At 35.7% G+C, this 288,358-nt stretch overlaps 15 protein-coding genes across 28 annotated transcripts in view; 7 read left to right on the top strand and 8 right to left on the bottom strand.

The window, feature by feature from the left end:
- The window catches only part of SLO2 (slowpoke 2), a 231,383-nt gene extending 154,565 nt beyond the window's left edge, over positions 1-76,818 (bottom strand). Inside the window, exon 1 of the mRNA XM_090175921.1 lies at positions 76,641-76,818. Coding sequence (XP_090032047.1) covers positions 76,641-76,750 — 110 coding nt within the window. The 5' untranslated portion in view covers positions 76,751-76,818. The remainder of the gene's footprint in view (positions 1-76,640) is intronic.
- Positions 76,819-132,064: 55,246 nt separating this feature from the next.
- LOC149943845 (uncharacterized) lies at positions 132,065-132,526 on the bottom strand. The gene has a single exon (XM_090176223.1). The coding sequence runs from the start codon at positions 132,524-132,526 to the stop codon at positions 132,065-132,067; it is 462 nt and encodes a 153-aa protein (XP_090032349.1).
- A 128-nt stretch (positions 132,527-132,654) lies between these two features.
- On the bottom strand, positions 132,655-133,218 carry LOC149943844 (uncharacterized). Its single transcript, XM_090176222.1, has one exon. The coding sequence runs from the start codon at positions 133,216-133,218 to the stop codon at positions 132,655-132,657; it is 564 nt and encodes a 187-aa protein (XP_090032348.1).
- Positions 133,219-136,817: 3,599 nt separating this feature from the next.
- Positions 136,818-150,959, bottom strand: LOC149943843 (uncharacterized). Of its 2 annotated transcripts, none has more exons than XM_090174840.1 (5): positions 150,524-150,959; positions 147,044-147,388; positions 142,498-142,660; positions 137,137-137,381; positions 136,818-137,076 (listed from the first exon to the last, which is right to left on the bottom strand). In XM_090174840.1, exons 1-5 carry the CDS (start codon positions 150,557-150,559, stop codon positions 136,909-136,911), a joined length of 957 nt encoding a protein of 318 aa, XP_090030966.1. In that variant the 5' UTR covers positions 150,560-150,959; the 3' UTR covers positions 136,818-136,908. The 2 variants fall into 2 exon arrangements, with proteins under 2 accessions (XP_090030966.1, XP_090030967.1); XM_090174841.1 differs by having other exon boundaries at positions 150,730-150,947.
- A 5,135-nt stretch (positions 150,960-156,094) lies between these two features.
- LOC149943842 (uncharacterized) lies at positions 156,095-161,431 on the bottom strand. The gene is made up of 7 exons (XM_090175925.1): positions 161,378-161,431; positions 161,097-161,288; positions 161,002-161,035; positions 160,729-160,808; positions 160,451-160,665; positions 160,183-160,389; positions 156,095-157,433 (listed from the first exon to the last, which is right to left on the bottom strand). The coding sequence occupies exons 2-7, from the start codon at positions 161,260-161,262 to the stop codon at positions 157,404-157,406; spliced, it is 732 nt and encodes a 243-aa protein (XP_090032051.1). The 5' UTR covers positions 161,263-161,288; positions 161,378-161,431; the 3' UTR covers positions 156,095-157,403.
- A 2,752-nt stretch (positions 161,432-164,183) lies between these two features.
- LOC149943841 (dnaJ homolog subfamily A member 1-like) lies at positions 164,184-167,254 on the top strand. Its single transcript, XM_090174643.1, has 7 exons — positions 164,184-164,379; positions 164,601-164,747; positions 164,811-165,108; positions 165,163-165,342; positions 165,408-165,644; positions 166,595-166,791; positions 166,858-167,254. Exons 2-7 carry the CDS (start codon positions 164,619-164,621, stop codon positions 166,954-166,956), a joined length of 1,140 nt encoding a protein of 379 aa, XP_090030769.1. The 5' UTR covers positions 164,184-164,379; positions 164,601-164,618; the 3' UTR covers positions 166,957-167,254.
- A 7,756-nt stretch (positions 167,255-175,010) lies between these two features.
- On the top strand, positions 175,011-176,758 carry LOC149943840 (zinc finger C3HC-type protein 1-like). The gene is made up of 8 exons (XM_090175321.1): positions 175,011-175,205; positions 175,288-175,441; positions 175,511-175,594; positions 175,655-175,788; positions 175,933-176,039; positions 176,095-176,236; positions 176,295-176,447; positions 176,628-176,758. Exons 1-8 carry the CDS (start codon positions 175,077-175,079, stop codon positions 176,697-176,699), a joined length of 975 nt encoding a protein of 324 aa, XP_090031447.1. The 5' UTR covers positions 175,011-175,076; the 3' UTR covers positions 176,700-176,758.
- Tango4 (transport and golgi organization 4) lies at positions 176,719-179,612 on the bottom strand. Its single transcript, XM_090175320.1, has 8 exons — positions 179,448-179,612; positions 179,141-179,375; positions 178,712-178,968; positions 178,551-178,643; positions 178,225-178,476; positions 177,817-178,168; positions 177,532-177,725; positions 176,719-176,829 (listed from the first exon to the last, which is right to left on the bottom strand). The coding sequence occupies exons 1-8, from the start codon at positions 179,451-179,453 to the stop codon at positions 176,770-176,772; spliced, it is 1,449 nt and encodes a 482-aa protein (XP_090031446.1). The 5' UTR covers positions 179,454-179,612; the 3' UTR covers positions 176,719-176,769.
- Positions 179,613-181,475: 1,863 nt separating this feature from the next.
- CCT5 (chaperonin containing TCP1 subunit 5) lies at positions 181,476-183,791 on the top strand. Its single transcript, XM_090174939.1, has 7 exons — positions 181,476-181,678; positions 181,854-182,079; positions 182,148-182,346; positions 182,408-182,870; positions 182,930-183,115; positions 183,182-183,500; positions 183,569-183,791. The coding sequence occupies exons 1-7, from the start codon at positions 181,574-181,576 to the stop codon at positions 183,697-183,699; spliced, it is 1,629 nt and encodes a 542-aa protein (XP_090031065.1). The 5' UTR covers positions 181,476-181,573; the 3' UTR covers positions 183,700-183,791.
- Positions 183,792-184,693: 902 nt separating this feature from the next.
- Hrb87F (Heterogeneous nuclear ribonucleoprotein at 87F) lies at positions 184,694-189,125 on the bottom strand. 11 transcript variants are annotated; one of them, XR_016481042.1, is made up of 10 exons: positions 188,969-189,119; positions 188,699-188,872; positions 188,526-188,579; positions 188,070-188,333; positions 187,793-188,003; positions 187,597-187,731; positions 187,355-187,414; positions 186,483-186,753; positions 184,843-184,905; positions 184,694-184,775 (listed from the first exon to the last, which is right to left on the bottom strand). XR_016481042.1 is itself a non-coding variant. In XM_090175832.1 (10 exons), the coding sequence occupies exons 2-9, from the start codon at positions 188,732-188,734 to the stop codon at positions 184,892-184,894; spliced, it is 984 nt and encodes a 327-aa protein (XP_090031958.1). In that variant the 5' UTR covers positions 188,735-188,872; positions 188,969-189,119; the 3' UTR covers positions 184,694-184,775; positions 184,843-184,891. The 11 variants fall into 11 exon arrangements, 10 of the variants coding, with proteins under 10 accessions (XP_090031958.1, XP_090031962.1, XP_090031952.1 ...); XM_090175832.1 differs by having other exon boundaries at positions 186,544-186,753; XM_090175836.1 differs by having other exon boundaries at positions 186,598-186,753.
- Positions 189,126-189,626: 501 nt separating this feature from the next.
- LOC149943836 (chromobox protein homolog 1-like) lies at positions 189,627-191,836 on the top strand. Its single transcript, XM_090175837.1, has 6 exons — positions 189,627-189,954; positions 190,321-190,353; positions 190,533-190,704; positions 190,779-190,974; positions 191,032-191,129; positions 191,203-191,836. Exons 1-6 carry the CDS (start codon positions 189,942-189,944, stop codon positions 191,345-191,347), a joined length of 657 nt encoding a protein of 218 aa, XP_090031963.1. The 5' UTR covers positions 189,627-189,941; the 3' UTR covers positions 191,348-191,836.
- Positions 191,837-193,110: 1,274 nt separating this feature from the next.
- Positions 193,111-200,534, top strand: LOC149943835 (transmembrane protein 245). 2 transcript variants are annotated; one of them, XR_016481063.1, is made up of 15 exons: positions 193,111-193,896; positions 193,959-194,178; positions 194,250-194,359; positions 194,419-194,722; positions 194,784-194,923; positions 194,987-195,116; positions 195,188-195,315; positions 195,613-195,849; positions 195,911-196,115; positions 196,179-196,334; positions 196,884-197,058; positions 197,125-197,167; positions 199,060-199,199; positions 199,415-199,483; positions 199,585-200,534. XR_016481063.1 is itself a non-coding variant. In XM_090175938.1 (15 exons), exons 1-15 carry the CDS (start codon positions 193,381-193,383, stop codon positions 199,591-199,593), a joined length of 2,538 nt encoding a protein of 845 aa, XP_090032064.1. In that variant the 5' UTR covers positions 193,111-193,380; the 3' UTR covers positions 199,594-200,534. The 2 variants fall into 2 exon arrangements, 1 of the variants encoding a protein (XP_090032064.1); XM_090175938.1 differs by having other exon boundaries at positions 199,459-199,483.
- A 37-nt stretch (positions 200,535-200,571) lies between these two features.
- On the bottom strand, positions 200,572-283,260 carry LOC149943832 (telomerase protein component 1-like). The gene is made up of 50 exons (XM_090175936.1): positions 283,240-283,260; positions 276,588-276,791; positions 276,375-276,523; positions 275,864-276,232; positions 275,692-275,795; positions 275,349-275,626; positions 275,153-275,287; positions 274,927-275,088; positions 274,763-274,859; positions 273,673-273,886; positions 273,332-273,599; positions 272,972-273,267; positions 272,014-272,173; positions 271,692-271,946; positions 223,837-223,982; positions 222,097-222,159; positions 220,234-220,398; positions 216,673-217,092; positions 213,993-214,106; positions 212,177-212,297; positions 211,954-212,100; positions 211,508-211,665; positions 211,282-211,426; positions 210,323-210,607; positions 209,508-209,827; positions 208,997-209,103; positions 208,455-208,779; positions 207,811-207,976; positions 207,660-207,755; positions 207,477-207,601; positions 206,622-206,768; positions 206,452-206,560; positions 205,968-206,087; positions 205,809-205,904; positions 205,584-205,728; positions 205,415-205,524; positions 204,802-204,935; positions 204,646-204,739; positions 204,475-204,582; positions 204,301-204,408; positions 203,618-203,744; positions 203,479-203,555; positions 203,140-203,415; positions 202,942-203,081; positions 202,733-202,876; positions 202,573-202,675; positions 201,443-201,577; positions 201,329-201,379; positions 200,850-200,954; positions 200,572-200,784 (listed from the first exon to the last, which is right to left on the bottom strand). Exons 4-50 carry the CDS (start codon positions 276,079-276,081, stop codon positions 200,632-200,634), a joined length of 7,572 nt encoding a protein of 2,523 aa, XP_090032062.1. The 5' UTR covers positions 276,082-276,232; positions 276,375-276,523; positions 276,588-276,791; positions 283,240-283,260; the 3' UTR covers positions 200,572-200,631.
- Positions 225,439-235,825, top strand: LOC149943834 (chaoptin-like). The gene is made up of 3 exons (XM_090175577.1): positions 225,439-228,039; positions 232,040-232,837; positions 234,364-235,825. Exons 1-3 carry the CDS (start codon positions 225,439-225,441, stop codon positions 234,718-234,720), a joined length of 3,756 nt encoding a protein of 1,251 aa, XP_090031703.1. The 3' UTR covers positions 234,721-235,825.
- LOC149943833 (uncharacterized) lies at positions 245,019-266,747 on the top strand. 2 transcript variants are annotated; one of them, XM_090174483.1, is made up of 3 exons: positions 245,019-245,046; positions 262,268-262,816; positions 262,883-266,747. In XM_090174483.1, exons 2-3 carry the CDS (start codon positions 262,298-262,300, stop codon positions 266,348-266,350), a joined length of 3,987 nt encoding a protein of 1,328 aa, XP_090030609.1. In that variant the 5' UTR covers positions 245,019-245,046; positions 262,268-262,297; the 3' UTR covers positions 266,351-266,747. The 2 variants fall into 2 exon arrangements, with proteins under 2 accessions (XP_090030609.1, XP_090030608.1); XM_090174482.1 differs by lacking the exon at positions 245,019-245,046 and adding an exon at positions 261,101-261,189.
- Positions 283,261-288,358: the final 5,098 nt, after the last annotated feature.

Here is a 288,358-nt window from a genome sequence, read left to right as displayed (position 1 = left end):
TGTTTATTTCTCTTAGGTTAACCCAAATTTTCAACGTTTACCCATGTAATTTTTTCCATTTTCCTAAATTTTCAGCGATTTTACTAGAACTAAATTTTACCTACAGTGCTCAAAATTTCTCAATATTTATAAGTATTATTTACATTATTATTATTATTATTATTATTATTATTATTATTATTATTATTATTATTATTATTATTATTATTATTATTATCAGTATTATTTACTGCTATCGGCAGATTTCCGAGAAAAACCAGAGCTTAAATTTTTACTTTGGATAAAGATGAATATACCAAAATTATACGAGTTAAGTCAATTTTCCCAGATTTTGATGGATTTACCGCCACTTTCCTTAATTTTACCCAAATGCTTGAAATATTTAAAATTTTGTTTGATTTCAATTTTAAGTTTGTCCAATTTCATTCATTTTTCATGATTTTATTGTATTTCACCCAAATTTAGCGAATTTATGGTTGAAATAACAAAAATTTCTCTAATTTAACCTGAAAACCCCGAAATCGTTAACTTTTCCGAATTTTATCCAATTCACCCAATTTCATCTGTTTTACTTAATTTTATCAAATGTATCCAAAATATATCAATATTCATCATTAAGCTGGATTTTGATTTATTACCGAAATTTCCCTTGAATTGCTCAATTTATCCAATTTAACTTCAATTGCTCAATTTATCCAATTTAACTTCAATTGCTCAATTTATCCAATTTAACTTCAATTGCTCAATTTACCCAATTTTACTTCAATTGCTCAATTTACCCAATTTTACTTCAATTGCTCAATTTACCCAATTTTACTTCAATGGCTCAATTTACCCAATTTTACTACAATTGCTCAATTTACACAATTTTACAGATATTTTTACCCCATTTTAAATAAAATACAATTTACCCAATTCTCATATTTACTTAAAGGAAAAGTCCAGGTTGGGTAAAACTTGGGTCTATTTGAAAGATCATGTTTAAATAAACTCAAAAATATCAGTCGTAAAATTGTATATTTTTTTAATGACGAGAAATTAATTTTTAAACGAGCCAAATTTACTGCCAAGCGATCTGCCATTTTGTTTCGCGGTGACGTTTTAGGACTTAAATCACGCGCTGTTCGCGCGCTCTGTTCCCCGCGCGCGCTTGCTCCGCGTGCGGTCTGCGGAGGGAAGGCGAAAGAAAATGGCAGCTCACTTGGCGGGTAAATTTCGCGTGTTTAAAAATTAATTTCTCGTCATTAAAAAAAGATACAATTTTACGACTGATATTTTTGAGTTTATTTAAACATGATCTTTCAAATAGACCCAAGTTTTACCTAACCTGGACTTTTCCTTTAAATATACCCAAATATTTATATATTTGAAGTTTACATTTTTCCCAAAAAAAAAGGTTTTTTAATATTTTGATAGGGGGAACTCCTAACCCCCTGAGCTCGAACCAAATCGAAACTAAACCCCTCGGGTAGTTTCCTCGTCTGTGCCACAAGCTGGGATCGAACCCGAGGCAACTAAGAGTGTCCATCTTTACAAATTAGAATTAGCATCTACGGATTTCTAAACATGGCCTCTACTTGTGATACCTTCGCACGTTCTCAGTAATATAAATACGTTCTTGGTACCGTATATGCTCTGTTTGCCTTCTCCATTTCGGAAAGCGTTGCCATTAATATTAAATACATTCTTAGCCTTACTTTTCCTCGAGGTTCTACGCTTTCACGCTTCTGTTGAGCAAGCGTACTTATTATTCAGCGAAGGCTTAATGTCCCCCAATGCTGTGTAGCGCCATCTCACGACGTAATAAAAACAACATCAGCGAAATAGCCCCAGCCCAGGTTTTTACGTTCCAAAAAAAACCTCTTTGGAATTTCAGCATCTGCTTCTATAATTATTATGGTAATTATTTTCGTTATGGAGAATATTTGCACCACTAATTATAATATCATTTTAAATTTGATTTAAGATCTATAACTATTTCGTACGGCATTAACTATTATAAGGAAACTTGTAGAGGTTAACGGTAATAGTGAGTGTAGGGAGCTGTTGGCTCGCGTGGCATGAAGGGCTTTCCACCACCTTCCTACGAATTGTAACCCGGCCACCAGTTTAAAGACATTATAGGTCGCTAGATGACTTGGGCCTAAGGTGGTGCCAAGGGTATTATTGTTATACAGGATGTTTCATAAGGTTGTGCAAAAACGTTAGGAGTTGTAGGGGGTGAGTTGAGAAGTATGCCTGTTTTTTTTTTCATTTTCCTACGATTAGTTAAAAGAGTGCCAGAGAGCTTCGAAGTGTGGCCTACTAGCCTCTGGAAGTATGCTGCAACAAGCGCAAAACCAATACTTATCAACTCCTTAAAATTTTTGCATAACAATTTGAAACACCCTGTATATGAGAAACAGGATTAACCATAAATTATATTGTTCATAAAACCATATTCTCCATATTACGCATAATCTCAACAAAATATAAAAATCCATTTGTTTATTTGTGCCTAAGGGAACGGTGCCTTGAAAAATAAGTACAAAAATATTATCATCTCAAGTATTAAATATTCCCATTAATGTTATTTTAAGTGTGCATATACGTTGAAAGTGTGTTTGATTCCTTCCGTGTGATACCATTATTATATCCATTGATAAAATAACTTCGTATATAGATAGGAAACTTCATGTTGTAGAAGTGACGCCAGAATTTTGGCCGACATCTGGTGGCGGCACCCGAATAATATTATTTGGTGAAGTTCGCACTACTCGAAGTCCGTACTACAATCTTGGCGTAACGCAATCCCAATTGCAAAGGCTTAAGCGAGCTATATGTATTAAAAGTACTTTTTCTTGAACTGAGAGCAAACTTAAAAAATAGCACTAAAGAAATAGCATTCAGTAAAGATTTCAAGTTTGTTTTAAACGCTATTTCTGGTATATTTGAAGACATTTACCTCGCAAAATACGTTTATTCACAAAACTCCGACCTCAAATTCCTCAATACGTTCTACGCTCTTGAGAACACAGCCAACTGGCGCAGTCACTAGATGTCAGGGCAATTGCAAAAGCTAAGATGGCGTAAAATTTCACGCAATTAGGTCTAACATGTATTAATGTTAAATAATACTTGAACCCCTTCTAATATTCCGATCCTATTGATATTTGGTATCCCTAAAATCCCCTTAAACCCAGCAGGGTTCGAAAAAACCCGGGTTTTTTCAAAAACCCCAACCCAGTGGGTTTTTAATGTTTTTTTTCATTTGGGTGGGTTTTTTAATTTATTATACAATTTCCATATTTGTATAAGAAGATATGTAAAAGTAAATAGATACTGCAAAGCTTAACGAAAGGACTGGGTGCAAAACACGGAATTACTCCTTCCGCGTTGAGTTTGCAAGTTCTCTCCCCACTGGGTAAAGGGATTTTCCCCCCGAGTTCTTCGGTTTCCTCTTTAAATAAAAACTTGTTAAGGTTAACGGTAATAGTTGGTCTAAGGAGCTGTTGGCTCGCGTGGCATGAAGGGCATTGTAACATGGCCACCTAAATTAATGGCATTATAAGTCGCTAGATGACTTCGGCCTAAGGTGGCGCCTTGGGTATTAGCCTAGCTGATTATTATTACCAAGTTATAAGTTTCAAGTTAACAAGCCAGTTAACTTAGTAAAGTTTGTATCACATTACAATTCAGCCTAACAGATATATATTAAAGTGGTCATTGCACATTCATTTAAAATCTGAGATTTGAAAGTGGGTTTTTTACGAAGTGGGTGGGTCCAAACCCACTGGGTTTTTTGTTTTCAAACCCTGAAACCCAGTGATAAAGGTAAAGTGAAAGCGATTAAGTAGACCCATGGAATTCACATTCAAAATTCAACTTAAGTATTAAACCTTTCCCATTGACCATCCTTTTAATAATGTTAAGTTAAAAGGAACCACCTATGGACTATAAAATTAGCGAATAAGTAGATTAGTCCATTATGAAAAAGGATAATAAAGCTAAACGATAAACAAATTTTAACTTAACATTGCGTATATACTAATCTCCACGACTCTTCCCCTATTCGGCTTTCCGTTGCTACGCAACTCGTTTTGAAATTTTTAATGTTTAGGCTTAGTTTCTCTTTTCGGTTTAATAGTCGTGAGCCAGATTTCCCGCACGGTACTGACGAGTCCCAAATAGAACGAAACCGGTCTACCGTTGGAATTTCTGGCTATTTTATTTCATTTAATTTTTCACTCGAAGATCTATTTGGTCCGAATTTCGCGTCTTTTTGTGCGCTCGAAGACCTATCGGTACGAGCTATTATTAAGTTTTAAAATTTCTTCAAATTTGTTTAGGGTTTAGCTTTATTATCCCTTTTCATAATGGACTAATCTACCTATTCGCTAATTTTATCATCCTTTTCACAACCTCCCCCGAAACTCGCCAAACTGACGCCAGAGAAATGAAGAGAAAGTTGAAGGAAACAACTTGAAGGTCGATTGCGCCACAGAAATCAACCCCCGCGCGCCTAGAAACCCAAAAACCGCAGTTTTTTCCAACTGTTGTTTACCTGTTAAAAACCATGTGGCAAAACGTATTTCCATGGTTTTTTCCACATCTAGTGGTCAAATTCAATATAAAATAAATAATAAAAGCAGTGATATTCTTCTATTCAAGTTTCTTCTGGCTTTTCTTCATCTCTTCTATTTGCAATGACCAAATTAGTACAGGGTGGCCACAATATTTTCAGATTCAGATTCCAATTCCCTGACTAATCCCTGTTTTCCCTGATCATTTTAAGAGATTTTCCCTGACTTTTTAAAACAAAATAAGACACTTTTAGCTCTATATTTAACTTTTTCAGAAGTTTATAAATTGCAATCAACCTACATTTCAGTACAAAAGTATTATTGCAACGTTAAAAAAAATAACAAAACTTTAAATGAACGAAATAATAATCATAGAATTTGTCAGATAACTAGAGTAAAATTATTTTCAAAAAGTATCAAGATAATATTGAATTCCTTGACTTATCCCTGTCTTTTTAAAAGTTCTTAAAATTCCCTGACCTTTCCGTGACATTTTACGCCCATTTTTAAATTCCTTGACTTTTCCCTGTTTTCCCTGACGTGTGGAAACCATGTATAGTAACTAGCATAAATATATCAATTTTTAATTTAGCCTGAAATGCGTTTTTTCCATTTTCCTCGGTTTTTACCAGTTTTTTTTTTTGCCTGGCTTCCCTTTTTGGAGAGCATATTCACGAGCCCCGGGAAACCCTTCAGCTCGCCGTCCAAAGTCCAAAGTCCAAAGTCCAAAGTCCAAAGTCCAAAGTCCAAAGTCCAAAGTCCAAAGAAAAGAGAGAAAAGGGAGTCTACGAGGCCCATTAGAGAATCTTTGCCGACCCAAACGGACTGAGATCATCCGTATAGCGAAATCAGAAACTTGGTTAAACTTTCACGTCACCCCAGAATGAAACCACAAGTAACTACTTTTCCGGCACCTAATATTGCCGCCCTCCACAAACAGAAGGATAACAAAACCACCAGACAGAGGAAAAATTCAGGAGAAAAACCTCCGCTTTAGTTTCTGGCTGAAGAAAAGTGACATAGATACAGTGTAACCGAGGGTTGCTACAGTTTTTTCCCAATCAAATTCCCCGACTTTTCACCATCTCCGGAGATTTTCACTGACTTATTTTGTATCTTTTAACCTATATTTTAAAAAAAGTTTCCTATTGGCAATCGATATTAAATTCCCTGACATTTCACTGATTTTTAGATTAATTTTTAAAATTCCCTGACTTTTCCAGGAATTCCAGGTTTTCCAGGTACCGTGGCAATCCTGGAAGAGAAGTGAGGGGCCAAATAATCAAGAAAATCATTTGCTTTCAACCAAGTTACCAATTTCCTCTGTCACCCAACCAACAGTGTACCGCTAGTAAGGAAAAGTATAATTAATTCGTGATTCCTAGTAGTAAGTATGAGTTCCTGTGGACGTTTTTAAAACGGATTTTGGGTTATAAATTATATTATCAAAATAAATGAGCGCATTTTACGAAATTTGCATATAAAAAAAACCCTAATTTACTGAGTCGTCATTTTTCAAGGAAATTATAAATAAATTACCCTAAGGAAATTACATATTTCTAAACAGATTTTCAGTTTAATAATTTGATAAATTTTGAAGAATGATAATAACACAAAGAGCGGAACAAACGGCCGATTCCAAAGGAAGAGTTCTGACGAGAAAAGTGAATAATGGGTTTGAAGCCTTGGTTTTTATGGACGGAAAATATTCTTCTAGTTCTGTTGATACTTGATGCTCTGGCTTCGCAGTTAGGAGCTGAAAATGCTTGATTTCTTGAAAAATTATAGTGGCATTCAAATCAGTATAGCTTCCCGTTTTTTGGAGTGGAATGCAATTTTCGCCCACTAATTAATTGATTAAAAATTAAATAATTGTCCGATCAGGTTGAGATAGGTCACAAAAGATAGACGATTCAATACTAATTACGCGGGATGTTTAATCAGAAGCCTATAATAAAGCCACGTTCACACTAGAGCCCCAAACCTAAAACCAAGTTTAGGTCGGTTTATATGCCAGTTTTGACCACCTACGATAATTCTTGGTTCACACGTGCGAAGTCGCTTCAACTCGGTTCGCTTATAGCCAAGGCTTAACGTCATTTCGAATTATGACCAGAATTTGGGAAATACTAAAATGTATCCCAAAAAAATTAGTTAATAATGTTTACTATACATATAGTAATATTATTTTACATTATTTAGAATTTTATCCCTATTATTTTGGAAAATACGAGCAATTTTACTTCCCCGCCTTGTCGTTTTGAAAGCGATTCTGAGCGAACTGACTTGGACGAGTTGCTTCCCGAACCAACACGAAGCGATTTCTCACGTTGGTTTTGAAAACTAGTTATGTAATATGAAGCGATTTTAGGGGTAAGTGTGAACCTGGCTTTTGAGAACCCGAGTGAAAGGAACCAGGTTTACAACAAATAACTTCGCAACACGTTTGGATCGCACGATGATAGTTCTAGATAGTGGGTTTTATTTTATCATATTATTATTTAAAATTAAATTAAGTGGTATTTTAAGTGCTATTAAATTGTATCAAAATTCGACCCACTTTTTAATAGAACGTAACAAACTCGCTCAACCTTGAGCCTATTTAAAATAACCATCACCATAAGCCTATTTAAAATAATCATAAAGTTGAGCCTATTTGAAATAATCATAACCTTAAGCCTATTTGAAATAATCATAAAGTTGAGCCTATTTGAAATAATCATAACCTTAAAGCCCCATTTTCATGCTCGCTGGTAGCGGGTAAAAATCTTCAAAATCCGCTTCCGCTACACACTTTTTCACTTTCCGCGTCGATCTGTTTCAAACAGATATTTTTGCTTTATTTTCACGCTAGCGAGTGGCGGATGCGAATTTTGACAATTTTTATCCGCTACCAGCGAGCATGAAATGGGCCTTTAGCCTATTTGAAATAATCATCACCTGAACGAAGCGATTTAAGGGGTAAGTGTGAACGTAGCTTAAGAGAAGCTCGTTTCACACTCGACGGAAAATATGCCGGAAAGACGATAATAAACGCCGAGCTGAAAATTGATTCCCATTCGATATACCGCTAACGTTCAACTTTACGCTGCTAATTTTCCGTCGAGTGTGAAACCAGCTTTACTCCCTATGCCGCCAACGTAAAACTTTTGAAACGTCTTGTTTTCGACACGGATCAAAGAAGAAATTAACGCGGCTTAGGACTAGTGAATCTATTGAGCGCTATATTTAGTCTTTCTAGTCTAAGTAGTTTGCTCTCCAAAACGTCGGTTGGTCCACCTGAAACGTAGGTATAGATCATCTTTGGTTTAAAACTTTAAACGCGAAAGGCGGGCAAGGCTTGTATGCCGAAAGTCCCTCGTTATAAATATATCGAGAGGACTTTTTTTTCTGGCCACATACCGCCTTAGCAAATCTGTATCCCTCCGATTTTGGGGAAGTTAGAGGCTTCTCTTATTATAGGCTTAATAGGTTTAATGAAATCATGGTGTAATAACGAGACAAAACGTTAATGAACTACATGTGGAGGTTCTCTGAATGGAAGAAAGTATATTAAACGGCACAAATAATGAGTTACCAATTTCGCACCGCCCCCTAGTGGTTTCAAATAGAAGCTACATCGACGTTTAATACCAGAGCAGTCTTTAAAACGTAGTAAACCATTTAGCCTAAATGTCAGCATCTCCCTGTACACGAGTGCATTGCGTGTGGAACACTTCTACAGGCGTTGGTAAGCCAAAAATAGACCACAAATACAAGCTAGGAAAAAGTACTTTTTCTACTTATATTAATCAATGCGTTTAATGTCAATATTATCATTTAGTTTTGTGTAATAAAAAGAAAGCGATTAATTTTAATGAACTAGGCTAAGCCTTTTTATTGTAATTCAAAACTCTAAATTATTTTATATTACACAAGTTATTGTTTATCAGCCTAACAGTGCTATTGAATTTTAAAGTTTGTATGCCTGTTTTTCTTGACGAATTCATAAATAACTTGAGTAAACTGAGATTTCATTATTATTATTCATTTAATTTTATTATTATTCTTCATTAAATTTCGTTATTAATCTTCATTAAATTTCATTATTAATCGTCGTTAAATTTCATTATTAATCGTCGTTAAATTTCATTATTAATCGTCGTTAAATTTCATTATTAATCGTCGTTAAATTTCACTATTAATCTTCGTTAAATTTCATTATAATATTCGTTAAATTTAATTTAATTTAATTGATTTCGCTCTGAATTGCCATTCCTCCTTTAAGTATAATAGATGATTTAAATCAATGATTTAAAAAATCACTTAATTTAAAACGAGATTTAAAGACAATCGTGCAACTTACCTTTATATCATCATTAGCAACTTAATTAATTAGTAAAATAATAAACATTACAATCATCTGGTTTTATGACTAAGAACTCTAATAAACTATATTACAAATATACCGTACAAAACGGTTGCTCACAAATGGGTTTCATGAGAACACAGCTTTATTTTACTATTAATCTATTTTTCGCTTAACCGTGCATACATATTACCAATCAACTAAAAATTAATACGAGTATTTATTACAAGTCTCACGTGATCAGAACAAAGTTTTAGTTTTGGTTTCGTTTTTTACAAGTCTTACCAGAACGAAGTTTTAGTTTTAGTTTCATTTTTGATTTTGTATAAATGCAGGGTGACCAGGAAAATGCCTCGAAATTTTTATAGACAAAAAAAGGAAATTTTCAAGCGAATTAAAGGAAAATATAGGAAAAACCAAAAGCACAAATAAGGATTCTTATCGAAAAACCGTAGATAAAATAAAGTAAAATATAGGATGCAGAAGGGTACACGACGACGGAATGTTTTCGGGTTATACTACTTGAGAAAACCTAAGGAATTTATAGGAAGGTATTGAAAATATAGGCAATGTGGTCACCTTGTAAATGTTTTAGAAATGTAATCATTTCGGTAAGAAAATGTACAAACATTTTGGAATAATGTTTAGATAATTAAAACAACCAAATTATTAAAAAACCAATGGTTTAAAAAAAACTCACTTGGTTTAAACCAGCCAACCCGGGAGTTACTTATTTATGATGAATAAAAACGCGAAAGTTAAAACAAACAATAAAATGTAACAATTCGTATTCTCCCCGAGATACAAAATTTATTTTATTTGGAGCGGACTAAGGTCTCTTGAGATGAATGAACATCATATATACTTGTCCCTATAATATTTAAAGGCGGTTAAAAATATACAATGAAGTAAAATTTTTATGAGAAAAGGAATGGCAAGTTAGTGAGCCGAAAGAAGCTAAGAGCAATTTATTTCTGAAATTATAAAAACAAAGTTGGAAGATAGTTTTTTTATACACTACAAATTATTGTCTACGATTCTTAACATTCACTTAATTAAATTAAATAATACTAAACACAATTATTAAACTTGATACAAATTGAATGACACTAAACATTAATAAATCTACACGATATAAAATTTAGGTATTTTACTGCAAAGAAAAAATTTTCCAACTTTCAAAACCTAAATTATGTGTCTCATAATAGAAAAATATTTATCTACGAAAACCAGGAATATTACGTCGATTGAAAGCAATAATTAAGTATTTTTTAAAATATGGTACATAAATAGTTATATATATTAACTTGGAGATGGCGTTTTCTTGTGTATCTTGATATTTTTTTTAAAATTTGACTTTTACACAATAAAAGTTACTTTATTAAAAACAATAAAGGCACTACATGTTTCGACGTTCACTCACGTCGTCGCTAGGTGAGTCGAAACATGTAGTGCCTTTATTGTTTTTAATAAAGTAACTTTTATTGTGTAAAAGTCGAAATTTTTAAATATAATTAGATATATATATATAATTTATATAATTATAATTTATATAATTATAAAAATCGGATTAAAAGTTTGCGAATAATAGGCTCTTTAAAACAAAAACCACGTATTTCATGTTACATGGTGTTTGCTTTCAGGCGTCAATTTGCTTATTTACAATCCACATTGTTAATAGTTTTAGAAATTACATTAAATGGTGCAATTTCAGCCAGTAGCGTAGCCCGGATTTTGGTTCAAGGCAGGAGCGACAGAATTGAAAAAATGAAAAAACAATCAATATTAGCTAATTATTAAATCGTTCAACATTAGCTGTATAGAGAGATGGATACGTTCCTAACAAGATACATATTATATACTTCTGATGCCACAATGGATACGTTCCTAACAAGATACATATTATATACTTCTGATGCCACACGTCATTTTACACTTTAAGCTAAAATGTTGTGCAATTTCTAAATATTCAGATTATAGTTTAAATTTTATGAGCAACTCTGAAGAAAAAGGTCAAGCCTAAATTACCTTTCAATAACCGATAGTGAATACCGATTTCGCGTGGCTCAGTACCGCAGAAGGACCTAGCATCGTACCCACGTTTACTGCAAAATCGATGGCCACCATCCGGTAAGTAAAACGCGGGTGTGCATCTGTCTCGAAACATATTTCGAAAGGCTGTCTATGCCTATGTCTATTCGTGGCCGAATACCGAACGAACCCAGAAAGAAGAAAACGCGTAAAAACCATCTAAGGAGAAACGGGCAATGATGGGCGCTCTCCTCTCAGTTTGAGCGGTTTGGTCATTTTGAGTGAAATATCGTTTTAAAAGAGCGCGAAACGAACATGAGAGGATTTAAAATTTCACCGTTTAAAAATAGCAAAAAAAGAGAAGCTCAAATTTCACCGTTCAGGAATGTGCGAAAATGAGAGGAGCCAAATTTAACTGCTCAAAAAGAGCGAGAAGAGAGCGTTAATTTCGCCGCTCAAAAACAGCGAAAAAGAGCGTTAATTTCGCCGCTCAAAAAGAGCGAAAAGAGAGCGTTAATTTCGCCGCTCAAAAACAGCGAAAAAGAGCGTTAATTTTCACTGCTCAAAAACAGCGAAAAGAGAGCGTTAATTTCGCCACTCAAAAAGAGCGAAAGAGAGAGCGTCAATTTTCACTGCTCAAAAACAGCGAAAAAGAGCGTTAATTTCGCCGCTCAAAAAGAGCGAAAAAGAGCGTTAATTTCGCCGCTCAAAAAGAGCGAAAAAGAGAGCGTCAATTTTCACTGCTCAAAAAGAGCGAAAAACAGCGTTAATTTCGCCGCTCAAAAACAGCGAAAAGAGAGCGTTAATTTCGCCGCTCAAAAACAGCGAAAAGAGAGCGTTAATTTCGCCGCTCAAAAAGAGCGAAAAGAGAGCGTCAATTTTCACTGCTCAAAAAGAGCGTTAATTTCACCGCTCAAAAACTGGCGAAAAGAGAGCGTCAATGTTCACCACTCAAAAATAGCGAGAAGACAGGAACGTCAATGTCATCGCTCAGAAAGAGCATAAGAACGGGAGCGTCAATGCTCCCCCTCAAAAACCCGAGAGCGCCAACTGAACGACTGAACAAGAAAATGCCCATCACTGCTTCCAGTAAACGGGCCCCCGTAAAAACGTCCCATAAAAAGGGAAACCCTTTGAAAACATGCAGATATATCGCCAAATCGATGATCGTAAAACAACGTAAAAAGCTAGTTTTTTAAAGGGTTTAAAAATCCATACGCGAGCGGAAAAAGCTACGCTGTAAATTGTTCTTAAGCCTTAAAGTCTATCCGGATTTATTACGACAACAAACACGAAACAGTGAATCACACTTATCGACTCCTATCAGCGAAGAATGACGACTATATCAATCAGTCTTTTAACTTTAGTCCTCCCAAGATTATTCGCTACACGATTTCATACTTAAGTTTCCCGTACGTAAAGGCCACCACCTAGCGGGTAGATTATTCAACAGATGGAAATAGCAAAGGCCTAACTTGATACTATTACACCGAGGAGCTTTTCTTGGCAGACTCGTAAAGAACGGCTTTGAAAGAGACGGTTTTGACTTTCTATCAGACGCGATTTCAATGCGCGGGCACGAAATACGACAAACTTGGGAGTTTACAGCGACATTTTGAATGCCGCAAGAATTTCCCTCGGAAACCCTCGACTCACTAGTTCTATTTACGGGTGTTCTTAGTAGTTTGTTTGACAAAATAAGATGGTTTATATACGGAATAACATACGCGGAATAAACATGCAAATATTTTAAGTATTTCTTAGAGTCTAAAATTGTTATTTTTATGATACAAATAAATTTAAATTAAATGAAGAAACATCATTATCGGTTAAATCATTTTAAAAGACCTTTCGATAGAGTACAAATAATATATTATTGTAAGAAGTCACTAAATTATAAAATTTATATAATATAATTAAATTACAAAATTTATATAATATAATTAAATTACAAAATTTATATAATATAATTAAATTCTAAAATTTATATAATATAATTAAATTCTAAAATTTATATAATATAATTAAATTCTAAAATTTATATAATATAATTAAATTCTAAAATTTATGTAATATAATTAAATTCTAAAATTTATATAATATAATTACATTCTAAAATTTATATAATATAATTACATTCTAAAATTTATATAATATAATTAAATTCTAAAATTTATATAATATAATTAAATTCTAAAATTTATATAATATAATTAAATTCTAAAATTTATATAATATAATTAAATTCTAAAATTTATATAATATAATTAAATTCTAAAATTTATATAATATAATTAAATTCTAAAATTTATATAATATAATTAAATTCTAAAATTTATATAATATAATTAAATTCTAAAATTTATATAATAAATAATGAATATATAAATTTTATATAAGTGGAAGTTATAGAAGATATAGTGAGATTTTAAAACAAAAAATGAAAATATATCTCGTGGAGCTTTCGATAGACTACAAACACGATGCGGTGTCATTTATGACAAATTGTTTTAACTAGATGGCGCTATTACCGAAATAACACTTAACACAAACTAGGGGTTGTTTGTACTCGTTCGATAGCTAACACTGTAATGAATACAATCGTAAATATAGTACTGATATATTACCAAAACGTACCACAAAATCTACACGTGTACTGTATTACAGGGTTACCACAGTTTTTTCATAATCAAATTCCCTGACTATTTACCTATATTTTCCCTGCCTTATTTTGTGTCAAAATTTTGCGTTTTCTAATCTATGGCGCTGTTATCAAAACCACATTTAAAGCAAACTATGGGTTGTTTGTACTAGTTCGACCGCTTATACTATAAAGAATACAGTAATAAATATGGTACAGACATATTACCAAAACGTACCACAAACGCTACACGTGTAACTAAAACATAAATACATAAATACTGTATCAATATAATAATATAAATAGATTTTTGGAATATAAATACGCTGGCTGAAAAATTATCGGAAAACAAGTAGTAGTTTAATTAAACCCAATTTGTTTTAAACAGATGGCACTGTTATAAACAACCAATTTTAAACAAACTATGGGTTGTTTGTACTCGTTCGATAGCTTACACTATAAGGAGTACCATAGTAATTATGGTACAGACATATTAACAAGCGTAATTATAAAAACGGTTCAAAGTAGATATGAGTCTTGGGCTCGCTAAAGGCAGGTTTAATTTTATATTTGTTTTTCGGGCCGGGTCGAGTAGTTCTTTTTACATAAAACTGACTACAGGTCGTGTCGGGATTTTTATATATTAGTAATCGGGCCTTCAAGTTTCTATTTTCAACGCAACAGCGAATCTCTACATACAGAAAGCGAATCATTATCACGAGTTAATCATACTGTTGGCACGTTCACTAATTTTAAACCGTTTCTGAAAGCGCTCCAAGCGCCATCTACTGACAAAATTTCAATCTGGGAGGCGTATACTATAAACATAAAAAGTGCAAGTTTATCGGATCCGGCCGGGTTTCAATTTTATTGGGCCTGTTCGGATTGGGTTTGAAATTGTTAAAATTTCCTCGAACCGGGCCGGGTCGAAATGAAAATTTTTGGTGTGTCGGGTTTCAATTAGTGCTCGGCATTCGATTAATTTTTATCCATGAATAAAATAAGCTCGGCGATATTTAAATAATATTTATTTAAATAACCAATAGTTGAATAAAAATTGTAAAATGTTTAAATAATCGAAAGTGAATAAGCCTATTATTAAAATAAAACAAACAATTATTTAAACAAATGCCACTTTTATTCAAAAACATAATTGGTTGCGTAAAAAAAACATAATTAAATAAGTTAAAATGATATTCTTTTTACCAACAATTTTTAAATAAATCGGAAAATTTGTGGATAATGAATAAACAATTCCGAGCACTAGTTTCAATTTTTTCATCGGGTTGGGTCGGGTTTTCGAAATAAATAATTTTTGTGGGTCGGGTTTCAACTTTATAATTTTTTAATCGGTGTAGTCGGGTCGGCCTTTAAAACTAGCCGACCCGACTCATCTCTAGTTCAAACATAAATTTTAAATTAATAAAAAGTACAAATAGTTTTTTGAAATGAGGACATTAGTACATCTTACATTCTTTGAAAACTAGCTTTTAACAATCCGAGATAAAGAAATGTTTTTTTTTTAATTTTTTTTTCCGGTGGGAGAAAAACATCTTAGCGAACTAGATGTTTTAAGAAAGAAAATAATTCTTTCGCAGTGTTAATTTCGAGGGTTTATCTTTTGGGATATGGCGGTCGAGAAAAACGTGGTTTTTCAGAGCGTGAAATAAAAGCCGTAAAATATTTCGTCCTCGCTAGCTTATCTTTTTCATTCTAGAAGAAAATGGCTCTCCGGAAAAGGGTATCGCCATGTCTTAGGCTTAAGAATTTTAAAAAACACGACCCGAAAGGGACGCGTTAGCTTGATCTTGAGAGCTTAACGTGACTTTGTGAACTATAAAAAAAAATGGTGGAATAATTTTTTACAGTAGTTGAAAGATCCATTATGCTAGATTTACGTCTGTTTTGTACGAAATATTTTATCTTTATTTTACTGCTTGAAATGGCTGGCATTTCTTAAGGAATTATTATTTTTTTTTAAATAGAGCTAATACCCAAGGCACCAAAGGTAAATAATAATAATAATAATAATAATAATCAGCTAGGCTAATGCCGACCTTGACTTTCAATATATATTTTTATCCCCACAAAAATATTTTTCGACTAAAAAATATTAATAAACATATAATAATTTTAATTAAATATTAATAAAATTAAAAAACTTTAAAGAACCTAGAAATTTAGCCTGTCGTATAAAAATGTCTGGTAGTTAAGTTTAATTAATTTAAATTATTGATTACTTCTAAGTAGACTAAGACCTGGTAGTTTTAAACTGAAAAAATAATTCCTAATAATAAGCGCGATTTACTAATAGTAACACCATCTATAACGTTCTTTTTTTAAATACCATTATGATGTTACTTATCGCGAGAAATGTAAAGCCTAAGCTGACGTCATCGCGAGAAATGTTACGTCATCGCGAGAAATGTAAAGCCTAAGCTGACGTCATCGCGAGAAATGTTACGTCATCACGAGAAATGTAAAGCCTAAGCTGACGTTATCGCGAGAAATGTAAAGCCTGAGCTGACGTCATCGCGAGAAATGTTACGTCATCACGAGAAATGTAAAGCCTAAGCTGACGTTATCGCGAGAAATGGAAAGCCTAAGCTGACGTCATCGCGAGAAATGTTACGTCATCACGAGAAATGTAAAGCCTAAGCTGACGTTATCGCGAGAAATGTAAAGCGTGAGCTGACGTTATCGCGAGAAATGTAAAGCCTGAGCTGACGTCATCGCGAGAAATGTAAAGCCTAAGCTGACGTCATCGCGAGAAATGTTACGTCATCGCGAGAAATGTAAAGCCTAAGCTGACGTTATCGCGAGAAATGTAAAGCCTAAGCTGACGTCATCGCGAGAGATGTAAAGCCTGAGCTGACGTCATCGCGAGAAATGTAAAGCCTGAGCTGACGTCATCGCGAGAAATGTAAAGCCTAAGCTGACATCATCGCGAGAAATGTAAAGCCTGAGCTGACGTCATCGCGAGAAATGGAAAGCCTAAGCTGACGTCATCGCGAGAAATGGAAAGCCTAAGCTGACGTCATCGCGAGAAATGTAAAGCCTGAGCTGACGTCATCGCGAGAAATGTAAAGCCTAAGCTGACATCATCGCGAGAAATGTAAAGCCTAAGCTGACGTCATCGCGAGAAATGCAAAGCCTAATTTGACGTCATCGCGAGAAATGGAAAGCCTAAGCTGACGTCATCGCGAGAAATGTAAAGCCTGAGCTGACGTCATCGCGAGAAATGTAAAGCCTAAGCTGACATCATCGCGAGAAATGTAAAGCCTGAGCTGACGTCATCGCGAGAAATGGAAAGCCTAAGCTGACGTCATCGCGAGAAATGGAAAGTCTAAGCTGACGTCATCGCGAGAAATGTAAAGCCTGAGCTGACGTCATCGCGAGAAATGGAAAGCCTAAGCTGACGTCATCGCGAGAAATGGAAAGCCTAAGCTGACGTCATCGATCACTGAGACATAACGTCAATGCTGCTAAGTGGTCTCTACGGGTGTACTAAGCGCTAGTTGTCTTCCAAAACCTATTATGAAAAATCAGTGTAAACCTGCGAAGGTACATATGTCAATTGAATAACATTAGCGGTAGAAGGCCATTTATACTCCTCGCGTAAGAGATCTTATACACTTCTGATAATACATTCCTTTATTAATGTTAATCAACATATTTTGTAGTAGTATATTCAGATAACAGTTACAAGCTATTTTCTTCCGTATTTTGAAGAACTTTTAAGATGAAACCCTGCGACTTTTTAGTACTAGCGCCTTCCACTAGATGGAGTATGAACTCCTTCAGCTATGAACCGTATTGACTACTTAGGGTGAAATAAACCTTATCCAGCTAGAAATAAGAGTCTGAACGTACCTAAAACATCGAATTTTAATTCAATCAAATCTCTTTTAGAGGGTTAGCAACTATGGTAACCAACTTTACGAATTATATTATATTGTTTTATATTCTCTATTCACGAAAAAAAATCAAGAAATTTGGAGTGCGCTGAACCAAAGCTATTAGCCCCAAAAACCCAAAAACATAAAAATTTATAAACAAAATTTGGGGCCCGCGGAACGAAACCATATAGGCCCCAGGAAAACTAAAAATATAAAAATAACTTAAAACCTTCGGGGCCCGTAGCCCACGGAACGAAACGATAAAGGCCCCAGGACCACTAAAATTATAGAAATAAATTAAAACCTTCGGGGCACCCGCGGAACGAAATCATTTGGACTCCAGCACTAGGAAAAAATAATTAAAATTTCAAAATTGTGGGACCCACGGAACGAAACTATTTGGTCCCCAGGAACACGAATAACAAAAACCTTTTTACATACTTTGTTCATTGAGTAGTTCAAAGTTTGGGCGTTCATAATCAAAGCGTGTGAACGCTAAAGCAAGACAGCCAGACAGACACAATTTTTGGGAATGTAAATATACTTAGAGTTGTTAATTTACCAGCAAAATAAAATGCGGAAAAATTTCCAGAAACGTTTCCAGAAAATTTTCCGCAAATCGGAAAAATAAAAAATTTAAACATTAATTACTTTTTAAGGGTTTTTAATTTTTTAACTTTATAAAATATCTAATAACAGTAAACATACTACAAAAAAGTAATAGTGTTACATTGTTAATCAGTTTAAACTTGTCTAGATGTTTAGTTTTACTTTTAGATTAGAAAAAATGAGGAGAAAATGCCGCTTAATTCAAATTTGCAAACAATACAGGGTGGAAGCCTCAGCCGTGGTCCAGCGTTGGTACTTCTCCTAGTACACCAGAGTACTGCGAGTGGAACACTTCTACAGGCGCTGCCTCGGCTATTTAATCCGTTATTTAATTAATAGGATTTCTACAAATTCTAGTTGGATATTTCTGGGTCTTTATTTTTATTTTCAGTTTTAAATTGTCGTCTGCTATCGCGGAAACCAAGTGCGTAACTTGGTTCTTACCAAAATTAGTTAACCGATAAATAAATAACGGATTGAATGGCCGAAGCAGCGCCTGTAGAAGTGTTTCACCCGCAACACTCTGGTGTACTAGGAGAAGTACCGAGGCTGGACCATGGTTTAGGCTTCCACCCTGTATATTAGACTAATCATGGAATGAAAACTTCATTTATTTTTTTCGGAAAAATACGGAATATTTTCCGGAAAAAAACCTCGGTCTTATAACTCTAAATATCTTAGAGCTCTTTTTATTTGTTTTTATCCATAACCAAAAATTATCCGAATAAAAACTTATATTTTGCACATTAAATCGTTTTATAACCGCGAATAATATCTACAAATAAACAGTTCACCGTAATTTTTATGAATAATATAAATTTTGGCGATTAATTTATCCGTTCCGGCCAATATACAAAGATATGAGTGAATGTTTACGAGGCAGCGTCCACTAAAGGTTTCCTTCTCGCGATCTTATTTCGTACTATTTGTATTTGTTCTAATTGGTTCCGTATAAAGCTCATCACAAAAGGGACAAAGAGTGGCTCTCTTAACAAAGGAAGATAACTGACTGCTCCCTGCTGGATGAAACTAATATAAGAGGCAGCGGGCGATATCATCAAATATTGAAAGAGTGGAAAACACTGAAGAAGATATACGCCGGCCAGTAGGAAACGGGAACAGTGGCGCGAACTAGCGGCGACTCGCTTCAACTACGACAAGAACGGTCTATACAGGGTGTTAACTTAGAAACGGTACGAGGCCAATAACTCCCAATGTATTTAAGCTAGGAACTTCCGGGACACACAGAATGTGTAGGGGGTCACTTGACCACTGAAATTTCCATGACCTTGAACCATGTCTTGAAAGTCATTTAAAATTTATCTCGAGGACCATTAGAGATAAAAAGTTGGTTACAATTAGAAAAGTGTTCCTCTTCACATTTTATGTGTAAATAACTTTAATACTTCCTTATTTGACCATTAACAAGTCGAAAGAATTTAGACAAAAACACGAAGGTCGTGCTGAAAATAATGTACCAAAGACCAGGTTGAAGGGATATTAACTCTAATAATACTCATGCTAGAGTATCCAAATTTGAGAGACATACTCATCTGGTATGGTGTCTTTAGAATTTATAAACCTGGATGACCTTTAACTCATGGTTCAAGGTCAATCAAAGTTTATCTCGAAAGCCAATGGATTTAGAGAAATGGTTCCAATTTGAAAGGTATCATGGTGTTTTGCATCGGATAAAAGACATTTAGCCTTAAAATTTCAATTTACACACCTTTTAATTTGAAACCATTCCTCTAAGGTGGTGCCTTGGGTATTAGCCTAGCTGATTATTATTTTTTTTTGATTATTGGTTCTCGAGATGAACTTTGAATGACCTTGAACCATGAGTTGAATGTCATCAGAGTTTGAAAATTCTAAAGACTTCCTATTAAATGAGTATGTCTAGTAAATTTAGATACTCCAGCATGAGTACTTTTCGAGTTATTAGCCCTTCAACCTGGTCTCTGGTACATTAATTTTATCACGACCTTCCTGTTTTTGTTGAAATTACCTAGACTGGTTATTGGTCAAATTAAGTGGTATTAAAGCTATTTAGACTTAATATGTGACGGGGAACACTTTTCTAATTGAAACCAACTTTTTATCTCTAATGGTTCTCGAGATAAATTTTAAATGACCTTGAAGACATGGTTCAAGGTCATGGAAATTTCCATTATCAAGTGACCCCTGCACCTTCTATGTGTCCTGCAAATTTCAAATTCCTAGCTAAAACAAATTTTGAGTTATTGGCAGTGTATCGTTTTGTAATTAACACCCTGTATATCCTAGGTCGACTTTTCTTTTTACGTTGAAAGAAATCGCTACTGAGGTTACGAGGCGCGCGTCAAACAAAAAATGTTTCTTCACTAGACCTTCGATAGCCGCCGACGCGGTCAAAAGATGGCGTGTTGGAAGTCACGGAGAGGGTGCGGTTTGCGGGGGTTAAGCCGCCATTGACCATCAACTTGAAGCGATAAATCAGCCCGCCTTTGTTGATTGGACGAACAATAGGTCAGTGAGCGCGCCACTGATCAAATCGAAAATCTTTATTACAAAGAGAATACACGCTTTGTGAAATGATACGGTTCGCGTTTTCATTTTCGAGGTTTCGTTTTGGAGTCGACCACCGAAGCTTAAGTAACATAATAACCGTAAGTATGACACTTCCGGGTCGTCCAATTTATTGGGCTATTTTTTTTAAAGATAGTCTGATTCGACACTGATCATATAAATTATCACATGGCACAGGACTGAAAACCCTTTAATGATTTGTTACTAGTCTTTGGAACTGTTAGGTAACGATGGCAGATTTTTTTAGACATCACCCATGAATCAGAGGTCGGCGTTTGAATAAGAAATTATACGATTGTTTATATTTATCCATAACCGATAATTATTCAGAAATATTCGAAAAAAATTATTAATTTTGCGTGTTAAATCGTTGTTTATTCGTATAATTTATACGTATAAAACAAATAATGCTAATTTTAATAATTAATTGAAATTTTTGCGGTTAATTTATTTGTTCCGCCGACCTCTACCCATGAACTAGTGAAAATTGAAACGCTTTCAAAAGTAAAAATCAAACTTTGGAAAAATAACGATAAATCGTTGTGCAAAACGAAGCCAGTAGGGAGTTCCGAGTTTCCTGCTCAAAAACTTTCGACTACGCAATCGCTATCATCAACATAAATCATTCATACTTATAAATATTATGTTACTTATGGTAGAGCCAGTTTTCGAAATTTATTATTTTGTATTCGAGTATATGGTAAATATGTCAACAAATGTACGAGTACCGGTATTTGTGAAAATAACAATATCGATTTCAAAATTATTATTAAAATTTTTCCACAAATGGTTAACAATTTGCCATACGATGGACACTGCACATTTATATCGCATCTTCTCTTATAGAGCACATTGATTGTACTGCAGCTAGATCAGACGCAATATGAGGTCAATATGCGCATTCAGATCGCACGGGGTGCATTTCTAAAACACTTTAATCCCGATCCATATTTAGATCACATGTATATTAAGAATTCAAGTTGCCTGAAGATGTTATGAAAGTCCAAAAATTGGCTCAATTGTTGTTACATTACAGTGTCTTTCATTTCATCTCTAAGTCTATAAATTGCAATTGATTTCAAATATTTGAAATTAGTCAACGTGATTTTCAAGTAATCAAGTGTTAAAAAACTATTCAAACAATCAGAGGCGGACTGATCAGGTTTACAGTTGGGGAAATCGCATAGGGTCACGACCAAAATTAACCCTGAACGTCACTGAACTAAATTGTGTACCCGACTAAAATGTCGTAAATTAACTTCTATCAAAAATTTTGCTCATGTCACTAAGCGCGGTGTCACAAACTGCGGTAACTCATGTTGTCATTCGTTGGACCATAAATACATTCACTAAATAATATAGAACTAGCTTAATTCAGTATTAATTTTAGTCAGTATAATTAAGTGGTTTATTTTCGCTTGTTCCGGGTTTTCAGGTAGGGTAAGAAGAGTACGGCTATGACATCATTTTACTCCGATTCTGTGGTGGCGAATAGTTTGAGTCGGAGTAAAAACGTTTTTTCAAAACGACTGCCTGTGGCCTTTTTCGCGGATAAATTCTGGCTAACAAACGACCAAATCCAATTTACTCTCTTTACACCTCCTTTTCAGAAGAAGTAAAAAGAGTGACCCTAAAATTCCGGAACAAGCGAATAGTTTATGGAGTAATTCTCATCCCCGGAAACGGCGAATAAAACGTTTTAGGGTAAAAAGAGTACACTTTTAGTCCGAGAACAGGCGAAAAGAAACCACCTAGTGTGGCTAAGAAACTTAACCATTTCAACAAAGGATCAGGGGACTGTGGTCCCTAATGAAGGTGACACCATGTCCAGTACGACATTACTACCAACAAATCATATGCAAACTCTCGTATTTACATTAAACCCATCACAATAATTAAAAGTAATCAAAATAAAACATACTGTGCAAAATCCATCGGATAAACTTGAGCGGATTTGACATTGATCTGTCTTCGAGACACGATCCTTCCGAACATGGCAGCAACAGACAATCACAACACCACACACCAAAACGAGACACGTGCAATCACAAATTGAGGCAACATCCCAGTGAACTACATCGCGGAATAACTCTTAAAGTGTTTAAACTCCTTTCTAGCAGCCATGTCGAATATCGGAGAAATATTACAATTGACTGCTACTCCCACAACTCCCCAATGCACGCTCGATTTCCATAGTACGAAAGTAAACAAGCTGCTACGGCGTATTATCACGCGTTACCATGGTAACAGAAATACCACCGTTAAGAGCTCCCCCCCGCTTAATGATTAAATGTATGAAAAAAAAGTCACGCACGCCTCAAAAATCATGAAACGCGAGGCGTTGAAAAAACTTGCCGAGGCTTAACTAATACCAAAGACTTAGAGCTTTAACCGTACCGGAGAACCTTTGATTTAAATATCCGTTAAGAGGGAACGAAAGCGCGCGGTATCCGAACTATTAGCGTGGCACGCGAGCCTTTTGGAAGCTTGTTTCCCAATGTCCTTTTGCTAAGCCTTGGCGTTGGACGAATAAAATTAAATAAAAATAATAAAGCAGTCTCAAAGCGTTTTAATTCAAGAGCGACGTGCCAAATATAAATTAAACTCGTAACTAGCCACTAGCGTAATAAATAGAATTCAGTTAATTTAGGCGGGTTCTGTTCAGCCGGCATTCGCGAAAAGTGTCGATAAGCCAAGTCTTAAATCCCTAATGAAGCGTAAACATGACCTATAAATGAATTGTCTAGACTGTTGATTGTTTATATTAACGGAATTTACTAAATTGAGTCTCTTTCGAAATCAATAGCGTGGAAATAAAAGTATAATTTTGTAGCTTAAAATTAAAAAAACGTATTTCGGCGGCCATCTTGAAAAAAAATGATATAAATATTTTGAAATCTATCGCGCGTGCTACTAAAAGGTTAAAAGAAGACTGCTCACGGAAATTATAATCAAATTTGAATAATTTCTATTTTATTTTTAGTCGTGTATAATATAATAAAAGGTTAATACGTGAATATTAACAATTTCCGTTTCAGAGATTCTACAGTTAGTCTTTATGGAATATTAAGTACCACGAAAAATACGTCATTAGACATTCCTAAGCGACTTCAGAGCAAAAATATGATAACTACGGATTTTTTTCACCAATTAGCAAACACAAATTCAATTTGAGATATTTGAATTTTCGGTATTACAACTTCAATTTGAGATATTTGAATTTTCGGTATTACAACTTCAATTTGAGGTATTTGAATTTCCAGTACTACAACTTCAATTTGAGATATTTGAATTTTCGGTATTACAACTTCAATTTGCGGTATTTGAAATGTCTGTATCGCAACTTCAATTTGAGATATTTGAAATTTCTGTATCGCTTCTTCAATTTGAGATATTTGAATTTCCGGTATTGCAAATTCAATTTGAGATATTTGAATTTCCGGTATTGCAACTTCAATTTGAGATAATTGAATTTCCGGTATTGCAACTTCAATTTGAGATAATTGAATTTCCGGTATTGCAACTTCAATTTGAGATAATTGAATTTCCGGTATTGCAACTTCAATTTGAGATAATTGAATTTCGGGTATTGCAACTTCAATTTTAAATATTTGACATTTCTGTATCGCTTCTTCAATTTGAGATATTTTGAATTTCCTGTATTTCAACTTCAATTTGAGATATTTTAAATTTCCTGTATTTAAACTTCAATTTGAGATATTTTGAATTTCCTGTATTTAAACTTCAATTTGAGATATTTTAAATTTCCTGTATTTCAACTTCAATTTGAGATATTTAAAATTTCTGTATCGCAACTTAATTTGAGATATTTAAAATTTCTGTATCGCAACTTAATTTGAGATATTTTTAATTTCATGTATCGTAACTTCAATTTAACTTTTTAAATCAAGTAAATGTTCTCATACCTAACATTTTTAGCGTTACAATATTTACGCACTAAGGTCACTCGAGTTGAAGTCACGATAGAATTATCCTTTCCAGAATGACCGGATGTTCCTTAATTAAATCTCGCGAAGCTGGTCAGTGAACTGCCGTTAGATTAGCGGTTCCAGTCACGCTGCTAATTTCACTTCCGAAAAGGTAAATGACCACATTTAACGATTAAGGCGACTTAAGCGTTTCTGCGAATCTTAAAGTATAACACCGTAAAACGTTCTCTTGGGGTTAAAATGAACATTAATTTTAAGGCACCAACCACGATACGTTCAATTCAAATGATTACACATGGCAAATGAAGCAGCTAGGAATAGATTTCTTTATCCTTAAAGGGGAACGGCCGAGCTTTTCCAAATATGGCCTTATTTCCGTATCAAAAGATTAACAAGACGTTCAATATACTAACACGTACCTTTTTTTGTAGCTTTTGGCCCAAAAAGTTGAAATGAAAAATAACGCCAGGTGTTTGGGTTTGAATTTTCGCCGCCATCTTAGGGGCTGCCGCCAGCGCCCCTAACCCCGTATGAGCGATTTGCGAACTATCCTAACTTTTAAAATCAAGCAAATTTAGGCTTAGGTCTGTTATAACTGGAACGCGCCGCGCGTGCAAAACATATTTTTTTGCGTCTTCAGCAGCGCGCGCTTTTACGTTGTTTTTCTGTCTCACCAGGTGTCGCGGTGGATTTCCTGAAATTTCTTTATTTTATTAACTAGGGCGTCACAAAATCCCAACGGGTATTTTTGGCAAAAACCTGAGCGGAGCGAGCTAGCGACAATATAAATAATTCAAATATTGAACACACATTTAAAGAAATTAAGGTAATAACTTTTATTTTTATGACATATATATCATAGTAGTTTCAGCCTCTCCAGTTCTTTTTTTTTGGAAGCTAGTCCGGTCCTACTATTGACTTTCAGAAGTCGTTCTAAATTTGGAGGGCGAAACCAAGCAGCAGGGACTTTAAATACTGTTTAAGTTGACTTTTTTACGCTGGTTACCTCGATTTGTTTACAAAGAACCCAAACCTTAATGTTCGCATTTCCCTGTTGCTTGGTTTTACGCTTGGCGCAGCCTACTTCCAGCGGCTAGTACGCCACACTTTGAAGCTCTCTGGCGCTCTTTTAACTCATCGTAGCAAATTGGGGAAAAAACAGGCATACTTCTCAACTCACCCCCTTCAACTCCTTAACATTTTGCACAACCTTTTGAAACACCCTGTATTAATAATGTTCTTATTTGTATTTATGGATAATTACTATGTTAAGATGATTTGAAGCGATGATTCCAATCCCCGTCATGCCCAAAAAATAAGCACCTTCTGACGCGATTGAGTCAAACGCCTGTGACGTACAATCCATCAACAAACAATCAACGAGGCTAATACCCAAGACACCACCTTAGACTTAAGTATTTCCAACCCCCTCAAATACCGCGGAAAACTAGACAACGTTGCCCTAGAGATCGGCGTTTGAATAAGAAATTATCCAATTATTTATTTTTATTCATAACCGCAAATTATACAAAAATATACGAAAAAACCGATTATTTTTGCATGTCAAATCGTTGTTTATTCGTATAAAATGTTCATAAAATATCATTAACCGAACTTTTTATGGTTAATCGAAATTTTGGTTAATTTATTCGTTCCGCCGACCTCTACGTTGCCCAAGGATCGTCCCAAAATAGTCATTCTCCGCAAGTATAAATACATTCTTGGTGTGATGAAATTCTTTAAATCTAGAATTCCCAAGCAATCAAACGGAAGTTATTACTTGGTATACTTCTTTCTCGAAAGAAAAGTCAAGAATTCTGAGCAACTTGACGTAACTTTGATAAAAGTAGGAGCGAAAAAATCTCGACTATCAAAACAGAACATCCTTCATTTTTTCACTTAGAAACCCAACTACTTCCTCTCTCTCGGTCTCTTGGTATCAGAAATGGCTCGCGGATGACTCGGGCGATTTGGGCGAGGGATTCCCTGGTGATTGATGCGACTTGTCTCGTTACAAAAAGGGAGGAGTCCTTTCCAGCCTGTTGCCATGGGAACGTACCTTTCTCAGAATTTCGCTCGTGTCTCGAGAGAATCGGGGAAAAAATATTTCAAAAAGTCGAGAGTTGACGAAAGATGGATGGCAGTATTAAAAGGAGCAGAAACTAAACGAAAAAATCGTCTGCTAACATCAGGGGCGTAACTTAGGTCTCTTGGGCCCACTAGCGAAACTCGTTTTGGGGATCATTTTTTCCGGATTTATTTGGGGGCACCTTATTCTTCGGGGCCCGACCACGCTTAAGGCCCCGTGGGGCCCGTTATTTACGCCAGTGGCTAGCATGGGTTAATACTTTGTTTTTAACCCTTGGTGGCAGAAATGCGAAATTCGTTGACATCAGGACAGTGACGGCGATCCCATAGGGGCTCTGAAGCCCTCACATAAATAAAATTGACGAAAAATACCAATCAGGGAAATATTTATAATCTCACTGCCTTTATTTGGGTCCGAATTCAGTCTTTTTACAGAAGTTATTTTGAGATTGCAGATGCGAGTAGCATTAAGATGATATAACTGTAAAATTGATTTCGATAGATTCGTCCAACCAGAAAATCGCCCCGTCGTGTACCCTATTTTACCTAAAATACCTTCGTAAAGTATGTGGCCAAGAAAGGCTTAATTATCTAGCCATGTACACCGGTATTTTTCTAAAGATATCGACTCAACTTTTGTTATCAATGTATTCATTGACGGATAAGATATTAGAAAGAACATTTGTAAAAAAATATATATCGTAATAAAAATTCAGAGCTGTTAATTTTCTTGCTTAAGTTTTAAGTATATGCAACGTCCCTGGCCCTGCGGGGTCAATTGTTTACGCGTTAATACTTTGGTTTTAACTAAACTATAGCCAATCACCCCTGGTGGCAGATATTTTTCAATTAACTTTTGATTTGTTTACGTAGATTAAACGATAAATTAAGAAAAAAAGGCAATAGTTGATTTTAGACTATTTCGGAAAAGATATCGCCATCTATCGAGTAAATTTCAAGTTAGTTTTTAAAAACTTTCTCCCCCCTACCCCCCTATGCACGTTTATAATCATCTTCACTTTTATTTAAAACTAATTTAAGAAAAAATAAATTAAAATTAAATATAGATTTTTTGTAAGGTTCTATCCTTATGTTCTGCTATTTCATCAATTATCTCTGGGCTAGTTTCGTGAATTTCCAAGTAAATGTTGCTTTTTTACCTATCTGTAGCCCCCTTGGGAAATTTCAGGTAGCTTAATTATAGTCTACAACCGTTACTGAAAAAAAATGGGAAATAAAACAATTAAAGGTGTAAAAAAACCGGAGTAAAACTGTATAAAGCAGAATAAACCCTGGTGAACAGGATAAAACTGGAGAAGAACAGGATAAAACCAGAGAAAAACAGTATAAAGCCGGAGCAGAACCGGATAAAACCAGAGTAAAACCTGTAAAACCGGAGCAGAACAGGATAAAACCAGAGTAAAACCTGTAAAACCGGAGAAGAACAGGATAAAACCAGAGTAGAACCGGATAAAACGAGAGTAAAACCTGTAAAACCGGAGTAGAACAGGATAAAACCAGAGTAGAACATGATAAAACCAGAGTAGAACAGGATAAAACCAGAGTAGAACAGGATAAAACCAGAGTAGAACAGGATAAAACCAGAGTAAAACCTGTAAAACCGGAGTAGAACAGGATAAAACCAGAGTAGAACAGGATAAAACGAGAGTAAAACCTGTAAAACCGGAGTAAAACCTGTAAAACCAGAGTAGAAAAGGATAAAACCAGAGTAGAACAGGATAAAACCAGAGTAAAACCTGTAAAACTGGAGCAGAACAGGATAAAACTAGAGTAGAACAGGATAAAACGAGAGTAAAACCTGTAAAACCGGAGCAGAACAGGATAAAACCAGAGTAGAACAGGATAAAACGAGAGTAAAACCTGTAAAACCGGAGCAGAACAGGATAAAACCAGAGTAAAACAGGATAAAACCGGAGTAGAACAGGATAAAACCAGAGTAAAACAGGATAAAACCGGAGTAGAACAGGATAAAACCAGAGTAAAACCTGTAAAACCGGAGTAAAACGGTTAAAAGCAAGACAAACCCGGAAAAAACCGGAGTAAAACTGTAAAAATCAGGATCAATCCGGATACAACCGTAGTAAAACTGTATAAAGCAAGATAAACCCGAAAAAAAGTCGGAGTAAAACTGTAGAAAGCAGAATAAACCCGGGAAAAACCGCAGAACACGTTGGCCTACCACCAGGATATTTGTTCGAGAGGAGAGTAAATTTAAACGGTGACCGGCAGAAGAAAACCTAGGCCTTTAAGAAGCCCTAACAGACAACCGGTCAAAGCGAATGTTTGATATTAACTTGTGAAGACTCTACTCATTAAATTAAAAGATTGTGGTTCAGGATCACTGGAAATAAGTCATTAGTTATTACTCAAAGTTCAAAGGTTGAAGGGCGCTTCATTGCCATTTATCTTCTATTACAAACGAAATAATTAAAATCAATATTTAGAGATAATCTATTTAAATAAACCAGTAGCGTAGTCAGGATTTTGGTTCGGGGGGTAACACAATTGGAATAAGTTTAAAAAACCATTGGACATACAACCATACGTCTTAAGGGGGTCACGTTCCTCCCTAGCTAAGCCACTGAATAAACCGTTTCCAACTCTTTGCACAGTTATCGCAGAAGTAGATAACTACAGAAGAAGTATTTATCCCCCCCCGGCAGCAAGAGAAGCCGGGTTCGATCCCAGCTTGTGGCACTGGGTGAAAATTCTGCGTTGAGTTCTTCGGTTTCCTCTTCCATAAAAACTTGTCGAGTGTAGGGAGCTGTTGGCTCGCGTGGCACGAAGGGCTTGCCACCCCCCTCCTACGCATTGTAACCCGGCCACCGGAGTTAATGGCTTTAAAAGTCGCTTGATGACTTAGGCGGCTAAGATGGTGACCACCAGGGGCGTCTTAATGTCATGGTCGACCTATACGCGTAACCATGGCAACGAACACAAGCCACACCCTCGAGCGAGCTACGAATTCGAAGATTTCAAATATCTATTAGAAGCTTCGTTTTCTCCGTGGAATGCGAATTACAGGGTGACCAGGGAAAGGCTTGTAAAATTTTATAGGAAAAATAGGAATTTTAGAGGCGAATTATAGGAAAATATAGGAATAGAAATAAGCGAATTATAGGAAAACAAAGGAAACTAAATAGGAAAATATAGGAAAATAATAAGGTTATTACTGCATATCGGTATACTTTGACTCGAATCACCTAGAATGTTGATAATTGTTTGTACACTCCTTTCTTGAATTATTGGATCACTGAGCGGATTTCAAAATATGGTTCGAAAGTGGCAGTTTTTTCACTATATGTTCTATGACACGTACTCGAAAAAACCTAATTTTAAAAAAGATCGTGAAATTATAGGAAAATAGGTGAAAATAAAGGAATTTATAGGAAGGCATTGAAAATATAGGAAAATATAGGAAATATAGGAAGTCTGGTCACCCTGGAATTATTATGGATTTCCAATGTAAGAGGCGAGAAATATTTTTCTCTCCTCTGTAATAACATTTCCGCCGGCGGAACCAATTGACTCCGAAAAGGCCAAACAGCCTAAAACACTTTACAAAGAACGGCCATATATACCTGAAGACGAACAAGACGTCGCGGAACATTCGCGTGTAAGGGACATCTCTTATTACCGGGGTACTCACATTTACAATTTAAAGGGGAATTGTCACCACCCTATTTAAATGGATAGAGGACGTCCGAAAATAGAAAATTTCATGTTAATATTTCCAGTATTTAATTTATTTATTATAAGCAACCAAATTTCGTGTTTTATCCCCCACGACTCGAGAATCTCAGAACCGTTTGGTTGAACCTACCTGCAGCGCCATCTCGTGATCGAAATATTATTTTCCCCATTTTTATTGGTTTTCGGTCGGAACTGTCGTCTGCTACGACATTCTCCTTGGCTTTTCAACCGAGTTATACTCGTAGATTGCAGTTTATCGTGTTTTTAAAATGACTTACACGCCGCACTTTCTCAAATTTTTACCGCTTCATTCTTTTGGCGCTGCTCGTAGGTTCAACCGCGATTTCTGAAATTTTTGGAGCAGTTTGATGTAGGTTGCGGAAAAAGTAGCGTAACCTTTTAAATACTTTTCCAATAACTATAACATTTCAGGGACATAATCATTAATATATTTTCTATCATTCTGTTAAAAAGCCTCGTAAATTTTGGTTTTGGTAACCATTCCCCTTTAAGGACCAATCCTATGGAATTTTTCATTAACCCTTTAATTATTTAAAAAAAAATCTTAATGAACCAACTCAAAATCGCACATTTGAGCAGTTTTACATGACAATAGGTTTTATTTTGTTAAATAGATAATAACTTAAAATTCAACTTAAGTTAGATCCTTAATTATTTTATAAAAGTATTTAAAATTGCTGTTTTAAGTCACACTTTAGCCATCGTTCTCTCCATAAATTCTGTTTTATTTTTATTTATTGCAGTTTCAAAACTGGAATAACCTTATCCCACACTGTCATGGCGAATTCCATGCGACAGCAACAAACGTGGCGCCACCCATTGATTCATTATTGAACTAACAAAATGCTCAACCCGTCAAAAGTCATGGATTTTCTTGAGTACATTTTTCATTGGTAGCTTTAGCGCCTGCTGGCGTCGGTAGGTGAAAATTCCTAAATTGTTTTCCCCCGCCCGTAAAACGCTCTGCGTAAAGGCTCGTCCAATGAAATCTGTACACAACACTGCGTTAGCGTGTTTAAAGGCTAGCTGCGTTCTCCTTGTGTTTGTTGCTCCTAGATTCTACGAATTGTCGTCTGTTTAAGGAGGAAGTCAGCAATAACTCAAGATATAAGACGTTCTTACGACACTCCCTAATTCTACAATAATTAAGATATTAAACCTCGGTTTTTTGCATAATTTGGTTAGAACCCTTAACTAGTCAACGACTGAAGATTTTTATTCGAATTTCTTTTTAATATTTAATTTTAAATATTTTACAAACTATAGTATTTGGAAACTGCCGCTCTTGAAACAATCCGAACTATAGTGGACCGATTTTTAAAATTAAAACTGCTCTTTATCGGTTGGACATAAATCTAGTGTGCGATTGAAAATGGCACCGCTAGCCCAAGGAACTAATTTTGTATTCCCATAAAACCGTATTTTTGAGAAGTTCGCCTAACTGACGCGCGAAGTCGCTACGGTCTTGGTGAGCGACTTTCTTCAAAAATAGCAGAATTCAAACTTGGATTAATAATAGTAGTTCCTACCTGGATATATCACTCTAGCCTTCCGCGTGCATTTGCTAAGTGTTTGTTACGGGTTCTGCCTTGTAGAAGGCTACGTGTTACGGCAGTTTCGGAAATTCTCCGTTAACTTCGCCGAAGCGGCGCTGCTGTCGCAAAAGTCATTTGCTTGTCAGTGTTTTTCCAAGTGATATATCCAGGTAGGAACTACTTTTATTAATCCAAGATTTCAGCGCGAGTGCGTTTTTTAAATGCGCGCGCACTGCTCTCAACTTTAACAGTACAATGAGTGATATTACTATTCACTTATAATATCAGAGAAACTATAAAGCCTAAAATTTATACGCCACCCGTTTTTTAACAGAGAATAACTTAGTTGTTGAAAAAATGAATAAATCAATTGGCCAAAGACAGACTTGGTACTTAGGACCAAAATTATATAATATTTTAAATAGTGACATTAAGAATTGCATAAATTTAAAGATATTTAAAAATAAAATTTGTAAATGGTTGGTAGTCTTTGGAATTGATAAAGTATACGAGTATTTAGGGGTTTAAATGTTTAAATGTATAAATGGAAATTCACTGCAATTGAATTTATAAAAAAATGACATCGTTGTATTTTTTTTTTGAGTATTTTGTATTTATTAATCTCTGTATTTTGTTTGATTTGTTTACATGCTGCCGTTTCAAAGGTTAAAAAAAAAGTACTTATCTACGCTAATCCCCTCCACGCCCGAGCAATCTGCTTATGTGGATGGGGACAGATGTAAAATATTTTTTTAAGTGAATGATAATGTATACATAAGGCATCAATAAATAAATAAAAAAAAAAACCAAATCACGTGAAATTTAAATAAAAATATTTTTCTGACAACACTGTCCAGCAAGAGACGTGTTTCAGCGCCATCTCTTATTTTTCCCCAGAAACACAAAACCACTTACTTCCGCCTTATTGAGCAACAAATGGCGGTAGTGTAATAGGTGTTTCCATAAAATAAAACGATTTCAAAATGTTTTTCTCGGCGTCACGAACTTGAGCTTTTTAGTACTTTATGAACACGCACGTGAACTACGGAATCCAAAAAATTTATCGACTTGAGCGCCTGCTCTAGCTATCTTCAATAACTATAGCTAGTGACGCTAGGGTGTTTTAGGCGGCGCTTGAGCCAACTGAAAAATTTCTCAAGCGCCACCTAAAATTCAGAACTTTTCCAATTCACTTGGCGAAGAGTTTCTTCAAACTTAAAAATGGGCGTCAAAATTTCATTTTTCCTAGTCGGCCTCAATGTTTCAACTTTACAAACCTTTTTGGGAGCCCCCCCCCCCCCCATATCACTCAATGGGATGCTTAAGCGCCACCAGTTTTAAAATCCTGGGGACGCCACTGTAGTGACGTAAAAAAACATTTACTCGTGACCTCCCGTATTTTACAGAAACAACTATAGTACAATCATAGATTAGAATAAAATGGTATGACAGTGTACTGAACCGTCTTTTACAATGATTTTATCATAAACCCTTCTGTTATGATCGATAACTTTGTTAATATCGGTCGATATTACCGCCAATATATCGGTGACAAATAGCCGATATATCGGCTGAACCCATATCGGTGTATCCCTAGTTTAAATCAAATAATTTTGATCCAATCGAAATAAAGTTGAACTTCATAAATTGTCCATAATTTTGAAATCTAAATTGACACGTCATTTTACAATGATTTTATCATAAGCACTTCTATTATGATAGAGAACTTGGTTAATATCGGCCACAAATAGCCTATATATCGGCTGTACCCATATCGGTGTATCCCAAGGTTCGTAAAAATGCTAGCCGCACTATAAGGTTGGCTCACGCGGACGCGCTGGGCGCCGGTTGTGGGGGGAAAACCTTTGGGGCGGGAAGAAGAGGCACGCCTCGAGCTTTTGACGTCACAAATTCCGAGAGAGAAGAAACAAGATCACCCCGTCCGAATCCACGCGACGGCCGCCGGCAACGCGAAAATCTCCGTTAGGCCTAATATTTTTGCGTCTATGCAAACAAAGCCGCAGCACGATATGAAATAAACTTTTGGAACTCTGGAAGATAAAAGGTACGTTAAATAAATAATAAATATAATATATAGTACAGAAATAAATATTTATTGTTAATTATTCCTCAGTTTAAAATATGTAATTGTTTGAGAACTGTAAAGGTATATTAATCCCAGATAATACTTTTTTTAACAAGTCTAAAACAATTCTTAGCTATATGAATCTTTAGGCTTACCGTTAATGATTTTTATAATTATTTTTCATATCAGGATAAATATGGAATAGTTTGCGCTATTTAAAATTTCAATTATGCCAATAATGAAGTGTTGCGGTTGCGTATTGGGTTGTAACAACTCCAACCAAGAAACTAGTGACCAAGATACTACAAATAACAACTTCCATAGAGATATAAATACTAGAAATAAGTAGTTAGAACAATGTGGTAAACCAGAAGGCATCAATATTAAAAATGCTAGAGAGTGTTCAAGACATTTCAATAAAGAGAGCGACGCTCAACGAAGGGCGGATAAGAGTAACATACGAGTAATTAAAAATTGTAAAATAATAAGGTTGTTTAGAAGTGGCTTTGGCTATGATATCATTTGTAATAGTTTTTAACAAAAAATATTTTATTTCAAATGGTTTAAAAACATACATAAGTACAAATTAATTAATAATTTATTTCTTATGAATTTTAAATAAGTCTTACACATTTTATGTACTTATCTAATGAAATTAAATAGAATGATAAGTAAAAGAATAAAAATAAATATAAATTGTAATAAAACAATTAAATATAAATTTTAATGAAAACAATTAAATATAAGTTTTAATGAAAACAATGAAATATAAATTTTAATGAAAACAGTTAAATATAAATTGTAATATAATATTAAATATAAATTGTAATATAAAAGTAAATATAAATTGTAATAAAAAAATAATACAGTTAAAAATTTATGTTTGTTTTATCATAGTGGTTCAAAAAAAACCTGCGGCAGACAGACAATGAGACAAACGTAAATATCGCCTTAGCCCTCCCGAATTACTAGCTCCTCAGAGGACTTTGGAATTTGTGACGTAGTACGCTCCTGCGCGCGCAGGGTTTTTCTCTCACGGCCAAAATGAGAGAGACTAACGTCGCGATCCGGCGAATGCGCCCCCGTTGGGTGTATCCCTAGTTTAAATCAAATAATTTTAATCCAATCAAAATAAAGTTGAACTTCATAAATTGTCTATAATTTTGAAATCTAAATTGACACGCCATTTCGTACGGGTACTGTTGGAAACCAATCGTAGAATACAGGTTGAAGTTAAAAGGCCAGACTGACGCGGAATACCTTGTAAAGGGTCAATGGGTTGACCAAGCCCCCACGTCGAGTTTCCCATATAAGTATAAGCCGGGATTGTAACGGCAGCGAAATAGACTCTATGCGCGCTCGTTACCGAGAATGAGATTCCAGAAAGAGCCTGTATACTCGGTGGCCAGGCGTCAACCCAATGTTCGGTCAAAAGCGGGAAGGAGGTGAAGCCCGCGACTGGGAAGCCCTGCCCCGTTCACTGGGCTCGGGTAGACGCGACACAGCCTGGAGGATTTATTCGCGGATTTGGTCATGCTCGTTTAACGGTGACAGAAGTGATACTAACTAGCCATTAGCCTATTTCCTCGCCAGCTTTCGGCTTTATTCCGCTTCTGTGGTTTTCCATTCGAGCTAGTAAGGCGACTGCCAATGCTTTTCGTCATTTCGTTTATCGGGGTTTTCAGGATAAGTCTAATGACGTTTGATTCCGCCAAACTTAACCTCTACAGCTCGAAGAGGATCCTATTTAAACGTCTTGGAGACTTTTAATGCCATTATTGCCGGGTTAAAATACGTAGTCCTGAGGGTGGTAGCAAGCCCTGCATACCACGCGAGATAACATCTCCCTACACTCACCTTTAAACTCTACAAGTTTTTATTGACTCACACTAGTAATTTTTATATCCTGTATCGTACATGTAGATTATATATGTATTTGTCGATATAATATTTCAGAATCACTTATTCCATAAGTAACATAATAACAATAAGTATGACACTTCCTATTGCTTTAATGCTAATTTTCTAACTGAACCTTTTTGCGGCACTGATACTCTCTTCAAGCTGTGACTTGGACTCGCGACTTACCGTTTTGGATGACTACTTTTTCATAAAAATTTAAGCCTTATATCGGAGAGCACGTTCTGGAGGCGCGAGGGGCTTTGGCTTTGTTTTGAAGCCCACGTGCGAATCACGCATGTATATAGCGGATATACCTAATTATTAAATTAATTCAATTAATTAAGTACCATGAGATAGTAAACCAAATGTGGTCGACCTAAGTTGAAAACTGTAGATACGTATAGCGGACAAACATGTATACACAGAAACACTCATCTTTATATATTAGAAGATTAATTGAACACCCGACATCTGCGTACTTATTTCTGTAACGTATAATCATACCCCTGGACATTCTTATATCTGGAATATTATTGAACGGTCGAAACAAGAATCCTTCTTGTCTTTGCTAGGTACACCGGGCTATAAATTCTGACACACTGTCTTGGCTGACGCTAGGGAAAGCCTCTAGCCAAAAATAATTAACTTATAATTAAAATACACCTTTACCACAACTGAAAAATAAACTAAAATAAAACTGACGAATAATTCGTTAGTTTTATTTTATTGAGTTAGACAATCCAATTTGAAGCAACAGATGAATTTATATAGCTAATTACCATCCTTACGATTTTTGCTACGCCAAACACCTTAATTGCACCAATTTCTTCTAACAGCGGCGATGTAAGTCAGGAAAGTCTATAATGTTACTAATTTCAGTCTAATAATATGAAAGTTCTAGCAAAATTTGTAAAATTTGTGTGGTCTAATAAAAACTTGTAGAGGTTAACGGTATTAGTGAGTGTAGGGAGCTGTTGGCTCGCGTAACGTGAAGGGCTGGCCACCACCCTCCTACGCATTGTAACCCGGCCACCTGTTTAATGACATTAAAAGTCAATCGATGACTTGGACCTAACGTGGTGCCAAGGGTATTAGCCTAGATTATGATTATGGTTATTATTATATAACTTTTATAGTTAAAATAGCTAAGCTTTCATGAAATGATTCCTTTAAAAAACCAGACTTCGATCCTATATTAAACTTGAAATTCAATATTTAATAATAAAATTACTTTCACATCCGATGGAGAAAATTAATTTAAATACTAAATGTTAACAAAATATCTTATACCAACAAGTACAACCAGTTACTCAATACAAGCATTACGAAAATATCTGTATAAAGTCCTTTTGGGGTTTTTTATGGTAATCAAATTTAGCACAAACGACCTTGTCCAAATAACAAACTTGAAATTAAATTTAAGATTTAAATAAGATCACTAAAGTTGGGTATTTAAAATAAATAAAATGCACATTTTTGTGCAACTTCGTCATTGAGAATAATTTTCGACTCTGCATGGTTCGCAACACGCTCATCCAAAAGTTGCCGAGATTTCACGCGTTAACTGGCGAAGAAAATTTCTTGTAATTATTAAACTAAAACATATACCACCACAAAATAACTCAATTTACATGTATAAGTTAAAAGGAACCACCTATGGACTGCATTGTAAAGGATGATAAAATTAGCGAATAAGTAGATTAGTCCATTATGAAAAGGGATAATAAAGCTAAACCGTAAACAAATTTGAAGAAATTTATAAATTTAATAATAGCTCGTACCGATAGGTCTTCGAGCGCACAAAAAGACGCGAAATTCGGACCAAATAGATCTTCGAGTGAAAAATTAAATGAAATAAAATAGCCAGAAATTCCAACGGTAGACCGGTTTCGTTAAAACGGTTACCCGTATATTTTTCAAATACCCGTTTTAAAAACGGTTACCCGGATATTTTTCGAATAACCGTTTTTAAAACGGTTACCCGGATATTTTCGAATAACCGTTTTTAAAACGGTTACCCGGATATTTTCGAATAACCGTTTTTAAAACGGTTACCCGGATATTTTCGAATAACCGTTTTTAAAACAGTTACCCGGATATTTTTCGAATAACCGTTTTTAAAACGGTTACCCGGATATTTTTCGAATAACCGTTTTTAAAACGGTTACCCGGATATTTTCGAATAACCGTTTTTAAAACAGTTACCCGGATATTTTTCGAATAACCGTTTTTAAAACGGTTACCCGGATATTTTTCGAATAACCGTTTTTAAAACGGTTACCCGGATATTTTTCGAATAACCGTTTTTAAAACGGTTACCCGGATATTTTCGAATAACCATTTTAAAATTATGATATTCGCTTTTTTGAAATTTAATATTCGGTATTCGATTTGATTAATAGTTTAAAAAACCGATTAATTTTCGAAAATTCGGTTAGTCGCACACAACTAGCAATTCGGGTTGGCCAACATAGTTTCGCGTGTGAATAAACCTTCGTAGTTTCGTTTGAAACAAAGGAAAAAACCCCATCGGGAATCTAACGCATCAAAACATTTCAAAGATAAAGTAATTTCCAAAAGAAAAATTTCGTAACTAGGTAAGTCGGTGGGTGTAAATAAGATTGCAGTTGGAAAACAGTATTGGCCAGAGGGACGAAGAGAAATGTATACGTTTTCATTTCGTACAAAAGCGATAAAAAGAAAACGTTTCAATCAATTTCCGACGGTACAAGAATTTTATCTCGTACGTCGCAAATAGTATTTTCTCCGTGTCAGAACACAATACGTGACGGAAATTGCAATCACAGTTTCTCGCGAAAGCGTATAAATATTCTAAAGGTGTACGTCGTAAAGGTGGCACGGTTGGTTAGATCAACAAAGTCCTACACATAAACAGTTATTTTCAAGCAGTCCACACCCCCAACACAACAAACGGACTGGTACCATTACACTGACTCAATTAGAGTAATTGAATTGGTAGAAAGCTAAAAATAATTATAACCACAGTTACCTAACAGAGATTCAGATTTAGTAATATATTTAAAAAACCAAAATAACCGTTTTTTTATTTAAAACAGGTGTTTTTGGTATTAACCCTGGTTTTTTTAAAACACTGGTTAACGGTAATAGTGAGTGTAGGGAGTTGTTGGCTCGCGTGGCATCAAGGGCTTGCCACCACCCTCCTAAGCGTTGCAACCCGGCCACCTGTTTAAAGGCATTATAAGTCGCCTAAGGTGGTGCCTTGGGTATTATTATATTACTTTTAAACAGTTATTTCGTTGTTGTAATCCTTTTTAACTGTACATACCGTTCTTAATTAACAAAAATTTAATTTAAGTTAAAAAATATATATTTTCATTTTCTAGGACTATACTTAAAAAGATTACACTTCTTTGACTCTCTTTAACATCTTTGTTCAAGACTTTAAACAACCACAACAGTTTAGATACTTTATCTGTGCCTCGTCGATTATTATTAGCCAGTAATAGTATAGAACAGAAGGCTATTCTGTAAAAATCAAAAATGACATAATAATAAAATGGCAATACACATGTGGAGAAGGGGCAGATATCGAAATTTAAGACATAACACGAATATTCAAATTTATTGACTGTTTGTCGTCCTGAAGCAGCCGCCACCGTGGAAAAATTGACGACTTTCACTCGGAAAATAACAAGTTGGCAAGCCAAAATATACCTCTCCTCGGAACAATTGACCCTAGTGGTATTAATTTCTCGAGATGACCCTTAAAGATTTATCTCAGCAATTCAAAGTTATTTACTAAAAACGTAATCCCGGCTCAATCCCACCCGATATAAAATTTTAATTATAATTAAAATAATTGAGACGAAACAACCGAGTTTAATTTATTCAGAATATTATAAATTAAGTAGTTACAACAGTGATTTAGACGTACTAAAACAATGCACAATTGAATTTAACCCTATTTACAGTACAAGTTTATCAGTTAAATATAATACGAAGCAAATTTTAATGGAAGAAATATCTACAGAGGGTATTTGTATTTTTCTCGTTTACGAAATACTTGCCGCATCGTTAACGCTCATTTTATTTCAACACTCGCCCTTAATGAAGATAACGTAGAATAGATATATTCGACATCTGGTAGTGGACGACTCGTAGACTTCCTGTTGACGTTGTGACACATACCGCATGAAAAAGACCAATTTCCAATATCATATAATGACTCGCACACCCAGGAAATCAATGACTGCATTAGGAATCGTAGATATCCAAATATCCACACCAATAGAAAATATATTAACAAGAAGCGAAAACCTTACCATTAACAAAAGCACAAAAAGCCGCTCGACTAAACGGCAGCTCGTATATCAATAAACGTCAAACCAACGCTACCGCATTAATACCAATATATCTAAGTCGATAAGAAAACTCGTAAATAAATTACAAAAAATTAACTAAGTGGACCACCCACGGGTTCTACCCTTTAACCATCTTATCTCTGCTGACTGCGCTAAAACAAGATTTGACCTTTAAAATTTCATACGTAAAACAATGTAGACTTTAATAATAATAAAAACTAATAATATACTCTTCCGCTTAAGCTGAGCTTATAATTTTCAATGAACCTTAACATGTATCGGTGGTTCTGTGGTAGAACACTCGCCTGTCATGCAGGAGGGCTCGGGTTCGAATCCCACCCAATGCGATCGCAAATTGATACTAAGACGAAACCCTGCCATTTGGACGTTGAGACGTTTACCGTAACCCTCAGCACTCGGTCCGTCTCAAAAGTCAATAAGAAGTCGGAGAGAAAACACCCATACATACAAAACGCAGACACAACCAACTCATCACCCACAGCTGCCATAACACTAACTCAACATTACCACACTACACATAAACATTACAATAACAAAATTTCCAATAAAACTAACGATCGTAAGTTTTAACCGTCGCGACGGTGAGCGTTAACGAAAAAACCACCAAACCAAACCGCACCAACCGCAAATTTGTCCGTTAACGCTCACCGTTACACGGTGGCTTTGCCAACCTTTAAACTGCAAACACGTTTTTTCGACTTGGCCCCAGTAACGCGTTTTGGACTTTGCTCCGGTAACGCGTTCGCAGCACACAGACAGACAGACACGGTGATTGTATAACCCCTCCTAGGGGACTATATCCCCTCGGAGAGGTAAAAATTCAAAAAAACATATTTAATTGGAATATAATTTAAGGACGACCCCAAACAATAGGCCTTTCTATAATGTAACAATGACCCTCTAGTTTTGATGTTACTGCTGCGTCAATGGTGACGTATCGTTGACGTTTCACTACGAAACATAACAGTAAATTCGACGAGCCATCCTATTTTTAAGCATAAACCGAACTGAACTTTTACGTATTTCGTGACGAATGAGCTAAATAAAAACCAGTTCAGCAATAGTTGCTTATTTTATGGAAAGGCCTATTATAGGAATTACCTCCGCAACGAACCACTAAGCAGCGACAAAAATGTTAACAGAGGTAATATTATCTTTAAGAAATTCCTATACTTGGCGAAATTGTTCCATTTCCGAATAAATTGAGGTATTTATAAGGTAAAAAAAAAAAACAATTGAGCCCCAGAGATTTGTTCCGACTTACTTTTTGTCTCCCCCCCCCCCCCCCTGAAGTTAAAATTATATAATTTCTTATTGTCAAAGATTTCGTTCTATTTCTAAAGATTTCATGATTAAAAAAAACAATCTTACATTTTTAAAATTTCCATTAAAAATTTTTCTTTCAGTCGAAGCCATGTTTAAAACGATTTTGTTAAGGATCACCAAAGTTATAGAAATACCACTCACTAGTGCATTAGTATAGTAAAAATTGAATAAAAACTATAAAAACTTTAATTTTTTTGTTTTTAAAAATTAAAGTTTTTATAGTGCACTTAAATACGTTGTTTTTATTGAATTTTAACTATGATTACCAAAGCTTTCCCAGATTTATAAAGATTTCTTTTGATTAGCAGTGGTTTTAATTTTCCAAAAATAATCTTGGATTTTTAAACATTCCATAAAATATTTAATTTTTTGTCAAAGTTATGATTTCCAGGAGTTTTTCTGATAACCAAAGATTTCGTTTAATTCTCAGTTATTTCATTATGTTAACAAGGATCTTGGATTTTTTTAAAGATTTTTTGATCTTCAATGATTTGAAGATTTAAAAAATTATTGAAATCTTAAAAATCAAGATTAAAAATGTATCTATATTTTGTAAAATCCACGATTTCCGCGATTGTTCTATTGATTATCAAAAATTTCCAATACTTCTTTTGATTCCTAGTTATTTTATGTTTAAAAAATAATCTTGGATTTTAAGTAATAAGAGATTAAATAAACCCCTCTCTGACTGTCTTGCCCCCCCCCCCCCCTGTTGAAAAATGCTGCCAGATCTATGCATAGAAAATTCTCAGCTTTGACAGTATTAAGATAAACCATAGACAAACCTGTTGTATGTCCAGTCGCAGCAGCACAAACTCTATAATCGGCTATGAATGATCTTTTATTTAAAGGACCGCAGTCCCCAAAAAAAATTTCCGCCAAAATATAAAACAGAGTTTCTGGGAATTACCTAGTTTAAATACCATTTTAAATCGCTGAATAAGGGGCAAACCTAAAGCTTTTAAAGCCGGTGATATACCGAAATTGTTCTTTTCTTTTTAAACGAAGCTTTTAAACTATATACGACCGGATATTTGACCTGACTCAGAAGAAAAAAACCACCTAAATCTTCTTTCCGCTTCGCCTATTGCGAAATTGATGTTCGCTTTTGGCAATGCAAGAGTTTAACGCGAATATCGATCGATAAAAGGGTCTTTGTGGAAAACATTAAAAAATAATAGCGAAATGTCCGAACTACGTCTAGATAATAACGACAAGGATAAATCATTAAAGTTCTATAAATAACGGTGTAAAAAAATGGAAACTTTTAAGCGTTACATTCAGAGATGGCGCTAAAGTACGAACGACGAAATATCAATAAAATCGTCGACTTTATAGCTAGCGCTTATTTTGAGAGTCAAATGTACTCTTTGACCCAGAAAACGACGTTTTTTTTTTTCGTACAGCGTTTCAAATAATATTTGTTAGCGGAAAACTATTTTTACGTTTTCTCTTATTTTAGCGAAAAAAATCAAGCTTTTATATAAATTAAATTATAAATTCCTCATTATAGAGACACACCTGACATCTAGCGTCAAAAAAACACGACTGAGTTATTATATTACATACTTGAAATAAGGTTGAATTTAAAAATAGGCCAAAGCAGTTCAGTTTCAAAACTAATTATCTCCAGAATTATTCAGCAAAACGACTTATTTAAATTTTCAATTATTGGTAAGTTCTTGGTTCAAGCTTAACTATAGACTCTGCGTTCATTATTCCGATTTTTGGGACTACTTATACAAACATATCAAGTTATCAACACCCAAAAACAAACTACGTGCACAAGTAAAATAAAGTCCGTAAGTAAGACCAAAGTAGGCTTGTCCGTGAATTTTTCCTCTTTCTTCTCCATTGAGGAATTAGTAAATGGATTAGCAAATCCATAACTAGGATACTTAGTAGTCTTTCCAAATACAAATTCAACCAATCAGATATCAATAGAAGAATGTATGTTGACTTAGCGTTTAAATTCGAAAAAATAATACCTCATGTGACGTAACGGTTATTTATAACAAATCAATTTTACGTTCCGATTCAATTATACATGATTATTTTTGATCATTTTTATTTTGAAAGCATTTTGAATATAGCTACCTCAGTTAGCCAGCCTTAGGCCACTACCTACGGAATTAATCGAGGCCCGTGCATGCAAATTACCGCTTTTTTGCCATATGTGCCTGCCAAATTTCAATTTTATAGTGGTCATACTTATGGGTATTATGTTACTTGTGGCTATTACGTTACTCAAACACCACAAATTACTTATTTTGGTGGTTACAATATTTTACCATATAGGTCAGCCGAATTTCAATATTATAGTGGTCATAATTATGGGAATTAAGTTACTGGTAGCTATTACGTTACTCAAACACCACAAATTATTTATATTGGCGGTTACAATATTTTCCATATGTGCCTGCCAAATTTCTATATTATAGTGGTCATACTTATGGGTATTATGTTACTTGTGGCTATTACTTTGCTCAAACACCGCAAATTACTTATTTTGGCGGTTACAATATTTTACCATATAGGTCAGCCGAATTTCAATATTATAGTGGTCATACTTAAGGGTATTACGTTACTCAAACACCACAAATTATTTATTTTGGCGGTTACAATATTTTTCCATATGTGCCTGCCTGCCAAATTTCTATATTATAGTGGTCATACTTATGGATATTAAGTTACTTGTAGCTATTACGTTACTCAAACACCCAAATTATTTATATTGGCGGTTACAATATTTTTCCATAAGGGCCTGCCAAATTTCTATATTATAGTGGTCATACTTATGGGTACTATGTTACTTAAGGCTATTACGTTACTCAAACACCGCAAATTACTTATTTTGGCGGTTACAATTTTTTGGCATATGCGCCAGCCAAATTTCGATATTATAGTGGTCATACTTATGGGTATTAAGTTACTTGTAGCTATTACGTTACTCAAACACCCAAATTATTTATATTTATATAGGTCAGCCGAATTTCAATATTATAGTGGTCATATTTGTGGTGTTTGAATAACGTATTAGCCACAAATTATTTATTTTGACGTTTACAATATTTTACCAAATTACTCTAATAAAGGTTTAAGAGGTTTATTGGTTAAAAAACGTCTTAATATCAGACCTAACTAAATCGATATTCGTTTTTTTTTAAAGCTATTATCTGGCGTTCGATATAATTATTCCCCGATCCCCGTAGGTCGAAAGCCAGGTACGCGTGTGAACCGTAAATAGAAAATAACATTAGAACGATATTTGACCTTTCTAGGAGGCACTGCCCACCAGTCAATTGTTTATAGTCGTCATGACAACACCAACTAAACCAGATACGTTTTATTATTTTCAGAACCTAGCCTGGTTTTTAAAAAAGCCAGGTCTTAGGAAGAACTTTTAAAAGGGGCTTTAGCTAGAAACAACAGAAAGGGGAATTTCCTCGGAGCCCCAAATTGGATTATCAATTGAGAATACAGCCTTCGGAAGATTATTTATCTCGCGGTGGTCTTTCATGTTAAAATGGTATTAAAAATTCAAATTGGATTAAAATTTTATTTTGGCCGGTAAGACACTGGAATTGTTTTTTACAGAAAATTTTACTAGAAATTTAAAAGGAAGTTACGCTTATACTGCAACTAGACTAAAGTCACGTCAATCCTAGCTTAAGTTGCCAGTTTTTATCACAAAAATTCGGAGAAACGCATCATGAAATCTAGTTTTAGGGCGATAGCGTGAACGTGACTAAAGATACAACCGTTACTAAATGCTACGGGGGAGGGAAGCGTTACTAAATGCTACGAGAGGAGGGAAGCGTTATTAAATGCTATGGGGGAGGGAAGAGTTACTAAATGCTACGGGGGAGGGAAGCGTTACTAAATTCTACGAGAGGAGGGAAGCGTTACTAAATGCTACGGGGGAGGGAAACGTTACTAAATTCTACGGGGGATGGAAGCGTTACTAAATGCTACGGGGGAAGGGAAACGTTACTAAACGCTACGAGAGGAGGGAAGCGTTACTAAACGCTACGAGAGGAGGGAAGCGTTACTAAACGCTACGAGAGGAGGGAAGCGTTACTAAACGCTACGAGAGGAGGGAAGCGTTACTAAACGCTACGAGGGGAGGGAAGCGTTACTAAATGCTACGAGGGGAGGGAAGCGTTACTAAATGCTACGTGGGGAGGGAAGCGTTACTAAATGCTACGAGGGGAGGGAAGCGTTACTAAATGCTACGAGGGGAGGGAAGCGTTACTAAATGCTACGAGGGGAGGGAAGTGTTACTAAATGCTACGGGGGAAAGAGATGCTTTACCAAAATATATTAAGTCACATATCATAATTTCAGTTAAATTTCTTTCAAATGAAAGGGAATATAACCTGTATAGTGGCGCCAAACATTTCTAAAGCCAAAGGCTAGAGCGGCCATAGCTGCAAACTCCAAATACCTGAGGTTATATTCCGTTTGAAGTAGTTATGCAATGTAATATTGTTTTTTAGATTTATGGAGGTATTACAATAGGCGAAACTATAAAGTCCAGGGTGGCTGAAAAGATGGTAGTCACGTGACTTTGTGGAGAACTGCAGCGCCACCTATCCTAAGAAATACGAACTATTATTCATTTTACTTTGCTAATGGTGGTTTAAATTTTGATCAATTGATCTAAATTATCTAATTATTATTATTATTTAAAACATCTTGTAATAGAAAAGTGGAAGTTAATTAGCTTCCTGCAGTATATGGAAGGAATATTTTTTTATTTACCGTCGCACGGCCAACTATGAACACGAGTTACCGTATCGAAGTTGGCTGTGAAAAGGTAGTCACGTGATTTTGTTTTCCCATTTCAACAAGTTGGTTAAGACCAAATTTACTTTATAGTTTTGCCATATTGAGTAGGTCAGAATAACGTAATTGTTACTTTTTGAGTTACGTAATTTGTGAACAGCCCCAAATTTTTATTTCTTGTAAGATAACTCTTGCTGGATTTTAAGTTATATTATGACGAAATTAGGCAAACGTTTCTTTTTACACAACCCGATAAATGTTAGGATTGAAATTGCCCATTGTGAACATTTCGATTTATTTATGTTTGGATCGACAAAAAAAAACAGTAAGTTTTTAATGTCAAATAACGCCGGAAAACCGATGAGATACGGGGCTGATTTGATTATGTTTAGGGGAAAGTATAGAGCGTACGAACGGGATTGCGAGAGAAGCTTAAAGGGAATATAACCTGCAAAGCAATCTTTATGGAAGACCCCTTCAATTTTTCCAATTTCCCTGTCATGGTTGTCCCAAAATATTTAGATTCGTATTCCCTGACCATTTTAAGGGATTATCCCTGACTTTTTAAGGCCAAAATTGGTATTTTATATTTCACTTTTATCAGAAGATAAATTTAAATGGACTTATATTTCAATAAAAAGGTTATTGCAACGTCGAAACAATTTGCCAAACTTTCAAGGAAATAAATGATAATCATAGAATTTGTCTTACAATGTTAGATCTAGAGTAAAATTAACTCCAAAAAGTGCCAAGATAAAATTGAATTCCCTAACTTTTCCATGAAATTTTACAAATTCTTAAAGGAAAAGTCCAGGTTGGGTAAAACTTGGGTCTATTTGAAAGATCATGTTTAAATATACCCAAAAATATCAGTCGTAAAATTGTATCTTTTTTTAATGACGATAAATTAATTTTTAAACGACTGAAATCTACCCACCAAGCGAGCTGCCATTTTCTTTCGTCTTCCCTCCGCAGACCGCAGGCGGAGCAAGCGCGAACAGCGCGTGATTAAAGTCCTAAAACGTCACCGCGAAACAAAATGGCAGCTCGCTTGGCGGGTAAATTTCGTGAATATGAAGACGTTGAAAATCGAATTTTTTTTCCTGCTTTCTCGTCCCTGTACCTACTGTCCTTGTTCGAATTTTTTTTCCTGCTTTCTCGTCCCTGTATCTACTGTCCTTGTAAAGCCCAAGACAAGATCGGCCAGAGCTGCAAACGTTGATTATATTCCCTTTAAAATCGCCTCAATAAGCAGAAATAAATTATCGATAGTACGCGTATTAATAGCCGTACATTTATTTCCAGAAGCAAAAGTCGATAAAGCAATAATAGTTTATTTAATGGCAGCGTATCGAATGGTACAGTCTTCGCGTTGGAGCCAAGGGCGCCGACATAATAAGCGAGCCACTTGACAGTTCCAATACTATGATGAAAGCCCGAACGCCGTCTACGAATACAAGTACGAGGTGACAGTACGGACTGTACGTGCCCAACTGGATCAACAAAGAAGCGGGGGGAAAGGTCCGCTCTTAATGGACTAATGCAATGTAGAAACGGGCGGATAGGGTGTTGCCCTTTGTCAATTTCGTCATTGGATTAAGGTCGCGCTACTTTCGCGTCAAAACCAGTCAAGCGGTGACGCGTTCCTGCAAGAGAAATTAATACCCACGAACTTAGCCTGCCAGCTTTGATGAAAGAACCAGAGTGGGTTGGACAGCTTGGACTTTAGTAAAATATTCCTCTTTACCACGTACATTACTGACTGGAATTAATCGCTACCTAAGAGCCAAAATCAAACAAGTCGAGATACGTGGCCTTCCTTGGTTTAAACCACCCTTGTTTAAACTAGTTTTTACCACACCAAAATCCATGGTATAATCCACCCTTGTTTAATCTGGTTTTCACCACAAAAATCCATGGTTTCATCCACCCTTGTTTAATCTAGATTTTACCACAAAAAATCCATGGTTTATTTACCCTTGTTTAAACTGCTTTTTACCATCAATAAAATCCATGGGTTATTCCACCCCAGCTTAAACTGGATTTTACCACAAAAAATTCATGGTTTAATCTACCCTTGTTTAAACTAGTTTTTACAGGAAAAAATCCATGGTTTAATCATGGACACTGTATATCCACCCTTGTTTAAACTGTTTCTTCACAGTGAAAATGGCGGATGTATACATCGCAAAAATTTATAAATGTCGTGGCGCCCTCTGTTGACTGTAAGATAACTACAAGTATTTTACAATGTTAAATATTAATAAGGTATATTAAATATTTTTTTTGTAATTATTAAACTACGGACCCCGCCATCTTGATATCAAAGTATTGGTTTTGGTTTCCACAGCGGCCATCTTGAAATTAGTTCCTAAGCTAGGCACTACAAGTAGAAATTTTCACCTACTGACTTCCATAATAGACCCATTTTCAACTAAGAATATAGGTAATTGTTGTTAAGCCTTGGCAAGGCTACTGGTTCAGTGGTTTAGTAATATTTAAAATATTTTTAAAAATAACTGCTACTTCATGGTTTATTAAAAAGTTTCCTCAGCCGCATCTTAATCGTCAAGGCTATGTTTATATTTGGATAGAGGCCATCTTGAAATTGGTTCCCCAGCTTGTTACTACAAGTAGGCAAGGCATTTTAACCCACTGACATCCAGAATTGACTAAGAATATGTACGCCGCCATATTGATATCAAGCCTTGTCAATGCTACTACTTTTGGCCTGGGTAGCGGCCATCTTGAAATTACTAAAATAGCTTGCCAATGCAAGAGTAGACTTTAACTTCCCTTTCGGTCGGAATGTTGGGTTTTTGGTTTTTGGCAAATGTTTAACCCTAATTTCGAGAGAGGCAACAGACCAATTACTGAATAAACGATCGTGATTTCCAATTCTACCGACGTGCCAGGCATCTTTTTAAACGAATCAATCTTGACTTTCGTAAGGTATTGGACTTTCTACGTCAAGAAAGGCTTGTCAAAGGCGGACAGGATGCGTCTATAGCGACGTCCTTACGTCGAAGAGTTCTTGGCACGCGATATGGGAAAATGAAAAAATATCCGCTTTTAGGATATAGAAATTAAGATTGATGATCTGAAAATTTGGAGCGCGGAGTAAATTAAAAATGAATAGTAAGATCTAATTATTTCAGAACCACGAATGGGAGGATTGTAAATTGCTAAGTCCCGGTTGTTCCATACCAAGAAAAAAACTCGCTACAAACCCTATTTAAAAAATTGAAGAATGGAATTAATATTGAAACCAATTAAAACTGTTTAAAAATGATCAGCTCAAGGGGGAAGACTACAGTGGCCATTGTCTACTTTCGCGCTATTTCAAGCTGAACTCTTTAAATTTAGTATTTTAACTTATAAAATTAATATTTAAGTGTAGAAAAGGCTCTTGTTTAGTGACTAAAATAATTTTGACAATTTTAAATTTAAAAGTAATTAAGTTATTACGTTTTAATTCAGACCCCTGGAGCTAAACAAATTGGACAAGCGCCCAAACTACCCTTTAGTTAGAACCTTATATCTCGTTAACTATTAATATTAGAAATATCAAAATTATTTTAAGCACTAGAGGTTCAGGCTAGTAAGAAAAATATAATTCAATTATTTAATTGTTAAAACAGAAAAGTTCAGCTTGAACGAAAAAGGGGCTTTTACTGTATTCTTCCCCCTTAAGGTGGGTACTGGTGCTGCCCGAAATTCGATTATTTAGAATTTCTGCTTCCATTTTTACTAATTATTTTAATACAAAATGCATTGGACCAAACGCAAAATAATGGTGCCCTGGTTTAACCAATTCACATATTTTGCCATCTTAAAAGTCATTGGTAGGGAAAACTAAAACCAAATCTAATAGTAAAAAATAGGAAATTTGCAGTAGATTGATAGCATTTTATAGGAGATTTTTTTTTGCAAAATAAAGGAAAACATAGGATTAATTAAGTTAAAATTACATGAAAATATGAAGTGAAAATGCATGGCTTTTAAATGGAATTTGCTTTAATAATTGGTTGAGTGATATAATATTTCCCAAATTCTTTCTAGCTTTGTAGACTTTGATATCAAATACCTATTTTCGATAGGTGAAGCTCGGAAAAATTCCACAAATATTATTGAAAATATGAAAAAATTAAACAAATATAAGAGCTTTCTTGAAATTTCTAGACGTTTAAATATAAATATTTATGTTGAAAAATCCAACGTTTAAAAAAAATGGCCGCACATGAATAAGAAAAATGTTTGAAGTTTTTGAACTATAAACTACAGTAGAAAATAATAATCAGCTAGGCTAATATCAACGGCACTACCTATGGCCTAAGTCATCAAGTGACTATGTTAACTTAACAAACAACAACGTGAGAGGGGAGCGCGCGCAGAGGGGATTTTTCCTCTTGTAGGCGGGGTCAAAGCCGTCAGAAAGATCTTACCATACGCGATACGCCAGGATAAGCATTCCAAGTAAAAGTATGGATTCCTGCATATTACCAAGGATTCTATATATTACCGTTAGCCTCAACAAGTTTGAATGGAAAGGGGAACCATTCGCTCGGGGGAAATCCCCTTTAACCAATCTTTGTTTCGCTTGATATCGCATCTTAACCCTTACGTTGGAACAGAGTGACCAAATGCGCGATCTTTTAGTAAATGTCTATCACGACCTTCAAAATGTTCATATCGACCTTCAAAACGTTCGTATCGACCTTCAATATGTTCGTATCGACCCTCAATATGTTCGTATCGACCCTCAATACGTTCGTATCGACCTTCAAAACGTTCGTATCGACCTTCAAAACGTTCGTATCGACCCTCAATATGTTCGTATCGACCCTCAATACGTTCGTATCGACCTTCAAAACGTTCGTATCGACCTTCAAAACGTTCGTATCGACCTTCAATATGTTCGTATCGACCTTCAATATGTTCGTATCGACCTTCAATATGTTCGTATGGACCCTCAATATGTTCGTATCGACCTTCAAAACGTTCGTATCGACCTTCAATATGTTCGTATCGACCCTCAATATGTTCGTATGGACCCTCAATATGTTCGTATCGACCTTCAAAACGTTCGTATCGACCTTCAATATGTTCGTATCGACCTTCAATATGTTCGTATGGACCCTCAATATGTTCGTATCGACCTTCAATATGTTCGTATCGACCTTCAATATGTTCGTATGGACCCTCAATATGTTCGTATCGACCTTCAAAACGTTCGTATCGACCTTCAATACGTTCGTATCGACCTTCAATATGTTCGTATCGACACTCAATATGTTCGTATCGACACTCAATATGTTCGTATCGACACTCAATATGTTCGTATCGACACTCAATATGTTCGTATCGACCTTCAAAACGTTCGTATCGACTTTCAAAACGTTCGTATCGACCTTCAATATGTTCGTATCGACCCTCAATATGTTCGTATCGACCCTCAATACGTTCGTATCGACCTTCAAAACGTTCGTATCGACCTTCAAAACGTTCGTATCGACCTTCAAAACGTTCGTATCGACCTTCAATATGTTCGTATCGACCCTCAATATGTTCGTATCGACCCTCAATACGTTCGTATCCACCTTCAAAACGTTCGTATCGACCCTCAATATGTTCGTATCGACCTTCAATATGTTCGTATCGACCTTCAATATGTTCGTATCGACCTTCAATATGTTCGTATGGACCCTCAATATGTTCGTATCGACCTTCAAAACGTTCGTATCGACCTTCAATATGTTCGTATCGACCCTCAATATGTTCGTATCGACCCTCAATATGTTCGTATCGACCTTCAAAACGTTCGTATCGACCTTCAATATGTTCGTATCGACCTTCAATATGTTCGTATCGACACTCAATATGTTCGTATCGACACTCAATATGTTCGTATCGACACTCAATATGTTCGTATCGACACTCAATATGTTCGTATCGACACTCAATATGTTCGTATCGACACTCAATATGTTCGTATCGACACTCAATATGTTCGTATCGACCTTCAAAACGTTCGTATCGACCTTCAAAACGTTCGTATCGACCTTCAAAACGTTCGTATCGACCTTCAATATGTTCGTATCGACCTTCAATATGTTCGTATCGACCCTCAATATGTTCGTATCGACCCTCAATATGTTCGTATCGACCTTCAATATGTTCGTATCGACCCTCAATATGTTCGTATCGACCCTCAATATGTTCGTATCGACCCTCAATATGTTCGTATCGAACTTCGAAACGTTCGTATCGACCCTCAATACGTTCGTATCGACTTTCAAAACGTTCGTATCGACCTTCAAAACGTTCGTATCGACCTTCAAAACGTTCGTATCGACCTTCGAAACGTTCATATCGACCTTCGAAACGTTCATATCGACCTTCACAATGTTGATATCGACCTTCACAATGTTGATATCGACCTTCACAATGTTGATATCGACCTTCACAATGTTGATATCGACCTTCACAATGTTGATATCGACCTTCAAAATGTTCATACCGAACTTCAGAAGGGCGATTTATTAAATTGCAAATTTGGGCAACCATGCGTTAGAAAAAACAGTAGCGTAGCCAGAAATTCGAGGGGGGGGTGTCACCCATTAAATTGGGGTGGAGGTTAGCCCGGAAACCATCCTCACAGGCGGGTAACGGAACTAAGTACCGCTAAAGAGAAGATAAAAGCGAAAAATGGCTTTTGGCCTTTTGACGACAGAGTACGCGTCTAGTAATTATTCTAAGCGGAAAAAGTCTGACCAGAAATAATCTTTGCTCTTTCGGCTAGCAAGCCTGTTTCGGAGAAAAAGCGCAAAACACGGAATAATAAGCGACGGGCAGACAGCCCGAATACTACAACTATCCTTTACGTCACATTAGCGAAATTGCGACAATTATTCATTTTCCACAAGTACGGAAGAAACCCTCTCCATTGTCCCTTGATTAATTACCCCCAGAGATACGTCGTGGACAGAATTTATTCCGCTGAGCAGAGAATACGCGAGTACTATCTTGCTCGCTACATGATTCATGGAAGAAAAGCCACGCCTCTCAGTCTTTCCTGGCGTAATGAGTCCCCCTTTTTGTCGGTAAGGGGGAAGACACTCCGGTTCTATTTATATGTGTAGGCGGGGATTAACTTCTGGGGATCATGAAAACGCGGGCCATTGTTGCAGTCACACATTCTCTGTTCACCTGAACATATTCTTGGTCGCGGTGAAGGGCAAAACAGCGTAGGGGACTATCATTGCAATATTTTGACACGTATTTTGGCTGTAAATGGTTCGAGTTGGGTAATGGTAGATAATACCGAGCGTATGGTTTTGAAATAATGCACGGGCTGCTAGCAAGCGTAAATCAAATTAAGAAAGTCCTGCACTTTCAGAAAATAATCTAACTTCGTTCCAATAACTACCAAACCGATTTAAATAGCTCCAATGCAGAAAGGAATTCCACTTTTTAATAATACAGTTTTTGTTTTTTTAAATTTTGGTCTAAAGAATAGAGCGTTCTATAAAATCGACCCAAAACCGGCCAAACTTTTCATACAGACTATAGAGCTAGTTCAGCTGGACTAACAGCTATTGTTTTTCTTTGGTTTAACATAATTCGGCTTATGTCCTGTCTTTATATGAATATTTTAGAGACGTACCTTTTAGGAGTTGTAGGAGGGACCCTAGGTGTTGAAGTATGTTTGGGGTTAAGAATATTTTAATGATCTAAGTTTCTTTTTAAACCCGTGGATTTGGGACTAGTATTTTGCTTATTTGCCATCATACATTTATTATATCATTTAAAATAAGAAAAACGGCGCGGAAAGCCGGAAATTAGTGAAGCCTAGGCTAGCAACTACGCTACTCCTAAAAATCGACTGCTCTCAATTTCTTAGGGGTTGGCCCGATAAATATTTTTTCTCACACGGAAGACCGGCCAAACCTTCACCACCTCCGAACTCAAAAGGGGAAAGCACACCACACCGATTTTATAGAACTCTATATTACTACACTTTAGTGCAGTATTTCTTAAGACAAACGTCGATCATGATGCTCTCGAACGGGAAAGCGAAACTAGTTGTACGTTTATGAAAAAATTATTAATTTAAAAATGCGAACGCGTTCGCAGGCCTGACAGACAGACCCACAGACAGACAGACGCGGTGATTGTATAACCCCTCCTAGGGGACTTTGTCCCCTCGGAGAGGTAAAAAATAAAAACTGTATTATACAAAAGTGGAATTCCTTTCTTAATTGGCCTATTTGTATCACTGCCTTATCGATTTTTTTTGTTTTAAATAGCGTTCAGTCAATACAACTTTCGAACAAATAAATTTGGACTTCAATTTTTTGGTGGACTCAAACCAAATATTTTCGGGTAGATTTTAAGGCGTACCATTTATTTTTGAGATATCAGGCCTTTGTATAACGTTACATTGGCCTTCTTGTTTTGATGTTGTTGCTGCGTCACGGGTGACGTATCGATGGCGGTCAGGGTTGCCACAATATTCTCAGATTCAAATTACCTGACTATTCCCTGTTATCCCTGACCATTTTCATTTATTTTCCCTGACTTTTTAAGGCCAAAAATAAACAGAAGTTAATAAATTTAATCAACTTATATTTCAGTAGCAATGTTATTTCAACGATAAAAAACCTTTCAAGGATCTAAATAATAATACCAGAATTGGCCATAGATCTAGAGTAAAATTACCTTAAAAACGTGTCAAGATAAAATTGAATTCCCTGACTTTTCCCTGACTTTTTACAAATTCTTAAAATTTCCTGACGTTCTAGGCCCATTTTTAAATTCCCTGACTTTTCCCTGATTTCCCGGACGTGTGGCAATCCTGCCGTTTTACTACGAAAAGACCTGGACATAAGAGTAAATTCGACGAGGCACCCTGTTTTTAAGCATAAACTGAACTGAACTTTTACGTATTTCGTGACGAATGAGCTTCATAAAAACAAGTTCAGCAAGCGTATCTTAATTTATGGAAATGCCTATTTAATTGAGTTATTCCGCTTAGTATGTAATATTGCTATTATCATAAGTAACATAAGATCCATCAGTGTGACACTTCCTATTGTTTAAATTCTTACCGAACCTTTTTTCGATACTGGCGATTGTTGATAGCTGATGCCATGGAATTGTGCACTCTGAAATCCGTAGCTTTTCAAGATGGCGGCCGTTTTAAGATGGCGGCCACGCAACCTCTTAAATGCTTAATATCTCAGGTACGCCTCATCCGAACTGGACGTTCTATACGTCAATTGAAAGCTCTTTGTGTGCGCTACATTTAATCTCAAAGTATGTATTCGCTTTGTGTAGTGGTTTTGAAGACACGCCCATTTTACAATGACACCACCCGTTTCTGGTTGGACATTTCCGGTCACCATTCAAAATTCATTTAAACAATAAAATCGCCAATTTTTCTATCAATACTACAAAGAATCGTCTTCCGTTCAACGTATTTATAGAAATCTAACCAATAGAAACATAGAGATCTTACATATTATGTTAATTTTATTTAAAACAAGTTGGTTAAGAACCACATAAAAATAGTGAAGTAAATAGATCTACATAACCATACTGGCATATTAGCGTTCATTTGGCTTTCGCCGCTGCTCAGTATTCAATATCGCTATTATCATAAGTAACTTAATAAGCCTAAGTGTGACACTTCCTATTGTTCCAATTATTACCGAACCTTTTTTCGACACTGACACTCTCGTCTATGAGTACATCGGACTTGTACAACTAATTACCACAAAAAAAGCATAATCTGACCTATAATTCACTCAAATAATCAGTATAAATACTAGCACGTTTTTAATCGGATATTACTTGAAATTTTGAAAGCTTGATTAAAGGGAATATAACCTCCAAACAGTTCCAATACTGACCACTCCCTCCTGTCGGCGCTGCTTAATGGTTTGTTGTGGTCTTCATAAACTACGAAATGACGAGAGACGTAAATTACGAAGTCACAACAGAAGTCAAGAGAAGTAAACTACGAAGTCATGAGAAGTAAACTACGAAGTAACGAGAAGTAAACTACGAAGTCACACTAGACGTAAACTACGAAGTCACAACAGAAGTCACGAGAAGTAAACTACGAAGTCAAAACAGAAGTCACGAGAAGTAAACTACGAAGTCAAACAGAAGTCACCAGAAGTAAACTACGAAGTCACACTAGACGTAAACTACGAAGTCACACTAGACGTAAACTACGAAGTCACAACAGAAGTCACGAGAAGTAAACTACGAAGTCACACTAGACGTAAACTACGAAGTCACAACAGAAGTCACGAGAAGTAAACTACGAATTCACATAGGTCGAAACATAGATTTCTAACTTCGTAATAAAAATAACAAAGAAATAAAAAAATTGTGAGATTAAGTAAACGGGTCTTTAAGTTGAACGGCAACGTCGTGAGTGATTTGCTCATTTTTCACGGTTGCTCTTTTCGTGTTTGCACTCTGGATTTGAATATTTTAAAACATTGAAGACATAATATTATTCTTTTAAATTTAGGTCAAGCGTAAAAATTTGGGTGTTTTAAAATCTCGTATCCGAACAAATAGAAAAAGAATTGTTATAAATGATTTTCTTTACTGGGCGCTAAGCGTGTTACCAAGAATTAATTCGGGTTATCAAAGAATAGGTGGGATTTTCGGGTAAAAAAACAACCCTCATCCGAGTACTCTGTTCAGTAAGAGGAAAAAGTTCCTCATTGTAGATGAATTTTTTTCATTATGAATTTGTTATCAGTCGTTTACAAGTTCATTTTGAAAAATAAATTTAGGATTTAATTTACAGTTAAAAAGTAGATGGAATTTATGAATTATGAAATTGTGATAAGTCGTTACAGTTTCATTTTGAAAAGTAAATTCAAGATTTAATTTGTAGTTAAAAAGTAGATGAAATTTATGAATTTGTGACCAGTTGTTTACAGTTTTCTTTTGAAAAATAAATTAAAGATTTAGTTTATAGATAAAAAGTAGATTAAATTTATGAATTGGTGATCAGTTGTTAACAGTTTCCTTTTGAAAAATGTAACATTTATCTAAGAGGTTATCATTTTACCTAATAAAATATATCTACTGAATTAATATCACTTTAGAAAATCGAGTGGAAAGAACTGATTTTATGGACTAAATTGGGCCTTGTTCAAAATAAAAGTTCATAAATTTATTTTCCTTTCTTTTGGATCTATAAAGAGCCGAAATTGAAAACAGCTTCCGACGACATCAAAGTACCGCGGAAAAAGCCACTTTGTAGGGGAAAGATGTTCTTCGAAAATTGACTCGCCACCGAAGGAATAAAACAGAGCAGCGTGTTCCCATTCTTTGCGCTCAGAGATGTCGTCGTTTGGAAGCTTAAAATGGAAACCAGATCTTCCGTATCGATACAAGGTATTACAGACGGAAAAAGACCCAGAAAACAAGCGTTTCTTTTTTACGTTGTGAATTATTGATTTTTCGCTTAACGCCAAAAGAGCCATTCTTTCGTGATAGGTATCAGCGGATTGTAACCCAACAGAGGTTTCCTAAAAGCCGTTTTTTAGAAGTAATATTTATTATAAAAACGTCGTAAAAATTGAGATTTAATACATTGTTTTGATGCTATTTTAAGATTTTCAACTCATTTTATTAACTTTGTATTTTTTCAAATTAATATGTTAAATTAAAAAAATCTTATATTTTTAAATTAATATATTAAATTTAAAAAATTCTTATATTTTTAAATTAATATATTAAATTAAAAAAATTATTATATTTTTATATTAATATATTAAATTTAAAAAAATTATTATATTTTTAATTAATATATTAATTAAATTTAAAATAATTCTTACATTTTTAAATTAATATATTAATTAAATTTAAAATAATTCTTATATTTTTCAAATTAATATATTAATTAAATTTAAAATAATTCTTACATTTTTCAAATTAATATATTAATTAAATTTAAAATAATTCTTACATTTTTAAATTAATATATTAATTAAATTTACAATAATTCTTACATTTTTAAATTAATATATTAATTAAATTTAAAATAATTCTTACATTTTTAAATTAATATATTAATTAAATTTAAAATAATTCTTACATTTTTAAATTAATATATTAATTAAATTTAAAATAATTCTTACATTTTTAAATTAATATATTAATTAAATTTAAAATAATTCTTATATTTTACAAATCAATATATTAATTAAATTTAAAATAATTCTTATATTTTTCCAATTAATATCAATCAATTAAATTTATTATTTTCTAGCCTGACTGCAAAAGTTTATGTTATATAAGTGTGTTAATTTTAAAATAATTACATTTAAAATATTTCCTGTAATATTTTTCAAATTAAGATGTTAGTTAATTAAATCTATATTTCTTTTATCTTGGATGAATTTCATAGCTACGTTAATTTGAACATAATTAAATTTAAAATATAAATATTACTGACTTTTTTAATTTAATTTTATATAACTGTGTTTAAGGTACAACCAACTAATATAATAATAATAATCAGCTAGACGATATATCTAAATCTGGCTTCAAAATATACCGGTTTAGGGAATTCGAAGGGTCTAATTACCCCCAAACAAAATGAAGTCACCTTCAATTTTTTTTTTAATTTTTTTTTATGTGTTTCGACCACTCTCGTCGATTTCACAAACATTATTTTCAAATAAATATATTAATAATCTATTAATCTATTACATTTTTTATCCTAGCTTAATTTTTTTAAATTTAATATAATTGCGTTAATTAAACTAAAAAATATATAATATTTTTCAAACGAGTATATTTTTATTATCAAAACTTTCGGATATTTTCACGTCGGTCGTTCAAATTTGAAAGTTTAAATTATTTTATTCAAATTTTAGTTTTAAAAAGTTTAAAATTTAGTAACACTGTTCCGGAAAATATATTTCTTAGTATTTTTCGTTGTTGGTCATAGTTTGAATTTTCTGAACAAATCAGGAAGCAAGCCTTTATCTCCGCCATCATCATTTGGAGAGTCTATTTGATATTCAAAGCTCGTACATTACTGGGTAGATAATGGAAAACACGGTTACAAAGCTGGAGTTCGCGCGAGTGGTGGGCATTTTGTCGAAATCCATACTCAGCTCAGAAACTGCTCATTTCAAGCCGACATATTTGTATCTAACGCTCTTCTCATGAGCGGTTCAGATAACGTCTACCTCGCTCATATCCAATCATATCAAACGTGTTTCCTCATAGCTCACCTCTTTGCGTGTTCTATCATTTGCTCAACAGCGAATTGATTGCGGCTAAAGCAGTCTCACGCTCAGTCCAATAATATAATAGATTCCACAAGATAAAACTCATAGCTAACCCTTTTCTGGCTAATTTTTCGAAGTAATTTGTGTGTTCTATCATTTGCTCAACAGCGAATTGATTGCAGCTAAAGCAGTCTCACGCTTAGTCCTATAGTATAACAGGTTTCACCAGGGTTCATACAACTAGTGGAAAACCGGTTTCCCATTACATTTCCATAGAGTTGTTAATTTTCCGGAAAAATAAAATGCGGAAAAATGTTCAGAAAATTTTCCAAATCACGGTAAATTTTCAGTAATTCAGAAAAATAAAATATTTAAACATAAGTTCCTTATTAAGGTTTTTATAATGTTTTTAACTTTTTATCGATATAAAATGTCTACTATCAGTAAACATACTACAAAACATTAATAGTGTTACATTGTTAACAGTTTAAACTAATCTAGAGGTTGAGTTTTACTTTTAGATTCGAAAAAGTGAGGCGAAAATGTCGCTTTAAATTTAAATTAAATTTGCAAACTTTCTGAACCCTTATACATTTCCTGGATTTCCCTGATTTTGCTTAACAAAATAGGAATTTCCCTGACTTTTCTGTCTACAATCTAATACCCTGATATTTCCATGTTATCCCGGTCTGTATGAACCCTGTTCACTCGTCTCATCAAACATAAGATCACTGAACATGGGAAACTATAATTACCGTTCTTTAAAAATACTGAAAACATATTTTATCATATTAACGATTTTAGCAAAAAATAAAATGTAAAACCTTCAAAATAATATAAATTTCTGAATAATCGACGTAAAAGTGAAGATTTTTAACCTTGGCACGTTCTTCTTTGTCTAATTATCATTCGCTCGTCTGAATTTGCAAACGCTCTAAATTGAGCGAAGAATGCCCATCACCGGTTCGTGCAAAAAAAAACAGTACTCGAAAGTGGTTCACGATCTCGTTAGAAAAACCAAATAAAAACCTCAAATAGCTAAAGTTTTCCACCAGATATTTTTGGTAAGCTAAACGACTTCTCTAGCTCTTGCCGTGTTCCTTTCAAAATAGTTTGAAGAACTTGGGGTGAATAAGATATTTGGAACATCTCGGCATACCCAACTAAAATAAAGGTGATGTTTTGCTCAAAGGTAAACAATGGGAAAGCACGTATTGTATTCGAAGCGGAAACTGCTCTCAACTTTTATGTCCGAATGGATAGCGGAATTGTGGAGTACCAATATACAGGGTGCTCTTGCGCCTTCAAAACTAACGCCCACAGCAACGAAATAACAGTAAAAGTAACAAATTGTTGGCCGATACACAAAAACCATCGCTACTCAACGCTGTGGAAGATGAACCGCAATTTATTCGAAATGTTATGTTTACAGACGAATGTTCATTTTCTTCACTAATCAAAATTACCACATTTGGCAAGACGAAAATCCGCATTGGGGATTCCCTCATCACCACCAAGTTCAGTTTGGGCGTTTAAATGTTTGGGTTGGACTTTTAGGAAATCAACTCATTGGTCCAGTGTTCTTGCCTCAAAATCTTAACGGTGGTAGGTATTTAAATTTCTTAACCACTGAACTGGCAGACCACCTGTATGAACTTCCATTAGCTCAAAGACAAAGACTTAGGTTTCAACAGGATGATGCTCCGCCACATATAGGAAAGATGTGGTTGAATTTTTAAATAATGCGTTTCCGCGTCGATGGAAGAAATGGTCCGGTTCTTTGGCCACCAAGATCGCCAGATTTAACACCGTTGGACTTTTTCCTTTGGGGTTTCATAAAAGATAAAGTCTATTCTACTCCTATTGTTACCTTAGATGATCTTAGGCAACGAATTGTAAACGCATGCCAAGAAGTAACCCCTGAAATTATAGAGCGTGCATTTGAAAACTTAATTGTTAGAGCGCAAGCATGTGTTGTAGCTGATGGTGGTATATTTGAGCCGACTTTGTAAATAACATTCAATAAATTTATTTATTTAATGCAAGATTCTAAATTTCTAACTCTCATTTAAATGCTAAATTAATAATAATAATAATAAATTACCATAGAACATTTTCGATCAGTAAATACTCGGGGAACCTTCAAGATATCACGTATCTAATTTCGGGGATATTGTTTTTGGAATTTTGGTGAGGTCCTTCAATTAAAAAAGGTTTTCCTTTTCGGTTATTTTTCATTAAATTTAATTTAAATAAATAAAAATAATATTTAGTTCAGTCTAAAAATAATATTGTCTTACGACTTCCACTTCATCCAAAAGATTATAGTTTTTGATTTTTCCAATTATTTTGTTTACCCGTTAAGTCAATTTTCAAACGCGTGTAATTTCGTGAAAAATGATTTGTTTTCAACGACCAAACGTTATTCTTATGTTTTCGACGTCGCTCTACATTTTTCTCATTGGCAAAATTTGACGAGCTCCAATACATCAAAATTTATTTTTTTTTTAAATTTGAAAATATTTTTTTAAAATCGATAAACATTATGTACAACAATGGCCACCGATACTGACAATTCACACACAAAAAAATCAAAATTCTAACTACAACGATTATTGAAAAAAATCACTTTTTCGAATAAATATGGACACCCTGTATATAAATAGGACGAGGGGTATTAAAATTAGGCAAGTTTTTATAGTTTAGTTTGTATAATATTTTTAGCAACACTTTTAAAATGATTTAACGTCTTAATTTCATTTGTTATACAACCGTTAAATAATTTAACACCACTGTAAAATATTGATTTGAGTTTCTTAGCGGTTTTAACCATAGGCACAGTTAATACATTATTTCTTCTAGTATACTTTAGTTTGGCTTTGTTAAAGAGGAAATTATTATAAATAAAAGTAGTTATTGACTTAAAGATAAACACTATATAACAAAAATCGTAGATTTGATAAATATTTAGAATAGTTAGCTTAATAAAAATAGGATTAGAATGAGCCAAATAATTTTCATGACTAATATATCTAATTATCCTTCTGGTCTAATTTAAAATCTAAAATGTTTCGAGGCACATTTCGGAGTCGTTCGCAAATTAAGTAACGTAGAAACAAGGAAGTGTTGTAACTGGCGTCGCCAGGGTATGCTATGACCTAGCTGGAAATTTTAAAGGGTTCCCCTAGATCCTACCACGAGGGACCCATAAAAATTCGAGTATCTTAAAGAAATTTATTATTAAAAGAAGCGTAGAAATTAAAATTTGGGTAAAAAAAATTGAAAATTATACTTGACCTGATGCCGCCCTTGAGGAGGGCTAGGTTAGCTGATATGTAACGTTCAAAATGGACTAAAATTATGAATTATTTTAGCTTATAGTCGCAATTTACTAATTACGAGGAGGAGTGGGGTATCGTAAAAATTTCAATTTATGAACATCCCTTTTGGTCATTTGACAAATAAGCCCATATATTTAGAAATATTAAAATATTAAAACTTTTCTACCGTCCCAAAGCAAAGGGGACCAGGGGGCTAATACGGCTGCCTAATATTTCTAAGGAAAATCCACATTCCAACTTTAAAATTCATTAGATTAAGGTAGTTTTAACGAAACAAAATTTCATCCGGTACAAGAAAAGTGAAAATTCCAGGAATTTGTGGATTTGTGGGACCGTGAATATCTTATGATTTTGAATCAATTTATTTGTACACCTTAATTCCATCTAAATATCTAATGATCCAATATTACTAAATCTTGGCGCTTTCGGGAAAAATGATTCAGTTGCCTTGCCCCTGCCAAATATATGCTCCTGTAGCAACTATTTCGAACCTTTCTTAAATTCTAGCGAACACCAAAATGTTTCGGGGTCCGGAAGGTCAAGTAAGTGAATCCCTCTATTTTTATTGTGAAGATCCCTTAGAAGAATTTTGTATTCTATTTTTATTCCTTAAAGCTAGCAATATAGGGTGATTCGTATTTAAAATTTCTGTGCTCGCTGTAGTAAATTAAAGTAGAATATTAAGGAATTTAAATAATAGCGGTTAAAAGTCTTCACTATACCTAAATTTAGGCGCTCTCTTGAGAGGATTTAATAATTATTGCGTGTTTATTTTCAAAATAAATGTTTTTACAGAAATGATTTGGACAAGGCTAAGTAGAAAACGGATTTTAAGCCTGTGCGAATACGTACATAAATCTTACACGATACTTATACAAAACAAAAAATAAAAAACATTAAGAGAAAGAAAAGTTAATTAAATTATAAATACATGTTCCAAATCAATATACAAAGGTTTTAATTTTTAGAATTTATAAAAGATTTAGCCCGATTTTTAAACAGCTTAATTTTCAGGTGGATACAGTTCATTAATGTTTTTGGTGGCTTTATAAAAAATTGAGTTTAACTTCATATTGGTTCTGACCGACGGGATTTTCAAAATATAAGATTTTCTATGATAATAAGCGATTTGTAATTTCAAGGTAGGCCCTGCGTTATTATAATACCGTAAGCAACGATTAGGTGCCACCACTGCTAACGAATAAAATTAATATAAAGCACAAAACTAGACATGTTAAAACGCGTAGGTGAAAAGTGTCGGGTAAACAGTGCACTATACCACGTCTACACTCCTACGCGTATTATTGACATAAGTAAATGAACCGAAGTTATCGAAATAGCGCTCGGAATCGGAGGGCGTTTTCCTTATGAAAATGATGACAAAATCGAGTCAAATAAAAGCTAATTTTAATTCCCGTCTTTTGACTCCATAAATTGCACCGAAATGGTTTCATAAAAACAAAAACTTTTTTTCAGCCTTGGAGCGCGCAAAATTTCAAATTCGAGGTCAAAAGGTAACTTCACAAGGAAAACGCCTCCAACATGGGGAGTATAGCAGACTAATAACTGCGGTTCATTTACTTCTGGTATTCCTAAAATACACAATAATGGTAAAAAGTGGTAAATATGGTAAATATTGGTTTATATTGTGTTATAATATGTGAAATCAAGAACATCATTCAAAAAGGAATACATCAACTGAAGAAGATCTTAAACTTTATTTTAATTACTCGACCAGTCTATTTTAAATCTTAAATGTTTTATTTTCTTAAATGTTGGTTTAAATTTTAAATAACTGTAAATAATTCAAGAAAAGATCATTTACCATTATCTACCAGTTTTACCATTTTATACCATAACGTTATTTACCATTATTTACCACCTGTTACTAAACATCTTTCGAACTATTGGTATTTTGAAGAAAAGTATTTCTAAAAATTTTGCGAAGGTTTTAATTAGTGTAAGCTGTTGTAAGTCGGAAAATTTTCCGAAAAATCAATTTTTTCGTTGCATGGTTAGTCTAATATATTGTTTGCAAATTGAAATAAAGCGGCATTTATGCCTCATTTTTTCGAATCTAAAAGTAAAACTAAACCTCTAGACTAGTTTAAACTGATTAACAATGTAACACTATTAATTTTTGGTAGTATGTTACTGTTATTAGACATTTTATATCGATGAAAAGTTAAACACATAAAAAAACTTTTATTTTTCCGATTTGCGGAACATTTTCCGCATTTCATTTTTCCGGAAAATTAACAACACTAGTTTGAATAGAATTGTCAGTATTGGTAAACTTCTATAGTATGAGATATATAATGTACTTCTGATTGGAACAATGAATAGGTGATCGTAACGAGCAGTTTAGTGATTAATGGTAACATTGAGGATCAATAAATGTACAGGCTATCAAGCTTATCGGAAAATACCTGCAAGATTAACAATTTCTTTCAAAAGTGGAGACGAAGTGATTATTCAAAAGCACCGCACGCATTCTCGACTTCGCAAATTGGAACAATCTCAATTTTCCAGCAGACATAACTAATCGGCGTATCAAACTCTAATTAGGCTAATAATTAAACTTCTCTTAACGATCAAATATCGGTAAAGGAAAACGTAATTAATGAAACGCGTCGAATTTATTTTTCGTAAATTACTTAATTACCGCTACCTTTAATTACAACGATAATTACTTTCTGGTAAATTATAATTAAGCTTTTCCTAATCCTCTTATTATAAAAATGTGCTATTCATATTTCATAAGAACGTATTATTACTAAAATTAAAAAAAACGGTACAAAAAAGATCAAAAATTACAAAAATTAAGAGTAAAGTTTTTCGGTATAGAAACTTAACTACTTTATATTTTTCTTGTTCATTTGATAATGGGCTTTCCGAAAATGTAACTCACTCGATGAAATACCGCCGTTAAGTTTAGTTAAAATTAAAATTAAATTTACGTGAAGCGGATTTTATTTTGAACGATAATTTTATCGCGTCTAGTTTGTAGCGTCATTGACCACGGTTTTCTCTGAATTTTTCCAACTGCACCTGGTAGATTATATAGTTCCCACTATCCTACCAAGATCATACCCTTGGTAGATATGACGATGTTCATTAGCACGCGCGTGTTTTTAAAACCATGTAAGCAACCGCGTACAAAATTCTGTAGTAGAATCCAACGGTTTTACAGGAGATTTTTCGGATTCGGCTTCGGAATCAGTAGCATCTAGGAGCAACAAACACAGCACCCCACACAAGGAGAACGCAACCCGTCAGATGTCGTGCATTTTTGGCGTACAGTTTTCATTGGTTCGACGCTTTAGCACCTGCTGACGTCGGAATTGGAAAATTCGGAAATTGTCTTCCCCCTTTCCGTAAAACGTTCAGCGTAAAGGTTCAGCCAATGAAATTTGTACGCAACACTGCGTTAGCGTGTTTAAAGGCTAGCTGCGTTCTCCTTGTGTTTGTTGCTCCTAGGTAGCATCTACATTTTGTTTCCAAGCCTAAATATTATGTTGGGGATAGCGGCCAATGATAAATAACGTGTAGTCATTAACGTCAATCACCACACTAAAATTCAAATTGTTTGGCCGTTCTACTAATTACTTCTAATTAACAACGAAACGGAAAGCAACGAAACTTTATATTTGGGTATTTTACACGTAAAAGTTTCATTTAATAACAAAATTAAGGCTGCAACGAATAATTTGCAACTTACTCTTTAAAAAGAAGACCCAAAAATTACAAATAACACGGTGTAAAGTTAAAAATTAACACGGTGTAAAATTAAAAAGAAGACCCAAAAATTACAAATAACACGGTGTAAAATTAAAAAGAAGACCCAAAAACTACAAATAACACGGTGAAAAATTACAAATAACACGGTGTAAAGTTAAAAATTAACACGGTGTAAAATTAAAAAGAAGACCCAAAAATTACAAATAACACGGTGAAAAATTACAAATAACACGGTGAAAAATTACAAATAACACGGTGTAAAGTTAAAAATTAACACGGTGTAAAATTAAAAAGACCCAAAAATTACAAATAACACGGTGAAAAATTACAAATAACACGGTGTAAAGTTAAAAATTAACACGGTGTAAAATTAAAAAGAAGACCCAAAAATTACAAATAACACGGTGTAAAATTAAAAAGAAGACCCAAAAATTACAAATAACACGGTGAAAAATTACAAATAACACGGTGTAAAGTTAAAAATTAACACGGTGTAAAATTAAAAAGAAGACCCAAAAATTACAAATAACACGGTGAAAAATTACAAATAACACGGTGAAAAATTACAAATAACACGGTGTAAAGTTAAAAATTAACACGGTGTAAAATTAAAAAGACCCAAAAATTACAAATAACACGGTGAAAAATTACAAATAACACGGTGTAAAGTTAAAAATTAACACGGTGTAAAATTAAAAAGAAGACCCAAAAATTACAAATAACACGGTGTAAAATTAAAAAGAAGACCCAAAAATTACAAATAACACGGTGAAAAATTACAAATAACACGGTGTAAAGTTAAAAATTAACACGGTGTAAAATTAAAAAGAAGACCCAAAAATTACAAATAACACGGTGTAAAATTAAAAAGAAGACCCAAAAACTACAAATAACACGGTGAAAAATTACAAATAACACGGTGTAAAGTTAAAAATTAACACGGTGTAAAATTAAAAAGAAGACCCAAAAATTACAAATAACACGGTGTAAAATTAAAAAGAAGACCCAAAAACTACAAATAACACGGTGAAAAATTACAAATAACACGGTGTAAAGTTAAAAATTAACACGGTGTAAAATTAAAAAGAAGACCCAAAAATTACAAATAACACGGTGTAAAATTAAAAAGAAGACCCAAAAACTACAAATAACACGGTGAAAAATTACAAATAACACGGTGTAAAGTTAAAAATTAACACGGTGTAAAATTAAAAAGAAGACCCAAAAATTACAAATAACACGGTGTAAAATTAAAAAGAAGACCCAAAAACTACAAATAACACGGTGAAAAATTACAAATAACACGGTGTAAAGTTAAAAATTAACACGGTGTAAAATTAAAAAGAAGACCCAAAAATTACAAATAACACGGTGTAAAATTAAAAAGAAGACCCAAAAACTACAAATAACACGGTGAAAAATTACAAATAACACGGTGTAAAGTTAAAAATTAACACGGTGTAAAATTAAAAAGAAGACCCAAAAATTACAAATAACACGGTGTAAAATTAAAAAGAAGACCCAAAAACTACAAATAACACGGTGAAAAATTACAAATAACACGGTGTAAAGTTAAAAATTAACACGGTGTAAAATTAAAAAGAAGACCCAAAAATTACAAATAACACGGTGTAAAATTAAAAAGAAGACCCAAAAACTACAAATAACACGGTGAAAAATTACAAATAACACGGTGTAAAGTTAAAAATTAACACGGTGTAAAATTAAAAAGAAGACCCAAAAATTACAAATAACACGGTGTAAAATTAAAAAGAAGACCCAAAAACTACAAATAACACGGTGAAAAATTACAAATAACACGGTGTAAAGTTAAAAATTAACACGGTGAAAAATTACAAATAACACGGTGTAAAGTTAAAAATTAACACGGTGTAAAATTAAAAAGAAGACCCAAAAACTACAAATAACACGGTGAAAAATTACAAATAACACGGTGTAAAGTTAAAAATTAACACGGTGTAAAATTAAAAAGAAGACCCAAAAATTACAAATAACACGGTGTAAAATTAAAAAGAAGACCCAAAAACTACAAATAACACGGTGAAAAATTACAAATAACACGGTGTAAAGTTAAAAATTAACACGGTGTAAAATTAAAAAGAAGACCCAAAAATTACAAATAACACGGTGTAAAGTTAAAAATTAACACGGTGTAAAATTAAAAAGAAGACCCAAAAATTGCAAATAACACGGTGAAAAATTACAAATAACACGGTGTAAAGTTAAAAATTAACACGGTGTAAAATTAAAAAGAAGACCCAAAAATTACAAATAACACGGTGTAAAGTTAAAAATTAACACGGTGTAAAATTAAAAAGAAGACCCAAAAATTACAAATAACACGGTGTAAAGTTAAAAATTAACACGGTGTAAAATTAAAAAGAAGACCCAAAAACTACAAATAACACGGTGAAAAATTACAAATAACACGGTGTAAAGTTAAAAATTAACACGGTGTAAAATTAAAAAGAAGACCCAAAAATTACAAATAACACGGTGTAAAGTTAAAAATTAACACGGTGTAAAATTAAAAAGAAGACCCAAAAATTACAAATAACACGGTGTAAAATTAAAAAGAAGACCCAAAAACTACAAATAACACGGTGTAAAATTAAAAAGAAGACCCAAAAACTACAAATAACACGGTGAAAAATTACAAATAACACGGTGTAAAGTTAAAAATTAACACGGTGTAAAATTAAAAAGAAGACCCAAAAATTACAAATAACACGGTGTAAAATTAAAAAGAAGACCCAAAAACTACAAATAACACGGTGAAAAATTACAAATAACACGGTGTAAAGTTAAAAATTAACACGGTGTAAAATTAAAAAGAAGACCCAAAAATTACAAATAACACGGTGAAAAATTACAAATAACACGGTGTAAAGTTAAAAATTAACACGGTGTAAAATTAAAAAGAAGACCCAAAAATTACAAATAACACGGTGTAAAATTAAAAAGAAGACCCAAAAACTACAAATAACACGGTGAAAAATTACAAATAACACGGTGTAAAGTTAAAAATTAACACGGTGTAAAATTAAAAAGAAGACCCAAAAACTACAAATAACACGGTGTAAAATTAAAAAGAAGACCCAAAAACTACAAATAACACGGTGAAAAATTACAAATAACACGGTGTAAAGTTAAAAATTAACACGGTGTAAAATTAAAAAGAAGACCCAAAAACTACAAATAACACGGTGAAAAATTACAAATAACACGGTGTAAAGTTAAAAATTAACACGGTGTAAAATTAAAAAGAAGACCCAAAAATTACAAATAACACGGTGTAAAATTAAAAAGAAGACCCAAAAACTACAAATAACACGGTGAAAAATTACAAATAACACGGTGTAAAGTTAAAAATTAACACGGTGTAAAATTAAAAAGAAGACCCAAAAATTACAAATAACACGGTGAAAAATTACAAATAACACGGTGTAAAGTTAAAAATTAACACGGTGTAAAATTAAAAAGAAGACCCAAAAATTACAAATAACACGGTGTAAAATTAAAAAGAAGACCCAAAAACTACAAATAACACGGTGAAAAATTACAAATAACACGGTGTAAAGTTAAAAATTAACACGGTGTAAAATTAAAAAGAAGACCCAAAAACTACAAATAACACGGTGAAAAATTACAAATAACACGGTGTAAAGTTAAAAATTAACACGGTGTAAAATTAAAAAGAAGACCCAAAAATTACAAATAACACGGTGTAAAATTAAAAAGAAGACCCAAAAACTACAAATAACACAGTGAAAAATTACAAATAACACGGTGTAAAGTTAAAAATTAACACGGTGTAAAATTAAAAAGAAGACCCAAAAATTACAAATAACACGGTGTAAAATTAAAAAGAAGACCCAAAAACTACAAATAACACGGTGAAAAATTACAAATAACACGGTGTAAAGTTAAAAATTTACACGGTGTAAAATTAAAAAGAAGACCCAAAAATTACAAATAACACGGTGTAAAATTAAAAAGAAGACCCAAAAACTACAAATAACACGGTGAAAAATTACAAATAACACGGTGTAAAGTTAAAAATTAACACGGTGTAAAATTAAAAAGAAGACCCAAAAATTACAAATAACACGGTGTAAAATTAAAAAGAAGACCCAAAAACTACAAATAACACGGTGAAAAATTACAAATAACACGGTGTAAAGTTAAAAATTAACACGGTGTAAAATTAAAAAGAAGACCCAAAAATTACAAATAACACGGTGTAAAATTAAAAAGAAGACCCAAAAACTACAAATAACACGGTGAAAAATTACAAATAACACGGTGTAAAGTTAAAAATTAACACGGTGTAAAATTAAAAAGAAGACCCAAAAATTACAAATAACACGGTGTAAAATTAAAAAGAAGACCCAAAAACTACAAATAACACGGTGAAAAATTACAAATAACACGGTGTAAAGTTAAAAATTAACACGGTTTAAAATTAAAAAGAAGACCCAAAAATTACAAATAACACGGTGTAAAATTAAAAAGAAGACCCAAAAACTACAAATAACACGGTGAAAAATTACAAATAACACGGTGTAAAGTTAAAAATTAACACGGTGTAAAATTAAAAAGAAGACCCAAAAATTACAAATAACACGGTGTAAAATTAAAAAGAAGACCCAAAAACTACAAATAACACGGTGAAAAATTACAAATAACACGGTGTAAAGTTAAAAATTAACACGGTGTAAAATTAAAAAGAAGACCCAAAAATTACAAATAACACGGTGTAAAATTAAAAAGAAGACCCAAAAACTACAAATAACACGGTGAAAAATTACAAATAACACGGTGTAAAGTTAAAAATTAACACGGTGTAAAATTAAAAAGAAGACCCAAAAATTACAAATAACACGGTGTAAAATTAAAAAGAAGACCCAAAAACTACAAATAACACGGTGAAAAATTACAAATAACACGGTGTAAAGTTAAAAATTAACACGGTGTAAAATTAAAAAGAAGACCCAAAAATTACAAATAACACGGTGTAAAATTAAAAAGAAGACCCAAAAACTACAAATAACACGGTGAAAAATTACAAATAACACGGTGTAAAGTTAAAAATTAACACGGTGAAAAATTACAAATAACACGGTGTAAAGTTAAAAATTAACACGGTGTAAAATTAAAAAGAAGACCCAAAAACTACAAATAACACGGTGTAAAATTAAAAAGAAGACCCAAAAACTACAAATAACACGGTGAAAAATTACAAATAACACGGTGTAAAGTTAAAAATTAACACGGTGTAAAATTAAAAAGAAGACCCCAAAATTACAAATAACACGGTGTAAAATTAAAAAGAAGACCCAAAAACTACAAATAACACGGTGAAAAATTAAAAAGAAGACCCAAAAACTACAAATAACACGGTGAAAAATTACAAATAACACGGTGTAAAGTTAAAAATTAACACGGTGTAAAATTAAAAAGAAGACCCAAAAACTACAAATAACACGGTGAAAAATTACAAATAACACGGTGTAAAGTTAAAAATTAACACGGTGTAAAATTAAAAAGAAGACCCAAAAATTACAAATAACACGGTGTAAAATTAAAAATAACACGGTGTAAAATTAAAAATAACACGGTGTAAAATTAAAAATAACACGGTGTAAAATTAAAAATAACACGGTGTAAAATTAAAAATAACACGGTGTAAAATTAAAAATAACACGGTGTAAAATTAAAAATAACACGGTGTAAAATTAAAAATAACACGGTGTAAAATTAAAAATAACACGGTGTAAAATTAAAAATAACACGGTGTAAAATTAAAAATAACACGGTGTAAAATTAAAAATAACGCGGTGTAAAATGAAAAATAACGCGGTAAAAATTACAAATAACACGGTCCAAAAATTAGCAAAACGAACCTGTCCAAACTTTAAAAACGGTCCCATAATTACCGAAACAAACACGGTCCATTAAGGCTCAATTGAAAAAAGGGTAAAAAAATTACAAAAAACACAGTCCAATAATTACCAAAACAAACCAGTCCAAACATTAATAAACAAGGTCCACAAATAAAAACAATCCCATATTAAAACGGTCCCACTACTAAAACAGTCCCAATATTAAAACACGGACTCGTCGAATTACGGTCCTTTTTTTATCCAAAAATTCTGGCTTAGTTTTTGGCAAAGTTTCAAGTCCTTTCGCCCTAAGACAATACAAAGTTCAATCGGGCGTTGTCATCCAATTAACTACATCTTCTGGCAATATATTCGCCTAGTTAACGGAGAACAAAGGCCAACATTTCTATAAGAACTTAAAGAAAACTGGAATCTTAGAGATGTCACGTAGATTCTTTTTAACGATCTTTTCATGAACTAGTGACTAAGTAGTTATACGGACGTTCTTTAGGACCTTTTAGCATTATTAAAATGGAATTTCTTTCGCGTCCAACTAAGGCTTAGGAAAAAATTTGCGCGCGAAATAGGGAGAAAACGGAGGAGGTTAAGAAATCTAATTAATACGTCTAGGGAAAACGCTGCGAACTACAGAGTAACAGTCTCTCGAAAGCCCGTCTTCGACGTATTCGTACAAGTATTTCGCTTAGCGTCTTCACATGTCGGGGACTAATTTGTTTTGGACCGGAAGTAGCGGGAATTTCCGGAACTTGGGCCAAATTACGCCACGTTTCCAGTAATGGGAGTTGACAAAAATGGAGACATTAACTCGCCCATCTGGGAATTTACAGTTTTCGGGTTTGGTCTCAAAAGTTCAATTAGGAAAATAACAGTTGGATATTATGTATTTCATCACGTACACTTTAGACAAATAGCGTTGACGTTGAAACGAACTCATCAACGGCTTTAAAATATTATGGTTTTATCTATTAAATGTTACTAACCGACCTGGTAACCCCTCTAGCTGTTCATTTATCACTTCTCGGTTACAAACATGACCCCAATGCATATTTTTATCCCTAACCAAATGCTTATTGTTTGGTCTACATTACATATTTTTTTAAAATACAATTTTAATAAAGGCTTTTATATAATTTGACGTTTCAATAGTCCCTTTTAGAAATATTGACGTTCCAAAAGTCCCTATTGAACATTTTGACATTTCAAAAGTCCCTATTAGAAATATTGACGTTCCAAAAGTCCCTATTATAAATATTGACGTTCCAAAAGTCCCTATTAGAAATATTGACGTTCCAAAAGTACCTAATAGAAATATAGACGTTCCAAAAGTCCCTAATAGACATTTATAGGTTCCAAAAGTCCCTATTGGACATTTTGACATTTCAAAAGTCTCTATTAGAAATATTGACGTTCCAAAAGTCCCTATTAGAAATATTGACGTTCCAAAACTCCCTATTATAAATATTGACGTTCCAAAAGTCCCTATTAGAAATATTGACGTTCCAAAAGTCCCTATTAGAAATATTGACGTTCCAAAAGTACCTAATAGATATATAGACGTTCCAAAAGTCCCTATTAGAAATATTGACGCTCCAAAAGTCCCTATTAGAAATATTGACGTTCCAAAAGTCCCTAATAGACATTTATAGGTTCAAAAAGTCCCTATTGGACATTTTGACATTTCAAAAGTCCCTAATAGACATTTCGACGTACATATAGTCCCTATTAGACATTTCGACGTACCTATAGTCCCTATTAGACATTTAGACGTTCCAAAAGTACCTATTAGACATTTAAAAGTCTCTATTAGCCATACTTACGTTTCAATAGTTCCTATTAGCCATACTTACGTTGCAATGGTCCCTATTAGCCATACTTACGTTTCAATAGTTCCTATTAGACATACTTACGTTGCAATGGTCCCTATTAGCCATACTTACGTTTCAATAGTTCCTATTAGACATACTTACGTTGCAATGGTCCCTATTAGACATTTGACTTTCCCACTTCGAATTTACGTAACGATTTGTAGAAACAAAATAACGGAAACTTCCAGGGGATCGAATTTTTTAAACAATTGTTGGTTGGGTTGAAAACGTGTAATGAAAAGTTGTAGGAGCGTAGTTTGTAAATGTACACGCGTAGGGGAAACTTGTAGGAGAGTAGAAGTTTTCCAGGAGTGTCTAATATCTATTTTCGTTTTGGATAAATTTCACAGAATATCAAAGAAAAGACGTTTTTCCGTTAAACATTTTATTGGTTTTTATACTTTGGCAAAACCTTGAATACGTAAAATTAATCCCACGATAAAAGTCACGCGATCGCAATAAGTCACGTGATAGCAATAAGTCACGTGACATTATAAAGCAAAGAAACAAATATCATTTTCCAGCCAAAATTAGCCATTTTAAAAAATATGGTTCTGCATTTCAAGCAGAAATTATGAGGGGATTTGGCTTGGGCCAAAGCCAGTGGATGAGGTAATTAGAATTTCTAGAGACATACACTGTCGCAAATAACGTGGCATTATTCCAGTTCAAAACGAACGAAAAAAAATTTTAAATGTAAATAAAAACGTTTTGGTATATATTGAGCATGCAAAATGGAGAGGTTAAGCCACCCTCTTGTAAACGTGTAGGTGAAACTTGTAGGGGTGTAGTTTGTACACAGCCAAGCTACGTCTACAAGTTTTCTAGAGCGGGTTTATCTGTCTAATGTTACGTCTATAAAGTAGAGTGGCCTTCTTGCAATGGCGTATCCAGGGGGGGGGGGGCACAGGGGGCACATGCCCCCCCCGAAACGTATGGTTGCACGTACAAATATTTTTATTTTTTTACTTTTTTTTCAATGGTGTGCCCCCCCCCCCAAACAAAATCCTGGTTACGCCACTACATTCTTGTTTTAATGTCGCTTTTACGTCACTGCCTATTTTATCATTAGTAACATAAAATATTAAGTATGGCCATTAGCAATTAATTATCACCGAACTGCCTAGAAAAGTTATTGAGCCATCAATGTTTAGTTCAATACGTAGCTCACCTAGTGTCTAAATATACTTGTACCAACGACAATAATATACTGTTGGCGTTGTAAGTCCAAGTCCAAGCTGAGCGAGTGTTAGTATAACGAAAAAAGGTCCGTTAACAAAATTAGCAAATTAAGAAAGAAAACAATAGGAAGTGCCATACTTATTGTTCATATGTTACGTTTGCTATTACGAGTCTACGAGTTGGTTCTAAAATCACGACGAATATCGGATTTGCGACGTAAGAGCAGCATCTTAAATTTCTACTTTTCATACATTTTATTTTACAGACACATATATTTACTCGCAACAGCCTGATTTATCAAGCCATTACTTTTCAATTTGTCTGCCCAAAACGTCTTACATATAATTCTATTAAATAAATTTTATTTCTTATGTTACATTTAACAGAAAATAATAACTTATTCGACTAGATTCATTTAATATTTCAGTGACAGAGTCAGAGACAAAAATAAATATCAAATGTGCAGGCCGGACAAATTACCGGGGCCCGTACAAGCCTTGGGGTCCCGCGTTTGAGCCTTTCTACTATACTTCTCATTGTTAATTAGAAAAATAAGGTAGCTCTTGAGGCCCGAAAGTATTGTTTTGCCAAGGCCCGGGCCCGCTCTTGGCGGCCCAGCAAATGTGCAATTTAAGTTTACGAAAATTTATTGCAGCATAACGTCAAACTCTTATTTACCCGTTAAAATTATTCGTATCAGAAATTGTAAAAAAAAAAATAACCACGTGGTCGTTCATTAGTTACAACATACAACACGTGACATTTAAGCCTCGGCCTGTCACGTGCATCCGCCGAAGAAAGTAAAAAACAAAAACCCAGGCGTAAATTATCCATTCACGACGCGACGCAAACGCGCCAAATAAAACTTGATTCCTTACCTTTGTCCATCGTCGCCATAGGCGTAGTCACCCAGTATGAGGTCCCGGAGTCGATACCTCGGTGGCAAGGGTGGTACGACGCTGCTCTGCACCACTCCGTTGGCGTTCATGGTGGCGGCCAGGTTGGCCAGCCCCGCCGGGTGCGAGGCGCTGTGCTTGGCCGTAGCCACGACGCCGTCCGCCGGTGTGCGGCACTGGGACGCCACTGAAGCGGATCTGCGGACTCCCACGAAGACGGACTTGCTCGGAGATCGAGCCACTCGATGCGGCGGGGATTCTGCCGACGCTGGGACGAAGCCGCTCGCTTTCCATCTACGACAGACCGCCGAGAGAGGGAGAGAAAAGGGAACGTTTCAGTTTTGCCGCTCTTTCCAATGAGCGCCAACTACTTAAGCCCTTTGTCCTGGCTTTCGCCTTTTGCTTTTATTAAGAAATAACCTTTTTCTACCCTCTTTTTTTCTAGAAATTTTAAACCCCTGATACGATAATAATTGTTGCTAATATTATTTTTTTCTCTTTTGGAAATCTAATAAATGGCTCTACTTTTTTCAGTGTGAAGAAGACGAGGTTTGGGCCAGATTTATCTCGAACCAGGGTAGCTCGCCGAAAAAAGGAATAACATGCAAACCTAGTTGCTGGGTTATATTTGCAGATACGAGTGCGAAGCGTTACTCATTTAGCAGATATATTTTTAAACAAACCATTGCATACAAAGAAATAACGATTTCCCATTGCTAGTTTTAATATTTCTTTTATAATATAGCTATATTTTCAAATATACTATGCTCACGTAGTGTACCTTAGCTTTACACAAAAAATATAGACTTAAGCTAGCGCTATCGAATTATCAAATGTAATTGAATATAAGTCTAATTTTGATATTAAGAGGAAACTATACTCATTTATCAATTGTCAGATACATTTTATAACAAACCATTGCAAACATTAAAATGGCAGTTTACCGCTGATTAGATTAATATCCCTTTTAAAAGATAGCTATATTTGAAATAAACTATGCTGGCGTTTTAGGAAAAGGATTGTATAAAAGCATAATGGAGATTTTAATGCGAAACGACACTCATTTAAAGAAATCATTGTATACAGTGAAATAACAATATTCCATTGTTTTAATTGATATTATTACTATATTTTGAAATATACTCCCTTCACGTAGTCTATCTTAACTGTATACAAAAAATAGACCTTAGGAAATACAAATTAAGGATTGAATTTAAGCGAAGCCTTACTCATTTAACAGATATATTTTTAAACAAACCATACAGTGAAACTTTTTAATCACGTAGACTACCAAAAAATGGCTATAATGTCAATAAAAAGGATTGAATACAAGCCAAATTTGTATTACTAAATAACGAGCCCAAAGAATAGCAATAATTACAAATCGTACTGAGATATTGCTAACCAGTCTGTAAAAGGTACGGCGGGATTTTCTAGGAATTTATAGGGGGGTAAATTTACGATCGTTTTCGTCAGCATTTACAGTCTAGTCACGAGTGTAAACATAATATCCGGGCTTGTTGTCCCTTATAAATTTTATATTTGCACGTGGAGTTCATCTAATAAATTTAATAGCCTAGAAATTTGTTTGCCATTCAATATTTGTAACATCGAAAATTGAAGTTTTGCGTACAACCTATGGACAAAAATATATAATAACCTTACGAGAGAAGTATATGTCTAAATTACAAAAATGTACCTTCGAACATAGGCGTGCGCAGGCATTTGAAGCAGGTCGGGCCCGCTTATGCTGTTGCGCCCTCTATTTGTTGGAGTTTGCCTTTGTTGCGAAACTTATCATGTCTTTTAAGTACCACGGCTCTCCTGTTTAGTACTTTTCTTTCTCAATAAGTGACGCTAGAAATTTTATTTTTGAGAGTATAGTAGAGTACGTGACGAAAAATCAAATATTTTTTTCGTATTATTTTAGGCTCGCGCCTGTTGCCTCCGATTTTTGCGCCCTCTTAGATTTCAGGTCAGGCCATGGCCCACCCAGGCCCTATCGTGCGCACGCCTATGACTTCGAAGGTTCGACAGTTTTCAATGAGGGGTAATTTTCCGCCAAACTCATGATTCTTGAAATGTGATTGCTAGCACTGCTAAAATTATTTTATTCGCAAGATAACGAGATGGCGCTACGTGGTTTTGGTCCGCTTATATCTTAATTTTAAAACTTTTCACTAATACCCGTTATCCATATATCGGATTATTTGCATTTTAAAAGTCAACCAAACCCTAATTAATATACACTCATATTTAAACGCACTCTCGCCAGCTGAATTTTCTCAAATAAGTAGCTTTTAGTTCTTTTATGGAAAAGAGATGGCGATGGAGTCTATAGCGACGCGTGCTACGAGCTATTCCAATCTCACTTCAATCTTTATTGTGAAAGTCGAACCTTAGAGTAAAAGTATATGTGGGAAGGAATGAACTATATGCCCCAAAGAGTTAGAAATCAGCCACTCCAGGGGGCTGAAAATCCTCTCTCCGCTACCTTTGGCTGTACAGCATAGTTAGAGAAACATCCGCTACTCTCATTGCCGCTACTATCTAATGGAGAAAATTGAAAGAAAATATGTAGTCCCGAACTCAACGCTAACACAAATTTTGAGCTTGTGAGAGTGCGTTTAACAATTAAATAGTTATTTTAATTTCAGGGTCCATCTGAATTTCTGTAAAATCAGGCCCATTTTATTTTAAGTGGAATACCCTCAGAAACCTACCCGCAGAGCCACTTAGCGTAAGACGCAAAAACAAAATTGCATTGGTTAATCAGTGTTGCCACCGTTTTTTCAGTTTTTATTTCCCTAGTTTTTACAGCTTTTCCCTGACCATTTTCAAAGATTTTTCCCGTCTTATTTTATGCCAGAATTTCACAAATATTTTACCTTTATTTTAACTTGGACTAATTAATATAACCATGTAAGTTACTGTACGCATGTGCTAAGACATCACAATAAGTGGCCATGTTTTAAAATCAGGATTGTCATCTACTTTTCTTTGACATGGTCGTTGAACATGGTTGCCGATATAAAGACCACTGTTTTAAGTGAAAATTTCCGAAATTGGGATAGCGTATGAATAATACGTAGCGCCATCTTGTGAATAAAATAATTTTAGAAGGCGCTGTTACGCCTATTTTGCCGATAGAGGGACAGTAAAAAGGGTTTCGTTCTTGCTAAGGAAATTCAAAAGCACTGAAACATTAATTTGTTCAAGATTTTCCCCTTTTTTGGGATAAATACGGAATATTTTCTGGAAAAAAAGGCTTCGGTAATTTTCCGATTTACTACTTTAATTTTCAAGCAAAATCAATTTCCCCAACTTTTCCAGGTACTGTGGCAATCCCGTTAAAAGCTACTTGAGGCGGCGGCCGAATCGCCATGGTTACAACGAGATAAAACGGACGCTAGTCGTGGTTCGTCGAAGTTTCAGAAGATGGCGCTGCGTTCGCTCAGTAGCGAAGAAAGCCAATTCTTTAAAAATGTATTACGGAACAGCCGCTACATATTTATAACTCGGTTTTCGCCATAATATTAGCTTTTATGTCGTCCTCCCGCTAAAGCTACGAGATAAAATAAACGATTCTATTCTATCTGCGAGATGGTAGATGGCGTTAGCGTCGCGTTTCGAAACGACCGTTCATGCCTCAAAAGCGGAGTTAGCTCTCCTTATCTTTTCTCCGAGGCAAAATTTACAGCGTGTATTCCTCCGCTTGCATTTTGGTATTTCACATTGGACTATTCTTTATCATTTCGGAACGTATTTTCAAAGAATACAGAGATAATTGAAATTTAATATCACTTCCGGTACATCTTTGACGTAAGCTTCGTCTATTGAAATATTATATTCCGGAAGTTTATTGTGCCAAAGCAATTGCTTTCAAATCTTTATTTTTAGATTTTTATTTTTCAGACAAAAATTTACGCCTTTTGCTATAAAGTCTAAGAGTAGTGTTGTAAAATTTTCCGGAAAATGACAGTGGCCTTTTTTCCAGAAAATGTTCCGTATTTTTTCGAAAAAAAATCTATGATTAGTCTAATATATTGTTTAAATAAAGCGGCATTTTCGTCTAATTTTTTCGAAGTAAAACTAAACCTCTAGACTAGTTTAAACTGATTAACAAGGTAACAATATTAATGTTTTGTAGTATGTTGAATGTTATTAGACATTTTATATCGATGAAAAGTTAAAAACATAAAAAAAATTTACAAAGTAATTTATGTTTCAATTTTTTATTTTTCCGATTTGGGGAAATTTTTCCGAATTTTATTTTTCCGGAAAATTAACAACACTATCTACAAGAGTTAGAAATTTCGGAATTATTTTTCGTAAATACTAAATTAAGCTCCATCTTGTGCTATTTCTATTTTTATTCATTTTATTTTATCAATAATTTATACTTGGGGAAAATAACTATTATGAGGCGGTTCACGGGCACCATGGTCTAATTTTCCACCGACAATGTATTTCAACCGAAGAATTACACTTTAGGGAACCATTAAGATACCAAGTTCGTTTGATTGAATGTTAAGGAGAGGAGCATGCTGGTCGACCAAAAATTGCCGTACAGCCAGTGTCGGCTCGACATGTACTAGCTCTTTTTTCAATAGATGTCGCTAGCGTCGACCTAAAAACGAGATACTCTATCATTGCCACCTGTATGATGAAAAGGCCCCTGTTATTAGAGATGGCCATGAATTTTTCCGATTCTTCGGAAAACGCGACTTTAGTGGAGAGCGTGGTGCCATCTATTTATCGCCAAGGAAGCTAAAATTCAAAATAGCCAAAGGATAACGTCGTCAGAGAGCCATTGTAGAATATTATAGTTAGACAAATTATACTCTTCTTAGTGGACTTTAACCTCAATTATATATCCCGTGTAAAAATATTGATTATAATTGCTGTAATTTAAATTTATGGGCGAATTTACAAACGATCGAATCAACGCGAGGGGTACCTATAAGTACCCGCCTTTTGGGTCCAAATGTTACTTAACTATCTTGTTTTTATTACGACGATAGCGACATCTGTTGAAAAAAGAGCTACTTGACGTCGAGCTGACACTTGCTTTAAGCTATATTTTCCCCAAAAAGTCGGGTACTTATAGGTACCCCTCCCTCGCGTTGATTGGATCGTTTGTAAATTTGACAATAATTTTTTACAATATATTTTACATGGGATATATAATTTAGGTTAAAGTCCACTAATTAGAGTATAATTTGTCTAATTATAATACTCTAAAATGATTCTCTGACGACGTTATCGTTTCGCTATTATGAATTTTAGCTTCCTTTGCCATTAACAGATGGCACCACGCTCTCCAGTAAAGTCGTTTATTTGAAGAATCAGATAGATTCATTGCCATCTCTATTAACAAGGGCAATGATAGAGCCTACAGTTGCTTTAACAGATGGCACCACGTTCTAACGTAAAGTCGTTTTTTCGAAGAATCGGCTATATTAATTCCCATGTCTAATAACAAAGGCCTTATCAGGGCCGGCATTAGAGCAAGGCAAGCGAGGCGACTCCCTAGGGCCCCCCGCTTTCAGTGTAAAACTAGTTTTGTGCCCCTATTTCATATCTTGCTGCCTAGGGCCCCGCACACCGTAACTCCGGGCCTGGGCCTTATCATAATACAGGTGGCAATGATAGAGCCGACAGTTGCTTTAAAATATAAATTTTTCATAGGAATAAACAAATACACATTATATAATTGAAACGTTGAAAGGATATATAACAAAATATTTAGACTAACTAACCATAATAAAACACAATGACTACAATAAACTAGGTTGGTACAAACAGACTGGAGATTCATGTTAATTAATGTAAATGTTGTTCAAGCTGTAGACGTTTTGTAATAACAACAATGCCATTCCTAGATTCTTCGAAGAACCACTTTTAAACTGACAACAGTGTCTCGAGTTGCGAAAGCTTTTGTAATTATTAATTCAACAACGAATCGGGAGATGGAGCCACGATCGCCGATAAAGGAATTATGAATTCTTCCAAGAACAGATCTAAGCTATTGAGAACAATCGGGTATTCCTTTCACGATGCACTCATTTTCGATTTTTGTTCAGCAAAATGCCATTGTGGCTATCTGTGTGTCAATAAAACTGCTAAATTAACAAACAGTCATATGAATTACGTTATAAATTAATATAGTTTCATGATTTTTAATATTTTATATTATTAAAATATTTAAAATTAATAGTTTTTAGAATTATTTTTAATACTTACAAAGTAATGAGGAAGATATTTAATCTGACTATACTAAGGATGGTACCTATGAGCAACAAACACAAGGAGAACGCAGCTAGCCTTTAAACACGCTAACGAAGGGTTGTGTACGAATTTCATTGGACGAGCGTCACGAGCCTTTACGCTGAACGTTTTACGGGCGGGGAGGGGGGGAGACAATTTCCGAATTTTACCCTTACGACGGCAGCAGGCGCTAAAGCGTCTAGCCAATGAAAAATGTCCACAAGAAAATCCACGACTTTTGACGGGTTGCGTTCTCCTCGTGTGGGGTGCTGTGTTTGTTGCTCCTAGATGGCACTACACAACCCTAAGATACTTTCTTCGTTTGGTTTTAAAAACGGAGCGCGATGCGCGCTCGGTGTCGAGTGTCACGTGTTAATAAGAAAGTGAAACCCAGCGGTCGTCGTACGCCGTAATTAAATAAAAGCAGGTAAGTTCCCTAATGTCGCGCAGCGCCCTCTTCAGCACAGTCGAAGTAAAATTCTTCCTAATTAATAAATAAATTTTAATATTTAACATATAATAATTGTTATTTATATTAAACATTTTAGCATTGAAATTATTTAATATAATAATTGAATATTTCACAAACAAAATTGAAAATTGATTATTATTTATATTACACTTTTTAGCATTGAAATTATTTAATATAATAATTGAATATTTCACAAACAAAATTGAAAATTTGATTATTGTTCACGTTAAACTTTTGAATTGAAATAATAATTCAATATTTCACAGACAAAATTGAAAATTGATTATTATTTATATTTAACTTTTATGAATTGAAATAATAATTCAATATTTCACAGACAAAATTGAAAATTGATTATTATTTATTATTTATATGAAACTTTTAAGAATTAAAATAATAATTCAATATTTCACAGACAAAATTGAAAATTGATTATTATTTATATTAAACATTTTAGAATTGAAAATGCAATATTTCACAGACCAAATTGAAAATTGATTATTATTTACATTAAACTTTTGAATTGAAATAATAATGCATTATTTCACAGACCAAATTGAAAATTTGATTATTATTTACATTAAACTTTTGAATTGAAATAATAATGCAATATTTCACAGACCAAATTGAAAATTGTAAAAAAAATAAAAAGTTAAAAGAGGGCGTAGTAGATCAGGCCACCACACCCATATGTTTCTTTGTTTTCAGTGGCTTTGATGGGTTCTTGGTTCAGCAGATTTTGACAAATCGCTGTAAAAGCAAAATCGAACATCTCTATCCCCAGCGATGTAAATCAAGATCTTTAAACGAAGCGTGAACCAACTAGAACAGATGTTTAAGATGAATATTCTATTAATAAGGAAAATATTACTAGAGCTTTTAAAGGGAAATTTTCCACCCGAGAGCAGACGAAGCCCCAACGAGAAGTGAAATATAGGTGGCGCCTCAGTGTCTGCTACAAGAGTTCCCCCCTCGAATCTGATATATTCAAAACAGCCGAACACTCTAAAAGCAAACAATAAAAGCGGTGTATATTAGATTTCATCCTTCGCGGCTACTTGGATATTTTTAAATCCCAACTTTTTCGCTTCTAATAGAACAGACCTTGGAATCTTAAAGGGAATATAACCTCAGATGTTTTGGTGTGGAAACCCAACACTTCGACCATTTCCCGCTCCCTCCTATGGCTTCAGATATTTTTGGCGCTGGTTAGTGATTTCCCGCCCAAATTGTTAACATAAAAAACATAAAAAAAACCTTGAGGTTATATTCCCTTTAAAGACCCATTCACAGCAGTGAACATTTTTGACCAACTTTGTTATAGTGGAGTTTCTAGTACGAACATTTTAGAAGTTTTACTTTTCCTGTTTTTACTTCGGAGTCGAATATTTAACAACTTCAAGACGACGCCATATTTTTTATTTTTTAAATGAAAATACTGATAATTATAATTTTCCGACTCCAAAAATCGAGACAGAGTTATGACAACTTATAGGAATCCATACCTCTACTTGTAACGCTTATCGCGCCAGGTTTTCCGTCTCGATGTGGCTGACGGTTTTTTTGACGTCACTATGTTAACTTAACAAACAACAACGTGAGAGGGGAGCTCGAGCAGAGGGGATTTATTCTCTCGTAGACGGGGCCAAAGCCGTCAGAGTGATCTTACCATACGCGATAAGCATTCCAAGTAGAGGTAAGGATTCCTGCAAGTTATTATTTATCAAAGGATGATAAAATTAGCGAATAAGTAGATTAGTCCATTAGAAAAGGGATAATAAAGCTAAACCCTAAACAAATTTTAAGAAATTTAAAAAAAACTTACTAATAGCTCGTACCGATAGGTCTTCGAGCAAACAAAAAGATGCGATAGATCTTCGAGTGAAAAGCTAAATTAAATTAAGTAAAATAGCCAGAAATTCCAACGGTAGACCGGTTTCGACCTATTTGGGACTCGTCAGTACCGTGCGGGAAATCTGGCTTGTGACTATTAAAACGAAAAGAGAAACTAAGCCTAATCATTAAAAATTTCAAAACGAGTCGAAGAGCAACGGAAAGCCGAATAGGGGGCGAGTGGTGGAGATTAGTATATGAAATGTTAAGTTCCTTTTAACTTATTATTTATCAAGCAGCATACTTGTTAAAAAGGGTAAATACTTTTTTGAGTTGAAATACACCTAGGCAAACAACCTTTTTAATTGTTCGTGTACCATGGGTTAGTGAAAGGTGTGCAATTTGTTAATATTCGATTGTGAACGTACTTGATTGAGTTACCCGCGAACTGAAAGCGCACTTAACAGATTTTAAAGGATGTTTCTTCTAGAACATTAACGTTCTCCCAACGTTGTTCTTAAAGGGAATATAACCTCCCGTATTTGGTGTGGAGCACCAACTTTTGCAGCGCTGGCCACTCTTGCCTTTGGCTTTAGAAATGTTCGGCGCCACTGTACAGGGATATTTGAAAAATTTAAGGATGTTATAACTATGTTATAAATATTAAATTTAAATTTGAACAAATTTTCAATAATCTTGTACGTCAAATTAATAAGCCTAAGAGTAATTTTATTGAAAATGAATTTTTCGAGTTACCTGATTTTGGGAAAACGTTCATTTAAATTAATTTTTAGACAATCCGAATTTTTAGAGTTACCTGGTTTTTGGAAATAAGGTAGCGAAACGCGAAAACGTTAATTGATTGCTTTGCAGGTTATATTCCCTTTAAAACTTTTAGAGCACTTTGCTTAACCTCTCTATTACGAACGTCAACAGGCGAAGAAAACTATTCCATATTGTTTAAAACAATACCTCTGCTACTACAAATTATGTCAATCAAAAGGATGTGTATTAAAATAAGTAGTCTTAAATATTTGGAACTAAGCCTCGGTTAGCAACCAACGCGTTTGTGTTGCCAAGACGTTGTCGAATTTTTTGCTTGCAAAAATGATGGATAGTGTAAATTACAGTCCTTAAAACGAATCTTTTTTTTTTTAAATCCCAACCCTTCTTCAAATTTTAACAGAAGCGTATGGAGATGTTTTTCAAGAATAAAGTTATTATTGGAAGCAGGAATCCATACCTCTACATGGAATGCTTATCCTGCCGTATCGCGTATGGTAAGATAACTCTGACGGCTTTGGCCCCGCCTACGAGATAAAAAATCGCGTCTGCGCGCCGTCCCCTCTCACCTAGTTGTTTGTTAAGTTAACATAGTGACGTCAAAGAAACCGTTGGCCACATCGAGACGAAAATCTGCCGCAATAAGCATTCCAAGTAGAGGTATGGATTCCTGTTGGAAGTTTTTGTAATCACGACCTCTAAATGTGAAGACTGGTAACGTAAAAGTTATAAACAAAATTGTTTCACTGGTCAAAATCAGAAAAACGATTGAGTTTTGAGGGTGGAAGCTAAGCCCGGGTCAGCTGATGGAAGGGGAGGTGCTACCCGAAATTCGGCCTGAATTCTTCAAATGATTCTATAGACCTTGAAATTACGTTTTCATCATCTACTTTTACTAAACAAATAATATTGAAACTTCAAATAAAATTACTATATTCTTAATCCATAAATATCCGTAACATATAAAATTTAGTTATTTTTGTTAAAATCAGAGTAACGATATTTTTTAAATCAGAGTAACGATATTTGTTAAAATCAGAGTAACGATATTTGTTAAAATCAGAGTAACGATATTTGTTAAAATCAGAGTAACGATAATTTTAAAATTCCGAGTTACGATATTTTTTAAAAATCAGCTGAATAACGATATTTCTTATAATCAAAGTAACGATAATTTTAAAATCAAAGTAACGATAATTTTAAAATCAAAGTAACGATAATTTTAAAATCAAAGTAACGATATTATTAAAAAAAATCAGCTGAGTAACGATATTTTTAAAATCGGAGCGTGGGACTACTTTATTCGTTCAAAAATAACTCAAGCGTACACGACAAAGAAATCCATGTAATCCATAATTATTGACATTTAGGAGCAATTTTAGAGTCGTTTCTGTAGAACGTTCTGTTTCTACACAAACTCTAAAAATAAAACCGAAAAATTAACGATTTTACTATGTAATTTAATATGGTGGTTCCTAAGTTTTGAGATCGTTATTAATATATCCTTTAGTATTTCTGTGTCGCCCTACCCAAATTGATTCCGATATCGGTCTCTCCCTTCCGGTGGTTTTGGGGTTTTCCTTCAAGAACGCGTTGGATGTTATATTCCCTTTAAAAACAAGATGTCACGGACAATTAAGTACACACAATCCCCCCGATGTTATAACTATATTTTAAATATTAAATTTAAATTTGAACAAATTTTCAATCAACTTGTACATCAACATATGCCCAAGAAGAATTTTATCGAAAATAAATTTTTCGAGTTACCTGGTTTTGGAAATAAGGTAACGAAACGCGAAAACGTTAATTTAAATTAATTTTTAGACAAACCGAATATTTTGAGTTACCTGGTTTTGGAAATAGGGTAGCCATGTTTTTTTTGGAGTTAAATGGCACCTGTATCAATTGGTACGAAATTCAAATATCACAATAGTGCGTACGCGGTTTATGAAGACCCCCGAATTGGCCAGAAATCTCACTTCAAATTAAAATTTCTTTATGAAATATTCAGTTCATCGAAACAAATTAATTTGCGAATATTTGTTTTTCATTATGAAATATTCGATTCATCAAAACAATTAAATTTGCGAATATCCTACTTTCGTTATGAAATATTCGATTCATCAAAACAAATAAATTGGCGAATATTCAATTTTCGTTATGAAATATTCGATTCATCAAAACAATGAAATTTGCGAATATTCGATTTTCGTTATGAAATATATTACATTCATCGAAACAAATAAATTTGCGAATATTCGTTTTTCGTTTTGAAATATATTAAATTCATCGAAACGAATAAATTTCTGAATATTCGTTTTTCGTTATGAAATATTCGATACATCGAAAAGAGAAGTATAAAATATTTGATGTTAAAATAGTTTGTGAAAAAGTTAAATATTTATTTTTAACAAAAAGCTCATAAAATCACTGATATTTACAACAAAGCAAATAAAAACCTTAAAATTTCCTATTACAACGTTCAGTTTTCATTTTTCAGTCTTTATATTTCAAAATATACGAACGATTTGTTAAATAATTTGTTATTCGAAATACTATTTCGTATTCTATCGGTTAACTGACCGTAAATAGTCAACGTTCTAAGTATTCAATTTGGTATTTGATGTGTACATCCCCTACTTCAATCGATTTCCACCACTGAAAAATTACTAGAACTTGATTAGCAAATCCATAATAAGGAAAGTTATTAGTCTTTGTGGATTTATTTTCACTGACAACCAATTTCTGTATATAATTGGATTAACAATTCATTTTCGAAACCATAAAAATTAGCTAGAAATGTATCAATACAGCGCAATACAGTTTCCTATTTCTGGATAAAACATAAACAAGAATGCACGCGGGTTTACAAAGAATATGAAGCCGCAACTAAAATCCCCGGTTTTTCTGAAGGCGATCACGAGGGGAACAGGTATTCTTTATTAACTTGAATAAATTCTTGACATAACTTACGGAGAAATATACAAGGACAGAATAACAAACAAGTGAATAAATTTATCGACGGATAGACAGTTTAATAAGCGGACGCGTCCGGCGATAATTTATCGAGCGTTAGAAGGACGATAAAAATCGTCCCCCGGAAACAACGCAGTTCACCAGCAGCACGAGGACCGGCCCAGGTCATTATCGACAGAAGGCCTGCTAGCTCGTGCCCACTGTCATATCTCAAACTAGAGGTGGGCACGCTCCGCTCATTTTAGAGCGCTTGGAGTCAAAACGAGATCAAAATTCTATTAACATTTCTAAAAATGATTTATCTTTAGCTATTTCAACACGATAGACAATTAAAGTATAATAATAATAATTATTAAATGAGTAGAAGAGAGTTAAATAAATGAGTAGAAGAGAGTTAAATAATTGAGTAGAAGAGAGTTAAATAAATGAGTAGAAGAGAGTTAAATAATTGAGCAGAAGAGAGTTAACAATTGAACAGAAGAGAGTTAAATAATTGAACAGAAGAGAGTTAAATAATTGAACAGAAGAGAGTTAAATAATTGAACAGAAGAGAGTTAAATGAGCAGAAGAGAGAGTTAAATGAGCAGAAGAGAGAGTTAAATGAGCAGAAGAGAGAGTTAAATAATTGAACAGAAGAGAGTTAAATAATTGAGCAGAAGAGAGTTAAATGAGCAGAAGAGAGTTAAATGAGCAGAAGAGAGTTAAATGAGCAGAAGAGAGAGTTAAATGAGCAGAAGAGAGAGTTAAATGAGCAGAAGAGAGTTAAATGAGCAGAAGAGAGTTAAATAATTGAGCAGAAGAGTTAAATTAGCAGAAGATAGTTGAATAAACGAGCAGAAGATAGTTGAATAAACGAGCAGAAGATAGTTGCATAAATGAGCCGAAGAGAGTTAAATAAATGAGTAGAAGAGTATTAAATAAATGAGTAGAAGAGAGTTAATTGAGCAGAAGAGAGTTAAATGAGCAGAAGAGAGTTAAATTAGCAGAAGAGAGTTAAATTAGCAGAAGATAGTTAAATAAATGAGCAGAAGATAGTTAAATAAATGAGCAGAAGATAGTTGAATAAATGAGCAGAAGAGAGTTCAATAAATGAGCAGAAGAGAGTTCAATAAATGAGCAGAAGAGAGTTCAATAAATGAGCAGAAGAGAGTTCATTAAATGAGCAGAAGAGAGTTCATTAAATGAGCAGAAGAGAGTTCAATAAATGAGCAGAAGGGAGTTCAATAAATGAGCAGAAGAGAGTTCAATAAATGAGCAGAAGAGAGTTCAATAAATGAGCAGAAGAGAGTTCAATAAATGAGCAGAAGGGAGTTCAATAAATGAGCAGAAGGGAGTTCAATAAATGAGCAGAAGGGAGTTAAATGAGTAGAAGATAGTTAAATGAGCAGAAGATAGTTAAATTAGCAGAAGATAGTTAAATTAGCAGAAGATAGTTAAATTAGCAGAAGATAGTTAAATTAGCACAAGGGAGTTAAATGAGCAGAAGAGAGTTAAATGAGCAGAAGAGAGTTAAATGAGCAGAAGAGAGTTAAATGAGCAGAAGAGAGTTAAATGAGCAGAAGAGAGTTAAATGAGCAGAAGAGAGTTAAATGAGCAGAAGATAGTTAAATGAACAGAAGATAGTTAAATGAACAGAAGATAGTTAAATGAACAGAAGATAGTTACATAAATGAGCAGAAGAGAGTTAAATAAATGAGCAGAAGAGAGTTAAATAAATGAGCAGAAGAGAGTTAAATAAATGAGCAGAAGAGAGTAATTGACTTGGGCCTAGGGTGGTGCCTTCGATATTAGCCTAGCTAATTATTATGATTATTGCCTCTTTCGGTCTAAAGATGAGCGGACCTTAGATAAGAGCTCTTCACTTAATAATAAATTGAGCTTAGCGTGAGATTTGATTTCAATCACCTATAATACCTACATATATTTATGAAAATGTACAAAAAAGGTAGCTGTTACAATTAAATTAAACTACTAATTAAATTTAATTCAGAATAATAAAAAAAATTTGGATTACATTAAATTGCAAACAAATTATAAATACATTATTAAATAAAATAATTAAGAGTAGTTATAAAATTAAATTTATTTCAGATGAATTAAAATTTTGGATTACATTAAATTACATGCAAATTATCCATACATTAATAAAATTTGCCTAGGAAAAAGAGGCATAAAATTTTTAAATATCTAGTAAAAAAAAGTTTTAAATCAATTAATTTGATGTTTTAAAACCAAAGTTAATAATCAATAACCATGAGCTTATTGGTAATCAATCCAAAATTCAGCTAATGAAAGAACATGTATTTATATTTGAAAATTCATCTGAGTGGTGAGAGATAGTCTGATATGCAGGGTGTTTCAAAAGGTTATGCAAAAATTATAAGGAATTGTAGGGGGTGAGTTGAGAAGTATACTTGTGTTTTTCCCATTTTCCTACGATGAGATAAAAGAGCGCCAGAGAGCTTCAAAGTGTGGCCTACTAGCCCCTGGAAGTAGGCAGCAACAAGCGCAAAACCAAGCAACAGGGAAATGCGAACATTAAGGTTTGGGTTCGACACCTGCGCAAAACGTATGCTGGTAGTGTTTATCTGGATTCATTGCTTGATTTAACGCGCTTTAGAAACCGGCTCAGTCAAGCAATGTATCCGACACCTGCGCAAAACGTATGCTAGTATTGTTTATTTGGATACATTGCTTGATTTCACGCGCTTTATAAGAAAAGGGCTCAATCAAGCAATGAATCCGACACCTGCGCAAAACGTATGCTGGTGTTTATATGGATTCTTTGCTTGATTTAACACGGTTTTTAGAAACCGGCTCAGTCAAGCAATATTATTGGAGCTGCTCGTGAGAAGAGCCGGAGAAGCAATGTGAGTTGAGACTGGATTTCCTGAAACCGACCATTATATAATATCTCCGAAGCGTTCGATTTCTGGCGGCTCCAAAAGTAGAACGAGGAGGTCCTACTTACGGGGGCGCTAGCGTTCTGCAATAAAGGAGAGATTGAAAACTTGGGATTCCTGGCCCCCTTTTCAATTTTGCGCGCTCTAATAATAAAGGGAAGCCAAGGCTTAGCGGTTAGGAATCTCTCAAAGATCGTTCTTCATTACGGCCGGGGTAATAGCTTCAGAAACGGGAATTGGTTCGCTGTTCAAGATTCATTTTAAATACGTTTTTCTTTTCGCGAAAAGTCGAAAAATTCTTTATTATTCTGTGTTACGGGATATTGAATTCTCATAAAATCTTTAGACAGATTTTAAGATTATGAAACGGGTTTAGAGATTTTCGTGGTGGTTCTTTTTTTATTAAAATATATTTTTACTAACACCAGAAGTATATTATATATTTACAAGATAAGTGTGCATCTATCTATTTTGAAAAGAACGTATTTATTTATTAAAATGGCTCCCAATGTCCCTATCATGTTCGAAAGCTAAACTCCTTACCCCTAAACGTCAATCAAATCAGCCCTTGTATCTCATTGGTTCCCTAAAAATGACGCCTTTCGTCGCGATTGAAGAGCACCCTGGTGACGTTTTTCCTTCCCCCTCTCGACGCTGCTTATGCTATTCACTTCACTCTCACTAATTAAAAACAAAACAATAGGCCTTTCTATAAATTAACGTGGCCTTCTTGTTTACTGTTTTTTTCTAACTTCTACAATGCTTCCCAATCTCTCCCACTAAAGAGAGCTAATTAATTCGTCCATAGTTTTGACTGCACATTTTCAAGAACAAGTTGGGCAATCGTAGCGAATTTATGGAAAGGCCTATTCGGAATAAAAAATAGTTCGGGCTTAAATATACTTAAAAGATATCCTTACGCTGTTTAATTTCTACCTTATACGTAAAGCATAGCGCCGATATAATTTCGGTCGGCGGCGGCGTTTGGCGAAAAAACGTCCCCCCCCCCCCCCCTTTTGGAAATTTAAAAAAAAAATCCATAATGTTTTGGAAAGAAAAAAAATAAAATTACGTAGGAAATCTCAAAAAATTAAGGCGGTGGGAACAAAGTTTATCGGCGACGGCTCTAATTATACATCGTTAGACATAGCAATACCAGAGGTAAATTTTCTGACGTGATGCAGTGTACATATCCGTGCCCTTTGGGAACTGCCTCGAACCTACGAATCTGCATGTTTCATACGGATTCTTATCTTGTAGGAATATATTATGTACTTCTGGTAACTCAAAAACCGATTTTTCGGCTATACGTAAGTTGTAAACGGTAATTTATAAGCTCATTTTCGCACGTCTTTTGGTTGTCTATTTCTCAAATTAGAGTTCTAAATTTTCCAGACAGATGGCGATACCTTCTTTCCATAAGGGTGTTCAACCTTATTTCTAAAAACAAGTTGGACCAAAGGCGAAATATAGCCCGTCACTTATTTCGTGAAACCGAACATTTTGTGAGAAAAGTGCTCACATTTAAAATATTTTAATACTAATTTAAATTTTAAATTTTAAATTAATACTAATTTAAATTTTAAAATTTAAAATTAATACCAATTTCATTCCTAAATTTTAAAATAATAATAATTTTATTCCTAAATTTTAAATTAATACCAATTTTATTCCTAAATTTTAAATTAATACCAATTTTATTCCTAAATTTTAATTTAATACTAATTTCATTCTTTAATTTTAATTTAATACTAATTTAATTCTTTAATTTTAATTTAATACTAATTTCATTCTTTAATTTTAATTTAATACTAATTTCATTCTTTAATTTTAATTTAATACTAATTTCATTCTTTAATTTTAATTTAATACTAATTTCATTCTTTAATTTTAATTTAATACTAATTTCATTCTTTAATTTTAATTTAATACTAATTTCATTCTAAAATTTCATTTTTTACCTCCCTCCCTACTACCTAGAGGGCTCCATATTCCTAGAACAGACAGCGACGAAGCCCTCCATATAATCTCCCTCATATAACCTGAGAGTCAAATTGTAGATATCCAAGATCCGCTCTACCGCACGTCTTTTGGTTGTCTATTTCTCAAATTAGAGTTCTAAATTTTCCAGACAGATGGCGATACCTTCTTTCCATAAGGGTGTTCAACCTTATTTCTAAAAACAAGTTGGACCAAAGGCGAAATATAGCCCGTCACTTATTTCGTGAAACCGAACATTTTGTGAGAAAAGTGCTCACATTTAAAATATTTTAATACTAATTTAAATTTTAAATTTTAAATTAATACTAATTTAAATTTTAAAATTTAAAATTAATACCAATTTCATTCCTAAATTTTAAAATAATAATAATTTTATTCCTAAATTTTAAATTAATACCAATTTTATTCCTAAATTTTAAATTAATACCAATTTTATTCCTAAATTTTAATTTAATACTAATTTCATTCTTTAATTTTAATTTAATACTAATTTAATTCTTTAATTTTAATTTAATACTAATTTCATTCTTTAATTTTAATTTAATACTAATTTCATTCTTTAATTTTAATTTAATACTAATTTCATTCTTTAATTTTAATTTAATACTAATTTCATTCTTTAATTTTAATTTAATACTAATTTCATTCTTTAATTTTAATTTAATACTAATTTCATTCTTTAATTTTAATTTAATACTAATTTCATTCTTTAATTTTAATTTAATACTAATTTCATTCTTTAATTTTAATTTAATACTTATTTCATTCTTTAATTTTAATTTAATACTAATTTCATTCTTTAATTTTAATTTAATACTAATTTCATTCTTTAATTTTAATTTAATACTAATTTCATTCTTTAATTTTAATTTAATACTAATTTCATTCTTTAATTTTAATTTAATACTAATTTCATTCTTTAATTTTAATTTAATACTAATTTCATTCTTTAATTTTAATTTAATACTAATTTCATTCTTTAATTTTAATTTAATACTAATTTCATTCTTTAATTTTAATTTAATACTAATTTCATTCTTTAATTTTAATTTAATACTAATTGCATTCTTTAATTTTAATTTAATACTAATTTCATTCTTTAATTTTAATTTAATACTAATTTCATTCTTTAATTTTAATTTAATACTAATTTCATTCTAAAATTTCATTTTTTACCTCCCTCCCTACTACCTAGAGGGCTCCATATTCCTAGAACAGACAGCGACGAAGCCCTCCATATAATCTCCCTCATATAACCTGAGAGTCAAATTGTAGATATCCAAGATCCGCTCTACCAAAATTAAATATATTAAATTTGTCTCTATAGGACGTATAATTCCTTCGCGATCATAGATGGCGCTCTACTAAAAAGGTTCGACTACACGCGAGCGAATTTAGATCCCTCCCACATCCACAGTAAACGTAACTAAAAACGATCTGGTCTCAGCGGGTTTTCGTCACTCAATATTTTAATTAAAGTGCTACAAAGCATTGATTAAAACTTCTCAAAGAACGGCCAAGGATTTTGCCCAAAAAACGGAAGTAGCACTTAGGCATTCAAGAAAAAACTCTTAATGTAATGGAAATTAGCGGAGGTAAAGGGATTTTTGTTGTTCGTTCTCTAAGAACTAACCCCAAAGTGTGTTAAGACTATTGATTTTTCCAATGCCTACGTTATTTATAGAGGCCGATGCGCGCTATCTCGCGAGTAGGCGAAACATCCCTCCCTTACCCGTCATTATATAATGGTAGATGGCGCTTTTCGCAAAGCTAAAATTTCAATTTAAAAAGAAATTCGCGCCAAAGTTTTTAGAGATATACAATATACGAATATATAAGACCTTATCGGATATTATGAAGAGCTTATTTGTTCTAAAGTTAGTGTGGTAAACAATATTACCTTTAATTTAAATAAACCTTAAAACGAATATTAACTTCAGGTAGGATTAATATTTTATTGTTAAAGCATATTGGTTACATGCATTCGATTTAATTACAATCAAAGACTTAATAGTTTAATTTTAAACATGAAATCATGGTAATTATTTATAATTACGAACCTTTTAATGTTGCAGCATCTAGGTTCAACCAACTGAACAAAGTTCAACAAACAACTACCACTCCAGCTGTTACAGCGCCTCCAAAAAAAAGGCGCGTAAAATTTTCAAATCGAACCCAGTAACATAAATCGCAATTGCGAAGAGCGCCCCTACTGACAGATTTTGGCGAACACAAAATACCCGAAAAAAATATAAAAAAATTAGCGCGCATCGGCCTCTATAAATAACGTAGGCATTGATTTTTCAAGCACTCACTCGTCGAGTTTGTATATAGCCGAGGCTTAGGAGAATCAGACAGCTGTTAGTGATTTCTAAGGCGCTGGGAAAACGAATACCTACTATACGTTTGTTTCGGGTTTTGTCTAGCCTGTTGTTTTGATTTTTCCAACTGACACATTTCTAACTTATGAATAATGTAATTCGATATATACTGACGAAAACTTTTAGATCGATGTAATAAAGACAGTTTTCTCAAACGTGTCCATTTGATGTCCGTAAAAACAATGATTTTTTTTTATAAATCTTACGATTTTCTTGGAACTTTTCAATGCGGGATTTGGGTTTTTTCTTTAGATCTCGAATTTTGGATTGATTTTTGAATTTCGATTCCAGACACTTTTTTTTTTTCAGATATTAGATTTTTTTCAGAATTTTTATATTTTTGCAAATTTAAAATTATAGATTTGTTGATTTGGATATTTCTATATTAAATTTGTAATTTTTTCTTTAAAATTCATTGATTTGTATTTTTTTTTACTTAATTTGGTAAGTTTCCTTGATTTTAATTTATTTCATTGAATCGTTGATTTGATTTTTTTCTCTAAATTTTGTGATTTTTGCCATTAAGATTCGTTGATTTGGATTTTTTCTATAAATTTTGTTTTTATTCCCTTAAGATTCGTAGATTTTTTTTATTTTTAAGGTTTTCTCTTAAAATTCGTTGATTTTATATTTAATCTGAATTTAGGTCATTTTTCGTTTAAATTTCGTTGATTTTGATTTTTTACTGAATTTAGTCATTTTCCTTTGAGATTCGTTGATTTTGAATTTTACCCTGAATTTTATAATTTCCCCCTAGACTTTCTTGATTATTTTTGAAATTTCTAGAGATATTGTGGATTTTTTATTATATTTGGTTACTTCATAAAATTAATGGATTTTTGTCCAATGGATATTTTTCTATTAATTTAGTTTCTTTTTATAATAAAAACTAGGATTTAAAAAAAATCTTAAATCACTGTAAAATTTTAAATAGTAATTTGTATTTTTCGTGGATTTTGAATTAAGGATAAAGGATCTTAAAGGGAATATAACCTTGGGTATTTGATGTGGAACACCAACACTTCCAATATGGTCCGCTCCATTATATGACTTTAGATATTTCTGGCGCTAGTTAGTTAATTCTTGCTGAAATTTTGACGGAGTTTTTCCGTAAAGAATGCATTGAGGTTATATTCCCTTCAATGGCTGATCCTTAGTGACCAGTTAATTATCTCGAACTAAATCGAGTTAGCTCGTAGGTAGAAGATTACGAGTAAAACCATACTCAAGGGCAATTGATAGCTCTGGGAAATCCAACAATATGGAGCCCGGTTCACACGGCCACTGTTTAAAAATTAAAAATAATTCGAATAATAATAATAATGGTAAATAGTAGTAAATAATGGTAGACATTGGTTTGTATTGATAAAAATATGTGAAATCAAGAAAATCATTCAAAAAGGAATACATCAACTTTAGAAGATATTAAACTTTATTTTCGTTACTGTACAAGTCTGTTCTAAGTCTTAATGTATGTTTAAGTTTTAAATACTGTAAATAATTGATGGAAATATATAATTTAACATTATTTACCACCTGTTAAATACCACTTCGAAACCATAAGAATTCCCGACTGGTGCGAACCAGACTTTAAGGCATCCGTAAGTAGAAGCTCTTGTAAAATCTAATTGAACGGGCCGCCTGCTAAGAGTCAATTAAAGCGTACGAAAGCACCATCTATCGGTAGAAATTAGTCATTAAACAAATCTAATAAATAGCGAAGCGTGTCTATTCCGGCAGAGATCAAAACTATTTTAAATTTGGACACGGGAAAGCGATTAATATTCCAGGGAAATGCATTTTCGTGTACCCCAAATGATACCCTCTTGTCTATGGTATGAAATATCGAAAATACGCTTATACCAGAAGTATATAAATATATATCTTACGACATAAGTATTCATCTAGGCCTGGGGACATTAACAATCGAAAAGATCGCCATTTTGAAGGTCGGAATAACAAATGTCAAGGTCAAGATCGTCACGTCTGAAGTAGTAATTTTTTATTTTAAGTACACTTTCGGAATAAACATTTTCAAAGTTGAACTACAAAAACTGAACCATGCACTTTCACAGGATCAAGGCGTATTTTAATGTCCGATAATTTCACGTGAAAGGTTTCCACAATATTTTCAGGTTAAAATTTTCTGACTTTTCCATTTTCGACTGACCATTTTTCGAGATATTCACCCGATCATATTCCCCAACCATATTTTGAGATATATTCCCTCGACAATTTTCAACCACCACTTTTCGAGATATAGTCCCCCGACCATTTTCCCCAACCATTTTTCGAGATATTTCCCCGATCATTTTCCACAACCATCTTTCGAGATATTCACCCAACCATTTTCCCCAACCATTTTTAGAGATATTACCCCGATCATTTTCCCCAACCATTTTTCGAGATATTCACCCGATCATTTTCCCCAACCATTTTTCGAAATATTTCCCCGATCATTTTCCACAACCATCTTTCGAGATATTCACCCAACCATTTTCCCCAACCATTTTTCGAGATATTCACCCGATCATTTTCCCCAACCATTTTTCGAGATATTCACCCGATCATTTTCCCCAACCATTTTTCGAGATATTCACCCGATCATTTTCCCCAACCATTTTTCGAGATATTCACCCGATCATTTTCCCCAACCATTTTTCAAGATTGTTTCAACCATTTTTCGAGATCAGGCAACTGTTCAGGCTAAATTGCAACGTTGAAATAATAATGCTTAAAAATAACAAGAATGTTTAAGAATCTAAATAATAATCATAGAATTTGTCACGTTTAACGTTTAAATTCTATGGCTTTCCCTGACCTTTTACAAAATATTAAAATTCCTCGACTTTATATAGACCCATTTTCAAATTCCTCGACTTTTTAGGCCTATTTTCAAATTCCTCGACATTATATAGACCCATTTTCAAATTCCTCGACTTTTTGGGCCTATTTTCAAATTCCTCGACATTATATAGACCCATTTTCAAATTCCTCGACTTTTTAGGCCCATTTTCAAATTCTTCGACTTTTTAGGCCCATTTTCAAATTCCTCGACTTTTTGGGCCTATTTTCAAATTCCTCGACATTATATAGACCCATTTTCAAATTCCTCGACTTTTTAGGCCCATTTTCAAATTCTTCGACTTTTTAGGCCCATTTTCAAATTCCTCGACTTTTTGGGCCTATTTTCAAATTCCTCGACATTATATAGACCCATTTTCAAATTCCTCGACTTTTTAGGCCCATTTTCAAATTCTTCGACTTTTTAGGCCCATTTTCAAATTCCTCGACTTTTTGGGCCTATTTTCAAATTCCTCGACATTATATAGACCCATTTTCAAATTCCTCGACTTTTTAGGCCCATTTTCAAATTCTTCGACTTTTTAGGCCCATTTTCAAATTCCTCGACTTTTTAGGCCTATTTTCAAATTCCTCGACATTATATAGACCCATTTTCAAATTCCTCGACTTTTTGGGCCTATTTTCAAATTCCTCGACATTATATAGACCCATTTTCAAATTCCTCGACTTTTTGGGCCTATTTTCAAATTCCTCGACTTTTTAGGCCCATTTTCCAATTCCCTGATTTTCATGTGGCAAACCTGTCACGCCAAAGAATATTTATCAGATACAAAAATTGTTTCAAGAATTTCATTATTTATCCCTAGAGAAAATGACTCTGTTCAAACGATCCTTGGTCATCATCATTTTATTTTCCATCGTCACGAGAAAGGGGGAAGGTAAAAAGTAACCGGCGTGAGCTTCAATCGTGTTGGAAGAGATAATAGCGGTCTGACTTGATTTTTTCTAGGAGTTTACTTTTCGCTAAAAATGTCCTCGACAAAGTCATTTCCCCCTAGCACAAATGAATACGTTCTTGGTTCTACCATGCATCGATAATGCAGGGACGTCATTTCAGGAGGGGCAGAACTTAAGCTCCCGAAAATCGATTTTTAAAGGGCAAAACCACGTTAAATTTAATTTTATTTTTATTTTTAATAATAATAATCAGCTAGGCTAATAACCTAGACCCAAGTCATCTAGCGACTTATAATACCTTTAAAACAGGTAGCCGGGTTACAATGCGTAGGAGGGTGGTGGCAAGCCCTTCACGACACGCGAGCCAACAGCTCCCTACACTCACTATTACCATTAACCTCCACAAGTTTTTACGGAAGGGGAAACCGAAGAGCTCGGTGGAAAACCCCTTAAACCAGTGGGGAGTGAACTTGCAAACTCAACGCGGAAGGAATAGTTCCGAGGTTTTCACCCAGTGCCACAAGCTGGGATCGAACCCGGCTCCTCTTGCTGCGAGGCGAAAGCGCTAACGATTAAATTGACACACTTTTGGAAATTATGTTACTTTTGCGCAAACGTATAAAGCATCGGCGTAATCATATAACGTAGGAGGCGTGCGTTATTGAATTGCTAATAACGGGGAATCGTGACCTTCCGCGCTTTGATATATGAATAGTGTTACCGCTTTCGGGCCGACGAAAATAGACAAACGTACGTAGATCGTATATGGCTAATACGTGCTGCCCTTGTGAAATTGCTCTTGTTTTTTAAGACTTGTCAATGCTACGCCGCGGCCAACTTCGAATCGGTTCTGGAACTTGCCAGTATTAAAAATTGATGAACAAATCTAACCTTCTTCAGATAACAGACCACCTACCCCAAGTTATTTAATTTTTTTTGTGCCTCTAAAGTGATTCGCCTTTTTTAATTGCGCGCCATCTCCCGGCAAGTAGAGGCAGTTTTAAACGTACAAAGACGAGCACGCGCAACAATAAAAAATGTATTGTAGAAGTTGGCTTGCCCTCGAATTTTTTATTTTAATTTCTTAAAAAAGAATTTTCACGCGGTATTTTCTGTTTGCTGTAAAAAAAGCCTCGTCAATTTTTTCGAGGTTGATACAAGTCCTTCTTGGGAGTAGGTGGTCTGTGGCCAGGCCCATCTCTACCACTGGGCTAGGTAGGGCTAAGCCCTAGGGCGTCGAGTTCCGGTAGGGCGCCGTCTGGTCCTTAATATTTTTTCTATAATTTAATTGTAATGACCCGGCCATATGAAAAAGAGTGCCTGATGTTATAAGCCCCAGGGGCGCCTGAAAGGTAAAGACGGCCCTGTCTGTGGCTAGGCTTGACACCACATAAATTCAGGTGGTCCTTCGTGCCACGCGCTCCAACAGCTCCCTACACCATGGGGCTAATTATGATAAATCCAGGACATGACTCTGGTACCTTCACACGGGCCCTAAATGGGTCAGAGTGTGCAATAACTGGTGGCTTTACCGGGGAGTCGGGGTCCGGCTCTTGTAACCCATAAGGGCGGTGGCGCACTGGGAGATGTTAGCTCTGATCTAATGGTCCTATCTCCACCTCCGACTTAGGTCAGGTTTGGGCCGGAAACTGGGTTTCGGCTCAGTCTAACGGAGAGGGTCCGTGCAAACTGGCCGCCTCGGCGGAGTGGGGTAGTGGGCCTTCGTATGAGGGCACGGTGGTCCCGTTTCCGGCCTTTTGGAGCCCACCGGGATATCCAGTGCCAGCTGTGCCGGGTTATGTGGACCGCTTTGTGCCCGTCGTTCCCCTTTAGGAGCTCTCTCCAAAGGTTATGACTGTTTACCTACTTAGGTAGGGTGTCGGCTGGAGTTGCTACAGCATCCACTCTTACTCCCACTGCTGTGTGCGAAGTGGGGATTGGTCCATCCATTGCTGCTCCTTCTGCTGGGTTGAGTGGCTTGCGCCAAAGGTTCGACCATCAGTAGTAGGGTACTACTACCCATGCTGGATTTGTCACCTGTCCGGTCTTGGGGACGCTGGCGTAGGGCACTATGATGATCGGCCTCCGGTGGTATGGCCCATGTTTCTAGGTACACCGGGCTATAAATCCAGGACATGACTCTGGTACCTTCACACGTACTAAATTGGTCGTACACCAAAAGATACAGGCGGCCATTTCAGTAGGGGGGAGCAGAAAATTCCGGTTTCCCGAACGCCATCTATAGTGTTGACTAAGTCGGAATTCGGAAATAAGTGGCGGTTGTAATTCGAAAATCCTGTCATATTGGCTCCTTATTTTTATTTTTAGATTAATTTTAACGATTCTAGGAAAGTATATGTTTAATATTATATAATTATATATATTATACTAATTATGAACTTAGTACGTATAAAAATAAGTCCTTACTTTTATCACACACTCAATATGATAACTGTGAATAAATTTTCCAGAATATTTACTAAGACGACCACGTGTATTATTTTTTTAAACTGTCCCTAAAACATTTGCCGCAAAATAACGTAGGTCCGCGATCGCGCGTATTTCCCAATAGGGGGCAATAGTGGTCGGGTGTTAGCGCTGTTGGGCGGGTTTTCGCATAGTCATGTCCTGGATTTATCAATATTTTGTCCATGACTACACTAACTATTACCGCTCGCCTGAACACGTTTTAAAATATCAATACACATTTGATAATACCTAAAATTTCCCTCTTGAAATTCCCATTTTTTATCCCTCGCTATATATTTAGGAGCTTTTAATACTAATTTATATAAATATTTAGTTTTATTCTGAAAAGAATTCCAAATATAAGGTGTTATTCATTACAAAATTACTTGCATTTGAATAATTTTGCAAAAATATATCCTCAAAAGTCATTACTATCAAAATGACCAGCATTTTAGGAACATATTTTTAAAATATTTTTATTTCTGTGACTCATAACATATCCATGGACTAAATATACAATAGTCGATAGCATAAATTGTTTTGGTCTTAGCTAACTTGTTAAAATGTTCCCGGAAATTCGTGCCAACTTCTATAACGCGCTTCCGCGAACAGGGACTCAGGGTAGGCCGTGGTCAAAACATACTAAGCCTAGGTTAAAAACGTGTTCTAGTCCTTTCATTTTTTTAGTTTTTTGGTCGGAGATTTAACATCACTATCCCAATAATACTAAATGTCAGTTTAAATTAAGTTTAATCTTTTTTCTACTAAAAAAGTATAAATATTTAAAAACATAACCACAAAATTTTAAGTATGCTTTCTTTAAAAGTTAAACTTTGAAAGATTTATTTAACGACTCTGGAAGTCGCTGTTAAACGGTAAATTTTAAAGCAATTTTATAACCACGTGACTATTTTTTAAGGTTTCTACCGTTTGGTGGCGCTCAAATGTTTCCAGAAAGACATTTTGCCCAGTATACCTTGAAATTTATGCAATCGCCTATTAGAGTAGACTAGAACAGGCAATTATTATCAGAAAATCTAAAAAATCCTTTTCTTCCCGTCCAAAGAACACTTTTCCCGACTTGTTCAATGTGCAATGACCACTTTAATTGAATTGTAATGTGATACAAACTTTACAAAGTTAACTGGCTTGTTAATCTGAAACTTATAACCTAGTACTTCTACCATTCCTTTGGTTCAGCTTTGAAGTATCTGTTTACTTTTATAAGCTTTTCTGCTTTTTCTGATCCAAGTCGGTTTCTTAGTTTTGACCAAACGTGGCCGAACGATGAAAATATTCTTTATTCAGCGGGGCTAGACATAAGGCATTTCTAATTTCTATTAGTTTAAAGTTTTTCGCAATATCGTCTAATACAAATATGGAAGTAGTAAACTAAATGAACAAACCCACCCAAATGAAAAAAACCCATTAAAACCCAATGGGTTGGGCTTTTTTTCGAACCCGGGTTCGTCTTTAGTCTCGTGATTCCCGGAAGCAAAACCACGCCCCCTCCGCCTTTCCTCGTCTGAATCTTTCCCCTTTTCTGCTGGTAAGGAGGCTCTATCTCCATGTAGGCGGGGAATACGTTCCGGGAATCATGAAAATAGGCTATTATCGACCGAAACGAGTCTAGGTGGCGTCTAGCTCTTCCAATGTAGCTCCTACGATCTAGCGTCTGCTATGGTCAAATTAGAGAAAAATGCCCACATCTGGGCGAGTGGGCGTTGTAATTACCCCGTGATACCTCGTAGGAAACACAAAATAAAATTATATATAATTATTAATATTATTATTCTATTTCATCCATCATAATCCTAAAATAAACGTAACAAGATGTCACCGACATTTAAGTACACACAGTCTCCCCGATGTTATAATCCGTACCTCTACTCGGAATGCTTATCCTGCCGTATCGCGTATGGTAAGATCTCTCTGACGGCTTTGGCCCCGCCTACGAGATAAAAAAATCCCCTTTGCGCGCGCTCCATTCTCACGTTGTTGTGTGTTAAGTTAACATAGTGACGTCAAAAAACCCGTCAGCCACACCGAGACTAAAATCTGCCGCCATAAGCATTAAAAGTAGAGGTATGGATTCCTGTTTTATCCATATATAACATATTTAAAATATTAAATTCAAATTTGAACAAATTTTCTATCATCTTGTACTTAATAAACCCAATTGGAATTTTATCTAAAATTAATTTTTCGAGTTACCTGGTTTTGGAAATAAGGTAGCGAATCGCCAACTTGTTAATTTAAGTACATTTTTAGACAATCCGAATTTTTCGAGTTACCTGGTTTTGGAAATAAGGTAGCCATGTTTTTTAGAGTAAATCCCTTGTCACACGAGTCAACTTTTTGATACAACTAGATGAGTCAACTTGAGTTTAGTCAACTAGTTGGTTCGTGTGAATAAAAGTTCGATGAGTTGATCCACCGAAAAAGTACGCGAGAAAAAAATGGATCATTGGATCAATGATCCATTTTTGCTGATTCAGCATTTGGATTTGAAAAGTTGACTCGTGTGAAAAGGTTCTTAGATGGCGCCTGTATCAATTGGTACGAAATTCAAATATGACAATAGTGCGTACGCGGGTTGCGGGGTCCCGCGAATTGGACAGAAATCTCACTTAAAATTAAAATTTCTTAATGAAACCGAAAGCGTAGTTCAGAAATGATCAGTACTAACTAAAAATATAATTTTCAAGCTAGTCGGTCCTAATTTTAAAAATTATGTACATTTAAATTCAAAAATCGCCAAAAATAACTAAAATGGAAAAATTCTTAACTTCTTGGGCTCAGATTTAAAAAAATTATATTGGAATATCGAGGCCGGTAAATGTAGCGTCGAACTCGATATCGTTAAATATTTTTACCTTAACTGGTTAAGAGATATGTACGACACGGCGGCATCGTTTACACCGTACGATAAACATTGATTTGACGTACAGTGTAGCCCATGCAAACACACAAAATCCCTTGGAAGTTAGATTGTGTGCTATTGGCTGCCCTAGTTGTCAGGTATAAGTGACGTCCCGCAGCCCAAAAGGAAATTCAACTAGCCCAAAAAACCGCCCACCGTCAAAAATGTTTTTTACAAAAAAAAGCCCAATTTATAGTAAAATTATCAGGAAATGGATTGGAAACTTTTATAGAAGCGTGTATTTTCGGTCGAATAATTACTATATCTAAACATTAACAAAACCAAAACCCGTATAATATTTGTTTTAGTAGAATTATTAGGATAGTCACGCGTAATTTTTACCATGGCGCAATCAAAATTCCTTCCGTTTTACACATTTCACGGTATAATTAATCTCTGGACCACTAGGCACCCGCTATTTGGTGGAATCTAGGAGCAACAAACACAAGGTGAACGCAGTTAGCCTTTAAACACGCTAACGCCGTGTTGTGTACAAATTTAATTTGACGAGCCTTTACGCTGAACGTTTTACGAGCGGGAGGGAACACAATTTCCGAATTTTTCCCTTCCGACGGCAGCAGGCGCCAAAACGTCTAACCAATGAAAACTGTACACACGAAAATGCACGACTTTTTACGGGTTGCGTTCTTCTTGTGTGGGGTGCTGTGTTTGTTGCTCCTAGGTGCCATGGAATCCTCAAAAACAATCCCAAAAATTCACCTCCCGCCCAAGCCTTTTTCCCCGCAAAGCGCTTCGAAAAGGAGCCCAATCGGGCGAGAGAACCGCCCATCTGGCCGACTGGCTGCCAAACGCTAATAGCGTCTGCGAGGACGCCACCTATCTAGTTTTCGACGGCCATCAAAAGAGGGCGTAGCAATAGATTTCGGTCGCGAATAATTGCCTTAAACATAAATGGCTAATTTTATCGCGATAAATTTATAATATACTTTTGATATTAGTAACTAACTTATTCGGAATAAATATTTATGTATTGGCCTCTCAGGTAAAAAAGGAAAATGTGGAAATAATGAAAATCCGTGGGGAAATAAGCATTTCAATAAGAACACGAGTCTTAAAAGGAATTTTGTAAGAGTCGTCAACTCCTATCTATTTGATATCAAATCGATGGGGCACTTTCTTCATAGGACTCATCTAAAAGTCAGATCAGTCGTTGAGGATAAAACGCGAGTAGCCCAGATCCCAAAAGAAAAACAAGGTGGCGAAAGGTCAAATATAGTCCGACGCTGATGTTAAGATAAGCTCGTGTATTTTTCAAATATTTCAGATATCCAAGAGCCGCTCTATCTTTGTCAAAGGCGTCAACCCAAACGAAATTGATAGAAATTGTTTCTTTTATCCGAGTATAGTTCCTGCGCCATCTACGATGCGGCGGACTAAAAAGACGCTTACAGTCAATGATGGGCATTTTTGGAAATTTCGGGATAACTCTCACTCCCGTTTCTAAAATGTTTAACTCAAACTCATCTCCTCTCACCACCGTTAAGTAACTTTTGAGCTCATTTCCTTTCATCGAATTTCGATAATTAAACTAACCTCGCGCACACTTGAGCGAGTTTGGTTGAAAAATCCGATCTCATCTCACTCTCTCTTTATGGAAGTAATAAAATATCTACTTTCACTCTTTGAAATTCATACTTTGTGACACTTCTCACACACTCCTCTCTTCTCGCCTTTTGAAGTTTTGAGCATCTCATCTCCTCCCAGATTCTCATCACTGGCCGGTGACCACTTTAGATTTACTGTCTTTTTAACTTCTTTATAACCTTCATCGTATTATGTTATTTTCGCTAATTGTACGTAATTATTTTCAAGAACGTCTGGTTTTTGTTTTCTTACATCTGAACTCCAACTTACCCCCTCTCACCACCGAAAACTAACTTTGGAGCTGATCTCCTCTCATCGAATTTCGATAATTAAACTAAGCTCGCTCAAACTCCAAATACTTTCTTGAAAAAAATATTTTTTCTCACTCTCCTCTCAATTAAATGCATAGCTTGGAAACTCATCTCAGGCTCCTCTACATTGGAAGCTTAGAGCAGCGGTTCCCAAAAGGTACTCCGAGGAACCCTGGGGCTCCGTGGAAGGGTCATAGGGGTTCCGAGAATAGGCGAAACTATAAAGTCAATTTGGTCTTAACCAACTTGTTAAAATGGGAAAACCAAATCACGTGACTAGGATATCACAGCCAACTTCGATTCGTGCGACGGTAAATAAAAGAATTATTCCTTCCAGATAATTAACTTCCACCTTTCTACTACAAGATAATAATAATAATTAGATAATTTAGATGAATTGATCAAAATTTAAACCACCATTCGCAAAAGAAAATGAATAATATTTCGTATTTCTTAGGACAGATGGCGCCGCAGTTCTCCACAAAGTCACGTGACTACCATCTTCTCAGCTCCCCTGGACTTTATTGTTTCGCCTATTCGCAGCGCGGCCATCTTTGATTGTGTCAAGAGTCTTTTATGATAAGTAAAAAAAATGAGTTTGGGTTCCGCCAGAATTAGGTTGATAATTTAGGGTTCCATAGCAAAATAAAATTGGGAACCGCTGAGTTAGAGGATCTCACCTCCTCTCAATTGTTCTCACGGTGAGAGGAGAATGCCCATCACTTCTTACAGTTAGTTGCTCCATACAGAATAGATGAGAGCAACAAAGAAAATTGGGACAAAGATATAATCCCGGATAAATAAGGGGGAAAATCCGAACGAGATTCAAGATGCAGCCCCAAATTGAACTAAACTAGCCCTTTTCGACCAAACACGGGTCAGAGGGCTTCAGCCTAATCAAAAAAGGGTGCACCGCAAAAAAAAATAACGGGAACTAAGGTGGGATCACTGACCCCAGACATTGATTGAGCGAAGTGCTTTAGATAAAACAGGTTTTTTTTCGGAAGTGCTGAAACCATGAGTCTATAATTACGTACCATAAGTGTGTCAGTTAGTCGAAATGTTAAGTTAAAAAGAACCACCTATGGACTGCATTGTAAAGGATGATAAAATTGGCGAATAAGTAGATAAGTCCATAATTAAAAGGGATAATAAAGCTAAACCCTAAACAAATTTGAAGAAATTTAAAAACTTACTAATAGCTCGTACCGATAGGTCTTCACAAATTTAGGGTTTAGCTTTATTATCCCTTTTCATAATGGACTTATCTACTTATTCGCCAATTTTATCATCAGTTAGTCGAAATAATTGTGACGTAGAATTGCGGTCATAAAAAAGATGAGTCAGTTAGTTTAATAATGTAGGTGGGATGGGAAGTAGTTAGCACTTTCGCCGATCAAAATTCGGGAGCGCGAGCCGATATCACACGAGCGAGCGTGAGTAGAGCAGTTTTTATCAAAGCGCCCATCACTGTTTGTAGGCCTTAGACACGTTCGTAAGTCCTGTTAATAATTTTTTTTTATATTTTTTAAATAAATTTAAATCGGATTTTTAATTATTTAATTGATTGATTTTTGACATTTTATTGATTTTTTAACGTTTAATGCCTCTTTGTCTTGACAAATAGATTAATAATGCGAGTGCAGCGGTAATGTAAACTACATTTTAAATAAATCCTAATTAAATTTAATTTGTTCTGAATAGATAATGCTAGAAAGCCTACATTTGTAAAATACAAGAAATATAATATTTAATGTTAAAAAATACATTGAAATATAATATTTAATTTTAAAAAATACATTGAAATATAATATTTAATTTTAAAATATACATTGAAATATAATATTTAATTTTAAAAATACATTGAAATATAATATTTAATGTTAAAAAATACATTGAAATATATTATTTAATTTTAAATAATTCATTGAAATATAATATTTAATTTTAAAAAATTCATTGAAGTTTAATATTTAATTTTAAAAAATTCATTGAAGTATAATATTTAATTTTAAAAAATACATTGAAATATAAAATTATAAAAAATACATTGAAATATAATATTTAATTTTAAAAAATACATTGAAATATAATATTTAATTTTAAAAATACATTGAAATATAATATTTAATTTTAAAAAATACATTGAAATATAATATTTAATTTTAAAAAATACATTGAAATATAATATTTAATTTTAAAAAATACATTGAAATATAATATTTAATTTTAAAAAATACATTGAAATATAATATTTAATTTTAAAAAATCACTTGACTTTAATAGCGATTATAATAAATTGATTTTAATCAAATTTATTTAAATCCGATAACCCTGACTATACTTAATGCAAGTTATGGTAAATCTAGTCATGACCTTCTTCGGCTGTAGCTGAGCAAATTCTAAGAAAAAAACTACCTAACCCGGGACACATTACGACCATAAAAATACAATCTTTTTCCAAAATTCTAGGATAGTATTTGATCCATTTAAAATATGTAGAAGATGGAAAAAAAGCAAAAAAAAAGTACCCTAATCCATAACCTCCCCCGCGAGACAGTACTTCTGGACTGGAACACAAAAGCTTTTTAGGAAATATGATGTTTCCAAAGAAAAGGTTGGCCGTCGGCGGGGAAGTTTATCTGCTGTCCTACTTTCACTTTTATTTTCCACACTGGCTGTTGATATCGATTGAGCCCCGTTCTCCGATACTTCTCTCTTCGCGTTTACCGATATTCGACACTAATTTCGCGGAAAATGAAAATGTAAGGCTTGAGGAATTTTTACCGTTTATTAGGGAGATTAAGTAAAGCGATTTAGACGTTTGACGACAACGAGAGCCACGCGCAGATCTCCGGAGTTTTTACTTTGGAGTCGAATCCAGTGGCGCACATAGGATATTTTTCAGAGCTAAAATTAAATATAAAAAAATTGCAGGTTTTAAAGGGACAGGTGGCGGAGTGGTTAGCACTTTCGCCTCGCAGCAAGAGGGGCTGGGTTCGATCCCAGCGTGTGGCACTGGGTTAAAACTTTGAACAACTCCTTCCGCGTTGAGTTTGCAAGTTCTCTCTCCCCAATGGTGTAAGGGATTTTCCCCCGAGCTCTTCGGTTTCCCCTTCCATAAAAACTTGTCGATGCCTTAGGCCTAAGGTGGTGCCTAGAGGTCGGGGATGGTTAACTTTTATTCCATAGATAAAGCTCTCAAAATTATTCGTAAAATGTTTTGATCAAGTAATTTATATTTCTGTATTATCCGATTAATTTTTTGATAAATTTGTAAAACTAATCGGAAAAACGACGTTTTTTTTATTAAAAGCTCAAATTTTACGAATAATTCATGTTTTTTAATCATTTTCCGAAATATTAACCGGTAAATTTTCTTTGTTTACATTTTTTCCCGAAAAAAATCAATTTAAACATGGATAATGATTATCCGTCCCCGACCTCTAGTGGTGCCTTGGGTATTAGCCTAGCTGTTTATTTTTGTTATTATTACTTTTTACCTAGTATAGATTTCATGAATTCAGTGACGAATTAGTAGCCCTTATGAATGTTTTACTAAAGAATTTCGACAAACTATAAATTCAGAGCTCCGATTTTACAACTCTCCTTAAAAATAAGGATTCCTTAAATTAGGATAAATCCTTATTTCGCTCTTAAGGATAAACTAAGGACAATTCCATTTTTTTTGGCGAAACTTCGTATTCTACTATCATTGTCTTTATGGGAAATCCTTTCCTTATGATCCGTAGGGATCAAAGCAAAAACTCGACCACGTGGCCTGTTTTTAGCCAATGGCGTTTACCGAACTTATCTCCGAAATGCTTGTTAGGAGACGTGCGTAGCTCGATTACGTGGGGCGAAGCGAGGGGTAATCAATTAGGAAATCTGGTGTACAAGTAGTGACAAATCAAATAATTATTTCCGGAAATCTAGAAATACAGGATAAATATAATAAATATTTTCGATATTTCGAGAAATCTAGAAATACAGGAGAAATATTAGAAATATTTTCGATATTTCGGGAAATCTAGAAATACAGGAGAAATATTAGATATATTTTCGATATTTCGGGAAATCTAGAAATACAGGAGAAATATTTTCGATATTTCGGGAAATCTAGAAATACAGGAGAAATTCAAAGAAATTTTGGAAATCTAGCGAAACGGAAATATTTGAGAAATATCGGAAATATTTGGGAAACATCGGAAATATTTGGAATTCAGAAATCTGGGGTACAATTGTTTTCAAAGTGGCTACCCCCTCGGGAAGAGGCTTAACCACAAAACCATGGCCGATTGAAATGAAAAATGTCGGAGGTCTCTTTAAGATTTTATATTTAAATTAAATTAAATGATGAAAATAAATATTGGGTATAATGAAATTATCGATAATCTTCGAGCAGATATTACAACCAATTTATGTACTGTCAAATACACTAAACAAATACCTTTAAAATTAACTAAGTTATTAATTTCTTATTATTCTTTTTTCACTGAGAATCACCTATAGGTGCTTTGTTGACATTCACTATAACTGCTAAATAATGTTTTTTTCAATATTTGTAAATGCGGCCATCTCGAAATGTGAGTCAAATAAGGATAATTTTAGGTCCTTACGCTTTTAAGGAGAGGTTTTGCCCTAACTTTATCTTAAGGAATATTTTAGCTCTCTACTAAAAACAAATTTTCTCAAGGATAAGAATAGAATACGAAATTTCGAGTATAAGAACAATTCATAATGAGAGTTGTAGAATCGGACCCCAGGATTAGCAACTAAAGGGGCACAGAATCATTTGAAAGAATTCGGGTCGAATTTCAGGTATATCCTCCCCTTCGGGCACGTGGCTTGGGTATACGTTTTAGCTTCATAAAACAGGTGTTTATCAAAATTCAAACGATTCTGCGGCCATTTAATACATAGTTTCTCACGTTGCGAAATTTGGTAGTAGCGTAAGCCTTTGTCTAACAGAACTGAACATTTTTTATAAAAATAAATATTGCAATAGTTCTTTTTATAAAATAACCTTGGCCATGTTGTTGAAATGTTGCCTCCCCGCTTCCGCTGTGGATCCGTTTTCTCTCCCACTAAAGAGTTTATGAACTCATTCTTAGGCATTGGCTGAACTATTCCAGGGCAACATTTCAACAAGTTGGGCAAGCGTAAAGACATTTTATAAAATCAACTATTAAAGAAAATTGAAATTTTAAAACACGTTAATAATGCACAGAATTATAATTATAACAGGGTTCATACAACTAATGGCATATTTCCCTGGTCTTCCCAGGTGCAAGATAACCACAATTTTAAACTAAGATTTAAAGAGTAGCTAATTTCATGATTGTCATTTAAATTAAATTGGTTCCATATTATCATATAAAAATTGTAATTGCAAAAAGGTATATATATTTTGTATAAGAAAACTTATGAATTTATATTTGTACTCATTACGGAAATGTTTTCTGAACCCTCATAAATTTCCCTCATTTTTACAAAAAAAACTGGAAATTTCCCTGATATTTAACTGACTTTTCTGTCGACAATCGAATTCCCTAATATTTCCATGTTTTCCAGGTCTGTATGCACCCTGTATAATTATTTTATAACAAAAATAAACACGGTGGTAAAGTTTTGTTATGGATTACTGACATCGTTTAATATTTAAATCGTTTAAATAAAAAATACTAAATATTACAATTTTCTAAATAAACAAATCGAGAGAGAGAGAGAGTAGTTCCTACCTGGATATATAACTTGGAAAAAATCTGACCATCAAATGGATTTTGCGGCAGCAGCGCCGCTTCGGCGAAGTTAACGGAGAATTTCCGAAACTCCCGTAGGGCCAAGCGCTCACTGCTCTTCGTAACGTCTACGTACTACCTTCCACAAGCCTTTGCCTCTTAACGGAGACAATGCCCTGTGGAAGGCAGGACGGATACGAAACGGAGAGCCAGTGGGCGCCTAGCCTAACACGTAGCCTTCTACCCGTAACAAACAAATGTACACGGAATGATAGAGTGATATATCCAGGTAGGAACTACTATTATTAATCCAAGGTTACATACCGCTTGCGTGTTTTAATATCATAAATAAAATGCATATATTAATATGTATATGTATAATCGTACAATTAAAGCGAAATCGGTTTACAACGAGAAAAAATAGCAGTAAACCAGGGAACACGAAAACAATAATTGACGCTTAGACAATACTAACAGTCATGCACAAGGCATGTTTTAGTATTATTCAAGTCAATATTTCGCTTTCGTCGTGTTCCCTGGTTTAGCCACATCTCTAAAATGTGTATAAATGCTATTTACTATCTAAATCGTACGCGTTATCTTAAGCCTTTGGACTGAGACGACACTGCGTGTTTTAAAATCGTAAATACTGGTTTCAATTTAAATGAGCCTAAGCCTTATAAAATTTAATCGAAATGGGTATACAAAGAGCGATATTTGCGGTAAACCAGGGTACACGAAAACTGCACGTTTTTATCTTTCGTCGTGTACCCTAGTTTAGCCAAATCTCTAAAATGTGTTCAAATTCTATTGAAAACGTACGTGTTTCTTAAGCCTTTGAACTGAAAGGACACTGAACCGATTTTAAAGAATTTCTCTTCGCAAATATTTTGGTACAGCAAACCGATAGAAAAGCCTCATCCGTGTTTTAAAATCGTAAATATTGAATTCGTGACTTAAGCGAGAGCGGTATACAAGGACATAAATTAGTAGTAAATCAGGATACACGAAAACTACATTATTTGCTTACGCAATTGACGGATTTTGAAATGACGTTTTAGCGCGCGACACTACAGGTACATGTCTTGGGCACACAGCCTTCTTTGCGTGCTTTTTTGACCATAACATTTAGAGGTATTTTCACGCGCAAAATGAATTTTAAAAGCCGTCAATACTAACAGCCATACATAAATAACGTTGTAGTATTGTTCAAACACGTTGTGTCCGTTCCGTTCGTCGTGTACCCTGGTTTACTCAAAATGTGTTAAAATTCTATTCGAAGTTTGAAACCGTACTTAAGCCTTTGAACTGAAAACGCGCTTCCTCGATTATAAAGAATGTTTCTTCGCGAAAACATCTAGGTACTCCCAATGTTGTCGTTCAAACGTCAAGAACATAGTGCTTAATATCTTTATTATACCAAACGCAGTATGTATACCGGTTCCTTAAAGTCGATATAAACGAAATGTACTCAGGTATTGATTTTTGAGCAGATTTATCCTTTGATATAATTGCCTAAGGCGATAACTTTAGTTTTTGAAAAGCCGATCACGTCATAGCTAGAATGTCCGGTAAGTCAATGTACCGCGACCAAATGATCATTCCGTTAAAATTCGATATTAGAGCTGAGCAAAAGTAAACACCGCGAAGCGTGGGTTGACAAACCGTCGACCCAAAAAGATTCTTATTACGGCTGGTTTCCACCAGAACAGACACGCTACAACGGAGACTGTGAGGACGCAAAAATCTCCGTTAGGCTTAGTTACTCTTGGGGCATACGAACGTTTTTAAGCGCGTAAAGTAAAATACCATCTGACGTGGGCTAATGGAAAGCTTAATAGAATTTGTTTGCCTCGTCCTACGCCGTGGCGGCGTTTTTGCCAGAGTGTTTTGAGGTTATTTGCCATTAGCCTTTTTCAGTTTGCATAGAGCCAAGTCGCGGATAATAGGAGAAGTTAATTTACTGCTGCATTTTTCATGTGGTGGTTTCGATTGGCTATTTTAAAGCAACTTGTTTGCCAAGCATGGCTTAATTTTTATTTTATGGGAATGGCTAATATGTACCTTCTCTTAACCTAACCCCACCTAAACTAACGTTGAAATAGGCCAACTTTCGCGTTCGTCGCGTGTTCCACTACACTCATTCCCATGAAGTAAAATTTTTCCCCTAGCACACTAAAATCCAGCAACTAGGTATGAAGCCCCTCAAGTTTTGTTTGTTTTTAAAACTACTTCAGTTTGGCGAAAATTAGACGCATTCAATCTAAATTTTACAAACTACAAGAACGGCGTATAAATAGATTGATTTCGAAAATTAGTGCATGGGCAAACTACTACAGGACTCGCAATTTCATACTAAGCTCCCATATAGTATTTCTCTTCGAACTGTCGCGCTATTCGACTGGAGCGCTACCGTGCGGAATTCGCGAGAGTTAAAAATCTGGTACAAAATGGCGAGTATCTCCATAGCCTGATTTACGAGTTTATAAATATTTTTTTAACTATGGCCCCGAAAAAGTTTATTTGAAGATAATAATTTTGAAGAATAATGCCCATTTTCATGGAAAATTTAGCTTTACCAGTAATTAATGAAGTTAATATTACGTCTTGAGCTGTACTCTTTCTATTGAATATCCATTCGATATTATGTAAGCCTTTTAGAAGATTCATTATGAGGGCTATTTTGTGCCTCGTAGTTTATTTTTTCAACCGTTTCGCAAAGATTAAATTGAAATATATTCTCATGAATATCTGATATTCAAACATTCTTATCATATTAGTTAATAAAATAGATTAGTATAACTTAACATGAAAATTCGGCGTTAATTTTACCTTTCAATAATCTAATCTCCAACTCCATGGACGCTGCCATCTTGTCCCAAATTTTTAATTTCAAAGAACTTCACTAGATGGCGCTGCCCGTCACGTAAAATTTCAAAGCGACATTTGGAAGACAAAGTTTTATAGGCTTACATTACGAGTCCTGTAGTAGTCTGCCCATGCCTGTACCTTGTGAAGACTCACTTCCCCTGCGTCATATCGTCGTTATGACGTAGGGGAAGCGAGTCTTCGCTAGATAGGGCGAATGACATTTTCACCCTTGATTTTTTCTACGCAAGTTAGCAGGGACTGTGTTTAAGGGAGTTCCAGTGAACAGTCGGTAAATCATGTGGTCGTTGATACAAAAATTTCAAATTTACCAGTAAGGAAATGCAGACATTTTCATAAACCAAAATAAACTAATACCTGGAACTAACAGTTTTTGATCAAGAAAACAACTTTTTTTACCTAGGAACCAATAGTTTTAGGACGTAGGAACCAACTGGTTTCTTACACAGGAACCAAGTTTTTTTACACTAACCAATAGTTTTTGGACATAGGAACCAACTGATTTCTTACACAGGAACCAAGTTTTTTTTTACACTAACCAATAGTTTTTGGACGTAGGAACCAACCGGTTTCTTACACAGGAAACAAGTTTTTTTACACAGGAACCAAGTTTTCTTACACGGGAACCAAGTTTTCTTACACGGGAACCAAGTTTTCTTACACAGGAACCAAGTTTTCTTACACAGGAACCAACAGTTTTTGGTCAACCCAATTAATAAAATGATTTTTGTCCAGTAAACTAGTTTCATTTCCAACTTCGACGATACATTACAGTAATCTTGGAAATATTTTATTTTACAACTGGTCCTTTAGGCTTTATGGTAAATAAGAAATAAAAACTGGTGATTGACCGCTAAACCAGTCTTTATCTCAAGACAGTCCGAAATGCTGAAAAAATTATCTGAGATTTGATCGAAATGAAATCTCATTGACCCTATGGAAGTTAGTCGACCATCATAAGTAACATTAATATTCATAAGTTTGACAATGAACACTTTCGAATAATGAAACGCTGTCGTGGAAAGATTGCGTAATCAGATGTTACGTCACAGTCTACTTCCTTCGTTGGCAAATTACTGTCAGGTTATTTGGAACTGTTGAATGTCGATAAGTACGACCGAAAACTTAATAACCTTTCAAATTCGAAAATACCTACTTTCATAAAGAAACATAATAGTTACGTATAGTTAATTTTGGGTTCCGATTTAACAATTTATAATTATTTTTCCAACGTTATTTTTACTGTTAAAAGCGTTTCAATTTTCTAAGCCTTTGCTGATCCTTCTCTGTAACTATTACCTGAAGTTTCCAAAGACAACAAACAGATCTTAACCGGGTAATGATTTATATGGTCATTGGTGAAATAAGACTTTCATTAAAATATAAAAGTTGTGACAATAGTGTCATACTTACGTTACTATGTTACTTACGCTATTAGACAGGTTAAGGCACCCATCGAAAAACTTGTAGTTGAAATTTGTAGGAGTGTAGACGTAGCTGTCGTATATACAATCTAATCTTAGCTACAAGTTCACGTTTTCGAGAAGGTGTCTTAACCTGTCTATTACAGGGCTATATTCGAAGCAACAAGTGTGTGGATTAGAACCAGCGTTCAGGGTCCCAAATGGCATTTAGATTTCAGAGTAAGGTTAATATAAGTCCATGGATACCAGCGAAAATCATCGGAAAATTTATAGGAAAAATAGTACATTTGAACGCGAGTTATAAGAAAATATAGGATACAAAATTTAGGTTTGCTCGAAGACCTATTGGTACGAGCTATTTGTAAGTTTTTAAATTTCTTCAAAGTTTTTTAGGGTTTAGATTTTTTATCCTTTTTCATTATTAACTATTCTACCTTTTCGCGTATTTTATCAGTCTTTGCAATGTAGTCCCTAGGTGGTTCTAATTAACTTAACATTTACCATAAAATAAAACATGGTTCGAACGAAATCTTCTGATAAAAATACCGGAATTGTCCTGGTTATCCCTGACATTGTTGGTGGGTTTTTAGGGTAAAGTAATAACGCGTAACTACGAAAACATTTTTAATTAAAACAGTTTTCTCAGATTAATCGAGTGTTTATCAACCTTGGTTCACTGCTAAAAAGACCCTTTAGTAACTAGAATAACGAAAAATGAAGTAACGTAGAACTGACGACTATTTGTTTTATTTACTAGACAGTACTACGGCTGAATACATATATATTTTTATATTAGAGAGCGACCATTACAGAACTAAATAAAATCCCAAAATCTTTTACTAAATTATTGAAATCTTAGATTTATCCCTGACCAGGGTTGAAAAAAAAACCCAAAAAACCGGTTTTTTGGTTTAAACAAGGTTTTTTTGGTTTAAATAAGGTTTCTTTTGGAATAAGTTTAAGTTAATTAAAAAATATTAAAAAAAACCAAATTATTTAAAGAAACCAATTATTAAAAAACAAATGATTAAAAAAACAATTAAACAAAACAAATTAAACAAAACAAATTATTAAAAAACAAATTATTAAAAAACAAATTATTAAAAAAACAATTAAACAAAACAAATTAAACATAACAAATTATTAAAAAAATTATTAAAAAAAAAAAATTAAAAAAAAAATTAAAAAAACAATTATTAAAAAAAACAAATTATTGAAAACACCATTAGTTTTTTAAACCATGGTTTAAACCAGCCAACCCTGTCCCTGACTTATCTAGATTTCCCAGTTAATCCCAGTTCCATACGTACCCCGTTTAACATACCTGACCAACTTTACCGAAAGTGCAAAATCTTACATTTGGTAGCCAGTTCGTGTGGGCAAAACCACGGAGGTTTGACCATCAGGTGACCACATGACACGTGTCGCTTATATCCAGAAACTAGCACGCCAACGACCACTCTCGGAATGTTTCCGGAATTAATCCAGGAAATGCGATACACTGGCTACGAAAAAGCCCTAATTTTTTCGACGCAAAAAAAGTCCTTCGTACCGAGCTATCAGGCGCACGTGTCGCCGTAATACTGGCCATCGCTGGAAGTCACGCAATTTCAAAATGACCATCACTAGGGGCCTCTGGTGCCTCTCATTAAAGTGGGTGGGATCTCTGTCATACTTTTTACATCGTAAAAATATACGAAACAGCTGCGAGGCAAGACGGAAATAAACGTCTCGACAGGACCTGTGTCGCCATCTAACTACGGGAACGAAAACAATCGGATTTTTCTTTGCTTGTTAAAGTGCTCCACCAGCGTTTTGAATTTTACTGGTTTGCTGCGCGAGCTCCGGAAAAATACTAGCATATGATTAGCCGGTCCTGCTATCACGTGATACACGAGAGGTGGAGCTACCGGAGTTTCACCCAAACGCCGGTGGGGCCCTTTAAATATTGGGTAGTTTATTTGTACGCCTGTGTTTTAGAGGCATCATTTTCAGTATTTGGAGTGGAAATAAAGTTAAAATACATATAAATATAAAGACGTACTAAATTTTAAGACTAACGGGTTGGTATTTAGATAAATGGTGACCGTTCGTAAATTATATTGAATATTACGTCGATTATTTCTATGCGTGTGTTTTAAAGTTATCATTTTCAGTATTTGGAGTGGAAATGAAGTTAAAATACATATAAAGACGTTGTAAATTTTAAGACTTACGGGTATGGTCTCTAGATAAATGGTGACAGTTCATAAGCTCCCTCTAGCGAGACAAATACGCAACATTAAATCGAATTATTACGCGCTCATTATGACAACGTGTGACTTAAGTCTGAAGTTCACTAAAAGTCTAAACTGTCAGGTCATTTTAGAAAAAGCTCTCGGTGGCACACTTATGTGAAAGTAATTATACGCTTATGGCAATGCCAATAAAATCGGTAGCTTATTTGACCAGAAAAGGTGGTGTTTTTTAAAAGAAAGTTTAAAATCAGTGTAATTGAACTTTAACTAATCACCTTCAAACTAGATACCAAATATACCAATGAGAAAAAATTAACTTCGAAAAATTGTGGTGGAAATGCTAAAACGATTTTCTTAACGTAAGATTTTATTTATAATTTTTGAGTTTACTTGAAAAATCTGTCTAAAATGAATTTTGTGCTAATGGCGCTATTTCGGGAAAGATAGGTTTAACAACGTCTGCGCATGCGCGAAAAACGAAGCACACTTTTAACGTAAATTAACTACTACTTTCATATTGAACGCGAAAATTAGTAGAAAAATAAACGCCAGGCCGGGTCCCTACTTTCTGAATCTATTCTGTGCCCCATTTTTGGCGCTTGTGCAAGATATAGCTTTGAATTTTCTTGTGCCATCAGCGTTGCCAGAGTACGTACCATAATTATGGTACAATTCAATAGTTCTAGCTAGGAATTTGGAACGTACCATAATTTAACAAGTGTGCCATACTGTACGCCTTTTTGCAATAATTTTAACAGACCGTACCATATTTTCAATAATTGTGGCAACTAACATTTGGCCCAAAAAGGTTAGTGGTCGCTTTTTTTTAAAGCAAGTGTCGGCTCGACGTCAAGTAGCTCTTTTTCAACAGATGTCGCTATCGTCGTAATCAAAACAAGATAGTTAAGTAACATTTGGACCCAAAAGGCGGCTACTTATAGGTACCATTCACGTTGATTGGATCGTTTGTAAATTCGCCCATAAACTTAAATTACAGCAATTATAAACAATGTTTTTACACGGGATATATAATTGAGTTTTAAGTCCACTAAATAGAGTATAATTTGTCTAACTATAATATTCTAAAATGGCTCTCTGACGACGTTATCCTTTGGCTATTTTGAATTTTAGCTTCCTTTGCCATAAATAGATGGCACCACGCTCTCCAGTAGTCGCGTTTTTCGAAGAATCGGATAGATTCATGGTCATCTCTAATAACAGGGGCCTTTTCATAATACAGGTGGCAATGATAGAGCCGACAGTTGCTTAAAATTAAATCTTGACGTTGATAACGGCCTTTTTTGGTGGTTTGATCTTGAAAATTATCTTTTAATTTTAAAAAACTGGCCAAATTCTACATAATGCTAGTAAAATAATTTTGTCTGGACGATACTACATTGAAATGTAAGTAAATATTGTCACTCTGAATGACATTTAAAATATAACATTTCACTAGGTACAATTTACAACGTGATTAGCTAGAAAACAACGGGCTGCAGCCCCCCTCCCCCTAGCCGCCCCGTTAAGGAAAATCAACTACTCTATCAAAATCAGCGTAAGGTTGGAATGTAGTATTGTCCATACACAATTTTCGTTTTCGTGTATCCTACTACACACAATAATATTATGGAGTCAGAATTTAAGAACTTCGGCAGGATACGAATACTTCACTCGTATTCCGCCGCGCACTACTTTTTCTTCCTTTCAAAACACAGGTAATATTTCAAACGAATAACATTAGCCTAGCTGATTATTATTATTATTACTTCTCTCGTAAGAGTATTTCTGATTTTGCGTAAGAAAAGGGTTTGACAATTACTTAAAAACACGTACCTCCCAACAACAAAACCTCAAAAAATACAAAAGCCAGAACCGCAACCCCCCATAAAAAACGTAAGAAGATAAACATCCCATTCGACGTCAGCATGGCCCCCACCAACAAACTGTCGTTAAAAAACCAGCTCAACTCACCCCATAAGCGGCGCAAGTTCGGACTCCTCAGTCCCCCCATGTCGGGCATAATCCATATAAGATCTTCGGAGATCACCACTTTCTTAGTCCGTTGAAAAAGACACGGCACTGTCCGCGCAACGTCAAACACAAAATCTCCAAGATAACGCGTCGAATTTCACCCTTCCATAGACGGACATGATTTAGCGAGAGGCTCTCGCCTAACGACGTCGGGGGACAGATTAGTTGATAGGAGAGTCCCCACGGGGGGAGAGCGTCGCCAGGGGGGAGGTGAAAAACGCGGGTGGGAGAGCTCCGTACTTCCCTGCCCCATCAGCTGAGCCACTTTTCGCTAAGCCTCGGCACCCTAATCTTCTTTCTATCAAAATAGTCTTCATTCCCCCCTTTCCAATAAAATCCATGCATACGTCGGACACACCCGTTTCGCGTCCACATTTGGCTTTTACCCTAATTCGTCTTTTAACGGTCGCTCTAACCTCGTAATGAACTTCGCAATGACACAACGCGCGCTGTTCAAAAACAACGTTCACAATGACAGAAGCGATTCCTCAAATTTTTCAACGCTTCGGGAACGATTTGACGTCGGATAAAAAAGCGGTACTCGAGGAAAATATGAAATTTATTGGCCCGGTACGAAACCCGGAATCCTCTAAGTGAATTTGCTGTTCCTACCGGTGGTATTACTTTTTTATCGGAAGGATATCAAGAACAAATCGAAGCAACTAAGAACAAACAGGTTTCCACGGTGCAGCCTTTTTCCTTTTTTTTTGGGCGGATTTTATTTTGGCAATACGTCATGGTCGCCATCTGTGGGTGAATAATACTACTAAATTTTTAAACAGTCAAATGAAATATATAATTTATTATAATTTAATTTTTTTAAGAATATTTCATATTAAAATATTTCAAATACATGTTTACCATAAAATAAAATGAATGTAAAGTAAAAAACGTAATATTTCCCTCAAGCGGTGGTTTTCGGAAGCTTTTGTGTGGAACACGGTGAAGCAGACGCTATTTGAACAGGGTTGCCATGGATTTTTCGTTCTAAATTATTTGTTTCACATCGAAAATGTCTGGCAACCCTTTTAATAAGTCGATGGAAAACAGGGTTGCCATAAATTTGCGATGTGAAATAAATAATTTGGAACGAAAAAAGTGCATGGCAACCCTGTTAAAATAGCGTCTGCTTCCGAAAACCGCCGCTTGGAGGAAATAGGAATAACGCCCATTCCTCTTCGTCATAACTTCGTTTATTCTTAAGGGCTAAAATTTCAGCCCGGATATTAGGTAGTTCATCCCCTTCTACTAATCATAATTTGTTTTACCTCGGTTCCGAAATTCGAATTATTCTGTGGCGGTCCTTGAAACTTAGGACAGTTGGAGAAAAGACAACGGATCAAACGACGTTTATGATGTAGTGAACCTCCGCAAAATATGGAGAAGGGAATTTTCACCCACTGACTTTCATATAATTTATATTAATTAAAATATTTAGTATGTTACTATTATATAAATCTCAATATTTAAAATATAATTACAAAGAATCATTATTTATAACATAACATATGTCAATATTGAAAATTTCAAGTAGTTTCCTTTTAGTCAACAGATGGCGCCACGAAATGTCAAGTAGGCGGGGCCCGAGAAATAAGTATTAGATCACTTCACCACACCCCAATGCGATGTTTGTTTGTTCTCAGTTGTCTTGATCCGTTCTTGGAGGTATGTCTAACCTGTAAGATATATGTCGTATACTTTTGTTTTATTGATATTTTTCAGATTGGTATTCTGACAATATCTGGTCAGACTCCCGTCTATTTCTGGAGTATGGGTACGTCAATGACGCCTACTGGACATAATGGACCAATGTCCGGAGTTATACGACCATCTCGTGCATTATTAGTTTTCGATAAGCTTTCAGAAGAGCTTTCCTTATAAGCGCATTCTGAACTGTGCGTTCCATTTCATTGAGCGCCCCCGTGTGAGAGTAGTCGTAACGAAGGTGAGTCGGTATTGATTTTTTTTTTCGCAATTGGTTCCTATAAAACATCTTCAAAATTTTGCATTTTTTGAACTGACTTTTCATTTGATTTTTCTGTAGAAGTGACAAGCTTTTAATAAGTGAGTTAGAAGAAACCACCTATGGACTGTGAGAAGGATGATAAAATACGCGAAAAAGTAGAATAGTCCATAATTAAAAGGGATAATAAAGCTAAATCCTAAACAAATTTGAAGAAATTAAAAAACTTACTACTAACTCGTACCCAATAGGTCTTCGAGCAAAAAACGCGAAACTCGGATCAAATAGATCTTCGAGTAATAAACTAAATTAAAATTAAATAAATAGCCAGAAATTCCAACGGTAGACCGGTTTCGTTCTATTTGGAACTCATCAGTACCATGCGGGAAATCTGGCTGGTGACTGTCAAATCTAAAGGAGAAACTAAGCCTAAACATTAAAAATTTCAAAACGCGTTGCATATAGCAACGGAAAGCCGAAAAGGGGGAGTGTGGTGGAGAATAGAATATACTAATAAGTGGCATAGTTGGCAAAAATAACGGCTTTTTCTAAAATTAAAAAAGCCTGTATGGTTTTAACCAGGAATCCGTACCTCTACTTGGAATGCTTATCCTGGCGTATCGCGTATGGTAAGATCACTCTGACGGCTTTGGCCCCGCCTACGAGAGAAACAATCCTCCCTGCGCGCGCTCCCCTCTCACTTTGTTGTTCGTTAAGTTAACATAGTGACGTCAAAAAAACCGTCAGCCACATTGAGACGAAAATCTGCTGCGATGAGCATTCCAAGTAGAAGTATAGATTCCTGTTTTAACGGAATAAAACTAACTAACCGGTTGCATCTAGGATGAAACCACCAGTAAAAAATCTTATATCAGGCCCTAATAAGAGATTTTCCCCAGTGTAGATGTATAAGAAGACAACACAAAGTAGACAACCATAGAGATAGAAAAGAATTAGAGGGAAAATTACCGCGTTAAGGCACCCCTGTTTTTGACCGGGAAAATTCATCCCCTCCCTCGCGTATGTATGAAAGCAGAGATGGGCAGAATTTGCAACGCCATCTATCCTTCCTTTGTTTACATCAAATGACAGTTGATTTTCCAAAAGGCATAATGCATTTCATTTCACCGCGCGTCGATGGCTCCACGTAATCTGCCCATCTCAAGGCTTCCCACATTGGCGAAAAGGGATTAAGGGGGTCGGCACTCGCGGTCAACTTCGCCAGATACAATAGTGCCTCTATTTATTTTCTATCTCTATGCAGACAACAGTAAACAAAATCTTATCATAAGGCTATATTAGGCCCTAATGAGTATTTCTTCAAGTGTTGATGTTTTTAGCAAATTATTCAAATCAGAAAGTCTTAGTTTCGTACTTTCGTTATTGAATGACTCTTGTTATTCATATTTATTTCGAAAGAATAATCTGGTTTCGCTGGTTTTAAATGCTTTTGCGCTTTAAATAATACTTTTAAAAAAATCAGATTTAACCAGTGATTTTTCTAACATTGTAAATGGTTAAATCCGGTCTGGCTGGTTCTTGCATGGACGAAGAATCTAAGGGGACTCACTGTTCCCGATATTTTGACACGGTAGGCGTGGCCTAAATTGCAAGGCTTATTGAGGTACATTAGCCGCTTTGAAGCGCCTCAAGAATTCTGTTAAATTCTTAGGCGACAGTACGTGCGAGAAAGTTAGGTTAGGCTTAGTTAATTAATTTTTTTTTGTTTAGAAATGAAATGGATTCCAGTGAATTTGATAAAAAAATACCATTACTTAAACTTTTAAAGAACCAATTTCCAAACTAAAAGGTCTTAAACGTATTAGTCCCAATCATTTAACCGAAAACTACGGCGCCATTTTGTCTAAATTGAAAGTGAACGTTCCAGCTTCTCAACGAAACTACGCCGGAAATCGACTTCAGTGATGCCAAATTGGTCCACATTGAAGTAAAATTAGCCATGATTTTCCTATTCCCAGTATTGACTCGTGCTTTTAAAATCCCAAACCGTGAGTCGCCTTAGATTCTTGGTCCATGGTTCTTGCTAATCCTGATAAGTGGGAAATCCCCTCAGGGCTTTGTAACGCAATCTTCAGTTCAAGTAATGGAATGAATTAAAAACCCTTTTTAATCAGAAGAATTTATCAAAATAAAACATGTACCTTCGCACGCTCGCCGCGAATTCCATTGGGTGCGAATTTCCCGCCAAAACGCGGATGTGTACACCGCATCACGGCTCAAAATTAACCGCGCGTATTACTTTTACTAACCATGTAAAATATGAAAATTACATGGCGTATAAATATGTACTAGTTTCTAAATCATTTTCCTTCAGTAATCGTTTTATAAACTATAACTATATGGTGAATTTCGCATCGCACTATATTTTCTTCCGAAAATCAATTTGAAAAATCAGCTGGAGCCTGCGAAGGTACATGTTTCAAGCGAATAATTTCAGCAGTCCAGTACTGGATGGTGTTTTGTATTGCTTTACTTGAGCGGTAAATGTTAAAATGTAATAAACCAATTCCTGCCCCATCTTCCGACCAGCGCCAGACAACCGCAAACGTGGCGCCATCTCTAGATTCATTGTTGAACTATTAATCAGTAGGTGGATATTTTACGCTTGTTCTGAGCAACAAATTAAAACTGTTTGCTTGTTCTGGTGGAGATAATGACTCTACAGTGTGAACTTTTCGTCTATAGGTGGTTTCTTTTCGCCTATTCTCGGACTAAAAGTGTACTCTTTTTACACTAAAACGTTTTATTCGCCTGTTCGGGGGATGATAATTACTCCGGCCCATAAACTATTCGCTTGTTCCGGAGTATTAGGGCTACTCATTTTACTCCTTCTGAAAAAGAGGTGTAAAGGAGAAAATCGGATTTTGTCGTCTGCTAGCCGGAATTTATCTGCTAAAAAGGCCACAAGCAGCCATTTTGGAAAAACGTTTTTACTCCGACTCAAACTATTCGCCATCACAGAATCGGAGTAAAATGACGTCATAGCCTTACTATTCTTATCCTACTCCGAAATCCCGGAACAAGCGAAAAGTATCTAAATAATGGTTCAGCGATAAATCTAGAGATAACGGTAGTGTAAATACGAAACTTCTTCTGCTTTGACAGGAATTCACAGTAGGTGGAATCTCTAGCAGGCTCGGAAATAAGGATTTATTTAAAGTGATCCTAGGGCCTATTAACCCCTAGCGGGTTGAATTATCAAAGGGATTCTTGGGACCACAGACCCTTTGTCTAATTATTTTTCTCGCGGTCCCATACTTAAAGGGGAACGGCCAAGCTTTTCCAAATATGGCCTTATTTCCGTATCAAAAGATTAACAAGACGTTCAATATACTAACACGTACCCTTTTTGTCTTGAAAAAATATCTTTTGTCCCAAAAAGTTGAAACGAAAAATAACGCCAGGTGTTTGGGTTTGAATTTTCGCCGCCATCTTAGGGGCTGCCGCCAGCGCCCCTAACCCCGCATGAGCGATTTGCGAACTAACCTAACTTTTAAAATCGCGCAATTTAGGCTTAGGTCTCTTATAACTGGAACGCGCGTCGCGTGCAAAAAAAATTTTTGCGTCTTCAGCAGCGCGCGCTTTTACGTTGTTTTTCTGTCTCACCGACTTTTCACCAGGTGTCGCGGCGGACGCGCGCTTTTCGATTTCCCGAAATTTCTTTATTTTATTAAAAATTAACCACTCAATATTTTTTTGACGCGGTTTTCGCCATAAATTTTAGTTTTTAATGGGCTATAGGGCTATCTAACTGGTTAAACCTTGACCGTTCCCCTTTAACTAAAAGGAGCGTTCTATAAAATCAGCTACGATTGCTTTCCCCCTTTGAAGTATGAGTGATAACCCAGGATACACGAAAAATTAAAGACGTTGTTATATGAGTGTTATCGAAATATAATTATTTGTTTCTTTGTGTTCCCGGGTGTATACTCGTACTTATTTCGCCAAATTCGTCTTAATTGTACAAGGCGTATATATATCATTTCAAACAAGTATTTATGCTTTTTAACAAATACGTTGCTAGATAAATAATAAGTTGTCATAACGCTGTCTCGATTTTTTGAGTTGGAAAATCATAATTATCAGTATTTTTATTTAAACACTATAAAAATATTATGACGTGTCACGTAAGCTCGACAGTAATATGGCATCGTCTTGAAATTGCTAAATATTCGACCACGGTTTATATATTTACACAGGTTAGACTACTTGTACCTTCATACGTGCTAGCGGTATGAGCCTCTTAAGTTCTTCTGACTGGCAACCCTGTTTTCTACTATGCTACTGGTACGCCCTCTAATTTATATAAATAGTACTAATTAATTTATTATAAATTAATTTTTTATAAATTTTTATAATAAATACACTAATGAGCTACCGTATTTATAATTTGATAATATGTATTTTAAAATTTATTAATTATCTACGATACATTCAAATTTAAAATATAGGTGGCGCTCCATTTTTAAATATAAATATTATTTTAACAATAGTTGATTATAGTTCAGAAACTTTACTGTAGGCGCGAAGTAGAATTTTTCAAATTCTCTAAACGCGGGAGTTCGTTAATGGCCAATTTACTTTTTTACATTCGATTCTTTAAAAAAAACAGAAATGAATGAAATTCGAATTAGAATTTCCGGCAAACATGTGGAGAGTTCGACCCCATCTCGTCACACGGGTCGACTTGACGTAAGGTCATGTGACTCACAGACTTATGTTGGTTACGCCGGGTTTGGGATTCAAATTTGAATTTCCCGCCGAATGTTTCGGGTACTATAATTGTGACTGAAAATATATAATTTTTAGTCTATGGAACGATAATTAGACTTTGGCAATCTGGCAACGATGGAAGGCAGTGACCCGGACGGAGACTTCATCGAGTAAATGGCGCCTTAAATGTCTTGGTTTTCCGCGTATTCAGAGCAAAGGGAGTCGATATAAACAACCCATGGCGTCACGTTTTCGATAGCGCGTTTAGAAATTTTCAAAATAAGAATTAGTCAATTTCATAATCGTAACTTCTCTCTATTTAGAGAAAATCAAACGAAAACCTTGTTGATTTAAACTTAAAAATGGATTCCCCTAACAAAGGTTTCTTGTACTCCTAGTTAAAATCGACCATGGAGTTTCTATCTGAAGAGGAGTTGAAAGTGCCCCCCCCCCCCCTCCAAATTTTTAAAGTTCACCCGGTTCTGCGCATCGTTTTCGGGTTTCCCGCGCATCTCGAGCCCATGTAAACAAACCTGACGTCATTTCTCTCGAAATATCATTAGCAAGAACGATAGAATACGTGGTGAGACGAGGCTTAGCGTAACTTTTACTTGGAGAGTCGATAGTTAGATTCTAAAGAACATAGACTTTTATTAGTTTATGCACGGTGGTTTGTTCATTTAAATTGTAAAATGGACAGTGAATTGAAAATGAAGAGGCTTCTTTTAGTCTCAGGGGAAAAAACCAAAGCACGAACCAAGAAAGTAGTCAAAATAAAAAGTGCACACTTGGATCATTCATATTCAAGGTATTTTAGTACTCCATGCATCGACTCCCCTCGCCTCTTTAGCAGAATCAGTACGAGAAACATTTACAGAGCTGCCAGATTGTTTGGACAAATAAACAAAAGGGTATTAACAATGTTCAACTCAATTCATTTGCCTCGCCCTCTCCTGGTAATAGAATGTCCATTATCCAGATCATTGAGTTGGGAATATTAATCTAGAGGTCCAATCAAAACGTCGGATTTCAGTATTTCGCGAAACAAGTTTTTTAAAAATAAGAATACTGCCGTCTGCTCCAAATGACGATAAAATTTTATCATTCTACCCGTGGCGCCGTCTATCTCTCAATAGTTCGTTCAAATAAGACCCGTTTTCCGGCAAAAATAATGGATGGCGCCACGGGTCATATGCTAACGTTTTCTCGTCATTTTAGAGGAGACGACACATTCGTAATTTCCAAAAACTTATTTCGTGGGGAGCAGATTTGATTGGATCTCTAGATTAATATTCCCAACTCAATGATCCAGATAACGATGGCTAATTTATGAATGAGAGTTTGAGACCAAGGCCTAATGAAAACGAAAATGATTTCCCAATGATAATCATATTATGGCGAAATAGTGAATCGGAATATAAAAAAGGCTATTATAAACATTAGTTTCGTTTTTGATGGCATTTATTTTGGAACTTGAGATCAAAACGCGTTTTTGCTAGGGCTGTGCGAATTGTTTTTTAGGCAATAGAGTCGGGTATCGAGTAAGAATTTTTTTTCATCGAGTATTCGAATCGAGTAAAATTGAAGTCGAGTAATCGAGTGCTTGATTAAGGGGAAATTTTCTCTTACATTAAATAAACCACAGTTTCCACAACTTTAGTAACCTTAAGGTGACTAGTGGGATATAAATGACTAGTATACTATGTTACTAGCGTAATTATAGTAATTAATAGTAAAATAACTAGGACGTCACAAAACCCCAAAGGGTATTTTTGACACAGACTTGAGCGGAGCGAGCGAGACGTGAAATAACTAAGAGCATACAAGAAATAGTTTTAAAATTGAGCAAACATATTTTATACATCGCCAGAAACCTTTTGGAGGACCCAGCGTTCGACAGCGACGATGAATTCAACGAAATGGACAATTTCATTCCAGTTACTTTAATGTCTGGGGAAATAGTTGTAAAATTAGGCAGTAGAGTCATTGAAATTAAAGTTGTGGAAACCATGAATTTCATTTTGGACAGAATTAAATAAAAAAATGCATAAAAAACCGCCTTTCATTCTTCTCACCTCCCTCTCTCCCGCAATGCATAAAAAAGCCTTTCAATCCCCTCCCCTCTTACACACACTTTACGCGCACTGCCAGGTTCTCTATCGAAAGTCGCCTTACACACATGCTATCTAGCGATACTATTAGACCCAGGCTTCGGGCGGTTTATACTCTCTCGCCTTTTACGCGCGCTGCGCTGCCAGGTTCCCTCTATACGCGCGCTATCCGGCTTCTCTCTCTCCCTACTCTCTCCCTTTATACACGCGGTCCCCTTTTGCGCGCGCTTCGCGTAGGTTATTTTGACGGCTTCGGACAATCACAGGACCAGCATTTTTTCCCCATAGCAGTCGTTGCTAAGGGAGCTACGCTCGCTTCGCTCAACAATACAATATTCATTTTTTTAAATTATGTATGTACCGTCTGTCCGTAAATTGCTTAGGAAGTTAAGACTCCTGAGTTCTAACGCCGGCCGACATCCGAACTCTTGAAGTTACACTCCAAACCAAAACCAAAAATTAATAACATAATTGTTTGAAGAAATACCGCGCTGGCGCACTACGTAGTAAAAACCGTGAACCACCCTCAAGGTCATTCTTGTATAGGTACCGTTTATTATTTCCACCCCTCTTTGAACTTAGAGCAGCTTATTCGAGTACAGGGCCGTGCAGAGGTATCCTGGGGCCCGGGGTTAAACTTACTCGCGGGCCCCTTCAATTTGCACCCCCCCCCCTTGAGTTTCTTCGATGGGCCCTACAGCTACGGGCCCCCCTCGTGGGCCATTTTCACCCCCCTCCCCCCATCTGCACGGCCCTGTTCGAGTATTCGGATACCCGACTATGGAATTTTTTGATACTCGATAATCGACGAGTATTTTCCAATTACTTATTCGAGGACGACTTCGAGTATTCGACCTCAAAAATGTACTCGCACGGCCCTAGTTTTTGCGGCACCCTGGCTGTCGTTCTGCCATCAAAGAGAGCTTCTTTACTGTAGCTGAAATCGAGGGGCTGATCGCCCCCGCGTAATCGGTGTACAGAGCCGTAACTTTGACTGTACTAATGGGATTACGCGTAATCTTTGAAGTCCCTGCCTTTGGCAGTAAAGAAAATTGGATGAGGGGGGAGTGCCGAAGTATGGAAATCAGATTCCTTTGGTGGACTGTTTTCGTTTCCTATGCTGGGTTCGTTGGGGAGAGCGAACGTCGAGCTAATATTCCGGACTGAAACAGTCTATTAGCTACGCGATAATACGTCGAAATTTTAGTTTCAACCATCCATGGATCCCGATTTACTCAGACAAGCCGTTGTGGTGAAAATAAATCTGCCAAATTTCCGTTATAACTGTTATTTTTAATTTCGATAAGACTCCTCTTTTTGAAACAACTTTTCAATTCAAAACGTACATCGAGACTGACTCGTTACATATCACGAGGAGCGCGCTTGCTCGCGTAATAAAAGGCAGTCTTTTTATATACAATACATATACATTAATTTTATTTACTGCGCGTACAAATACTAAGAATATGATACAATACAATTTACATGTACATTATCCAATTAAGTGACACGTTATAATTTTCTACACTCCCCCCAGGTGATACCTGCAGTATCACCTAAGGTTCATGACGTGTCACTTCCAAATTACAAAGATGTTGAACAGCGCGTTGAATGGTCTCTTCCTTTAACTACCTCTACAATTACACCAAGCTTCCACATGTGGCGTGGAAGCTTGTCTTCGTGGATTACGACCACGTCACCGTTTTGAAATTCACCCTTGTAATTTGTTTGTTTTGAGTGGTGGGCGGACCGTAAATCTTTTAAGTATTCGTTCCGCCATCTCACCCAGAAATTTTGCATTAAAGTTTCGCGATACTGATTTCTTTTAATCAATTCTTTCCTCGTAGAAGGTACATTCTCACGTTTAAAAGTTAGAGGGGGCAGAGAAGTAACTCTACGACCAAGCAAAAACTCTGAGGGGCTCAGAGGAGTAGGCTCGTTCTGATCATTGTAGGTGTATGTTATAGGCCTAGAGTTGATTATTCCCTCAGTTTCTGTTAACGCGGTTTCGAGTTCAGTGTAAGACAAGGAGGCGTGGCCGAGCATTTTTTTTAAAGAGGTTTTCGTTGACCTCACTAGGCGCTCCCACCATCCTCCGTGCCACGCTGCTCGTTCTACGATAAATTTCCATTGAATACCCCGTATTCCGAAAAATTCTTTGAGTGACTCTGCCTTTAGGTTCTGAAAAATAATCTTGAGATCGGTATTAGCTTTTTTAATGTTTTAGCGTTATCTGTGTAAACAGAGGTGGGGACCCCTCTTCTAGCAATTATACGCCTGAAAGCCATGAGAAACTCGTCGGTGCTTAGCGCGGGTACCAACTCCAAATGAATCGCGCGGGTCACGGCGCAGGTGGCGAGACAAATGTACGCCTTTGTAATTTCTTTTTTATTTTTAACCCGCAAAGGGCCAGCGAAATCTACACCTATAATCGAGAATGGAGGGCTTTCACCAATTCTATCGTGTGGGAGGGGTGCGGTAGGAACATATCCAGGTTTCACGCTGATCCTTTTGCATATAGTGCAATCCTTTACTACAGTTCGCGCTATCTGCCTGGCGCTAGGTATCCAATACCTCTCTCTAAGTTGGGTAATGGTGTCGTTAATTCCACCATGAAACACTTGAAAATGGCTTCTAACAATTATCATTTTAGCGAGTCTCTGATTTTTATCTAAAATTATGGGATGCTTTTCCGCGTAAGACAGCGAAGATTCTTCGAGACGCCCTCCTACACACATTAACCCTGCTTCATTAAAAACGGGACGAAGGGACGCCAGTTTTGAACCTGATTCTAGAGCTTTTCCCTCTTTAAGCCTTACTAATTCGGATTGAAAATCTTCGCCTTGTACTGATTTTTACCATAAAATTTCGGCGTTTTCCATTTCTTCCGCGGTAATGGGACCCGTAATTCTTTCTAAACCTTTGGTTCTCACTTTTGTTTTGGTAAATTTTGCGAAGCGAAATATATACGCGGTTATTCTAAGGACAGTGTTTACGTGGTAGTAATTCTTTAAATTTATTACATTCTGAACCCCTAAGCCTTCTTTGGTAGCTACGACTAGAGTAGGTAGCTTGCGCCTTTCTTTGGCAACGGAAGTCATATCTACTTTTTGGGGCTCGAATTTTGGCCAAGTGTTTTTAGGTCCCCTGAGGAATTCTGGACCCTCCCACCAAGTTTTATTATCAACTAAGTTTTCGGCTTTGATACCTCTGCTAGGTAGATCAGCCGGGTTGAGAATTCCTGGGCAATGGTGCCAACGTTCCTTGTCCGTAAGCTTTTGTATCTCGCTAACTCTATTACTCACAAAGGGCTTCCAATGTTTGGTGTCATCGCTAATCCAAGCTAAAGCGACGGTTGAGTCCGTCCAAAAATATGTGTCTGCTAAATTTTCCTCGAAGCTACCTTTGACGTAATTTGTCAATCTCGCTCCTAGCACGCAACCCATTAACTCGAGTCTAGGTAAGGACAACTCCTCGTCTTTAATTGGGGTGACTCGGGTTTTCGCGGTTACTAAGCTTACACCTACTTGACCTGAATCAGTGGTGTACCTAATATAAACCGCCGTAGCGTATGCCTTTATGCTAGCGTCTACGAAACAATGTAACTCCTGACTAGTTTACCGTGCGTTTCGAAGAAGTTTTGCTACCAAAGGTAAATACTTCTTGATTATGAAGTTTTCCAACAATAGGCAAATTAAATTTTTTAGCTAATTCTTGCTTTACAAAGCTAGTTTGGCTTCCACCATCAAAAAAGCATTTTGCTTCCTCTACATTTCCAGGGCTGGTGGGGTCTCTAATAATAGCTAGAGCGGTTTGCATAAGGACTTCCCTTTGAAGGTTCTTACCTGGCGATATCGCTGAAACCTATGCCTTCTTTTCATTCTCTTTTCTCACTTCCGGTTTTTTATGGCAAGGGTTATTTTCGCATACGGCGAAATTGCGCTTCCTTTTACAATTTTTACAGTTTCTAAATTTCGACCTACAGTTTCTGAAGACGTGACCCAAGCGTAAGCAAATGTAACACCTACCACTATCATTAATTATAACTTGCTTTTGATCACAAGTATAATTCGGGCAATTATTGGTTCTATGGCTATCATTTTTGTAGTAAATACAAAATATAAAATCCGAATTTGGTGAGGACACAGTGAGGGTGGAAGCGGAGGATCTAGATTGATATCCACTGTTCGCATTTTTACCCCTGGGTCTATTTAGATCATTGTCATTATTTTTTAAGAGCTCGACTTTTCCCGGCGCTACGCTAAGCAACTTAGCCATTTCTCGACTTTCTATTTGTTGGCGTACAAAATTAAGTAATTCATCGGCGTTCCATTCTATATTATGATTGGGCGTTATTTGAATGCAGAAAGCGGTCCTAATCTCATTTGGCAGGCACCTTAGCAGAGCCGGACAAAGAAACGAAGCCGTGTTAACCCCTAGCGCTCTCAAACTTCGTAGGCTTGTCTCGCAAGTGTCTAATACATTTCTAAGCTCTTTTAAATTATGGGCGCTAGCTACTGGCTGAATATCTAGAAGTTTGTTTATGTGGGTGTGGACTGCCAAATCTCGGCGATCATATCGCTTTTTCAGTAATGCTATTGCTTGGTCGTAGGAATCATCTATTTCTTCGAATCCGATTAGCGCTTTCAGAGCGTCTCCCTCTAGATAAGACGTGAGATATATAAATTTTTCTACCTTCTCGAGATTTGGATTTCGGTCAATGGTAGCTTTAAATCTTCCCCAAAAGCTGTTCCATTTTGAGATGTCCCCGCTGAATTTAGCGATGGTTAACTGTGGTAGGCGTACCTCGTGGCTGGAACTGGTTGTGGGTTGGATATAACCAGGGTTTCCTGAAGAATTGGTGCCAGGCGGTGGGAAAATTCCGGTGTTGCAGAGGCGATGGCGGTGGTGCGAAGACTCCGGTGTGTTGCGGAGCCGATGGCGGTGGTGCAAAGACTCCGGTCGGTTGCGGAGCCGATGGTGGTGGTGCGATGACGCCGGTGTGTTGCGGAGCCGATGGCGGTGGTGCAAAGACTTCGGTCGGTTGCGGAGCCGATGGTGGTGGTGCGAAGAATCCGGTTGGTTGCGGAGCCGATGGTGGTGGTGCGACGACTCCGGTGTGTTGCGGAGCCGATGGCGGTGGTGCAAAGTTTGGGTTCATCGGCAGTTTAACTGTGGTGGCTGATGAATAACTGGGTACGGATAAGGCCTGACCGTGGGTTTTGCTGATGATTCTTTAGACGATGATTTTTATCTCGGATATCTCCTGTTGTCGTTCTAGGGCGCCATCTGTTTCTACCTCCATTTCGACTTCGTCTTGGATGAGGGCTTCCACTCGGGCGTCACTTTTAATTAGATCGTCTTCCCTCTCTAGTAGGGCGGTCAAGGCATCTTCGTACTTTTCCAATGGCGTTGTTGAGTCGAGGAGTAACACTTTGATTTGGTTGATTTTCCTCGTGGCGGCTTTTCTAGCGCTAGTTCTGATGGACTTGGCGAGCTTAATTTCTTTCGAATTGGGAGGTACGTAACTCGGTATGTTGCCTGGGTTAGTAACGTTGTTATACCCGCCTCCACTGGTGGTTGGATCCGCGGCGTTTATGGTGATTACCGTGGTGTTCGGATCCGAGGCGTTTCCGGTGGTATCGGTGGTCTGGTTCGTCCCTACAACGGCATTTGTATCGGCAGGCATGATGATTTTCTAACGTTATTTCGCGACAGAATGGTTAGCTATCTTCAGTTGTCCCGGGTTTCGGCACCATAAAGAAAATTGGATGAGGGGGGAGTGCCGAAGTATGGAAATCAGATTCCTTTGGTGGACTGTTTTCTTTTCCTATGCTGGGTTCGTTGGGGAGAGCGAACGTCGAGCTAATATTCCGGACTGAAACAGTCTATTAGCTACGCGATAATACGTCGAAATTTTAGTTTCAACCATCCATGGATCCCGATTTACTTAGACAAGCCGTTGTGGTGAAAATAAATCTGTTAAATTTCCGTTATAACTGTTATTTTTAATTTCGATAAGACTCCTCTTTTTGAAACAACTTTTCAATTCAAAACGTACATCGAGACTGACTCGTTACATATCACGAGGAGCGCGCTTGCTCGCGTAATAAAAGGCAGTCTTTTTTATATACAATACATATACATTAATTTTATTTACTGCGCGTACAAATACTAAGAATATGATACAATACATTTACATGTACATTATCCAATTAAGTGACACGTTATAATTTTCTACAGGCAGTGCTAATCTAAGCGTAATCCGGTGTACAGACTTTCTAAGAGTGGTTAGCCCCTCGGCTGAAATGTAATGTTTCGGCTTTAAAGACACGCATTTTATGGTTTTTAAAGAATAAAAGTGATTTTAATATTCGCATACATAACAGACGTTTGACCGTAAATTACAATATAAAAATAAAGGTATATCATTTCTCGAGGACGAATTCTGGAGTGGATGTAAATAATTTTCGTCTCGCCGCTTCCAAATGGGCCTCGGCGTAGATATCAGCGTCCTTCCAAAACATTTCTTCCGTTTCTTTGGTGACTTCCGGTGGAAGAATTTCAAGCTCTTTTCCGGTGGACAAGGCCAATACCTTGAAACCAAAAAATACGGTTTACCATCAACTGGACAAATGAAGATCACGTTAACGTACTTGGACAGTTGCGGCTCTTTCCAAATAGTACATCAGGTCGAAGGCAATGGCTGTGGACCTGCCCACAGTCAAGGCACCGTGATTTCCCATCAACATGGCGTCCTTCTTACCAAGTACTTGGCCCAGTCGATCTCCTTCCGCGGAAGCTTGCGCGAGGCCCCCGTAGTGTCTATCGTAGGCTATCCGGTTGAAAAATCGGCAGGAATTCTGATGTACCATGTGAAGTGTTGGGTCTTTCAACGATGCTGTTACAAAGATAAGCAATTTTATTGGCTTGATTAGAGAGATTAAGCGATAAATAGGCCAAGTTGATTTGAGGCACACCAGGATAGACATTTGGGGCAAACCAGGATAGACATTTGGGGCAAACCCGGATAGACATTTGGGGCAAACCCGGATAGACATTTGGGGCAAACCCGGATAGACATTTGGGGCAAACCCGGATAGACATTTGGGGCAAACCCGGATAGACATTTGGGGCAAACCCGGATAGACATTTGGGGCAAACCCGGATAGACATTTGGGGCAAACCCGGATAGACATTTGGGGCAAACCCGGATAGACATTTGGGGCAAACCCGGATAGACATTTGGGGCAAACCCGGATAGACATTTGGGGCAAACCCGGATAGACATTTGGGGCAAACCCGGATAGACATTTGGGGCAAACCCGGATAGACATTTGGGGCAAACCCGGATAGACATTTGGGGCAAACCCGGATAGACATTTGGGGCAAACCCGGATAGACATTTGGGGCAAACCCGGATAGACATTTGGGGCAAACCCGGATAGACATTTGGGGCAAACCCGGATAGACATTTGGGGCAAACCCGGATAGACATTTGGGGCAAACCCGGATAGACATTTGGGGCATACCCGGATAGACATTTGGGGCAAACCCGGATAGACATTTGGGGCAAACCCGGATAGACATTTGGGGCAAACCCGGATAGACGTTTGGGGCAAACCCGGATAGACATTTGGGGCAAACCCGGATAGACATTTGGGGCAAACCCGGATAGACATTTGGGGCAAACCCGGATAGACATTTGGGGCAAACCCGGATAGACATTTGAGACAAACCAGGATAGAAATTTGGGGTAAACCAGGATAGACATTTGGGGTAAACCAGGATAGACATTTGAGGAAGCACGCATTGTATTAACAGGAGTAACAAACTGCGTTGAGTTCGCAAGTTCTTTTCCCAATGGTTCCCTAAAAAATTGTGAAGGCTTAACGGAAATAGTGAGTGTAAGGAGCTGTTGGCTCGCGTGGCATGAAGCGCTTCCCACCACCCTCCTACGCATTGTAACCCGGCCACCTGAATTAATAGCATTAAAAGTCACTAGAGGACTTAGGCCCAGAGTGGTGCCAAGGGCATTAGCCTAGATAAAAAAGGGTAAACTAACGTTTCATTTTAATTATTCCAAAAATCGTAAGTGGGGCCAATTAAAATTCCAGGAAGGCCCGGCTCCCCTCTCGTAACGGACCTGCACGCACTTATGTTAAACAATTAAAATTAACCAAGGGAAAACAGAACTGGCACACGCTTATGTGAAACATAATTTCAAACTTTTGTGAAAGTGAATACGGCACATGATGGACACCTAAATCAGGAATGTGTGACCGAGGCAAGGGAAGTTCTTCTCTGCCCCCATGCACGGGATATATAATAGGCGCTAGCATAAATTATTCATGTCTTGTTGAACTTGTTAAAATGTTCCACGCGCTCTTTAATATTTTAGTGTAAAAGGCTCGCGCTTTTTTTTTTATTTCAGGGAGCACGAGCGAAATCGCTTGAGCCCAGTGGCGCCGCCAGGAATTTTTCCCACGTAGGCACTACAATTTGGGGCCCCCTCTTGCCCACCAATTTTTAATATATTTACTTTAACCATAAGTAACATAATAATCATAAGTATGACTCTACCTATTTACCTAATGCATTTTTTTAATAATAGTCTGTTTCGCCATTGACAACGTAAATTATTATGTGGCTAAAGACTAATAACTATTAATTGATAGTCACAAGTTTGAAAATTTTCAGCCATTTCTCTATTAATTCGGCTACAGAAAATTTAAAAATATGAAAAAATAGGGCCCCCTCTAGTTTTCCACGTAGGCACGTGCCTACTCGTGCTTATTGCTGGCGGCGCCGGTTGAGCCCGTTTACGCTACAATATCAAGACGCGCGTGGAACTTTTAACAAGTTGAATAAGCCATAAATAGAGTTTATGCTAGCGTCTATTGAGGTTAAAGTCCACTAAATAGAGTATAAGTTGTCTAACTATAATATTCTACAATGGCTCTCTGCCGACGTTATCCTTTGGCTATTTTGAATTTTAGCTTCCCTTGCCGTAAATAGCAAAGACTATATATACGCTGCGCTTACTAGACAGGCGTCTCCATACAAAAAACCTGTCAACACTTTCGAAACACGAGAGTTGGAGTATGCTCTACAACTTGTTCATTGACAGTTTTAGTCTACCACCTAGCGTTAAAAAATAAAATGTCACGATTTGGCTGAAATTTACAAATAACAACGACCGTCCCCGATAGTATACATCCTGAAAATTGCACCTTTCTAGTTAATATAGTGTTTGAGCAAAATGCCTTGGGCGATCAAATTAAAACAATGTATATACCAAGAGCCACCTTTGTTAAAGACCCCTCCCATTTTCTATGGCAAATAAAACATCTTATTTTACCACGGCCACCAGGTTCGCGATCGAATCGTCGTTAAAATGGAAATATTACTCTAACACAAAACAAAATAACATTTTAAAACAGTAACAATTATAATTATGAACCTCGAACAGGAGCAAACGATTTTGAAACATTAACTTCAGAATCTTCCTTGGTTTTGCCCTCAGCTCTGACATTTTAGGAACTGCATAGGTTAGGCTTAGTTCATTAATTTTTTTAAGTTTAGAAATGAAATGGATTCCAATTCATTTAATTAAAAAACCTCAGCCATACGCGGCTTACTGGTTATTTTATGTTAACACAATGGTTAATTACCATTACTTAAACTTTTAAAGGCCCAATTTCAAAAATAAAAGGTCAAAAACTTACTAAGCCTAATCATTTAACCGACAACAACGGCGCCATTTTGTCAAAATTGAACGTCTCTACGAAACTACGCCGGAAATAGACTTCGGCGACGCCAAGTTTGTCCACATTGAACTAAAATAAACCGTGATTTTCCTATTCCCTGTATTAACGCGTGCTTTTTAAGGCCTAAACAGTGAGTCCCTTTAGATTTTGGTCCATGGTTGCACGAGGAAAGAGTTTTATTTAATTTTGCCTCGAGTTAAATATTGTTTTATTTTATTTTATGTTGAGGGGTAAGACACTACGAACTCGGGGCACACTGCCGTACATTTGACAGTGCTAAATGGAACTCGCGAACTCTTGAAAATATGTACCTTTAACAGTGCTAAATGCATGAACTCGGTGTACAGATTATCTGAGACTGTCTTACCCCTCGTTTTATGTTGCCTCGAGTTAAATATTTTCATTATCTACCCTTTGAGTATCAGCCCGCAACAAAAATACAAATCCAAAGTCAATAAGAATTTTTAATCGATAAGAAAATATTTTATATTAACTACTTTAAACAAAAATAGAGTAAACTTAATTATTATCTTATTTGACTTTTTTCTGTGGAATTAAATTACCTTCAATGCTAACACCTTAAGGTAAAGCGAAAAATAACGGGGTTATAGATAATGTTGCACTTAACATTTCGATTAGTCCTAAATGTGGTTTTAAACGGTTACTTTTTTGTTAATAACTTTTAAAAATCTGAACGGATTTACAATTTGAAAGCAGATTTTCAGCATGAAGTAACGCGTTGAATGAGACTCATCGTAAATAAACTATTTTTAGTGACGTCATCTTGGTGGGGTTTTTATATTTCCGGTTTTGCTCTGGCCACATTGAAGTTATACAATCTAAATATTTAGTGCTTATTATTTTCATTAGCATTACCTTTCTAAAGAATCCCCAATTGGCTTTCTACCGCAAACAGAAACAAAATGGTGGCCAATTGAAAACGGCCGGAAACGTTTGACCGGGACTGTACCCAAAAATATGGGAATCTATTCATAACCCCACACCATTGTAACAAAAATTCGTCTACTGTTGATTTTTCGTGACACTTTTCAGTCACAGTCGATCGCCATCTCTGTTTACGTTTTGTTATTGAAAAAGCAGAGAAACTTTCGCGAGGAGCAACAAACACAAGGAGGACGCAGCTAGCCTTTAAACACGCTAACGCAGTGTTGTGTACAAATTTCATTGGACGAACCTTTACGCTGAACGTTTTACGGGCGGGGAGGAAGACAATTTATCCCCTTTCGACGGCAGCAAGCGCTAAAGCGTCTAACCATGGATTAAATAACCTGACAGGGATAGTTCTCTCTAATAAATTTTACTATACTACGAGTTGAAGAAGTTTGTTTCAAATGAGGCTGCCAGATATTTTTGCCGTCCCCTCAATTTTACCCCCTTTACCGATACAAATCCGGAACAAGATTTCTTGACACGTCGCCAACTCGCGGCGGCTTTTGGAGAATTTATTATTTTTCCAACGGTTTGTTTTAATTATACATTTGAAATATTCAATCGTGGTCAGTACCTCAGTGGCTCTGTAGCTTCCTGGTTAAATGTGGGAAATAAATAAGTACTGTAAGCGACCTTTTTCATATTGTTTTTAAGCCATTTATGTATATCACCTAATTTTTCGTTAAATTGTTTATAGGCTTTCAAACTGTAAACAAGTTTACAAAAATAATAATTTCATCAATCGCGATTGTACCCCCTTTGCAATTTTCCCCCCGTGTATCGGTAAAATCGAGACTTCCGGTCGTTGACAATTCTGGCCACCAGGGTACGTCTGGAGCAAATATTGTACCCCAGAGAACTATCCCTGTAAGGTTAATATTTAATCCATGGTCTAACCAATGAATATTGTACACAAGAAAATCTTTGACTTTGGACGGGTTGCGTTCTCCTGGCGTGGGCAGTGCTGTGTTTATTGCTCCTAGGTGGCAACCAATGGCTAATATTATTGCTCCATATTCTGAAGTATTCTGGCCCTACCTCCTCGAGACGGGCAGCGAAAAGGAAATAATTATCCCATCAGAGTGGAGTCGAAGGATAAATATGAAAAAGGGAGTTCAGAACGCCAAATACCCCCAGATAATGCGTCTGCCGTATCGGACGTACCAAGGCGTATCCTTAAGCCTAATATCTTCCAACTCAACTCGTATTAAGCTTAACGTACGCCTTGGAAAAGGTCTTCTTAACTTGTCTAAGAAAGCGAGAACGAAAACGATGTTATTTTTGTCGGTGACTTACAGAGCGCCGCGGCGTAAGGCATATGGGTATGCATGACGGATCTGACGTCGGGTCGGCTCTGGTAAACACCTCGATGAATGCAAACTGCAGTAATCTCCACCTCGCCGCTCCCTTCCACCAACTGGTTGTCGGAGTTCAAGCCCACGAGGTTGTCAGGGGTTACCTACGCCAAATACAGTTAACGTCAGTGGATGGACCGATTTAGCCTTTTTTCGCGGAATAGAACATTTCATTTAGAGCCATCCTAGCTATCATCATATGTAACAACCATTTATAAGTATGCCGTAAAAGCGTTTTCTTTAACAGGCCCGTAACCAGCCGCCAAAACTCGGGGTTGCTAAAAAAATTTGGTGGCCGCCAATGTCTTGATACTAAAAATCGTAATTTTGAACTCCCACTCCTGAAATTAGTAAATCTTCCGAAATTGGCTTTCTTTTGTTATTTTTTAAATTATGAATTTCAACTTCGTTGAAAACAGAATATTTTATTAAAAATACAGGTATCCGATGTTATATGATATTAGTTGGTATTAGTGATTTAGTGTTAGTAACTTTCCGGAAAAATAAAATACGGAAAAATTTCCGGAAATCTAAAAATTTAATTTTTTAAGGGTTTTTAATGTTTTTAATTTTTTATCGATATAAAACGTCTAATAACATATTACCAAAAGTGACAAAATTACCAAAAGTGTGACAATCCCTGTACTTTCGTATGCTAAAGGTTTAATGAATCGTAGACAGTATATCATTTAGGGATATATACTGTCTATGAATGAATGCTCGACTCGAGATCGACCACATAAAAGACGGTTTATTGTCGCCTTTCTGGATCTTTTTTAGTCTATGGTATTATATCGTAGGTAGATGGCGATAGCGTTTCCACAGAACGACGAAAAATCAAAAAATTCACTAACTTTCACCAGTGCTACTTAGCTCCTCCATTTATCACTACGAGGCGTTATTTGTTGGTTTTAACTTCCTTCCCTCCCCAAGGCATACTTTCCCTTCTCCCCTCCCAACTTGTATTTCGCTCGTAACATTCATTATGAAATAGGTCAGATTGACACACTTTTGGTTATTATCTAACTTTTGATATTACATATTACAAAACATTAATAGTGTTACATTGTTAATCAGTTTAAAGCTAGTCTAGAGGTTTAGTTTTATTTTTAGATTCGAAAAAATGTGGCGAAAATGCCACTTTATTTAAATTGGCAGACAATTTAAGACTAATCATGGAATTAAAACTTTTTTTATTTTTTTTGGAAACATTTTCCGGAATATTTTCTGACTTACAACACTAGTTGGTATTAATTCTTAATATAATTTAAGGATTCGCTTTTTTAATTGAATTTAAGAAACTTATCTTTAAGATGATTAGCTAATAGTTTACTTTAATATAGGCCTAGTACGATGCAATAGTAAGCATGAACTCAGGTCCTATGAACGATTTACCATTGTTGTAGTATAGTATTGTCCAATCACTTTTCTCTATTTCGTGTATCGTGGTGTAACCCAAAAATACCAAGGCAATGTTATATCCGTCGAAACACTTTTGATTCGGTATTTCTTCAATTGAAATATTTAAACGTTTGGTACAATGAACCGCGCGAAAACAACATTTTTCAAAACTATAGTAAAAACGATTTAAATATTTACTGAAATTAAATCTTGATGTAGCTCTCCTTTGTGATTTATATTTTAGATCATATCTTTTGGTAGTTGAGCAATCGATTTTCTTTTGGGTCGGTCGGGTTGGGGATGCTCAAGTATTCATTTGTTCGAGAGATATGAAGTGACGAAAAACGCGCGAACAACGTTACTGATGGGAAACGGAAGTTATTGAAGCGGATTTTGAAAACGCGCTGTCATCTATCGGCTTTAAAATATTAGGATGGTACTTGTCACAACCATAGATATAGGAAACGTACATAAAGGTCTAGATAAAATATTTCAAAGGGAGTGAATACGGAGGTGTCAGCTAGCAGAAACGCGTAATTTCTGCAGGCTATCCTTATAAGGCGCTATCTATCGGTAAGAAAGCTCGTGCTATCGTCGCGAGAGCCATTGTCTCCGGCTTTAAAATTATACTAAAAGTCACCAACAGATGGTGTCTAAAGACTACGGCCTGCGGAAAGGTCAAGCATTTAGTACTAAAATGCTAAGAGACCTCGCGCTCCTGGTCACGTGCCTTCCTCGGTGTCTGCTAGGTGTCAATTCCGTATTTTATGTTAGGCTTAGACGCCCCGAAATTTATCTAGACCTTTAAATACATTTCTTATATCTATGGTCAGTTTGGTCACAACAAAGAGAAGCTTAGGCTGACGTCATAGGTTACCCAGGTTACGCTGAAGTATGACGTCAAAGTATCATTCACGTGTACTTTTTCATCTAACTGCGCATGTGTCAGATATTATTGAAACTCGCTTATTGGCGTTATGTCTTAGACAGTCTAAGTCGACCCGATTTTTATTGCATAAAGTACCTATTTCCCCCATTTTTTTTAAGTTCTTCAAGATTAAAAATACTCGAAAACGGTGCGAATTTCGAAGTAGTTCCACTTCTATTGAATGAAAACCAGAATATAATTCAAAATATCGAATCAAAATTATAATACAGGGTGTTAAAAAAGGTTATGCAAATATTTTAAGTAGTTGTAGGGGGTGAATTGAAAAGTATGCCTGTTTTTCTCCCATTTTCCTATGCGTAGGAATTATAGATTATTTCACGGAGAATATTCGTGTGGGAGTCCATAGCTCGACTGCCTGGCGAGGGGACCCGTTAGGGGGAATTAAATATCAAGAGTGGAGGCCACATGGGATATTGTAAAAAAGGGGGGGGGGGGGTACGCTCTTCAAAGAGTTTTATAGGACAACAACTAACGTTTAAAGTGTACTAGATTCTACGTGCACAATTATTTGAAACGCGTCTAAAGGACCTTTATGAAAAACTTAATGTAAGCAATTTGGGGCCCCCTTGGGCCCTAGGCGATCGCCAACCAGCCGACTGGGCCAGTACGGGCCTGGTTAAACTCGAGTTTCCATGTGGCAACGCGTCATTTGGTGGCAGAGGTGTGGCTAGAGCAGACAGCTTTCACACATTCGATTTAAAACTCAGTCGGTAGGCAGCGAAACTTCTGACCAAAGTTTAAACCAAGATCCTTGTTTAAACTACGCACGAGACTTATAATTTGAAAATTCTAGGCGGACTAATACAAGCGGTAAATGTGTGTATCCTTCTGTGGTTGAACTCATTTCATTTTATGGCGGGTAAAAATCGTCAAAATTCGCTTCCGCCACTCGCAAGCGTGAAAATAAAGCTAAAATATCTGTTTGAAACAGATCGACGCGGAAAGTGAAAAAGTGTGTAGCGGAAGCGGATTTTGTCGATTTTTACCCGCTACCAGCGAGCATGAAAATGGGGCTTTATACTCTAACATGGCAGCGTATTTTCACGCGCAAAACCAATTTTAAGATCCCCAATAGGCGATATTATAAAGTCAGATATGCTTGCTCAACTTGTTAAAATGGGATAACGAAATAGTACAGTTAAAGCCTACGGTTGAATTCATAGGCTCTTTGGTGGGAAAGCTAATGGAAGCATAGTGGAAGGTGGCCCTTCCCATCAAAACAAGAAGGCCACGTTACTTTATTATATCGCCTATTGCTTAAATCTAGCTCTCATTAGTTACGACAAAAAGTGAAGCTTAAGTTTTAGTTTTTTCAATATTTCCAATTCATTTCTCAATATTTTGTTTAATTTAAAAAAAAGTGTATTTAACCAGGTATTTTATTCGGTGGTTAAAACTAGTTCAAACCAGGTGGATTTAAACCAGTCTGGCTGGTTCTTGCCAACCCTAGAGCGTGACAGTACCTTCACATTGTGCTAGAGGTGGGGTGGCGGAGTGGTTAGCGCTTTCGCCTCGCAGCAAGAAGAGCCGGGTTCGATCCCAGCTTGTGGCAGTGGGTGGAAACTCTTAACTACTCCTTCCGCGTTGAGTTTGCAAGTTCTCTCCCCACTGGTTAAAGGGGTTTTCCCTGGAGTGCTTCGGTTTCCCATTCCCATAAAAAAACTTGTAGAGGTTAACGGTAATAGTTAGTGTATGGGGCTGTTGGCTCGCGTGGCATGAAGGGCTTGCCACCACCCTCCTACGCATTGTAACCCGGCCACCTGTTTAAAGGCATTATAAGTCGCTAAATGACTTGGGTCTAAGGTGGTGCCTTGGGTATTAGCCTAGCTGATTATTTTGGCGCTTGTTGCAGCCTACTTCCAGGGCCTTGTAAGCCACACTTTGAAGCTCTCTCGCGCTCTTAACTCATCGTAAGAAAATGGGTGAAAACAGGCATACTTCTCAACTCACCCCCTACAACTCCTTAACAGTTTTGCATAACCTTTTAAAACACCCTGTATTATTATCAGCAATGCTAGCCAATTGGGATACTTCCCTTGAAAAATATATTATTTACTTAGGGTATGTTCTAAACACTTGTTTTTCAATGATATGGTATATAAACAAAAACTAACCTATGAAGTAAAATTATAATTACCTCATTCCAATGTAACCCGTAAGGAATAAGTAACATGACTTCGCTCCCGTCCACGTCCCTAGATGGCGCCAACGCCGTTAAATGATTACAAATTCCTTCGTTCAATCCATAGGCGTCGAGGGTGCGATAAGCTGTGGCTAAACGCACCCTTTGTTGCCAATTCTCTCTTCTGGCGTTTAAATTCGTGGCGTCGCCTTGAGCGAATTCGTGCCGTTTAGCGAGTAGAGCGGCTTGAGAGGAGCTTCGTCGAAGGAACCAAATATCACCCGTTACTAATGTTTTCAACACGTAATCGGACACGGTTTTCAAAATCTTAGTCATTATTTCGCTCGAAATTCGTAAAATCTGCGTAAAAAGTAAATGTACTTCAGCCCAGTTTGAAGCGACAACCAAACAGGTGGGAAAATAAACTACAAATTCGCGTGCTTGATTCTGACACTTCTGGGGAAAGCAGGTACAAGTAACCACAGACGAGAAAACTAATGCTACTTTTTATGGAATGTGTAGGAGTGTATAAACTTTATTAAGTCAAATACACGTTCCGAAACATTGGCTTTACTCGATTTCTAGGGTCGACTTTAAACATAGAGAATGTAAAAGAGGAATAGCAACTAACAAGGCTTTGAAATTAAACATTTACGTGGTAACGTGAGGTACTTCTGGTGTATACGTATTTTAAAAGACACGGCTTGAGTCCTAATATTACCGGTAGCTAGTAGGCTTAAGCCTTAGTGGTGCACCCAGAGGGGAAGGGGGTTCGTGCCCCCTACAGAACGTTCCTAATTACATCTTTATTTATTTTCTTATCCGAGCCTTCAATAGTAATTTCTGATAAAGTTACGTTAAGAGTTTAAGACCCTAAATCGGATGAGTTGCTATTCCTCCTTTACATTTTCTATGGCTAAAAGGGAGTACGAACTTCCACGTTTCTGGTGGATCAACGAATTTTACATTTCTACCACCATTTATATCAGAAGCTACGGACAATTTGCGAGAAGTATACTAAGTTTCATGTTAAAGCCTAGTTCCAACTTAGCGAAAAAAACAATTTTCGCGCTGAAAATTGACGCTCGCGAATAAAATTTACGATTTTTTTCAATGGACGCTTCAATAAAAGATACTCGGTGTCTACTCCCTTCTCCAAATTCATCTGGGAAGGAACTATTTCCGGCCGGTTGGTTAAACGGTTAGAATGGCTAGCCAAAAAGTCATATTTAAGCCAATTGGAGACGCGTTTTTGCCCTCATGAGAATTTTGCGTCAGATAAGAAACGCGTTGGCTCACGTGTATAAGGAACATACTAATGTTAATTTTCGATCATATATTTTAAGGTAAAATATAAAATGTTACTAAAACTAAGTATAAGAAGATAATATTATTATTATTATCATCCTCTTATGGTATAAATAATTAAAATTATACGGAATATTTTTATATTACCGGGCAAATTTAGGGCTTCTCATGGAGGCAGAGTTAATTCATTTCGTATAAAATTATCTTTCGGAAAAAGATGAAAACTAATTCCTTAGAACTAAACGTATTACTTTTGCAGTACGGTATGAAACAAGTGTTTCCTTTTAACCAGCCTAACCAGGTAACTTTTTTGGCATGTTAAGGCTTAGCAAAAAACCGATGTTATGTTCGAGTAAAGTTTCCAGCTTTCTAATATTTCAACAAGCACTATATAAATAGTAACTTATGAGTCCTGGCTGTCGGAAATATTACTTCTTGGCAATTTCTGAGAAGATGTTTTATTTAAGCGCCTATTCGCCGCTAAAGTCGCGTCTCCGCGGTATCTAGCGAATGTTCTATTTTTTGACGTCCACACCTTGGCCGCGTCAAATTTCTGAGAAGGAATTCTTCTCTTGATAGTGAGAATTCTCACTATCAAGGGAAGAATTCTTAGAATTTTGACGTGCCCCTGGCGATAAAAAGCTTCAGCCAATCAGAAAACGCGTTCCCTCGATCTCTTCCCCTCCCGTCCGTCACTTATTAAAGGGAATATAACCTGCAAAGCAATCTTTACGGAAGACCCCTTAAATTTTTCATATGTCCCTGTACAGTGGCGCCAAATATTTTTAAAGCCAAAGGCAAGAGCGGCCAGAGCTGCAAGCGTTGGTGTTCCACACCAAATGCCTGAGGTTATATTCCCTTTAAGCCTAGGTCTTTAGAAAAGTGGCTCAGCCAACTTGACCAAGATACTGAAGTAAAGGTAATTATCTCACGAATAGAATCGTTTATTTATTGAAATTATCAACAGGAACATCCATTTGGTTCATTTTGAACTGATGTTTTATGTTTTCAGCGTTTTTAAATTTTCGCGCTAAAGTGAGAACCGCTTCCCCAGCGACCGAAAAAACGCGTCTATTTTCATTGCGCGAAAATTTTATTAGTCTAGAAAATTCGCCAAGTGGGAACTAGCCTTAAGAAAGGCAAAATATTTCCGATAAATCGTAGCTGTTAATTTCGAATAGTTGATTTTATAAAATAAAAAGTGGTCTTGCCCAGCTTGTTAAAATGTTGCTCTTACGTCACAAGACACAGCTTTATTAGTATATTTTGCGCACGAGCGATTTGCACGTGCGCGCTAGAAAAACCTATATTCCTCGCGACTGTAGCGCGCGCTAGTAGGCTTGTGAAAGTAAGAGGCTGTGACGTAAGAGCAACATTTAAACAAGAACGCCAAGTTAGTTTATAAAAAGAACTATTCGACCTGTTTACTGTTGAATTTTTTAGTATATCCGCGCGTGTTATATAATTTTGTAAAATAGCGTCATATTTCGAAGTGATGATTAATTAATTAAAATAGATAAGACTTAGAAACATTTGTAATAATTTACTTTTAGTACTTCAAGGTTAGAGAGGCATAACTTAAGACAATCCGCGAGTCCGGATTAAATATAGATCATGTAATGGCGAGATTACCACGTTGACGTAAACATGCGATTTGATGAGCGTTCAGGAGCGTAATACTATAAATACGCTATAATCAAGTTTAAAAATAATCTTCATTTACGCAATAGAAATTTCTAAAATGGATTAATATAACAAAAAATAGGCGAAATCCGTGCTAGAATTTTTCCACCAAATGTACTAGATACTTTGCCTTTCTTAACCTGAAACTACTTTGTGAAAGCCCTATTTTTTATTTTTAGTATTAATATTATTATTATATTATATAATAATATAAAGATTAAGCCATCCTTCGAAAACGTGAACGAGATAACTTGTAAAAGCAATGTACATAATTAAACTACGTCTACACTACAAGTTTTCGTGGAGTGGCTTAACCGGCCTTATATAAAGCTTATTTACAAACAATTTAGCAAAAAAAGCAATCCACACAAAGCTTTATAAATAAATGGCTTAAATCTGCAAAAAAGTGGAAAAACCTACTGTTAAAACGCATTCACGCCTTAGGTGCAGTCTCAAAATTACTTAAAATTCAACTAACTTGAAAAGTTACAAAAACATACTAACTTTAAATCCGTTTTCTATGACTGTAAAAAGCAGCATTTCTCTTGCAAAATTTGTTCAACATCCAAGTATCGACAGCAGCTACACTATTTGAAACGAGCAAACAAACTGCTACATAATTTATGCAAACATTCAACTTGGCGAACGAAAATGCTTTTCGCAACGGCACAGATACGGCGTAATGTAAGTGACAAAAAATCGCAATCAACCAGGAAACGGACGATGGTTTAATATCCTCTCTCCGAGTGCGTTAACGGTGAAATACGCTCCTTTCAAAAGTTCTCGACTTGCCTGGGCGATATCATATCATTAAAACGAGGCTAAGCTAAACAGATAATTAAAGGCTGGCGACCCTCGATTACGAAAAAACAAAAGCGGGATGGTTGGCGCGACTGCCAGGCTCTGTTTCCCCCAATTTTATGCAAATTAGAGGCTAAAATTATTACCACAAACGTCCAATCCATACCCCCCTCAAACAAAATAATAATCAGTAGTAAAAATACAACGGAACTTCGGGAAGTCACGTTTCTAACTCTGGCAAAGAATTATTTATTTCTACTCGGGGAGGATGACGATGAGGACTTACGGTCGTACAGTTAGCTCCTTCCCCCTAAAAATTTCTAATCAGCACAGTATCTCATTGGTTCCCTAAAACTCGAGTATTCCAAGGAGTGTTAGGCATTTTCGTCAAAGAGCCGCTCAGCTCACTCACCCCTCGCCTAATATCCGCTCACGCTCACGCATATTTGAGTTGTAAAATTGGCGCTCATCTCATTTCGCTTCTATTGAGCAGTAACGTTAACGCTCCTATCTTTTCGCTCTTATTTGAGTGGTAAAATTGGCTCTCCTTTCTTTTCGCTCTTATTTGAGTGGTAAAATCGGCTCTCCTCTCTTTTCGCTCTTATTTGAGCGGTAAAATCGGCTATCCTCTCTTTTCGCTCTTTTTTGAGCGGTCGCTCCTCTCTTTTCACTTTTTTCTGAGCGGTAAAATCGGCGCTCCTGTGTTTTCGCTCTTTGTTGAGCGGTAAACTCGGTGCTCCTCTCTTTTCGCTCTTTTTAGCGCGGTAAAATAGTTGCTTCTCGCTTTTCGCTCTTATTGAGCGGTAAAGCAAGTGCTCCTCTCTTTTAACTTTTTTTGAGCGCTGAAATTGGCGCTCTTCCCATTTTCGTTTCGCGCTCTTTTAAAAAACCATTTTGCCGGTCAATTTCGCTCATAATAACAAAAGCGTTCACAATGAGTGGAGCCGCTGGAGCGGTGCCCATTTCCAACGCGATAAAGCGTACGCCGGTGACGTTTCACCTCCCTCCCCTCTCGTGTCGGGGGGGAATTAGACCATGATACCCACGGATTCGTCTCAACCTACTCACTCTCTGTAAGTATAAATATAACCATTCTTGGTCTAGTTAGCCAATATAACAAAATAGACGGATAATAAAACAGTTTCTGTTTATATCAGTAGGAAAAAACGACCTTGAGTGTTTTCGATTGGCATTGTTCCAACTAGGATTATGAAGTTCGATTTAATGCGAAATGTAAAAAAAGAAAAATATAGGTTTACGATAAAATTCTATTTTGGCTTAGTTTGCGTAAGTTACAATAATTATTAGTGTTTTTTTAGCCGCTGTCGACAATTTAAAGGGGAACGGCCAAGCTTTTCCAAATATCGCCTTTTTTGCATATCAAAAGATCAACAAGACGTTCAATATACTTACACGTACCTTATTTTGTCTTGAAAAAATAGTTTTTGGCCTAAAAAGTTGAAACGCAAAATAACGCCAAGTATTTGGGTTTGAATTTTCGCCGCCATCTTAAGATGTATCGTCAGCGCCAGCATGATCTTAGTGAGCGATTTGCGAACTATCCTAACTTTTAAAATCGCACAATTTAGGCTTAGGTCTCGTGTAACTGGAACGCGCCACGCGTGCAAATTAAAAAAAAAATCTTTCGCGCCTTATATTGTTTTTCAATTTTATTCAAGCAAGGAGTGTCTCACCGATTTCTCACTAGGTGTCGCAGCGGACGCGCGCTTTTCAATTTTCCGAAATTTCTTTATTTTATTAAAAATTAACCGCTTAATATGTTTTGATGCGGTTTTCGCCATGAATTTTAGTTTTTAACGGGCTATAGGGCTACCTAACTGGTTAAAGCTTGAACATTCCCCTTTAAGTTGTCAAAATGTCTGTTGCTATTTTATATTCAAAACACGGGCGGAATACGAATTACGCGTTGTGTCCAAATGGGGCGTCGGTTTAAATCTTGTCGTTCAAAGTCCTCTTATCAATATAAAATATATCTCAATGTAATTCAGATTAAAAACTTTCCGAAATTAACACCAGTCTTTTCTCGGTAGGACGTGAATTGCATCGTTTATTTCCGATTGAAAGAGCTTTCTCTCCCGCGCAAAGAAGAACCTGGAGTTTGTGGAGAGCTTGGCGCCATCTACTGCTGATTCAAAGGTTGAGTTAAAGGGCCCGCTGTCATAGGCACCAAATAAATATCTTTCTTATTTTGAAAAAAAAAAAGGGCAACGCAAGTGACCATGCAGGGCGGTAAATTATCTTATAGATAAAAAGAACGACTGCGCATGCGCTATCTGCCATAGCCTTTCCCTCTGTAAAAAAAGCAGAACCATATTTGCCGAATTTATTTTGTATAAATGCGCCTCTCGCGGTTTTTACGCAAAATCCATGCATTCGGCGAAAATGGCCGAGGAAAGTGAAGTCTCCGTGCTTACCGACAAATCGGATCCTAAACTTCTACAAAATAAATGTAATAAAAAAAGATAAATATTCTGTCGGGGTATCCCACTGTCCCTATCTAGTGGTGTGATGGGGTCACTGGAGCCTGTGGGGGGCTCCATACCCGGCTCTCAAGGTCATGTGATCGGGGCGCTGGGTCACTGGAACCTCATGGGTGTTCCACACTCGTCATTCTGTGACCTACTAAGGAGGGTAGTTTGCAGTGGAAGAGGAAGCCACTCTAGTCCTCAGCTGTGCGAGGGTGGGTCTCGGGCAGCCCATGGTGTCGCCTTTTGTTGGGCCGTGATGAGGGCGTTTGTTTGCTATATGTGAGGCGGTCAAAATGGCTGTCTCACTGGCCGAACGTTGTTTCGCAAAGCGCACTTTTGTCCGGGGCTGGTTGTTTTGGTGGCCGCTGTAGTGCTTAAGGCGGAGCAGCGGGGTACAAATACATATACTTATGTCGGGGTATCTATAAGATGGGAGCCGTCAACATTGCAAATGTTGACAAGTTGAAAGTTGTCGGTGTCACCATCGACAGCAAGCTTTCCTTTCTTCCTCATCTCGAGGAAGTAAGTGTCCGGGTGACGAAGCTGGTGCAAAGCATTGCTTGTTTTGCAAAGGTTGAGTGGGGCCTCGACCATAAAGCGTTAAGGACTATCTACAATGGGTGTATTGTGAGAGTAGTGGCTTACGCTTGCGGTGCTTGGTGGAAGAGCACGCAAAATAGTGTGATGGTGAGGAAGTTGAGCTCAATTCAGAGAATTGCGGCCCTTCGTATTACTTGTGCTTACCGGACTGTCTCGAGCGATGCGCTGCGGATCCTTGCTGGTATTCAACCGTTAGACCTGGTGGTGAGTCAGGAAGCTGCCGTGTTCAGGTTTTTTTCTTTTAGAGAAGACAGTAAGCACTGTGGGGTGGAGTTACGTGGTGGTAACTACCTCTACCCAGGCGACCCATGGGAGGACCACCCAGCGGTCAGTAGCAGTATAAACATCACAGAGCAACTACCCAATGGCAATGGGATAGAGGTGTTTACTGACGGTTCGTTATCCGGTCGGGGTGCCGGAGTGGCATTTGCTGTGTACAGAGATGGTGTGGAAGTGTACAATGAGGTCACTCGCATTAATGGTAAGGTGGATGCGTTTTCTCTTGAGCTGTTAGCAATACATGAGGGTATTTGCTGGTTAAGGACGCATGGTCAACGTCCTGGTGATGGTGCAACGGTTTTTACAGATTGTCTTTTTGCTATTAATGCATTAAGCAATCATAAAAACAATCATGGTTTATGCCATGATATCCGTAAGGTGTTAAAACGGATGGAGACTCAAGTCAACTTTACTTGGATAAAGTCGCACACTGGGTGTGCAGGGAATGAAAGGGCTGACTTTCTTGCAAAGTCAGCAACCAATCTTCCCGAGGAGAAGGAGATGAAGCCAACTAAGTTGGTGATTAAAAGGTGGCTCAATGAGGTGACGACTCAAAGGTGGCAGGAGTCGTGGAATGAGAGTGAGAAGGGAAGGGTAACTAAGAGGTACTTTCCTAAGGTCAATGGTAGCTTCAACACGAATTACTATTTGACGCAAATCCTAAGTGGACATGGTAAGTTCCCACTCTACCTGTTCAACTTGGGTTATATTGCATCGCCCAAATGCATATGCGGTGCTCTGGAAGCAGACTCAGAGCACTATGTTCGTAATTGTCCTAGAACGAACCATTTGTTAAGGAGACCAATCCGCGAGAATGGTCTCCACAATCTGGATAACGAAACGATCAACGATCTTGAACGCGTAATGCGTTATATCGTTGTGAATTTTGACGAACTCACGAGTGAGTCGTGAGTAGGAGATGCAGGTATACGGGTGTATACCGTTGTGTGTATGTGATTTAGGAAGCATTTCCTATCCTTGTATACAGGTCGACGGCTCGACCAGGACAGATGATGAGTAACCCCTGTAATGCTTTGGCGGTGCACGGGGTATATAAATACAACAATCTGATGTCGGGGTATAATGAAAGGGAAATTGTTAAGGGAGACGGGATATAGGAGTGTGTGTGGTGTTGAATTTTCTTAATCCAATGTGAGGCTAGCGGCAGAGATTTACCGCGTCCAAGGCCTAATGTTTCAACTTCCATTATTAAAAATATTCAATTCACAAATAATTTTATTCCAAAACATTGTTAAATCCTAAATATCAAAGTCCATGATTGCGAGCTAACTCAGCGAAGAAAATCGAAAAATTCGCGAATGAGAGCGAAATTGCGCCAAGGAGAATAAGGCTTTCGCGCTGTATAAAATCATCCTTGGAAAACCTACTTACGGCTTGTTGAAGAAAACATAGTTCCCTCCCTGCATGACAACTTGCGTTGCCCTTTAAGTAATTGCCAAAAAATATTCATCCTTGGGATCGGGAAAACATTTTGTTGTATGGACATCGGCACGACTATAGAAACCGATTAATCAGATGTCCATCGGAAAACGTGATGCCACACTGAAATCGAACCATACAACAACTAATTGCTAAGTCGCAAGTTGGGAAAAAATAAACCGTACCACGATGGGCATCGGAAATATTAAAGGTTATATTGACGTTTCATTAAAACCTATAGACTCAAAAATCTCCGTTAGGCCTAACACATTTTTTTTTTGCGTCCACGATAGCCGTCACGGCGTCACAACGTTTTTGCTTAAAGTGTGAAAATTAGCTTAAAGACTACCACTATAGTGGGCGTAAAATATTTTGTAGGTGCATTTTCCCCACCCCTGGCGGAGAGTCTAGGCCAGTAAAATGTGGTATAGCAATGTGCATTGAATTGAAATTACACATTACATAGTAAATAAAAAAAAGATTTTATTTGAAAATATGTTTGGTTCCGGCATTTTAACCTAGGTCATTATCCTGGTTTTACAACATCAAGATGGCGCTACGAGTGGATTTTAGGGTGTAGCCATTCTGTAAAGTATAAGATCATGGCCCTAAAATAGCCTTGGTTCTAGCTAGGAGCAACAAACACCGCACCCCACACAAGGAGAACTCAACCCGTCAAAAGTCGTCTATTTTCTTGTGCACATTTTTGAATTTTTCATTGGTTAGACGCTTTCGCGCCTGCTGCCGTTGGAAGGGGAAAATTCGGAAAACGTTCAGCGTAAAGTTCGTCCAATGAAATTTGTACACAACACTGCGTTAGCGTGTTTAAAGGCTAGCTACGTTCTCCTTGTGTTTGTTGCTCCTAGGTATCTAAATACGTTCTTGGTTTTATATACAATCGTTCCGTGTTCTTCATAAGAGAATAATCTAGGTATTATTAATTAAAGGGAATATAACCTGCAAAGCAATCTTTCAATTTTTCAAATGTCCCTGTACAGTGGCGCCAAACATTTTTAAAGCCAAAGCCAGAGCTGCAAGCGTTGGTGTTCGACACCAAATACCTGAGGTTATATTCCCTTTAATATTGATGAACTAAGCCAACAGATATTCATAATATTTTAAGACTTTATAATGTTTAACCAATAATCCAATATTTAAATTAAAACCAATAAGTAACGAAAAATATTTTAAAGGCTTGTGTAGGATTTGAACCTTAAGCATAAAAGCTTATATTTTATTTTTCAATTTTTGAGAATGTTGCACAAAATTGTATTGGAAATTTAGTAACTCCTTGAAAAAGTATCACTAGATCACTTAGACCAGCAAATAAGGAACGGTTTACTCAAATTGGGATAAATAACGTCCCCATGCTTTGTCCCAAAGATAAACTTACGCTCAAAATGGTGGCTATACTCTACTCAATGTTACCTTAGAGCACCGCCTGACGCCAGCGCTGCTGTGGCGGCTTTCGGTAACTTGGTTAGTCAAGTTTAAAAGAGCTTAGAGCTTATCAAGCGTCACACCTGGAGCATAGCGCCGATAAATTTTTATCACGCCGCCGAAATTTTTTGAGCTTTTCTTGGTCGCCGAAAAAAACAACGCCGCCGAGGATTTTCGAAAAATCAAATCGGCGCTATGCTCTAGCCACACCTCTGCCACCAAATGACGTGTTGCCATGTGGAAACTCGAGTTTAAGGGTGTGCATTCGTTTATTTGTTAATTGTTGGTTTAAGGTTAAATATAATAAAATAAAAAATAATAATTGATAAGCGTTGTTAAAAAGCGGCCACTGGTTGAAGTTGCACCTGGAATTGAAATGAAAAAATATAAGAGACTGGCAGGTGTTTGCACTTTGAGAAAACCCCATATTCCGCCTACATTAGTATTGGAAATGACTAAATAAATAATTTGTGAATAAAAGAAACCATACATAACATAATCAGCCCATAAAAAAAACTTCAATAAGAACTTGTTTCACACATTACGTACAATAAGTGGACCATAAATGTAAAATCACAACCGAAAGCTATTGCTACGCCCTCTTTTGGTTGCCGTCAAAAACTAGATAGGTAGCGCTCAGGGTTGGATTTTAGTAGTCAGCCTGACTAGGGAGCCTACTAACTTAATTTATTTTAGTAGTCACTGACTAGTGAGGGTATTAAAATAGGAATTTATTATCACTTGAGCTACATGACTTGGCTGATCACAATTTTATTTAAATAAAATGGGATTAATTAATGATACGCCATATTCGCCATTATTTATGAATATTTAGGTAAATTTTTCACTAGTCAAATTGACGCGTAGCCTTTGACAGCGCCTCGCTAGGGGGAGATTTTCGTATTGTCATGACGTCACTCCGTTACTAGCTCTCAGTAAAATATTCCCCAAAGTGACAAACCTATGGAACAATATTATAGACTTATGGTATTTCCTAATCGTTATTCGAGAATTTGACTTTAGACTTGCATTTTAATATAATTTTTGCATCGTTTGATTACATTTTGGTAAGTTTATTTAAGAAAAAAACGTTCCTAGGACTATTTAATTTTTCTGTAGCAGAAGCTAGACCATAGGCGCTACCTGGGAGAAGCCAAGGTCTATGGAGCTACGCTTCGCTAATATGGGGAGCAGCTAGTGCCGTTACGCCACCTAGACTAGTTTCGGTCGCGAATAAAATGGTAATATTTCAATTGTATTATAATTTTACTCAGTTTTGTATTTCTCCCGGGTAACTCAGCAGTTACGAGACCCATATTTAGGCATTTTTCTCTAATTTGACAAAAGCAGACTCTAGATCATAGGCGGTATCGCCGAAGAGCGTGGCACCGCAGCGCCACCTAAGCTCGCGAATTGAACCGCTAATTATGGATTTTGGAAACAAAAATTCGTGATCGCGATGCACAAAGCTGAACTAAAGACTTGTCAAAGCCAGAAACGCAAGAGAATTTCTGTGCGTTTTGAAATTTAAACTGGGCTACGTTCAGTAGCTTGCAACAAATTAAACGTTGCAGTATTTCGGAACCGGTTTTCTACTGTACGCTTTTTTCCATTTCCGGTGTGACGTAACGTTGCTGAAACATTTGAACCTGCTCTTCCAGCCGGTTTCTTCGTTGTTAAACGGAATCGTGACGTCACAGCACGCGGGAAGGCTAGCTGCGGACGACACAGTAGACGATATTTTATAAAAATTACAACAATCGTAAAAATGCGTTCAGCGAGATAGGAAAAGTCTCAACGGAATCAACGCAAACGTAAAACGGTATTTTTTTTTGAGATACACAAATCGGTGTCGACCTGAGGCCTTAGACACCAGCACACAATAACTGATTAATCAGGGTGAGGTAAGTGTAACGGCCACGCCAACGGGGGGATACGTGGGGACACCCGTGGCGGAAGTATTGGTGGTCTTCCTCACACGACCATCCACAAACTCTGCCTCCCAGACGCTTGGGATTACAGGAGTACGCCACTACTCCCGGCACGTAAAACGGTATAAGACAGTTAAGCTTCACTGAACATAGCCCAAATAAATTTTATGACACGTTTTTCGTCTGAGAAGTGACGTAATTTACGTCATATCATAATAGGGATAAAGAAAATAAATTTACTGCATACTTATGAGACTCATAACTAGAACAAACTGACGAAATTGAGGTACATAAAAGCTCTAAGAATCGGCGCCTAAATAAAACATCTTCAAGGAAATCGCCAAGAAGTAATATATCTGAGAGGGAGGACCTGCAAATCACTGTTTATATAGTGGTTGTTGAAATTATACACTTGTTGCCTATATTGCAGGTGAAAGTTGCCATTATTTCAACAAGCACTTTATAACTTGTAATTTAGATATAGAATTTTTTGAAATTTTCAGGCGCTGAGAAAGGTGATATTATGCAATTTTTACTATTTTCAACTTTTCTGTTTTTAAATCGCTACCTCAGAGAAAAAGTCAAGCAACTTCTAAAACAATTATTTCAGAAAAATGAGTTTCTATTTAATCTTGGATAGTAAAAACCACAATCTAATAATAAAATTACACTAAACAATAAACTTTAAAGGGCCAAATTATGTTTAAAATAATTTGACCCGGATTTACCACAGGGTAGCAGATACAAGTCTTAGGAGCCATCATATTCTCAAAACAAGCACGTTAAACTGGTTAAATTTAAGTAATGTGTCAGTCTAGTGCAAAAATATTTCATGATTGAATTTTTATCAAGAGTTACGTAACTTGACTTTTGCTCCTAGCAGGCCCGTACGGGCGCCGCCCGTACTGGATCTCTTTCGCCCGACCTAGCCTTTTCTACAACTCAACTCCAACGCGCCCTTTTGGGACAATTCACCCCTCCTAAAATATGGTTCGCCCGCTCTATATCGATGTCCTGGCTACGGCCCTGGCTCCTAGGTAGCAAAATGTCAACATCTGTGTGTCAGAGTTCATCAAAAAGCAGGGTTGGCACAGTGTTAACCAGTCCGACCAGTTTACTTTTCAAGAAAAAAACGGCTTTTTGCCAACCCTGTCAAAAAGGAACTAAATATCTCCACTGTTACCTCTATTCCATCCAGATCCTTATTATCGACATTTAAATCTTCCCCTTGTCCAAGGATTTCCGCAACTTTATAAGCCATCTCTGGTAACAGATCAGGAGGATCAACCTTAAATTGGATATATAACTTTCCTTTGTAACACGGTCTTCCTCGTACAGGGAACCCTTCATTTTCCACACATTTTATGTTGTTTGGTGCTGTTATTGTTCCCTAAACAAATAAAATTGTTAACTAGTACTCCCTATATTAAGCAAAATTTAAATAGCGCAACCTGAGGAGGACTAAACACAAGTTTTCGTCCATCTAGCATTTTCACTACTTTTTGAAATCCACACAAAGACTCAATGAAGGTAATTTTAAGACATATAAAAAGATCGGATCCTTCGCGAACAAAGTGTGGATGCTCCTTTTGTTTGATTCGAATTAAGATATTCTTTGGAGGGATACCAATCCCCTTTATTTCTCTTTCGTATTCATCTTCTGCACCTATAGAAATAATTAACTTCTTATTAGTTAAATCAATATCCAATAAGTTAAAGCACTTCTTACCAGGTGGAATTTGAAATTTCAAGTTACGCATAATTATCTTTTTGCCAGATCCTTTACAAGCGTAGCAGTTTGAATCTCTTCTGTTAATTAAGAAAGCTTACATGAGACTGGTTGCCGCAACAAGAAGGATATGACACTAGCAGAGAGTTCATCCAGTTTATTATAGAAATTAGTTTTTTTTTCTTTTCCACGCTTTTATAATTTTAAAGAAATGATTTGAATAAAAACTGCGATTACTGCTTTGCTTTGGCAATGGGTCACAATGCAAACTACCTATATGAATATGGTTGTAGAGTTTTTCCTAGCCCTACAGATATGCACAATTAAACAGGTGGAACTAGTGAGATTTTTAAAATGTAGCCAATTACCTCCGCATCTACCGCAAGTTGCATGTGTTTCCGAAGGCCAATTAATTTCCTTCCCTGTGTATAACTCCTCCAAAGACAATTCATATGTTTTGATTATAAATTCCTCAACAACTTCTTCTGGTTCAGCATTCAAGTCGTCAATCACAGAGGTTTCGGCTTCTGTCATTTTAGGAATTCCGAATGTAGCACCAGCTGCATCAAAAAAATGGTACCAAATATTTTGAATATATTATCATATTATTTATACAAGCTAATTTACCTAGTTAGTCTTGTTGCCCTACCTTCCTTTAAAAGCACGATTTTACCAACCTTGGATTTATTCGTAATAAGAGCACTTTCCCATTGCCCTGAAACTGCAACACGAAGTTCTGAGTGCTTACAACTCAGTGTATTGAAGGAAACAAGTTGGCCCAGGCTAAATACGCTACGTTAGTTCGTTCACGGCCAACTTTGATCACGCGCTGTTCTCGCTACAACGGCCAACACATTCGTCGATTAGGCTCTTAAATAAAACATCTTCCCAGAAATTGCCAAGAAGTAATATTTCCGACAGCCAGGACTCGTAAGTTATTATTTATATAGTGCTTGTTGAAATATTAGAAAGCTGGAAACTTTCTCGAACGTAACATCGGTTTATGCTAAGCCTTAACATGCCAAAAAAGTTACCTGGTTAAAAGGAAACACTTGTTGCATACCGTACTGCAAAAGTAATATGTTTATTTCTAAAGGAATGAGTTTTCATCTCCAAAAGATAATTTTATACGAAATGAATTAACTCTGCCTCCATGAGAAGCTTTAAAATTGCCCGGTATTATAAAAATAATACATATAATTTTAATTATTTATACCATAAGAGGATGATAATAATAATAATAATACCTTCTTATACTTAGTTTTAGTAACATTATATATTTTACCTTAAAATAAATTATCGAAAATTAACATTAGTATGTTCCTTATACACGTGAGCCGACGCGTTTCTTATCTGACGCAAAATTCTCATGAGGGCAAAAACGCGTCTCTAAGTGGCTAAAATATGACTTTTTGGCTAGCCATTCTAACCGTTTAACCGACCGACCGGAAATAGCTTCTTCCCAGATGAATTTGGAGAGGGGAGTAGAAACCGAGTATCTTTTATTGAAGCGTCCATTCCGCGAGCAAGGATTTTCCCCCTATAAACTGTACTATAATGTGTAGGAGTTCAGCGCCACGCTCGGTGGTTATATTGTCTTCAATGTAAAAACTATACTAAAAATAATAATCCGCTAGGGGCGCTGACGTCATACACATCTTTTGCTCATAGGTTAACACAGAAACGTCAACGAATGAGATGGCCGCTGTAGCGCGAGAGATGCGCGAGAAATCAAAGTTGGCCGTGGTTCGTTGTGTATCGAAAGAGCCTAATTTCGTCACCTGATAGCCAATTACAATGCAATTACCACGTAACTCTTTGACGGACATTTTGAAAAAATATTGATTAAAATATTTGAAAGAGAGCCCACACGCGTTAGACAAGGGGAGGGTTTCCTTGTCAAAACTTTGGCTGTACTAAAAATTAACTAATTTTTAACCATTTTTAATTTTATTATTTTCGCGACCGAAAACTATCGCTGCGCCCTATTGGGTTTGATAGGTAGCGGCTAAAGCAGACGCTATTAGTTTTTCCTCATCGTTATTGGTAAATTTTACATTTTAAATAATGATAATTGCATTTTAATATAAATTTGATAAGTTTATAGACTTCGAGCTTAGGAAATATAGCGCTGCATGCCTTAATATGTGAAGAAATAGCAGACGACTTTTGAATTTCCATGTTTTTCGGTTGAAACTTTCAGCTGTTATGCAGAGATAATTTTGAACGAGAAGACAGCTTTCATATATTCAATTAAAACTCGTTCGGTAGACGGCGATACTTGAGACCAAAATTTAAACTACGCACGAAGCTTATTTAGGAAAAAACGTGCTTCGTAAATAGAAGTTAGCGCCGTTACGCCTCCTAGACTCGATCGTTTCGGTCGCGAATAATAAAAATTATAAGAATTATATCATTTAAATTTATCATTTTCACTATTTAATATCTAAATAGTATATATGTATATCTTTACATTTAACACATTACCAGTAATTATTATTTAAAATTTAGGTTTCACATTATTTAATCCCATTTCATACCACCGAGGGCACCACTAAATATTTAGTAGGTGATGCCAGGAAAATAATTAGTAGATATGTTCTTGCCTTATACAGTTCTACGTTTTCCCATTGAAAAAAATTAAACCCACAGCCAAAGCTACAAAGTTCCCTATATAGCTCCGTCGCTGATTCAATTATACATCCTAATCCCTATTTTGTATTAAACTTGGTGAATGAAAAGAGAAACTAGGTGATCTACCATCAATATGGAAATTTATTTTCACTTTAGTTCATTGTATTAGTCACGATTTACGCCAAGTTATATTTTGACACACTTACCTGTCATTGTAAAATTATGATACATAAAATTAAACCTATGCAAATCTATATTCCAGCGTTCCGCTTCGGTGATGGCTTTACAATATCCCTTACGCACCGAATCACCCATTTCCCTAGGTTATAACGAACTAGCTGTCGAGTTCAAATTCTGTTTAAGGGTTTCCAATTAATTGAATGCTGGTCAAACCAGGTATAGTTTAATGGTTTGATTTTTATATCTCGAATTGAGGAAGGTTCGTATAGGAACTAAAGGTTATTGAGAAACCGTGTCACTTTTTTAAATGTGATGCTATCGCCCATCTTGCGTATAAACTTCCGTCAGTAAGCTATTAAAATATTATTTTAATGATGGCGGCCAGCATTGTAACTTTGAAAATTAGGAGAGCGCCATCTTGTTATCTTACGGATTAAATAATTTAATAATTTTAGAATAGCTACCATCCACTGTTCAAGAAATGTACTGAAATCAACGTTGTTCTAAAGTAGTGACTTGGCTCTCCTTATCTTTCCTCCATGTTACCACCCATAAAAATTGCATTACGAGACTCTAGAGCAATCTAGGAACGCTCCAAGAGCGGTAAAAATAAGAATTCGTAGTCGTATAGATCGGTCGTGAGTCATTCATTAGCAGACAGCCTTTGCGGCGCCGTCTGCGGAGAAGCCAAGTTCGTTTTGGTTGAAAATTCCAATGTTTGTGATAAATAAAATAAATATAAAAAAGTTAAAAAACATTAGGACCATTAGTTTTAAATTATTTTAATTATGGCGAATAAATAGAGTTTTTACAAGAATTTCTTCAATATTAAACTAGGTAAGATAGTAAAAAATGAATATCAAATTAATTTTGACATTAGGGTTAACTGAATAGATGCATGCGATTACCATTCAAGGACAGTAATGATGGATACAGGGGGGAAACAGAAAAATCAAATAAAGGGAATACGTTTAAATTTAACTCACTATTTGTTTAGTTTAATGGTTTATTGAAGTTTTCTATTTTACTAAAAATAATTTTTGCATGAATTTCTTAAGGTAAATTCAGAAAACAAAATGACCACCCGTTCGTATTACAATTTATTGGGCGTTCCTTATAACTGCTCTCAAGTAGAGTTAACCAAAGCATATCGCAAATTAGCCATACAATTTCACCCAGATAAAAACCCGGAAGGAAGTGAAATAGTAAGATAATTTTTACATAAAATCCAAAACCAATTTTGCTTATTAAATTATTTTTTTTTTCAGTTTAAAGACATAACGAGGGCATATAAAGTTCTATCTGATCCCAGTAATCGACGCACATATGACTTAGGTGGTGAAGATGCTATGAAAAATGGCATTTCTAAAATGTTTGCCGCTTTCAATTTTTCATGGGGAGACCTGGATCTATTGCTCAAAAAATACAACGGCAATATCCAAAATGTAAAAGTTGCCAAAAGCCCAAACTCAATACACGAAAAATACGTATCTTTGGAAGATATCTATGTCGGGAGTACGGTAGAAGCAACAGTAGAAAAAATTACAAATTGCACTAATTGTCGAGGTCTGTAAATTTGGCTAGTAGATTTTGCGTGAAATATAAGTTTTCTCATTAAAGGTCTAGGAGTGACTCTGGGCTCTGAGAGGTGTCTTGATTGTGGTGGAATGGGGAAAAGCGCAGAAAATACGACGTGTTTAACTTGTCAGGGGAAATGTTTACAGTCTGTACTTTGCAGCGCTTGCGAAGGTGTAAAATTTTATGTTAAGAATAAAAAATATGTCATTCAATTAAAAAAAGGTAACTACCAACTATTTCATATAAGTAATAATTAAACAACTTGTTAATAAAAAAAAATATTTTAGGCATGCTAGAAGGGCAAGAAGTCTCATTCACATCAGAAGGTGATGAACTACCTGGATTTGGACCTGGAGATAGAATATTCAAAATAAAATACTCGGAGCATCCCCATTACCGAAGAGAAAATATTATCAAACTTGTCAGAACGGTGGACATTTCTTTACGGGAGTCAATATTAGGGTGTAGAAAACAAATATTGAGTTTAGACGGGAGGAAACTAGTCATAACGCTTAATCCAAATGGTAAATATTTCAACAAAACTTGTAGGCATGTGCGAGCCTTGGTTTTTGGGTTTCCAGCCAAGTTTAGCGTATGAAAAGTTTATCTTTTAGTGTATCGAGCTGAGCTTTAAAATTTTATCGAGCTCTCGAACTTTTAGGCTAAGCTTTAAAAGTTGGTTGAGTACTTGAATAATTAGCCTTAGCTTAAAAAGGGGGTTTCTAGTACTCGAATAATTAGGCTTAGCTTAAACAGGGGGTTTCTAGTACTCGAATAATTAGGGTTACAGCTCAATCACTAGGATCTACTATTTCTTCATTAAAAGAATATTTACTGCCAGAGCTTTTATGTTTTTTTGAAGCCATATTTGTAAAGTCTAAATTAATAACTGGCCATACAAGGGATTACAATAAGAAAATAGTGAACTGATGAACCGCCAAACAACTGACAATAAACAGCTAGGGCACCCTACTTCATGTAACTTGTGGTTTTGGTTTCGTTTTCTACATTTAAATTGAGTGACCAATCAGAAACCGCTAGTACTTGTACCTCACCCAATAAGAAATCTTTAGGCGCGGGACCAAAGGGAATTTTTTTAGTAGCGTTTCCAGTGGCGTAGCTGAGAACTCAGAGGCCCCCCCCCGCAAAAATCTCTATCAGGCCCCCCTTTTTAATTTTTTTATGGTTAGGGGGCCCCCCCTCCGAAGCTTGAGCCCCCCCCCCCCCACACCGCGGGCCCTGAGGACCACCAGCTACACCACTGACCGTTTCCCGCCATTTTTTAAAGCTCTTGAGTAGTGCCTTTGTTTGAATAATAGTTTCGAGTACTCAAAAGTTAAGCATAGGCCTCGATTTGAGGCCCTAACTATTTTCAAGCTTTGGGCTGAGTACTCGGCTTGAAGCTTGATCGAGCACTCGCACATGCCTAAACAAAAGCTAACTGCAATTAGTTTCAAACATATTTGTATTGTAGGTAAAATCATAACATCAGGGACCAGAAATATTGTTGAAAAAGAAGGAATGCCCGATATTTTTAACCCTGAAAAACACGGAAAACTAGTCTTAGAGTACCGAGTGAATTTTCCAAAACGCTTATCTCAAGAACAACTTTCTGCCTTGAATTCTCTCTTACAACCTAACACAGGACCAACTCACAGATGTGCTAGAGCGGTACGCAACTGCTAACGGTATTCTGAATAGTTCAATTTTAAAGCTAATTTAAACTTTCTTGAGTAGGTTTTCCTTAAAGACATTGGCAAGGAATTAGAAACGGTAAGAAACGAACTCTTTCCCGCTAGGTGTTGTCCTGTTCAGGACTGCAATTGCCATGCTTAGATACACAAGAAGCAGCGAGCCTTTGAACTCATCTAAGCAACTATTTACAACATTTACAATTCCCAATTTAATTTATTAACTTGTAGCCCTAAATAAACATTTATACCCGTGTTATTATACATATTTACCCCATGTTTGTAAAAAAAATTCGCAATCTTTCTACAGAGCATACCAAATAATGTTCCATAAAAAATTTTAGGCATTTATTTTACTTGTCCAAGGAGACGAAAATATTCGATTGTTTTAATTAGAATTTTATGAGTAGTTATATTAAAATTTTATGTATTGGTCAATTATATATGGACGATAAATATATTAAACCCTATTTTCATTGACAATAAGTTTAATTATTTCTATTAAGCTTTGAATAGGTGCTTCGATAAAATACAGGAGGTCGTGTAAATGTGTTTATAGAGAGAGAGCGCTCGAGTCGATACTAGTTGGTTTCTTTTCGCCTATTCCGGGATTTCAGAGTAAAGTAAGAAGATTAAGGCTTTGAAGTCATTTTACTCCGATTCTGTGGTGGCGAATAGTGTGAGTCAGAGTAAAAACGTCTTTCCAACATGACTGCCTGTGGCCTTTTTAGCGGATAAATTCTGGAAGAATCTGGATAGCAGCTGACAAAATCCGATTTACTCCTTTACAGAAGGAGTAGAAAGAATAGCCCAATACTCGGGAACAAGCGAATAGTTTATGGGGCGGAGTAAATTCTCATGCTCGGAACAGGCGAAACAGGTTTAAGGTAAAAGAATACACTTTTAGTCCGAGAACAGATGAAAAGAAACCACCTAAGGATTTTGGAATTTAAATTTCACGTGTGAAACGCCCGTGCCAATAAATTACTAAAAAGCATAGGATCGTGACGCAGAGAAAAAAAATATGTACTTCAATTTTTTATGGTTTTATTTTATGGAAACGCCTATTACGGGTTACGTTCAGTAAGTAGTCATCGGAGCCCGCGCTGAGCCGATAAAAGTGGTTGAAAGAACCTTGGAACAGAACGACTTTTCGAATTTCCGGTTGTGACGTCACGATTGTCAGCACTTTAACTTTGTCGAATGACGTCACGACACCGATGAGCAACGGAAAAACCATAGAAATCTCATAGGTAACTAGAATGCTGCCGTGTAACTGGCAAATGGGCCAAACGCCGTGGCAGACGATAGCCAGATCTCAGCCAATCAGAGCTCAAAGAGTGGTTCTGCCAAGAATTTAATGTCACCAGAGAGAATGACGTCAACTATCTCCCGCCTTAGTAGCGGATCCAAGGAGGATTATTATCCTCCTTGGCGGAACCACTCTACGGCCTCTCATTGGCTGAAGGTTCAAGGCGAACTGGCGTCAAGCTGGGCCGTAGGCAGCAGAATTCTAGTTACCTATGCGATTTCTATGGGAAAAACCATCTCGCTCAGCCGATGTTTCCGCTGAGTCTCCAATGATCAACGTGACGTCAAAACCGGAAGTCAAAAAACCCGTTCAGCAAAAAACCGCTGACCGTTGAGCTCAGCGCTGATTCAAAAGATAATCTATCATCTGGTAAAATAACAAAGAAATGCTGTATTTACCTTTCGAAAAATTTGAATCCGAAAACCACATTCTGGATAGTTGCAGCCTTCTCTCGCTATATACTTACAGCTAAAGAAAGTGGAAAAGACCACTAATGAATCAATAACACCTGTAAATTGTTATTTGCATCAGTGCCTACGTTATTCACAAAGTAGACCAAGCTTCGGCGTAGATGGTGTTACTGTCGTTTTAGCCAAGAATCTAATCGGTGGGCTGCCAGCCATTCGATTAAGCGTTCTAGTTTGTTATCCGATTTCTATAAGCTCAGAAGCCCGATGAATCCCGTAGTGCCCTGTTTTCCTTAATTTTTTAAATTATCAGGATTTTGGTGGATGGCGTCTTCAGAGAAAAATGATGTTGTTACAGCATAATTAACTGACAGCCATGGGAATAGTTTATTCATTAATGACTGATTACGAAAAATGTTTAATTTATGATTATTTATCAATTGCTTTTCCTATTAATAGTTAGGCTAAGTTAAGCCTTTGTTTATTTCTTCCATTTCTCCCGCCATTTTAAAATGAAACAAAAATCGCGGTTAACCGAGGCCGTTCAACAACTTCTGAAATTTCGAAAACCATCGGTAATTTAGCGCTTGTTTTAAAAATGAGTTACTGAACAGTATTAATGAAAATTTTTACTGAAATTTACGTAGCTCCTCCTCTTCCTAACCTCGTGATAACAGATTTTGCCAATCTTATTCTGGGATTTCTTCTCCCGTATTTCTAGAGCTCGCTCGGGAAATTAATAAAATTCAAATGACGGTGTGGCACTTGACGATAGTAGACTCAGGAGTCAGGGCAAGGGGTCTCGATCAAGAAGATGTTTGAAAAAATTTCTGTACGAGATAAATTTGATGACGTCACCCAGATGAGCCTCCGTTGATTTTCAATACGATCTCATCTGACTGACGTCACGATTTTACCTAGCAACGCAAAAGCCGTAATATTTTGATAAAAAATACCATGCGATCGAGGCAAACTTATAGTTCCCTTTATTACGAACCTTGGACTCAGGGTACCGTAAAAGCCCTATCATATTTAGATATTACCAAGAATGTATTGAAGTTACTAAGAATATTTGAGCATAGCATTAACCCCTGGTACCATCCTCACAGCTTTTATGGAGAAAGTTCGTCTGCATTTATGGAGCATTCCAGGTTATACCCATTGAGTTGGGAATATTAATCTAGAGATCCAATCAAATCTGCTCCCCGCGAAACAAGTTTTTGAAAAATACGAATGTGCCGTCTGCTCTAAAATGACGAGCAAACGTTATCATATGACCCGTGGCGCCATCCATTATTTTGAAGAAAAAAAATCTTTTTGCTTGAAAACGCGTCTTATTTGAACGAACCATTGAGAGATAGACGGCGCCACGGGTAGAATGATAACGTTTTCTCGTCATTTGGGACGCCGATGGGAGCAGACGACAGTATTCTTATTTTTAAAAACTTGTTTCGCGAAATACTGAAATCCGACGTTTTGATTGGACCTCTAGATTAATATTCCCAACTCAATGGTTATACCATATCAAAGATAATTTAAACTTCGTACCCTAGATTCGAATTCTGAGAGCTTTCCCATGGACCCATTCACGGTTTTGTTACGAAGCGTTTACCCTCTTCCGGCACGTGACCTCAGAAAAATCGGCTCCATCGGTTGCGGTAAGGCGCCATATTTAGGCCTAGATTTGTTTTATTTAAAACAAGAGTATTTATAGAAACACGCTTAATTGTAAATCATATATTTCCAATAAAAACTTTCAGGCAAATATTCCTTAAGAATGTCGATGTTAAACACGAACCCTATTAAAATGGTAAATGAAATTGAATGAACTATTAAGTTTAGTCAAATTATGCTTGAATCGCTTGTAAGATTATATTACTCACCTTTAGTAAGTCTAGGTTTTTTCTTTCGATTTGAAACTTTTTTAGTGCTATAATTGTGGTCCATCATGTTTTAAAACTTCGAGTTGAACGCAAAACGCATCAAATTACGCACCGCAACTTCCAAAAAAAAATTAGTTTCTATCCCTAGATGGCAGTAGTGCGCCACCATAGGAGCGAATTTTTTCTGAGTTCCGGCGGGAAGTGGGTAAACGCTATCGGCAACGCGCGAGAGAGTGATTTCGAATCTAGGGTACGAAGTTTAAATTATCTTTGACCATATGTAACATAATTTCTCATAAGTATTCCACTAGCTCTATTTCTTCACTAACGGTTTGTTTCACAGATATTGCGTCATCCGTACCCTACGTAATATTGATGTCATATTTGACGTCATCGAATCTCAAATGCCGATAATGCCGTCGTATAATTAGCTCTACGTCTGATAAACCGACGCCCATTATTTTAATAAACAAACCGGTTTGAACAACCAAGGCTTAGGAGCTAAAATGAACTACAATATAGTGTCAAGTTCTGTTAATGTAATTAATTTGAAAATTAATGAAGTTCTCGGAGACTCACGTTCTAAAATAAATTTGCATTGTCAAATAAAAGAAGCAGGTTTATTGGAAAAATAGTTGAAATTCAGGTTGAGCTTTTCTGGCACATCTACAAGGTTGGAGCATAGAGATAGAAAAGAAATAGAGGCACTATTGTATCTGGCGAAGTTGAGCGCGAGTGCCGACCCCCTTTTCGCCCATGTAGGAAACCACGAGACGGACAGATTAAGTGGCGCCATCGACGCGCGGTGAAATGAAATACATTATGCCTTTTGGAAAATCAACTGTCATTTGCTGTAAACAAAAGAAGGATAGATGGCGTTGCAAATTCTGCCCATCTCCGCTTGCTAACATGCGTAGGTGGGGGGAAGGATGAATTTTGCCGGTCAAAAACAGGGGTGCCTTAACGCGGTAATCTTCCCTCTATTTCTTTTCTATCTCTATGGGTTGCAGTCTTGGCCTAACTCTTCTAGGCTTGATATGGGTTTTAATAACGCTGGAATATCCCACTTCGACGACTTGTTCCATTTTCGGAAAGCGATCACTTATTGGTCATTTTCCCTAACCTTTTATTTTTCTAAATTAATCATAATTTAACTTCATCCGCACAAACCGAGCGAGTTTATAAATAAAGCTACATTGGGCTGACTAAAATTCCGACGCAAAAAATTCCTTCTCAATTTAGAGGTTTTCCATTGGCTTAAATAAATATGTTACTAGCCAATAGTGTGACTCCCAAAATTACTAGGATGAATAAAAAGGTTAAAACCTAACGTAGTCCACCTTTTTACTGGTTCGTGGTGAAACAAACCGTTAGTGAAGATTTTTGAATGGAATAAAGGTACAGTGGCATACTTATGAGTAATTATGTTACATATGGTTATACCATATATCATATAGCAAACTTGAATGGGAAAGCAGACGAATTTAAGCTCCAAAGGCTGCGAGGATGGGAATCAGAATCCTGTAGTCCAATATTCTTAGTAACTTCAATACATTCTTGATATTACCTCTGCAAACAAACCACAAATGCAGAGCTGCAAATGTTCAAAGCTATATAGGACAATATTGGAAATCATTCATCATTGGAAATTTTAAAATAATAATAATTTTAATAATGCTATGGGCATTATTCTTTGTGTACTATAGAATGTTTTACCATATTATCTTGATGTATAACAGCATGAATGTATTAATTTAAAGCAGTTAAATTTTCGCTCTTTTTTTGAGCGGTTAAGAATTCCATTCCACAATTTCACTAAATTTAACATGAGAGGAGCCCAGCCTACACAGTTTTGTGATAGATATGCTACCAGAGACACTGACAATATAGAGATATGAAACTCCATATACATCGCTGCTTCCCCCTGTTTTGCCGGCGTCTTCTATCGGCCGGAAGAAAGCTGTTTTTCTTCACGGGTTTATTTCTCGACTAGTTGGTTTACATTTTGAATGAAATCCAAAGAATCAGATGTGCAGCTTTAATAAAGAAATATGATTGTTTAGAGGATTTTAAATATAATTTATTAAGATAATGATAAAAAGTAAGTTATTATCTAATTATATTAAACGATTTATTTTAGTAAAGTTTATATATTAACTATTTTTTTGTTATTTTTGGCCTTTGTTATTTGAATGAGGGCCAGAGGTTAAATTAATGATCATTAATCCAAGGATATTTCTTGGATAAATAATTTGAATATTATTAATCCAAGTATATGTTAACCAAATGGTTAACGACTGAAATGTTTGATAAGTATTTGTTAATGTTGAACGGTTTTGAACCTTAAGTAATTTGCGATCTAGACGTTTCTGGGCTTTGTCATACTTGTGGTTTAAATTATGTTTTTCCAAAAATCAGCCTCTCTATAGGTTTTTCCAATGTACTACGAATGGAAAGTTGTACAAAAAAATTATTATTTCTTTCAAGTAATCAACACATGAAAGATGCTGATGCATATCATCTTTTGAAATAAACCAAGATTGATCAATTCTTCTTGAAATAATTCTAGTAATCCTCATACCTTTGTGTACGTTACTTGCCAACTTTTCATTTAGTTTATTTATTTTCAATTGCAACCTTTTTATTTAAGATTTCTGTTTGCTTATAGTTCTTAAATATGATGTTTCCTTTTTGGTCTTAAATCCAACGGCTTGAACCTTTTTGTTTTCGTATGTTTTGCTATCTTCTGTTTGAATATTTTTATTTGCATTTGAATTTCAATTGTAGGAATTTCCACTAATCGATAATTCAAAATAATGGTCAAAAACGCCGCCGATGAGTTTAGTAAAATATTTTCGGCGGCGTAATCGTCGGCCATTTTCGGTAGGGGCCGGGAGTAGTGGCTCACTCCTGTAATCCCAGGCGTCCGGGAGGCAGAGTTTGTGGATGGCCGTGTGAGGACGACCACTAATCCCCCAACGGGTGGTTGTCATACTTCCGCCACGGGTGTTCCAACCCTATCCCTAAGTATCCCCCCGTTGGCGTGGCCGTAACACATATCTCGCACCTGATTAATCAAATGGACGAGCGGACTGAATTGTCCCACCCGTTACAATCGCTCATAACGAGCTTCTAAAAAAAAAAAAAAAATCGGTATGGAGATGCAGGCCGGAAGGCAGGCAAGGTTGCCAGATTTCGATAGACCAAAAACGGCCAACTCTCTCAAATGTTTTCGTTTTCAAAACGAAAATTTTGCGGCGTAGCTATCGACTAAGAAAATCATGTTAAAATTTAATAGAGTGGTTTCAAATGAAACTGTTTACAATCAAGTTATGTAGATATATTTTCGCTGGAACTTGCTCCAACTGACACACAGCTCCTTTTTGTAGGTCTATTGTTGCGCTCTTCCACCATTTCTACAAACCGTTTACTAGATTCTATTTGAAATTTAAGTTTGAACTCATGACCCCGTTACCAGCTCCTGCCTTTACTAATATATACATTTCATCGTACCAGTTGTTTTATGACAGTCTTTGATATTATTTTCTACTAAGTTCTACAAACCTTTACGTTTGAGCAACTAGCTAAATTATCATTCCCTTTGGAAATAAGTTTCACTTAAATTAACTAATAAAAAACAATACTTAAAACTCAATTTTTACCTTTTGGCCTAAATTGATTTGAAAATATTGTTGGAATAGCGTTTCGTGTCAGTCTTATTTTTGTTTTACTATTCATAAAACAAGAATCCTGAAAATGTAGGGCGCATATTTTATTATGATTTAATTGTATAGCATCTTCAGTGGTGTAGTCGGGCCAGGGCGTCGCCCCGGTGCCTTTTTCAAAGGCAGGGCGCCGCCCCGCCTTGGTTTTTCCATTTTTCCAGGGCGCGCCCGGCCTCTTTTTTCAACTTGCCAGTGCACGCCTTGCTTCTATTTCGTAAATAAGTTTTCCCGAATATATTCGAGAAAACTTATTTACGAAATAGAATCAAGGGTTTGTGAATTTATTATAAATTTTGCCCGCAGGAAAGTACCATAACAATTTCAAATCGTAACCTAGGTACGGCCAGCTTCTATCACGCTAAAAATCGAAGTTGGACGTACATTTATAGGGTCCGGTTCAGCCAACTTCGATTACGTGCGAAATCGAAGTTGGCCGTGCCCAGGTAGCGCCCTGGTTCTTTTTTTTTAGGACTACACCACTGAGCATCTTTCAAATAAAGATCGCTTCTTCCGATATTAATCAGCCATTTCCCAGAGGTAAGTTTATTGAAAAACCACATAAGCCTAACAAAAGCGATTAATTCATTTTTCCCACCGTTCTTTCTCTTTTGGAAACTTAAATAAGGAGATCCTTGGCTTTTCTTTAGAACTATTACATAATTTTGCAAACACTCAAGATAACAATTTCCGAGACGAAACGCGTAGATATATTTTTGCGTCTGAAATCCGCTGTTCAGGATTTCGAAAAATGCGCTTTCTTCCGGCCGTTAGGCGTCGCTCCGCTCAGGATTTTATTTAAAATTCCGGGGTCGCTATTCAGGCGCCATCTGACGACAGTGGAGAGTGTAATCAAAAAAAGAAATTGTCTGCTACCGGCTCGAGTTTCAGAGCACATGTAATCTGTCATTCAATACCATGTCCTTTTGAAAATAAGGAACATGAATAAGATTAATTTTGAAATAATTGATACGGAAAAGTTTCAATTGGAAAGTCAAATAAAAGATTATCAAGACTTTTTAACGCGTTTAAAGACTTTTGTTGCTCTTATAGGAGACTCAACAACAACGGTATTTTTGAAACATTTTAAAAATTAGCTTGAAAGTATTTGAATAGAATAACTCGCTTAAAAGTTTTTAAATAAAATTTCAGAACAAATGGATTTTAAAACCGCACCAAATATCTGCTCCAATATGTGCTAAATATGGTTGGGTTTGCATTGAAAAAGATTTTCTCGAATGTGTCGCTTGTAAAACCATCGTACATGGTGGCTTGCCTAAACTATGGGAAACTGAAAACTCTGTTTGTCCGTATTCTTTGTTTTTTGCTTCTCGTTTTTTGTAAGGAAATAAATTTTTTTAATACACAATTACAGATAACCAGTGCGTTGAAAAAATAGAGGACAAATTGAAAACAGAGCATAGCACGCGATGTCCATGGCCAACATCTCCAGTTCCTGGTATAATTCAATACTTGGATCAGTCTCATAATAATTATTTGAGTAATTTTGAACATTCAGACAGGTTTTTTCGTATGGAAATTAGTGAAACAAAATACATGTTGCAAGAATTCAGCGACAGGTTGACAAGCCTCGCTGAAATTATGAAACTCTTTCCAGTTGTTGTGAAACCAGACCCCAACGATTTAGAACTTGTAACGAAGCTATCTCTACTGACCCTGCGCTGAAGTGAAACAAGCTGTTTTTAGTTTAAAAAAGAAAGCTTCTCTCGCTTCTTTTGCAGTACCCTACAATTAGGTTTAATTCAAACCATTAACCAAAATTTTATTATCAAAAAGGAATGGAAGGACGAATATTACTCTGAATTAGCTAAATCTCAAAAGATGGAAATCAATAACTGTTGGGTAAACAGTGCAATTTTACTCGCCATTACTGGATGGTCAAGGTAAATGGTGGGAAACCCAAGTTAAAGATTCCTCTGAAGAAAGTTGACATTTCAGATCGGAGAGTCAACCTGATACTAGTCTTGAATGCAAACATTGCTTTAGGAACCTTTATTTAAATTTTTACATCCTGCATTCGGCTGAAGAGAACAGTCCTCCGAAAGACCAAGAATCTGAACCAGCCGCAAAAAAAGCTAAAGTAATTTTGCGAATAAGATGGTTAACTAGCTGTGTTACCAAATTTATATCAATTCTAGATTTCACCAGTATTATGTCCACTGCATGAACACCGAAATTGGTGTAAATGGAACTTAGATGGAATTTGTGATCAAGAGAATGCGCCAGAAAAAGGCTGGAAATTGTACCTCAACTTCATAGTTAACAAATTGATTAAATGCCAAAGTGACAAAGTAAGGCACGACAGGTAGGGCTGTGCGAGTAGTGGTTTTAGGCAATTGTGTACGAAATTTGATATAATTGACAAGTATTTTCCAATTACCTTGAAGTTGGTTGTTCGAGTACTCGCAGAGCCCTACCCACAGGGAATTTTAATTTAAACCAAAATCTTAATATTGTGGTTATTTTGATAGGTTGAAACTCTTCAAACGCAAATTGATAGGAAGAATCAAGTATTACAAAAATTGTTCAATTCAGTAGAATAAAAGCATTGTACTACATGGGCAAAATGTAAAAAGTATCTTTATTTTTGTGAATAATAAAAATGAAACATTTTTAAAACCTCCTGCGTTTTAAAATGTCTGGTTTCCACACCACTGGATGAGTTTCTTCAGTCTAAGGAACCAAAGAAATACGTTAGTATTTAAATTTAAAACAGGCATGCGCGAGCTTTGATTAATGAGTTTCAAGTTATGCTTTGAGTATGAAAAATTTTACTTTTTTTGCATGAAGCCGAGCTTAGCTTAAAAATTGGTTTAGAGTACTGGAATAATTACTCTTAGCTTAAAAAGGAAGTTTCTAGTACTGGAATAATAGGTTAGCTTAAAAAGGGGGAGGGTTTGGTATGCATTTAAAATCAGTGACCAATCAGAAACCACTAGGACTTGTACCTCTCCCAATAAAAGATCTTAAGGCTGGACCAAAAGGAATTTTTTAGTAGCTTTTCCCACCATTTATAAAAGCTTGGGAGTAGTGCCTTGGTAAGCATAATAATAAAGTAATGATGTCAGTCATTGGAAAAACCGGCTCTTCCAGCCGATGACTTCAGTGAGTAACCGATGACCATCGTGATGTCAAAACCGGAAACGTGAAAAAGCATACAGTAGGAAACCGATGTCAGCGATTACTAATCGGTGAGTCCGATGAGCGCTGCTGAATGTACCCATAGTTTCAAGTAATCGAAAGTTAAGCCTAGGCCTCGATTTGAGGCTTGAACCATTTTCAAGCTTTTCAATTAAGGCTTTTCGAACTACTCGGCTCGAAGCTCCATCAAGTACTCGCACATGCCTACCCCAAAACAATGCAATTAATATTTACCGCAGTTTCATCTTCTTTGAATATCTTCACTGTCTTATCCGCTTCGGCTGTAATAAGTCGGCTGCCACTTTGGTCAAATAGACAAGCAAATATTCCAGCTTCGCTGTCAATCGAGCCTGGTTGAACTGGAGCTTGCAATCTTTGGAAATTGTAGCCAGTTCTCCAATCCCAAAAGAATAAAGTGCCATTGTCACCTATGAAAAGGTGATATCATTCATCTACTTTTGAAATCTTTTTTTTATCATATTCATCTACTTCTAACATCATACTAAGTTTAGATCTTACCTCCAGATACTAGAACATTGTCTTCATTTATTCCTAAACAATTAACAATGGCACTATGTCCTGTTAAATTTTGAATGAAGTTTCCCTCAGGGCATTTCCACTGTTTAATATTATCAGGAGCACCTGATGCAAACATGTACAGTTTTGGGTGAACTAGTAACGCCCGAACACTTTTCTTGTGATGCGTTAACGTCGCTCTAGTTTTTCCAGCTACCAAATCCCACAAACGAATGGTACAGTCATGACTACCAGTTAATACTTGTGGTTCAACAGCTTGGGACTGCACATTAGCAACCGTATTAGTATGGCCGCTCAATGTGTGAATATTTGCTTTGGTTCTCATGTCCCAAACCTAAAATGAAAGCTATTATGCACCAAGAATAAATCGGATATTTCTCATTTTTTTACCCTGGCAGAAGAATCTCGACCACCAGTGATTAGGACATCAATAGTTGGGTGAAGAGCCAAAGTGTAAACACCGCTTAAATGTCCGTGGTAGTGTCTGATTACTTTGTTGTACTCCAAATCCCAGCATTTGACTTGTTTGTCTTCACCACAAGAAAATAGATAAGGCTGTCGGGGACTCACAGCCAGACCTCTAACTCCACTAATGTGACCCGTTAAGGATAGTTTCAATTTGCCACTAGCTAAATCCCAAATCTGAAATTCCCAAAAAAAAACTTAATTTTGGAAAAGCATTATTAAACTTATTGTCATAATGTTAGAATATTCACTTTAATAATTCTATCATTTGATCCTGAAGCAAACCATTGATTTCCAGGTTCAACTGCTAAGCATCGCACCCAGCCTAAATGACCACTTATTACCTATAAATAATGAAAATTATAAAGAATATGAAGCGAAGTGTAAATAAGATTTAAGAGAACATTCATACTCTAAAGAGTCTCCAAGGTGGATGCCATATTGGTTTAGGTATACTCGTAGGCTTCCTTGGAATGATAGCTGTAGGTATTGATGCTACTGCCAAATTTTGAGATGGATGACTTGGTTTAGATGGTGTTGTGTTTACATTAATATTATCCTCAATGCTTGGCTGTGGCATTTCATTCTCATAAGTTGCAACTGCCAAGCTTCTCTCTGATTGATTCAAATTTGATTCTGGATTCCATTCTATTCTCATACGTTCCTGGCCTGCAATGAACCATAGAGTAGTAGCACTCCGTAGCTTTGGCCATGGCCGCCAATGTGGGCGCGAATTTTTTATGAATAGGAAAAAGCATGGGTGACGTAGCACTGCCATTACTCTATAATCTTATACACAAGTATTACCAGTGCTACAGCACTAATTTTTCAATATGCATACCTGTATTACTCAGATGGTCATCATCAGGGATATCTTTCGGTTCATTCCTTGCGTGTTGATCTTTCTTCACTAAGTGCATTACTAAGCCATACTCGTCTTTTGCTTTCACTTTCAATTTCAGCTTTTCACTGGCCTCATTTACTGGGGGTGGATTGGCTTGGTCAGACAGAAACATGTCATGGGTTCTTTTCAGTGATCGAAAGACTAAAGTATGTACAGAATGCTTCTGGACCTCCTGTAATTGAAGTTATTAGGACCTTAGTTAAAGGCCAAGGCTTAATCGCAACACCAAAAATCCTCAACTTGCCTCCATTTTTAAAAAGTTTCACGGAAATACACAAGTTAATTAGAACTAATTAAATGTCTATAACGATATGGCAATCTTTTAAAACAAAATAATTATTTTAAATATGATGAATATTATCGAAATCTAAACAACAGCGTTCATGTTTTTACAACAACTTTAGCAGACGCCAGTATTCCAAAATTTTTCAATGAAGGGCATTTGAAGGGTGCGTTCTTGTTGTAAATTTTGTAAAATATCGCCCGTCGCGGCAGAAGTAAATGAACCAAAATTATCGAAATAGCGATCAGAATCGGAGGGTGTTTCCTTATGAAAATGATGAGAAAATCTAGTCAAATAAAAGCTAATTTCCATCCCCGTCTTTGACGCTATAAATTGAAATTGGGAATTGTGGGTATAGCTATTTCTATGTAAAAAAATTGTTTCATAATATCAAAAACGTTTTTTTTTTCGGCCTAGGAGCGCGCAAAATTTTAAATTCAAAATGTAACGTCGTAAGGAAGATGCCTCCAACATGGGGAGTATAGCAGTCTGATAACTACCGTTCATTTACTTTTGGTCGCGGCGTCTGCAGCTGGCGTTCCTCCGTGCTGTGACGCCGTTGATTAACGAAATAATCTGCTCCTTCAGCCGATGACTTCGTTGCCTATTATTTTGTCAGTGACTAAACGTTTTTAACCTGACGTCAAAACCGGGTACGCGAAAAATCGTACAGTAGAGAAAACGTATCAACGTGGAGTTCGTTGATTGTTGCTGAATACTACGCTACGCAAAACGTTCTGCCTGCCATAAGTCAAAGATAATCTTCGTACCCTACTAGATTCATAATCACTGCCTTTCGCCACCCTCGAAGCTTTCGTCTAGTTAATAGCGTTTACCCACTTCCTGTCGCAAGACTCGGAACTCCGAAAACTTACATTCGCTCACGGACTGTAAATTTTAGAGGACCGGTATTCCCGAGGTATTTTACGGGGCGTAAAATACCGATCAGGCTGACGGGAGTCGCTCAAGGTCATAAAAAAAACTAAAGCGCGTGTCTTTCGGTCGGCCAGATTTCCAGATAACATGCGAGGGGGGGTCTATCTCTATGCGTGGTACAAATGACCTTGGCGGACTCTCTCTCTCTAGTTCGAAGTGATTGATGCTCGGGGAAACCAAAATTCTACAGGAGAAGGCTACGCTTTACTCGTCCTCTAAAATTTACAGTCCATGATTCGCTCCATAGTTACCAACTATAGATAACACCTTACAGCATGGACGATGCTTACAGCGACCGATCGAGGTCCATTTTTCGGAGGTCACGTCCCGGAAAAAGATAATAACTTCGTTGCAAAACCGTTAATCGAAAAGCTAAATAGTTTGTAGTAGTTTTAGCAAAGGTGTAACTCGAAGCATAGCCAACTAAATTATACAAAGCTGATAAGGTAAAATTTGGTAATGCTGTAGTTACGAATAAATTGAGTGGGGAATATTCTGATTTTGTAATTGTTACTGTCCTTGCCCCATTTTGTATTGTATTAAATTGTGTTTTGTACCATTTCAACTGTAAAAGATTGGAAGCCTGCATATAAGCCTATTACGGCTTTGTGGTCACAACATGTGATAATAAATAAATAAAAAAAAATATAGTACTTCTAGAGCCACAATTTGTATCTGCTGTGGCTGATGTCTCGAGGAACATCTGTGAAATCTATCAACTTTCACATCTGTGGCGTCACCTATCTTTCAAAGAAAATATATATATTTTTAAATATCGTAATGCAATTGGTAGATAGCACTACTATCTTAAATTCTTATCACCGCTGGCTTGCAGTAGATGACGCCACCGACTAATGATAACTGTTTCGGTTCTTACATTACTTCAAGAAAGTTTGCCCAGCCATCAAATTCAAATTATGGCTCTAGAAGTAGTATATTCCCAACTTAATGTTCCCACGGACTCTATAATAAAGTAAACATCTTCGGGCAGTATGAAAAGCGACCACTAGTGGCGCGGTATCAGTTACAAAATCTTATGTATCGAAAAACCGAACGAGAGAATTTTACTGAGTCCGAGAACTGACAATTAGGAGGCAGTCTCTTTGTTCAAGTTTCGAAAATTGGTATTTAAATTATTAAGTTTCGACAAGATGACTTCGGTCGGAACTTTGGCTTTCGACGAATTCGGTAGACCGTTTTTGATTCTGAGGGATCAAGAGAAAAAGAAAAGAGTTACGGGAATTAATGCTTTGAAGGTAAGGCGTGACCCTAAACTATTGTGCCTTGGCCGGCACTTGGTACTTTTAACCCACGCGGTCGATGGTGGAACTTTTTACCTTATATGGATAAAATTATGACTCACCCTCTACACTGCGCGATTATTTCAAATTGGATTTCTGAAAAAATGCGTTTGTATTTTTTGCTTTGCAGAGTCATATTTTAGCTGCTAAAACAGTCGCAAACACTTTGAAGACATCACTGGGACCTCGGGGACTTGACAAATTGATGGTCTCTTGTGATGGAGATGTCACAGTTACAAATGATGGGGCGACAATACTTAAAATGATGGATGTTGAACATCAAATTGCAAAACTTATGGTTCAGTTATCTCAATCTCAAGATGATGAAATTGGGGATGGTACAACTGGGGTTGTTGGTAAATAGGAACAAAAGAAATGATAGATTATAACAAAAAAAAGTACCTACCTTAAACTATCTTTTTAGTATTTGCTGGTGCATTGCTTGAACAAGCTGAACAACTATTGGATCGTGGTATTCATCCTATTCGTATAGCCGATGGATTTGAAATGGCAGCCCGTTTTGCCATGGACCATTTAGAGAAAATTAGTGATAGCTTCTTGGTTGATGCCAATAACTTAGAACCATTGATCAAAACGGCAATGACCACTCTAAATTCCAAAATGTACTTAAAAATACTCTCAGTTATTGGGACATAGATTTATTTAAACATAATAATTTTTCAGAGTAAACCGCTGTTTGAGGCAATTTGCAGAAATAGCTGTGAAAGCTGTTCTGTCAGTCGCTGACTTTGACCGGAAAGATGTAGATTTTGAACTGATTAAGATTGAAGGGAAAGAGGGAGGAAAACTTGAGGACACCCAGTTGGTACAAGGTGTGATAGTTGATAAGGACTTCAGCCATCCTCAAATGCCGAAAGAGTTAAAGGATGTCAAATTGGCCATTCTGACTTGCCCATTTGAACCACCCAAGCCCAAAACTAAGCATAAGCTCGATGTGACCTCAGTTGAAGATTACAGGGAGTTGAGGAAATATGAGGCGGAAAAGTTTGAAGAGATGATTCAACAAATTAAGGATACTGGAGCTAACTTAGTCATCTGTCAATGGGGTTTTGATGACGAAGCTAATCATTTACTGTTACAAAGGGAGTTACCTGCTGTTAGATGGGTTGGAGGACCTGAAATTGAAGTAAACTTGAACTTAAAAAAGTTTGAAGAGTTAAAGCTTACCTTTTAAATTTTATTCAGCTCATTGCTATTGCAACTGGAGGAAGGATTGTACCCCGTTTCAGCGAGTTAACCCCTGATAAGTTGGGAAAATGTGGCAGGGTGAAAGAATTGTCTTTTGGCACGACCAAAGAAAGGATGTTAGTTATTGAAGAATGTCATAATTCTAGAGCTGTCACAATTCTAATTCGTGGTGGCAATAAAATGGTAATATTTGCTTATTTTACCATTACAATGCACACTGTTCTTTAACCTAAGAGTGACCATTTTCAGATTGTCGAAGAAGCTAAACGAAGTTTACATGATGCATTATGCGTGATAAGAAACTTGGTTAAAGACACCCGTATTGTCTATGGTGGTGGAGCTGCTGAAATTGCTTGTGCATTGGCTGTTAGCGCCGAAGCAGATAAAATTTCTACTTTAGAGCAGTATGCATTTAGAGCATATGCTGATGCCCTCGAGAGCATTCCACTGGCATTAGCTGAAAACAGTGGTCACCCACCTATTCAAACCCTTACTGATGTTAAAGCCCGGCAAATATCAGAGAAAAATTCATGGTTGGGTATTGATTGCTTATCCAAGAATACCAATGGTAAAATATTTTTTTGTCTAATTATCTTTGATTTATTTGGAAGTCTGATAAAATTTACTTATTTTTAGATATGAAAGAGCAAAATGTAATTGAAACCTTGACAAGCAAGAAACAACAAATTAGTTTAGCTACTCAACTGGTTAAAATGATTCTGAAGATAGATGATATCCGTTGTCCTGAAGAATCTTACGCTTATTAATTTATATTTGACACCTCACTATTCCTGTTTTGTAATGTAATTTGCAAATCATTAAATAAGCTACTAATCTAATTTTGTTTAAAATTCCTTTTAACTGTTTGTTATTTTCTTGGAGTAATAAACATTACTATAATTATACTATGCCACAATTTTCCTCACTACAAAGGTAAAATTACTAATTAAGGGTTGTCACATGTAAGAGTTTTTAAAAATTGGCCTAATAAGTCTGGAAATTAAATCCATTAATTTTGAAACTTCTGATAAAAGTAAAATATAAAATTTTGGCTTAAAGTCCGCGAAAATTTTTCGAAATGGTGATGGAAGGGAAATATTTGGTGAGGTTCAAACTGTTTCAAGTAGCTTACATTGTTAATCAAAATAATTATTATCCATTTGCCATTTCTCATTCATAAAGATATAGTAATAGCATGGCAAAACAGGATACATGTTAAATTCGACAAATTGTTGGACTTACATACTCCCACCTGAAATCTGGGAGGGTACCCCAAGCATAAAACAGACCCAAATACTTAAGTAGAATGTCTATTGAAAATTCCCACCAGAGTATTTTAAAGAGACCCTTGATGTTCATGATATATGATAAACATGGCCTTGATTAAAAGGCGTTACCAAAATAAAAATTCAATGCCCTTTTTTAACTCGTCCACATAGTACACCATTTCGAAACCACGTTGACAATAAAATAGGCTTGAAACTCAGCACCATCAGCACAGGAGCAGATTATAAACAAAATAATTTTTTTAAAAATTGATTTTAAGTGATAGGGTAATTTAAAAATGTAAATGTTTCATAAAAAGTAATTGGGTTAAACGCGATTGAAACCTTTAATTACTAAAATTATTATGTAATGATTTAAAAATTAAATCATGATTAATAGAATGAACCTGATGGAATCACAATTCACCTATAATTTCTTCATTATGGAGACACCTAAATGCTAAGTGCCAGCCCATTTAGGTTTTAAATAAGGTCATTGTACTATAAAATGAATAATTTATTTTCTGGTAAAATATCACAGTTGATCGTCCCAATAACCAATTGGGTATCATTTCTTCCTGAAAAGAAATAACTTAAATCTTTAGGACAGTTCCACATACACAAGGGCTCGGTGTTTTCCTATACCTTTGTGCGTTTTTATTAATATCACAAGTGCCAAAGTTGGAATTAGCCCTCAGAACCAGTTTCCTAGAGAATAGAGAAAACTCTTTAATGTTGATACTGGAAGAAATTTCGTACTCATGCAAAAATAGCAATATTATATAAAACAATGGAAGACATCTCACCTCTCTACCAATTAAATAAGCAAATTTACCCCTGATTAAACCAAATCCTTACTTTGGTTATAATAAATTAAGAATGTTCTAAAGGAAACGTCTAAAAGGTACCTATAAAAAAACTGGATCCTGAAACAAATTAGCACTAAACGTAACACCTAGACAAATCTTTCTCAACCCCCTAAAAGATTAAACCTTACCTCATATAAACTTTACCATAAACCTCTATAAAGATGGGCAATGAAAACTACATAATTATTTCATCTCGATAGCATATTTCCTGGCTGATGCTTAATTTGGTTCCTGTCGCTGACAACTGGTCATTACAAATATCACTGTTTCACGTCTAAAAGGCACTAAATCTCTCTAATGACTTTTGGGCAGTCTTCTCAAAATTTTAACACTGGTTGTCTTCCTTTTTTGTTAAACACTGTTGTTCCTTTAATACTGACACTTATAAATATGCCTTACAAACGTTTTCGTTATTTAGATAAAGGAAGAAATTTATTACAGCTCAAAATTGGTGTTTTACAAGGCAAGTTCCTTTGCAAAAATGTCTTTGATAAAAGAAATATTTAGCTTTTTTTTCGGGATGATGGGGTTTGGTTTGTATTACCGCAATGATTCGATGAATAAACTAAGGTTCTTTGAAACGATGCTACAATTTTTTTTTTCCGTTAAAAAGAGATGGTGGGGTAAATGGAGATGAGTCAAAATGAGTGCCACAAAAGGGGGTAAAGGTAGATAAATTTTCACGTTCACAAACATTACTGCGTTTTCTTAAAACAAACGCTAAAAATTGGTACATCTTCACCGTGTCTCGACAGGGATATCAAACGTTTTTTGGGGGGAAATATCTACAATTTCAACTAATTAACTTTTTAAAATTTTGGTCATGATTGAGAAGAGAAGATTATAGAATCCGCGTTAGGGGAGGAAAGTGTCCGCACTAGACCGCCTAGCTGAAATCTGCCGTCGCTAAAATGATAACTTCACCGAGATTAATAATAGTCTTCCTGTCTTCCACTATTAAGTCTTCCAAATAACAGCTAGATCATCTACTGCACTTTCTTTCCTGCCTGACGTTTTTCACATAAATATCTGACCTCTTTCGAGTTGGTACACTGGCTGGACAATAACCCTGCGATTGTTTTGCGTTCAGTTGACTAAAATACATTCCCTAGATTAAAAATATCAATAAGATGTTAGCTATGCTTGAATATCTAACAAAGTCCATGAGAAAAACTCATATTTGGAGGGATGGAAAAAGCCCCTTTTACCTAAAACCTACCACATCATTTATAAATCTATCGTATAAATATGCTAAAGAAAAAGCTAAAAATAATCTCAAGAATGTAACAAAGTAAAACGGTTAAAAACTAAATAGAATCCCAATTAAATAAGAAAAAAAAATTAAAAAAGGGTAGTAAATAACAACCATAAAGTATGCCCCCCAATAAAGATGACGGGCGCTAATCTAAAGCTTACCCCAAAAATCATTATTCCTTCATTTTTTATCTTCGGAAGCCGCCACCGTAACCTTGGTTACCTTGGGAGCCCCCATATGGTCCATTCGGTCCTCTGTTGTTATTGCCAAAGTTACCTCCGCGCATTGGGCCTCCCGCACCTGAGAAGTTGCCATAGTTGGATCCAAAATCTCCTCCTCCCCAGCCACCACCGCCGCCATTACCAAAGCCTGAATTGTAATCATTTCCTCCATAATTTCCACCTCCGCTACTCCAGGCATTACCGCTGTATCCTAACAAAATGAAATTAAAAAAATCTATAAGTTGATCTTATGAAATCCTAAGTTTTAAAACTGGATTTGGAAATTCCAATTTTTGGTAAGCCAGGGCTGTGTTCAGTAAGACTCAACGAAGAGGAAATAATTTTCTAAAAATATTTCCATTGAGATCGTTGCTTAACGTCTTGTGGGACGTTTTAAGATTGCTATGAATTTAGTAAAATATAGTCTGCCACGTCGTCCGCAGCTAGCCTTCTCAAAAGCTGCAACGTCAATAAACTGTTGATCAACGAAAAAACCGTCCTTTGTTGACTCTCAGTTTGCAAACATTATGGCAAAACTGGAAATGTGAGAAGTTGTACAGTAGCGAATGAGCATTCAAGGCCGACCCCTTTATCGTTACTGAACGCAGACCAGGATGGTGTTCAGAAACTCAAAAAGCTCAATGAAAGAAAGTGGGTAAAACCAAACCACTTCCTATATCACCTTGAGAATGGTTAATATTGAGAACATTATGGCATACAACACCATTTTACTATACAACGTCATTGAGAAAGATCATGAGTTGTTTTGTAGTAACTGAACAATCGCCTAAGTATCATATATTTAGACTTACCTCCGCCAAAGTTTCCTCCTCCACTACCACCACCATAGTTGTTGCCAAAGTTTCCAGAACCTAAGCAGTTTATAAAAAACATTTGGTTAGATTTCAGGGTCAAAAAAGAAACCTACCACATGGATCATTGACATAGTCAAACTATATATCAAAAACATTAAAAAGTGTATTTCAACCCCTTTCATAAGGGGTAATCTATCACATTCAAGACACCACAGATAGTTTAGAAAGCTGAAATTTACTCTTACGACCAGAGCCACCTCCACGTCCGTAGTTAGATTTCATGTCTTTGTTCCTCTTAATTGTCTCCATTTCTTGCTTTGAAAGGGCTTTTTTCACTTCAGTTCGTTTGCCTTTCACTAAATGGTGTCTTTTCACTGAAAGAGTACCAAATTTCAATAAGAACTGCATTTTCACCAAATTATTTATACTACTTACAGACAATTTTGTCAACTGGATCGTAGTCATCGTATTCAATGAACGCGAAACCTCTTTTCTTGCCAGTTTCTTTTTCAGTTACAATGTTTACACTGACAATGTTGCCAAAATCACCAAAATACTCTCTAAGATCACCCTCCTCAACATCTTCTTTGAGACCACCCACAAATACTTTTTTTACAGTAGCTTGCGATTCAGGTTTACCAGCATCCTAAATTTGGAAATGAATGAATGTAGAGGTAAAATTTCAAACTCAAATTAGCAATTTATGACTTGCCTCGCGAGGGACAGCCCTTTTCGGTTCAACTTCTCTGCCATCAACTTTGTGTGGTCGGGCATTTTGGGCATCATCAACCATGTGCGCTTTTTTGTATGTTATAAATCCAAAACCTCTGGATTTCTTTGTGTTTGGGTCCCTCATTACCACACAATCTACAATTTCTCCCCATTGTTCAAAGTGGTCTTTTAGAGAATCTTCCGTTGTTTTGTAATCAAGCCCACCAATGAAAAGCTTTCTAAATTGCTCTGGTTCTTGTTCATTCTGAAAGAATTGTGACCCCAATCAATAACATCCAAGGCATAACGATTTTTGATACTCAAACAAAATTTTGTATGTTTATTTAAAGATTTGTTAAGAAATTAAAAGAATAAGCTTAATTTAAGAGTATGTAACTAAAAACAGGCCTAATTAAATTTCTAAAAACATAAATATCTTATATCTAGATATCCCTACTCTAAAATCCGAACAATGGTTGCCGTAATCTCCTTCGTCATCGGGATTAGATTGCTGGAGGAAAAAATGGAGGATTTCAGACAAAGAGCCGGCAATCGAATCGCATCGCCATATTATTCATGGTAATTAGCTAAAATTATATTATATTTCACTTTTAAACATTCTAATCTAACCTGGAAATCTGGTTCTGTTTTCCCTTTCATCGCCATGATTTAACGGCAGCTACAAAATGATCCTTACAAAATTCGATAAAATTGAGGATGCCGACAAGATTAAAATGGCGATGGTTTAGGCTATGCGTCCCTGAATTCGAGAAAATCTACACTAGCTCGTGCGAACTTTTAGATCTAAATGTAACAACGTCAAAGATGTAAATAAACTAAACTGATTTAATTAAAAAAATATATTAAATAAATAAAGGGTAAAAAAGTTTTAACACTTACATCTGTTGCGCCCATGTTTATTAAAAGAAGCTTGGAACTTTAGTTAATAGACCGTTGGAATAGAAACGTCACGCTCAAAAAGAAATTTTTAAGCGAACAGCAACGTAGCAGATAACGGCCTAAGCACGAAATCCACTCCGATTGGACGACATAGTCACGTGCCATTAAAATTAGGTTGGAGCAGTTGTTTTTTTATAAAATATTACTAAAAATAATTTATTAAATGTACCGTACTAATAGTTTCTATAAAAATTAAAATCAAATTAAATATATTTGAGCGTAATTCCGTTTTATTGGGAAAAAAGGATTTTTAAAGATTGATCAACCATTTTCCCGCCGCCTCGGAAAACGCGGGACATACCTCTTCTTTGTGTTGATAGCTACGCATGCGCCTTTAGGCAATTTTCAAAGGGAGACGAGAAAAACAGCCCGTACATTCTCTCTGGTACTAGACCGAAAGCCCGCTTTTATACCCCGTTGTTCGGCAATTTTTCATTAGCTTGGTCCCGCAGTAAAGTCGGCGGACTCGTCATTAGACTCTTTTTGAAGAATTACTAAATCAGAGGTATGAATTTAAATATGCTTTACGTATAGTTTTTTAAGTAATATCGGTATTAGCGATCTATTTTCGGATGATATTATAAACTGTCGTTGAAACGATTAAAGTTTAGGCAACATTCATAATCGAAGCCAAGGCCCTGCCATTTTCTCGATTTTTGCTCTTTCGCCGCCGTGTGCTTGTCGTTTTTGGTGCCGCCTGCAACCTCCCTTCGCGCGCACGCCATTGACATAGGCTTCACTTCTCTTAAGATTTTCATTTGGATTTGTAATATGACATCTCTATATTATTCTGTCAACTGATATGGATCATTAATTTTAAACTAGTGCTTTTCCATCAAAATAAATTTACTTAATAATATATTTTATTCTTTTTTTTTTGTGAATTTTCTTGCATTGCCCAGGAAGTTGAACAATGGAAGTTGAAAGTAGGTATTTATCTCACTTAGTAGCAGCAAAGATAATTTAAACTTGTACCCTAGATTCGAATACTGAGAGCTTTCCCATTGACGATTTTGTTACGAAGCGTTTACCCTTTTCCCGCACGTGACCTCAGATAAATCGGGCTCCATCAGTTGCAGTGGTAAGGCGCAAAACATGGAGCGAATTTTTTCTTAGATCTAGCGGGAAGTGGGTAAACGCTATCGGCAACATGCGAGAGAGTGATTTCGAATCTAGGGTACGAGTTTAAATTATCTTTGGTAGCAGTGTTATTGAGATCCTTCTCAATGAGCTGCTAGGTTGAAATTGAGCAGTAGATGTTGGTGGTTAAGTTCAGTTTTTGTTACATTCAGATTCGAAAACGAGTTCGCAAGAATCGAAGACAGGTAAGAAATAAGATAATTGTAAAATCTGGACTAACTTGGAAATTTAAATTGCACTCTTTTTGGCGAAACCTGAAATACAAGAAAAAAATAACTTAAAAGTTCAAGTCCTAGGTTATTAACTAATTTTAGAGCCAGGCATAAGTCTCATGGTTTTATTTTCCAAACCGGTACAAATCTAGTATCCTCATTACCTTCCCCATCATCAGAAAAAAGCAAAAAAAAGGCCGAAGCTAATGATGATGATGAAAGTGGATCCGAAGAAGTTGAGCAGTATATTGTAGAAAAAGTTTTAGATAAACGTATTAGAAGTGGAAAGGTGGAATATCTTTTGAAATGGAAGGGATATCCTGAGTAAGTTCTTTTTGAAGTTTTTTATTGACTACCAATTGAAAGCCCTGCTAATTAATGTTCCGTTGGTAACATAGCTCTGACAACACCTGGGAACCTCATGAAAACCTAGAATGTCCAGACCTTATTTCAGCTTATGAAGATGATAGAAAAAACAAGACTTCTAAGAAAACTGAAGATAAGAAGGAGAAGGAAACTACAGAGACCAAGAAACGAAAGGTGAATGGCGCTGAAGCTGGTGGAGATGGTACCAAGAAGAAGAAAAAGGCAGAGGTACGTATCAAATTCAAAATATAATTTTTGACTCTCTTAACGCATCTTACTTTTCAGGATGAAAATCGACCAAGAGGCTTTGATCGTGGATTAGAGCCAGAACGGATTATTGGTGCCACAGATTCCAGTGGAGAGCTAATGTTCCTGATCAAATGGTACGCATCTTACTTGCTTATTTCTTACTTTACTCTCTTTATGATTAAATTTATACCTTCATTATAACTCCAGGAAAGGCAGCGATGAAGCAGATTTAGTCCCATCAAGAATAGCGAATGTTAAATGCCCACAAATCGTTATTCAGTTTTATGAAGAGCGTTTGACTTGGCATACGTCGTCCAATCATGATGAAGAAGATAACCCGGACAATGCGTAACAATGTGGCTATAAACATTCAACTTTTAAAGTTTTCAGACAAGACTCGGGAAAAAATCTTTAAAAAAAACGTTTAAAATGAAGAACATTTTGTATATAATCTTAAAGGGGCTTAAACGTTTTGGTAGTTAGCCTTATTACAGTAAAACAAAAACATACCATCATTCTTTCTCTCCCAACTTTTCATCATTTTTTGTCTACCATTTGTTTTTAGTTTTTTGTGAACTTGAATAAATAACCTTAGTTTGTACAAAAAACCACTTGTTACTTTCACTTTAAAAAAGAAATCTCAATCTTCACTCCTATCATTTTGTATTCGTTGCTGGTTAATCCATGCGTGTTTAAATAAAATTAAGTGTTCAATTCGTAGACCAGAAATGGACGAAAAAAGTAGAGAAAATCGCTTCAATTGAAGTAAACAAAATTGCTTTAATTCCTAGACCAGAATAATGCTTAATTGAAGCGTTGTTCTTTCCATTAATCGTGGGTATGTGAAACTAAGGTGAATCTTTGTAATGTAAAGGTCTCTTTTTTTATTAAAATATTAAAAATTCAACAAACTAACAGTTCACATTTTTACCACCAAAAATCAATGACGTTTAAAAATTGCTTCTTTCCCCGCCCTAAATGTCAAAAGGCACCGCCTAGTTACAAAATCTGTAGCCATCTTCATAAGTAACATAACAATTCAGTTCGACCACTTACAAGGAGAGTACCGGAGTCCCGAGGTGTTTATTGAAGATTTTGTTGATGAGATATGAAATTTCCCTAAAGGAGACGTTGTACTACCCATGCAATTTGCCATGGCAACCGAAAATGTTTTGGACCACTTAATCAAAAATAAGATTTTTTTTTCCGTATTTTAGCCAAACTTTTTTACAATTTTACCCCAAAAATGTTCCAATTTTCCCAAACTTGATGAAATTTAGTCCAAATTACCCATTTCGTGATTTAAAAAAATTTTCATAGTTGAATCCCATGCTTTTATAAATGGAGATTTTTTTTGTTTTAAGTGGTCAAAAACATTTTCGGTTGCCATGGCAAATAGAATGAGTAGTGCAAAGTCTCATTTTGGGAAATTTCATATCTCATAAAGGCCTACATTACGCCCGACTTTGAACAAAATCGGCAATAAACACCTCGGGTACTCTCCTTGCATGGAACATACTTTACTTATTTAATTATAAATAAAATAACGGTTTGCTTTATACTGAATAAAAAAAATATATAGAAATAGCAAGCACGTAGGAACTTTTTGGATTAAAGGGGGTACAGCTTGATTGCTAAATTTGGCGCCCCTTCATCAGCATCCTTTTTGCGCCCCTTCTAAAACAATTTGGCGCCCCTTTCCAATTTCAAGGGGGGTACATTGTACCCCTGTACCCCCGTTCCTACGCCATGAGAAATAGTGCCATCTGGTATCCTGAACTATATTTCCAAAACATAATCATCACGCGCCCAAGCGTAAAATCTAAATTCCATGTTTAAATTAACGCTTATGTTGGCCAAATAATGATGAATTAATTTTTCAATCGGAACTTAAAATTGATCGTCTATAGCAGTAATATCAAAATATTTTTAAAGATCTTGCTAATACCATAAAATTTTTATTATGTTACTAAAGTCAAGTCCTTGCTAAAGTGCCTATTTTGTCAGTTATGAAGGAAGAAAAATAAATTTATAGTCATACTAATGGTGTAAGTTACTTATGATGCTGTTCCTGAAAAGTGCTAACTAGGCGCTATTGCGTCATTGATGAAGCATTTTGCCGTCACTATCGGTGACTTTCTCCAAATGTAAACAACTGGGTACTACCTCACACCAGGTGAGGTCAACGAAATTTATAATTTAATTTTACCAGATTAATTATTACTTCTACCTCTATAATTACTAACTCGTGTTAAAAGTAGACAAGATTTTCTATTAGATTAACATCTGGAAGTTTATTGTAGTGCCCTATTTAACCTAGTTCTGTGAACAACCCTAGTGCCATAGTTTTCATACATTTGAGTTTAATAACAAATCTGAAGCAAAATGGCAACATACTCTTTGAAGTCACCATTCGATGTCCTACAACTATTACCAGAGGGTCATGAAAAAGCGTTAAAGCAAGCTTTCTACAATACCGTTGCTATAATATTTGTCCTGGTGGTTTCGTTTATGGGCATTGCCGTTTATTATGTCATGCAACCGTTCCTGAGGCCTTTATTATGGGCGCTGCTCTGCGGTTCCGTTATTTACCCCTTCAAAAGACAGTTAACCCAAATTCTACGTGGATGGCTAAACAATCTAAGCTCCAAAGGAACACCATTACTCGTTGGAACTGTAATGCTACCTCTGAGCATTTTTGACAGCACCTCTGAACTATTCGCCTCGTTTGTGATACACTATCTGAAGAATATTGCCATCATTATGGCCTGCATACTTGTAGTTTTTGGTGGCTATCATTTTATCCCAGTATCTTTCTTTGGTTGGCTCTATAAACTTTTGGATGTTACTATATACATTCTGAACAATATTATCTCATTGGCGGGAACAACCCAATATTTGGTACGTAAAACTTATTAAATTAACAGCCAGAAATCATTGTATCTGAAAATCCCTTTTCTTAGATCTGGAGTCTCCTAATTGGATTTTTGGTACTGGTGGGCTTTTGGTCAACACCACAGTCAAAAATTCCATTAGCTTGTCTTTCGACAGTTCTCTGGGTTAGTGTTGTGTGCACAATTGTTTCAGCTACAGGACCTTTAGCTTTACCAATTTTGATGGTGTTTTCTGTCATGATGATATTGGGATTTTTCATTGAGATAAATATTAAAGAACTCCTAAACTGTAAAGATAAAGATTTTTATTTTTACGAACTATACCAAATATCTTACAGTTATCTAATTTCTGTGTCTTAGTAAGCTCAGAAGATCCTGATCCAAGCAAAGTAGAAGAACAAGGAGGCTTCTTTGAATCTCTCAAACACGGAATTGAAAATTTCTTTATAGAATCTTCACCAAAACAAGAAGTACTTTCTTCTGATATTCTTTTTGAAGTTTAGAGGTGCAAATATTTTTTAATTTTAAGGATGAGGGAGGCTGTGGTGTCAAGGAAGTTCTCAAAGAGGATTCCTCGAGTCACGAACAGGATGATGATAATGAAAAACTGCAGGTTGACCCACCAACCCCAGAGAAAACTAAAACTCCCAAGAAACCCACATCAGTGCCCCTCAGAAGTCGCACTCGCAAAAAAATGCTTAGGCCCCACCGTTTAAGTACACTATATCTCTCCGGCGTTGTTTGGGCTTGCATTCTGGCAGAGCTTTATCACCATTTGTGGTTATTGCATCTATTTCTGATACCAACCATTTACATAATTAGTAAACGAATAGGTTAGTACAACGCAGTTAACTATTATATTAACTTGTGTCTATAGTAAAAATAATTATGTAGGATACCATTTTGGTATTTGGAACGCTCTTACTAAATGGGCTTCCAATAACATTGGAGCTTGGTTTTCAAGCAGAAAAGATGTCTTATTTCCTGCACCCCTTCGAGGAACTTGGAAACTTTTATGTTACACTGATTCAAAGGTTAAATGAAATAATGGTTAAAGAAAATTTGCCAGACTTTTAACGCTGTCATTCTCTCTATAGGTGCTTAATACTATTGAAAAATCAGTCGATACCTTCACAAGTATCGGTGTTATCTCTTTGCTCTTGATGAGTACAGTTTTAGGGACCATTTTCATGTCCATTCAAATTTATGGTGAAAGTGTCCATTTAGGTATACTTTTTTTAATTTTTCTCCAAGCAATTGCTGAAATTCTCTGTACAAACCATATTTGCATTTGTCAGTTGAAGTAACTGGAAGCGTAATCAACCGCACATTAATTCTACCAGAAAATTTCCAAAACATTGATTCAATGCTCGATTCAATGGTTGGAGACGCCTATCTTTATGGGAGACAGTGGATTTCTAGATCTGTAATGAACATAAAATTATTAGGCATGTGTGAGGTACTCGGCTTGAAGCTTGAAAAGCTCGAAAATGCTTTGAGCCTCAAATCTATACCTAAGCTTGACTTTCGAGCACTCTAAACCACTTTTTAACCTAAGCCTAAAAGCTCGAAAGCTCAATAAAATTTTAAAGCTTGGCTCGATACTCGAAAAGTGAAATTTTTTATTCTCAAAGCTCGGCTCAAAACCCAAAAATGAAGGCTTGCACATGCCTATAAATTATGAATTTTCTTCCTTAGCCAACTCAATTCTTATTTGGAATAGGTTCAGCATTTGATAGATGAAAAGAATGAAAATAGAGCTGCTCTTGTTGAAAAACAATTACTGGCATTATGGGACGAAGCCTATAGGCTGTGGATATCCAGAAATATAAACGAAACTGTTCTGGAGAAACACACCCATCAAATGCCCTCTTGGAAGAATCTTATAGACGCTGTTAAACACTTGGATATGGATTTACTAGTCAATTTCGTTAAGGAAAATATTGGAACATTTATGTCTGTAAGAGTTAGAAAGATTGATAATATTACCATTCCCATTCTTATGCCATATTTTTACGTAGGTACTTGAATCTCTGTGGGCCGTGTTGAAAGGAAATATAACCCTAGCTCTACACATTCTGACTTCTTCGCTATCATTAGTGTTTGGTGGAGGGACGGCGGTTCTCAACTTTGTCCTCAGCTTTGTGATATTTTCTACTGCCCTGTTTTACTTACTATGCTCAAGTGGTTCGGAATATAAACCTTCTGAGCTCGTTAGCAAACTAGGTAATATTATATTTCTACTTTTACAATTGTCTATCAAATAAGTAAACTTAATTCAAACTACAGTTCCCCAATCTGATGCTGGCACAAAATTTGCTGACGCAGTTGAAGAAGCTGTTAATGGAGTTTTTTCAGCAAGCATAAAAATGGCAATTTTTTATGGCCTCTACACTTGGTTTATTCATACTTTATTTGAAGTTAGGATTATCTATATTCCTTCTGGTAAAAAAATAAATAAGAAATTGATATTAGATATCTATGTGTTCCGAAGTAAATGAACTGAAGTTATCAGACCTCTATCTTGGCCATGTTGGAGACGTTTTCCTTATGGAACCATAGTTTTAATGCATCGTTTAAAATTTCACGCACTAAGTGGCTATCAAGCCAAAGTTTTACTATTGCCACCTACCATCTCTCGGAGAAAACAGCTAAGCACCGTACTGATGTTACCCATTATTAGAATTAAGTTACATTTCAATGGATAAAATAACACGTGATATTGAAATGATGCCTGTCTTTACATAATGTCTGCGCTCACTATTTTTCACGTAATTTTGAGAGTGCCCGCTTAAATCATAGAATTATATACCACGTTTACATAGGGAATATAGTGCCCATAATTCTCTAGTGCAATTTATCGTGGGAGTAGATGGGGCTGTACATCAGCTTCCATAAGGAAAATGCCTCCCAGTTTTCAGGTCAATTCCAATAACTTTGGTTCATTTACTTCTGATGAGTCGGAATGGTATAAGATAGAAATCCTATTTACAGTTTTAGCAGCTTTGTTCGGAGCTGTACCATTTCTCGGTGCTTATTGGGCTTGCTTGCCAGCTGTACTAGAACTATGGCTGGAACACGGACAAGGTCTTAAAGCCTTACTTATGCTGGGTTGCCAATTCCTTCCAGCCTTTTTTGTTGATAGTCAAATATATAGTGAAATCAAAGGGTAAGAGTATAGAAGACTTGCTGAGGACCTACCAAATGTTAAATAATTTTTTTTTTTGTATTTCAGTGCTGGACATCCATATTTAACAGGTCTTGCCATCGCAGGCGGCGTAAGCAAATTAATAAAATTTTATCCATCCATTAATTCATTGAGTCATTCTATGCTGGTGGACATTTGATATGGGCCATAAAATTTTAACTGGCACTTTTTCAGCTCTAAACATACTAAATTGTATCGATATAGGGAAGAAATCTGAAATTGTACCCCAAAATATTTTACAGTGACGAAACTTTGAACTTATTTGTACCACTAATAAGGAGACGACCCGATTTTGTTAAAATTCGGTGGATAAGTATACCTTCATGTAACTTGAAATTTCCCTAAAGGAAAAGTTTTGCCATGGCAACCAAAAATGTTTTTGATTACTTAAAATCTTCTTTACCCTATGGATATTAACATGGATAAAACGCATGTACATTTTGGTAAATATTAGTAAAATGTGTAAATTAGGTAAATGCAAATAAAATGGACTAAATTTTGGTTATGTAAGTTTTAATTGGTAAATGCCAAGAAATTGGATAAATTTGGAAGTAAAATGGCTAAACTTAGGTTAATGCCATTAAATTGTCAAAATTTTAAATAATATAACCCAAATTTACTTGTATTTAGCCATATTGCTTATTTTCCCCCAAATATGCACGCATTAACCGGAAATTACTCAATGTAAAATGTTTTTAATATAATTTATTTTTTTAATATTTTAAAATTTTTCAAAGAGGGAAACATTTAAATCTGCGATTTCTTCATCTTAAATTAAATAGGGAAAAGAAGGTTTTAAGTTATCAAAATCTTTTCCGTTTTGGGAAATTTCAAGTAACTTATCCCCCGAATTTAAACAAAATCAGTTAAAATCACCTTGACTCGTCTCCAAGGCTAGGTCAAATTTCAACAATTGTAACAAAACCTTAATGCTGTTGGTGATTTTTTAAAATACAGGTGGTTTTTAAATTTTTGAACAAACATTGGGGAAGGTGGGTTTTAATTTTGAAGCCAAACACTGAAAAAGGAATACCTTTAATTTTTAAATCTATTCCCTTTTCAGATGGCTCTATCGATGACCTTTCTTTGATAAGCGGTATTTGTAATATTTTTGTTTTAAGACCCATAAAGGTGGTAAAACTACTTTTGTATTAATAACATTGAAAAATCATAAAAATGACCTTGACCCCTTAATAATATGTGATTTACTAGAAAATCCTAAAATGTCTTTAACAGATTTTAATTTCTGGAGAAACAAAATTCCATTTTTAGAGTCATTAATCATTATCTACTTACAAACATTTCCCTAATTTTGGAACCGCCTAAAGGGCAACAGAATCATTTGAATTTTTGCAAATATGGCTTGAAAAACTAAAACATTTGAATGATTGTATTTGCTATCAAAAGGTGCAGGTGGGACGATCTGGCTGAAATTTTACCTATTTTTTTAAATTATTCTGAGGTCCTTTAATATTTGGGCTAAAATTTCTGATTTGTTCCTCGTATAATTATACTGTGAAAACTGAGTGTGATTGGTAGAACCATGGTAACATGAGTGTTCAATAACCAAATTCTAATTAATAATTACAATTATTAGTTTTGGCAGAAGTTTATAATATACTTCTTATCTATACCATGAAAATTTATCGCATACCTTTGCATTCTTGAGGCAGTAATTATTGAGTGTAAATTTCCTGCTAATTTGGGAAAGTATACACTCTACCTTATGATAAAAAATGTAAAAATAAACTACCTTGGGATATTTACTTATTTATGTACATCAGTTTCCAGATTTAATAGTTTTAGAAATATTAAGTTTTGCTCTATTTCCGAGCAAATAACATTAGCAGTATAGGAATATGGATACCTTTCTTTAAGAGCTGTTAAAAACTTCTGATTCTAATTAAATTGAATAATTTAATAATTCATTTGTAGTTTTAATTCATTTGTAATTATTTTCAGGTGTTTTACTCTGGCTTTGAAGGGGCTTTATTCGGGCCCTTACTTCTTTGTTTCATGTTTGTAATAATAAATGTTTACACAAACATGATGGCTGGACCTAGTGGGAAGGTCTGGAGGACTGGTCGCTACGGGTTCCGGAGGTAGATCAGTTCACCTATTATTAAAAGCATGCTTGTTGATTTTCTATTTCATAATTTTATAACTTTTAAATAAAGCTTGTTGAAACTCTTGGGAATATTGTATTGGTATTAAAATATGTTACCTACATTTTTAAGTTTTTAATCACCTTTTGCACAATTATTTTGCTTTCTTAAACAGCTTAATCCTTCACTGCCTTTTTTATTTTTATTTGTAGAATGCTTACGATAGAATAAAAACCAAAAATATCTTTCCCCACAGAGCTTCCTCTTTTACTCAAGTCAAGGTAAATCCCAAATTTGCATTTTTTATTTGCTGCTTTTTATTATTATTATTGGCTGTTAATACGAATTTTAAATGTTACTTACATTTTTTTTAATTTTATAGGAAAAGTGAATGACTAGTAAAGGAAAAGCCCACCTTCGAACATCTTAATACATAATAATTATATAGAAACTTTAGATCTATTTCTACTACTCCAGTGTATTTATAAGAGCTGGAAATGTTGTTGGCCACACGATTAGGTTTTTCGTTTCAATTTTGCTTTAAAACTCTATTAAGCGTGTTATGTTGTTATGTTTTATTACTTAAATTATTGGAACCTAAATGCTACGAAAATTTAAGTTTGACAGCAGTTTATTTCTTTGGAAAACCAAATTCAACTGACAAATAATTTTTTGGTTTTAAAAAACGAAGGCCGCAATACAATGCTGTGATCATTTTTAAAAATAAAAATATATACTTAAGTTAAAAAGACAAAATCTATTTTATTATGTACTATTAGAAAAAATGTATGATGAAAATGAAATATAGGCCTAGAAAATAAAGTGGGAAAAGTGTTAACATAAGTTTATAATAATGTTTTGCATAATTGTGTCAATTCCCTATCTTCTGCATGGTAAATTTTTACTGAGAGCTATTTATAGAATGACCACTCATTTTGGAGGACTTCAGAATAAGTAATGCGTCCTCTCGGTCTGTTTGTCATATTGAATAATCATAGAATTGAAGTAATATTTTTTTGTTGCGTATTTTTCTCAAGAGTCACTAATCTTCTAAGGTTTTATGTCACTCCACACAATAATTGTTTCAAATAACTTGACGCTTATGGTTAACCTAATTATAAACTTATGGTGTTAAGATACCATATCTAGAACCTATGTTGCCTTAGAAGTGAAAAATGTTTTAACTATTGTGTCAAAAGAAATAGGAAGTATTAGCACTTAGTGCGGGCTTAATATAGGATCTGCAATATATAAAAATATTTAATTTATTTAAATATATGATTTTATTCTCTTTTCTACTAACAACCAATTTTAAAGTTTGAATATTTACGAAAAAGTGTAAGTTATTTAATAAATTTAACAATTAAAATGTATTTAAAATAAACTTAACAGGCTTTTTATTGGAAATCTGTTTAAAATATCACAATTTTTATACGTCTTGTTTCATTTCAAAATGATTAGTCCATCGTAGTAAGTGAATTTCTCCAGAATCAGTTCCAAATAACAGCAAAACTTCACCCAATTTCTCGATACTTGAAATCCGAAGAGTAGTAATTGGCGAACCGTGATTATATTGGCCGATCTTAAGTTATAATGACATTAGTTTTATTAGATGGGAATTTGAAAATGTGGGAAACTAAGACTTACTTGTTCAAGGGTATCAAATTTCCACACCTTTACAGTTCTGTCAGTAGAACAAGTGAAAATAAGGTTTCCATATAAACACAGACCAGTTATTTGTCCAGAATGCAGCTGTAGTAGATAATTAAAAGTAAGATATGCAATTATGCATCAAAGTGTCTCTAAAATGATATTGACACTTTTACAAGCAAAATGTTTTCTGAGAACTCGTCATGATATAAGCCAGATGCACTCATAAAGCTCGCAAGCGAATTTAGAGCAAGCACTCATGTCATTTCAAAAAAAATTAGCACACGAGCAAGCAAAGCATATGAGAAATTTTAATTTTTAAACCGGCTTTAATATTCTATAGATTGCGTCCATACATCTTTAGTTGTCTCATAATTGTTGACAGTGCCTCAATAGAGGACAACTTTCTTTTTAAATGATGTCACACTATAAGACTAGTTCTCAGCGAAACACTTAGTTATGATATGAATAATTACTTTAATATCTTCATTTTCCGAAGACACTTCCATAGATGATTCAGATTTATCCTGATTTTCAAAGGATTGATTAAATTAAATTGAGAAAAGTTTCATAGATTACTTTTCACTTACCATTTCCTGATCATGGCCAGGTAATATATGAGTGTGCAAATACCCTAAACAATCTCCAGCAACTATTTTGTTGCCAGACAAATCATATGCTGTGATTGTTGCACCATTGGGAGAAGAAAGAACAACCTGTTTGTCCTAAAGGTAGCCAAAATATCCAAAGTCAACACAACTAATTATTAGCCAATTATTAACAGATATTTAATGAAAACTCTGGAATAACAATGCACATAAGTTTTATGACAAATTTGCCACCTCTTTGAAAAAAATCTATTTTAAATTCCTAAAATAAATTGGTATCCATAGTTTTTAGGGATTTATTGGTAATCTCCAAAGTGTATAATGTATCTCTTATGATAGAAGTATCGACCTAGATTATAAATATGAAACTTGTATTTTCGCAGGCTCCCCCGTGTACACTACATCACGGCCCACAATTCACAACACTTTTTTTTAGCATATAAATGTTAAACTTGTACTACATGTACTTATTAATAAATAATTTTCCCAAAAACTGGCTATACAATTATTTTCACCCCCCAATGTTTTTCGTCCATAAAGCATTTAGAAAATCAGCGGGAGCCTGTGAAGGTATTTGTTTCAAGTGAATAACATTAGCAGAATAGGTAGATGAATACTTCTTTCGTAAGTTATATTTTAAACACTTTTGTTAATTAACTGATCAAATCAAGTAGTTATGAGCTCAGCTCAGATTTTTGTCATTTTGGGCAAAAATTGAATGGTAAATTATAGTTTTTAGAAAAATCTAAAAAGAAAAAGGTTATGACCATTTCACATTGCATAGTGGGAAAAGATAGTAGTACCCAATATGGATTTGAAATGAGCGCAATAAATATTTAGTTTTCATTTAAGTGTAATAAATTTGGGTAAATTGTGTAATAAAATATCATTAGAAAAAGCGGGGAAACTGAAATGAAGGCAAAAAAATAGAATCGCCTGTTTTAGTGTTTTGTTTAGAATATAAACCCGAAATTAAATGAGCCAGTGCCTGAGGGGATAGGAAGCTCGAAAAAGAGATAAGCAGCTGTCTGCAAAATGCAAATCACAGAAATCACCATGTTGGTAACAGATAGTGATCTCATAGTAATATCTATTAATGAACTTGTTCTTACATTGTCTTTAAACAATGAGATGGTCCCATCACATTCAAGAAACATTTGTTGATAGGTATTCCCACTTGGCACAGTTCTCCCAGAAAGCACCCAATTGTAATCCCTAAAGTTAAGAAATTATTTTTCTCGGTAAACAGAACAAAAGTATATACCATCTTACATTTTATACAAAGAAGAGCCACTGAATTTAGGGTTAGTGATAATGATATCGCCCTTCTTCAAAGCTAGAGTGACTATATTGTATTGAGAACACCAGTGAATACTTGTCACTTCTGATTTCAAAGAGGAGTAATCGTAACTTTTCCTTTAAATAAAAAGAATTACTTTGTAACTTCAAATATGCGTAATTCTAGTATTTAGCAAATGTACTTTAGTTTGAAATCAGCGATTGTATATGAATCAACTTTATACGTATGCATAGTTTCTTCGGAATATGTATGCATTGCAATGCATAAACTGGTTCCTTCATCATTAGTGAATGCTGCGGCAGTTATACATGCATTTTCATACTGAAAATTAAAGACCTCATTACTAAACAAACATTAAATTGAAAAACTGTGAACTTACTTTCACTTGAGAGTCAAGCAACTCCAAATAAGTTTTCTCATTATGAACTAATTTCCAGACAGTGAGGCAATATGGATCAATACCAAATGCATAACCGCCCCTCTTGCTAATCCCAACATCAATTATTTTGCCCTTGTGATATTTTTTTGTGTTTGGAAAAGAATTCCACCAACGTATAGATTTATCAAAAGAGGTTGACACTAAAATGTTCCCATTTAAATGCGCCAGTCCAGTAACAGGTCCTGTATGTCCATTCAATTCGTAGTTCACAGATAGCTAAAAATTGTATTATAAAAGATTTAGTCCTCTATTTTCTAATTTGGACATAAGCACACTCACATTAAGTAACTTTTTAACTTCTAAAGTGTTGTCATGTCCTATAAATGCTATTAATCCACCAAATAGTCCTAAGTCATCTAAAAAACCACTTCCTTTATTATACAGGATCTCTCTGGCATAAACAAAATTCAAACCTAACCTTTTTCAATTTGAAATACAAAGCTCCTTTTTTCAATCTCTCCAACACTTTCAATATACATTAACTGTCCGTTCAAATTCCATAGTGCAAGATTGCCTTTTATTCCACAAGCAAGTACAAAATCATCCTTTGATTCGGGTACAGGCAAATAAACATTTGTATGAACATTAGAGGAAACTAAACTTGATTAAAGCATAAAAACAAAAGTCCCTATGGTCTTTTGACAAAACATGGTAATTGGGAAGATCTAGACCCTGGGAGAGTGGTGAAGCCGATACCAATTGCCAGGGCTAGTGTGCCGCTTTGTCACCCAGAATATATGATTTACTGGGCCTAGGCCCTCCCCAGTGTCCTTGGGGAGACCTTGTAGGCAAGGGACATAAGTCGCGAATGTACATTGACATGTTTTCCAGACAAGGACATGTGGAAAAAAGAATCCATAAGTATGTTTTCCAGACAAGGACACGTGGAAAAAAGAATCTCGTATTTTTTCCAGGCAAGGACATATTGAAAATGGGATCGCCTATCGTCGGATAATGTAGGTACCTTTCCTCGATAGATGACACATGTAAGTTTCTTCACAGTAACAATAAAGTCGACCACAAAATTTCACACACAATTTTAAAATATTTATCAGCGTATAAGCCATGACGTATCTACTCAAAATTGAAGTAAAAACTCACAGTTAAATGAAGAGAGGAAACTGGTTCTCCAAGCCCTTCAAGAGTTTTTTGAAGTTCCAAAGTATAATTATGCCACAATTTAACAGTTGTATCTTGAGAACCAGTAGCCTATAATAAACATTTGATGTTAAATGTGTTTAATAATAAATGATAATATTATCAGATATCACTTACAATTACTTTATTTCCGAATGCCACTTTGCTAATCCAGTCAGCATGTGCCTCTTGCAACGTTTTGGCAAGCCTAAATTCTCCTTTCCATACTTTTCCACAGATCAATTTCTAGGCAAAAAATATACGTTAACCCAATAGTTTTGTTGTAATATTTAGTTAATTATTTCCAACCTTGTCGCTGCTTCCTGACAAAAATCGGCCACCATTATCCATATCTAGTGACAGAACTGGTCCATTGTGAGCTCGAATTTCATTGATAACTTTCCTAAGGTTAATAATTAAAAAAATTATTTGTTCTTTTTAGGTAAATTTTAAGCTGATACTCACAGTTTTTCACAATCAATTGCACAAATATCACCACTGGCTGAACCAACCAATATTATAACAGAATTTGATACTATACTAGTAATTTTTGAGTCCATCACATGTATTGACAAAAATTTGTATTTTCTACTGCAAAACTGTATTGTTATAAAACCAAAATATTTAATATTAATACTAATGATTTACTATTTAATTACTAAAACCACTAATACTGATTTAACTTAATTATTTCCAATTATTTAAAAATAGATTTTTCCAAAGAGGGCTCTTTTGTATTGCTGCTATGTCAAGGTTTTTTGCCAGAGCTCGCTTAATAAAAGGTAAAAAATTGGGGTCAAAACAGTATCGGTTTGTCATATTGACCAAATATTATTATCAGTTAAAGGGCAAATAAACTTGGTTGTTGGATAATGGTGTTTTCAACACTAAAATGATCACATAAAATGATAAACAATAAACTTGAGCTTGAAATGACTGGGGAGGATGCAAAATAAATTTTGGCCCCAAGGCATTGGTCCATCAACCCCTAGGGGGCAAGAAAGCAACTTGCAACACAACCTTCCCCACAGTCATTTCCAAAACATAAGTTTTGTTGCCCTTTAAATGAAAACATTACTTTTATCTGTCCCTTTTTTGTTCCAATTATAATGCATCTGTGGCTGTCAAATTTGTAATGTGTTATCTGTGTTATGTGATCCTTCACATCTGCCTTACAAATTTGCAAGTCTATTATTGTTAAAAAGGCATAAGTTTCAAGAATTTAGTAAAAAATAATACTCGCTAACCTTTAGGTATATGATAAACTATAAAAGAACCAGTTGAAAAACCTAAAGCAATTTCTTCACGTGATAAAAAGTTAAGAGTGGTCAGCATTTCAGGTTTGTCAATCAGTTTAGTCCAAACGGGGGTTTGATCTAAGGCATTCCACACCTAAATATTTAATTAGAGTAAAAAATTGCTACTTATTTAGTTTGTGAATAAAAATCAATGATAAAAAAGTTTTTGGTCACTTTTATCGATCCATTCGATCCTGAAGACACTAGTGATCCATTTTTGTCATACAGAACCCGAGATATCGCAGAGTCTTGGATATTTGATTTGGTCAACTATATTATAGTTTTCAAATTAATTATTTAATATAAATGAATAATACTTCAATATGAATATACCATATTTCCAGTATAAGTTGCCCAAATAATGATCTCTCCTAATAAAGACCCAGAAACTATGTTGAGACCATTTGATGAGAAAGCGACACATTGAACTGATCCTATATGGCCTCTAAGAACCTAAACCCACACCAATGACGTCAGAATGTTCATTAAAATTTAAAAATTATTTAACTACACCAGAAGTCTATATCTTACAAGAAAAATAGCTATTTAGGACATAAAATTAAACAGAAGGCTCAAGGCAGTTTTCAATTGGGGTAATTTCCCAAAAAACCATGCAAAGCATCGTGGTTCAAAATTTACCAATTTAAAATGTAAAAATTATTTTGCCTGGGATTTTTACTTATACATCAACTTTGCTAAGTAATTTTATTATTGAAGGGAGTCTCTGAAGCTACATCTTTCAAGCGAATAACATTAGTAGTATGGCATAGGAAGATTTATTCTAAGATACATTTTATATACTTCTGACTATACTAACCCCTATCCGCTTCAACACTTCCAAATTCCAAAGTTTAACAGTTTTATCAAAATCACCAGTCGCTATTATATCTTTAGTTGGGTGAAAAGCCACCGTTGTTAGAGGTTTCCTAAAAATATGTTGCCATTTGTAACATATTGTATATATCATATTAAGTGACATCTTTTTACTTATTTTCCAAACAAGATAATTGTATACCATCATGACTGTCCCATACTCGAATTGTTGCGTCCCAACTTACAGATATAATTGTTTTACCAGTTGGATTAGAACAACAAGACGTCACTCTCTTAGTATGTCCATTTAACAGACAACGCCTAAATAAAAATAAATTAATAGTTTTAATACAAACATAGCTCATAATAATTTGAATAGCAAAGAAGTGGCTGGTCACAGGGAGGTGTGAAACTTTGTAGGTGGGATAAAATTTGGTAGGTGGTGCATGATTTTCCAAGACACAAAGCCTGCACCTTTTCCTACGGTAAGGGAAAGATGAAGATAAATAAAACATTTTAGGGGTATTTTCAGCAGACTTGAAAATAGTGACTATTATCACAAAGGTCCGCTGAACACAGACCCATCTATTGGATGATTTTCTTTAGGAGTCCAGGACTCCCTCATCTCTGATTTAACAAATAACCCCATCTTCTTCATTCCTAAATTTAGTTTTCCTTAGTTCGCAATTCCCCTCGTTTTTAATTCAACTAATATCAACTTTTTTACGGTATTTACAGTATGATTTTGGGGGGGTCCAGCTTCTTTTGGATAATTTTTATCAGCAATTTTTTCAAGGAGTTTTCAACTGCTGGACTGCCATTATTTATAAGTCTGATTTTCAATCAGATGTGGGAAGCATGGCAGAGGGAGGAACTGATTTTGGTCCCACGGACATTTTGCCAGCCACTCGCATTGCCCTTTAACAGATAATATTTGCTGCAGCTAATAGCCTCTTATTTCAAGAAATTAGAACAGAGTGCTGACAAATATTATCTGTTTACCCGAATTAATTTTTGGTAGAAATATACCTAAAGCCGCCGTCAATATCCCAAATGCTAAGCAACTTATCGTAAGAGCCACTACACAAAGTGTTGCTGGTTAGAAAAGTCAGATATGAAATGCCTTGACCATGTCCAATTAAGGAACGAATCACCTAATGCGAAAATGTTTTATTAACAATATCTGGAATTCAAATTTAACTATAAACGCACTTTTCCAGATACAGCGTCAACCAATCTGATAACTCCGTCACTTCCCCCTAGTGCTAAACTGTTTCCATCCAAGTTGGGACAACAACAGATAATATCCTAAAAAAAAATGGCATTATAGCAAGTATATTTTAGAAATTAATAAAATATTAACTGTTGGAAAGTCACTGGACATCATTTTCCAAGGTGATCTCTCATTAGGTTTTGAGAGCCATTCGAATACATAGTTGTCAGTTTTGGACAGTTTTTCTATAGCATTTTTAAACACAATAGATGTTTCAGGCTCACAAATTGCTTGCTGAAGTAAATTGAGACAGTTCCTGTGGAAATAAATAATTAAAATACGCGCCATTATGCTGCATTATTTCTATAAGACTGCGCAGTTATAACGCATTACTTTAGAACACCATGCGATTATACCAAATTAATTCTATGAGACCATGTGGAATTTTACACCACATTATTTCTATAATACTACACATTATTTATTATTTCTAACAACAATTGCGCTTGATTATGACAGCATTACTCTATAAGGCCCCTCGTGGAGTCGCGATTATACAATAAGATTATTAACACTTCCTTCAAAATATTTATAGGGATACTTTCAAACCATCTATATTCATGTGCACAAATTGGCTATCATAATAAAGATCCAATTAAATAAGGTTGTTCTAATTTTGAAGACTACACAAAAATGTCATAAAAATATACCCAGACTTTGTTCCACAACCTATACTATTGCCCTATCAAATATTCGTCTATGGACAAAACCCAGTAAACTTAAAAAGATCTTACGCAAAGTGTAAATGTTGATTGGAAGTACAGAAGTCATAAACAGCATTCAAAGGGCCGAGATCAACACTGACTTTCTTTGTTTTCATAATCTTATATTGTGGGCGAATAGTCTCTTTTTCCATAAATGCTTGAATATTATTTAGAACACTGACGACTTCATTTAGACGGAAAGCTGCACTTAGGAAAGCTATCGTTGGGATAATATTAGCAAATTCTTGACGACAATCTGCTTCTAAGAGGTGATGTAGAACTCTTCTCAGTGCTTCGCTGGAATGACTTGTCCATGAACCATCAGACTTGGGATCCAAAACAGTTATAAAATAACCTAAATACATGGTTTAAAATGAGTCAGTAGTTAAAAATACACAATTTTCTAAAAGGTCACCGGCGTTTGAAAAATCTATTTGAAAATTGAATCTTGTGAGAGTAAATGTCACCTATTAAATTCATGGATATTTCCTGTCCTATTTACAAGGTTCGAGCCGGACACTACTGAAATTCAAAGGCCAGTGAGGCTCTTTTAAACAAAAGTTTGAACATACCTGCAAGTATTTGGTGAGCATAAGCCATTTTCTTCGAAGCAATGGCACCCAAATATTTTGTTTTTACTGCATGAATCATTTCACTTTCGCAAAGCGAAAGTTTGGAGCTAAAAATTAGAATACTTTGGATATAGCCACAGCTGACATAGTAGAGGTTAAATTCTAGAATTTTGAACAACAACGTTGAGAGTCACATCATCATTTTCAACAGTTTTCTTTTTGTATTTGTACCATGAATGGATGGGCAGCAGGGCCGTTTTAACCCTTACGTAGGCCTTAAGCAAAAATCTCATATACCATCTTTTCGGACCTTTGTAAGCCCTATTATATGGAATTGTAGGTCCTAATTTCTCTTAAAAATTTTGTAAGCCCTAGGCACTCAGCCTAGTCTGCCTTATGGATAAGACAGACCTGACACTAGCATGCAGAAAATATAAAGAACTTTTCTAAGTACTCCAAATGTTGTCGTTCAAGCTTCTAGAGTTCTGTGATTACTAAATCCAAACTTTACCTTGGTAAATTATTGAGATGTAAAATCGATCGAATACTTCGACAAAGTGAGGAGAGTTCCATAGGCGTAATAGCTTGAGTTAAATTCGCATTTGGTATAGCTTTCGCCAACGCAGAAAACTCAAGTTCCTCATTTTGGAAACTGCAATAGAGACTAAGAACTATTTGCAATTCATGATCTTCCAAACCTTCTTGTGACAAAGCCAACAAAATCATTGCGGGTTCAACCAAATGCTTGCCATGCCAATTCTCCAATTTTTGCAAAATATCTTGTATTAACTGGGAAACTGACTGAGGTAGAGATTTGATCATTGGGGTTAGCTACAATTCAAAGGTGTATTAAATTTTATTCTTGAGTAAATGATAAACCACGGAGAATAAGTAAGGAGTGCTTTTGTAAGACAATGAGCAAATTTTAATAATGCGCGACGCACATGCCTTAGCATGACATCTGTAACCTACGCTTATGACATCAGTTTAGGCTTCCCTTTATTGGTAAAAGTTCAAACCTAACTTTTATTGCTAATAAATGGCACTGCGATTATTCAAAACTCTCTCATTTTAATGTGTCACAGCGATTAAAGATAGTATAGAACTCTAAAATAGTTTAAATTATCTTTGCCACGATGTCAGAGGAATAATGGGTGCTGACAAAAAAGGGGTCAACCTTGGAATTTTTTAGGAGTTGAAAGTGTCTTTGATGTCATCACTCTGTTTCACTTTACCCCCTTATTTGTTTGCTCCATTCCCACCCCCTGCCACCATGGTGACCTTTTAAAATTGTTTTACAACAAGACTCCATGGATAGACCCTTACTTCATTGAAATTTCCAAACATTCTTAGTTGCTCGCAAGCCAATTTTAAGTATAAAGGCAGGATAGCATCTCTTTTGGTTATCAACAGCAGCATTTGATTGTTGAAAGCATCATTTGATAGCGATTTACGATGAGACCAAAGTGTCTCAGTCACCAGTAGTTTTCTTTGTGCTACAGCCATTGGGTCCATGCTTAGGAAATTGATGGACTGTCCATGTTTTTGACGAACTTGTAGGGTTTTGTGGCTGATGCTACCAGAGGTCACGCTCAATATGATAGAGATTGACTATAAATAGTCAAAATACTTTGTTAACTTTCCTCTTAAGATAGTTTCAACAATTGCTTTTTAAGGAGAGGTCAACACACTACCAGTTTTTTATGCAACATGTTCATAAGTTTCAGTGTCACATATACTGGTACTCAAAATTACGTACAATAAATTATTTTATTGTATCAATATTGCTTTCTTAATTATGTCTAATAATTTCATAAATATTTAACTAGAAATTATGCAATATAACAAAATATTAAGACTTAAAATTTAACAATGGCAAGGTCATAGTAGTCAACAGAATAGTATAATTTTCGAGCTAAAAATCATAGAGACCAGTAAATATTTATGTATATCATATATTCTCCTATGACTTGGGCCTATTGATTGTTATGAACGGGTTGCAATTCTTTATACTTAAGAGATAGGCCTGGGTGCTGACAGTAGCTGCCCTAGCAAGTTTTTCAGGTGGTTCGCGATCTCATTGTATATGCAATCTCTTATTTATGGCAGCGCAAGGTCAGGTGTTTCAGTCTTGTGGTCACAAGTTATTGGTCCAGATCTATCGTTGCATTTTCAATGCCCCCTATGACGGCACCCAGTGGGGTTGCACCGTTCGCACCACCCTAGGGCCGGCGCTGGATTCTGACCTCTCCATAAAAAGAACCTGGATAATAGTTTTGTCATACTTCATTGATATTTTGAGGCAACCAAGAAAGAGTTTGATTTTCAACGTCTTTTAAATTTTCAAATCCATCAAGAACAATGATAAGCTGATCATTAGCTTTCTTAGACGCTTCACCCATCACATCCCAAAAAATTGATTCTATTTTCCTAGTGATATATTTTTAAAGATTTAAAATACAAAGCTCTTTAATTTTATATTAGCTTCTCCTTGTTTTCAATAGGAATTACATTTTATCATTTGGTATTGGAACGGTCAGAGATAATTTAGAACAGGCCAAATGACATAAGGACATCATGACATCAAATATGCTAGAGGACCGCTTATCAGGACTTGTAAAACAGCTCAGAATGATCCTTTTTGGCGACATAATGTTTACCAAATGGCGCTAGAGTTCAATAAAGAAAAATAAATCTAAATGAAACAAAAAAGAAAAACCACAAGTTTACTGTAAAAAGTGTACGTTGTTCATCAGAAAATAAAACCGTTTGAATTGATTTGAACAACCACATAACTGTGGTTCATTTTCCTAGCTTTCGTGGTTTAAATTTTTACTGAGTCATTTGTAGAATGACCCATGCATATCTTGTTACTCCACAAATAGCTATCAGTAATTATTCTGACTAACTGAGACACTTATAGTAAGATTAATTAAGAGTTATGTAGACAATATTACCAAGAAGGCTGTTTTCCCACAACCAGATTTCCCATGGACGACAATTACATTTTCAGTCTTTTTAAGACTGGAAATTGATTTGTCCAGCATAGAGTCGACTCCTATTAATTTATGGTCTACCATGGAATCATTTTCGTCATGTTCGTCCTTCAATCAGAAATATTTAAGTAATTATTAAGATGCATAATGCCGAAATTATAAGCAAAATAATCGAAGTATTAACATCAACATCAAATTGGGATTGAATTGCATTCCACATGTTATCCAAAACTCTTTGCCCAAACTCCTCCAAGCCCAGTAAAACTGGAACATTGTTGATTTCCTTTCCCCAATGGCAGGGATAACTGCAAATAATTATATTATATATATAATTAAAAATCGACTTTCACGTCGAAACATATGTAGTGCGTTTTAAATAAAATATTTTATTGTGTTAAAGTCAATTTCTAATTTTTAATTATTTATCAATATACACAAGGTGAAAACGTTTTTAACTTAGTTATATCATAAGTGTGCAATATTGTACGTAGGTGTGACACTTCCTATTCTTCACAAGCAAAAGCTTTACTAACAACGAGACATACCGAAGTGTAACCCACCGATTTTGTTCAAACTCGGGGGATTGATAGACCTTTATGTAACTTGAAAATCCTAAAGGGCATGGCAACGAAAAATGTTTTCCTATTGAAAATAACATGGGATTCTGACCGATTCCTAGCGCCCCCATATGAAAATTTTGCACCAATTTCAAAATTTTAAAAATGCAAAAAATAGATATAAAAATGACGAAAAAAATTAAAATTGATCAACTTTTGATCAATTTGAACAAAATGGGTGAAAATGAACCAAATCGGCTAAAATCGGAAAAATGTGAGAGAAAATTTAAAGAAGTACAAACATTGAAAAAATATTTCAAAATTGTTTGAAATAAATTATTTTTTCAAAATTGAAAAAAATTAATAAACTGTTTGAAATAAATTATTTTTTCAATTTTGAAAAAATAATTTATTTATTTTTTACCAAAAGCAGTAAATTTGATCAAAAACGGTTGTAATTGGTAGTAATTGATTGAAATAGATTATTTGTGAAATATCGGAATAATATATAATTTATAATTAATATAATATATAATATAATATATAATTTATTTATATATTATTCCGATATTTCACAAATAATCTATTTCAATCAATTATAATCGTTTATGATCAAATTTACTGCTTTTGATCAAATTTTTTAAAATTTATGATTTTTTAAAATTTTCAAAAAATAATTATTTCAAACAATTTCGAAATATTTTTTTCAATGTTTGTACTAATTTAGCCATTTTGGTTAATTTTCATCCATTTTGTTCAAATTGATCAAAAGTTGATCAATTTTGTTCGGGTAAAAGGTAATTTGACTTATAAAACCTTAGCGGGCATTTTTCTAATTGGAACCATTCTCCTAATCCTAATGGTTCTCGAGATAAGTTTTGAATGACCTTGAACTAATAATTCAAGGTCATCATAAGTTACAAATTTCAAACTCCCACACTCAGCTTAGAGTGTCAGAACAATTTTGATCCCTTAGATCTGGTAGTTTCGATTTATAAGCCTTTAAATCTCGTGTCTTGATTAGAATACCACACAAGACCTTATGGTTTTTGGTCTAACATTTATCGGCTTCCAATGGTGAAATTAGACAGGGTCAAAGCTTTTTAGACTTAAAATTAAACATAGAACACATTTTTAGTTGGAACCATTCTTCTAATCCTAACGGCTCTCGAGGTAAAATTTGAATGACCTTGAAGACCTGGTTAAAGGTTATTGAAATTTTCATTGTCATTTGTCCCCCTGCACCCTCTATGTAACCTGCAAATTTCAAATTCTTACATAAAATACATTTTGAGTAATTGGCTCTGTATCATTTTTTAGTTAACACCCTGTATATTTAAAATCTTGCAAAAAAAAAGACAAAACGAGGTGAGGTGAGGCCACATTTTTTCGCAAAACAAATAAATACTAGAAAATAATTCTAGAAGAATTTGAAGTAATTACTTTTCAAATACTTCGAATCCACCTTGCTTGATACGATTTTTAAGAAACACCAGCTTTCTTTGACTATCATCATTTTCGCAAACAAAATCTGGATGCCATTTGGGTGGTAAATCACTGAAACATTTAACACTAATTTTGAATACGTTATCGTACCAGGAAACGCATAATAAAATGATACAAATATCATAAGGGTGAAGATGCCTTCACAGGGTAACGTCATTAGAGGCTTGTTTTTAAAATCTTGAAGTCTAAATAGATGGCGCCAGCAGTCTGAACCGTAAAAATATTAAATTGTCCAAAAAAAGGAGAAAATTATTCCTTTTTTGTGTTTCCATAAGTGACAGTGGTATACCACTTATGGCGTTTCTTATTATGTTGAATATTTTTTCTTCTAAAATATTGTTAGAAGTAGTTCTTGTAATAAATCGACAAGTATTTATTACCGGCTCACCAGAAATTTTAAATTTGCAGCATCTAGTATAAATAAAGCCTCAAAGTCGGCTGTCTATGGGCTTCCCTCTAAAGTTTGTTTCCTTGTGCTATAAATGCCCTAATAAATGAAAATCCCCCCTTTGAAAACTTTCTGCGGGCGCCTCTGCTTGTAAGCATTAAATTTTGGTCTATATTCGATTCCCTCTAGACTCCAGAGGCTTCGTGCGTAGTTTAAATTTTGGTCATAAGCAGCGCTGTCAGATTTTAAAACGGAAATTATGGTATCGACGATAAAAAATTATTGAATTCTTCGCAAAATTATTGCACCTCCCATTTATGACGTATTTAGCTAGTTTGGCGGGAATTTCAAATCTAAAAGTAAGGCTGTAGTCGTTTTAAGTGTTTTCCTCAAAGATTTACATGTTCTTGAAATACTTGACCTGTCATTCGACCATAGTAAATAACTTTTATAAATAACTGCCGGCAACAGTGACAGACCACGCGACGCTACGGACGCTTGAACGCAAGGTTCATATAATTGGCTTGAATGCTCCTCTGTGCTGGCTGCCAGATCAGTGTTTTATTCTACGACCAAGTCTGAGACTGCTGTAGGTTGAAAGAGAAGGCTCAAGAGAGGACTAAGTTGCAAACCTGCCTGGCGCGGTGCTACCGCAGCCGTTGCCAGAAAGCGGGGCTGAACACGGTGTTCAGAACACCATAAAGTGAAAGCGTGCAATGACTTTGTTATTGAAATCGAAATTTTTCGAGAATATGATACTATTTAAAAAAATATTGGAATTATAGTACAGCCTATCAAAATTATTGTAAATAAGCGTACCATATGGTACATCGCTAAAATTATGGTACAATCCAAATTTCTACCTAAAATTATTGATTTGTACCATAATTATGGTACGTCTAACAGCGCTGGTCATAAGTATCGCCGCCTACCGACCGAGTTTTAAATTGAATATATGAAAGTTGTCTGCTCGATCAAAATAATCTCTGCGTAACCGCTCAAAGATTCAACCGAAAAAATAGAAATTCAAAAGTCGTCTGCTATTTCTTCATTTATTTAGTTGACGGATATTAAGGCAGATGGCGCTAGATTTCATAAGCTCGAAGCCTATTCAAAATATGCTTACAGGGAAACCAACATATAAAGCGGAGCCCTTAGAATTTAGATAATAAATTTTAAGTTTTTAGTTAACACTAGATGGCGCTAATTTACACTTTTTGGGAGGTAATCATGGGGAAAACGCTGATTTATCACAAAAAAAACAACTTCTTACAATATTAAGCCTAGTTTTCACTTATGCTTTATGTAAAAAGTTCAACTCAAGAAGGTAGAGGCTGTACACACAAATGTACGTCTACAATCCAATAAGTTCCCTATACACATTTTCGGGCGGTGGCTTAACCTTTCTATAGCTCTTTCTATAAAATAATATATACGTATACATGTATAAAAAGTGTTATTTTTTGGAGCGCGCGCTTCCTAATATTTCCGCGTAGAGGGTCTCGTGCGTTTTCGCGCGAGCTCAACAAAAACAAAAATATGCGCGCGCTCTCTAACTTTAACTGCACGATGAATCGAACGTAATCACGTGACCTCTGGTATTTTATACATTGAGTTGGGAATATTAATCTAGAGATCCAATCAAATCTGCTCCCCGCGAAACAAGTTTTTGAAAAATACGAATGTGCCGTCTGCTCTAAAATGACGAGCAAACGTTATCATATGACCCGTGGCGCAATCCATTATTTTGAAGAAAAAAAATATTTTTGCTTGAAAACGCGTCTTATTTGAACGAACCATTGAGAGATAGACGGCGCCACGGGTAGAATGATAACGTTTTCTCGTCATTTGGGACGCCGATGGGAGCAGACGACAGTATTCTTATTTTTAAAAACTTGTTTCGCGAAATACTGAAATCCGACGTTTTGATTGGACCTCTAGATTAATATTCCCAACTCAATGATTTTATATAAAGAGCTATTGTTCGCGGTTTTTATATAATTTACAATATCTTCGTTTCAGACTGATGGCGCCATCTCGCAATAATTTGGGTATTTAAAAATCTGCCTATAGAATAATGGCACTCCGTAACTTTGACCATGGTCGCCATTTTGGTCGCGATTTTTTATCTATAGGAAAAAGCATGGGTGTCGTGCCGTAACGTCACACTGCCATTACTCTATAATGACGTTACCCCTCTGATAGGCTGTTCTTCCTTCTGCAATAAACCTTTCGAAGTGGTTATTTCTAAAATAGAAGAAAGCTTTGGATCTGGCAGATTCGGAGTGGCTAAGGGCTGCGCTGTGAATCTCTAGTTCAGTGACGGAAGCGCCAGCCGGGTACTCTCGGACCCAGTCGAATTGAGGCTCGTCGGGTAGGGCCGATATGGACGGAATGGTGCCGTATCGTTCGCCCAAAATCCCCAAGAAGTAATGGCAACGAGTGACTTCCGACAAGCATAGTTCCAGAGCTTTGTCTTGATTAGATTCTTCTTCAGTGATGCCCCATCTGAGATCAACTTCGTGCACGTTGACCAGAAGACTTCGAGCTCTGGCCCGCAGTTCGGGGAAAACGTAACGAACCAACAAGTCGCGTTCGCCGTGCGTGTCTTTGAACGTTGACGATATGAACACTCTGATCGTTTTCCATCTAAAATCAATGTATTATTGATAACGATTCAAAATAATTGCGTAACGTGACACAGTAAGCCTATCATAAGGTCCCCAAATGCAAAGGTCTAGGCCAAATATTTGACGATCACGTAGTACGTACCATTGAATTGGGAATAATACTGCTAGAATTACAATTACGATTTCGGTTGCCATGGTTACGCGGGACCTGTTCTGATAAGACTGTACGAAATTCATCTTTATAATTAGGCGGTAGCGCCATCTATATTTTGTAAAGTTATATGGCTAAAAATAAATAATTATTAGCTAACTCACCGTAACTTGAGTTAAAAAGGATCGTGTTGACAGAATAAAATTATTTTTAAACAACTTGAAAGGTTTGTTTGTTACGAGTAATCATACATTTTAATTTCGCATCAGATTCGCGAAAAAATTCAATTGCAATATAGTTGCCACCACTAGAGACAGATGCCGCCACGGTAGAACGATATAGTTGATTAAGTCTCCTTATTGAACGAAATTGGTCCCGCGCCAGCCAGATTTAGTTGTACCTCTATTTATTCTCAGCTCAATGGTCTAGGCCAAATATTTGACGATCACGTAGTACGTACCCGTTATTAAGAGGTAGGTATTCAAAATATGCACCTCCTAGTGGTTATGTTCTCAACTACATTTCCCCAAATGAATTTGGCGCGTTGCATGATGAATGCGCAGAAGGTGTGCGCGAACGTTTTCAAACTTGGAACCGGGCGGGAGAAATCTCCGCCGTCAACCCTTAGTACCGTAGCCAAGGCTTATTCACAATTTTATCACTTTCAAACTTAAAATTAACACTGATCGTTACAAAATGATTCATCAGAAGTTAAAGCTGGCTTTTAGAAATAAGAGAACTGGTTTCTGAACGTATTTATTTTTCAAATGTGAGATTTAGACGCGTTTTGAGTGGTAGACCTTTGCTTATGACACCAAAAAGTATGACACTATTCTCGCCCGAATTGTTTTCGCCAATGTCAACATAAATCATAATGAGGCTAAGGACTGACAACAGTAGCGGCGCTAAGGGTGGGCTGAATAATTAGCCCACCTGTGAAAAAACCTTAGCGCCACTACTGACTGACTATTCTCCGCTAGTCAATACTAATCTTTGGAACTATCAGGTAACAGCGGCGGAAAAGTTGCCTCAGCTAGCCTTTCCAACGGATCAAACAAGGCTTAATTAAAATTGAAAAGCTTTTTAATTTAAAAATAATGCTTAATAGGCGCTTCAATAAAACATCTTCAAGGAAATTGCCAATAAGTAATATTTCCGAGAACCAGGATCGGCAAGTCTCTGTTTATATAGTACTTGTTGAAATAATGGTAACTTTTCACCTGTAAATAGAACGTCGTGTTTTGTTAAGCCTTAATACGTCAAAAAAGCTACCTGGTTAAAAGGAAACACTTGTTGCATACCGTGCAGGTGAAAAGTTTCCTTAATTTCAACAAACACTAACTTGCAGGTCATTAACGGACAAATTTTGGTGTCATAATTATTATGTTAGTTAGTGTAATAGTAAATAGGATGTAAAGTGTTGGACTTGGGTAGGCGAGACAAGATATTAGAGGGGTAAACGTTTTTAGGATTTCAATTCATCCCCCCCCCCCACATTCCTGTTTACAGGATTTTTATCCAAACTTGTACTCTGCAGCAGTAAAAAGTAGTTAGCTTCTTTTTGAGATTTTTACAATGCAAAACTAAACTTTTCAAAGCTTACAACGGGGCATGCGGCGTTAGACTGAGAAATCGCCGAAGCTACTTGTCGGGTGATAGAATTGAAATATTTTGCGTCAACGACGAAAGGGGGTTATAGTTTAGGGGTTCATTTTGGTGTAATATGGAAAAGCATTTAGGAGATTTTCTTGGAAGCCGTCACTTGCTTTAACAAAAACTGTTCAAACTGCAATAATTAGGCAGTAGCGTAGTGTGTATTTCTTCCGCCCGGGGCAAACCATAAATTTGCCGCCCCCCCCCCCCCTATTTTCGCAACTAAGCAAAAAATCGGTGAAAATTCTGTGGTACTCTGTTGCTCTGTTGATTGTAAAAGGATTCAAGTCGTTTAAAAATTAAAATTTTATTCCGCGTGTTTTTTGCAAAGCGAACTCTTTAATGCAATGGTCAATATTAATTTGTACCTCTTGTTCGATTCCCAAGATACCCAGATTTTTCTTGAATTTTAAAATTTTGTTCCATGGTTCTATTTACAATTGTTATGATGATTTATAATAAAAAGTACTGCTACTTCATGGAATTTAAAGAATGATTTTATTAAAATAAAATGATTGGGAGCTTTCGGACCGTAGTCCTTCGTCAGCCACTACAATATACCCAGATTTGTTAATCTCAACGTGCACATTGTAGACCTTAAATAATTTCTTATCACTTTTTCGATCCAAGATCTCGGACAGCCGCGTTCGTTTCAATTTTCCAGGCCGCTGGCCGCCCCCTACATCTAAGCCGCCCGGGTCCATGGCCCCCTTTGCCCCTCCCACGCTACGCCACTGTAATTAGGTAATTTGGCATTATAAAAACAGACCTCAAATTGTTCACAGAACCCTACAGTGGAAGCTAGGAGCAACAAACACAACCCCCCACACAAGGAAAACGCAACCCGTCAAAAGTCGTGGATTTTCTTGTGTACGTTTTTCATTGGCTAGACGCTTTAGCGCCTGCGGCCGTCGGAAGGGGAAAATTCGGAAATTGTCTTCCCCCCGCCCGTAAAACGTTCAGCGTAAAGGCTCGTGACGCTCGTCCAATGAAATTCGTACACAACCCTTCGTTAGCGTGTTTAAAGGCTAGCTGCGTTCTCCTTGTGTTTGTTGCTCCTAGGTGGAAGCTAGAATACGTCCAAGACTTTCTGTCCTTATTTACTTTTGACAGGAATCCATACCTCTACTTGGAATGCTTATCCTGGCGTATCGCGTATGGTAAGTTCACTCTGACGGCTTTGGCGCCGCCTACGACAAAAAAATCATCTCTGCATGCTCTCCCCTCTCACGTGGTTGTTTGTTAAGTTAACATAGTGACGTCAAAAAAACCGTCAGCCAAATCGAGACGAAAATCTGCCACGATAAGCATTCCAAGTAGAAGTATGGATTCCTGCTACAGATAATAGATATTCACTTTAAAGGAGGTCTTATTTTAGCCAGCTCCGAATGATCTTCGGTCGCCGATGACTGTTTCGAAATATCACCAATTAAACCTTTCGGTAATGGCTTCAAATTGTAAATTTGGTCTATTTGTTCGACTTCAGCCAGTTGAGAAGCAGTGCCTCTAGATGCCAGAAACCTGCGTAAGACACAACCAATGAGAAAATATGCAAATTAATTAATCACAAAACATTTCTGTAAATATTCGTAATTTTCCTTTAGTTTTCAAAGTCTACAGAAAAATGGCCCAAATTTCCATATATTCTATAGGAATTCGAGTAGTTTTCTATAGTATTCCACATACAATATATAGAAATTTAAGTGGTTTTTCTGAAGGATTCAGAATAGATTTTTATAGACTATACAAATTTTACTCATTTTATCTGTAAGATAAAACAACTTAACTAATTTTTCTATAGGATTCTAAACAAATTTCTGTAGATTGTATAGCATTTTGACAAATTTTTCTGTAGGATTCCAAATACATTTATGTAGATTGTATGGATTGTATAGCAATTTGACCAATTTTTCTATAGGATTCTGAATAAATTTCATTAGGATTCCTAATACATTTCTGTTGATTGTATAGCAATTTGACAAATTTTTCTATAGGATTCTGAATACATTTCTGTAGGATTCCGAAGATATTTATGTAGATTGTATGGATTGTATAGCAATTTGACCAATTTTTCTATAGGATTCTGAATACATTTCCGTAGGATTCCGAATATATTTATGTAGATTGTATGGATTGTAAAGCAATTTGACCAATTATTCTATAGGATTCTGAATACATTTCCGTAGGATTCCGAATATATTTATGTAGATTGTATGGATTGTATAGCAATTTGACCAATTATTCTATAGGATTCTGAATAAATTTCATTAGGATTCCTAATACATTTCTGTTGATTGTATAGCAATTTGACAAATTTTTCTATAGGATTCTGAATACATTTCTGTAGGATTCCGAAGATATTTATGTAGATTGTATGGATTGTATAGCAATTTGACCAATTTTTCTATAGGATTCTGAATACATTTCCGTAGGATTCCGAATATATTTATGTAGATTGTATGGATTGTAAAGCAATTTGACCAATTATTCTATAGGATTCTGAATACATTTCCGTAGGATTCCGAATATATTTATGTAGATTGTATGGATTGTATAGCAATTTGACCAATTTTTCTATAGAATTCTGAATACATTTCTGTAGGATCCCAAATATATTTATGTAGATTGTATGGATTGTATAGCAATTTGACCAATTATTCTATAGGATTCTGAATAAATTTCATTAGGATTCCTAATACATTTCTGTTGATTGTATAGCAATTTGACAAATTTTTCTATAGGATTCTGAATACATTTCTGTAGGATTCCGAAGATATTTATTTAGATTGTATGGATTGTATAGCAATTTGACCAATTTTTCTATAGGATTCTGAATACATTTCCGTAGGATTCCGAATATATTTATGTAGATTGTATGGATTGTAAAGCAATTTGACCAATTATTCTATAGGATTCTGAATACATTTCCGTAGGATTCCGAATATATTTATGTAGATTGTATGGATTGTATAGCAATTTGACCAATTTGTCTATAGAATTCTGAATACATTTCTGTAGGATTCCAAATATATTTATGTAGATTGTATGGATTGTATAGCAATTTGACCAATTATTCTATAAGATTCTGAATACATTTCTATAGAATATTTTTGTAGGGGTTTTTCTTTTACACTCTCGGTGAGTTCTAACAAAACAAATCTTGTAAATTTACATGCAATTCTATTTCTAATTCGTATTGTAGAAGACAAAATACTTTACTTTAAAAGTTGATCACTGGTGCCGCATAGCTTTACATTCAGTGGATCGCTTTCAAGGCGCGGACTGTATACAAAAAGTAAACACATTTTAGAGAAAAAAGCCAAATAAATAACATTTTAGTATAAATCGATAATAATATTCCATAAGAGTATCAATTCCGCATCTTTCGAATGAAAATTTTTAACGAGAGCTATTTAGAGAATCATAACACGATTTAGATGGATTTGACACCATTCGTGACCGAACCGAGTCTAGGTGGCGTAACTGCGCTAGCTTCTCCGAGGTAGCGCCTTTGATCTAGCGTCTGCTACAGACAAAGTAAAAAAAACGTTTTTTCTTAAATAATCTCATCAAAATATAAGCAAACGATGCAAAAATTATATTATAATGCAAGTATCATTATTTACGAAGTCAAACTAACAAGGAGACTACCCGTGGTGGTTATCACCGATTTTGTTGAAACTCGGGGGTTAGGTAGACCCTATATTAGTATGAAAAGTTCCAAAGGGAAAAGTTGCAATGGGCTTTAGTTTTCCCATGGCAACCGAAAATGTTTTTGACCTCTCAAACAAAAAAATCTCCATTTAAAAAAGCATGGGATTTTCTCTGTTTTACAGGGTACTTAGTACTTACTTACTTAAAATTTTTTAAAAAATTAAAGTTTCAAAACTTACCCAAAAAGATGAATTTGACCTATTTTGGGTAAAATTGATCAATTTTGGTTAAATTTAGTGTTGGGCCCAAACCGATATGAAATCGGTATCGGTCACCGATATCGCGATTTTCCCGATTAATCGGTTCGCGTCTAAAATACCGATTTTACCCGATTATAAAAAAAAAACTTCCGATACCGATTTTACCCGATTTTTTAAAACCAATTTTTTTTAAAGTCCTGGTAGATGGCGCCACTAACCTTGACCATTTGAAGTTCAAACTTCAGTTGCGGCATGGAGAAATGGCGGTAGAGAGGAAGAGACGCCGTTTTCGTAGATCGAGATTTTTTAAAATCGGTAACATTAGTATTGGACCATTGATAATGAATTGTAAAATCGGTATCGGTGAAAAATCGGTATTAGTGGACTTCGGCAAAAAATCGGTATCGGTGAAAATCGGTAAAAAATCGGGAAAATCGGTATCGGTACCGATTTGCCATATCGGTAAAAAAATCGGTATCGGTATCGGTATCGGTTGAAACATGAAATCGGTATCGGTATCGGAATCGGTTAAATTACGATATCGGCCAACCCTAGTTAAATTTTAACAATATTTGGGTAACCGAGAAAATCCCATGCTTTTTTAAATGGAGAGGTAAAAAAAATTTCGGTTGCCATAGGAAAACTAAAACCCATTGCAACATTTCCCTTTGGAAATTTTCATACTACCATAAGGTCTCGAGTTTCAACAAAATCGGTGAAAACCTCCTCTAGGTTTCAACGGTGAACCAAAGGGGGCGTACCGTTAGGTGTCAGTCACGAATAGTTAAGCTGTGGTCTAATATATGATATTTATCACGCAACGAGAGCAATTTAGAGGGAAAATTAAATTTTAGCTTTTAACGAACTTTGAAAGAATGTATTTGCATGGATTATTCTTAACCTTTACGTTACGGATTATTATCGCTAGGAGGTATAACGTCAAATTAATATCACTGCACACGCAGCGATCACTAATTATTTGGACTAACTGACACACTTATGGTTGTTATTATAAACTTATTATATTGTTTAATAATATATTTGCCTTTTCTGTCCAGTTAAATCGACGTATACAAACAGCAAATTTGGATTGACAAATCTGCGGTATTTTTTCAAAAAATCTTCATTTACACCAGTTGGGGCGTATCTTTCAAAGTTCTTGGCGGAGGTCAAGAACACCACTGTGTTTATCTGGTGAATCAAAATTATTATGCTATAACAGTTTTAATGTTCAAATTTTAGCAACACATCAACTGTTTGCAGTATAGGTTTTGGTGTAATTCTGTTACATACTTTTTGAAAAAAATAAAAATGTAGATAATAATTATTGTATAAACAAGAATGTATTTATTTATACCTAGGGAGAATGTCTATGTCGAGACGGTTTTTAGCCTTTCTCTCAATCCACCCGTTGGTCCCCCCAGTACGCTCCTCCGCTTAAAATAAAACGAATAGTCCCGGTATTTCATTGGCTGCTTAAAATTTACGTCACCTAACGCGATGGAAATCAAACGCCGGTGACGTTTTGTCTTTCCCCCCGCGCGAGACGGGGGAAAGGCGTTCAACGTGCCCGGCGATTGTCGCAACATAATCATTCTTCCTAAATATAAATAAATACATTCTTGGTATAAATAAATAAATAAATAAATATTTTTTTTAGTTTGTCGCAACATAATCATTCTTCCTAAATATAAATAAATACATTCTTGGTATAAATAAATAAATAAATAAATAAATAAAAATATTTTTTTAATTTAAAGGAGTAGGAACTAAATCAAAATATCGTGTTCTAACTCGCACTATGAACAATCATGTATAGCTTCTGTTAAGCTTGGTGTGAAATTCGTTGATCCACTATAAATATGGAAGTGTATACTCCCTTTAAAGGATATATATCCTCAACGCATTCTTTATGGAAAACTCCGTCAAAATTTGAGCAAGAATTCACTAAATAGCGCCAGAAATATCTGAAGTCATATAATGGAGGGGACAATATTAGAAGTAGTATTTTTAACATCAGCTGTCAAACATCTCACCACGCCAACTATTGAACTTGGATAAATCTATAAGATACATACATTCAACTAAATCCTAGTAATAAACTAATCAGCTAATACTAAGGCACCACGCTAGGCCCAAGTCATCTAGCGACTTTGACATCGCGTTTGATACCGTACCATCTTCACGTTCAATATTTTTATAGAGCGGGGTCAAAAGGTCATTTTATTGTGCCATTATTTGTTCGCACTCTGCTTTAATTACGTAGAATCGAAATGAAATATCGACTCTTTTACCGCGTAATAAATGGAGAGCTTACAATATGAAATATAAATTCTCGGAGTTTACGATTGTTGGGCTTCTTTTTCACCTACTTGCAGTCCGTTTTGCTACGAATGTCCAAGTACAGAGCTAAAAATACGGCTTCATCCCGTAGTCGCCCGCAAATTTGGGAGACCAGGCATTATCGCGGAGTGAGTATAGGGGATTTGATCTGCCCGGCTGAAACTAAGTGGATTACAGCCGGCGAAAAACCGTCGGGGATGGTCTTTCGCTATGGACAGAGGACAGTCCTTGTAACGCTTCGATCGCAAAAAGACGGGGTTCACGATAACTCCAGACGCGATTCAATTTATCTAACCGCGACAGAATGTGGTCATTATGGACGCTAGTGGTGGCCGTTTGCGCGAAAACTTTAACGGGGGCCGAGGATGTGAACCACCAAGCCTGTTTCGCGTATCCTTTATGTTCGTGTTCGCAGGCGTGGCGGGAACTGGGAGAAGTGACTTGTTACGACGTCCCGTTCTCAACCCTGCCCACGAGCCTCAGTGGCTCCATCATGCACAGTTTGTCGTTGAAGAGGAACGGATTGAGAGAGTTGTCCGAGTACAATTTGACCACGACGCGTCTCTGGAGGTTGGAGGTCAACGACAATCTTCTGACCCACTTGAAGGATAATGCCTTGTCGGGTTTGGAACAACGGTTGAGGCAATTGGATTTGGCCTCCAATAGGCTGACTGACTTACCGACGCGGGCCATCAGGAATCTGGAGAAGTTGGAGTCGATGGATTTGTCCGATAATTTCATATCCGACATCCAAGATGGACCGTTAACGGGAAAGTACGCGAAAACTCTGAAACGAATGAACCTCGCGCGTAACTCCATAAATAGGCTCAGCGAAGGGTGTTTCAAGGAACTAGTAGGCCTCGAAGATCTGGACTTGAGTTCTAATTTGATCCACGACTTAATGGCTGATCCGGGACCGGTAAATCTGAGAAGAATTTTCCTCGGGGATAACCAGTTGAGTAAAATACCATTCGAGATCTTGGTCAACAAGAAACAATTGGACTTCGTCGACTTAAAAGAGAATCGCATTTTCTCGTCTTACGATTCCAACTTTAGCGGGAAATTGTCGTTGAAGGAGTTGCACCTGGAACGAAACTACTTGGCCATATTGAGCATCAATTCTTTTAAGAACTTCAGGGAAGTCGAGAAAGTCTATTTGAATGGTAATTTGATCGGGGAAATCAAGAACAACGCGTTCAAGGACGTTTCCTTGTTGGAATTGTATCTGAGAGACTGTCTTATATACGCCATCCACCCGCACGCCTTCAAAGGTCAAGAGGAATCCATCGAGTTGATCGATCTCGGTAGAAACAATTTGACGCGATTCCCGCAGATCGCATTGGCTAACTTGACGGATCTGAAGACGTTAATTTTGGACGGAAATCGAAACCTGGTCATCGAGAACGATTCCTTCAAGGACGCTCGATTCATCCTTCAAGATATGAACGTGGAAAGAATCGGCGCTTCGGTCTTTCCCATCGACGGCATCACCAAATTGCAAGAGCTGAAGAGCTTCCAAATGACGGGGACGGACCGCGGAAGCTGGGTGGACAACGTCTCGGACGATTTCGGACCTCAACTGGAATCTCTGAGCCTGGTCAACGCCTACGTCTCCGAGATACCGGAAACCTTTTTCGACGACAAACCTAGACTCAAATTCCTCGATTTAGCCATGAACAGAATAGAAATATTCCACGCCAACGCTTTCAAACCAGTCAGTCAGTCTTTGCAAGCCTTGAACTTGCATAGATCCTTGGGCACCTTCGCCGTACCTCACGAAGCGTTGTGCAAACTCGAGGAATTGACGGATTTGGATTTGAGCGAAAACTACCTTTCGCAAATCCATCCGGATTCCTTTTCGAGCTTGGACAAATTGGAATTTCTCAATCTGAACTTCAACGCGTTGGGCAACATCGATGGGGCTCTGTTCCGGAGTGGCAATCTACCCAATCTGGAACATCTCAGCCTATCTTTCAACAAAATATCCTCTATTAAAACCGACACATTCGAAGGCTTAAAGAAATTGAGCGTGCTCAAACTGAACGATAACAACATCCTCACTTTGGAGCGAGAAGCGTTTTCCAATCTGGAGTCTTTAACGGAACTAGATTTGGAAGGCAATTACTTGGAAGAAATGGAGAACGAAACGTTCCACAACCTACCACGACTTCAGTCGCTCAAGCTCGCTTACAACCATCTTCGAAGTTTCCCATTTCACGCTTTAGAACATGTCGGAACCCTGAACACGCTAACCGTCGATCTGAAACATAACCACATCACTCGACTCGACTCTAACACAACCAATTCGCACTCCTACCTCAGCGTCGAAGAGATGGACATGAGTTACAACCGCGTCAATTTCATCAACGCAACCTACTTCGTGGCCTTCAAAACGTCCCTTTTAACTCTTAATTTGAACGGAAACAACATATCTTCCCTAAATAATTCCGTCTTCTATCACTTGGAGTACTTGCAAAGTTTGTCCTTGTCGAGGAACGGCTTGCAGTACTTGTCGGAAAGCGTGTTAGGAGGTCTCACTAAACTAAAAGTGCTCAACATTTCCTACAACGAATTGACGGATCTGGCCCCGAGAACCCTGTCGGAAAACGAAAATCTAAGCGTGTTCGACGTCACCGGAAATCTATTGGAAGTTCTGCCAGATGACTGTTTCAGAAACACCAAATTGGAACGATTGGAAGCGTCGGACAACGAGATACTTCGATTCCCCGACATGGCCCTGCTAAATATCCGAAAAACCTTGAAAATATTAAACCTATCCAATAACAAGATCAGATCTCTCAGCACCCAAGACGTGGAGAAGTTGGATCAGCTACTTCACTTCGACATCTCGTACAACAACATCAAAATGTTGCAAAGTCAAACGTTAAGCCCGTTGCAGAATCTAGTAAGTTGGTTTCGATTGTCAAGAGGGTGTAGTCATTTTTAAACATTTAGTACACCTGATTACTGATTCACGAAAAACATTGTGATTTGCAGTGTAGTTGGATCAAATATAACACATTTTGGATATAATATGGGAATAAAATTTGATCCACCATTTTCGTAACTTAAGTGAATACTCCTTGGTTTCCCAAAACAAGTACTTTCAAAACATGGCTTAAGTGACTGCTCCCTTGGTTACCCATAATAACTTAATAAGTACTTTCAAAACATGGCTTAAGTGACTGCTCACTTGGTTAGCCATAATAACTTAATAAGTACTTTCAAAACATGGCTTAAGTGACTGCTCACTTGGTTAGCCATAATAACTTAATAAGTACTTTCAAAACATGGCTTAAGTGACTGCTCACTTGGTTAGCCATAATAACTTAATAAGTACTTTCAAAACATGGCTTAAGTGACTGCTCACTTGGTTAGCCATAATAACTTAATAAGTACTTTCAAAACATGGCTTAAGTGACTGCTCACTTGGTTACCCATAATAACTGAATAAGTACTTTCAAAACATGGCTTAAGTGACTGCTCACTTGGTTAGCCATAATAACTGAATAAGTACTTTCAAAACATGGCTTAAGTGACTGCTCACTTGGTTAGCCATAATAACTTAATAAGTACTTTCAAAACATGGCTTAAGTGACTGCTCACTTGGTTAGCCATAATAACTTAATAAGTACTTTCAAAACATGGCTTAAGTGACTGCTCACTTGGTTACCCATAATAACTGAATAAGTACTTTCAAAACATGGCTTAAGTGACTGCTCACTTGGTTAGCCATAATAACTTAATAAGTACTTTCAAAACATGGCTTAAGTGACTGCTCACTTGGTTACCCATAATAACTGAATAAGTACTTTCAAAACATGGCTTAAGTGACTGCTCACTTGGTTAGCCATAATAACTGAATAAGTACTTTCAAAACATGGCTTAAGTGACTGCTCACTTGGTTAGCCATAATAACTTAATAAGTACTTTCAAAACATGGCTTAAGTGACTGCTCACTTGGTTAGCCATAATAACTTAATAAGTACTTTCAAAACATGGCTTAAGTGACTGCTCACTTGGTTAGCCATAATAACTTAATAAGTACTTTCAAAACATGGCTTAAGTGACTGCTCACTTGGTTAGCCATAATAACTTAATAAGTACTTTCAAAACATGGCTTAAGTGACTGCTCACTTGGTTAGCCATAATAACTTAATAAGTACTTTCAAAACATGGCTTAAGTGACTGCTCACTTGGTTAGCCATAATAACTTAATAAGTACTTTCAAAACATGGCTTAAGTGACTGCTCACTTGGTTAGCCATAATAACTTAATAAGTACTTTCAAAACATGGCTTAAGTGACTGCTCACTTGGTTAGCCATAATAACTTAATAAGTACTTTCAAAACATGGCTTAAGTGACTGCTCACTTGGTTAGCCATAATAACTGAATAAGTACTTTCAAAACATGGCTTAAGTAACTGCTCACTTGGTTAGCCATAATAACTGAATAAGTACTTTCAAAACATGGCTTAAGTGACTGCTCCCTTGTTTACCCATAATAGCGGAACACTTTCCAAACATATCTTAAGTGACTACCCTCTTTGTTTCCCATAATAACTGTACACTTTCAAACATGGCTTAAGTAATTGCTCCCTTAGTTAACCATAATAACTGAATAAGTACTTTCAAAACATGGCTTAAGTGACTGCTCCCTTGGTTACCCATAATAGCTGAATAAGTACTTTCAAAACATGGCTTAAGTAACTGCTCCCTTAGTTACCCATAATAACTGAACACTTTCAAAACATGTCTTAAATGACTACCACCTTGGTTTCCCATAATAACTGTACACTTTCAAAACATGGCCAACAAATGTCCCGCTTATCTGTATAAGCCACCGAAACTAATCGTAGCAAGGTCTACGAAAAGGCGAGTAGATAAAAAGATATACGTAAAATTAAAGATTCTGTGGTCAACGTTGCGCGAAGGCCGTTACCTCACGGCTGCCTATACTTAATTGAGGCGTGAATAATTGGCGTCGGTAGGCTAGCTTTCAACAGGGGTCACCCAGAATCGCGTATTGGACGGGGAAATTATAGCTGATTATTTCCTCGGAAGCGAGACCTTCAAAAATAGCCACTTCCAAATCCCTCTTCCAGAGTCCATCCCCAAAAACGTTAACTCTTCCTAGATCTATCAACAATATAGCTTCCGCCTAATCATTACTCCAATTGTTCAAAGATTGCTTAAATAGTTACAATAGCCGCATAGGCGCGCATCGGAAAACTCAATTTACATTCAAAATCGAAAATATGTTTACTTTCGGAGCGATGAAGCGTAATATATAACAAAAAAACACATTATTTGCGTGGAAGAAGTACCTTCTTAAAGGGAGTATAACCTTTATCGGAATTTAGGGGAAAAAGTTTTCCATTCCTCCCAGGCGCCTAAGATAAAAAAACGGGAGTGTTTTTGGGATAATAAATAAGAATTTTTTACCAAGAATTTTCTTACTGAATGCGGATCAAGTCGATATTTAATAGATAGTTAGGGAAAACTACAAGAAGAAAATATATTTCAAAATATAGCACGTTTATGACTTAACTATTTACGTAATCATTGAGATATAGTTAATTCACTACTTACGATGCTTTTGTTTAAAAATATAACGGGGAAATCAGTAGGTTTATCACCTTAAACCCAAATATACAAGTTGATTTCTAGTATAAATTATAGGTCATAAACAGCGTGCTATAGAGGTTTTATCTGGAAATCATCCTTCTATTTCACCGTAGCGCCTCGTGTGGATTTTTTAGTAAGCTTAGTGCACCCTACCAAACACGCAGGGTTATACTCCCTTTAAGTTTTAGCTACTCTTTGAAAATTGGTTGGGAATTTTACCAGTGCAACGTCATGCAATGTCACAAATCCTTTTTTCCAGACTTGCAAATAGTGGTATTTTTCATGAGGGTGAAAATTAAATAACTATATACAGAAACGACAGGAAAAGTCAATATTTTATGATACATAGTGAAATTTTCTAAGACGTTTTTCATTTAAATTATGGGTCCTGGTGACCCTCGACCCTCTTTGAATGATTAATTTCCAGGGTCCCAGCATTTATCTTGAGAGTCAATGACCCCCGGAATGCCCTTAATTGCAAATTATGATCACAAAATAGACCAATCAAAACATGATCAAACTTTGATCATACTTCGATCGGCCCAATTTGTGATCAAAATTTGATCAACCATTTAGACTAAAGCTACAGAGTGATATTCCTTTATGATAAAGTACACGGAGGAAAATATGGTTTATAAATAAATATTCCAAAGTACATTTTACACCATCAAGCGGAGTAATACACGTTGTGAATTTTGAGTCGAAATTCGCTGTAGGCTTCTGCTCGGTTGAGGGTACATGTTTAACATTTATAGGGTAAGGATATGTTAGATAGTTTTGCACAGTGATGAACATTTTACTGAAATAGCCACTCGGCTCATGCACCATTCGCACTCAATATCAGCTAACGCTCTCGGTCATTTTAAAGGCAAAATCATTGTTTCCCTCCTTTCGCGCTCATTCGAGAGACGATTTAGGCGCTCCTCTTTTTTCGCGCTCATTCGAGAGACGAACTAGGCGCTCCTCTCTTTTCGTGCTCATTCTAGAGACGAATTAGGCGCTCCTCTCTTTTCGCGCTCATTCAAGAGACGAATTAGGCACTCCTCTCTTTTCGCGCTCATTCGAGAGACGAAATCAGCGTTTCTCTCTTTTTGAGCTATTTTGAGATGTAAAGTAGGGGGCGCTCTCTTTTTACGTTCACTTTAAATACGATAATTTAGAGCTCAATTTAGGCAAAAATCCCAAAAACCTCTTATGAGTTGAGCCCATAACTGGTTTCACAAACTATAAATTTATTTTCTAATATAAAGAAAATATTTCGTTTATTCAAATTATAGGTACTTCTGGATCTATCCAACAATCCATTTCAGAACTTGGACGATTCGCTATTCAACGATTTGGGGAACTGTCTGGAAGAGTTGAGTCTCGCCGCCACCAATCTGAGTTCCTTCCCGACCCTCACTTTACCACGACTGAAAATGTTAAATCTTAGCGGAAATTCCATCGCGTTTATCACGCCACAAGCGCTAATCAACGTCCCCCAAGTCAGAGTCTTGGACTTGTCCGAAAATAACTTAGTGTCGGCGCCCAACAGCGCTTGGCACTCTTTGCCAAAACTTCGCTGGTTGAGATTGTCTTCGAACCCGATCTCCGGATTCTCCAATGATAGTTTCATCGGTCTGAACCATCTGGAATCCCTGGAGATGACGGACATCCCTTTGCAGTTCTTGCAGAAAGGGGTCTTCAGACCATTGTCTTCCTTGAGGTACATCCGAGTCGACGCCTCGGCCAAACTAAGCAACTTCGCCTTGCCTAGCATGTTGATGGACAATTTCGGGTTGAGACACGTTCATATCCGAATGGTCGATTCCCAACTTGGCAATTTGCTACAGGGCACTATGAACAAGAACGTGGACGAAATAACCTTGGAAGGACCCGGATTGACTTATCTCAATCCCGACGTTTTCAAATGCTTCCAAGGAAGTACTCTGACTCTCAACATGCGAGAGACCAACGTGACCGAAATACCGAGAGAATTATTCGGAAGACTGGGCATTGTGAGAAGCTTCACGATAGACGCCAGGAATAATATGATCAGGTCATTTCCGATACACAGAGAAGTCATCATGAATGACGTAAGTGTTTACAAAACAGCGCCTAATGTCCAACGACAACCAAACATTTTTCTCATAGTATGTATAACGTTAGGATGTAAACTTTAATTTATACGTGGGTGTAATAGATTTGTCGAGAAAACGAGTATAATTAGACTAATTTTTAAGGACAGATGGCGCCACTAAGTACTAGTTATTTCCACTATATTTCCGCTAATGGAAAAGCCGGTGAAAAGTTACTATTGCCCGATGAAAAAGCTTAACCTTTCACCCTCTTTCCCAATGGTGGAAATAGCTTCCCTTCCCTAATACTTACAATTGTTAGTGGCGCCATCTAATCGGTGGCTGCTCTTAAAAATTGCCCTCATTATAATATTTAACGGAATCAGGGTGACCACAGAAAGCTGAAAAATCTGATAGGAAAAATTTTCTAGTCTATTTATAGGGTTTTTACGTTACAGGAAAAAATAAACAAAAAAAAACACTTATGAAGTTAAAATCTATGGTTTTAAAAGGAAATTTTTGTTTTAATAATTAGCCTTTTCAATTTACAAAGAACAAACTATTTTCGTCCGCTAAGCAGACCACGAATCATCTGCTTAGCAGACGAAAATCGTGCAGTTAATGAGCTTCTCGCGTTGGCCGGTACGTGGGCTCTAGCTGAAACAGCTAATTGACTGACAATTGTGATTGCGCGATATCTGCCGTTATTTTGTTCGAAATGCTTTCTGTAACTTTGTAGTTTTCGATTGCCATTTATATCGGAACATGTATTTGCAACAAATAAAGTACAATAAATTCACCAAAATTAAAAAAAATATAAAAAGTGTAATTATAGGAAGAAGAAAGATTATAAAATATATGTGTGACCACCTTGAGGAATTAATTTAATTAAGTTCGCTAAATTGTACTTAAAGCAGACTGTAACGATTTAAATGTTTTCGTATTCTTCCAATATGGTTCTAAGAAAGTTAGGGTAGTAATTCATAGTTATTTTATAGGAAATTATACGAATAGTCTTTAAGTATTTATAGGAAATTAATCAAATTATATGAAAATTCCGGTGAATTTGTAGGAAATTATAGGAATAATTTTAATAAAGATAAAACAAATGCTCTTAAAGCAACTTTAATAATAATATTACATTTAATATGAAAACATCACAGACTGTGTGACTAGATAAATGTAATAAGGTAATATTAGATGTTAATTTTAAAACCGCAGTCAGCCGTAAAAGCCAATGAATTTAGTGCTTTAGTAAAAGGCTTCCTGTTTTTGGGCGCGAATAGGAAAATATAGGAAAATTGTACAATTATAGGAAGTTATAGGAAGACAATCGAAATATAGGGAAAATAATAAAATATTGGAAGTGTGGTCACACTGCGTTATTGTTTCAATTAAAATTGAGAATTTCCGTTATGCAAACGGGTCTACTCGTAAGTTCTTACTAAACCTAAATACGTTCTTCCATATAACGAATCACAGTTGGTGCGGTGGGTGCGATGAACTTAAATTTAAATAACTTCTAATACGACGTATCGTTTCAGATTCAACCGTTGGAACATTTGAAACGAGTACTGCTTTCCGAGAACCAATTGCACTGCGACTGTCACTTGGCGTGGTTGGACCGATGGTACAAGAATCTTTACCACAGAGATTTCAATTCCGGAGACCCGCGGAAAAGAGACAATTTGAGGGACATCACGGAAGACTTCAGATCGGCTACTTGCGCCAACAAGGGGGACCGACCATTACTGGAAGTTTTCAAAAACGATTTCAAATGTCAGTTTTCGCAGCCATACGGCAATGACTCTCCTGGTAACGGCGGCGGGTCCACCGTGTTCTTGTTATATCTAATAATCGCTATTTATTACTTCAGCAATTGTTTGGGGATAAATTATTAATTAAATTGATAAATTGTTGTTCGAATTTTATCGCGACTGTTTAGGGAGAGAGATAAAATCTACTGGAATCGAGAGTAAACCAAGAACTTGTTTTTAAATGTTGAATTCAATAACACACACTATACAAGCAGAAATGATTATATTGAAAACTGCCATTTCTATAAGAAAAATAAATTCTACAGTAGCCCTGAGATAAATCACAATACGCAATATTTTTCTCAACACACTGGAAAAGGTAGATTTTGAGATATTAATTAAAACCGGAATTCAATTGTAAATTTTCCCCAAAATTTTGGAAACAACATTATAAATAAGGTGGTGCCTTGGGTACTAAAAATAACATAAATAAGGTGGTGCTTTGGGTACTAGCCTAGCAGATTATTATTATAAATACATATAAATAAAAATCATTTCAACGTTTCTAGGTGCTAGATAATATGGATAGTTTGCTTGGGTGTCGAAAAACTATATCTTTTTTAAAAACTGAAATAGTTTTTTAAATGTGGATTTTTCAAATTCTATTTTTGAGTTTATTTGAATAGTAGGTAAACAAAATGTCTAGCAGGTTGACCATGTTCCTGAAACTACTCTACTTAAAAAGTTTAAACAAACCGTTTAATTTTTTTTAATCAAAATTGATCACTAGTTACGTATTTAAAGAGGGTATTACTGTGAAACAGGACTAGCAATCTTAATTCTTCAAACCATAAAAAAGGACTAAATTGGACAGAAATCGGTTGATTTTTTCTATATAAATAAACATGAATAATTGTTTCGCGAGCTTGAGTTAACAGTCCGTAAGTTGTGCAAAAACGTATGCAAACAGAAGTTATATTTACTGCAAAGTCAGGGTGAAACAATAGTGACTTTTATACCTTTGGCTATGGCCGCCATGCTGGTATGTGTGTTTTTTTTTTTTCAATTCGAAAAAGCATTGTTGACGTATTATCTACTTCATGCTGCCTAGTCCCTATTAGCCCTATTTCCAAATTACGACACCAAAAAAAATTCGAAATTCTACCTTTTTACAGTTTTAGAGAAAAAATTATGTGATGGAGAAAAATTGTAATACCCTGCAAAAACTTGATAGAACTATTTTTATCAGAGAGACATTAGTTGAAAATTACCATCTCAGGTCTATATATGTATAATACAGATCAGGTAATGCAAAAAAGGCGGTAAATTATCATCAATAAGCCATTATAATAGGTCGTTTGCCTTTAGATCAGCGAAATACAAAATACGAAAACGTTTTACTCCGGGGGATAATTTGAAAAAGAAAGGCTTCTTTAACGCTTGTAAGAACATTTATTCAAATAAAAATTTCTTTTTAAATAAAGCATTTTCTCGTTCGCACCGTCTGTATAAAAAACCGCAGCTTTTAATCATTTTAAACTCATTTCCATGACGCATAATTCAGGGTCAAACGTACCTCGATTTCCACACCGCCAGTTTTTGTATCATTATTAAATATTTCATACGCGTAAACATTGTTACAAATATACGCGCGAATAAAAAAAAACTTTACTTCTTTAACTTAATTAAGAGACGGGAATGACAATGCCGAAAAAGTGAACAAAAATACACAAATCACGCGTAACTTGACGCTCTGTTACATAGATCTTCATCGGGCCCGGCCCCACTAAAACAATAATTTTGGGCCACGGGAGAATCATTATTACAAGGTATATCTATGTACATGTACATATAGGTATAGATATAGAATCTTGCGGAAAAGGTCCAAAACCCGGGCCCTGCTAAAACAATAATTTCGGGCCCCGAGAGAGCCGATATTGCAGGAGATAACTATGTAGAATCTTGCGGAAAGGTCCAAAACCCGGGCCCTGCTAAGACAATAATTTTGGGCCCCGAGAGAGCCGATATTGCAGGAGATATCTATGTAGAATCATGCGGAAAGGTCCAAAACCCCGGCCCTGCTAAAACAATAATTTCGGGCCCCGGGAGAATAATTATTGCAGGAGATAACTATGTACATGTAAATGTAGATATAGAACCGTGGAGAAAAGGTCCAAAACCCGGGCCCTGATAAAACAGTAATTTCGGGCCCCGAGAGAGTCGATATTGCAGGAGATAACCATGTAAATATAGGGATAGAATCTTGCGGAAAAGTTCCAAAACCCAGGCCCTGCAAAAACAATAATTTCGGGCCCCGATAGAATCGTAATTACAAGGGATAACTATGTACATGGGGTTAAAGGTTCAAGAGCGGGGCCCCGGGTAATACGGGGTCCCTAAATTCTGTAGTAGGGCCCGGAATTTACAAACGCGTCGGATATATTAGAAAGTTTAAAATATACTATACTTTGATCTTGTTCAAAGGCGGAAGAAGCTTATTATTAATTTTAAAAAAATATGCCAAGTCATTTAATTTTACAAAACAAAAATATTTTATAGGAGCCCATTTACGCATGAAGGTTTTACTTGAGCTTTTCAAAAAGTAAGTTAGCGAATTACACCGAAAGCCTTACAGCAACGAAAGGTATATCAATTGATTTTTTGTTGAAATTTCAACCTTTTTGGAGAACAAAACACAAAAGCACAAAGATTGTTCATTTCCCGAAGCCAGTTTGCGAATTTGGCGTTGAACAATTTTCGTGGATTGTTAAAACGAACTATTGTTCATCTTGTTTAACGCCATTATTTTACTTTCAATAAATACATAATAATAATTATCTGCTAATACCCAAGTCATCTAGCGACTTTTATTGACTTGAAGGAGACAAGCACTATATGCTTTCTATTACCGTTAACCTCAACCAGTTTTTATGGAAAGGGTAAACCAAAGGTCTCGGGGGTAAAACCCGTTTTAACCAGTGGGGAGAGAGCTTGCAAACTCAAAGCAGAAGGAATAGTTTCGAGATTTCATCCAGAGAAAATAAAGCTTGTAACAAATATGTCAATTTCGTAAATTTTTTACAGCATCCTTTCTTCACAGTTTCGCCAAAATATATCAAGACAACGCCCCCTAGTAGCCGCTTCGTAAACTTTACTTCCGGGAATGTAAAAGTAAGTGCTTGCTTCGTTACGATTTGAGGCCAAGGTTTAGCGAAATTGGAAAAACAAAAACCGCTTTGAAAATGAAGACCAACGCTTACTTCGGAAAAAACAATTATGAATTATTGAATCGTAACATACAATTGATAATGAAAAACAATCGCTTTGTCTCTAGAGGTAATATGTTTCTAATTTCCAAAAGTATCCGCTTTTTCTGTGGAATCACGGTAGATTTTATCAACATTAACCTACTTTTTCTGATTATTCTCGGATTGGTTGAATAGGAATTTAGAAGAAAGAAACTTACCAAGAATAACAAATTTCTCGAAGGGTCAGACATTCCTAGAAATCCGAAATCTATCGTGGAATTCCTCAAAATCCGGAGATTATTTCAAAATCTCAAACCCGGCAAGAAATCCAGAAATCCGACGGGAAATCGAGAAATTGCGAAATTCGACGAGGGGCTAACCACTTCCTCAAATTCTGTACACCGATTACAGCGAGTACAGCTTTTGGTAGTGCAAAATCTGTAATCGATTACTAAATAACTTTAGTACAGTCAAAGCTACAGGCTTGTTCACCGATTACGGATAGTGGTCAGCCCCTCGAAACCCAACGATTAATCCCGAATCCGTCGAGAAATCCGACGATTAAACCCGAAATCCGACATGAAATCTTGAAATCCGATGAGAAATCCGGATATCCGACGGGAAATAGAAAAATTGCAAAATCAAGAAATCCGACGTTAAATCCAGAAATCCGATGAGAAATCCGGATATCCGAGGGAAATAAAGAAATTGCCAAATCGAGAAATCCGACGATAAATCTAGAAATCCGATGAGAAATCTAGAAATCCGACGGGAAATAAAAAATAGCAAAATTGAGAAATCCGAATATCCGACGGGAAATAGAAAAATTGCAAAATCGAGAAATCCGACGGTAAATCCAGAAATCCGATGAGAAATCCGGATATCCGACGGGAAATAGAAAAATTGCAAAATCGAGAAATCCGACGTTAAATCCAGAAATCCGATGAGAAATCCGGATATCCGACGGGAAATAGAAAAATTGCAAAATCGAGAAATCCGACGTTAAATCCAGAAATCCGATGAGAAATTCGGATATCCGACGGGAAATAGAAAAATTGCAAAATCGAGAAATCCGACGGGAAATAAAAAATTGCAAAATCGAGAAATCCGAATATCCGACGGGAAATAGAAAAATTGCAAAATCGAGAAATCCGACGTTAAATCCAGAAATCCGATGAGAAATCCGGATATCCGACGGGAAATAGAAAAATTGCAAAATCGAGAAATCCGAATATCCGACGGGAAATAGAAAAATTGCAAAATCGAGAAATCCGACGTTAAATCCAGAAATCCGATGAGAAATCCGGATATCCGACGGGAAATAGAAAAATTGCAAAATCGAGAAATCCGACGTTAAATCCAGAAATCCGATGAGAAATCCGGATATCCGACGGGAAATAGAAAAATGGCCAAATCGAGAAATCCGACGATAAATCTAGAAATCCGGATATCCGAGGGAAATAAAGAAATTGCCAAATCGAGAAATCCGACGATAAATCTAGAAATCCGACGGGAAATAGAAAATTGCAAAATCGAGAAATCCGATGAGAAATCCGGATATCCGAGGGAAATAAAGAAATTGCCAAATCGAGAAATCCGACGATAAATCTAGAAATCCGACGGGAAATAGAAAATTTCAAAATCGAGAAATCCGATGAGAAATCCGAATATCCGACGGGAAATAGAAAAATTGCAAAATCGAGAAATCCGATGAGAAATCCAGAAATCCGATGAGAAATCCGAATATCCGACGGGAAATAGAAAAATTAGAAAATCGAGAAATCCGACAAGAAATACCGAAATCCTGCGATAAATCCGGAAATCCAATAAATCTTGAAATCCAGCGTGAATTCCAACAAGAAATCTTGAAATCCAGTTGATTTTGTTCACGGAGAAGGAGCTAACTCTTCGAGCAACGAGTGAGATTGGGAGCAACGCTAAAACTGCTCTCAGCATATCATTCTTCCCAAGTTTAAATAAATACATTCTTGCTAATTCTTCTACTAATTTGTTTGTGGTTAAGAAAGGTGGTAGTTAAAAATAGCTGCCAGGACAAATGCCACTTATATTTATCACCTTATTTATGCAATCTGATACACAAGTGTCATACTTACTTTGCTACGTTGCTTAACTGACTGATGTCAAACTTATTTTTATTAGGTAACTTATGCTAGCTGATAATATTTTGATTAATGATAAGACTAGGTTCGAAATCCCCACAGGGTTGCATCAATATTCTCAGATTCAAATTCCCTGTTTTCCCTGACCATTTTAAGTTATTTTCCCTGACATTTTAAGGCCAAAACTAGACTAACTTTTACATTTATAAAAATTTAATAAATTTAATCAACTTATATTTCAGAACAAAAGTTATTTCAACGTTAAAAAACCTTTCAAGGATCTAAATAATAATATCAGAATTTGACATAGATCTAGAGTAAAATTACCTTAAAAAAGTGTCAAGATTTAAATTGAATTCTCTGACTTTTTACAAATTCTTGAAAATCACTGACTTTTTAAGTCCATTTTTAAATTCCCTGACGTGTATTGTATTACGTACAAACGCTAAGTAAAAACCATTCCCCCGAACCTTAGCTTCTCTGGAGTACCTTCCCGCGAGGGTCTATTAAGAGGCCGTCGGTTTCAATGTCAACACACCTTGTCTGGTTCAACGAAAAAAAATAATGACAGAATGCTGTTGGGAGAAAGGCGTCTCGCTTGGCTGACCTTTCTAAGGTACACGCGATGTATATTGAATAGCGTTTTTCGACTAAGGACAGACTTAAGATGCAGTTGATCGTAGCGTGTGCGCCTCCAATTTTCTATAAGAGATTTCTTGTTGAGGAAAACTCGTCCCGGCTTTTTCAATGTTAATGGTATTTTTTCATTATACAGGAAGCGACGAATTCAAACAGGTACCCACCCAGGAGGGGGGGATTTATTTCTTGCGTAAAGGAACGGTTCTTTTGACTACAGATGCCAAATTTATTTCAAATTAAATTTCAATAAAAGAAAGATAGGAAATGATTTTTTTTATAGAAGATATGATTTAAATTATCTAGTTGAACATTGGAGTTCAAAAGGTACTTGCACTTAACAGGGTACTTTGGTGCTGGGTTATTTGATTTAAATCAAATATTTTATTTTTGGAAATCATTGATTTTAATCGCCTCTGGTACTTCTACGTATTTACGAAAATAGTTTCTGTAGAAATACAAATTTAGACCAAACTAAATTACTAATTACTAAATACTAATTAAATGTAATTTAGAAGATTAATTTAATTTTAGTAAACAATACCAATGCATTAATTATCATTTAAAAAAGAGGTTTAAAATGTTTAACAATCAAAAGAATCAAAAAATAATAAAAATAAATATTTCATATAATTTTTTTTTAAAGTATATTAAACGATATAAAAAAATTAATAACCCAGATTTGGTGCAATAGAGTCTACCCTAAACAGCTACTGAACTGTTGATTTTTAGGAATTCAAACCCCAAAATACCCAAGGGGCTTACAAAGGAGACGACCCGAGGTGTAACTCACCGATATTGTTTAAATTAAGTAGACCTTCAGGTAACTTAAAAAAACCCCAAAGGGAAAAAATGCGATGGGCTTTAGTTTTACCAGGGCAACCGAAAACGTTTTTGACAACTAAAGTATTATATTTCTCTATATAAATTAACATAGGAAAATCGAAGATTCCTAAGGGTCCCCCGTTATGAAATTATTCAAATTTTTTTTAAACCAATTTGGTTAATTTTGGGTAAATATCAAATTTGATATCTACCCACAATTTGATATTTACACACAATTAACCACCTTTGTTTAAAAAAAATGGAATAATTTAGGAATCTTCAATTTTCCTATGTTAATTTACATATAATATTTTAGTTGTCAAAAACGTTTTCGGTTGCCATGGTAAAACTAAAGCCCGTCGCATTTTTTCCCTTTGGGGTTTTTAAAGTTACGTGAAGGTCTACTTAATCCCTGAATTTAAAGAAAATCGGTGAGTTACACCTCGGGTAGTCTCCTTGTTAGTAATGTTATCTGTAATCAGTTGCGTGGCCACTTTATTGCGGTTAAAGCTTCATCCTTGTATACCAGTTACACCCCGAGAATAACAAATCAGTTTTGTAAAGGCAAGAATTCAATTATTTTCGATTTTAAATCGATATTTTACAAAAATTACCATAACTTTGATTCCCTTTTGCTATTTTTTTTTGGCTGGGAAATGTATATTATTACAAATACCAACGGCTTTTAAGTCTTGTAACTATTTAAAAAATAAAAAAACCATACCACTGATGCATAGTATAAAAACCCTTTATTGTAATAATAATAATTTATTAACACAGTTATGTTATCTTTCCTTTATTTTTACTAATTCTTTATTGATAATTTAATTGTTATGGTGTCAGCCAGACAACCACCACTGAAGTGAAATCGTTAATACTTGTATTACTTGTTAAAAGTAGCTAGGGTGTTAGCAACTTCCTAAATAATTGCACATCGATTACAGACCCGAGCTGTTTATTGTTGATTTTGTTCAAAGTCGGGCGTAATGTAGATCTATATGAGATATGCACTACCCATTCGATTTGCCATGGTAACCGAAAATGTCTTTGACCACTTAAAACAAAAAATTTCCCATTTATAAAAGCATGGGATTTTCTCGAAAAAAAATTGAAAATCACGAAATGGGTAATTTAGACCGCATTTATGTAAATTTCTTAAAATTTGGGTAAATTGGAACATTTTTGGGGTAAAATTGTAACAATGTTTGGGTAAAATAAGGAAAAAATCTTATTTTTGTTTTACAGTGGTCCAAAACATTTTCGGTTGCCATGGCAAATCGAAAGGGTAGTGCAACGTCTGCTTTTGGGAAAATTCATATCTCATATAGGTCTACATTACGCCCGACTTTGAATAAAATCGGCAATAAACACCTCGGGTACTCTCCTTGTTAGTAGAGCCTTTGTTAATGTTAAATCTGTAATCAGTTACGTCATCACTTTATTACAGTCAAATCTACAATCTTGTACATGGATTACAGTGAGTAATCAGCCCTCGAAAGTGGACAAACATTCAATCACTTCAATATAGTCAAAGTTCCGGGTCGGGAAAAACCCAAAAAAAAAACTGTTTTATTTTGGTTTTCACCAGGTTTTTTTAAACACTGCTTTATTTTACTTTTAATCTACTTTTCGCTTTTGTTTAACCGTGCATGCATATTACCAATCAACTAAAAATTAATATGAGTAATAAAAATATGCCTAGATTAAACCATGCACAATGTCTCTGAAAATGTTATAGAAAAAATAGGAAATTTTCAAGCGAATTAAAAGAAAATATAGGAAAACCATAAGCAAAAATAAGGATACTTATAAAAAAACAGTAGATATAATAAAGTTAAACATAGGATGAAGAAGAGTACACGACGACTTAATGTTTTCGGGTTATATACTACACGAGAAAACCTAAGGAATTTATAGGAAAACATAGGAAAAACCATAAGCAAAAATTAGGATACTTATCAAAAAACAGTAGATAAAATAAAGTTAAACATAGGATGAAGAAGGGTACACGACGACGGAATGTTTTCGGGTTATATACTACACGAGAAAACCTAAGGAATTTATAGGAAAACATAGGAAAAACCATAAGCAAAAATTAGGATACTTATCAAAAAACAGTAGATAAAATAAAGTTAAACATAGGATGAAGAAGGGTACACGACGACGGAATGTTTTCGGGTTATATACTACACGAGAAAACCTAAGGAATTTATAGGAAAACATAGGAAAAACCATAAGCAAAAATTAGGATACTTATCAAAAAACAGTAGATAAAATAAAGTTAAACATAGGATGAAGAAGGGTACACGACGACGGAATGTTTTCGGGTTATATACTACACGAGAAAACCTAAGGAATTTATAGGAAAACATAGGAAAAACCATAAGCAAAAATTAGGATACTTATCAAAAAACAGTAGATAAAATAAAGTTAAACATAGGATGAAGAAGGGTACACGACGACGGAATGTTTTCGGGTTATATACTACACGAGAAAACCTAAGGAATTTATAGGAAAACATAGGAAAAACCATAAGCAAAAATTAGGATACTTATCAAAAAACAGTAGATAAAATAAAGTTAAACATAGGATGAAGAAGGGTACACGACGACGGAATGTTTTCGGGTTATATACTACACGAGAAAACCTAAGGAATTTATAGGAAAACATAGGAAAAACCATAAGCAAAAATTAGGATACTTATCAAAAAACAGTAGATAAAATAAAGTTAAACATAGGATGAAGAAGAGTACACGACGACTTAATGTTTTCGGGTTATATACTACACGAGAAAACCTAAGGAATTTATAGGAAGGTATTGCAAATATAGAAAATGTGGTCACCTTGTAAATCATTTCGGTAAGAAAAGGTACAAACATTTGGGAATAATTTTAAAATAATCACTTGGTTTAAGGCAGCCAACCCTAAGACTCGCACAGCGATTTACGGGGAGTCAGCAGCCCATCGAAAGATCCAAAAACATTCCCCCAAATAACTTCCCCACATCCGAATGAAGACCTCAGCGAGGGTCAAAGAAGAAACATTCAGTTCCCTTTCGAACTAGTTCGAAATCTTCGCCGGTGGCTATTCCATCGCGCTTCTTTCAAGTGTCCCCCGGGCCGGGTGGGTGGGTGCCAATAGATTCCGTCCACCCGACCAGCTGTGGCTCGTTTAATACGAGGAAACATTTATCCGCAAAGCCCTATCATCCCAACAGCCTCCCTCCCGATCCACCTGCCCCCTTCGACGTGTTACCTGTTTCGGCGACCTCGCCAAGAAGCCGGCGTTGTTAGTTCCCCGCAGCGGAGCAAAGCAACGGAGGGTTACAAATTTTGCTCTCCTCGAAAACGAGACATTTCATTTTAGCGGCTCTAGAACGTTGGCTATTCTCAGTTCGTCCATTGACAGACGACGATATGTAAACGGAGCATCCATTACCTCGACAGAATTGTTAATATGTGTATCAAGCTGTGATCCGTTTTAGGAGTACTCTGTACGTGCATAAGTACCAAGTTGCGATCTATTTATGTGTACTTTGAAAGAAAATGAGTACGCGAGTGGATACGCGGAATAAATCCAGGAGCTAATCGTGTGTGGATTTTAAAGACTGGACTCTTAAGAGATAGAATTGTGTTTCAAAGGTAAGATATACGGGTGGTTTCAAAAGGTTATGCAAAATTTTAAGGAGTTGTAGGGGGTGAGTTGAGAAGTATGCCGGTTTTTTTTCTCATTTTCCTACGATGAGTTAAAAGAGCGCCAGAGAGCTTCAAAGTGTGGCCTACTAGACCCTGGAAGTTGGCTGTGCACAATAAGCGCAAAACCAAGCAGCAGGGACTTTAAATACGGTTTAAGTTTACTTTTATACGCGGCTGGTTACCTCGATTTGTTTACAAAGTCCTTTTTTACGCTGGTTACCTCGATTTGTTTACAAAGTCCTTTTTCACGCTGGTTACCTCGATTTGTTTACAAAGTCCTTTTTTACGCTGGTTACCTCGATTTGTTTACAAAGTCCTTTTTTACGCTGGTTACCTCGATTTGTTTACAAAGTCCTTTTTCACGCTGGTTACCTCGATTTGTTTACAAAGTCCTTTTTTACGCTGGTTACCTCGATTTGTTTACAAAGTCCTTTTTTACGCTGGTTACCTCGATTTGTTTACAAAGTCCTTTTTCACGCTGGTTACCTCGATTTGTTTACAAAGTCCTTTTTTACCTATCACACGAACCCTGCTGCTTGGTTTTGCGCTTGTTGCAGCCGACTTCCAGAGGCTAGTAGGCCACACTTTGAAGCTCTCTGGCGCTCTTTTAACTCATCGTAGGAAAACAACACGCATACTTCTCAACTCACCCCCTACAACTCCTTAAAGTTTTTGCATAACCTTTTGAAACACCCATATCTAGGAAACAACGTAGTCGGGTTAACATTAGTAATCGTCCTCGTATGAGGGTATCTCTCAATGAAACCCTTAAAGTGAAAGGGCTTCGTCAGTGTTTAGTTCACGTTTCTCACTTAGCTATAGAGTCCGATGCTTCAAATTTCCGCATTTTTCCATATTCAAGGCGTAGAGCAGTGCAGGTTCCCAAAACCCCAGGGGTTCCGAGAATTCGCAGCGTGGCCATCTTGGTTTGTGTCAAGAGTCTTTTATGATAATTTAAAAAAATGAATTGGGATATCTACATCAAACGGCGTTAAAGCTCTTTAAAGTCAGATTATTCAACTTTGAAAAATGCGTTACAACATGCGCTAGTTGCCCTAGCTTCTGTTAAATCGGGTGGCATAATTGTTAAGTGATGCACCGCAAATATTTTTAAGAACGCAGTATAAAACAGCGCTGTTACGCTGTATAAAGATTAAATATATTACACTACACTTTCAATCTTGGTTATTAGAACAGAGTTAACTGGTCATTTCCTTAAATCTTTATAAGCTCATGTAGCTACTTGAATAAATCTAATAAACGTTATATTGAAAAGAAAAAACGGAATCCATTGGAATGATTCTACTTAAATGTGCACTAAAGTACTGAACATGGTGTAACAGAGTATGTGCACATTGAAAATGATTGGCAGGTAATATCCCTAACTCAAAAACTCAAACTAGAAGGAATTGAACTAAGTTAAGAATTAAGAAAAATTGTCATGACAGCGTTCGTACCAAATTTCCGGAATTAAATTCCCAGACATTTTCACGTTTTTCATGACAATTTTTGTAGAACAAATGAATTGTTTGAGGTAACAATCTTGAATAATATTTCTTTCAAAAATTTATTTGCCTGATTTTATTGGGGTCATTTTTAAATTCCCTTACTTTTTGGGACCATTTTCAAATTTCCCTGACATTTTGGGACCATTTTCAAATTCTCTGACATTTCCAGGTCGTGTACGAACCTTGGATGACCTAAACAGGATGTTTTTAAATTTTAATTTTTAAATATTTTACGGCTACATTTCCTGCCAAATGATTAATAATTTGCAAGAATTAGTAATTTCAACTAAAATTAAAATGAATCATCTTAATTAAATTAAATTTCCTTAGTACTTGTATTTAATTTGTTTCGAATCTGGCATTACTACAGGAACTATAATTATACATTTTCAATTAAGTATAATAGACGATTTAAATCAATGATTTAAAAAACAAATTTATTTAAATCAATGATTTAAAAAACAAATGTATTTAAATCAACGATTTAAAAAACAAATGTATTTAAATCAACGATTTAAAAAACAAATGTATTTAAATCAACGATTTGAAAAACAAATGTATTTAAATCAACGATTTGAAAAACAAATGTATTTAAATCAATGATTGAGAAACTAGATGCATTTAAATCAATGATATAAAAAACAAATGTATTTAAATCAATGATATAAAAAACAAATGTATTTAAATCAATGATGTAAAAAACAAATGTATTGAAATCAATGATTTAAAAAACAAATGTATTGAAATCCATGATTTAAAAAACAAATGTATTTAAATCAGCGATTTAGAAACCAAATGTATTTAAATCAATGATTTAAAAAACAAATTTATTTAAATCAAACAATCCTGAGACCATACAGTCAGTCGCTACCGGGATGAACTTTTGTCACGTGGAGACTAACTTTTTCGAACGCGTATTGCCATCACATAGGCTATAAGAACTAATTTGGTTTATTTTAATAAATAATCCGACCCCGAAAGAAGGACGATCAAAATTAGCAAAACAAATCAAAATAATGGAGCATCCGTTTCAAAGTAACTGGGTCAGTTTGGTTCACTTCCCGAAGAAAACATATTTGCATATGAAATTTAAATAGCCGAAACGTACTGACTATGCAAAAGACGATCTGCCAGAGACAATAATGGCACGGGGAAAGAAACAACAATTTGCATAGAGAGCAAACTAGGCTTCCTTTAGTCGGACTAGTACTAAGGTATTGTTGTGAATTTCGCACAGCATGGCCGCGAGGGAGCGACTCCAGGTCAGACGGGGAGTTGAACGAGCTTCCACGGATTGTCGTGGAACGGCGGCGGACGGATTGTGGTCAAACCTGTTCCAGCGACCCCGACCAGTGTGTAGGCCAAATTACTATCCCGAATCAAAAATTATCGGGTACCGCATTCTTCATATCGCCTTGTACTACGACTTTGAAGTTAGCTAGTCGGTCGTCTAACGCCCTAATGCTAACGGTATACCGTCTTAAATTGGGAGTTGACTGTAGAGACGGAGTCAACCTTGATTACCGCTATCAGGTTATTCCGAAAACTGTTTTTCTTTAATTCGCTATTTTCGATGCCCACGCGTATTACGAGTCTTAAAAATAAAAGCAACGCATGTCGGATATTTAAATGGAAAAATTTAAGGGATTAGTTTAGTATTTGGGTGTTACCATTTTTAATGTCATATAATTGGTAATCAAATTTTCCGGGGTACATTGGGTAAGAAACGCCACTATGTTTTCTGATATTTTAACAAATATTTATCCGTGGGTGTTAAGGAATGGTGGTTATTGGAATATGGGTGATTTAAATTTTTCATTTTTGAATACACGATTATAGTAGGCACTTAAATAAACCCCTCTCTGACTGTCTTGCCCCAGGTTGAAAAATTCTGCCAGACCTATGGACAGAAAATTATCAGCTTTGGCAGTATAAAGAGAAACCATAGACAACCAGTTATCATGTCCAGTCGCAGCAGCACAAACTCTATAATCGGCTATGAATTATCTTTTATTTAAAGGGCTATTTGTTATGTGCATTGATAAATTGTGCTTAGATATTCCCAAAGGGGTTTTCTCTGAATAGCCCTTTCAGATTACATAGAGCCACTTAACGGCCAACTATATAACTTCTGGATTGATCAGTAGTCAAAAATAAGTAGTAGAAACAAGTAGTTTTAAAAATTAGTAGTAGTTGTAGCAGAAACCAGTAGTTTCAAAAATTAGTAGTAGTTGTAGCAGAAACCAGTAGTTTCAAAAAGGGAGTAGTAGTAGTAAAAACCAGTAGTTTCAAAAAATAGTCGCAGTAGTCGTACTAGAAACCATTAGTTTCAAAAAGGAGTAGTACTAGTATTAGTAGTAGAAAAAAAGTAGTTTCAAAAAGAAGTAGTACTAGTAGTAGTAGTAGAAAAAAAGTAGTTTCAAAAAGAAGTAGTACTAGTAGTAGTAGTAGTAGTAGTAGTAGAAAAAAAGTAGTTTTAAAAACTAATTGTAGAAACTAGTAGTTTCAAAAACTAATTGTAAAAACTAGTAGTTTCAAAAACTAATTGTTGTTGTCGAAACTAGTAGTTTCAAAAAGTAATAGTTGTTTTAGAAACTAGTAGTTTCAAAAAGTAATTGTAAAAACTAGTAGTTTCAAAAACTAATTGTTGTTGTCGAAACTAGTAGTTTCAAAAAGTAATAGTTGTTTTAGAAACTAGTAGTTTCAAAAAGTAATTGTTGTTGTAGAAACTAGTAGTTCCTAAAAGATAATTAATAGATGCTACTAGCAAAACCAAAATATTTTAAAAGACCATTGATATTGAACTATTTAAATCTTTATTGGTATACATTTTTCAAGAAACATTTCATAAGCCTTTTTTTGCCCCGAAAATTTCCACTCGCACGAACAAGGGTCAAACGGCCTATTTAACATTTAGGGAAAAACTTTGAAGACAGATAAGAAAATTTATCAAAATTCTTTGAATATAAATGTAATGCTTAGTTGGTGAAAATAATATTTAAGAAACGCGCTTTTCTATTGTACGGTAGAAATGGCTAACGCGACCTTTTAAATTCTATGACAACGAAAACAAAAGTACACGAGACAGAACATTTATTTCTATACAGAAGAAATTCGCTTTCGCGGAAACCCATTCGAATGAAACGAACGTTTTGCGTGTTCCTACTAGTATTCAATTGGAAAAATAACTAACTTCCGGATGTAATGTTACAGTTACGTCGATTCGGGCGTACGTTTAACATTTGACTAACAATCGAAGAAAATAGCGAAATATGTACCGCTATTGTGGATTCGTACGTTAAATGAAAACATTCAGCCAACCTTGAAATCAAAAGTTTCTTGAACTTTTCTTACTCCGCAGCAACGGATTTAATATAATCTGGTAAATCTGGATTTTTTTACGGAGATTAAAAAATAAAGGTTATGACTTTAATTTATCCGTAATCAATTTATTGGTAAATATATCTATATTTTTTAGTATTAATTTAATACAATGCTACGTTAGTTCCAGAACTAAGTATCTCAAAAAATAAATTTGTTAAAAATAATTTAAATATTAAAGATACATTTAAATATTAAAGATGCATTTAAATATTAAAGATGAATTTAAATATTAAAGATGAATTTAAATATTAAAGATGAATTTAAATATTAAAGATGAATTTAAATATTAAAGATAAATTTAAATATTAAAGATAAATTTGAATATTAAAGATAAATTTGAATATTAAAGATAAATTTGAATATTAAAGATAAATTTGAATATTAAAGATAAATTTGAATATTAAAGATACATTTGAATATTAAAGATACATTTGAATATTAAAGATGAATTTAAATATTAAAGATGAATTTAAATATTAAAGATGAATTTAAATATTAAAGATGATTTTAAATATTAAGGATGAATTTAAATATTAAAGATGAATTTAAATATTAAAGATGAATTTAAATATTAAGGATGAATTTAAATATTAAGGATGAATTTAAATATTAAGGATGAATTTAAATATTAAAGATGAATTTAAATATTAAAGATGAATTTAAATATTAAAGATGAATTTAAATATTAAAGATGAATTTAAATATTAAAGATGAATTTAAATATTAAAGATGAATTTAAATATTAAAGATGAATTAAAATATTAAAGATGAATTAAAATATTAAAGATAAATTTAAATATTAAAGATAAATTTAAATATTAAAAATGAATTTAAATATTAAAAATGAATTTAAATATTAAAAATGAATTTAAATATTAAAGATAAATTTAAATATTAAAGATACATTTAAATATAAAGATAAAAGTTACACAAATACACTTTATGAACACTGGAAACTATTTTCATTGTTTTTCTTTAAAGTGTAACAAGTGACTACAAGTATTGGTACGAATTTGGCTGCACACTATCCAAATATTAGAAAAGATTGGGGATAATCTAATTTATAATTTTTTAGGCCATGGTGCAATTCACTACAATCAAAAAAAAAACCCCAGCCTATTCACACGAACCAACATTTTTATCCACAGTTCACACAATTTTCGAAACGATTTTGAGTTTATCGTTCACACGCTCCACGAACCTTCTCAAGATATTTGGCGAATGAAGTCTTAACAGGCGAATAAAATTTATCGTTATTTCTAAATATTGCTTAAAAACGAGTTTTCGGAATTTTACCTTCATTCACAGGGAGCAACAAACAGTTAAACGTTTTATCAGAAGTGAATAAGAGATAAGTATTCGTCTCCCTATAGATCGATTTACAATATTTAACGGGCAAAGACGACTTTAAAGGGGTAAAATTCATCCGAGGTAACGTGGTGATGGCGTTATTTGTTAGTAGATGGCGCTCTGATAGCAACATGACGTCATAATTTTGATTTTCAACGATTGGTCGAAAGTTTTCAGTTTGTAGTGGAGAACGGTTTTGTCGAGATTTAAAATACAAAATTATCTTCTCTGATTAGATAGTTTAAAATTGTATTATAGTGCCATCTATCCCCGGTAGAATTTTGTTTATATATATTTTAATACAGAGTTTTGAGGCCGAAGTCTTCTCGCGACTTATGGAGTAATGGCACTGTGACGTCCTAGTACGTCACCCATGCGCCCAAAATGGCGGCCATGGCCAAAGCTACGGGGTGCTACTACTCTATAGGACCCGAACATATAAAAAAAAAGAAACAGTAAACAATTTTGTACATCAGTAAAAAATGTAAAAAAAATTAAACCAATTATAATTAAAATTATGCAATAAATAAATGGTGCAGTCTAAAGAAAAACAAATATAAAAACCACACAAGCCTTTTTTCAATCCCTTAATAGATGCTTCTAAAATACGGGAGGTCATGTGACAATGTTTTGTCTACGTCACTTAGCTGTAGCTCTTGAAGGTAGAGAGCTCGCGCTGCAGTCGCGAGACCCTTCGGAATATGAAACCCGCGTGCAAGCAAATAGTAAAGCACTTAAATAACTGGCACTCGTGACGTGGATAAAAACATTTTATCCTTCTAAATTTTATTGTTTTATTTTATAGAAACATCTATTTTACAGCTTATAAACGTCGTTTAATATTAAACTTTTAAATTTTATTTTTAGGGCGAGCTTAGAAACTTCATACCGTCGGCCTGGCAGTTTCCAAAACTATTACATGGCGAAAACGATTTATTAATTATTACATATTCCTACGCAGTTTAATTTTAATATTTTACATGGTTAGGAAAAGTAATACGTGCGGTTGATTTTCAGCAGGGGAAATATGCGCTCAATGTTTCATTTTATGGCCTAGAGAAATATTATGAACGTTTGGTTTTAGCAATTTTTGAAAATTGACAAATGCGAAGTTTCTAGAAGTTCTGTTTTCAAAATCGTTTAGTTGTTTCAAAGTCATACGTTAAAAGTAGAGTTCGGGGTTTAGACAAGAAATATCCGTTTTATTTGTGTTTATCCATAACCGAAAATTATCCTAATAAAAACTTAAATTTTGCATAATAAATCGTTTTATAACCTCGAATAATATCCATAAATAAACAGTTCACCGAAATTTGTACGAATAATTGAAATTTTGGCGATGAATTTATCCGTTCCGCCGAGCTCTAGTTAAAAGAAATATTTTCCGCATTTTCGTATTATGGTAAAGCAGGATACACGACGAAGAAAAGGACGACACGTAGACCATTTAGCTAAACAGACACTAGTATTGTTCAAACATGGATTGCTCCGTCGCGTGTCCTTCTTTACCGAACTAAATAATAACCTGACAAATTGTTTTAATGAGAGGATCAAAGACTGTTCCAATTTTAAACGACATGTTCACGAGGTTCAAACGCCAAAAAATTTGCGAATTCGACGGAGACGGGTTGACACATTTTCATGAGTTGCTAAAATTGGCTATTGTTCGCGAAAATGTTGTCCAGTGTGAATAAGGCTGAATTTTCCCGACTTATAATAATCAATCACAGAGGCCGGGTTAGGTTTAATTGCGTAAGATTAAATACAATCGACGGCCCAGATACGCGAGTTATCCTTTGATTTCAAAGCTTGGAAATAGTTTCCGTCGTCTTTTTGTTTTCCGAGATTTAATAGAGCGTACCGAGATAATTATTTTCAAGATGATTTATCTTATATCAAAAATCTGATACACGCCAAAAGAAGGCCGAAGAAAGAATCTAATATTTATACAGTTACCATAGCGTTCATTTCAAACTAGTTATCAATGGATTAATTCAGTAGATTTGCGATAGAGGTAAGTCGAGCGTACGGTTCAAGCCGGGCTTGGACCGGGTGGGTACGAATGTTGACGGGCTTGAAATGGGCGGGTTTATAAAGTTGCTTATCGGGTGGGTTTATAATGTTGCTTATCGGGTGGGTTCAGTCTCAAATGGGTTTATAAAGTTGCTTATCGGGTGGGCTCACGTTCGGGCGGGTTTATAAAGTTGCTTATCAGGTGGGTTTATAATGTTGCTTATCGGGTGGGTTCAGTCTCAAATGGGTTTATAAAGTTGCTTATCGGGTGGGCTCGGGTTCGGACGGGTTTATAAAGTTGCTTATCGGGTGGTTTCAGCTTCGGGCGGGTTTATAAAGTGGCTTATCGGGTGGGTTTATAATGTTGCTTATCGGGAGGGCTCAGGTTCGGGCGGGTTTATAAAGTTGCTTATCGGGTGGTTTCAGCTTCGGGTGGGTTTATTAAGTTACTTATCGGGTGGGCTCGGGTTCGGGTGGGCTTATTAAGTTACTTATCGGGTGGGCTTATTAAGTTACTTATCGGGTGGGCTCTGGTTCGGGTTGGCTTATTAAGTTGCTTATCGGGTGGGCTCAGGTTGGGCGCGTTTATAAAGTTGCTTATCGGTAGGGCTCGGGTTCGGGCGTGTTTATAAAGTTTCTTATTAGGTGGGCTCGGGTTCGGGCGTGTTTATAAAGTTTCTTATTAGGTGGGCTCGGGTTCGGGCGGGTTTAAAGTTGCTTATTAGGTGGGCTCGGGTTCGGGCGGGTTTAAAGTTGCTTATTAGGTGGGCTCGGGTTCGGGCGGGTTTTATATCTGTCGGGCATGGGCTTTTGTCTGTAAAAGCTCAGGCCCGAATTATTCGCAAAATATTTTAATCGTATAAGGTAAGGGCCGCAAAGCTTTTTCTTTGCTAAATAATTGTAAAGGTGTCATCAAGGGCGATTTTCACTTGGTTTTAGGTAAACGCCGCCTGTATAATTTTAAAGTCTGTTGCGGTTTCGAATTTTTTCTTACGTATTTTACTGCGGAGCGTAAGTCACTTCAAGGTCGGCCTAAAAGCTACCCCGTTTCGCACGGTAAATATTCTAGTAACACAGCAAATTGACCTAAGTAAAGTTTTTTCAGAGTTTTCACCCAGTGCCACAAGCTGATATCGAACCTTTTGCTGCGAGGCGAGAGTGCTAACCACTCCGCCAACACACAATGTTTTTGATCTGGCAACATTTTTAACCTTGGATATTTTTTTTGGGTCATATGTTATTTCGTTAAATAATTATACGCTTAGATTTAGGAAAATAGGTGAAAATATTAATGGAAAACACTTTTTTTTTTATTATTTTGTACAAACACCGGCATTTCTTACTATTTAGTATCTGCGCTGTTTAAAATTAACAAGTTGGCAAGCCAAAATATACCTCTCCTCGGAAGAGTTTTTAATTTTCAGTGAAGCGTAACTGTATCCGTGGTTCTGCGGTAGAACGCTCACCTGTCGTGCAAGATGGCTCGGGTTCGAATCCCGGCCGATTAAAAATTTATACTACACCCAATGACAAAAAGAGGGCGCTTTTGGAAAAACCTTTTCCCTGATTCTAAGAAACTGGGTACGCAGTGATTACCCTTTGCCCCGAAAATGCGAACGCGTTCGCAGGCCAGACAGACAGACACGGTAGTTGTATAACCCCTCCTAGGGTACAAAGTCCCCTCGGAGAGGTAAAAATCAAGAAATTTTATTGATGAGTTAACGTGACAAACACTAGTCTCCAGAATAGTGTAAAGTTATTGAAGAAAAAAAAATATTACTGCCCAGAATAAGTTGAGTATTATTTAGGTTACTGAAAACTTGGGAGTTTATCTTCCGGGTCCGTTAACATGATCTACTACCTAAGCCCCTCCCTCAAAAGGGAATCCTCCATTTTTCCTAATTGTATCGCGCCATCTAGTATCGGTCGTGATATTATATTTCGAGTAAATGTCATTTCATTTGGTTCGTGCAACTTTAAAAAAGGGCAAATGAAGGTAAAATAAGTATTTAATTTAATTAATTAATCATAGCAAACAAGTTGTTAAATTTTCAATTATTATGTCAAAAATATTTAACGTAATCAACCTTCGACCAATTGTCATTAGCCGACATCGTTGTGTCATACTGATATAAATTATATAACTTATGATAAAAATTGTTATTTTTCCAAATACCGTGTTATTTTCCGAATTTGCCAGAAAGCAACTTTTTATCAACCTTGCCTTTTTTAACACAATCCCCGGGGGATTTATATATATTAGTTTCACGTACTGCGTTCGCCACCGCCGCCGGTACAAAGACACATAATACGTCAATCGATTGGAAATCGCATGCCCTCACCGGCATTGGTAACATTTGAGAAATCGCTCTCCCGGAAGTGGGGAATTTGCCCATTTTAGTGATTTTAGACGATTATCAAATTTAAATTTACATAATTTTTTAAATTAAGAGCGATTTGATTGAAAATTATATTTTGAGTTAGAACTGATCATTTCTGAACAACGTTTTCGGTTGCATTAAGAAATCTTAATTTTAAGTGAGATTTCTACTCAATTCACGGGACCCCATAAGTTGCCTACGCACAATTGTCATATTTGAATTTCGTAACAATTGATACAGGCGCCATCTAACTCGATCACGTTTCGCTAACTTACTTAGGTTTGTCTTAAAATTAATTTAAATTAATGTGTTCGCGTTTCGCTACCTTATTTCCAAAACCAGGTAACTCGAAAATTTCGGGTTGTTTAAAAATTAATTTAAATTACAGTTTTCGCGTTTCGCTACCTTGTTTCCAAAACCAGGTAACTAGAAAAATTCAGTTTGTCTAAAAATTAATTTAAATTAACGTGTTTGGGTTTCACTACTTTATTTCCAAAACCAGGTAACTAGAAAAATTCGGTTTGTCTAAAAATTAATTTAAATTAACGTGTTTGGGTTTCGCTACTTTATTTTCAAAAGCAGGTAACACGAAAAATTCGGGTTGTCTAAAAATTAATTTAGTTAAAGTGTTCGCGTGTCGCTACTTTATTTCCAAAACCAGGTAACTCGAAAAATTATTTTTCGATAAAATTCATCTTGGTTCAAATTAAAATTTAATATTTAAAATATAGTTAATACATCGGGGGATTGTGTGTAGTTAAATGTCCGTGGCATCTTGTTTATAATTGATTCGAGTACTACGCTTCGCTAGATAAAATGAAAATATAATTTTAAATAAGATATATTGAATAAAAACTAGAAGCATACGGTTGTTGAAATAAAATCGAGTCAGGGCGTAAATACCCTTCCCGTTTTTCCATAACGATGAAAAACCGCAGAGAGGGTTATAAAAAGTGGAAATTGAACTTTTTTTTTTCCAATCGGTGTAGAAATGTTATTCGATTTTATGAGAAGGGGTATTACCAGTTTTGACTGGAAAATTAGTTTGGCTGCTGGCGAAGGAAGACTTTCTTTGGGGCTAATAAGACGACGCCATAGCGAATGAGAGACAATGAAAATTAGATTTTTATATTCCGACTGGAAAAGTGGTATCAGTAATTATATACTATTATAAAAGCATTTTCTGATATTCGTTAAACTGAAGGAGATTTTCTAAAAGCTGTGATAGGTGCTACTATGGTTCTACTATTAAAGCGGTATAGCTAGGAGTAAGAAATTATTTCCCCCGAATTCTTGAAGAGGGTATGTTCTTTTTAAAAATGAAACGATCTGTGACGTATATTGATGGATCTATTTGTTGAGGTTACTACGAATCTATTTGTTGAGGTCGCTACGAATCTATTTGTTGAGGTCGCTACGAATCTATTTGTTGAGGTCGCTACGAATCTATTTGTTGAGGTCGCTACGAATCTATTTGTTGAGGTCGCTACGAATCTATTTGTTGAGGTCGCTACGAATCTATTTGTTGAGGTCGCTACGAATCTATTTGTTGAGGTCGCTACGAATTTATTTGTTGAGGTCGCTACGAATTTATTTGTTGAGGTTGCTACGAATCTATTTGTTGAGGTTGCTACGAATCTATTTGTTGAGGTTGCTACGAATCTATTTGTTGAGGTTGCTACGAATCTATTTGTTGAGGTTGCTACGAATCTATTTGTTGAGGTTGCTACGAATCTATTTGTTGAGGTTGCTACGAATCTATTTGTTGAGGTTGCTACGAATCTATTTGTTGAGGTTGCTACGAATCTATTTGTTGAGGTTGCTACGAATGAAAAAATTCGGTCTTATGCAAATTTGGGACTAGGCGTTCCTCCTATATAACTTTGTGGCCAAGATGATTCGTTCCGAGAAGATTCTACCAAACAACTTACTACCCCACAAATACTATCTTTAATTTTTAAAACAATTTATACTAATTTTAAACCTTTTAATTTGAATAGTCCACGGTCACAAAATCAGAAGTTAATAAATGAAAATGCACTTCTATTTCAGTAAAAAGGTTAATGCGATGTTGAAATTTTTTTACAAACTTTCAAGGAAATAAATGATAATCATAGAATTTGTCATAGATCTACAGTCAAATTACCTTAAAAAAAGTCTATAGAAAATTTAATTCCGTGACATTTTGCTGAATTTTTACAAATTTTTAAAATTCCCCGACTTTTTAGGCCTATTTTTGAATTCCCTGGTTTTCATATTTTCCCTGACGTATGGCAGCCCTGTAAGAACTATTTGTTGTTAGATGCTTCCTTTGAAAACGGGGGTTGTTATAAATTCCGCTATTAACGTCCGGCATTTACCCGGACTTTTGAGAAAAAAATTGGAAATGTTAAACTGGTTTACAAAATATCCGAGATACCAGCTCATTAATATTTACAAATTAAAATTAACAATATACAATTTACATATATATCCTCAACGCGAAACCAAAAAAAAATTGCTCAACTCGCCAAACACCGTTTGTAATATTACGGTCAAACTGCGGAATTTTTTCCATCACCAGTATACATTTTTTAATTCATTACGCGGAACCGGTCCTGTCTCAAATAAAATAGAGAAAAATTTACCTTCCGTAAGATACCTGACAAAAGCCCCAGGGCAAGTCCACAAATACCCAAAAAATCTAGATGCGTAAAAAAAACACTCTTAAGTGGTTTCTAGAAATATCAGTTTCTATTAATGGTAGGTTTGCTGATAATTTTTTCCTTGGGCAAGTTGGGGAGAAGATGGTGGGAAGCTGTTGCTTCTAAATTGAACAGGGGTCATGGCGAGTCAGCCGAGAAGCGAGGTCGTAAGCGTAGAGGTCAAAACTTTGCTATATAATCCGAATAACAGAGAATAGAATGGTACCGAAAATGGCGGAGACCTACTTTTGAAAGCGGGTTTTGAGAGGGGTTGTAGCCAAAACATAAATAGTCACCCCCTTTTTTTATTGTCAGAACCAAAGGGAAATAATTCGAGTAACCTTGTAAACTTCCAAGAGGCGACCGATTCAAAACTAATTTGGCAGGATATGTTTATCTAACGGGGAAAATTTTAAAATTCCATTGACTTCTGTAAAGGGATTTCTTGGCAAGTTTGGACTCCAAAATCGAGGACACCATAAATGTATACGATAGTCCTACTTTTTAAGATTTAAAATTCATTTTTAGCCAAATTAAAATACAATAAAATCGGGAGTTTAGACACGAGGAAAAAATATCTGGGATTTCTAAATCCTCGATTTAGTAACGTATTATTTTAATTTTTCAACAATGTTTTTATCTTTGAAATTTTCTATTTCTTTATTTTTACGACTTTAGGAAGGAACTCTTAATATAACGAATTACTCGAATTATTTATTAACTTTTTAATTATATTTATAGAATTATTCGATGTGTTGATACAATACATCTATTTTTCCATTTAACGAAGTTCTAGATTTTACGAGTATATTTATTGAATTTCTCAGTTGGTTGGATTTTAATTATTGAATATGTCAATTTGCTCGAATTTATCGAATTTTTCGGTTTGTTCGATTTTATTTATCGAATTTCTCGGTTTTTTCGATTTTATTTATTAAATTTCTCGGTTTGCTCGATTTTATTTATAGAATTTCTTGGTTTGCTCAATTTTAATTATCGAATTTCCCCGGTTTGTTCGATTTCATTTATAGAATTTCTCGGCTCAAAATTCTAGATTTTACAAGGTTATGTTATCGAATTTCTCGATTTTCCGAATTTATTTATCGAATTTCTTGGTTTATTATCAATTCTTATAATGAACGATTTTTTTTAGATTCTTATGATATTTTTCGCGGTTTTCTTGATTAAAAAACATTATTTATGAACTGGTTTCGCATTGCGGATTTCTTTTGGAGGCCTACAGGATTTTCTTTGGAATGTCAACCCTTAGACACGTTATGATTTATACAATAATTGGTGAAACAGACTAGCGGGTAGACAAATTATAGCTTTGGAGAACAGGACATGACATAGTCTCATAGACCTACTTGTTATGTTACTTGTGATATATTGCAATCGAACTACTTAGAAAACGCTTTAAGAACCGTTTAAATAACTGCAATCTATTTCATACGCTTTATCAAAATTAAATAATATTACATAGAATGTAATTTGTTTTATTTATACAATTTTTAAGCATGAATTGTAAGATCCAAAAACAATTGAGAATTTTTTTTAAATCTAATTCTATTTTTACGCATAAGGACGTATTTTTATTTTTTAGTTCCATTTAAAAACAGATTGAAAAGCGTTTTAAACAAAAAATATTTAGAAAAAACGATTTAAGCTACGTTTTTATAGTTTTAGGTTCGATTTCAAAAGTCTTTTACACAAAAGTAATAATTTATTTTTGAGAAAAACTGTTTTTGGGTTTTTGAAAATAAAAAAACATAGTTATTGCCAACCTTCAATCAATGTGAATGAAATCGAATGTAAATTATTACTCCTATAGTTTAATAATGATGTAATTAATTACCCAGACACATTAATAACCGAAATTAATATCCCCGAAAAACCGCTAGCGGCTTAAATTAAACGATTAATCGGAATTTCATTTCTGCGAAAGCATTTGAACTTTTCGAGGGAAAGACCCAACCCAGATAAAATGTTAACTACGAGCATAAGTAACATAGTAACAATAAGTATGACAATTCACGAGATTTACAACCGAACTGATTTTCATAGTTATTGCGCAATCAAGATGTTTTCTCAGCACAGAGCCCTCTAGTGTCGAAAATACGCGAGACTTCCGCTAAGCCGAAATATCTGGTTTCCGATAGATAGGCGGAATATTAGGCTAAAATGATATAAATTAAAAACGTTTTTCTCGGCGCCACGAGCTAATTTTTTTTATGACGCGTGATTCGCACGCGGGCTTCAAAACAAAGCCTAAGCCCCTCGCGACTCCAGAACGTGCTCTCCGGTATTAGGCTTAAATTTTTAATAAAAAGTAGTCATCCAAAACGGTAAGTAGTTAGTCCAAGTCACAGCCGAAAAAAATTTCAGTTAGAAAATTAGCATTAAAGCAATAGGAAGTGTCATACTTATTGTTATTATGTTACTTATGCTACGAGTAAAATACTTTTTAAAATCGTGACAGTCTTTAACATTTCTTTCCAAAATGTTTTTTTTAAACTAGTGCTCCGCTTACATGTTAAGTAAGGGACGAACGGCCTTGCGTTCAGACAAATCTTGATAGAAAGGTTTTTTTATTCCCGAAAAGCTAAAGGGTGTGTATTTTAGCCAATAAAACTGGTTAGACGCAAAAAAGATCAGATTCTCTTGTGCCAAGAAGGAGGGTCTATTTTTCTTCATTTTACTGGCCGAGCGAATAATTACTTCGAATGAGAACACGCCAACAAATAGACACGGGATCTAACGGTGGTTTTGGTAATTATTACGTAGATAAATTACTCTAAATCTAAGAAATTGGTGTTTTCCCAGGGTGGGCTGATTTAAATCAACATTTAAATAAACGGGTTTTTTTTAAATCATACAATGTATTTTAATGTAGGAATAAAAAATGACAAAAATAGTTTCTTATAAATTAAAATACATAGAAAATCTGAGCAAACTAAAATATTCAATAGTAATTCAATTAAGATTTCATTTACTTAAAAATTAGCTAACTCATAATGTAAAATATCCGTTAATTAAACAGGAAAAGAGCCATTAATTGTACAGGGTTCGTACAAAATTTCCGGAATTAAATTCCCTGACATTTCCAGGTTTTCCCTGACCAAATTGCTCAATTTTCCCTGACCATTTTTGTAGAATAAACCAATGGTTTGTGATAAAAATCTTGAAAATATTTTCTTTCAAAAATTTGTCTGGTTTTTTTGGGGTCAATTTAAAATTTCCTTACATTTTGGTACCATTTTCTAACTCCTTGACTTTTCCCTGACATTTTGAAATAATTTTAAAATTCCCTGTCTTTTCGCTGACCTTCTGGAAACATTTTCAAATTCCCTGAGTTTTCCCTGACCTTTGGAAACATTTTCAAATTCCCTGAGTTTTCCCTGACCTTTTGGAAACATTTTCAAATTCCCTGACCTTTTGAAAACATTTTCAAATTCCCTGACTTTTCCAGGTCGTGTACGAACCTATAAAAATCAATAAATTCAATAAAATAAAAAAATCCGATTTAAATAAAACAAATCGATTGATTTAAATTTTATTAAAAAAATCAAAAAAGTGCCAACCGAAAACAGCTTCGACTGTTGGATAACGGTTTTATAGAGCTGGGCGAATGAAAGGTAGATAGATGGATCCAACGAAGTCGTTAGCGATACAGCCGATTAAATCTTTTCGGTTCCGCTATAGAGAGAGGAAATCTTGGCGGTCACCCATCGGACTCGAGGTATTGGGTTAGAAGGGGAAATCGGGACTATGGAAACTCCGTCGAGCGAGACGCCAATCTTATCTTAGCGACAAAAAGCTAATCGCTTCCTTGTTTACCTTCCTGCAGGGTGTCGACGAAATCACGAAGTGAGGAAGCATGTCTGTCGTCGTGTTCGCCATCGTCGCCTCCTGCCTGCCTCTGCTCAGCCTCTCTCAAGCGGTGTCCTACCCTTGCCGGGAAAAGTTCCGCAACGTCAACCTGCCATGTATTTGCGTCGAAGACGAAGACAACGGGACGGCGGTGGATTGCGACAACGTCGCCTTCTTCGGAGATTTCCCGCTGTTGCCCTTCCAACAAAGAGTCTTCAAGTTTAGTCAACGGAACGCCGGTGTCCAGAACTTGGAAGCCCAGCTCTTCACCGCCAGTCAGGTGCCGCTCAGAAGCGTCGATTTCTCGCGAAATTTGCTCAGGAGGTTGACCGAGAGGGTCTTCGACGGAATCGAGGGTACCGTGGAAGAGATTAACCTTTCGGACAACCAACTCGGAGATCAGCTCAACCCCATCTTCTCCACCGCCGAATTCCAAAAATTGTTACGACTGAGGAGTCTGGATTTGTCGCTCAATGGACTCCGAGCACTCGACTCGAACCTATTCGAAGGACTTCGACATTTGACTGTAAGATTTATCTCGAAATTAAAAAATAATTCCGTCGGTGTTAATTATACGCTAATTTGTTTGCAGGAACTGCATCTCGAAGGCAACGAATTGGATCACGTCCCGTCGGAGGGTCTCAAGAAACTGCCATCCTTGCAACAGTTACATTTGCAAGACAATCAAATATCGCATCTAGCGGTCACCCATTTCCCGGATCATCCGAATTTGGTGTATCTCAACTTAAGCTCAAACGCCATTGACGCGGTGGGCGATGGTTCGTTCGACGGACTGCCTTCTCTGCAAAGACTCATCCTCTCGCAAAATAGAATTAATCAAGTGACGGTAAACGCTTTTCAAGGATCCGTTCACATCAGAGACATCGACTTGTCTCAAAACTTCCTGACGGAAGTGCCCGTGATGGCTTTCGAACGATTGGAGGAACTGCGAAAGCTTAATCTCAATTCCAACAAGATTCGATCGTTAGAAGGCGCTAGTTTCTCCATCATCATCAACCTCCAAGAGTTGGACTTGAGCAGAAATGGCATCAGCAAAATACCCAGTAGCACTTTCCTGGGCGCCAGAACTATCAAAGAACTACGACTCGATTACAACAACTTGCGGAAACTCAGTCCAGATTCTTTTTACAGTTTGGAAAACTTGGAAGCCATCTCTTTAGCTGACAACCAGATTTTGGCGTTCCCTTCCGACGTTTTCGAAAACCTGAAGAAGTTGCAGAAGGTCAATCTCGATTATAATCGCATCGCCGCCATCTCGTCTACCATTCTGGAGAGCATCCAACAAGTGGAAGAGCTGTCCTTGTCGTTCAATCTCATTCGGGAGATACCCGACGGTTGCTTTCAGAATTTCAAGAAACTGGCGCTTCTCAACTTGTACGGCAACAAAATCACGGAGATCACGGTCTCGAAGTTGTCGGGAATCGAAGGTTCGATCTTAGTGATCGATTTGGGCAACAACAACGTAAAAGAACTTCCCAGGATGTCTTTTCCGCAACTACAAATCGCCAGTTTCGCCGCCAACAGTCTCGTCGAACTGAGTCCGTACGTTTTCGAGCTAATGCCGGAGCTGAGATACTTGAACCTAAGTAACAACGCTATAGCGCGTATCACGGCAGGCACCTTGGATCCTTTGCAACGAATGAAAGTTCTGGACTTATCGTACAACAAAATCGCCTCTTTGGATTCGAATACTTTCTCCAATTTTTCTCTGGACACAATCTACCTCCAACACAACGAACTGACTGATCTGAGCCCTCGAAGTTTCTACAAAATGTCTTCGTTGGAGAAGCTAGATTTGAGAGGCAATAAACTAACCGCCATTAAGAACGCCGCGTTCGATAACCTGCCCAATTTGAAAACGTTGCTATTGAACAACAACCAACTGTCGTCTATCAAAGGGGACATGTTCAACGGTAGAACGACGTTGGAGGTTTTGGATCTAAGCGACAATCACATCACCTATTTATACCCCAACTCATTCTCAATCCACCCGTCGCTAAAGAGCGTTAGTTTGGCGTCGAACAAGTTGACTTTCTTCCCGAGCGAAATCATCCGCGGCGTGTCGTCTCTGCGTACGATTGATTTGCAAAATAACAGACTGCAGTCTCTCGAAGACGCCGATTTCGCCAACATGCCGACGCTGAGAGACTTGTATCTTCAAGACAACATGATCGGAAAAATCGGCGACAACACTTTCCAAAACTCGACGCAATTGCGCTGGATCGATCTCAGCAATAACAACGTCTCTTCGCTGCAGGAGAGAACCTTCCACGGCATCAGCAGATTGAATTTAAATTTACGACGCAACAACATCTCCAGTTTGCCCAGCGAAATTTTCAGCCGACTACACGTCTTCAAACTAGAGTCGATTAACATAGCCGAAAACCAGTTTCGAGACTTTCCAACGGCGGCTCTCAAGAAGCAATTCTCTTTCCTAGAGCGCGTGGATTTATCTAACAACAAAATTAGTAACTTACCGTCCAACGCTGACGCTCTGGTAAACGTTAAACAGTTAGACTTATCTTACAACCCATTGACGTACGAAGCGCATTTAGTTCTGTTATCGGAACCTAAAAGTATTCGAAAACTCAATATCGCCTCGACGGGTCTCCAATTTTTGCCTTTGATCGAAAGCCCGTTCCTCAAAAATTTAAACGTCTCCAACAACGAAATAGATAACGTAGAAAAAGACGCGTTCCAGAAAACGGGATACTTGAGCAATCTCGATCTCTCAAGGAATAAAATTAAGAGTTTGAAATTCGGGCATCCGCAGTCGTGGCTGTCACTTCCGTTGCTTCGAAAACTGGACATTTCGTCGAACCCTCTATCAAACATCCTGGGTGGAGATTTCGATCAAGTTCCGAACATCGAAGACCTCAACGCGGGCAGTCTACCGGAGCTCACCCGTCTCGACTGCGAAGTGTTCTTCAATATGAAGAAACTGAGAAGTTTGAAAATAAACGACTATCCCAATTTGAACTATCTGGACATCAAAGACTGTTTGCAAAAAGCGAACAACCTGGAGAGCTTAGAAACGGAAATCAGAGACCCGCAGTTGACCGATCAGCTACAGGACATCTATTCTCCGCGATTGAAGAAATTAACCGTGACGGGTCGCAACCTACGAAGTCTTTCTTCGGGGGCGTTCGCCGGTTTGCAAAACCCAACGCTATCCATCGATTTGAAGAACACCAGCATTTCGGTATTGCCCATGACGGTATTCCTACCGTTACCGTTATCGTCCAAGATAAAGCTGAATATTTCGGGTAGCGAAATCACCAATATCAACCCGCAACTGCTGCAAACGTTGAACAGCAAACAAAGCACCATCGAAGTTAACGGTTTCGAGAACAACCCCATCTACTGCGATTGCAATTTGCAACCGTTTTGGATGTGGCTTCAAGACCGGAAGAAAAACAACCGAGTGAACGAAAACTTCAATTCGGTTCGGTGTCGTCATCCCGAACACTTAGCTGGTAAAAAAGTCTCCAGTTTGGCGCAAAGCGAATTAATTTGCGACGAGACGGGAACCTTTTCCAGCAGCACCACGACGGTAGCGACCACGACCAGACGGAAACCAACCAGCGAACCGGACATCATATTCGAAACCCCATCCACTAGTCCCAGGCCGATCAAGAAAGCCATGCCACCGTCGGCGGTCAATAGTAAGAGTACCTTGACCAAAGTGGACACGATGATAATAGGGATAGTGGCCGGAGTCGTGGCCTTCGTTTGCATTCTAATCATCATAATTTGCGTCATCCGATTACGAAGAGCGAGACCTCACTACACAGCCGGACCCTTGGCGGGTCCCTTAGCGTTGCGAGCGCAAGGAACTTGCACTTGCTTGAAGCCGCCCAATCACCCTTGCAATTGCTACCCCAATCAAAGCCTTCATCCGCAGGCATTCTCGTATTCGACACTGGGAAGGCAAAAGATTATGCCCCCTCATTTAGCGTACCGTACCTCGGGACGACCTCATCATCTCAAAAACACACCATATTACGTCACGTATCCGGATAGTGACGAAAACAGATAAATTATAAACACGTTATTTAAAAAAAATTATTCCTCTACATTATTTTTATATATTGGTTGCGTTCAGGAAGAAACCGTTTTCCTAAAATGAAAATTCGCTGATCGTTGCTTTAAGTGAAATGGCTGCTACCTCGTGTGTGTAAAGGCTGAACTAAAATTACAACTTTAAAATAATTTCGATAAAATCAAGAATATAATCTTAGGGATAATGTTTTACGTTGCTCAAAATCCCCCTTAATGCTCTACCAGAAAGATCATTTTCCCTTAATAAAAATCAAACTAGCTCGGTATCTCATTGGTTCCCTAAAACTGGCGCGATTCAGCACGCGCATGTGACGTTTTCCTTCCCCGCCCCCTTTCATGACTGGGGTAAATTAGACCATGATGCCAACATAAGCAATCTCCTTAAATATAAAAAAAATTCTATATAGGAAATTTTCTTTTATATTTTGTTGTTTTATCATAATTATTAAATATTAAATCTAAAATAATAGAATTATCAATCAATCCATTGCTTTTAAAGACAAATTTATGTTCGCGTCATGACTTATTCTTCGCTTCTGTAGAACAACGAAAAAAACTGCACTTAAAGACAGTTCGTTCAGTGAGCAAAAAATGAGTGCGAAAAATCTTACAATAAGGAAACTCAACGATTACTTTTAAACGGAAGTGCGCCAAGTGTTCCTGAACGCAGCCATCGTCACTCAATCAACGACCGTAAACTAACCGTGACATGCATATCTTCAAACCAAGTACAATTTCCGAGTATTCGATACTTTTAAGAAAATGGCTTCAGAAAGACTTTATGGAGATTTCGCGTAATTGAACTTATGATTCGCGTTGGGGTTTGTTATCACTGACAAATTGATGACAGTGCCAAGTAAAAACTATAAACTATAAAACTTCGACATGTATTAAGTATTATGCTGTCATAAGTTTCATTTTGTTCGGAGGATGCATTTTGTAGTTTTATATTATTTAAGAAAAAACTTCTTCAATACAGTAGTCATTTGTTCTGAAACGCCTTAAAACACTACACCACAACATTATACCTACACATGAGTGTGTTTGTTAATTCTAGATTACATCATTACACAAATACTTTAGAATTATAATGGAAAAATAATAAGGAGAGAAAAAATGATACTGAAATTAGTCCAGTCAACGAATGCTCAAAAAAAGGTATAGAGGGAAATGTTGGGAACACAATTTTTGACTTGGTAACTTTGTTTGGACTAGTTAGGAGGTGAACATATCCCCGCCCGTAGCCCTTGAGCCGGGGGGGGGGGGGTTTGAAGGTCCCATTTTTCGGTTTTTCGCTTATATCTCGGAAACTATGCATCCTAGCGACATGGTCACTCTATACACAATGAAAGCTGATTAAATTTGCTACAGGTCTTACTCAGTCACGGTTTTTGATATCTTGCATAGTTTTCGACATTTAACGATGTCATGAGTGTTGTGTCGTCAAAATGACCAGCAAGTGTTTTGTATGTGATGAGGAAGTGACTGCATCGAGTCCTGATGTTTCTAAAGTGGGTGAAAAAGGGATAGTTTCCCTTTAAAAAGCCAGTAAAGAGAGCGGTGATGGCCAAATCAGCCAACTAGCCAATGTGACTTCACTTCTCGTCACTATCCCAATGCCTTATAGACACTCATATATGCACAACGTTGGTCATAGCAACATATTTTCCCATTAAAATGGTCTAGGTCTTCTTTAATTAAGTGTGAGGATGCTGGTCGCCTGGTCAGCGGCCCCACTAGTATATATTCTAAAATGAGTATCTGTGCTATTTAGACATCCAGTACTCACTATGTGTACAAAATGGTGCATATTTTGGCCATTACGTTGACTGGGAATGGTGAGAAATTGAAAGATTCATTAGTCGGCAGTTGTCGCAAAACTTCGGATTTCACGCTCAACACTGAAATTGCTTTAACATTGGAAGGAGAATAGGTAAAATAGTAAAGTAATATATATTATTGAAGTGAATTTAATGCTCTACAACCCTATGGGCGGAATTTATTTTTTGGGTGCATCGTTGAAGGGTTATCCGGTCAAAAAGAGCAAAAATGTTTTTTTTTCAAAATTACAGACTTTCAAGAGCGGATATCTCGAAAACTATGCAAGATATCAAAAACCGTGACTGAGTAAGACCTGTAGCAAATGTAATCAGCTTGCATTGTGCATAAAGTGATCAAGTCGCTAGGACGCATAGTTTCCGAGATATAAGCGAAAAACCGAAAAATGGGACCTTCAAACCCCCTCCTCCCCCCCGGCTCAAGGGCTACGGGCGGAGACTTTTGATATGTTCACCTCCTAACTAGTCCAAACAAAGTTACCAAGTCAAAAATTGTGTTCCCAACATTTCCCTCTATACCTTTTCGTTGCCTGGACTAAATTGCGAAGCTACCGCCATCTATCTGACTTGCGAATAGATTATTTTCAATTAATAAATAATAAATGTTATAACAATATATATTGATTGAGCCTATCAGCGAAGTGGTTGTAAATAAGCCTATCAAAGTCTGGGTTTCTAAAATATACTAGATACAACCTACTGTAAATTCCTGATACCTAGATTCGTTATTTAAGCAGACGACAGTTTCAAGAGTCGGATAACTTTTGTTAATTATTAGTTCAACAATAAATCTAGAGATGGTGCCACGATTGACACTGCATCGCACTAGTCGTCATGACCGGGTGAGATCGGCTTTATGGAACCGAAAATGGTAAATTATATTTGCTGTGCTTTATTTTAAGAAATTGTTTGAGTTGGCTCTCCTTATTTTACTCCTAGGAATTTTCCAGCAGAAATTACCGCGAGTCCGCGACTCATTTTACTATCGCCATCTGAAGGAACAAAATGAACCAAAAGGCTAATCGCTGCGCACGATACATTATAGCCATTTGTGGTGTTAAGATCAATATAAATTTAAAGCCAATTATTAAGTGTATGATAAGGTTTTCAATAGTTGATTTTACAAAATAAAAAGTGGTCTTGCCCAACTTGTTAAAATGTTGCTCTTACGTCACAAGACACGGCTATATTAGTATATTCGTTGCGACACTAGCTGAAAACTATTCGTGAGTTCTGAACCGTTAAGAGAACGGCCTAGGACTGAGCTGTAACGTCACGCAAAAGTTCTGGATAGTTCAGAACTTTTGTACCAATAGTTGTGATTCGTACGATTTGACGTACGCAGCCCGATGTGCAGACGAATGTTAGAGATTTCAACCTTGAGTTCCGACCAGTACTTGCTCTTGAGCAGGTACCATTTAGAACGGTTCCGAACGGTTCAACAAGAGGTTCTTGTCTGCGAATAGTTTGCATTTGGGTAGTTCTAGAATTTTTTTTGCCGAATAGTGCGCATGGGGACTGGTTGAACGGTTCAGAACTCACGAATAGCTTTCAGCTAATGACGCGCGTTCGTAGCCTTGTAAAAGTTAGAGACTGTGACGTAAGAGCAACATAAAAGAAGATGGCCTTGTTTCTTAAAGGGATCCCTCACTCACAACAGGGGAAGGCATAGGGGTCACAAAAAAACTGGTTTTGAAGCACACTGCAAGTCTGGATTTTATGTTACCCTATGCCTCCCCCTGTTGTGAGTGATGGATCCCTTTAATAAAAAGAACTATTGAATATTATTTTTCTAACCATGTCTAATACCAAATCTACTATTTTGAACAACGAATAATTTTGACAAATATTTTTGGGTGAGATATACGAGCCAGATAACTGATCAAATACCAAATAGTAATTAGAATATCGAATAATATGCCAAATACTTTACAATTTTTGCTATTCCAGTAAAAACTTGACTTACCATTCAACAATTGATTAATTTGATACTAAATGCATAATGTTACCAGTATTCTCATTGTTATAAGAAAGATTTAAGATATTGATATGGTAAAGGATCATGGTGGCTCATTAGTATATTTAATAAATATTAAACAATACTAATGTTGGGCCCAAACCGATATGAAATCGGTATCGGTCACCGATATCGCGATTTCCCGATTAATCGGTTCGCGTCTAAAATACCGATTTTACCCGATTATAAAAAAAAACCTTTCGATACCGATTTTACCCGATTTTTTTCCGATTATTTAAAAAAATTCTTAAAGTCCTGGTAGATGGCGCCACTAACCTTGACCATTTGAAGTTCAAACTTCAGTTGCGGCATGGAGAAATGACGGTGGAGAGGAAGAGACGCCGTTTTCGTAGATCGAGATTTTTTTAAATCGGTAACAATAGTATTGGACCATTGATAATGAATTGTAAAATCGGAATCGGTGAAAATCGGTAAAAAATCGGGAAAATCGGTATCGGTACCGATTTGCCATATCGGTAAAAAAATTGGTATCGGTATCGGAATCGGTTAAATTACGATATCGGCCAACCCTAAACAATACCCTTAAACACAAACTACTCATCTGTGACTATCATTTTACATCAACCTTTTTTGCTTATATTTTACTTTGCTATTCTAGAATATGCCACTGTATTAGACAATAAGAGACCTTACACTGTGACCCCTTAAAATTATGCAAAAATAGACTGGCGATTACAGCAGACAACCGTCAGTCACTGCAAGTAACCTGAGAACTTGCATAGCATTTCCGTTAAGGCTCATAAATTCAACAATCAAAGAAAGGCCAATAGTTATTTGACCATTTTTTTTAAATAATGAAAAATACCAAAAGCTTTCTTTGCTCATTTTCAAAAATTCGACTATTTGATAAGAAATATTAACTAACTTTTTCTCTCTGATATTGAATAAAATCATTTAGTTTCAATATAAGTGTATAATATTGGTTCATAAGTTGTGACACTTCCTTTTCTTCAAATGCAAAAGTTTTACTGAGAGCTATTCAGAAGACAGACTGCAATACGGGCTTCGTCGCCGTTGTCCGCCCTCTTGCTCCCGCGTCACACGTAGCCTTTGACAGAGCCTCGCTAGGGGGAGATTTTCTTCTGGTGATGACGTCACTTCTAGCTCTCAGTAAAATATTCCCCAAAGTGACAAACTTATGGAACAATATTATATACTTATGGTGTCACCAAATATTTAGCACACTCCAAACAAAACTTCTAGATGGCCTTTTTCAATTTAACTTGTCAAATGACAGAGATAGGAGAGACATAATATTAGCATGTCACTTTATTAACTTAAAACAAGCAAATAGTTAATACCTATGTTCCAGGTTTTACCGTTTTTACAACCTTGGAAGACATTATGCTAACTATAGTTTTTAATACTTAGAGAATTAATATTTTTCGAAAAACTTTAGCACCCTTCCCCAGAAAATGAAAAATAATCAAATATTGACTCACCGGTTGTTGATTAGCAGCTTGAACATCCAAGTAGGGTTTCCACAATTTAGTTTGACATTCTTTGTAGAATGAGTTTAGTCGATTCTTTGGCTGGCTACTGAATGGTTCGGATAATTTATTGACAGCTTCCAGAATACCACTGGGGTATTCTTTCAAATCAACGCTCTTGTAAACGAGCATGTCATTCACTGAAAGTTGGCAATCCTCGCAAGCTGACAGGCACATTAGACCCAACAAAAGATTTTGTTTAACCAGCTAAAAATAAATTGTCTCAAAGTTGTATTTATATTAAGTGACTGAACACCATCAAAATGTATCCAACCTTAAGGCCATCATTTTGATCCGTCCCACAAGCCAACAGATCACAAACCACAAAGGTTCTCCCTGGAATTGGGTCTAAATTATACTCTACAGATATTTGAATTGCTTTTTCTAAGGACTCCTTATATTTAGGAATAAAATCGCCACCAGCATTTGGAAGTCTGAAAAAGCAAAAACAATAAAATTAATTAATATTTTATAAGCGCTAAAACAAGTTACATAGGGCTGCGCGAGTACCCGACTTATTTTTAGGTCGGGTACCCAAACTCGTAACTCGATTAAGAAAAATGCAATACTCGTCTATTATAGACTATCAAAAATTTACATGTTCGGGTACTCAAATACTCGAATAAGCCCCCTTGCTGAATTAGTCAGGTTTTTATTTTTCCCATAATTGGAGGATAAAAGAAAAATACTTTGTTTCCCATAATGTTCGGGTACTCGACTATTCAACGAGTATTTGATTAAATTTTGTGTTTTCACTGCAATAATTTCAATGCAACACTCCGATATTACTCTATGGCTTTTCTTCACATTGAGTTACTGCGCCCTTAGGCTTAGGTTACTTAGGTATCAATTTAGTAGTTTAAATGATTAATACAGTTAATCAGTCAACTTATCTATGAATTATTAAGTTTTAAATCGTTAATTTTCTATATGAATTATCATATATCAAGTTAAATACAGTTATGAATAATCTAGAATACCGTTATGAATAATTAAAGAAAATAAGTGAAATAACCCAAAAAAAAAACTCAATCAAGTACCCGAACGTTTTTCTTAACTACTCGACTACTAGAATAAGGATTTTTTTGGATTAAGCGAGTACTTGATTATCCGACTCCACAAAAATATTACCCGACTCAATACTCAACGAAAACAATTTCAGATACTCGGTACCTGACTTGATTGCCTAAAACCACTACTCGCACAGCCCTAAAGTTACAGCTTTCAATTACTTTTTTTTAAGTTTTCGAACCAAAATCCTGTTCCTTACAGGAATATCAGCGCCCTTTGGTTTTGATTTTTCTTTAGGCTCGGACGTAGTGTTTATTGTAACTCTAGAACTATTTTTGCTTCTAGGGTCAGAATTTGCTTGTGGTTTATCTTTTTTTTGATCCTTTGCTTTTGGTTTAGGCACGTAACATTCCAGTGTTCCTTCATTGTGTTTATCCACTAATTTTTCCAATTCGTTTACTGTCTCATAGGCATTATAGAAACTCAAAGGAAACTGTCGACTCTTGACGACTGACATCTGTAAAAATAAAATGTTCATAAATAATTGTACACTTGGAGAAACTATCATCATACCAACATACCTTATTAGAAATAAGCCTCAAAACAAGGTCATGATGTTTCTTGGAAACATTTGTCAAAATAATGTTCCTCAGGTTACGCAGCATGGCCATATAGGGCAATTTTTTCTCGTCAAGAAGTTTTTGCCAAATTTCTGCTTTATTTCCATGTTTTGCCACCTGAGTTTCCCAAGTCAATGGAATGGAAAGTTTCAGTCTTTTTCCCGCCATCTCTGGCTCAAAATAGCCTGGCAAACCACTTATTCGAAAACTTTCAGGGTCATTCGGATAACTACCGAAAAAACCATTAATGCTAGTTGCTGAAAAAACTTATTCATATTTTGTATATTTCTATCTCAACCCACTTTTTCCCAAGAAGACCCATCACAATGTCATGCGGCTTTTCAATGTGAAGAAGTCTGATCAGTCTCTTTAAAGTGAAAACGTGATTTTCATCCACTATGTCATCTTCTTCCAAAACGACATCATCATCATTAACAATTACTGCCTCTTCGTTAACATCAGGTTTATTTTCCATAGTTTTATTCTGCTTTTTTCGTTTCTTTTTGTTATATTTTGCTATAAATAAAAAAATTTATATTAAATTATAAAAAAAAAACTATTCGAAGATTAAAATTATACTATTTGAAGTTTAAAATTATACTATTTGAAGATTAAAATTATACTATTTGAAGCTTAAAATTATACTATTTAAAGTTTAAAACTATACTAATTGAAGCTTAAAATTATACTATTTGAAGATTAAAATTATACTATTTGAAGATTAAAATTATACTATTTGAAGATTAAAATTATACTATTTGAAGTTTAAAATTATACTATTTGAAGATTAAAATTATACTATTTGAAGATTAAAATTATACTATTTGAAGATTAAAATTATACTATTTGAAGTTTAAAATTATACTATTTGAAGTTTAAAATTATACTTTTAAATTAAAATTAGGCAGTTTCAATAATGTAATAGTATTTTCAAAAGTGGATATAAAACACTTTTGGTATTTTGATATATCACTAGGGCAGCCAACTTCAATAGTTTTAACATGCACTTTTATTTCATAGCAATTGGTTCTAAATATTTGAAATCGATAGATGGCGATAATGTTATTGAAACTGGCAAGTATTCAATGGCATTCTACATTATAGCTTATATTTTTAAGCAAATAAAACAATATTTTAGGTCACGGGACACAATAATAGGTCATTCCATACGGTGGAGTTGCCTTTTTGTTTTATTGTTTCTTTTACGTCACTATCTCATACTTTTAAAAGTTAGTAGCGCGGGATAGAGTTGGTGGAATTTCAGATTATTCAAGATATTTTACTAATAAAGCTCTGTCTTTTTATGTAAGAGAAACATTTTATATTTCTATATTTGGTTCCATTTATACATCACATTCTTTTCCTGTAAAAAAGTGTTATAATTATTATTACCTAATTGATATTCGTCAAAATCTTCAAACTTCTCAACCATAACTTTCCTAAGCATGGACGGAACCGAGCCCCTTTTTACAACTTTGTCCTCGATCGTCTGATTAACATAAAATAATTATGAATTAGTTTGAGGCAGAACAAGTGGAATATGATACCTAATATACCTGATACAAAGCCGCAACATCCATCCAATCGGATGGAAGTCTAATTGACGTACGAAAATACCTTCTGAGGTATATTCTGCATTTTGGGTAAGCCGCAGCATATGCTAATAGAAAATTTGCGGTACTTCTAATATTTAGTTTTTGCCGTGCGTATAGAGCTGCCTTATAAATTAAAAACAGTTGTATGGTAAGTTTTCAGAATAGACAAAATAAAAGCCTAATTTACTTTTAAAATAAATTCAGGGTCAAAGTCTCTAATCATGGATGCCTGATCAACTAAATTTTGTCGTGTGAAGTCATTTTGATTCTTAAAATTTGGCGAATTGACAAGTGATGAGCACACCATCGTTAAGAATTGAACCTAATTAATTAAATGGTCAATTAATTTTATGTCAAATGCTTTAACAATTAATCAGTATTACCTTTAAAACTGCTCTAGTTTCATTCAACCTTTTGGTCTCTTCGTAGAGATTAATATCAATGTCACCAAATAAAACTTCTCCTTTAATACTAGGTGGTTCGGAGTCGAATTTATATATTGGAAAATCCGATTGCACCAATAAATTGGTACTATCTTTCCTTGATTTTGACTGTTCATTTTTAATTTTCTCTGGTTCAGGTGTAACCAACGCAGTTTCCAAGAAACCACTGAGCCTTCTGGGTTCTGATGATTTTTGATTCAACTTCAAATATTTATATTCTGTAATACATAAGATTGTACATTAAATACATGTAAAAAATATATATATTATTTATGCTTTTTACTATTTTCTAGTAGATTATTTCTCACTGATGTTAGGTTCGTATTTATTTCCAAATGAACTTGTTTGGAAGGAATGTAATGACTCTTCGGATTCAAATATATGTTCCTGTCAATATAAATAACATATTAACAATCAATTTAAAATTGGAAAATATGTCAAATATTTTCACTAACTCCAGAGATCTTTTTAATGGTCTTGGTCCGCATTTCTCAGCATTATTTAAATTACTTACAGCTGGTTTGATTGCTAGCTGATATTGAAGGGGGTGTGTGATAATAGGATTACTTGACCAAAGCTTACTAGTTTGATTAGTTTCATGTTCTTTCAGCAAACTATTTTCAGTAGAAACTAAATTGCTTCTAATATTGATGTTTTTGACGTTTAAACTCATTTTTATACAATGAAATTAAACCTAAACCATTGACACGAACACGTTTTATATAACACTGTGTTTGAAATTTAGATTTGCGATTGCGCAACTACATGTCATATCACATTCGCCGGTCCACTAGACGGCAGCAAATGACGTTCATGTGACGAAACTTTTTGAAAAATAATGTAAGCAATTAAGCATACAAAAAATATACAAGAGGAATAGCAACTAGTGTAATAGCTAAAGACGGCTAGCTATCAAGCGGGGCTCTGCCCCAGGGTGCCAAATCGGCGATTTGAAATAGAAGTTACCTTAGCTCAAATTTTCGAAAACATCCTTAATGTTTGACAAGCGTTATTCAACTTTTAGGAGGTTGAATTACGACCAATATTAGAAAGACATGTACCACAATATGTCAGACTTTCATCCCCAAGGCAAAGACAATATAGAACTCTGTACCCTAGATTTGAATTCAGTTAGTATTCCGTTTGACAGGTTTTTTAACAAAACGATAACCCACTTACAGCACGTGACCTCCGAAAATTTGGCCTCCGTCGGTTGCTGTAGGGCGCTTTCTAGTTGGTTACTATGGTAAATATGGAGCTAATAGCGATTTCCAATGGCAGCTCCCGGAGATATTCGAGCTCTCCACTGGCGCTCGAAGTTGATCCGAAGTTGGGGGATCAACAGATCTCGAGCACTTTTTCTAGAATTTTCCTCTGGGCGATCTTTAGATTCACGATTTAAGATGGCGGAACATAACAGATAGATAAATATTCGGCTTGCTTAATAATATAAATTTTTAGAATAATCTTCCGATAGTTCGGAAGGATAAATTGATTTAATGCTTGAGATACAAAATTAACAAGACCGAAAATAAGTAAATTTACAAAAGAAGTGGTGGTCAACCCAGGTTGCTAGAGACGCTAATATGGCTCCTATCGTTTTGGAAAAAATATGTACAGATAAGGATGGCGTAATTTTAAGAGGAAACAATAGTAAAATGATTTTATGTCAAGTTGTTTTTAATGGTGGAGTAGTTGACCACCAAGGGGTGCTCACGCTTGATTTGAAATGGTAATTTTTTTTTGCCTTTATGTTTCAAGGGTCTGTCACCGACGTCACGATTTTAAGAAGTTGTTTTATGTCCTCGGACTATATTTGCTCTGACTTTTGCCGTACCCAAGCAATGTATTTTTGATAAATTTTTTAGCATTCTTTATTACGCCTGAGGCGCTAATCTAATGTGTTTGTGACGTCGTCGTCAGACCCTGTCACTTTCATCTCGTCTCTTATTTGAAGGCTTTAAAATGGGTACGCGAGCACACCTATATTAGCGTCTCTAGCAATCTTGCACTTGTACAGGTGAAATGTTTCCATTATTACAACAAGTACTATATAAACAGTAACTTGCAGGTCCTGGCTCTCGGAAATATTACTTATAGACAATATCCTTGATGATATTTTATTGAAACGCCTTTGCGGTGAAGAAATAAGCAAATTGCAGACATTAACTGTGACCAGGAATCCATAACTCTACTGGAATGCTTATCGCGGCAGATTTTCGTCTCGATGTGGCTGACGGTTTATTTGACGTCACTATGTTAACTTAACGAACAAAAACCTGAGAGGGGAGCGTGCGCAGGGAGGATTGTTTCTCTCGTAGGCGGGGCCAAAGCCGTCAAAGTGATCTTGCCATACGCGATACGCCAGGATAAGCATTCTTAGCTCGGGAAATTCCCGTATGGTTTTACTGGGACTTTTCGATTTTGAGATTTCCAACGTTTTGAGTTATTTAATTGTTTATAATAGAAATATTAAGTTTATTATTTTTTTAATATAATAATTGGAGTGATTTGAAAGAAGTGCCTTAAAAAATTAAGCCTGGGTGTAATCTGCCTAAATAGCCTGCAATAAAGTTTTAAATAAGTTCTTATTCCCATCTAAACCAAGTGTATTATATATAATCATAATCATTTAGAGCTGTGTTCACTCATGGAGGGGTTCACTTTAAAGGCCGACTACATAGCTATTAGGTTTACTCTGTCTTTCACTGGAAGCTAGCTCGCTGCAAGACACATGTGCTATGCAAGCAGCAAGCCTCCAGTGTAAGACAGTGTAAGTAGTCTGCTTTAAGTACTTTTTCATTATTTCTTAACTGTTATAATAAATAATATTAAATTGATTACACCAAAAGTGACATAATTACCAAAAGTGTGTCAATCAGACCTATTTCATAATGAATGTTACGAGCGAAATACAAGTTGGGAGGGGTGAAGGGAAAGTATGCCTTGGGGAGGGAAGGAAGTTAAAACCAACAAATAACGCCTCGTAGTGATAAACGGAGGAACTAAGTAGCACTGGTCAAAGTTAGTGAATTTTTTTATTTTTCGTCGTTCTGTGGAGATGCTATCGCCATCTACCTACGATATAATACCATAGACTAAAAAAGATCCAGAAAAGCGACAATAAACCGTCTTTCATGTGGTCGATCTCGAGTCGAGCATTCATTAAACCTTTAGCATACGAAAGTACAGGGATGGTCACACTTTTGGTAATTATGTCACTTTTGATTACACAACGTGTAGACTTTATAACACACAAACGTGATTATAGTATTATTTACTATTGATAATATTTATTTAGATCTGCTTAATTATAACTCAGTTTAAATACAATATTGATTCCATCATTTTATATTATAACCCGTATAACCAAAACGTGTTTAGCTGTTATGCATTTAAACTTCTTTAAGGCATTTTTCATGTTATTTTTTCAGTCACAAGGAAAAAAATTCCAATCAATTTTAAATTATTATTCGTTTTATTTATTACTTTTAATTATTTAGGTAATTTTTGGTTTTTTAGCTAATTGATTTTATGTATTTAATTTAATAAAATGCTTTAAATACGTTGAATTTCTCAGTGGGAAATGGTTTATTTTGCGCTTCAGTTAAGCTCATAGATCAATTCTTGTTTTTTTACCGCCAAATATTTATTTTTTACTCTTTCACATTAACGCTGGTTTCAAAACACGAACAAGAATCAAAAATACTAATTACCTTGTACCTGCTAATTTAATTTATTTGGACCCATTAGAAAACGCATATTGATTCAAGACCATCCCACCCTGTCACGTCGACTAGCACGAAGCATCCGCAAACGTGGCGCCATCCCTAGATTATTCGCTGAACTATTAAATAGCAAGAAATTGTCGTCTGCTAAATGGTTGTTCGACAATAAGTTTAGAAATGTGGGATGTGTAATTACAATATTTCGTCTATAACGACGATGATATTTAAAGTACATTAAATCTCTAATATATTTTTACCGAACTTTCGGTGAATTAGCTTATTGACTGCTACATAAATTTTTATTTTGATAAAGCAATTATATTCCAGCAAAAATGCTAAGACGTTCACCAGTTGCGCTTTAGCGGCAAGAAAATGCAAAACTATATCTATTAAATGTTTTTGCTCGCGTTTTTGTGCCAGACAGGGAAATCCTTGTGCGTTAAATAATCCGCGAGCACACATCCTTTATTAAATCTCTGCGGATCCATTGGCACCTTGCTGCGAAAACGGCTCGAGAAGCTGTAGGGGCTTAAACTACGCCAAATGTAATAGCGTTTTCCATTTGACTGCTCTCGAGCACTCTAGATCGCTCTGATCAACATTTTATGTTCCATTAGTGGGCTCGGATCTGCTCCGATCAAGTTTCGCGTGTTCCATTTCACGCTCTCGGGTGTACTGAGATCGCCCAAACCCGATCTGCCGATTTCGACAGATCAACGGATCGAGATCGAGATCGGAGCAAATTTTCGCGTTCTTTTTAGATTTTTTGGCAAAATGGCATACCAAGACGCGAAAATTCAAATTACAAGCAGACGAAAAACAACAAATCGCGGGAATATGTTCATGGAATGTTCCATTTGCTTTTTTACTCTAGTCGATTGGGGCGAGATCTATGACGTCAGAGACAGATTCAGAGCGAATCTCGAGCAATCAAATGGAAAACGCTATAAGACGTAGCGCGTTTAATCAAATTCATTGTAGACTGCAGTGATACGCGTCACTGAAAATTAGAAACTCTTCCGAGGAGAGGTATATTTTGGCTTGCCAACTTGTTCAATATACTAGTTTGTCTTGGAATACATGCGTTAAGTTGAAAAGAACCACCTATGGACTGCAACCCTAAACAAATTTAAATAAATAAAAAAACTGGCGGGTTTTTCGGACAAATAGGCCTTCGAGTCAAAAACGAAATTAAATAACCAGAATTTCCAAAGATAGACCGGCTCATCAGTACCGTGCGTGAAATCTGGCTTGGGACTCATTAAACCGAAAAGATAAGCTTAGATAGTGATGGAGAATAAAATATACGAAAAGTTCAAGCCCCGGCCATTTCTCCAGCATCGTGCCAATGGTTCCTTAGACATTCCAAGTGTATTACAATAATATAATACATTTTAGTATCTTTTGTAAAAATTTAATTCAATAATTTAATAAATTCTTGACTTACCATTCAAATAAGTTCAAAATGTTACCCAAAATCTTTTTTAACCACAAAGTTACTTAAACCCGGTTTTGTTTTAGACTTGGTTTTAGTTTTACTTTGTTATTCTAGAAAATTACAAAACAGAAAACAGTACACGCCAATAATCTAGCTAAGAAGTTTTAATACAGTATGGACGTGCAAGGTAACTCTATATATTATAATCCTTGCGGCTGTCGCCTAAAGAGGTGTCAAAAATAAGACGTGCGACTCAATCAAGCAATGAATCCATTTTCTAAATTGGTCGACTTTTTGAAGTCATAAAATCCGTTTTGCGCAAGTGTCATTTACAAATCCGCAGCTTATTTGAAGCCACCCTGTCATTAATACTGAGTCATATACAAATAATAACACTACAAAACTGTCCAAACATCGAGCATGCTTCAGAAACAACCTGAGAACAAAACGCGGAGAAAATCACTAACCCAATCGAACCCAATTCTGTAACTTTAGAACCGAGGCCTAACTAATTTTAGTACACATTATGGTCTATGTACTGTAAATATGAAATATTATTTTAAAATTTAAAATAAAAAAAGCATAATTTTTTACATTTAAGCGGTTCATAAAATGTCTGATATATACGTTACTAAACTTAAAAAATCTATTATAACTTGTACAGTGGCGAAATAATAGAATCATCATTAAGAATGGATTTGACCAGAAGCCTATAATAACAAGTTGGCAAGCCCAAATATACCTCTCCTCGGAAGAATTGTCCCTAGTGGTATTAATTTATCGAGACGACCCTTAAAGATATGTCCGCAATTCAGAGTTATTTACTAAAACCGTAATCCCGGTTCAATCCCGCTCGGTATAAAATTTTAATTTTAATTAAAATAATTGAGACGAAACAACCGAGTTTAATTTATTCAGAATAATATAAATTAAGTATAGTTACAACAGCGAGTTAGACGTACTAAAACAATGCACAATTGAATTTAACCCTATTTACAGAACAAGTTTATCAGTTAAATATAATACGAAGCAAATTTTAATGAAAGAAATATCTACAGAGGGTATTTGTATTTTTCTCGCTTACGAAATACTTGCCGCATCTTTAACGCTCATTTTATTTCAACACTCGCCCTTGATGAAGATACCGTAGAATAGCTATATTCGACATCTGGTAGTGGACGACTTCCTGTTGACGTTGTGACACATACCGCATGAAAAAGACCAATACCGTCCAATTTCCAATATCATATAATGACTCGCACACCCAGGAAATCAATGACTGCATTAGGAATCGGAGATGTCCAAATATCCACACCAATAAAAAATGTATTAACAATTCCTGATGACGATCAAATTTTACATTAAAATACTTAAATATTTAATTAAATATAAGATTAATATAATTTATAAATAATTAATTAAATATAAGATTAATATAATTTATAAATATTTAATTAAATATAAGATTAATATAATTTTTAAATACTTAATTAAATATAAGATTAATATAATTTATAGAAAATAAAATAAAATATAAGATTAATATAATTTATAAATATTTAATTAAATATAAGATTAATATAATTTATAAATATTTAATTAAATAAAAGATTAATATAATTTATAACTATTTAATTACATATAAGATTAATATAATTTATAAATATTTAATTACATATAAGATTAATATAATTTATAAATATTTAATTAAATATAAGATTAATATAATTTATAAATATTTAATTAAATATAAGATTAATATAATTTATAAATATTTAATTAAATATAAGATTAATATAATTTATAAATATTTAATTAAATATAAGATTAATATAATTTATAAATATTTAATTAAATATAAGATTAATATAATTTATAAATATTTAATTAAATATAAAAAAATAAATTACAAAAAACTAAGATTTGACCTTTAAATTTTCATACGTAAATAATTTAGACTTTAAAAACTATTAATATACTCTTCCGCTTAAGCTGAGCTTATAATTTTCTTTGAAACGTAACCGAATCCCGCCCGATGCGATCGCAAATTGATACTATGACGAATACCGTAAACAATTTGTGGAAACATAGACCGTATATATCCCTACTGTATATATATATATATATACTGGAAACCCTGCCATTTGGACGTTGAGACGTTTATCGTAACCCTCAGCACTCGGTCCGTCCCAAAAGTCAATAAGAAGAAGTTGGAGAGAAAACACCCATACATACTAAACGCATACACAACAAACTCATCACCCACAAACGCCATAACACAAACTCAACATTCCCACACTACACATAAAAATTACAAAAACAAACTTTCCAATGAAACTGAGTTGAAACCGTCGCGACGGTGAGCGTTAACGAAAAAAACAACCGCACCCAACCCAAACGCAAAATCATCCGTTAACGCTCACCGTCACACGGTGGTTTTGCCTCCCTTTAAACTGCAAGCACGGTTTTTGACTTCGCCCCGGTAACGCGTTTTGGACTTTGCCCCAGTAACGCGTTCGCAGCACACAGACACACAGACACACAGACAGACACGGTGATTGTAAAACCCCTCCTAGAGGACATAGTCCCCTCGGAGAGGTAAAAACCTTAACCCTTGCCCGCCTTTCGCGTTTAAAGTTTTAAACCAAGGATGATCTGTACCTACGTTTCAGTTTTGCCAACCGACGTTTTGGAGAGCAAACTACTTTTTCGCTACAAAGACTAAATATAGCGCTCACTAGATTAACTAGTCCTAAGCCACGTTAATTTCTTCTTTGCTCCATGTCGAAAACAAGACGTTTCAAAAGTTTTACGTTGGCGGTATAGGGATTTAGAGGCTTCTCTTATTATAGGCTTCTGATACGACACATGCGCAAAACGTATGCTAGTATTGTTTATTTGGATTCATTGCTTGATTTAGCGCGCTTTTTTAGAAACCGGCTCAATCAAGCAATGAATCCTAAACATGCGTAAAACGGATTTTATGACGTCAAAAAGTCGGAAAATCTAGCCATCAGAAAATGGATTCATTGCTTGATTGAGTCGCACGTGAAATAAGGACTAGTTTGGAATTTTCATTGCGTTCTCCTTTGATGGCCTTGAAACTCAACAAATTAGAAAAAGACCCGCGGTTATTCGACCAGTTTGCAAACTATTCGAAAATACCAAATACTTTTACCCTCCATTTTCAAATATTCGACTATTTCATCGAGAAAAACGAATATTCGCGACCTTTTCCAACCGCTATTCGATTTGGTATTCGATCGAATTATTTGCACACCACTAAAGTGTATACACATATAGTTCCCTGGTTCAACAAATACCCGAATACTCTGTAGAAAAAACGTGAAATGCGTTGATTATAAAAATCCATGATTCTCCGTTTGAAAATTTACCGTGCTGCCTGGTGTCAAAATTAAAACTCCGCCAGTGTATACTATCTACAACGGTACGTCACGCGCAAATGGAGAGGCTATTTCAGTTGGGACATTTTTATAGCCCAGCGACAATTCTCGAGCGGATGTCGTAAAAACAAACTGGCACTCCAGCCTCGAGGTCTCTATTACGAACAGATATTTTTGGGGGGTTGCAATTTACCTAACCTACAACGAGCTCCTAAATACGCAACAACGAAAACTTCACCCTTAGAGTACGCCTTTGGTACAAATGCCCATTAAGTCGGTGTCGCAAAACGTTCCGCGTGATTTTCTTGAGACATTGCCAGCAGCCAATAATCTCGGAAGTAAATATTCCGAAGTGCTCCGAACAGCGACAGAAGGTTTTCCGCACTTTATCAAGCGGGGGATCGAGTTGACAGATTTAACTGTTATGTGTATTGGATGGTGATATAAAAAAAACGGGCAATCAAGATTGCGAGGCGGCCGAAGATTGAAGATGGGAGGAATAAATATATGGCTTCGTCGCGGAATCGATCCTGGAGTCGTTAAAAGCAGCCCCAGACAGTTGATATGGCACCGCATTAAGAACTAAGAAATATGTAGAGCGAAAATCTAGAAGAAAACGTTGCGGATTTATAGAACTTGGGAATTCAGAGACGTGCTTGAAATATATATTAGAACATTTTCGGTTTGTAACGATCTTTTTTGAATCCCCCTGCGTTGTTTAATTTTTTTGGAAACACTAGCGACATACGCCGGTGAACAAGGTAACAAGATTCTCGGTTTTTTCGTCTGCTCGCTACGTACTGCCATTCTCAAAATGAACAGCACTAGCGACTGTAAAATAATAGTCAAGGGTCGTAGCAAGGGCGGGGCGGACGGTGCGGCCGCCCCGGGCGCCACCGTCATGTTGGGGTATAGGGGCGCCAAAATATTAATTGCAAAAAAATAAGCTTATATTAGGGGCGCCAAATTTTCACTCGCCCCGGGCGCAACGTTTTCTAGTTACGCCACTGAGTCAAACAGACGAATTCGAAGCATTTAGTTTGATTTCGTAGACGAACAAATGAAAATTAAATTTTAGATTCAATCGCTGGAAATTCTTTGAAGTATTTTGTTGTAAATTCAAGAATGTGCTTATTAATACTTATGGGCTGCGTTCAACAACTAAATTCGTAAAATAATCCGATACTTCTGATTGCGTTACCGTTCGGTCCGATTGCTTATCGTATCAATCAAAATTGCGGCCAGCAGAAATCTTCTACGTGCGCGTTCATCAACCATACGTTTATTAAACGTACCAGAAAACTATGCTCGTGTAACAGTTTAATTTGATACGCTTCCGATATTTATCATGACGTCACAACCGGAAGGAGCAAAAATCGTTCAACATCTGTTACGGTTTTTCCGATGCCTAATCGGGAATGATTCAGAGGGTTGTTGAACGCAGACACTATATAAACAGGACTTGCCGGTCCTGGCTCTCGGAAATATTACTTCTAGGCGATTTCTTTGTTTTATTTAAGCGCATATTCCAAATATGACAGAGATTCAATCTACTGTAAACTCTTGTTATAGACTAACTTATAGCTGACGGAAATTTTCAATTAAACTACCACCATCTTTAGATTCGTTGCTGTCCATTTAATAGACGACAGTTTCTAGAATAAAGCGATTTTTGCTAATTAATAGTTTAGCAATGAATCTAGGGATGGCGCCACTTTGCGGGCATAGAGGCAAAAAATTTCCGCTAGGCCTAAAATATATTTTTTGTGTTCGGCACCTCTGCCAGTGCTTCCACATGCGGGGAATTTTTCCCTTTTCCAGGATTTTTCAACTTTCCAAAACGCTAAATGGGAATAATGCAATTTAAGAGGGAAAACGGGAAAAGTTACTTCAAATGGCCTTCCGTTTGGGGGAAATGAGGGAAAAGTGTTCTTTAAACGGGAAGAAAGGTAATTTTTAAGCTTTTCTGATATAATTGCCGGCTAGTGCACAGTCTTGTAAATAGCACTGGTCTGCAGGACAACATCCTGTTTATTAATTGCTCATACCAGTATTAATTGAAAACCCAAGGGTCACACGTCCTTTGGACCTGTTAATTAACTGTGAAATTTCGTAAAAATTAAGTAGAAGTCCGCGGGAGCTTTTTGTTTTTGGAAACGGGCAGCCAGGCAGCTCCAGCCACAGTCACGGAGTAAGCGAGCAAAGACTATATAACACCAAAGATAATTTAAACTCGTACCCTAGATTCGAAATCACTCTCTCGCGCGTTGCCGATAGCGTTTACCCACTTACCGCTGGAACTCAGAAAAATTTGCTCCATGGTTTGCGCCTTACTGCAACCAATGGAGCCCGATTTTTCTGAGGTCACGTGCCGGAAAAGGGTAAACGCTTCGTAACAAAACCGTCTCAGTTTTCGAATCTAGGGTACGAGTTTAAATTATCTTTGATAACACTACGCTAAACCAGTGTGGCCAAGTTAGGAGATTTCCTCCTATTTCTAGGAGAAAGTTAGTAACGTTGGAGGAATAACAGGAGATAAACTCTCGTAGGAGGTTTCGATGGTGGGAAGCAAAAATTCAATAGGAGGTCGCAAAATTTTAACGTCGGAGACAGTCAGACTCTTTGACAATTAATCATTTGCGTTTCAATTGAACGAATTCCAAGTTATATCTAAATTTCCGGTTAAACGATTATTTTGTCAAGCTTTTATTTCCGAAATATAACGGTCAGTTTACTTAGATGGCGCCACGTGCTCCATGAGGAAACATGATTTAGTTATTTGTTTCCAGTGATAGGCAAAAATTGGTCTCTACGCATGCTCAAATACCAACCAATCCGGATCTCTCTATCAGTTTAGGAGGAAATCGGAGAATTTTTCTCTCGAGTTTACGATTATTTTCGTTATAAAATGACCGAGGCCTAAGACTGAAATGAAAATTAATATTTTTATCTCAATTATATTTACGTATCTATCAGATAACTTAAAATGTAATAATTCCTGTGATACTTGAATGAAAATTGCGAGGGGTAAGACACTCTGCGAACTCGGTGTACACTGCCGTACCTTTGACAGTGCTAAATGGAACTCTCGAACTCTTGAAAATATGTACCTTTAACAGTGCTAAATGCACGAACTCGGTGTACAGATTATCTGAGACTGTCTTACCGCTCGGAAAATAGTACCTGAGGTTTTTCTGTAGTCTATTGCGTACCGTTCCATTGTCCATACAAAAACAAAACCCTGGACAGAAATCCATACCTCTTCTTGGAATGCTTATCCTGCCGTATCACGTATGGCAAGATCACTCTGACGGCTTTGGCCCCGCCTAAGAGAGAAAAATACCCTTTGCGCGCGCTCCCCTCTTACGTAGTTGTTGGTAAAATTAACATAGTGACGTCAAAAAAAACCGTCAGCCACTTCGAGACGAAAATCTGCAGCGATAAGCATTCCAATTAGAGGTATGGATTCCTGCCCTGGGCTATTAATCTATCCATAATTTAAAAAAGCAACTAAATACAGGACCTGCAAATAAATAAATTGCGCGAGGGGTCACAGATCCATAGGACCAGTTTTAAAATCCGTAGAGCTAGGGGTCACAGGTCATTAGGACCAGTTATAAAATTAACCTTACTTACAAGACTGCTAGTGCACCGCGCTTAAAACCATCGTTTGTGCGTGGCACGAAGAACAAGTTGGCAAGTCAAATTATACCTCTCCTCGGAAGAGTTTATAATTTTTAGAGAAGCGTATCCGTGGTTCTGCGGTAGAACGCTCACCTGTCGTGCAAGAGGGCTCGGGTTCGAATCCCAGAAGATTAAAAAATTATACTACACCCAATGACAAAAAGAGGGTGCTTTTGGAAAAACCCTTTCCCTGATTCTAAGAAACTGGGTACGCAGTGATTACGCTTTACCCCGAAAATGCGAACACGTTCGCAGGCCTGACAGACAGACCCACAGACACGGTGGTTGTATCAGGTTAAGCTAAATTAATTTTCAAAAAAGCAAAAACCCTTATCTCACAAATAAATTAAACTAAATATTTATGTAAATTAGTATTAAAAGCTCCAAAATAAAGCGATGAATAAAAAATGCAAATTTCCAAGGAAAACAGTTGAATTTTTCGTTTAATGAAATTATCATATCATAAAAATCAAATGTGGAAGCCCTGGCCACTGCGTTTTCAACAATATTAATATTGAAGTGTATTTGTTCGTGTCCCGTAAAAGAGCGTTGTACATTGCTCGATGAATACTTCAAAAAGCAATTCGGATACGGGCTGAAATTCCCAAAAGTAAAATAACGCAACCGCGGTAGACGCTCTAAACAGGTAGAAGCGGAAAAATACCCAACGGGAATAAATTGTATTCTTCGAGTTTC

The sequence above is a fragment of the Leiobunum rupestre genome, chromosome 5 (genome assembly GCF_980474605.1).
Source record: "Leiobunum rupestre chromosome 5, qqLeiRupe1.1.hap1, whole genome shotgun sequence".
Taxonomy (NCBI): Eukaryota; Metazoa; Arthropoda; class Arachnida; order Opiliones; family Sclerosomatidae; genus Leiobunum; species Leiobunum rupestre.
The sequence above is the reverse complement of the archived record's forward strand: the minus strand, read 5'-3'. Positions and strand labels throughout refer to the sequence as shown.

Excerpts from the sequence above, each read along its gene's own strand:
- LOC149943845 (XM_090176223.1), bottom strand. The coding sequence starts at position 132,526 with ATGCTCGGCCACGCCTCCTTGTCTTACACTGAACTCGAAACCGCGTTA.
- LOC149943844 (XM_090176222.1), bottom strand. The coding sequence starts at position 133,218 with ATGTGTGTAGGAGGGCGTCTCGAAGAATCTTCGCTGTCTTACGCGGAA.
- LOC149943843 (XM_090174840.1), bottom strand. The coding sequence starts at position 150,559 with ATGCTGCTTTTTACAGTCATAGAAAACGGATTTAAA. Across the intron at positions 142,661-147,043 it reads ACGGGTTACATTGGAATGAG|GTAACCCCTGACAACCTCGT; the intron begins GTAATTATAATT and ends TATTTGGCGTAG. Across the intron at positions 137,077-137,136 it reads AAAGAGCCGCAACTGTCCAA|GTATTGGCCTTGTCCACCGG; the intron begins GTACGTTAACGT and ends TTTGGTTTCAAG.
- LOC149943842 (XM_090175925.1), bottom strand. The coding sequence starts at position 161,262 with ATGACAGAAGCCGAAACCTCTGTGATTGACGACTTGAATGCTGAACCA. Across the intron at positions 160,809-161,001 it reads CTACAACCATATTCATATAG|AAGAGATTCAAACTGCTACG; the intron begins GTAGTTTGCATT and ends CTTAATTAACAG. Across the intron at positions 160,390-160,450 it reads TTGTGTTTAGTCCTCCTCAG|GGAACAATAACAGCACCAAA; the intron begins GTTGCGCTATTT and ends TTATTTGTTTAG.
- LOC149943841 (XM_090174643.1), top strand. The coding sequence starts at position 164,619 with ATGACCACCCGTTCGTATTACAATTTATTGGGCGTTCCTTATAACTGC. Across the intron at positions 165,109-165,162 it reads AAATTGCACTAATTGTCGAG|GTCTAGGAGTGACTCTGGGC; the intron begins GTCTGTAAATTT and ends TTCTCATTAAAG. Across the intron at positions 165,343-165,407 it reads TGTCATTCAATTAAAAAAAG|GCATGCTAGAAGGGCAAGAA; the intron begins GTAACTACCAAC and ends AAAATATTTTAG.
- LOC149943840 (XM_090175321.1), top strand. The coding sequence starts at position 175,077 with ATGAATAAGATTAATTTTGAAATAATTGATACGGAAAAGTTTCAATTG. Across the intron at positions 176,040-176,094 it reads GCCATTACTGGATGGTCAAG|ATCGGAGAGTCAACCTGATA; the intron begins GTAAATGGTGGG and ends TTGACATTTCAG. Across the intron at positions 176,237-176,294 it reads CAGCCGCAAAAAAAGCTAAA|ATTTCACCAGTATTATGTCC; the intron begins GTAATTTTGCGA and ends TATCAATTCTAG.
- Tango4 (XM_090175320.1), bottom strand. Across the intron at positions 178,969-179,140 it reads TGACCATCTGAGTAATACAG|GCCAGGAACGTATGAGAATA; the intron begins GTATGCATATTG and ends GGTTCATTGCAG. Across the intron at positions 178,169-178,224 it reads GTCGAGATTCTTCTGCCAGG|GTTTGGGACATGAGAACCAA; the intron begins GTAAAAAAATGA and ends CTTTCATTTTAG.
- CCT5 (XM_090174939.1), top strand. The coding sequence starts at position 181,574 with ATGACTTCGGTCGGAACTTTGGCTTTCGACGAATTCGGTAGACCGTTT. Across the intron at positions 182,080-182,147 it reads TGGTACAACTGGGGTTGTTG|TATTTGCTGGTGCATTGCTT; the intron begins GTAAATAGGAAC and ends CTATCTTTTTAG. Across the intron at positions 182,347-182,407 it reads ACCACTCTAAATTCCAAAAT|AGTAAACCGCTGTTTGAGGC; the intron begins GTACTTAAAAAT and ends ATAATTTTTCAG.
- Hrb87F (XM_090175826.1), bottom strand. The coding sequence starts at position 188,734 with ATGGCGATGAAAGGGAAAACAGAACCAGATTTCCAG. Across the intron at positions 188,334-188,525 it reads ACCATTGTTCGGATTTTAGA|AATGAACAAGAACCAGAGCA; the intron begins GTAGGGATATCT and ends CAATTCTTTCAG. Across the intron at positions 188,004-188,069 it reads AAAGGGCTGTCCCTCGCGAG|GATGCTGGTAAACCTGAATC; the intron begins GCAAGTCATAAA and ends TTCCAAATTTAG.
- LOC149943836 (XM_090175837.1), top strand. Across the intron at positions 190,354-190,532 it reads TTCGCAAGAATCGAAGACAG|TATCCTCATTACCTTCCCCA; the intron begins GTAAGAAATAAG and ends GTACAAATCTAG. Across the intron at positions 190,705-190,778 it reads AAATGGAAGGGATATCCTGA|CTCTGACAACACCTGGGAAC; the intron begins GTAAGTTCTTTT and ends TTGGTAACATAG.
- LOC149943835 (XM_090175938.1), top strand. The coding sequence starts at position 193,381 with ATGGCAACATACTCTTTGAAGTCACCATTCGATGTCCTACAACTATTA. Across the intron at positions 194,360-194,418 it reads AATCTTCACCAAAACAAGAA|GATGAGGGAGGCTGTGGTGT; the intron begins GTACTTTCTTCT and ends TTTAATTTTAAG. Across the intron at positions 199,200-199,458 it reads GGTCGCTACGGGTTCCGGAG|AGCTTCCTCTTTTACTCAAG; the intron begins GTAGATCAGTTC and ends CTTTCCCCACAG.
- LOC149943834 (XM_090175577.1), top strand. The coding sequence starts at position 225,439 with ATGTGGTCATTATGGACGCTAGTGGTGGCCGTTTGCGCGAAAACTTTA. Across the intron at positions 228,040-232,039 it reads TAAGCCCGTTGCAGAATCTA|GTACTTCTGGATCTATCCAA; the intron begins GTAAGTTGGTTT and ends TTCAAATTATAG. Across the intron at positions 232,838-234,363 it reads GAGAAGTCATCATGAATGAC|ATTCAACCGTTGGAACATTT; the intron begins GTAAGTGTTTAC and ends GTATCGTTTCAG.
- LOC149943833 (XM_090174483.1), top strand. The coding sequence starts at position 262,298 with ATGTCTGTCGTCGTGTTCGCCATCGTCGCCTCCTGCCTGCCTCTGCTC. Across the intron at positions 262,817-262,882 it reads AAGGACTTCGACATTTGACT|GAACTGCATCTCGAAGGCAA; the intron begins GTAAGATTTATC and ends ATTTGTTTGCAG.
- LOC149943832 (XM_090175936.1), bottom strand. The coding sequence starts at position 276,081 with ATGAGTTTAAACGTCAAAAACATCAATATTAGAAGCAATTTAGTTTCT. Across the intron at positions 222,160-223,836 it reads GATTTAACTGGACAGAAAAG|TCCGCGCCTTGAAAGCGATC; the intron begins GCAAATATATTA and ends TTTTGTATACAG. Across the intron at positions 209,104-209,507 it reads CATCTCAATAATTTACCAAG|CTCCAAACTTTCGCTTTGCG; the intron begins GTAAAGTTTGGA and ends TCTAATTTTTAG.